The 288,358-nt window shown below is 39.7% G+C and overlaps 1 protein-coding gene and 1 long non-coding RNA gene across 9 annotated transcripts; one reads left to right on the top strand and one right to left on the bottom strand.

Moving 5' to 3' along the window:
- The first annotated feature begins 7,750 nt into the window (after positions 1-7,750).
- CDK8 (cyclin dependent kinase 8) lies at positions 7,751-158,996 on the top strand. Of its 8 annotated transcripts, none has more exons than XM_016925090.2 (14): positions 7,969-8,624; positions 78,601-78,653; positions 91,375-91,450; positions 102,863-102,973; positions 107,533-107,673; positions 136,613-136,670; positions 139,018-139,149; positions 147,152-147,295; positions 150,038-150,107; positions 150,907-150,979; positions 154,208-154,305; positions 155,024-155,102; positions 155,221-155,379; positions 157,713-158,996. In XM_016925090.2, exons 3-14 carry the CDS (start codon positions 91,427-91,429, stop codon positions 157,836-157,838), a joined length of 1,215 nt encoding a protein of 404 aa, XP_016780579.1. In that variant the 5' UTR covers positions 7,969-8,624; positions 78,601-78,653; positions 91,375-91,426; the 3' UTR covers positions 157,839-158,996. The 8 variants fall into 8 exon arrangements, with proteins under 8 accessions (XP_009425035.1, XP_063648073.1, XP_509595.2 ...); XM_063791999.1 differs by having other exon boundaries at positions 7,984-8,624; positions 155,224-155,379; XM_009426760.4 differs by lacking the exon at positions 78,601-78,653 and having other exon boundaries at positions 7,751-8,624; positions 155,224-155,379.
- LOC107967860 (uncharacterized) lies at positions 131,698-211,872 on the bottom strand. The gene is made up of 5 exons (XR_001708608.3): positions 211,790-211,872; positions 199,650-199,895; positions 163,391-163,563; positions 144,156-144,231; positions 131,698-132,156 (listed from the first exon to the last, which is right to left on the bottom strand). It is a non-coding gene; the product is annotated as an uncharacterized LOC107967860 (long non-coding RNA).
- Positions 211,873-288,358: the final 76,486 nt, after the last annotated feature.

Genomic DNA, 288,358 nt, shown 5'->3' on the forward strand with positions numbered 1-288,358 from the left:
CTTAAAGTATTTTCATAAGCCAGGCTAAAGTAAATACGGGACCTGAAATATTAGATGAAGGAGTTTAAATTAAGCTGTAGGCAATGGAAAATCACGTAGGGTCTTTAAAGATTTTTAAGCAGAGGAATGATGTAAATAGAACATTAAGAAATTTAAACAGGATGTAGGCTTTCAGGGCAGGAAGGATGATATCTGATGGAACCTGACCTTGGGTGGTGGAGGCGGGGCAGGGAAAAGGCTGCTAAGGGAGAAAGAGTCCCGGAGGTTCTGGGCATGGGGTTGCGTGGAAACAAATAGCCCTGGGTATCAAATATCAGGTGGTTGCAGAGGTGACCTAGCCATGTTTATGTGTGATAGAAAAAGCTATGTGGCTCACAGGAGAGATACATGTTTGTGCCGGAACCAGCCAGAAAAGACTTGGCTTTCCTGGCAATTGGGCCTGAGTAACACTGTCCAGCTAAATGGAGGGTGAAACATACTGAAACAAGAAGTCAGAGTAATATATTAAGCCTTGAAAAACTGAACACAAAACTAAACTGTGTTCCTATAGATTAGTTGCTACACTCTTGTGTAGCAAAATATTATTTTGAACTGAAAAATATAAAGTGATATGCTTATTTCTAAAAAGGTGTCCACTAGTGAAAAAAATGACAAAATTACAGTACTAAATATCATTTTAAAGAGGTAACTTCTCCTTAATACTTACAGAACGTGAGGATGGAATTCACCAACAACAAATTTGAGAGATTTCAGTCAGGGATGCCCTTAACAGTCAAAGTAATAGGAATCTACTAGTCAAGAAAAGGAGAAATCATTTTAAACCTATCACTCACACTATTACTTCAGCTGTCTTAGTATGTATTTGATGAAAGTGTATTGCTACCAATCTTAAGGAAGCAAGGAATGAGGTTATGTTTTTTTTTAAATTATCTTGCAAAACGGTAAAAATTTTCAAGCTAGTATTACAAGGTAAAATGGGAAATCCTGTCCCCATTTCATTCCCTACTCAACTTCAATGTCATGGTGGTCTGTCATTTTAACTACTCTCCTGCCAGTGATCCTAACCTCCCTCGCCTGATTTTCTTTTCATCATATCCAGCTGGCAAGGTCCCAACCCTGGATGAATCCAACATCTGTCTTTGCCCAGCCTCCACCTGAGCTGTTGAGTACTAGTGATGAAAATCACACAACAAGGCAAATGGATATTGATACAAATGCATGGCTGCACCTGCAAATGGGCCCCATACATTGGCTAGAAGTCCTCTGATGATATCCTGCCAGCTATCTCTCCCATTCTGCTCAAGCACTATTTAAAACCTGCGGTCTTTTCAGATATGCAATCACTGCTTTCTCTCTTTCCACTCCTTCCCCTGCTTCACAGCAGATGAGTTTTTCTTCTACTTTACAGGGAAAAGCAAAGCCATTTGAAAAGCAACTGCTTCAACATTTACCAGATCTACAGATTTATATGCATCCATGCTTGGGAGAGAGAGAAAAACATGGCCACAATATTTTGCACTTCTTACTATCAAGAAGTGGAGTCTATTTGCCCATTCCTTGAATCTGGGCTGGTCTTGTGACTTGCTTTAACCAAGATGTGGTGGAAGTGATATGTGAGTTCCAGAGCACAGAACTCAAGAGACCTTATGGCTTTTATCTTTACCATTTTAAAGCATGTCAGTACCAGATAAGAAAGTTTGAGCTTGACTACTGAATGAGGAAAAACCACGTGCAGAGAGAGGCCCAGCTGAGAGCCAGAACCAAGGCCACAGACGTGCATATGAGGTCATCTTAGACCCTCCAGCCCCAGTCTAGCAACTGCTTACAGCCATGTGAGTAACGTCAGATGAGACCAGCAGAAACACTTGGCTGAGTCCAGCCAACCTACTGAATCATGAGAAATAATAAATTGTTGTTGTTTTATGTCACTGTCTTTGGGAGTTGTTTGTAGGGCAGAAATAGATATGTGATAAGGATTGCTATCCTTTTCTTCTTCCTGCTTGTTAACCGTGGAAGAGATGTGTCTCTTCCTGATGAAGAGCAATGCTTTCACCTATGCCCTGGGACCATTCCCTCTCCCTATTTTAGAGATACAGAACTATTGTTTTCAGTATCTTCTTGCAAGTGGTTCCATTTAATCAGCAGTGAAATACCTCCAGTCTCTCTTGACTAATGTTTCCTTCTACTTCATGTTCACCTCCTGTGACAATCTCCTTTTTGATAAGGAACTATATACAGCAAGTCCTATCTTTCATCTCCATTGTACAGCTAATATCGTCATTCCGAAGAATAACTGCTAACTTAGAACATATACCATGTATTAATACCAGGCACAATTCTAAATACTTTACATACATTGCTATTAACTCTCTTAACCCTTCCAACAACCTTATGAGGTAGTTACTATTATTCCACTTTTACAGATGAGGAAGGAAACTGAGACACAAATAAAGCAGCTTGCCTTGTTAGTTAGGGGCAGGTTTGAGTGCAGAGGCCAGATTGCTGAGGCAGTTCTTGCAACCATTCTGCTATAAATGACCTACATGTCTGGTTCCATTTCGTTACTTCAAACTCACTCTTCAATCCAATGCAGATTGGCTTCGACCCCTGCTTCACTGCCGCAACTACTGTTGTTAGTGTCCAAAATCATTTATGTATCAATGAATCATGCATTCTCAGTGGGACAATATCGCTTACTAAGGGGCAAAATCTGATTCTGAAGGGCTCAAAAAAAAAAAGATACTAAAATGGTGTGTGGTCCTCCAATGTGCTACAGTACACAAACAGATACACTATATCCATAAAATTAACATTTCATGGGGGTAGACAGAAAAAAAAATCTAAACATGATCCTTAGCGGGGAAACCATTTTAAAACAGGTTGAGAAACTATGATACGTTTAACACTATGATCTTTATCTTGCTTGACTTCTTGGCAGCATTCAGTGCTATTGCCCATCCCTCCTTTTCAAAACATGTTCTTCCCTTGGCTTTTGTGATTTCATATTTCCTGATTTTCAAATAACCCTCTGGCCTCCTCTCCTATACTCAACCTTTGAATGTTGGAGGTCTTCAGGGACTTGTTCTTTCTCACTGTAACATATTTACTTTGTAGGCAATCTAACCAACTGTTATGGTTGGTGATTTCCAAATTCTTATCTCCAGCCCTGCTCTTTGCTTTGAGCTTCAGACTCCCACATCCACCTGCCCACCAGATACGTTCACTTAGATTTCTGAGGCATCGCATGTTCGACATGTCCAAAATGGAACTTACTTTTTTCACCTAAACTTGTTACTCTCAGTCTTCCCCATCTCAGTAAGTGGCAACATCCTCAGGAGTCATCTTAATTACTTCTTTTTCTTTACTTCCCATCCAACTGATCAGCAAGTTCCATAAATCTCTGTCTCCATATCTATCTATCTATTATCTATATATCTATCATCTATCTATCTGTCTCCCTCCCTCCCTATCCATTCATCCATCCATCCATTTACCCATCTATCATTCATCCATCCATCCACACATCTATCCATCCATCCATTCATCCATCTATCATCTATTTACCCATCTATATATCCGTTATCCATCTGTTCATTCATCTATTCACCCATCTATCTATCCATTCATTCATCTAACTATTCATCTATCTATCTATCTATCTATCTATCTATCTATCTATCTATCTATCTGTCTAATCTGTCTACCTATCTATCTGTCCATCCATCCATCCATTCCTCTATCTTCTATCCATCAATTCACTCATCTATCTATCCATTCATTTATCTATCTATCTATCTATCTCACCATCCATCCATCCATCCATCTTGCCTCCTACAATTAATTCTTCACATAGCACCAGGATATTCTTTTTAAAGCATAAATCACATCTGGTCACTCCCCTCCTTATAACCTTCTGAAAGGTTGCCTGAAAATAAAACCCAAACGCCTTACTATGGTCAAAAAGGCCACATATAATCTGGTCCCTGTCTACCTCTCTGTCTTCACCTCACACAATTTCCCCTCTTACTCATTATATTCTTGTCATCTTTCTGTTCCTTCATTCCCAGCTTTGCCTTTTGCACTTGCTGTCTGTTTAGTCTGCCTGGACTACTCTGCTCCCTCATCCACAGCAGATTTTGTTTCTCAACATTCAGGTCTCTGCTTAAGCGTTGTCTCCTTAGAGAAACCTTGACCATCTACCAATCTAAAGGAATTTCCTCCTGGTCTCACTTTCTATCACATTGTCCTGTTTTATTTCCTTTATAATACTTAGGGCATTCTTCCTCCTGTGAGCTCCCTAACCCCATCTCCCTCATGCCCCCTAATAAAGGAGCTCTCATATTCTCACATGGTCCTGTCCCTGTGGCTACACTTAGTTGGCCTAGGACGGGCCTGACTCAGCCATACCAGAGCCCTTCTTGGGATTTTTAGAACCAGAATTGAGAAACAGTCAATTCTTCGCTAATGAAAGCCATTGTCTGACGTAAAATTCAGCAACTATTGGTGGTCATGTTTCCCGTTGTGTGGAGGAAATGAGTCCACAAAGGCAAATGACACCCACATGGTGAAGGGGAGAAGAGTAAGATATTTTTGAAAGTATTTTTTATATTCTTGTTATTTCTAAGGTCTAAATTATATTCTGGATGCTTGCAGAGTTAGTAAGGAAACTTTCTGCATCTATAGTTTCTTTGAAATTTTTTTAAAAATCAGGCCAGAAAGACAGAGTGAAAAAAATGAAATATTAAAAAAAGGCTCTTGGATTGATTAATCTAACTTGTTCTTCCTTGTGTCGAACACTGTGCTCGCATGTAGATGGTTAATATGTGCGGGATGAACGTGCCACCTGTAGAATGAGAGGTTACATGCTTTCCACTGAAAGCATGCCTTAATACTGAGTGAGAAAGTGGAAGTCAAAGTTGTAGAGACTGCAGTGATTAACTATGAGAAGAGCTACTTGGGCTTTTACATTAATATATCATGAAGCACTCAGTCCTTTTGCAACTATAAAAAGCCCTTTTTAGAGGCAAGACTGAGGCAAGATACTAAATGTTTTACAATGACTGTCCTCCACCTTTACTATTATTAATGTCCATTTCAACATTTATTGAAATCAATCCAATGAAACACATTCTAATGAAATATAATTACGCAAACAATATGTGCTTGGAACTGTAGGGGATATAGAGATGATTAAGGCAGGAACTCAGTCACTAAATTTATTAAGGGGCAGATTTTTTTAATCGCATAAAATAAATGATTAAAATACAAGGTAGCTATAATGAGTTACAAATAAAGTGCAGTGGTGCCAGGGCTGGGGTAGAGGTTCATGATAAAGAAAGGTCATATCTAGTTGCAAGAACTGGGAAAGACTTCATGACCAAATTAAGCACTTGGGGGATGGGTAGGACTGTAAAGGTCAGAGATGGTATGAGGAAGCATCTTAGCCCTTAAGAACCTTAAGAACACACAAAAGGAGACACTTAAAACTAAATATTAGATGCTGCTGTTCCTAGCATTAGCCATGCTCTCCTATAAGGGGCCCTTAGTGGCTATCTCTTTCTCAGCTCCCCATCCTGATACCATTTTACAGGGTCAGCTTACCTCCTACCACCATATTCCTCCAACCTAGCGTCTAGGCCTCTAACTCTCACCCTGGCTTCAAAGAGAAAAGCAGATCTTGCTCTTCCCTAGTCCAAGGTTAGCTTCTTTTCCTGCCCCAGGAAAAGACTGACAGTCAGGACTGACATTCAGGATACTCAGTTGACAGTGAGGACACTCAATTCCTTCAGGGAGAGTTCACCTTCACCCAGAGTGAAGCCAGCCAAAACAGTGTATAAAAGTACATTTTTAAAAGTCTGAGGCCAGGTATGTGGCTCATGCCTGTAATCCCAGCACTTTGGGAGGTTGAGACAGGAGGATCACTTGAACCCAGGAGTTAAAGACCAGCCTGGGCAACAGAGCGAGACTCCATCTCTCAAAAAAAAAAAAAAAAAAAAAAAAACTTAGCTGGGTGTAGTGGCACACGCTTGTAGTCCCAGCTACTCAGGAGGCTGGGGAGGAGAATTGTTTGAGCCCAGGAGTTCAAGGTTGTAGTAAGCCGTGATCGCATCACTGCACTCCAGCCTGGGTGACATAGCCAGACCCTGTCTCAAAATAAAAACACAAAAAGACAAACAAAAAAGGTCTGAGACCTTCAGCGTTCCAGAATAGCGTGTATAATTGGTACAGGAGGTGGGGAAGGGGGACCCGATACAGTGTAGGGGCAAGCTGAGTCCCATGCCTCTTCACAACTTTTCCTCCAGTGTGGTAGTTTGATTTCTCAAGATCCATGAGTAAATACGTGCACAAAAGACACATCCCTCAAAAAATACAAAATACATTGTCTAAGGAAGAATCTTTTAAATCCATATTCAGAAAATGATGTAATTCTTTAAGGATGCAAATGAGCAGTTCTGCTAGAGAGTTACCCAATTTTCATCACTGAATGGAAACAAATAATATGCCATTAATGAAAGCTTACATTTGTTTTGTGCTTTGCACTTTGCAAAGAAAAAATTCTAGGCTCCAAGAACACATTAGTAAATGACAATGCAGGATTCAAACCCAGTATACTAAAATACTCAATACTTATATAGTATGCTAGGTAAAAACAATTTAATTTTACACAGTGGTGAAGTCACTAATTTTCTCCAAGGAAAACTATATAAGAGAAAGCCCTTTGGAGGCTTTTTCACAAGATGATATCATCATCATCATCATTGGTATATGGATCTTTTTGAGATAAACATGTTTATTCATTCATTAATTTAACAAGTGTTTACTGTGCATCATTATCAAGGCATGACACTAGGTTTTACAGAAGATGCAAATATGACTTCCTATAACAACTTAGGATCTAGCAAGGTAGAGGAAATAAAAGATGAAAGGAATTTGATAAATACCACAGGAAAGGTGGAAAAAAAAAGTGTTAAAAAGTTCACATTAAAACTGCAAAGTTTATATTCCCTTTGGGAAGTGGGGAGCTTTAGTGGAAATGGTAACAATTGGAAAACCAAAAATTAAAAATAGACAAGGGGGGTAAGATAAAATGATAGATTAGTATCAAGATACCAGGACTCCTGAAGCAGGACATATTGCTACCTTAAAATTATTAACAAACTAGTTCCCATGGATTTAGATCCTTTCTGTAATCATAGCTAGAAACTGGTGTTCTTATAGGTAGTATCGCAGAAGGCTGTACTGTACTCAATACTTCCTGTATATGGATAGGAAAGGTTTGGATGGTCATCTGTCACAAGAGTAACAATGTTTAGGAGTAGCTTGGACACTGGTCATTGATTCACTTTTATTGGTGCTTGTAATGTCAGTATGTTGACATCATTGTGCAGCCCTTATCAGATTGTGAACACCAAGAGTACCCCAACTGCTGGCCCGCGAGCTGTTTACAAATATCATACCGGCTTTTATCGATGATAGTGGCCTTTACAATCTGGAGTTCAGAGTGGCACAAAATGTGTTTCTAATGCAAACGACTCTCCTTCCCACGTGCACCTCTTTGATCAAGTTTGTGGCTGAAATCAGACTCTAGTTAGATCGCTGTAAAAATAAAAATAAATTTTCCCCAAGTGATTGAAACGAATTTCACCCTAGACTACGAGTCCCATCATGCAACGCTCCCATATTCCCACCGTGTGGGGCGGAGTCGTAGAAGGGGCGGCAGCGGCGGCGGCCTGTGCATTCTGGGTATTGTAGTCTGGGGCCCGGCCACCGCTGGGGCTGGTTCCACGTGGTGCATTTGGCGGCAGCTTTGGGCAGTGGCTCCCCTGCTCCCTCCACACGGTCCTCAGGGTGCCAGCGCCAGCAGGGGCGGCCAGCCACCGCGGGAGCGGGCTAGAGTGTGGCCCGGAGGCAGCCCGAGGCTTCGCGACGTTTTTGCGACAGCCGCGGCCGTGTTCCGCGAGTGCCCTCCCTCCTCCTCTCTTTGAGGAGGTACCGGCTGTTGTGCGGCTCTGCCTTTCTGTTTGAGTGTATGGGAGAGTGAGTGAGTGAGTGAGTGTGAGCGTGTGTGTGAGAGCGTGAGACGTGAGTGCGCGTGTGAGAGGACGAGAGCCCGCCTGGCCGCCCCGCAGCTCCCGCCGCAGCAGGAGCAGAACGCGCGGCCGGAGAGCGCAGCGGAGCCGGCGCCCAGGGAGCCCGCGGGGACAAGGGCAGAGACACCGCTCCCCACCCCCAGCCCTCGTCCCTCGGCTCTCCTTCGCCGGGGGATCCTCCCCGTTCCTCCACCCCCGGCCGGCCTCTGCCCCGCCGTCCCCCTGGATGTCCCTGGCGCTTTCGCGGGGCCTCCTCCTGCTCTTGCCGCATCAGTCGGGCTGGTGCTGCGGCCGGCGGGCGTAGAGCGGGCGGGTTCCCGGGGGCTGCGGCTGCCCGTGCTTCCCCGGTCCCCACCCCTGCCCCCCGGCCCCCCGACCCAGCTCTCCGGCCTCAGAGGCTGTGACAATGGACTATGACTTTAAAGTGAAGCTGAGCAGCGAGCGGGAGCGGGTCGAGGACCTGTTTGAATACGAGGGCTGCAAAGTTGGCCGAGGCACTTATGGTCACGTCTACAAAGCCAAGAGGAAAGATGGGTGAGTGTGTGTGTCTGGGCCGGTGTCCGCGCTGGGCGGCGCTCCCGCAGGCCGAGGCAGGTAGCCCGGAGGGAGAGCGGGCCGCCGGGGTGCCGGGCTCTGACTTCCTCGACGCCGGCCTCTGGCTCCGCCAGCCAGGTTTGGGGAGGAAGTGGTGTACGAGGGATCCAAACCCACGAGAAATCCTGCGTGCCGCGTCTGTGTTCTGCTCTGGTGGTAAGAGGCAAGATGAGCCTCTGCACCGTGGGCTGTATACTTTTCAAGGATTTCAAAGCTGATTCATGAAAAAATTCGTTCTAAAACGCCGGGTTAAATGTTTTTTGTTTTTTTTTTTCCTTGGTCGATTTATTATGGTAACCTTCTGGGGATTTCCTAACCCGCCTCTGGAGTGTCATCCATCGGTCTAGAAGGAAGGCTGTGATCCTTTCCCCCACCAGTTTGTGATCGATTTTTTATCAAATTTGTATTTTATTTGAGGAAAGGAAGGCAGCGAGTGAATGTGGTTCTGGAGAGAGTTCCCCATAGTGATCATCTGCAACATAAATGTTGCAATTGCTATTTAGATATTATTAGCTGTGAATTTTTACATAGAACAATGGGGGTTTGGTGCAGGGTGGGTGGTGGGGAACAAGGCAAGTGACATAGGGACTATCTCGTTCAGGCGGTTTCCCCCAAATTTAGCGGCTGGCAGTGAACTTTAAATAATCCCTTTGCTTTAAATATTCTTCCCTAGTAACAACTTAATTAAACCTATGACTGGTAATGCTTCCAATTTAGTTTCTTAACAGGCAAGTGAATTGTTCATTTTTTCTCTTTGTCAGTAGATGAATGTCTTGTAATATTGACAAAAGAGAAGGCAATTCTTAGTTGGGGGGAAAATATATTTTATTAACTCCATGTTTTCTTGTAAAATGGATGTTGTCTCTGTTGCCTTTGACAGAATAGAAAATTATTGAAAAGTCAAAGCTTATTATATAATCCTTGGATTTTATTAGAAACGAAGTAGCTTTACTTGAGCATCCCAGTTTAGTCACCTGCTCTATGATGTTTAATCACTTAAAATTTCCAATTAGGTAGGAGAGTATGTTCAGACTACATTAGCACGAAAAAAAAATTCATAAAGCTGAAGTTCCCTACTGTGGGGGAGGGGGGCGCATATTTACAAATACTTTAGTATTCTGGATGTTGGAAAGGAAAGTGTATATTTATTGGACATTTTTCTTAGATTTACTGAAGTGTCTTTCTAAAAGTATTTACAATGGACTCTACGAGGAAGATAGGAGTTCTAATTAATTTGGAATGTGTATTTTAGTGCTTTTATGCAACAGTAAAGTGGAACAGATCGGCAGAAGGTAGGGATTTGGATTTGAAAACTTGATATTCTGGGCGCCGCACGTATTTAAAAGTACTTTTTAGCGGAATAGATAGTCTGGTGACACTGGAGAAATCAGCGTCTGGAGATATTGCTGACTCTGTTGTTGTCTAATTAGACTTATTGTTGAAGTTTTACTCTGTAATGACGTATATTTTTAAAATTATGTTTGTTAACTTACCATACAATATTTCTCAAAAGCTTTAAACCATCTCCCCTTCCCCCAGTATTATGTAATTTTGGGCATATTCATAAAATCCCCAATCCCATGAGATTAGACATTACAGTACATTTGACCAAACTGACATGTTATATAAAATTCTAGCGCCTTTGCATTATTTTTAATCTGTGTGAGAGAACCCGGTTCTGTTTTCATAAATTACCAATTTAAGCTAATAAAATATGCATATTTGTTTTAACGTTGTACATTTTATTAGAAAACTAATACTGTGTATTGGCAGGAGGTACTTAAGCACATTTTATATCTCTATGGTCAGGTTTTAATTTAGGCCGTTAAGAATAATTTGAAAGAATAATTTCAATATCTTTGAATTTAAAGATAGTTGAAGGTATAATGTATGGACATTCTTAGTCATCTGTGACAGCTGAAAAGTAACATTGCATTTTGGAAAAAAGAACTTATTATTTGTAATCCTTGGAGTTTGTTTTCCATCAGTCTTTAATGATTCTCTTTATGTGATGAACTTCTATTTTTAGTGGATCAAATGTCAAGAGAGTTTTAAAATTACTATCTTTTAGAGATAGTTTTAGAGAGTTTTAAAATTACAGGGATTTTTTTCGGTTTGACTTCTCTTTTGTAACCTCACTCTGGTAAAATATCGCATAGTATTTATGAGGTTCTTTTGATCTTATGTCAGTGAAATGTAATTTAATGCATTTTAGTCCTGGTAAAATAAAATTTGTGGCTGTTTAATCTTTCATAATAAGATGATGATCAAATAATTTGTTTCTAGTATTGATTTACTTTCAAATTACATTACATATTCTGCAGCTGAGATTTGTTCTCTAGGCACTCAGACGGTAACACCTTTAAGGAGAACCTGAGATTTTCTATAAAAGGAAGTAACGCAAATAAGCTTGGTTTAGACATATTTGACTATTGAAATGAATGTATGTAAACGTTGTATCCTTTCAGTTGCCCAGTGAGCATAGAACATGAATAATTGGTAAAATAATTTAGACCAGAGAAGTTAGCTGCTTAAATTATTAAGTTTTAGGAAATAAAATAGCTTCAAAGATTCATTTCTTTGACTTACTTGAGGCATGATTGCATAGTAGGGAAAAGGGACCTTTTATAACTTTGTTAATTTCACATTATAATAGAGTTTAAAGAAATGCACAATAAATCTTGGGATTAATTTGTTCTCACTCGTGTCGCCATAAATGAGATAGTGTCCTTTGTGTCTGAACACTTAAATGGTACTCAGTGGGAAGCAGGGGGGTTCATTTTCTTTCTGAGTTGATTGTATCTCCTCTTTGCAGAGTTTAGGCAACCAAACTAATTTTGTTTTAAAGAGTAAGAAAGCGTTAGAAGACAGAAAACAATTTGTGTTTTTAAATTCTAGACTTCAATATTTGCACTGAATGTTTGGATAATTTAAAATATCAATTTGGGATAAGAGGTTTTTCTTCAAAAAAGAAAAACAAAAGGCATTTTCTTAGTAGGGTTTTTAATCTGTTATAATCTATGTTCCAAAGAATAGATAATTATGAGTGAGGAATGAGTGTGTGTTTGTGTGTGTGTGTGTGTGAGAGAGAGAGAGAGAGAGACAGATACTGCCAACTTTCTTTGGGGCACATTTGTTGAGAGCCCAGAGATTAGTAAGTAGGCAGTGATAATGGCAATAATAGCTAAATTACTGAGTAATTAAGTTTCAGGTCCTGGGCAAAGCACTTTACATTCATCATCTAGTTAGTCCTCACAAGAAGTATATCAAGTCAATTCTGTTATTTTTCAGTTTTCCAGTTGAGGAAACTGAGGCTTAGAAAGGTTAAGCAAATTTACCCATGAGTACACAGCTAATTAAATGTCAGCTAAGATTAGAGGATTAGGTGCAGGTTTTTCACTCCAGAGCCCATGCTCTTAACCATTATGCTTCCTATAATTAATATATTGAATAAGTAAAAAAATAGTTGTGGAGTTTGATTTCTAGTGGGTTATTCAAAAACATAAATACCTTGTAGAACTATTAATATTTGCTTCAATAAACTGGTGTACTTTCTGGGTATATTGCTGAAGCACCCTTTTTTTCAAGTGCTATAAAACTGTTTATGTAGATATATGGGTGTGTCTGTACGTATATACACAAACATACTTGTGTATCTAGAGGGGTGTGTGTGTGTGTGTGTGTGTGTAGGACTAAACTCTAATGAAAGCCACGTGGAAGCACTTCATCTAGTGGAAAGAACTCTAGATGAGCGATCCTGGAAACCTGAATTTGAATTCAGACTGTGCTTCTGATAGCAGTATGACCTTGGGCAAGTCATTTGCCCTTATAGCTCTTAGTAGGGGGGTTTCAGCATATAATTTGTAGGGTCTTTTCTAGTATTATGATTTGAGGAAGTAAAAATTATGAACATAAAATGTAATATTTTTTGCAAGATTAGGCAAACAACCACTAAAAAATTTTACTTTAGATGATGGTGCATTTCCATATTTTTTAGTCTCATGCTTTAACATTGATTCTCATCAACTGCCAAAAAGCTTGGTAACTCCCAAAGACCTATCAGTTACTTAACCCAACATGTCTTACGCTACCTTGCCATTCCTCTGTATTTATCTCTTAAGATATTGAGGATTTATGGACTAGTGCCTGTTCCCACTCCCTTGAACCATTCAGTTGGTGGGCAGCACAAAGGAACTCTTCTGATTCAACCTGCATTGAAGCATCCCATTACCTTTTTCCCCTTCTGAATATGGCGGAATGCTGTATCTAAGTTCATTTTGATTTAAATATTTCTTTAGATGTCAGAAATGCCAAATACAATATGTAATTTCTATCACTGGAATAGTGATGTATACAATAAAGAGTATTCCTTATAACCTTCTAAAAATGTGACAGAAGGGGACAGTTAGTCCGCTGTGTCTGCAGGTCCTGCATCTGTAGATTCAAGCAACTGTGGTTCAAAAATTTTCGAGGGGGTAGGGGGGAAGGATAGTTGCATCTCTACTGAGCATGTACAGATTTTTTTTCTTGTCATTATTTCCTTAAAAAATAGAGTATAACAACTGTTTACAAAGCATTTACATTTTATTAGGTATTATAAGTAATCTAGAGATGATTTAAAGTGTGTGGGAGGATATGCGTAGGTTATATGCAAATAGGACACCATTTTATATTAGAAACTTGAGCATCTGTGGATTTTGGGGGACGGTCCTGGAACGCACCCCTTGTGGATACTGAGGGATGACTGTATTTGCTGTGTACTTCTTATTTCCATGTGGTTGAAGTTACCTACCTTAGATATCAGTGCATTCAGATCCGCTATTTAGGCCACGTTGAGATTTCATGCTTAAATTTCATTTTTTTAGTAGCAATACTGGAAAATCAATTCATTTGGGATTTGTTCATGTGAGTTATTACTTTTACTGTGTCTTTGAACATTTGAAGAAGTCAATTACTCATTCATTCAACAAGTATTTATTGGACCCTTCTATGTGCCAAGCACTGTCCAAGGTATTGGGAATGCAAAGACGAATGAAGTATTCCATTATTTGGGGAGATAACTACTGGGGAAACAAACATGTAAATGTTGCAATTCAATAAGCACTATAATAATTAATGCAAGGTATATGGCAACACAGAGAAGGAAGTCCCCAACTGGTTAAGGTTTTTAGGAAAAGCTTCAAAGTTTACAGTATTTGATTTGGATCAGAGAAGACAGGGAAGGTCTCATCAGAAAAGACATTCCAACAGGAATAGGACAAAGGGATTTTTTTTTAAATTGTATTTTCTGCAGACCCCAGCAAATTTTGTGGGTTTTAATTTTTCCTTGCCATGCCTTTCTTTTCCCCTTGTTTTCCCTGGCCAGCATTTTCTGAGTTCTTGCTGTACGTGTAGTAGTATATATATGCACTACAAATGTTCCATTGTACCCGTTGGACATGGTGAGGTACTCATTATTTAACAGTGGAGATAAATTTATCAGCGTTTGCACCGAACACCATAATTGTGTGTGTGTCAGTTTTCAATCATGAGAACATTGGCCATTCAAGAAAAGCAGCCTCTGAAATCCAGGGGTCTGATTTAAGACTCTCTCATGTGTAAAACTGCCATGGCAGAACTCTGTTTTGCCTGGGGCTCTGGTTGGCAAATGATTCTGCTTTGGCCTCACCTCCATGAGGAGTAAGGAGTCAGAATTTCGTATGCTGCTGAGGTGATGGATGGTAACAAATTGGAAGGGGAAAGAAGTTCTTTTGCTACTTAGAGTTTAGGAAGTAATGGAATTTCTCTTGTTGGGGCTCTGATGTGTGGAAAGATGAAAGGTAGGGACAGGGCTTCTGGCATGCTGAATTTCAGCTAGGAAAACAGAAATAATGAAAAATTATAATTATTATAGGCCATTTGCAAACGTAACTACCTTGACAATTAATTCTCTGGGCAAATGTGTTCTAATTCTGATTTATAAACATTTGAAATGTGATTCATTTGTTAGATGGGAACTATGTATGGCAAATCAGTGTTGATAAATAAATTTGATTCCCTGTGACTGGTGTTAATCTTTCTTGTAGTGCCTTTCACTATTGAATCCAATCCTCATTGTCTCTTGACTCTTTTTCTGTTCTTAGCTGCTGCTAGAAAATAAAACTCTTACTATCCTTTCCTCCTTCAGAACACTTTGTGAATTTTTTCCTTCACACCAGATTACGTAGCCTTGGTCATGTTACTTAGAAATTATCTTTTCTCTTTAGCAATCTTTTATCACCTCAAGGCAGCTCTTGATGTCACTAAAAGGTGGCTTTTACCTGTTGTTTTGACCTTAGTACTTAAAGACTGTTGGTATCATGATTCTGAATGAATATTCTTTAATATAGTTATTGTCAAAGTCCCAAAACCAGTCCTTGCTGTAGTAAGCTGCCTTTACTGATGGAGTTACGTTATGTTCTTCAGATGTATTGTAGCAGAAAAAATGCTGAGAGCTCCTTTTTAAAAATTGAGATATAAGTCACATACCATAAAATTCACCCTTTTAAAAGTATGTGATCAGTATAGTGGTTTTTAGTAGATCGACGAGGCTGTGCAACCACCATCACTGTCTAATCCTAGGACATTTTCATGACCCCAAAAAGAAACCCATTAAGCAGTCAGTCCCATTCCCCTCTCTCCCCAGCCGTTGACAAGCACTAATCTACTTTCTGTCTCAGTGGATTTGCCTGTTCTGGACATTTCATATAAATGGACTAATTCAACATGTGGCCTTTTGTGTTTGTGTTTCTTTATTTAATGTAATGTTTTCAAGGTTCATCCATGTAGTACATGTATCAGTAAGTACTTCATACCTTTCTATGGCTGGATCATATTGCATTGTATAGATATACCACATTTTGTTTATATATTCATCAATTGGGCATTTGGGTTGTTTCCACTTTTTGGCTAAAATGAATAATGCTTCGATAAGCTATTATGTGTGACTTGTTAGGTGGACGTATGTTTTCAGTATATACCTGGGAGTGGAATTTCTGGATCATATCCAAAGCAGCTGAGAACCAATTTTGAGTGACTTTACATTGACTTTGGTTTAGGACCAAGTTCTTTGTTCTTTGTGTACAAGACCTGACTAGTCTATTTTATTCCAGGACAGTGCTCACACCATAATCTATTGCAGTAATTCTGAAACAGAGATTCATACAGCTGCTCTCCTCCATCAACTTAGACCACTCTGACCTTTTCCTCAGGCAGCACCTTGTGCTGGAATTTTTTTTTTCTCAGGCAGCACCTTGTGCTGGAAATGTTTTTTTCTCAGTTGAAATGTACTGACAGCCTCAGAAAAAAATCCTAACTACGTATCTTAACATACAACTCCAATGAGTCCCACTTTACCCGTCACCCTGCAAAACATAGTCATTCACTGATATATTATGTAACTACTTCAGTGTATATGTGGTTAATGCTTATGTGTCCTTTGGGTCTTTCAGGTGAATGTTTATGGGTTAAAATTATAGATTTCCTTTAGGGCAATGATTGTGTTCTCCCCAGCTCTTGGCATATTGCCAAATTTTGACAGGTATTTTGTACTTTTGTGTATGTGTGTGTGTATATCTGAAATTCATGTTTGAAAATCTTTTTTCTAAACTTGCTAACATTAAAAGCTTGAGGCATATTACGGGAAGAGTAGAAAAGTAATACCTGTGAAAATACCAGGAGAAGCAAAATTTGATGGGTTTCCTATGTTTTTACCCAGAATGGCACTGAACAATACCAAAATCAATCCAAAGGCAAGAGCAAGCTTGGTAGTTGGCTGAATCGAAATGGAAGGCCAAGGTATTTGAAAATTGAGCCACTAGAAATAATATTTTTTTCAAATATACTTTGAAAATGAACCCTTTAAAATGTGGATCAAATCTGTATTTCTAAAATTAAGGAGAACGTAATTAGTTTCTGAATCACAGTTGGCATTTAATTTTGCCTAAAATCACTGGTCTGTATAGCATGATCATTTTATTTGAAATTTACCTTTTGTTACATGAGTAAAAAATTATTTAGACTAACTTCTATTCAAGGTAACTCAGTTACTCATCTCACTAGACAAGTTCTTTAAAGTCTATAACTTTATTGTAATCCATGAATTCTAACAAATAATCATCCTACAGAGAGGAATTTTTACATCATGATGAAGGGCCTACTCTGGGTGTTTCTAGACATTTGAATCTATAGGTTGTTTAGAGGACTAAAGGGATTGAATAAAAAGAAAACTTGTCAAGTCGTGCTAATGTAGTTTATATTAAACAAGTCATATTTTTGAGGAAAGAAGGAGTAGGTTTTTTTTGTTTTTTGGTTTTTTTTTTTTGAGACGGAGTCTCGCTCTGTTGCCCAGGCTGGAGTGCAATGGCGCGATCTCCACTCACTGCTAGCTCCGCTTCCCGGGTTCACGCCATTCTCCTGCCTCAGCCTCCCGAGTAGCTGGGACTACAGGCGCCCACCACCACACCCGGCTAATTGTATTTTTAGTAGAGACAGGGTTTCACCGTGTTAGCCAAGATGGTCTCGATCTCCTGACCTCATGATCCTCCTGCCTCAGCCTCCCAAGTGCTGGGATTACAGGCGTGAGCCACCGCGCCCGGCCGGGAGTAGGTATTACCTTTTTTTTTGAGCCAGAGTTTTGCTCTTGTTGCCCACGCTAGGGTGCGATGGCACGATCTTGGCTCACTGTAACCTCCGCCTCCTTGGTTCAAGAGATTCTCCTGCCTCAGCCTGCCGAGTAGCTGAGATTACAGGCATGTGCCACCAGCCCGCCAGATTTTGTATTTTTAGTAGAGACGGGGTTTCACCATGTTGGTCAGGCTGGCCACAAACTTCTGACCTTAGGGATCCGCCTGCCTCGGCCTCCCAAATTGCTGGGATTACAGGCGTGAGCCACCGCACCCGGCTAAAAGACTCCCTTTTTTTTTTTTTCGAGACGGAGTCTCGCTATGTCACCCAGCCTGGAGTGCAGTGGCACGATCTCGGCTCACTGCTAGCTCCGTCTCCTGGGTTCACGCCATTCTCCTGCCTCAGCCTCCCGAGTAGCTGGGACTACCGGCGCCCGCCACTACGCCCGGCTAATTTTTTTGTACTTTTAGTAGAGACGGAGTTTCATCGTGTTAGCCAGGATGGTCTTGATCTCCTGACCTCGTGATCCGCCCACCTGGGCCTCCCAAAGTGCTGGGATTACTGGCGTGAGCCACTGCTCCCAGCCAAGACTCCCTGTAAGTAAATGAGTCTCCTAATGTTTTATTATGTGACTTTCTTTGCAAAAATTAAGTTTATACCTAATTTCCAAGAAAATGTCAGACAGAAAGCAAGACATACTTGTAATTTATTTTTTAATGCTGACTTAATGTTGATTTTTTAAAGTGTAAAATTAAATTATTTACATATTTGGCATCTCATTATGGTTTGCCTTTAGCTACCCTTCTTTTTTTTCTTAAAATTAATTAATTAATTAATTTTATTGAGACAGGGTCTCACTCTGTTCCCTGGGCTGGAGTGCTGTGGTGCAATCATGGCTCACTTCAGCCTTGAATTCCTGGGCTCAACTGATCCTCCCACCTTAGCCTCCCAAGTGGGTGGGACTAGCACATCACCCCTCCCAGTAGCTGCAGTTCTTTTTGTAAATTTGTGTGCTTATAATTTATTTGGTAACTATTTACTGAATGTCTCTTATATGATTGGTTCTTGTACAAATTTATGGGGCACACGAGAAGTTTTCTTAGATGTATATATGCATAGTGGTGAAGTCAGGGTACTTAGGAAGTTCATCACCAGACTGCAGTGCATTTTTGTTTAGTACTCCTACTCTACTATCAAACATTGAATTTATTTCTATTACGTTAATCTATATCTGCACCCTTTAACTCACTTCTCCTCCTCTCCTCTCTCCCCACTCACCCTTCCTAGTCCCCTTTATCTATTTTTCACTGTCTACATCCTTGTGTTCATTTTTTTGTAGCTCCCATGTATGAATGAGAACATATGATATTTGTCTTTTTGTGCCTGGCTTATTTCACTTAACATAAGGATCTCAAGTTCCATTCACGTTGCTGCAAATGATATGATTTCCTTCTTTTTTGTGGCTGAATAGTATTCCATTGTGAATATATGCCACATTTTCTTTATCCATTAATCTGCTGATGGACACTTAGATTGATGCCATACCTTTGCTGTTGTAAATAGTGTTGCCATAAACATGCGAGTGTAGGTATCCCCTTGATATACTGATTTCTTTTCCTTGGGGTAGAGATACGCAGTATCTCTTTGATTGCTGGATTGAATGGTAATTCTATTTTTAGTTTTTTGAGAAATCTTCGTACTGTTTTTTATAGTGGCTGTACTAGTTTACATTCCCACCAACTATGCTAGGTTCTGTGCCAGATGTAGGTGATTCAGCAGTGAACAGCCCATGGTCTAATAACTCTTTAGGGAACTTACAGACTTTTGAGGGGCATAGGCAGGTAAACAATTGTAATATAGTAGGATAAGGGCTGCAGTAGGGAAAATTGTAGGTTGCCATGGAAGTACCTAATCTGCCCTTGGGGAGCTCAAGTATATTTCACTTGTGACTTGAAAGATAATTAGAAATTGTGAATGGGCAATAAATAAGAGTTAGTGGGGGCTTGAGGAGTTATAGTGCAGATGAGAGAGGTAATATCACTCGTGGCTCCAGAATTACTTTATAAGGAAGACGGTGCTGTCTAGATGAAGAGGCAGTGCAGTAATGTGTAGTAAGCAAGTTGCAACTGAAATTGTTTATTTGAGGTAATTTTGGGAGCTTGTGTATTATGGGGGGAAGCTATCCTTTGCAGCTGCCACTGAGTAGCATGCACAAAGACATGAAGGAAAGATGGTATGTACGGTGAGACAATTGAAAGAATTTCCGTGCCAGATCTTGGAGGGGTGGAGGGAGAGGTATAAATAATCAAATTGGGGAAGTAAGCAGATTGTTGTAAATCAAGTCATGGACTTTGTACTTTCTTCCGAAGTCAGTGGGAACCATGCTTAGGGTTTTAAGCAGATAGTAATAAGTTCCGATTTCTCATTTAAAAAGATTGCTTGGTAACACGATCAGAATGGCCATAGGAAGCTGTGGTTAGGAGAATGTAATAGTAATCCAGGTGAGAGATGCTAGTGACTCGAATTAGGGAAGTGAGAGAGGGGATGAGGAGGGAGAATTGATAGGACTTGTTGATTTATTGGATATGATAGATGAACAAGTGAGAACCAAGGATGATGCCCAGGTTTCTGGCTTGGGCAGCTGGATATTGCCATTCACATAGCCAAAACAGAAAGAGGAGCAAGCTTGAGGTGGAAGATGATGATTGAGCTTTGATATGTTGACTTTCAGGTACCTGTTAAACATCTGAGAAGAAATGTGCATTAGGCAGATATGTAAATGTAATGTTCAAGAGAGGAGTCTGGCTAGAGTTAGACTATGTACTTAAAGTACTTAAAGTGGTAGCTTTGAGTGGTGATGAAATTGCCTAGGGAGAGTGTATAGAGCAAGACAAGGGCCTTGTATAAAGTGCGAAGAAAGAGATGTCTACCTAGGAGGCCAAAAATTGAGTCCAGAAAGGAGAAAACCCAAGGTTGCCATATTGTATAACAGGAATCGTGGAGTGTACAGCTTATTGGCTGTACAGGGCAGCTTGGAGAAATACTAGGACCTTGTAGGTAGAATAACAGCCAGGAAGACTCTTTCCAGGAGTCAGAGATAGGAAGTGTCACATGTGGCTCAGAGGGCAAGGGAGATAAAGAAGTGTCTGGGTTAAATAAAATAAACGAAATAAAACTTCAGCTAAAGATTTTTGGATACCAAAGCTTAAGTCATAACACACTTTGTAGGTTTTATTCAGCGTTTTTGGTACTTTGATGGTTAGCCTTATTCAGAGCAAAGCAATGAAAAGCATCACTGCCATTCCTGGTTCTCTGCTGGCTGTGTTACTGAAGTGAAACCTGTAGATGCCATTTATTTATTTTTTACTCCATGCTATTCAGGATATTTCTCATTTTTTAATAAAAAGAAAATGGCTTTTTCTTTTTCTGATTATAAAAATAATGACTCTTCATTGTGATGAATTCAAATAGTCCAGAAATGTATTCTTAAAACCCTAACTCTACAATTAGGAGACAATTAATATTTTCCTTGTCTTTCCAGATGACTTTGAATATATGTATACATTAATAACATCTATGATCTTACATTTTTTCATTCAAAAATATTATGCATCTTTCCATGTTGGTAAACGTAGCTCTAAATCAGCATTTTTAATTATTGCTGAGTATCAGATGATACGTATGCATATATTAATAAATATGTAGTCAACCAGTTTTTTAGGGATAGATGTTGAAGTAATCTCCAAATTACAGCCATTGCAGTTAGCAAGGGATGTCAGTAAATATGCGTGCAGTTCTCCAGTGTCATATGAAGTCCTTGAAGTAGAATTTCAGGTCAAAGGTCATATACTTTCAACAACTATATTTCATTATGAAATAAGATGGGACTATGAAATTAATATAGTCTCATGATAAAACATTTAAATTGTACATAAGAGTACCCAGGAAAATCTAAGTCCCCCTTTTACCTCAGATTGAGCTTCCACTTTTTAGGGATAATTATTACCAGTGGCTCCTTGTGTATCTGCGTATAGAAGCAAATATATGTATGGGTAGACTTCAAAATTTACTTTAGTACTTTATTCTTTTTGAGCAGATAATGCATGACCGTGGAAAAAAATTTAAATATGTGTTATTCTGTGCTTTGCTTTTTTCAGTTCATATGTTTTGGAGATCTATATCAGCACCTGTAACTCAATTCATTTTATCAGTTCATCGTTTTGTTTTATGTGTATAATATACTGGTCCAGTGCAAGGACATTTAGGTTGTTTTCATTGAAACAGAACTGCAATAAATGTCCTTTGCATCTGTCTTTGTATACAACATGCTGTCAGATGGAGGTAGAACTTCCCAGGCTCCCAAAGTTCTCCATGGAGACATTTGCCGTGGATGATACACTGGCAGAAAGTGAGGTTTCCATCAAGCAAGAGAAGCTTCCTTTGCTAAATCCACAGGGAGTTTTATCCCTCCTGGCTTCCTTCAATGGTTCTAGAAACTCTGATCACCATGCTCAAGTACAAGTAACTGGTAACAACCCTAGCACATCACTGCAAGCAGGTCAGTTTCCTAGGAATATCTCTTCCCAGGCCTGGGCCAGACTCTTTTGAGGTCTAATCTTTGTCCTCTAAAAATGTTGCACCAATTACACTCACATCAAAACTCCAAAAACAAAACTTTTTGGAAAGAAGAAATGGGAGTAAATATAGTAATGACATGTTTGAATCATGGGGTTAAATACATTGTAAAGTCAGAATTGTTGAGATTATTTTTTTGAAAGTTTTGCTCCCCCCTCCCCCAACACACACACACACACACACACACACACACACACACACACACACACACACAGTCCTGTGTATGTTATTTTATTTTGAGACAAGGTCTTGTTCTGTCACCCAGGCTGGAGTGCAGTAGTGCAGTCATGGCTCACTGCAGCCTTGAACTCTTGGGCTTAACCCATTCTCCCACCTCAGCCTCCTGAATGGCTGGGATTACAGGCATGTGTCACCACATCTGGCTAATTATTGTATTTTTTGTAGAGATGTAGTTTCACCATGTTGCCCAGGCTGGTCTAGAACTCCTGAGCTCAAGTGTTCCTCCTGCCTCAGCCTCCTGAGTAGCTAGGACTACAGGCACAGGCTATAGGACTATGCCACCATACTTAGCTAATCCTGTGTATTTTAGGTTACTGGTGGGGATTAAAAAAAACTCGAGAGCCATATAGGTATTTAAAATTACAGTTATTTCATTATTTTTACATCTTATTTTATGTTTACGTTCATCAGATTTCTCTATTCCAACTTGATAATGTTGCTACAATTTGTGACAAATGATTGATGCTCTTGGTATTCTACCTCCATGCAGTTTATTTAGCACTGACCTGTAGTTCTCTTACTCTTGCTTAGATCATCTTTCTTTCCATTTCTTGTTGGTTGGCCTTGGTCATCCTCTCATTTCCTACCCAGCACTGACATTCCTACTCCTGATTTTTTTCCTTTCTCCTCACTTTTTGGCTTGCTTTTTCTGTTTCATACTGATGTTGGCTTTGACATTGTTTATTGTTGCCTTTCTCAGTTGCGTTCACTTATGGACTTGCCTCCATAGAATGAGAGGCTGGAGCCCTTTCTGTTGCCAGTAGAATTGCTTAACTTCATGTTTAACAGAAGTACTCATTCATGTTAGGTAAGCAGCCAGGTGATTGTAAGACAGCTCTGATGTATTTTGTTAATTCTGAAGAAACTTTTAAGTACTGCTAAACATAATTCTTGATAGTGTGGATACAATGACTGCTTAATAGACTTTGGAAAGTACTCCTTATAGATAGGAAGCTGAAATACACATATATTTTTATCTTTTTATCTAAAAACCTATTTTAGTACAAATGAGTCCAGCTGTGCTTGAGAATTTAAACCAGATATCCTGGAGCTGAAAGTCGATATTGTCAGTGTTTTAGCCAAGACTAGCTGACCTCTGCAGATCCCCTTTAAGTTTGTGGCATAAGCTAAATTCGGAAGTAAGTAAAAAACTTAAGGAAATCGATCAAAGTAGCACATACCTCTCTTACTTGATCTATTTCTCTTTAGATTGTTTTTTTTTTTTTATGGGATCATTCTATTCTAAAAGGTGATTCAGTCTGATGTTCCTAAGTACATGAAAATTTCAATGCAAGCAAAAAATACTGAGTACATGTCACTTTAAAACAATCTTGCTTTGACTTTGATCATGTAGTGTCTTTTCTGTATTTCTATTGCACTTTGAGTAACTGGACTCACTGAATTTAAAATGTGCTTGGTGGTTTTCAAATGAGAATGTAGTGCAATTAGGTTTTTTTCTTAGTAAAATTCTGTACTATATTCTTGAAAAGTTTTGGAATAGAAGATAGCATTTGCTACTAGTTACTTATTATTTATTTATTTTTTAGAGCAGGAGAACTTGATAGTTAAGTGTTTAAGAAGTAATTTTGATTTAGTTGCAGTGTACAAAGTAGGGATATTAAATCCCAATTGTCTTCATGGAAAAATATTAGTAATACCTTCCAAAAAGTTATATACATTTGTGGTTCATAAAGTTTTTTTTAATATGGCTTTATTGAGATATAATTCATATACCATACAGTTCACCTATTTAAAATATACAGTTTAGCTAGGTGTGGTGGCTCACTCTTGTAATCCCAGCACTTTGGGAGGCCGAGGCAGGTAGATCACCTGAGGTCAGGAGTTTGAGACCAGCCTAATCAACATGTGAAACCCTATCTCTACTAAAAATACGAAAATTAGCTGGGTGTGGTGGTGGTTGCCTGTAATCCTAGCTACTCAAGAGGCTGAGGCAGGAGAATCATTTGAACCCAGGAGGTGGAGGTTGCAGTGAGCCAAGATCACGCCATTGCACTCCAGCCTGGGCAACAAGAGCGAAACTCTGTCTCAAAAAAAAAAAAAAAAAATACACACACACACACATACACAGTTTAGTGCTTTTTGATATATTCACAGGGTTGTGCAGCTATTACCGCAATCTGATTTTAGAATATTTTTGGTCCCTCTAAAAGAAACCCCGTACCCATTAGCAATCGCTCCTTGTTTCCTCTAATCCTCAGTCCTAGACATCCAGGAATCTCCTTTCTGTCCCTGCATTTGCCTGTTTTGGACATTTCATATAAATGACAAAATCATACAATATGTGCTCTTTTGTGACTGACTTCCTTCACTTAATGAAACGTTTTCAAGGCTCATCCATGTTGTAGCATGTATCACATTTTGTTCATTCATGGGCTGGTGAATATTTGGGTTCTTTCTACTTTTTGGTTGTTATGAATAATGCTGCTATGAACATGGGTATACAACTATCTGAGTCTCTGCTTTCAATTCCTAGGTATTCGTTATAACCAAGAGTGGAATTACCGGCTCATGTTTAACTTTTTGAGTAGCCTCCAAACTGTTTTCCACAGCTGCTACACCATTTTGCGTTCCCACCAGCAGTGCACCAGGGTTGCAATTTCTCCATGTTCTTGCCAACACTTGTTTTCTGCCTTTTTGATAATAGGCATCCTTAAGGGTATTAAATGGTATCTTATCGTGGTTTTGATTTGTATTTCCCTAATAACTAATGATGTTGAGTATCTTTTTATGTGCTTATTGACCATTTATGTATCTTTGTGGGAAAATATATTCAAATGCTTTGCTTTTTAAAATTAGGTTGTCTTTTTAGTAGTGAGTTGTAGGAGTTCTTTGTATATTCTGGATACTGAACCCTTATCAGATATGTGATTTGCAAATACAGTTGTGTGTTGCTTAATGACAGGGATAATTTCTGAGAAATGCAGCATTAGGCAAGTTTATGATTGTGTGAACATCATAGAGCATACTCAGACACCTAGATGGTATAGCCTACAACACACCTAGGCTATATGGTGTAGCCTGTTGCTTAGTCTACAAGCCTGTACAGTATGTTATTGTATTGACTATTATAGGCACTTGTAACACAGTGGTTAGTATTTGTGTATCTAAACACATTTTAATATAGAAAAGGTATAGTAAAAATATGGCATAAAAGGTAAAAAATGAGCTGGGTACAGTGACTCATGGTTGCAATTCCAGCATTTTGGGAGTCTGAGGTGGGAGGACTGCTTGAGGACATAGGAGTTTGAGACCAGCCTGGGCAGTATAGTTGATACCCCATCTTTACAAAAAAGTTAAAAAATTAACTGGGCTTGGTGGTATTTGCCTGTAGTCCCAGCTACTCAGGAGACCGAGGCGGTAGGATTGCTTGAGTCCAGGAGCTTGAGGCGGTGGTGAGCTGTAATTGTGCCACTGTAGAGGGCCTGGGGGACAGAGTGAGACCCTGTCTTTTTTTTTTTTTTTTTTTTTTTTTTAAGAGAGAGGCATAAAAAATGGTATACCTGTGTAGGGTACTTACCATGAATGGAACTTACAGGTCTAGAAGTTGCTCTGGGTGAGTCAGTGGTAAGTGCATGTGAAGGCCTAGGACATTGCTTTACACCACTGTAGACTTTATAAACACTGTACACTTAGGCTACCCTAAATTTATTTAAATTTTTTTCTTCAATAATAAATTAACCTTAGCCTCCTGTAATTGAGTACTTTAAACTTTTCAGTTTTTTAAAACTTTCTGATTTTTGTATAATAACTTAGATTAAAACACAAACATCGTATAGGTGTATAAAAACATTTTCTTTATATCCTTATTCTGTAAGCTTTTTTCTATTTTTAAAAGTTTTTGGCTGGGCGTAGTGGGTCACACCTGTAATCCCAACACTTCGGGAGGCTTGAGATGGGAGGATTGCTTGAGGCAGGAGTTCAAGACCAAACTCTTTTTTTTTTTTTTTTTAAAGAAAAAAAAAAAAAAGTTTTTATTTTTTGCTTTTTAAACGTGTTTGTTATGTTAGCCTAGGCCTACACAGGGTCAGGATCATCAGTATCACTGTCTTCCACTTCCACATCTTGTCCCACTGGAAGGTCTGCGGGGTAGTGCAGACATGGAGCTGTCATCTCCTATGATGATAATGCCTTGATGTGGAATACCTCCTGAAGGACCTGCCTGAGGCTGTTTTACAGTTAATTTTAAAAAGAATAAGTCAAACTGGAGTACACTCTTTACTTTTTATTGACCTCTTGGGGATGAAGAAAGAAGTACACTCTTAATGATAAAAACCATAGTATAGCATATACATACACCAGTAACATGGTCATTTATTATCAAGTATTATGTAGTGTACATAACGGTATGTGCTATACATGACGGGCAGTGCAGTAGGTTTCTTCACACCAGCATCACCACAAACGTGCCTGTAATGCTTTGCACTATGAAGTTACAATGGCTACAGTGTCACTAGGTGAGAAGAATTTTTCAGCTCTATTTTAATCTTATGGGACAACCTCCCTATGTGCTGTTGTCTTCAAGTGAAACATCATTACATGGTGCATGACTGTATTTGGCTTGTCTTTTTACTTTCTTGTTGGTATTGTTTGTAGCACAAAAGTTTTTAATTTTGGTGTAGTCCAGTGTATCTATTTTTGCTTTTGTGGCTGTGTTTTTGATATTATATGTTAAAGAAACATTGCTTAACCCAAGGCCACAAAAACTTCCATGTTTTTTCCTAAGAGTTTTATAGTTGTAACTCCTAGATTTAGGTCTCTAAGGGGTTGAACTTCTTTCTTTTGGTGATGGATATACAGTTGTCCCAGCCTCTGAATTGTTTGGGCATACTTTGTTAAAAATCAGTTGGCCATTAATATAGGATATTTTTCTGGTCTCTCAATATGTATGTCCTTAAGCTGGTACTACACTGTCTTCATTGCTGTAGCTTTGTAGTTAGTTTTGAAACTTGGAAGTATACTTTCTTTTTTGCCAAGATTGTTTTGACTTTTTTGTAGTTCATGAAGTTTAAACACTACATCTGGTATTATTTTTCACTTTTCTAATAGATTATAATGTTGGATATGTTAGAAATGTATGTCTAGTTCCAGGTAATTAAAGTTTTCTGGGTAGCTGATTCACTTTTTATTCACTAAATCTTTATTTTAATCACTGTGGATGAAAGTCATTTATTTGGTATTATATAATAAAAATTATACATACACATATATGATATACTTGGAACACAGTTTAACTTTTTCTATGCAGTTCAGACTAACTATTGTAAAACATTAGCCATCATATGTTATTTCCAGGTGCTTTAAAAAAAAATATGTATATAGTGCTATTGGCTTTTGTACTAAATAGCTAGGTCTTCGGAGTTCATCTACCTATGGTGTTTTCCTTTATTCTTCTCCTTATTGTCAGCTGTTACTTAAAAAAAAAGTTTTATACTTTTAAATTACAGAATAACTATCAATTGTAGAAAATACAAGTAAAGTCTAAGAAGAAAATAAAATTTACCCTAATTTGGCCACACAGACTTTTTTAAGGCATGTTTTAAAATTAGATTATATTGTGCACATTGTTTTGAAACCTGCATAGACTGTGTATATTCCATGTCACTAATCATCTTTCTAAATCTTTCTGTTGTTTTAATGTCTGTATTTGTTGTATTATATGATTGTACTTTAAAAAACATTTAGCATAGTTTCACTTTTTCATTACATTTAAAATTTTGTTGCTGCATCTTTGTAGACACTCATGATTTTATCCTTAGGAAAGATTTTTAGAAGTGGGTTTGCTGGATCCATTTTTAAGGTTTTTGATATATGAAGCTAGATTTTCTCCTAGAAGGTTTGAACTAATTTGTAATGTCTTTCATAATGAACAAAAGTAATGTTTGCCTCCTCCTTGATCAATAGTTTTATTATTGTTTTCTTTGATCTTTGCAAATTTGATAGGCAACCTATGGAATTTTGGTTTTATTTACATTTGTTTAACATTTAAATTTTTAATTTCATATTTATTCATCATTTAATTTCTTTTGGGAATTACCCAATCATATTTTGCGTGTTTTCTGTTATGTTTTCTTTCTTTCTTTTTTTTTTTTGAGATGGAGTCTTGCTCTGTCGCCCAGGCTGGAGTGCAGTGGCACGACCTCCACTCACTGCAAGCTCTGCCTCTTGGGTTCACGCCATTCTCCTGCCTCAGCCTCCCGAGTAGCTGGGACTACAGGCGCCCGCCACCACGCCTGGCTAATTTTTTGTATTTTTAGTAGAGATGGGGTTTCACGATGTTAGCCAGGATGGTCTCATTCTCCTGACCTCGTGATCCGCCCGGCTCATCCTCCCAAAATGCTGGGATTACAAGTGTGAGCCACCGCGTCTGGCCTACATTTTCTTAAAAATTTCTTTTTGTTAAGTGCTTTGTTTATTGGGATATTCATTTTTTTATTCATGTTGTAAGAATTTCCAATTCTTTGTTTTTATATTTATGACTTCTTAAATGTGTAATCAAATGTATCAGTCTTTTATTGCTTCTGAGTTTTCTCCATTATATGCCTTTTACTTACATTTTCACCTAATGTTTTTATAGGTTTCAAAATTACAGTTAAAATTTTATTTAATCTTAAAATGATTTGTTAAAACTTGTTAGGTAGGGTTCTAACTTTAATTTTTCTACTCCTTTTAATGCTGTTGAATAATTCTTTCTCAATTGATTCGAAATGCTACTTTTATCATTACCCTACATTCCCAACTTGGAATTTATTTCTGGACTTTCTGTGTTAGTCCATTGATCTGTCTATTCCTGTGTTACTCCCCTTGTTGTTTTACATCTTTTATAATAAAGATCTACAATATCTGGGGTAAGACTGGAACCTTGATGTTAGTCTTTGAAAAATAAATTACAGTTTTTCTTATCCATTTATTCCAGGTAAGCTCTAAAATCAACAACTCAAGGTCTAAGAAGTATTTTGAGATTTGGGTTGAATTGTATTAAACGTATAGATAGATGAATTACTCTCCATACTCAGCAATATGGTTATGTTTTTTATTCAGATTTTATCTTAAGAACCTTAATAAAGCCTTGTAGTGTTTTTCATATGGGTCCTACATATTGCCTACTACAAGGTATTTTATTTAAGTAGTGTTGTGCACAAGTTTGTGCACCTGTACATCTCATGTAATATTTGTGACATATGAAAATTTTTTTCATGTTTATCTGAAATGCAGATTTATCTGGACATCTTGTATTTCATTTGCTAAATCTGGTAACCTTGTGCATATTTTTTAACTATTACAGAATTTTAAAAATGTACTCCAAAGTAGAGATGGTTCAATAAATCCTCATTAACCCACCATGTATCTCAAATAGTCATAAACTTTCTGCATTTCTTATAAAGGTGTAGTTTAAATTTTTTATTGCTGATTTTTTAGCTTGCTGTCTTAGATATTCATGTTATATATATTAAGAGTTTTATTCTTTTCTAGTACTTCCACTTGAGGAAACTTTGGTGTTATTGCATTGGCTCTAACTTTTTTTTTTTTGAGACAGTCTCACTCTGTCGCCAGGCTGGAGTGCCGTGGCACAATCTTGGCTCACTGCAACCTCTGCCTCCCAGGTTCAAGCAATTCTTCTGCCTCAGCCTCCCGAGTAGCTGGGACTACAGGTGCGTGCCACTACGGCCAGCTAATTTTTGTATTTTTAGTATAGATGGGGTTTCACCATGTTGGCTAGGATGGTCTCGATCTCTTGACCTCGTGATCTGCCTGCCTCGGCCTCCCAAAGTGCTGGGATTACAGGCATGAGTAACCGGCTGTAACTTTTAAATAACTTTTTAATAACTTTACATTCTTACTGGCAGTGTTGGAAATATTTTTGTCTTTTGATTTTTAAATGGAAATACTTCTAGTGTTTCTGTGTTAGGTAAGTAAGAGTTCTTACTAAATTTTGTTTTCCTAATATTATTAGATTTGGGATTGACATACATGATTTACAAGCTCTGTTTCTGTTTTCCTAATATTATTAGATTTGGGATTGACATCTTATATGTGACTTATGAGCTCTTGAGCTTGAGCAGTTCATTCAGTCTCTCTGAGCACTTCTGATTTTTCATCTGTCAAATGAATTCATCCCACAGAGATCTTTTTGTAACATAAGGCAATGGATGCAAAACAAGTTTTCAAGCTATCATAAGGGCATATAAGTTACATGTACTTTAATATATTTATTTAATTAATCTCTCTTGTTCAGTCATTTATGATTACCTATTTCTCCAGTGCCCAATTATCCTGATTTATATTTTTTAAGAAGAATTTAAGATGCTTAGTGGTAGACGATTATCCTAAATATGTCTGTTTACAGATAGCAACCTATGGTTGTTTCTGCTGTAATATCATGTTTGTTTTTCTGCCAAATCTCTTATTATGAAAAATCTCTTATGAAAACAGAAGTTTCATTGGAGAAAGAGGACTGGAGAGTTTCTGTAGGACTGACATAAGTATTTATGTAGCTTTACTCTAAAAATAATAAATATGCTGACTAAATTCAATAAAAACAACCAAATTTTTCCTCCTTCATCCTTGGGTCCATCCACATTCTCAGAAGGTTCTTAGCTTCTCCTATCACATTTGTCCTTGACCATGCAGTTTTACTTGCAGAACTGTTCACAACTGCCAGTGGTAAACAAAAGAATAAAAGAATGCTTGAGTAAACAAAACAATTCTATTTCAGAAGAACACACAAACAATGCAGCTCTGTGTGCCTATTCTTTGATGCAACTATTATTTTTCCTATTTACGTTGTGCTAATTCCAGTTGGTGTTGTAGTAATAATGCTTTAGTGTACTGAGTTTTCCCCCAATTGATGATGTTATATCTACATTATGTTATAAAAGCTCATGCTGTAAGAGACTTGCCTATATTTGCTAGTACAGGGTAAATAGTAAGTATTGTATTAATAAATACTTGTTGATTGCAAATGGCCAGATGACTTATTTCAAATATTGAGGCTCATTGAGGTTCACTGTTATTGCCCTGGCTAGGTATTCAAGCCTGGCTCAGTAAACTGTACTTATTGGATACTGGTTCAAAACAAAGTAAAAAATGTAATCCTACTATTGTGCAAAGTCATAGTACCTTTTTACTTTTGGCAAGTGTTGTTACATTATAGGAAGATAAGAACTAGAGCAGGTTTGGAGAAAGGCACACAAAGTGACAAGGAGAAAGGTACCATAGTATATAAACTAAAAGGGTTTGGGTGTTTCAACTTGGAAGTTAAAGGGATGAATTTGAAGTATAGAAGACTGTGACCATATAGGTAAGTTGAACTTGTTTTTAAATCTCAGCCTGATGAACTGTTGTTTATTTTTACCCCCAGTGTTGAAATAAGACAGTTGGATAGAAGCACTTTATTTTGAAACTGAAAATGTAATTAATTCTCTAAAAGTTTTGGTATATTTATGAATGATAGATTCGTAGTTAGTTACTAAATGGAATTAAGCTATTTTAAGCCTTCTGAGGTATAAATCAAGGGGGCAGCATAAGCATATTCTCCCATATGGGTACTAGTTCAAATATTTGCTTTACTGTTACGTAGAATAGGGACACAACTGTTTTGTGAACCCCAAGTGTAGAATTGTGACCAATGACTTTGGCACTAAACATAGGGAGGAACTTTGTAACAAAGTAGTCCAGATTATGGAATGGAAAAAGGGGAATTTGTTCTTTCTACAAATGGTTTCAGCATGTCCTAAATGACAATTTGGTGGAGTTGTTGTGGAAGAAATTCAAGTAGTGGATTGATGTTTGAATTGGGTGACTTGTATGGTCCTGCCAGTTCTGAGATTTTATGATAAAGTGTCAGGAATCACTATTTCTTAGAGAACATCAGCCTGAATGGGCAATAAATCCAGAAAAAGTACAAGAAATTTTGCTAAAATGTGGAGATGGCTGTTTTGCCTTTAAAAGTTGATGAACCATAGCCTCATTTTACATTTTTAAAATAATGCTCTTTAAAAATGAAATGGTCCTGAAAGAAATATAGACAGTGTAGAAGGGCATGAGCTAGAAAGTAATAGTGCTCTAATCCTCCGACCACTGTTTCCCTTTCCATCTAGTAGTGAGGGAAAGGGCGGTGTTGAGAATTAGTCTTTGTTTTTTGGCTTGAATAATTGACTCCACAGTGGCAGTGCCATTAACTGAGAGATGGGATAAAACTTGCAAGAACAGGAAGCTATGCAGAGCAAGCTTCCTGAACTGTCTTACATTGTTTGTCTGATTGAATTATTTAGGCCTTGAATTCTGTTTGTGCTCTAGTGACATTTTGTCTTCAAAGATGTTAAATTATTCCAAAAGTAATAGACACTGACTTGGAGAGGTTTTTATTGGCCAGATTTGGGATAATTTGAACATTAGACAGAATATACAGTTGACCCTGTGTATCTGTGGGTTCCATATATGCAGGTTAAGCCAACCACAGATTGAAAGTGTTCTGTAGTTGTGTCCGTACTGAACAGTTACAGACTTTTTTCCTTTCATTTTCCCCTAAACAACATAACAATTATTTACATAGTATTTACATTGTATTAGGTATCATAAGTAATCAAAAGACGATTTAAAGTATATGAGATGGTGTGTATAGGTTTCATGCAGATACCACGTCATTTTATGTAAGGGACTTGAGCATCTGTGCATTTTGGTATCTGCTGGGAGGTCCTGGAGCCAGTGTGTCCCATAGATATTGAAGAGGGCTGTGTATTATAATTTGTCCTATAAAGAACCCGTGAATCCATCTCGATAGTAAAAAAGGTAGGGTGGGGGTGGTTCTTTACAGAAGGATGCCAGTTGATAAAATGTAGAAGGAATGATGGAATCAGAAAAACCATTTTGTAACTCTCAGTGTAAAAATTGATTCAGGCAAAAATCATTGATGGTGAAAATTTGTTGGGAAATTAAATATTCATTGGTTTAAAAGTATCACCTCACAAATTATTTACTAATTGCAAAAGAGAAAATGTACCTTTGTAATTGAGAGTCTGGCAATCATCAGCTTAACAAAATGATCAATCTTAGCATCATGAACGGTGGGACAGCCCATTATTTTTGCCTTTCATGGGGTGCAGTAAGAAAAAAAAAAATCACCGGTAGAGTTGTCCCACCAAAAATATTTAATTTAAACCTAATCATGATGGAATAATCAGACAGATCTAGAATTTGTGCTGTTTTAAATGACCACTGGCCTAGTCTCTTCAAGAAAGTATCATGAAAAGCTTTGTGGTAGTGGCGTAGGGATTCAATGAAAAAAAGACTAAGGAGACTTACCAACCAAATTCAGTGGATTAATAAAAATTAAGTTCAGTAAATTTGGATTTAATAAAAACTCATACAAAAGACATTTTTGGAACAATTTGTAACATTTGAGTATGAATTATAAAACAGATGAGTTTATGAAAATGTTATTTTGGGCGTGTTATATACACGATATTTTGATTATATAGGAAAATGTCCTTATTCTCAGAAGAAGTATTTCAGAATGAAGTGGCATGATGTCTAGAAATTACTTTTGTTTTCTTCTGACATCACCACATTGATCGTGTGCTAAAAATTACTTTCAAGTGGTTCAGAAGAAAATTGTGTGTGTGTGTGTAAAGATATGGTAAAATGTTAACAATATAGATGAAGGATATATAGATGTTTATTATACATCCTTCAATTTCTTATTAGGTTTAAACATTTTAAAATATTACATTTTTCAAAACATGATTTTTAATGACTACATTGTAATTCCACATGGCTGTGTATGACAATTTGTTAAATAATTACGTGTAAAATTTTCAGCGAGAATACTTAGGGGCTATTTTATAAATGGTGGCTAAGAAACTTAAATAAACTTTCAAATATTCATTTAAACCTCTGTAACTGAAATAGCACGAAAAGTAACCTTGCGTGACTTTATAACCTTATTAAACATTTTACCCATTTGCCTCTGGAGTCAAGATCTTAATCTCATTCAGAAGACCGAGTGGATAAGGATTTGGTATGCATAGATGGAGGCACTGGCAACCGGAGAGGTCCCAGGGCTGCATAACACTAAGTAGCTCATAGTGACTCAACATTGGAACTTGGTATAACTTGTCTGTGATTAAAGCCATTCCAGTGATACCACAGTGATATAGTGGTACCACAAAGTAGTTTTAGTTTTGTTTCACTGAAAAATAATGAATGTCAGCATCTTTTCATATGATTAATGAACACTGAGTATCTTCTTTTGTGAAATACCTGTTCAAGTGTTTTGCCTGTTTTTCTACTGTGTTGTCTACCTTTTCCTTATTGATATGTGAGATTTCCTGTCTTGTTGAATATAAAATGTATACACAGCTTTCTTCCTCCTTCTCTGTCCACGTAGTCATGCCTGATTCCTCTTTGCCTTCTGGCATGATTGTTCAAGATGGTGGATAGGAGACAGGGCTGACCTGCAGCTCTTAACTCGGATGGACAGAACAGCATGTGGAGACTCACACCGTGGACTTCTTGCTCCAGGAACCACCACAGGAGTGTACTAGAAAAACTGAAAGAATTCACAGATGCTTTGAAAGAAGCAGCAGGCTGCTGCAAATTCTGTGAGACTGGCAGAAATCTCTGGTGCTCTCTCAAAACTGCCACCTTCTGGCTGGAGGCCAACCACAATATTACAGCAACTCATGACAGAATAGCCCTGCTTCAAGGTAGGAGAAAACAATAGCTAATTCCACTGCCTGCAACATCCTGGGCAACCAGTGGTCCTGAGTCTCTCCATGTGACAACACTGCTAGCATAACCAGCATCTGAGAAAGCCAGCACACTAAACATATCTACATCCAAGGACTCTCACAGAGTCTACTTCACTCCCTTACCATCTCCACCAGAACAGGTGCTGGTATCCACAGCTGGGAGACCTGAAGACAGATTGTATCACAGGACTCTATGCAGACATCTGTAAGTACCAGCTCAGAGTCTGGTAGCCCCACTGGGTGGTTAGGCCCAGTAGAGCAATAACAATCACTGCAGTGTGGCTTGCTGGAAGCCCCATCCCTAACGGGGAGTGCATCACATCAAGGGACCACCAACGTGGTACAAAAGAATCTGAACAACAGCCCTTGAGTTCCAGATTTTTCCACTGAAATAGTCTACCCAAATGAGAAGGAATCAGAAAAGTAATTCTGGTAATATGACAAGGTAATAAAACAAGGTTCTGTAACATCCCCAAAAGACCACACTAGCTCCCCAGCAATGGGTCCAAATCAAGAAGAAGTCTCTGAATTGCGAAATAAATAACTCAGAAGGTTGATTATTAAGCTACTCAGGGAGATACCAGGGAAAGGTGAAAACCAACTTAAATTAAAAAAAAATACAAGATATGGATGAAAAATGCTCCAGAAGATATTTACTCCAGAGAAGTAAATATCGTAGAGATAATTTTTATTCTAGAGAATAAATAAATATTGTATTCCAGAGAAATAAATATCATAAAGAAAAAAAGAATCACAACTTCTGGAAATGAAAAACACACTTAGAGAAATGCAGAATGCCCTGGAATTCCCACAGTAGACTAGAACAAATAGAAGAAAGAACTTCAGAGCTCAAAGATAAGGCTTACAAATTAACCCAATCAGACAAAGACAGAGCAAAAAGAATAAAAAAAATGAACAAAGCCTCCACAAAGTTTGGGATTATGTTAAATGGCCAAACCTAACTATAATTGGTGGTCCTGAGGAAGATGAGAAATATAAAAGTTTGGAAAACATATTTCAGGGAATAATTGAGGAAAACTTCCCCGGCTTCACAAGAGATCTAGGTATCCAAATACAAGAAGCTAAAGGAACACCTGGGAAATTCATCACAAAAAGATCATCACCCACACACATAGTTATCAGGTTATCTAAAGGCAAAACAAAGGAAAGAATCTTAAGAGCTATCAGGCAAAAGCATCAGGTAACCTATAAAGGAAAACCTATCAGATTAACAGCAGATTTCTCAGCAGAACCCCTACAAGCCAGAAGGGATTTGGATCCTATCTTTAGCCTCTACAAACAAAATAATTGTCAGCCAAGAATTTTATATTGAGCAAAACGAACCTTCATAAATGGAAAGATAAAGTCTTTCTCAGACAAACAAATGCTGAGAGGATTCACCATCACCACACCAGCACTACAAGAAATGCTAAAAGGAGTTCTAAATGTTGAAGCAAAACCTTGAAATACACCAAAATAGAACCTTCTCAAAGCGTAAATCTGATGACCTACACAACAGTAACACAATGGAAGCAAAAAGGTATTCAGGCAACAAATAGCACGATGAATAAAACAGTACCTCACATCTCAATACCAACATTGAATGTAAATGGCCTAAATGCTCCTCTTAAAATACATATAATGGCAGAATGGATACAAGTCCACCAACTAAGTATCTGCTGTCTTCAAGAGACTCACCTAACACATAAGGACTCACATAAACAGAGACTCACCTAACACATAAGGACTCACATAAACTTAAGGTAAAAGGGTGGAAAAAGATATTTCATGCAAATGGAAGCCAAAAACAAGCAGGAATAGCTATTCTTATATCAGACAAACTTTAAAGCAACAACAGTTAAAAAAGACAAAGAAGGACATTATATAATAATAAAAGAGTCCAGCAGGAAAATATCACAGTCCTAAATATATATGGACCTAACATTGGAGTTCCAAATTTATAAAACAATTACTACTAGACTTAAGAAATGAGATAGATGGCAACACAATAATAGTGGGGGATTCTAATACTCCATTGACAGCACAGGTCATCAAGACAGAAAGTCAACAAAGAATGGACTTAAACTATACCATAGAACAAATGGACTTAACAGATATTTACAGAATATTCTACCCAACAACTGCAGAATATACATTCTTGTCAGCACATGGAACATTCTCTAAGATAGACCATATGATAGGTCATGAAACAGGTCTCAATAAATGCAACAAAATTGGCTGGGCACGGTGGCTCATGCCTGTAATTCCACCACTTTGGGAGGCCGAGGCGGGCGGATCACAAGGTTAGGAGATCGAGACCTTCCTGGCTAACACGTTGAAACTCCGTCTCTACTAAAAATAAAAAAATTAGCTGGGCGTGGTGGCACATGCCTGTAGTCCCAGCTACTCTGGAGACTGAGGGAGGAGAATTGCTTGAACCTGGGAGGCAGGGGTTGCAGTGAGCCAAGATCGTGCCACTGCACCCCAGCCTGGGCAACAGAATGAGACTCCGTCTCAAAAAAAGTAGACTGGGCACAGTGGCTCATGCCTATAATCCCAGCACTTTGGGAGGCTGAGGCGGGCGGATCACAAGGTCAGGAGTTTGAGACCAGCCTGGCCAATTTGGTGAAACCCCTTCTCTACTAAAATACAAAAAATTAGCCAGCCGTGGTGGCGTGCGCCTATAGTCCCAGCTACTCGGGAGGCTGAGGCAGGGGAATCACTTGAACCCTGGAGGTGGAGGTTGCAGTGAGCCGAGATCATGCCACTGCACTGCAGCCTGGCGACAGAGCAAGACTCCATCTCAAAAAAAAAAAAAAAAAAAGTAACAAAATCAAAATTATATCAGGTACCTTCTCAGACCACAGTGGAATAAAATTGGAAATCAACTCCAAAAGGAACCATCAAAACTGTACAAATACATGGAAATTAAATAATCTGCTTCTGAATGATCTTTGGTTTAACAATGAAATCAAGGTGGAAATTAAAAAATTCTTGCAACTGAACAGTAATAGTGACACAACTTACCAAAACTTCTGGAATATAGCAAATGTGGTGCTGAGAAGAAAGGTCATAGCATTAAATGCCTGCATCAAAAAGTCTGAAAGAGCACAAAATCTAAGGTTACACCTCAAGGAACTAAAGAAACGAAGAACAAACCAAACCCAAACCCAGCAGAAGAAAATAAATAACAAAGATTAGAGCAGAACTAAACAAAATTGAAACAGATAAACAAAAACAAAAGATAAATGCAAGAAAAAGCTGTTTATTTGAAAAGATAAACAACATTGAAAGACCATTAGTAAGATTAACCAAGAGGAGAGATGTAAATAAGCTCAATTAGAAATGAAATGGGAAATACTACAACTGATACCACAGAAATATAAAAGATTATTCAAGTTTACTATGAGCACAAACTAGAAAATCTAGAGATGGATAAATTCCTGGAAATATACTACCCTACTAGATTAAATTGGAAGAAATAGAAACTCTGAACAGACCAGTAACAAGTAGCAAGATTCAAACAGTAATGAAAAAACTGCCAACAAAAAAAATTCCAGGACTGGATGGATTCACAGCTGGATTCTATCAGGCATTCAGAGAAGAATTGGTATCAGTCTTACTAAAACTATTCCACAAGATAGAGAAGGAGGGTACCCTCCCCAAATAAGTCTTTGAAGCCAGTATCACCCTAATACCCAAATCAGGAAAGGTTATAATAACAACAACAAAAACAAAAAGAAGGAAAGAAGGAAGGAGGCAGCAAGTGGGGGAGGGAGATTGGGGAGGGAGGAAGGAAAAGAAAACCACATACCAATATCCCTGATGAACATAAATGCAAAAATCCTCAAAAAAAAAAAAAAAAGTCTGGGTACAGTGGCTCATGCCTGTAATCCCAGCAATTTGAAAGGCTGATGTGGGTGGATCACCTGAGATCAGGAGTTTGAGACCAACCTGGCCAACATGTTGAAACCCTGTCTCTACTAAAAATACAAAAGTTAGCCGGGCGTGGTGGCACACGCCTGTAATTCCAGCTACTCAGGAGGCTGAGGCAGGAGAATCGCTTGAACCCGAGAGGTCGAGTGAGCTGAGATCATGCCACTGCACCCCAGTCTGGGCAACAAGAGCGAAACTCCGTCTCAAAAAAACAAAACAAAACAAAAACTAGCTAACCAAATTCAATAGCTTATCAAAAAGATAATACACCATAATCAAGTGGGTTTCATAAAAGGGATGTAGTGATGAATTAACACATGCAAGTCAATAAATGTGATCCATCACATAAACAGAATTAAAAACAAAAATCATATGATCGTATCAATAGTTGCAGAAAAAGCATTTAACAATATGATTAAAACCCTTAGCAAAATCAGTATAGAAGGGAGATACCTTGAAGTAATAAAAGCCGTCTGTGACAAACCCACAGCCAACATTATACTGAATGAGGAAAAGTTGAAAACATTTCCCCTGAGAACTGGAACAAGACAAGGATGCTCACTTTCACCACTTCCATTCGACATTGTACTAGAAGTCCCAGCCAGAGCAGTCAGACAAGAGAAGGAAATAAAGCGGATCCACATTGGTAAAGACAAAGTCAAACTGTCACTGTTCACCAATGATATGATCATATACCTAGAAAACCCTAAAGACCCAGAAAGCTCCTTGATCTCATGAATGAATTTAGTAAAGTTTCAGGATACAAAATCAGCGTACACAAATCAGAAGCATTGCTAAACACCAACAATAACAAAGCCGAGAATCAAATCAAGGACTAAAACCCCTTTACAACAGCTGCAATAAATAAACAAACAAACAAATAAATAAAATACTTAGGAATATACCTAATCAAGGAGGTGAAACATCTCTGCAAGGAAAACTGCAAAACATTGCTGAAAGAAATCATAGATGACTCAAACAAATGGAAACACATGCCAAGCTCTTGGATGGGTAGAATCAGTATTGTGAAAATGACCATACTGCCAAAAGCAATCTACAGATTCAATGCAATTCCCATCAAAATACCATCGTCATTCCTCACAGAACTAGAGAAAACAATCCTGAAGTTCATATGGAACCAAGAAAGAGCCCACATAGCCAAAGCAAGACTAAGCAAAAAGAACAAATCTGGAGGCATCACATTATCTGACTTCAAGCTATATACTACAAGGCTATAGTTACCAAAACAGTATGGTACTGGTATAAAAATAGGCATGTAGACCAATGGAACAGATGAGAGAACCCAGAAATAAAGCCAAATACTTACAGCCAACTGATCTTTGACAAAGCAAACAAAAACATTAAGTGGGGAAAGGACATCCCATTCAATAAATGGTGCTGGGATAATTGGCAAGCCACATGTAGAAGAATGAAACTGGATCCTCATCTCTCACCTTATACAAAAATCAACTCAAGATGGAGTAAAGACTTAAATCTAAGATCTGAAATTATAAAAATTCTAGAAGATAACATCGGAAAAACCCTTCTGGGCATTGGCTCAGGTAAGGACTTCATGACCAAGAATCCAAAAACAAATGCAGCAAAAACGAAGATAAGTAGATTATTAAACAAAAAAGCTTCTGCACAGTAAAAGAAATAATCAGCAGAGTAAACAGACAACCCACAGAGTGGGAAAAACAATATTCTCAACGGTGCATCTGACAAAGGACTAATACCCAGAATCTACAAGGAACTCAAATCAGCAAGATAAAAAACAATCCCATCAAAAAGTGGGCAAGGGACATGAATAGACAGTTCTCAAAAGAAAATATACAAATGGCCAACAGACATATGAAAAAATGCTCAATACCACTAATTATCAGGGAAATGCAAATCAAAACCATAAGGAGATACCACCTTACTCCTGGAAGAATGGCCATAATTTAAAAAATCAAGAAACAACAGATGTTGGTGTAGATGTGGTAAAAAGGGAACACTTTTACACTGCTGGTGGGAAAGTAAACCACTATAGAAAACAGTATGGAGATTCCTTAAAGAACTAAAATAGAACTGCCATTTGATCCAGCAATCCCAGTACTGGGTATCTACTCCGAGGAAAAGAAGTCATTATTTGAAAAAGACACTTGCACACACATTTATAGCAGCACACTTCACAGTTGCAAAAAAATGGAGCCCACTTAAATGCCCATCAACAAACAAGTGGATAAAGAAAATGTAGTGTCTATGTGTATATATACAGCTCTGTCGCCCAGGCTGGAGTGCAGTGGTGCGATCTCGGCTCACTGCAACCTCCAACACACATACACACCATGGAATACTGTTCAACCATAAAAAGGAATGAAATAATGGCATTCGCAGCAACCTGGATGGAGTTGGAGACCATTTTTCTAAGTTCAGTAACTCAGGAATGGAAAACCAAACATCATATGTTTTCACTTATAAGCAGGAGCTAAGCTATGAGGATGCAAAGGCATAAGAGTGATATAATGGATTTTTGGGGACTTGGAGGAGAAAGGTGGGGAGGGGCGAGGGATAAAAGACTACATATTGGGTACAGTGTACACTGCTCAGGTGATGGGTGCATCAAAATCTCAGAAATCGCCATTAAAGAACTTTTCCATGCAACCACACACCGCCTGTTCCCTCAAAGCTATTGAAGTAAAAATATAAATAAATAGATCAAATAATTCTAAAAAAAAGTAAATGATTGAAAGCAGTCAAAAGTAATAATACCATATGACATGTAAAATAATAGGAAATCCCAATTTTAAGACTATAAAGTGCTATATTCTGGAAAAAATCTACACACATGTTTGTATCAGATATTTTCTACTATCCTGTGACTTGTGTTTTTACCCCTGTAATGTTGTCTTTTAATGAGCAGAAGTTCTTAATTTTAGTGCAACTTATTTTATTTTATTTTTTTAGACGGAGTCTCACTCTATCGCCCAGGCTGGAGTGCAGGGGTGCGATCTCGGCTCACTGCAACCTCTCCCTCTCCGGCTCAAGCAGTTCTCCTGCCTCAGCCTCCCGAGTAGCTGGGACTATAGGCACGTGCCACCATGCCCGGCTAATTTTTTGTATTTTTAGTAGAGACAGGGTTTCACCATGCTGGCCAGGCTGATCTTGAATTCCTGACCTCGTGATCCGCCTGCCTCGACCTCCTAAAGTGCTGGGATTACAGGCGTGAGCCACTGCGCCTGGCCTAGTGCAACTTAATTTATCACTTTATGAGCAGTGAGCTTTTTGTACTATTTAGGAAATTGTTACCTACTGTAAGGTTACAGTTTTTTACATTTAGAGTTTTTTACATTTAGAGTTACTGTACATTTGGTATTGATTTTTGCATGTTGGTTTTAGGGGTCAAGATTTATTTTACATTTTGTCTTAATTACTATAGCCTTGTAATAATTCTAATTCATAATAAATATAATAGGTAATATAAATCTTCCAATTTGTTATTTAAAATCACCCTAGTCATTTATTTCTTATTTACTTTTTTTAGAATTTGCTTATAAATTTCTACCCCACCCCACCCCCCACAAACACACATAAACACACTACTAGGATTTTGCTTGGGGTTGCTTTGAATCTATTGATAATTTGGGGAGAATTAACATCTTTCCAATACTGAAACCTACCAACCCATGAACATGGTGTAACCCCCATTTATTTAGGACTTTCATTTCTCCAAGCTTCTGTAAGTTTTTTTGGTTGATTTTAGACAGAATCTCACTCTGTCACCCAGGCTGGAGTGCAGTGGCGTGATCTCGGCTCACTGCAACCTCTGCCTCCTGGGTTCATCTGATTCTCCTGCCTCAGCCTCCTGGGACTACAGGCACATGCCACTGCACCTGGCTAATTTTGTACTTAAGGTAGAGATGGGGTTTCACTATGGTCTCGAATTCCTGACCTCAGATGATCCTCCCACCTCAGCTTCCCAAAGTGCAGGGTTTACAGGCGTGAGCTGCTACATCCAGACTAAGCTTCTGTAGTTTTTTGTTTTTTTTTTTTTTGAGACAGTCTTGCTCTGTGGCCAGGCCAGAATGCAGGGGTGTGATCTCGGCTTACTGCAACCTCTGCCTCCCGGGTTCAAGCAGTTCTTCTGCCTCAGCCTTCCAAGTAGCTGGGACTACAGGCGCATGCCACCATGCCCAGCTAATTTTTGTATTTTTAGTAGAGACGGAGTTTCACCATGTTGGCCAGGATGGTCTCAATCTCCTGACCTCGTGAACCGCCTGCCTTGGCCTCCCAAAGTGCTGGGATTACAGGCATGAGCCACTGCGCCCGGCCAGCTTCAGTAGTTTTTAAGTGTAGAGTTCTTACACATCTTTTATTACATTTATACGTAGGTATTTGATGTTTGTTTTGATATCCTATTGTAAATTTATATTGTTTGTTACTTTAATTTTCTACGTGTTTGTTGCTAGTATTTGAAGGATACAGTTGGTTTTTGTACATAGACCTTATATCTAGCCATCTTGAAATTTGCTTGTTTGTTTGTTTTTTGAGACTGAGTCTCGCTCTGTGGCCCAGGCTGCAGTGCAGTGGCGGGATCTCGGCTCACTGCAAGCTCTGCCTCCCGGGTTCATGCCATTCTCCTGCCTCAGCCTCCCGAGTAGCTGGGACTAAAGGCACCTGCCACCATGCACAGCTAATTTTTTGTATTTTTAGTAGAGATGGGGTTTCACTGTGTTAGCCAGGATAGTCTCAATCTCCTGAGCTCATGATCTGCCCACCTCAGCCTCCCAAAGTGCTGGGATTACAGGCGTGAGCCACGGTGCCCGGCCGAAATTTGCTTCTTAATTATTTTTTAAGGATTCATCTAATTCTTCTTGGTTTTATTTCTGACCTAAGATCTTTCTACTGTGATTCAATGCACCAAACATTTTTTGTAAAACTGATTAGATTTTCTTGAGTACTCTTTTGCATTTAGATCAGAAGTCACAAATATTTGATGTAAAAATAACATTATAAATTTTGACTTTATCATGTATGGGTAGTAGTCCAAATGTTGTATTAAATGTGATTTCTTACAGCAAAATTAAACTAGATCCAGGAAGTTGCTAATTCTTAGCATGAGCATTCTTCTAGAAATAACTATAGAGTATATTTATTTCTAGAAGAAATATAGAGTATAACTGTATTAAAAAGTGTTGAAGTTGTTTTAAAAGCTATAATTCTGATTTGCGAAAATCATGCTAATTCACTTTTCAGAAATACACAATTTTCTTTCATTTATTATTAATTTATCAAGCATTTATAAAGTGCCTGTCATGCCAGGAATTTAAGTACTCAAAGGTTTTAGTTTTCAACAAGTGAAAGAGTGGGGATTGGAAAACAGATATGTAGTTGTAATAGAGTGAAACTCACCTGATTATAGTATGCTTTGTATGCTATAGGAGCTAAGAAAAGGGTCATCACACCCAGACTGGAGGAAGACCTTATGATATATATTAAAAGAGCAATTGGAGTGTGGTTGCTGAATACTTCACACACACACCCCTGCCAAACCCCACACCCCTTTTCTCCTAGGTTCCTATGAATAGATTTCTTGAAGGTTACTTTAAATCTCTTTTTGCTTTCTTTTCACTGATTAGTTGACGTTGAAGTGAGTTGAGATACTTCATCATTATATTGGTATTTGGGTTTCTAAAGAAAAAACATTTTTTAAAGAAGACATTTATTTAGTGTCATGATCAGGCAATCAAAATTTAGCAATCAAAAGCATGGGTGTGCAAAAAACAAACAAACAAACAAAAAACAAATTCTGGGCCAGGCGCGGTGGCTCACATCTGTAATCTCAGCACTTTGGGAGGCCGAGGCAGGTGGATCACGAGGTCAAGAGTTTGAGACCAGCCTGGCCAACATGGTGAAACCCTGTCTGTACTAAAAAAATATATAAAAATTAGCTGGGCATGGTGGCGCCTGCTTGTAGTCCCAGCTATTCGGGTGGTTGAGGCAGGAGGATTGCTTGAACCCAGGAGGCAGAGGTTGCAGTGAGCCAGGACTGTGCCACTGCACTCCAGCCTGGGTGACAGAGTGAGCCTCCGTCTCAAAAAAAAAAAAAAAAAATTCTGCATGTTTAGGTACACAAATACTGTGTTACAGTTGTGTATAGTGTTCAGTAACGTGGTATACAGGTTTGTAGCCTAGGAACAATGAGCTATATCATATAGCCTAGGTGTACAGTAGGCTATACCATCTAGATTTGTGTAAGTACACTCTGTGATGTTTGCACAACAGTGAAATTGTCTAATGATACATTTCTCAGAACATATCCCCATTGCTAAGCAATGCATGACTATACATAGATGTATGTATATACATATAGAAAGAGTTGTTAACGCTGGTCTTTTGGTAGAATTCTGAAATTGGGAGCCATATGAATGAGAATTTGAATAGGAACAATAAAATGCCAACTGTTCAGAATTTTTAAAAATCAAAATAATATATGTTCAGATTTTTAAAAGTAGAATTGCACTGTAAAGTTTACAACAAAAAACAGCAACTCTGGGCCCAATTCTCCCTACCTCATGATTTTTGATTACAAGAAGCAAGGACTTTCAGATCTTGGATATTTTTTTCTCTCTAATTTCAGCGTAATGGTATTATTTCTCCTATTTTTAAATTTAGAGTAATCTGTTGCAATTTGCTATCATGGAATATGAATGATTTGGTTCTGTTACATAGTTTTCCCCATCCTCACATATATGCAAACTTTCTTTCCCCATCTTCATAGGAACTCTTAGAACTTCCATATACGTATCTTCATCCTGGATATTCCCATTACCTCTCTCTTGTGTTGGAGTTTGATTCCTAGGTCTCCATCATCTTTCTGGGTTTACTCCCTTATTTTGCTGGCATACTTCCCTGAGTAGCTTTTTGAAAGGGAGTGAATGGAAGGCACATTTTTCGAGTCTTTGCATGTTTAAAAAAATGTCTATTCAATTTTATATTAATTCTTAATTTTATATTTCACACATCAGATTCATACATTATGTTCATAGAATGTATATAAACAAAGCAAAGAAAATTGGGGTATTTCAAAAGTTTTAGGGAAAGACAGTTATTTCATGTATTTAAATTTAAAAAGTCAACTTGGGAAATAAAGTGTGTGTATGTGTATATCAGTGGCTTAAACAATGAAGACATTTTTTCCAGTCATCCAGGGGTGCAGGTGCCTTTTACCTTATTCTTACACCGTTTTCTACTCTCAGGCCTCACTACTCAGAGTGCGACTCCCAGAAAGAGCAGCAGCGTCACTTGGGAGCTTATTAGAAATGCAGAATCTCAGGACCAGCCCAGACCTACTGGATCCAAGTGATTGATTTGTTTGTTAAGAACTGCCTTAGGGTTTATCTTTATTTTTGTGCTGTAAGATGGCTGACCATCACCCAGTATTCTTATTCCAACTAATAAGAAGGGAGAGAGAGTGGAGGGTCTGCAGATTTGTTTTAAGGGCATGAACTAAAATCTGCTCACATCACTTTTTCTCATATCTGATTGGTCAAGTTTGCCATATAGCTAAGCCCATTAAAAGTCACACAGGAAGCAGGAAATTGTGATATTTAGTTAGGTTGTTATGTGCTCAGCTCTAGCTAGGAGGGATTTGTTACTAAAAGGAGGAAGAGAAGAATGGATATTGGGGCAAACTAGCAGTGATACTTTGGCTGGATATGGAATTCTAGGTTGGAAATCCTTTTTAAAATCCCAGAATTTTGAATATATTGTTATATTCTCTTATAACTTCAGTGTTGCTGAAAACTCCAGTGTGATTCAGATTTCTGATCCCTGTGTATAACTTGTTTGTCTTCTAGAAAGCTTAAGAACTCTTATGTTTCTTCACTTTAAATTTCCATTTTTCTGAACTTTTATGATTATGTGCATTTGTGGATTTTATTTTATTTATTATTCTCAGTCCTGAGATGTAGGACTGGGTGCTTTCAGTTAGAAAGTATTTGTCCTGTGTGGTTCCATGGTGTAATGGCAAGCACTCTGGACCCTGAATCAAGAAAGTACTTGTCCTTCAATTTTGGGAAATGCTATTATTTGATAATTTCTCTTTTTGTATTTTCTTTGTTTCTCTAGATTCTTAGTTTTCAATTTTGTCTTTCAACCCTTGTATTTAATTTTTATTTCTGCTTTCATATGTATATATAATTTGTCATCTGAATGTTCTTTTTCATAACCTTACTTATATTTCATGGATGCAATAGCTTACCTCTTTGTGATAATAGTTTTAATTGACAAATAAAAATTGTGTATATTGGCTGGGCATGGTGGCTCACGCCTGTAATCCGAGCACTTTGGGAGGCCAAGGCGGGTGGATTGCCTGAGCTCAGGAGTTCATGACCAGCCTGGGCAACACAGTGAAACCCCATCTCTACTAAAATACAAAAAAAAATTAGCTGGCCATGGCGGTGTGCACCTGTAGTCTCAGCTACTCGGGAGGCTGAGGCAGGAGAATTGCTTGAACCTGGGAGGCAGAGGTTGCAGTGAGCCGAGATTGCATCACTGGCTCCAGCCTGGGTGACAGAGTGAGACTCTGTCTCAAAAAAAAAAAAAAAATTTGTATATATTTATGGTGTCAACATGGTTTTGAAATATGTGGAACAAATTTTTGTGATATACAGTTTTAATTGATAAATATTGTATATATTTATGGTATCAACATGTTTTGAAATATGTATACATTATGGACTAGCTAAGTTGAGCTAATTAACCATAAGCATTAACTCACACATATCTACTCTGCAATTTTCAAGTATATGTTTACTGTAGTCCATTTGTTCTATAATAGATATTTTGACCTTATTTTTCCTGCTTAATTGAAATTTGGTATACTTTTGCAAACCTCTCCCCAATCACTCCCCTCCTCCAGCCCCTGGTAACCACCATTCTACTCTCTACTTTTTTATAAGTTCCACATTTTTAAATTCTACATATAAGTGAGATCATGTGGTATTTATCTTTCTGGCTTATTTCACATAACAACATAATGTCCTCTGGTTTCATCCATGTTGTTGCAAATGACCAGATTTCCTTCTTTTTAAAGGCTAAATAATATTCTGCACCTTTTTTTTTTTTTCTTCAGAGGTGGGATCTTGCTTGGTTGCCCAGGCTGGAATACAGTGGCAGGATCATAGCTCACTGCAGCCTCAGACTCCTGCGCTCAAGCAGTCTCCCACCTCAGCCTCCTCAGTTGTTGGGATTATAGGCATGAGCCACCATGCCCTGCTCTACACACTATATTTTCTTTATCTGTTCATCTGTCGATGATTCTTATGTGATTCTGTATCTTGGCTATTGTGAATAATGCTGCAGTGAACATGGGAGTGCAGGTATCTCTTCAACATACTGAATTCATATCCTATATAGCCAGTAGTAGGATGGTTGGATCATATGGTAGTTCTGTTTTCAATTTTTTGAGAAACCTCCATACTGTTTTTTAAATGGCTGTGCTAATTTCTATTCTCAGCAGTGTGCAAGGATTCCCTTTGCTCCACATCCTCACGAACACTTGTCTTTTTGGTATTAGCCATTCTAACAGATAGGAAGTGATATTTCATTGTGGCATTAATTTGCATTTCCCTGATGATTAGTGATGCTCAGCATTTTTTCGTATGTCTGTTGGCTATTTGAAAGTCTTTCAGAAAATGTATATTGAGGTTCTTTGTTCATGATAGTTTCTTTTTTGTTTTGTTTTGTTTTTTGAGAGGAGTCTTGCTCCGTTGCCAGGCTGGAGTGCTGTGGTATGATCTTGGCTCCCTGCAACCTCCACCTCCCGGGTTCAAGCGATTACCCCGCCTCAGCCTCCTTAGTAGCTGGGACTACATGTGTGCACCACCATGCCCAGCTAATTTTTGTATTTTCAGTAGAGATGGGGTTTCACCATGTTGGCCAGGATGATCTCGATCCCTTGACCTCGTGATCTGCCCCTCGGCCTCCCAAAGTGCTGGGATTACAGATGTGAACTACTGCACCCAGCCCATGATAGTGTTTTAATGTTCTTCTTTGTGCATTGTCTCTGTTTCTTCCAAGCTATTTTGGTCTTTTCTTATTAAAGGTTTTTCTTAAATATGGTGACTCTAGGAAATGTATTAATACTTAAGAGTAAAGTACCAAAACATTGACTGTATGATCTGTCTGTATTGGCAGATCTTTGCTTATAGGGAGATCAGGTAGGGAACAGGCTCTTTTTTTGGGATCCTTTAGACTTTGGTATGTGTAGATTTTTTCTCTTGGGCTTCCCTGTTGACCAAAATACCTTATTAATAAAGGAAAGCCTGGTTTATTTCCTATTATAATAAGGGAGTCTCCTGCCTTTACAGAATCTTAGTAGTGTCTCAGAGAGGAAGGCAAAAGAGTGATATTTATGAGGCTTTTGGGTTTGGTTTAATGCAGATCTTTTCACTGCAAAGGCCTGATTGGAATACGGCTGGGTAATGACAATCAGCAAGGGTTTTAAATGAGTCTTGCAGAGTAAAGAGTCTTTGAAGAACTTTGTTGAATGAGTTATTGTCCTGGGCAAGGGTAATGAGTAGTCTGTTTTTCAGATAAATATATTTGGGAGACGTTCCTGAATCCAACTAGACTATTTAAAACTTCATCTTTCTGGGCAGGAGTTCCTGGAATAGTAAAGTCATTTTAAGTCGAAGAGTAAAACCATGTAAATATAGATAGTATGTGATTGTTAATGTTTGGTTCTCAGCCTCCTTTCCCCAAGCATTAACATCTGAGAATGTGATCAATCCAGTTATTTATGACTGTATGAGGTCTCAATGGTCAGGTAACAGGCTGAGGGTGGGGAGAAGATGGAGATGATCATTTCAATCTTCGTAAGCATTAGAGATTCTTCTCCTTTTGTATCATGGTCGTTTGTTGGATCATTTGACTGGACAGTGGCTGTACAGCAGCATTCAATACTCTGGCTACACCCCTGAGCACTGCACCACAGACGGATACTAAAAAAAGGATTATGATTAGAGTCTGCACTCTACTTTTTAGCCAGGAGCCAAGAATGCCAAAATTAAGCCATGAAAATTGATTCTATCCCATCCGAAGAGCTGACAAAAACAAATGTAGCGTTATTGTCAACATCACCTAATTTTATGATTATTTTGCTTGCTTCTGTAATCTTTTTAGTAATGGTAAGGATATCAGAGAGGATCGAAAGGTTATAAGCACATCTTCCCCTAAGACAGACAAATGTTGTATTTAAAGTGACTCTTCTGAACTACCACCTGTCTGGTTTCACAAACCTTTTGGACAAAGGGCTCTTTGGTTATCTTTGGGTTACCTAATTTACTTGCTATTCTCTAAGCTTTAGCATGTAGAAATCTTCCTCCTTTCTAGACCTTTTGTAGAGCTGGAAGTAAAGAAGGTTGATGTGAAAAGGAAGCAATTCAGAATCCTCTTAAGTGGTTGGGGAATCAGATTCTCAGATTGTTTCCAAGAGCAGGAACTGATGGGCCAAAATGGGCTCTGGGTGGTATCAGGTACTGTCCTGAAGGGAGGCATCAGTTTACTAAGATAACGAATCCCTGATTAGTTTGCAAGTAGTAGCTAGTAGACTTCTGTGTCATGAAGTTAACATTAATCTATTGAGGTAAAATACCCCTATTGGTGTTGTCAAAGAGTATTTATAACTTATCAAGGATGATCCAGTGCCAGGTAATCAAATTTGTAGCGCCAGTATCATTAGGTAGCTCTAAAGCACAAGAGCATGGGGTTTAATTTGTCTGTCTTTACTGTTAGGTCTATGAAAGTGAGACCGCCTCCAAATACACACCTTTTATTAATAAAAGGACCTCTTATTACTAAAAGGACCCAACATTAAGTCCTCTTCTAAGGACTGGAAGACTAGAGGTCCTTGTAGTAATAAAGGACTAACCTGTAGTATTAAAGGACTAACCAAGGACTAGGACCTCTAGTCCTCTTCTAAGATCCGTTAGTAATGTTTCATTGGACATAAGAACCTCCTTTCCTCTGAATGACACAATAGGTGGCCTATCATTAGGGTTGCCATTTAAAAAGTTACTAAACAGTTAAGTCATTTACCCAGGAAACAAATTGATTAGTTACAAGGAACAATTACCAAGGAAAGCAGGGTGGCTCCCAAAGGAAAATGTTTATAAACCCAACAGTCACTCTGATTGTATGCTTTGGTCAAATCATGAATAAATTTTAATCAGGCATTGGGCTCATACAAATGGAATGGAAAAGCCAATATTAAGAATAGGGGCCTTTAAAGTAATATAACTAAAAAGGTAACCTTAATACCAAAAGAGGAAAGAAGATAGCTAGGAAAATAAAGAACAGAATAATACAGATTAAAGCATGACAGTCACTAACCTTGTTCTATGGATCTTGGTCGAGATCTTTGATTGAAGCTCCCTCCTTCCAAAGACCTTCTACTTCTAGAAGGTTGCTGAGAATCGTCAACTTCAGATTTCTAAATGGGATAGTCTTCCAGTGATTCAAGGCTGACTTAGGCTTTTTTAAATTGAGAGACGTGAGTATAAGGAGTCTTACTGCCATACTGGTTATTAACAGTACCTGATAAGTTCCTTTCTCTCAAGTTCAAGGACTGTCTTTCTCTATGTTTTCCAAAAGGCCATGTCTCCAGGTTTCAGATCATACAGGGGTCATTTAGGAGGATGTTAAGGAAACGCTACTTATACCTGTTGGTAGTAATACTGGATATATTGCATGTGTCTTACTTAGTTTGGGCTGCTAAAACAAAATATCATAGAGTGGCTTATAAACAACACAAATTATTTCTCACACTTTTGAAAGCTGAAAGAGATCAGGGTGCCAGCATGATTGGGTTCTGGTGAGATTCTCCCTCACGGTTATAGGGTGCTGTCCTCTCGCTATATCCTCACTTGGTGGAAAGAGGCGGGAGAGCTCTCTGGAGTCTCTTTTTTTGGGGGCAATATCCCATTGCCCCTATTAAAGCCTCCTCCACCCTCATGACTAATTATTAAAACTGCGATTTTATATTGGTACCAACCTAATACTTCCCCGAAGCCCCATCTCCTCCTTGTGCCATCACATTGGAGTTTAGGATTTCAGCACATTAATTTTGCAGGGATACAAATATTTGGTCCGTAACATTATGAGTTCTTGGCAAGCAGTGCATATATGGCTATGTCTGCCTACAGTAGTGTGGAGTCTATAATCAGAGGTAATATTTTTAGGTATGTGGGCAAGCCTGTACTAATTATTGGGGAATGGTTGAGCCCCAGAAAAAATTGATCTCATTGTTATTAAAGCCAGTGGCAATATCTTAGGCCACAGAAGTTCAAGAGACTCTACCTTTGCTCATATTAGTCTCAGAATTCCCTTTGTTCTTTCTACCTTTCTTGAGGTGAGGTGGACAGTGAAACTTCCGAGTAAGTGGAAAGACTTTGCAAAGCTCTTTAATAACAGCTCTAGCAAAGTGGATGCCCCTCAAAGAAAGGTTGAAATTCCTCAGGTTGAACACACAAAATTCAGTTTTTTCCTAGTGTTTGAGCTGTAGATTTCCAACAAGGAAAGGCTTAAGTCTAATGCAAGAACAAGCAAATGATGACCAGGACATAGTCAAAACCCACAGCAGGGGATTAGTTGTGCGAAAACCATTTGTGGCACTCAGAGAGACCTTGAGGTCTCTACTCCTGTCTGTGTTCCACCTTTACTGTCAAAAATTATGCTGGTGAGAAAGGAGACATAGACCACGGCACCCTTGGCAATTTTAGTGACGCTTTTCCGGTAGTGTTAATAGACTTGACTGACCAATTTGTCCTTACCAGGGTATACAGTTTTATGCAAAAAATTTCCGAGGTTCCATTCAGGATCTCTGATGCCACCAAGAAACCCTGTCCTAAGAGCACCAGTGGTTAACTGGTAATTTGCCCCTGGATTTCATCCAATATGCTTTTCTAATGCTAGAGCCAGTTGTTGGCATTCTCTTTGAGCCTCTTAAAAGATTTGGCCTTTTGAACTACCATAAAGGCTAAGATCTTAGTAAAGGGTGCTTCTTGTCTGACATAATGATCAGTCAGGGCGTATTCTTAATTGTTCATGTTATTTCTCTTTTTTTGTGGGCATGTCTTTAGAATTGTTACCTCCTTAGGAAGGATTAATGCTAAAGTCAGGAACCATCGTTATTTTCAAAGCATCCCCAAATCATGACTACTCTTAAAACTGATCCATTCTCAGTTTTATATATACAGTTACTTGTGAGTTAACCATGGAGATATAGCCTGAGAAATGCATTGTTAGGTGATTTTGTCATTGTGCAAACATTATAGAGTAGTGTACTTAAATAAACCTAGATGGGATAGCCTACTGCACACCTAGGCTATATTGTATAGCCTAGTGCTCCTAGGCTACGAACCTGTACTGTGTACATGGTGCTGTCCTGAATCTTGTAGGCAGTTGTGATGCCACTTTCGTATATGTGGTTCTTTGTGACAGAAACATCAATATGCAGTATGTGACTGTATTATCCTTTCATCACTAGCTACACAGTTCACTGGCAAGCTCTGCTGAATGCAGTGATTTCAGTCATCTTGGCATATCTTGCCTCTAGCATGGGGTTTCATTCCGGGTGTGAGTTGAGATCTGTTCCATCAAAGTCGGCCTCATATTTTCTTGTTTCATCTGAAGACATGACCCATCAACAACCAAGATTGAATCTGAATTTTCTAGAGGAGTTTCTGGTAAGTCTATTTAGGACATAGTTTACTGACAGTAGTTTCCTGCTTTTTAAAGAATAGAGGAGTAGTAAGGGTCAACAAACCCTTTTCTGTAAAGGGCCAGATAGTAAATGTTTTAGGCTTGCTGGGCCATGTATAGTCTCTGTTACTAATTTTTTAAAACAATTCTTTAAAAATATAAAAACTATTCTTAGCTCATGGTCAGTGCAAAAATGAGCCATGGGCTGAACTTGGTTAAATTCTTTAATAATTATATAATTACAGAAAAATGGGGACCTACTACCTTCAGTAGTCAATGAGATAAAGGAATCTTCATGATTTTCTTTGTTGCATACCTCAGAAAGGTTTGAACGGTGTGTAATCTGCCCAGAGTAAGAGGCATACCTCCTTAGGATAAATCATGCACTAGGTAACGCGGTAGTCCCTCTCTGTCCCCAGGAGAGATACCTTTCAAGACCCCCAGTGGATGCCTGAAACCATGAACTTCATATAAACTATTAATATATTTTTTTAATCTGATAACCAAGACAGCTACTAAGTGACTAATGGGTGAGTAGAGTACGCAGCGTGGGTGGGCGGGACGAAGGGATGAGTCACATTCTGGTGAGGGATGGAGGTGGGGGGCATGAGATTTTATGCTAACTCAGAATGGCACACCATTTAAAACTTATGAATTGTTTATTTCTGGAAGTTTCCATTTAATATTTTCAGACTGAGGTTGACCATAGGTAACTGATACTGCGGAAAGCCAACCATGGATTGGGCGGGGGATTACTGTATACTTGAATAAGACTATAATTTCTCTTTGCCTATGTCCTGTCTGAGTTAAAGTAGAAAAATGTAATCAGTCTTGGAACTTACTTATTTTTCAGACCAACAAAAGGTCGTCCAGATATTAGATTAGAGTAGAAACAGGGAAATTTAAGATCCTTGAGGTACTAGTTGAGGACTTGTTGAAAAATTGGAGAGTGTCTCAGTAAACTCTAGGGCATAACTGTCCAGATATATTATTGATTTTTCCAAAGCAAACAGGTATTGATTATCCCGCTCTAAAAAGACATTAAATTAAGACATAGGTTTATAAGTGTGAAATATGTAGCTTCAAGAAATGGTAAAGATAAAATAATATTTGAGTTTGGTACTGTAGGAAAGTGGGGGTGGGGAGAGAGATGAATAGTCTATTTATAGCCCTGGGATCCTGAACAAAGCTGTATCCTTTCCATTGTGGTGATTTTGTTTTTTGTTTTTGATCAGGAAGACAGGAGTATTGCAAAGATAAATATGAGGTAATGAGTCCTTTCTGTATTAGGTCTTCAACTGTTGGTTTTAGTCCTTTTCACTTCTGCAGCTAGAGAGTATTGTTCAAATTTGGGTAGATGTTTGCTTCGGGTTAGTCAATCTGAGCCTTGAATGGGGTTCAGCTTCAATAAATCTGCCATTATCAGTAGACTTTTTTTTTTTTTTTTTTTTTTTTGCCTACAGAAAGTCAAACTTCCTAGAGATGTTCAATGTGGGCTTGATGTAAATTAAGAAACACCAGTAATCAATGTCCAAATTAGCTATGGCCTCATTGTTGAATAGGGGAGAACTTGGGGATTTCAAGGAAAGGGCCATTAGGCAAAATTTAATGTGGTAATTAATTTCTTTTGTACAATAATTAATTCCTCCCTGTTAAATTACCTGGTATGGTATCACAGAGGAAGAAAGAATGTTCCTCTGTTAGAGGCCTAAGGGTGAGACTTAAGAGTGGTATGTGGGGGATGTCTGAGCATTATGAGAGATGCCATCATCTGAGTAGTTTGTTGGCTCCATTGGAGAGGTTCTGTAACATTGGTAGAGTTTAAAGTTGACGTTAGAGCATTAGTATCAATGTAGATTCTGCAAGGTTGTCCTTTAATATTTAAAGAAATTTCTCCCTGTGAGTTTAAGGATAGGATGGGACATTCCCCATAATGTCACCTTTGATTACCTTCTTATCTAACAGTAGAACTAATTTTATTCCAATTCCCTTCCTTGATGATGGTATTTAAGAGTGTCTTCATCAAGAGACTCCTTGCTCTGGTAATTAATGGCTGGAACGTGGGCACCTAGTTTTAAAAATGTGTAACGCCATCATTGTATTCTGAGTCTTATCCTGCTTTTGTTCAGTGAGAAGTTGGTAGTCAGTCTGTGGGGCTATTTCCCACTCTGGTTTTTGCTTGCATATTACATTCTCTATTTCTGACTTAAAATGGTTCACAGAAAGTGAGGCGAGAGTGCGGACCCATCTGTGTCAGAATCTCCTGAATGCTGTCTGCAGGTGTTAATGAGCCTGGCCAACACAGCAAGCAAGATCCTGGCTCTAAAAAAAACAAAACAATAAACCTGATAAACTTCTGGATTAATCAAGGACTATGCTATTTAAAGTACCCATAAAACACCCCAATAGAATTCTGCAATGGATGCCTTCTTTATTTGCTTATGAACTGAATTAAAGACTTCAGTCGATTTCCAAAAGAGAAATTGTGAATTCTTCCAAAACTTATAACATCTATAGTATTTCTAAAACTCGTTGGTTTCTTATACAATTCAAGGTTTCACCCAAAGGGTCTTCCCAATTTTTTTGCATTTCAGTTTCCTATATATGAACCAATTGATATGGATCTGGGAGCCTGGGATTATATGTTTCTAAAAGTGTTCACAATTCGTTTGGAAGGGTCTTTTCATGGGACAGATAGGGCAGCTAAGGAAATTGGGACCCAGAGGACTAAGTTTCTGTTCTTGGTATTTTACAGTCACTCTAACCCTTTCCTGTAGCTGCTTTTTTGCAGCTTTGTCTTTCATCATGTGTGATTGTCTTATCTTTGTCTTTTAGAAAGGTCCCTCTGGCTTGAATGGAGAGTAGATTAGATGGACAAGTCTGGAGACAAGAAATAAGATAGATCATTGTTATAGTTTAGGGGAGAGATATTGATGGGGGAGAGTATCCCCAAGAGACATCCCTAATCCAGGTTACAAGTTTGAAGTCCATCTGCACATATTGTAACTGTTAACTTAAAATTCTATTGGGGTGTTTTATGGGTACTTTAAATTGCATAGTCCTTGATTAATCCAGAAGTTTATCAGATTTATAGTTTTGTTTTGTTTAGAGCTGGGATCTTGCTTACTATGTTGCCCAGGCTGGCTTTGAACTCCTGGGCTGAAGCGATCCTCTTGAGTAGCTAGAATTACTGGCATGAGCCACTGTGCCTGGCTTGTTTGTTGGATTTTTAATGAGTCAGTGTTTGGAATTGTTGGTCCTTTTTATTTTATATTTCTTTTCTATTTTATGTATGCAGGCATATTGTGTTTCCTTTCTGTTTTATGTATGCATGTATATCTTTGGCTGTTATATTTTTTTCTTTTTTATCTCCTTTTAGTTTAATTTTTTTCTCTTTACTAACTATAGCTTTAGTTGCTTTCCATACATTTTTATTTGCAGTAATTTCATTATCATTTTTTCCACATTTTTTTCTAATTTCCATTCTGATATCTTTTATTATTGGTGCTTGGATTATCTATAAATATATTTCTTTTTTTTTTTTGAGACAGGTCTTGCTCTGTCACCCAGGCTGGAGTGCAGTGGCACGATCTCGGTTTGTTGCAACCTCCGCCTCCTGGGTTCCAGCAGTTCTTCTGCCTCAGTCTCCCAAGTAGCTGGGATTATAGGTGCCTGCCAGTACGCCTGGCTAATTTTTGTATTTTTTGGTAAAGACGGGGTTTTACCATGTTGGGCAGGCTGGTCATGAACTCCTGACCTCAGGTGGTGTGAGCCACCACGCCTGGCCTAGAAATACATTTCTTAATTTCCCTTCTTAATTACTGATTTTTAACTTTATTTCACTTTCGCCAGCCAGAGAACATACATGAACATTTATGATCTTACATAGAAAACATTTATGATTTCAGTTCCATGAAATTTGTTAAAACTTCCTTTTATGATCCAGGATATGGCCAATTTTTATAAATGTTTTGTGTGTTTAAAAATAATGTGTACTCTGCAGTTATTGAGTAATTTTTTATAGGTATCAGGGCAAATTTAGTTAAAATGTTATCATCATAAACTTCACAATTCAGTAATGCCTTTTGCCTTAAATATTACTTTGTCTGTTATTAACCCAGCTACACTCGATTTCTGTTGGTTTGATGTTTGCCATGGTGTACCATTTCCCCTCCTTTTACTTTAACTCTTTTGAAATCCTTTTATTGGCCAGGCTCGGTGGCTCACACTTGGAATCCCAGCACTTCAGGGAGGCCGAGGCGGGTGGATCATGAGTTTCGGAGTTCAAGACCAGCCTGGCCACGATGGTGAAACCCCATCTCTACTAAAAATACAAAAAATTAGCCAGGTGTGGTGGTAGGCGCCTGTAATTCCAGCTACTCGGGAGGCTGAGGCAGTGAATTGCTTGAACCCAGGAGGCAGAGGTTGCAGTGAGCTGAGATTGTGCCGCTACACTCCAGCCTGAGCAACAGAGCGAGACTCTGTCTCAAAAAAAAAAGAAAAAAAAGAAATCCTTTTATTTTCATCTCTTTTATGCAATATGTAAGTTAAATTTTAAAAATCAAGCCTAACAAACATTATATTTATTTTACCTAGTATTTCATTTAAATCTTTCATGCTTTCTATTTATCTCTCCAGCTTTATGTTTTGTCTTCTACTTTTTATATTATTGTGTATTATTCTATCTTCCTCCTCCTATTAACTTGGATGCTTTATATTCTTGCTACTCCTTTAGTGGTTTTTCTAGAGATTAAAACATGCATTTTTTTTAAACTTACCTGTGACTAATGTTAATTGGTGCATATACCCTTTTTCCAAACTTCAACTCCATTTACTCCCCCAGCCCTGACTTGATATGACAATTATGTTTTATTTTATTTTATTATTATTTTTAGTGACAGTGTTTCCCTCTTTTGCCCAGGCTGGAATGCAGTGGTGTGATCAGAGTTCACTGTAAACTCGAAATCCTGGGCTCAAGGGGTTCTCCTGCCTCAGCCTCCCAAGTAGCTGGGACTACAGGTGCACACTACCATACCCAGCTAATTTAAAATTTTTTTTAATTTTAAAATTTTAAATTATTATTTTATAGAGATGAGGGTCTCACTATGTAGCCCAGGCCAATCTTGAACTTCTGGCCTCAATGATCCCCCTGCCTCAGCCTCCCAGACTGCTAGGATTACAGGTGTGAGCCACTGTGCTTGGCCTGACGATTATATTTTAATTCTGTATGCCTGTAGCTTACAAGATATTATCATTGTTGTATACAGTCAGTTTTCATTTAGAATTACTTTCACTTTTACAGTTTATTTCTTCCTGCATTATCATGCTTCCTTTTTGGAATTATTTTTTCTGACTGAAGAACACCCTTTAGTGTTTTGTTTAGTGTGGTACTGTCAACAAATTCTATTTTAGTTTGTCTGAAAATGTCTTTATTTCACCTTTAATCTTGAGGGATATTTCTCTTGGTATAGAATTCTAGGTTGGCAATTGTTTTCTTTCAGAATTTTAAAGATATTCTTATCCTTCTGATTTCTGTTGTTTTTATTAATAAATCAACTGTCTATCAGTTGAAACTGTTTCTTTTCAGGTGATGTACTTTTTCTCCGGGCTGCTTTTAACATTTTCTCTTTGTTTTTTAAAATAATTTTTCTAAGAAGTACTTAAGTGTGGTTTTCTTATGCTGCTGTCATTCATAATGCTTCTGAATCTATAATTCGACGTCATTAGTTTTAGAAAATTCTTAGTCACTGTCTCTTTAAATATTGCTTATACCCCCTTTCTCTTTCTTGTCCCTCTCTCTTTTTGGGATTCAAAATGTATATTAGCCCTTCTTATTTGTATTGTTTATTGTTTCTTATCCTCTGCTTCATGGTTTTCATCATTTTGTCATTCCAATATTTTTAATATTTTCCTCTAGTATCTCTTCCAGTTGATTAATCATTTCTTCTGCTGTACAGCATTTGCTTTTAAACCTGTCAGTTGTGTTATTAAATACAGTTGCTATATTTTACAGTTTAAAAATTTTTTTTCTCCTCAAAAATCTGTGTTCTATCTTGAGGTACTCTGTTAGAATTCTCAGTCTTTATCACATTGAATATTGTGCAATAAATATATAATGTGCAATAAAGACTGCTCCTCTATTTGGAGCCCTTACGAGTCTCTTTATTGCTTGTGGGTTTTGCTAGTTGTCTTCTCTCTTCATGTGCCTGGTTATTTTTTTTAATACTGTATTTGGAATTTTTCTTGAAAAATTACTTGATACTTAGGAGATAGTATCTTCTAGCAATGAGCACTTTTATTTGGTGCCTGAAAGAGTTAGCAGTCTAGGACTACATTAGTCTATTTTCAGTCTTTGATATTTGAAGCTGAACTGCAGTCCCTACCAGAGTCAGTATACTTCTTGTTCATATTACTGTTAGAGGACTGCTCTTCAGGGTCTCAACCAAAAGTCCATGGGCATTTCCTTGCATCCTTTCCTGTATCTTCCCTGGCATTAGTGGTTTTTGGACTGTAAATTTTTATCTCCTGAGCCCTACAAGGCTATCAGAAGCATCATTCAGCTTCTTAATAGTCTCTTTTGTGGGAATGAACATATTTCTTTGACTATCATTAAATTTTGAGTTAGCTTGTTATTTACTTCTTGTAGCATATAGATTAATTTTATTTAATTATAGTTTTGCTTATAGTCTAATGCTAGTGATATTCTACTTTTTCATTTATTTAAAATAATATGAATCCTTTTTCTTTCTTTTTAAAAGAAATGTTTTGTAAAAGGCAATGAAAAGAGAATCTGTTCAGATTGAAGCAAGACCAAGGCCTTGATTCTTCCCTACTTCCCTCCCTTTGCCCCTTATTGCTCTTTTTTTTTTTTTTTTTTCCCTTGAGATGGAGTCTCATTCTGTCGCCCAGGCTGGAGTGCAGTGGCATTATCTCAGCTTACTGTAGCCTCCGCCTCCTGGGTTCAAGCGATTCTCCTGCCTCAGCTTCCCGAGTAGCTGGGACTACAGGCACCCACCACCACACCTGGCTAATTTTTGTATTTTTAGTAGAGACAGGGTTTCACCATGTTGGCCAGGCTGGTCTTGAACTTCTGACCTCAAGTGATCTGCCTGCCTCGGCCTCCCAAAGTGCTGGGATTACAGGCTGAGCCACAATGCCCAGCCTCACTTATTATTCTTGAGTGATCTTGCTGAAATTTTAGGACTCTATGAAAGTTTTGAAAAGTTGTCTTAGGAGAGAAACTCATATTAAAAGCTTTTAAACATTTGGGGCATATACAAAGACATACTAAGAACATAATGAGCACCTTTATCCTCTACTTGAAGAATAAAACATTAGAAAAGTTATAGCTCCTTAAATACATTTCTGTGGTACAGGAGATAAGACACCCCACCACCCCCAACCATGTTCTAATCCCTGAAGTTTTTGAATGTGGCAAGGGGATATTAAAGTTCCAGATGGAATTATGGTTTCTAATCAGCTGGTTTCAGAAGAGGAAGATTATTCTGGATTATGTAGATTGGCTCTACATAATCACCAGGGTGCCTAAAAGTAGAAGAGGGAGATAGAAAAGTCAGAGAAGGAGGTATGACAACAGAAGCAAGGTCAGTGTGATATTATGTGAGAACTTGACCCACTGTTTCTTGCTTTGAAGATGGAGGAAGAGGTTCATGAGCAAAAGAAGTGTGGTGGCCACCCTTAAAGTTGGAAAAGGCAGGACAATTGATTATCCCCTAGGGACTCCAGAGAAGAATGCAGTCCTGCTGGTACCATGATTTTAGCTCAGTGAGACCTATGCTGCACTTCCTACCCATAAATCTGTAAGAATATAAATCTGTGTTTCTTTAAGACAAGTTTGTGGTCATTTGTTATAGCAGCAGTAGAAAACTAATACACCTTCCCTGATCAGTGTAGATCTCTCACCCTAGAAATAACCAACATGCTTGTGTTATATTTTGTATGAATGCCTTTATACTTCTATACCATGTATAGATGTATGTATCCCTAAAAGACATGCATTGCTGTGCATGTTTAAACTTCATAAGAATGGTACCTAATAATGCTTATTCTGCAACTTAAAAAAAAGTGTTAGCACTTGCTAACTAACAGCATTGTTTTTTGTTAAATACATGTTGATACATGTAGCTGTACCTTACTCATTTTATTGCTATCAATTCCATTGTAACTTGTAAGCTTATTTTCCTTTTGATGGATGTTTGGATTGTTTGATAAGCAGATACACAGTTGTTGTTGTTTTTAAAGAAACCAGTATTTTAAAATTAGATTTCCCATTAAAATCTTTATTTCTGGCTTATCCTTAAACAGTTGGTACATTCGTAAACAATTTTCTAGAATTGTGCTGTGCAGTGCAATAGCCACTAACTACATGTGTCTGTTTAAATAAAATGAAATAAGATGTAAAGTTCAGTCCCTCAGTCACACAAGCCTTATATCCGGTGCTTCATACTGCCATGAGGCTGGTGACTACTGTATTGGACAGAGCAGGCATAGGACATTTCCATCTCTCAGAATGCTGTGTTGGACAGTACCAACCATAGTTGGAGGTATAGGTAGACACCAAAGTCCTCTTACCACATGTGCATCTTTGACCCTTTCTCTAATAGAGGGAACTCGGGACAGGTTTAAATCCCAGCTAGCTCTGTGACCTTGGCCAAATACCAGACCCCTCTTTACATCAGTTTTCTCATCTGCAAAGTGGGCCACTTGGCTGTTACCAGCATTACATATGTTAATAGATAAGATATGCCTTCAAAAGTAACTGGCATATTATAAATGTACATAAGTTTTGGTCCCTGTTAGTATTACATAAATTACCTTCCTGATCTTGGTAGATATTTGAGTTTGCTATTCTACCTCTAGTAACAAGTTTAACAACTGAAGTTTTTCTGGGCACTGAATCTTCTTCAAGTCACCACGCTTTCACCTTTTCTTACAGGCGTATCTTTTAGAAGAGTTGTTTGTTCATACTGCTTCTAGTTCCTCACTTTCCATTTCCTCTTCAGCCCACTCCAATTTGGCTTCTGCCTCCCTTATTCCACTTAACTGTACTTGCTAATGTCACCTTAAACCCATTGAACACTTACAGAGACAGTATCACATAATGGCTACAAATTCAGGTTCTGGAAGCTGCCTGGTTTGCTAGCTGTGTGACTTTGAACAAGTTACTTACCTTCTCTAGACCTTAACTTGTTCAACTATAAAGTGGGGACAAATAAAGAAGCTTTCTTATAGGATTGTTATGAGAAATAAATGAATCAGCATTTTCCTGTACTTACGACAGTGCTAGGAACATAGTATTTAGTAAACACCTCCTGTCATTATCATCATCATTATATCTATATATGTATGTATATAGTTTTTTTTTTTTTTTTTTGAGACGGAGTCTTGCTCTTTCACCCAGGCTGGAGTGCAGTGGTGTGATCTCAGCTCACTGCAAGCTCCGCCTCCCAGGTTCACGCCATTCTCCTGCCTCAGCCTCCCGAGTAGCTGGGACTATAGGCGCCTGCCACCATGCCCAGCTAATTTTTTATGTTTTTAGTAGAGACGGGGTTTCACCGTGTTAGCTAGGATGGTCTCGATCTCCTGACCTTGTGATCCACCTGCCTTGGCCTCCCAAAGTGCTGGGATTACAGGCATGAGCCATCACACCTGGCCATCATTTTATATTTTACCAATTTTCTCCTGAAATATTTTCTTCTTTTAGCTTTTGAATTATTATACTTTAGTGATTTTCATTTCATATGTATGGCTTTTTCTTCTCATTCTTCTATGAGAATTCCTTCTTCTACCACAAAGTTCCTCATAGCTGGATCACAATATGCCTGGATTCCAGACCCTCTTTTTCTCTCCCTACATTCTCTCCCTAGGTGTTTTCCTCCAATTCTAGGCTCGAGATACCCTTAATGTGCTGAGTACTGTCACATTTACATCCCAGCCCACATATCTGTTCTGTGTTCAAGACCATAATGTAAAATTTACCATCTTACCATCTTTTTATTTTTTATTTTATTTATTGATTTTTGAGACAGAGTCTCGCTCTGTCGCCCAGGCTGGAGTGCAGTGGTGTGATCTTGGCTCACTGTACCCTCAGCCTCCCAGGTAACTGGGATTACAGGCACACGCCACCATGTCTGGCTAATTTTTTGTATTTTTAGTAGAGATGGGGTTTCACCATGTTGGCCAGGCTGGTCTCGAACTTCTGACCTCAGGTGATCCACCTGCCTCGGCCTCCGAAAGTGCTAGAATTACAGGCATGAGCCACTGTGCCCAGCCTTACCATCTTTTTTAATATATAGCTTAGAGGTATTAAGTACATTCACATCATTGTGCAGCTATCACCACCATCTATCTCCAGCTTTCTTCATCCTGCAAAACTGAAACTATCTACCCAGTAACTACTAACTCACCTTTCTCTTCTCTCCTTGGCCTCTGGCCACCACCATCTGCTCTCTGTGTGTGCATTTGACTACTCTAAGTACCTCATGTGAATGAAATTGTACAGTGTTGGTGAGCCGTTAAGTTTTTAACTTGTTCCCTCTATGTCTGTGGTCCCCAACCATTTTGGCACCAGGGACTGGTTTTGTGGAAAACAATTTTTCCATGGACCGATGGGGGCGAGGGGTGGTTTTGGATGATTCTAGTGCATTACATTTATTGTGGACTTAGCCCTGAGCTTGTTTTCCTGCAACTAGATGGTTCCATCTGGGAGTGATGGGGGACGGTGACAGATCATTAGGCATTAGAGTTTCATAAGGAGTGTGCAACCTAGATCCCTCGCATACAGTTCACAATAGGGTCCGTTCTCCTATGAGAATCTAATGTCGCTGCTGATATGACAGGAGGCAGAGCTTAGGTGGTAACATGAGCTATAGGGAGTGGCTATAAATACAGATGAAGCCTCTCTTGCCTGCTGCTCACCTCATGCTGTGCAGCCCAGTTCCTAACAGGCCATGGACCCTTATTGGTCTGAGGCCCTGGGGGTTGTGGACCTCTGCTCTACATTGTATTTCCCTCAGTTTCAATTTTTTCTTCACATAGCAGCTGGTTGTGGTCTTCTCAAAGTTACTTTGTTCAAATCTCTCCATTGGCTTTGCATTGCATTTTATGATTACTCAAAAATCTTTGACATGCCCGTAAATCCTGGGTGACTTGTGCTTTGCCCTCCTCCCTACCCACCCACAGCATCACTTCTCATCATTTTTTCCTGTTCACTATGCTTCAGCTTGATTTTCAGTTCCACTTAAGCAAGCACCAATCTCTTTTTTTTTTTTTTTGCCTTAGGAAGCTGGTGTCTTATAGACTGCGGATATTTAACGTCTATAACAAAATCTTGAAAATGGTAGCTGTGCATTAAACATGTTTGAATAAATGGACTCACTGTATATTTTACTGAAAAAAAAAAAATGGGGCCACCTAGCAGTGATTTTTCTCATCCTGCTTTCTTTCACCTTAATTCTTTGTAACATACCTTGTAAAAGATCTCACATTTTCTTTCCTTTACCGTATATTTTTGTTCTTCTCCACTTACTCTTCCCCTACTTCTTTCTCTTTTTTTTCTTCCTTCTCTTCCCCAAATAAATAAAAAATATTTATTAAGTTCTTGTTTGTCTGTTAGAATGCATTTGGCTGCAAATAATAGGAAATTCTGACTCAGAGTGATTTAAACCGTAAGGAGATTCTATATCTCACAAAACCATTAAGTCATGATTTCAGGCAACTTCTAGTTACATTACTCTAGCCACAGTACCTCATTGATGTCACTAGTATTCCAGATTATTTTCCTCTCCGTATTTGTTATCCTTAGCATGAACTTAATCCAGAGAACAAGTCTTTCTCATGGATACAAAATAGTTACCACAGGCAGCAGGGCCATGTGATTCCTGAGGAAGTAAGCCTCCCGCTTCATCTCCCTCTCTTCCTCACCCTCCTGCTCTCCCTCTCATTCTCTTTTATGGTAATAAAAGCTTCCCCAGTAGTCTTTATCTCATTATCATTGGCCAGAATTGGTTCATAGCCTATTTCTGAACCAATCACAGGCAAAAGAAGTAAGATTATCTTTGGATCAGTCTGACCCATTGTCTTTTGTCGCACATAGTTACATTAGGTAAAAGTAGATAAACCTGGACAAAATCAGCATTCTATAAAGAATCAGGAAGAATAGACATTGGGTGGTAAACCAGTAGCATCTGATGCTAAGCTCTGTAACAGCAAATACTTGTCACTGCCTTGTGAAGGTGAGAGGTGAAGCCAGCTGGACTTCCTGGGTCGAGTGGGGACTTGGAGAACTTTTCTGTCTAGCTAAAGGATTGTAAATGCACCAATCAGCACTCTTGTGTCTAGCTACGGGATTGTAAATGCACCAATCAGCACTCTGTGAAAACGCACCAATCAGCGCTCCGTGTCTAGCTAAAGGATTGTAAACGCACCAATCAGCACCCTGTAAAATGGACCAATCAGCAGGATGTGGGTGGGGACAAATAAGTTAATAAAAGCTGGCCACTTCAGCCAGCAGTGGCAACCCACTTGAGTCCCCTTCCACACTGTGGAAGCTTTGTTCTTTTGTTCTTCACGATAAATCTTGCTGCTGCTCACTCTTTGGGTCTGTACTACCTTTATGAGCTGTAACACTCACTATGAGGGTCTGCGGCTTCATTCCTGAAGTCAGCGAGACCATGAACCCACCAGGAGGAACAAACAACTCCGGATGCACCACCTTTAAGAGCTGTAACACTCACTGCGAAGGTCTGCGGCTTCACTCCTGAAGTCAGCAAGACCACGAACCCTCGGGAAGGAAGAAACTCCAGACACATCTGAACATCTGAAGGAACAAACTCCAGACACACCATCTTTAAGAACTGTAACACTCACCTCTAGGGTCCGCGGCTTCATTCTTGAAGTCAGCGAGACCAAGAACCCACCAGAAGGAACCAATTCCGGGCACAGAGGGATGTCTCCTTTCTAAGGTCTGCTCCTCCTTGTGTGCCCTCTTGCTTCTGTGCCCATCTCGTTTTGATTCTTTGTGTTTCCGGAATGTGAGCATAGTACTGTATTGATACTCAGCACTGTGTACATTTAATAAATTTCCTTAGAAATTTCCCTTGTTTAATAGCTTCAGATGTCACTCATGTACAGTGGATTCCTGTGTCTGCAATTTGCATCTTGGTCTCTAGTCTTCATTTCTCTACTTCTTCACTGGATATTTCTATGTAAATGCTGTTATATCAAGCTCATTTTCTCCTGAAGTCAATTACTTGGCTGTTTTTGACACATTATTTTCACCTTCCATCCAGTTAACTCCCAGGTCAGATTGGTTATTGTTTCACCTGGAACATGTTTGTACCTTCTATTATTTTTATTTCATTCTCTTCACTTAGATTGTGACTGCCTTAAAGGCAAGGGCTTGGTAGAGTTTTTTCTTCATATCTCCATCACTAGTCATAGTACTTAGCACATTATAGATGTGTATATGTACTTAGTACTATGTGCTAAGTACTAAGAATGAAAAAGAGGCCTACTACACGTGATAATCTCAAGAAGGGTGGCAAAAACGAGATGGAAAAGAGATGAAGAATTGATAATTTTTTGACTCAGACCAATTCTTAAGAAATGGATAAAAAGTTTCTTAACTTTCATGTCGAGTTGAATGTGAAATAGGGGCTATCATTAACATAAATAGAGAAGTAGGGAAGACGTGTTTGGGTTTTAGACATAAGTTTGAGGTGCAGGTGGGACAGTAAATAGTGTCTAGTAGTTTAATTGGGATACGGGACTAAAATCCATTCTCCTTTACACATTTCAGGGAATTTGGTATGTAGCCAGCTATGCTTGGGAGATTTACATGTGTTACCATATTTAATCTCCAAAGTGTATGTGAATAGTATCACTTTTCAGATGAGTAAATGAACTTCAGAGAGATTGAGTGATGTCATGAAGCTGTTGATTTGAGGCGAGTGACTTGATGTAATTGTTGTGAGTGAATTGAAGTAAGGTGGAATTGGGGATAAGGAGGCCTGTTAAATATCTACTCCTTTAACTCAGAAAGGAGGTGGTGTGGACAAGAGGTGACAACAGGTCGGAGAACAGGGATTTGATAGAACTGAATAGATAGATGGAATAAAGGAGAAAAAGAAAATGATGTCCAGGTTGGGTAAATGGTGAACCACAGAGTTTGGCAAGTTTTGAGGGTCTAACAACCAGGTGACTGGATTGAGGGGATAGGAGAAAGGTTTAGAATTTCTAAGCATGGAAGCAGATCCCTCTGGACTCTTCTGTTACTTTCACTCCAACCGCTTTGCTAATCCAGAGTTTTAAGACTGAGGAAAAGATCTCTGAGAGCTGTTGCAGGTGTTAATTTTCTATCATGCCGTGGATGGCCATCATTTTAACCTCTTATTCACAAGATATTTTTGACTTTATTTAATTTTTTTTCTTTTCCCAGATTTTATTTTGGTGATAAGTCTGACGAAATAATTTTGTCTAAATTGTCCTACATATAACTTTCAGAATAGGTCTCTTCTGAGAAATAACAGTTACTAAGAACATTTCTAAGTTTCTGTTAACATCATCAATCTAAATTCTTTGCTTTTAGCTCAATTTAAAGAAAGAAATCAAACATTAAAATACAAGTTAACTGTAGCTATGGCTAATACATTTTGGAAAATTAGGTTACTGGGATGAAATAGTTTTGATGTTTGTAGTTCTTTATAGGTCTGTTTCATATCTAAATCACTTAAATTCAAACAGATATGTAATTGCAGAGTTGACATTCATGCAGGTGTTTTCATTCTTAGAATTAGGTGTATATGTATGTTTTCATCTTGAGATTGTAATAACAGGAATGAAGACAAAAGTTATCCATGGAGTCACCATGCTAGACTTGCAAGTCCAGAGGCGTGTAATATGGGAAAATTTGGCATTGTAGTAGTCCATGCTTTACCTGCTTTGTAGTCTTAAAAATATACTCATTTTATTCGGATAACTGTCTTCTGGCAATTGATCTTTTCTCCAGATGTTTATACAGGACAAATTTTATAGGTGCTTAATTACAAATATTGTATTAGTAATATATGATACAGATTATTTCTGTATGGTCTTTTATACAATATTTGTCATTTAGAAGTATTTAGTTCTTTAAAGGTATAAAAAATCAATTTAATATTGCTAGCAAAGCTCATCAAACATGTAGGAGATATTAATGTCTTTTTTTTCAGTAGAGAATCTAAATTGATTTATCCTTGTTTTTATGAGCTAGTTGGAAATTAATTTTTCCCACTACCTTTACATTCTGGGATTAGTCTAATTCTGATAATCACTGATATTTCTCTGCTTTTCTATAGTCTGTTGTGCTTTTTCTTTTGGCTTGAAAGCACTCAAAGTGTATAATTTGTTAAATCATAGTTTCTATACACAATTCAAATTTTTCACCTCTAATTTTTTAGTTTTATATAAAGATCATAGATATGTGACTGATACAAATAAAACTTGAAACTTTAGGTAGTCTTTTGTAAGGTCTGTCATCCTTTGTGTTGTTCATAGAATATATAACAACAGCTTTAAGTGAAAGGCTTCTGACAGCTTATGTCTCTGTTCATTGCCAGATCAGTTAGATGAGCACTGACAAGAGCAGGGAGGAGGATCAATCAGTGTGTGTGTGAGTGTGTTGTGTATGTGTGTATACACATGTATTAATGATAAGCAAAAATAGTCTATTAGCTCATGTAGCTAGGGGAGGGGATGTTCCTTCATTACTTTATCCATTTATGGCTATAATGAAGCTACCTAAGACAATTGTAAATGATAGCAATTTGTAAAAGAGTTGATAGTCACATTTCTTTCCTCTCTGTGGAACCAATTTAGCATTGTGGTTGAGGATGTTTTCTGGAATCTGACTGCCTGGGTTTGAAGTTGAGGCTTGCTTTCTAGCCATGTTACTTTGAATTCTTCAAGTCTCTGTTTTCTCATATAAGATGGGAGTAATAATACATTGTTGTGAGGTCATTATTACTAAAAAATTGCCATTTAAAGGACAATCAGGATTCTGGGAAGATGGCAGAGTAGGAAGCACCAGGAACTTGTCTCTTTCTATGAAACCAGTTGCACTGGCGGAATCTGTCCTGTGTAACATATATTTTGGAACCCTGGAGTCTGTTGAAGGCTTGTAAGTTCCAGGGGAAGATTTGGAAGTAAGTTGCAGTTAGTTTCAGTCAATTTCACTCTTAGCACATTAGTTCCTCCAGATATTGGGAATCTGTGCTCTGATCACTGATTGTTACTTCTGATCAAAGAGGTATAGGCAGCCAGGCATGTTGGATCATGCCTGCAATCCCAGCACTTTGGGAGGCCAGGGCTAGAGAGTCAGTTGAGTCCAGGAGTTCTAGACCAGCCTGGGCAACATGGCAAAAGCCTGTCTCTACAGAAAATGTAGAAACTTAGCTGGGCATGGTTGCACATACCTGTAGTCCCAGCTACTTGGGAGACTGAGGTGGGAGGATCACCTGAGCCCAGGAGGTCAAGGCTGCAGTGAGCCATGATTGCACCACTGCACTCCAGTCTGAGTGACAGAGTGAGACCCTGTCGCAACAACAACAACAGTAAAAAGAGAGATATAGGCAAGGAGATGGGTAGTTATCATTTTTCCTCCTCCCATTGTTGCAAACCACTTTCCCTCCATCTAGAGTCACTTCTGGCAGATTTTAAAAGCTGCCACCTCTATCCCTTTTTAGAAAAGGGCATTCAAGTCTAGGATATTCAAAAACAGCTGCATATATGGGAAGTATTAGAAAGTGACTGCTCATGCCCAGGGAAAGGTAAAGGCTCAGAAAAAACCTGAGAAGACTAAGTTTACACCTCAGGCTCATCCTTGGTACAAAGACAGTCTCTAGCAAAAACCTACACACAGACACGCAATAACAAAAAGTAGCAAACACCAGGGAAGAAGAAGAATCTGATTTCTAGAGTTACTACATTATTAGATCCAAATGTCCAGTTTTCAACAAAAATCACAAGACATACAAAGAAACAGGAAAATGTGGCCCATTCAAAAAATAAATAAATTAACACATATTCCTTGAAAAAGACCTGATGGCAGGTCAACTAGATAAAGACTTTTAAACAACAGCTATCTTAAACATGCTTAAAAAATTAAAGGAAGATGTGGAGAAAGTAAAAACAAACCAAAAACAACAAAAAAGATCTAGAAACAAAATGGAAATGTCAATTAAGAGATAGAAAACCTAAAAACCTAAAGGACAATGGAAATGGTATCAAGTATGAGGAACAGAAAGAGAAAGGGTTGAAGAAAAGTGAACAAGGTTTAAGCGACCTGTGTGACTCCATCAAGAGGACCAACATACGCATTGTGGGAGTTCCAGAGAAGAAGCGGAGAGAGAGCATATTTGAAGAACTGATGCCTGAAATCTTCCCAAATTAAATCAAGAGACAAAGAAGGAGATTATATATTAGTACAGAATTCACAACAGCAAGAAGATAAAACAATGATAAGCATTTATGTACCTAATGACAGACCATCAAAATGCATGAAAGGAAAAAACTGATAGGGAGAGATAGACAGTTCTGTGATAATGAAGTTGGAGACTTATACCGCCTCTCAATGATGGATAGAAGATAAGTAAGGAAACAGAGGACTTAATAAACTAACTAGATCTAACAGATATATTTAAGAATATTCTACCCAACAAAAGTGTACACATTCTTCTCAAGTACACATGGGACATTTTCCAGGATAGGCAATATGTTAGACCACAGATTGAGTCTCAATAGTTTTTTAAAGATAGATATCATACAAAGTGTATTCTCCAGCCACAATGGGCTAAAGTTAGAAATGAGAGACAGAAGTAAAACTGGACAATTCACAAAATTGTGGAAATTAAACAACACACTCTTTAAACTTCTGTTGGTTCAAAGAAGAAATTACAAAATAAATTAGAAAATACCTAGAGACAAATGAAAATGAAAACATAACATACCAAAACTTATGGGACACAGCAAAAGCAGTAGTAAGGGGGAAGTTTATAGCTATAAACGCCTACCTTAAAAAACAAGAAAGATCTTAAACCAGCAACCTAAGGAGCTAGAAAAAGAAGAACAAACTAAACCCAAAGCTGGCAAAAGGAAGGAAATAAAAGAGTAGGGGGCAGAGATACACAAAATAGAGAAGAAAATATATAGCGAAAATAATAAACCCAAGAGTTTGGTTCTTTGAAAAGATCAACAAAGTTGGCAAACCTTTAGCTAGGTGGACTAAGAAAAAAAAAAAGAGCAGACTTAAGTTGATAAAATTAGAAAAGAAAGTAGGGATATTACTACCGATTCTACAGAAACAAAAAGTAGTACTTTTATTTATAAGAGTACTATGAACATAGTTGTATGCCAATAAATCAGATAACCTAGATGAACTGGACCAATTCCTACAAACAAAACCTACAAAGATTAAATCATGAAGAAATAGAAAATCTGACTAGACATACAACTAAGGAGAGTGAATCAGTAATCAAAAAGCTCTTGATTTAAAAAAAAAAGACCAGGACCTGATGGCTTTGCTGGTTAATTCTACCAAACAATTTAAGAACTGATACCACTCCCTCTAAAACTTTTCAAAAAAATTGAAGTGGAGGAAACACTTCCTAACTCATTCTGTATGAGGCCAGCATTACCCCGGTACCAAAGCCAGACAAACACTATAAGAAAAACTACAGACCAATATCTCTTGTGATCATTGTGCAAAAATTATCCAGAAAATACTAGCACCCCAAATTCAACAGCGTGTTAATGGGATTATATTCTATGACCAAGTTATTTTATTTATTTACCATGTTTATTATTACCTTTTATTCCTGAAATGCAAGCGTGGTTCAACATGTGAAAATAAATTGTTGTAATATACCACATTAACAGAATGAAGAGAAAAATACATGTTCATCTCAATTGACGCAGAAAAAATCCTGACAAAATTGATCACCCTTTCATCATAAAAACAAAAATGGAAACAAATTATAAATGAAAGGAAACTACCTCAATATGATATGAACTATACCTGAAAAACTCACAGTGAACATTATACTCAATGGTGAAAGACTGAGCACTTTTCCTCTAGTACCAGGAACAAGGCAAGGATGCCAGCTTTTACCACTTCTGTGCATTATAGTACTGGAAGGTCTAGTCGGAGCAATTAAGCAAGTAAAATATTTAAAAGGCAGATTATATAATCTTATATATAGAAAACCTTAAAGATTACACACACACAAACAAGTAATAAATGAATTGAGCAAAGTAGCAGGATAAAAGTGAGTATACAAAAATCAGTTGCATTTCCGTACACTAATAGAAAACAGTGTGAAAAGATTATGAAGAAATTCTATTTATAATAGCATCAAAAAGAATAAAACAGGCTGGGTGTGGTGGCTTATGCCTGTAATCCCAGCACTTTGGAAGGCCGAGGTGGGTGGATCACCTGAGATCTGGAATTCGAGACCAGCCTGGCCAACATAGTGAAACCCTGTCTCTACTAAAAATACAAAAAATCAGCTGGGCGTGGTGGCGGGTGCCTGTAATTCCAGCTACTCAGGAGGCTGAGGCAGGAGAATTGCTTGAACTCGGGAGGCAGAGGTTGCAGTGAGCCAAGATCATGCCATTGCACTCCACCCTGGGCAACAAAAGTGAAACTCCACTTAACCAAGAGGTAAAAGTCTTGTTCAGTGAAAGCTGTAACACATTGCTGAAAGAAACTGAAGACATAAATCGATGGAAACATATCCTGTGTTCATGAATTGGAAGATTTAATTTGGTTAAAATGTCAACAGGACCCAAATTGATTACAGATTTAGTGCAACAACTATCAAAATCCAAATGGCTTTTTTTTTTTTTGCATAAAAAGAAAAAACCCATCCTGAAATTAATATAGAATGTCTGGGGACTCCACATATTCACAACAGTCTTGAAAAAGGAGAACAAAACTGTAGGACTCACACTTCCCAATTTCAAAATTTATTACAAAGCTACAGTAATCAAAATAATACGGTACTGGCATAAAGTCAGAAATGTGGACCAATGGAGTAGAATAGAGAGCCTAGAAATGAACTCTTGCATATATGGTCAAATGATTTTTTTATAAGGATGCTAAGGCCATTTAATGGGGAAAGGACAGCCCTTTCAACAAACGGTACTGATAAAACTGTATATCGACATTCAAAAGAATGAAGTTGGACCCTGCCTAACACCATATACAAAAATTACCTTAAAATGGATTAAAGATGTAGATGTGAAACCTAAGACAATAAAACTCTAGCCAGATATAGTGGCTCATGCTTGTAATCCCAGCACTTTGGGAGGCTGAGGAGGGAAGATCGCTTGAGCCCAGGTGTTTGAGACCAGCCTGGGCAAAATGGCGAGACCTTGTCTCTACAAAAAAATTTAAAAAAGGAAAAAAAAAGGCTGTGTGTGGTAGTACACACCTGTAGTTCCAGCTACTCAGGAGGCTGGGTCGGGAGGATTGCTTGAGCACAGGAATTCAGTGCAGCAGTGAGCTATGATTGTGCCATTGCCTTCTAGCCTGGGCAACAAAGCAAGACCCCATCTCTTAAAAATTAAAAAAAAAGAAACAAAAAAACAATGAAACTCTTAGAAGATAACATAGGGCAAAAGTTTTGATTTCTTGGATATGGCACAGGCAATAAAAGAAAAACATAGACAAATTGAATTTCATGAAAATTTTAAGTTTTCTTGGATCAAAAGACACTATCAACACAGTAAAAAGGCAACTAACAGAATGGGAGAAAATATTTCCAAATTACATATCTGATAAGGGATTAATAACCAGAATAAATAGAGAGCTCCTGGAACTCAACAACTAAAAAACAACTTGATTCAAAAATTGGCAAAGGACTTGAATAAACATTCCTCCAAAGAAGATATACAAATGGCTAAGAAGTACATACAAAGGTACTCAACACCACTATTAGGAAAATACAAATCGAAACTGCAGTGAGGTACACCTCACACTCATTAGAATGGCTACTATAAAAAACAAAAACAAAATGACAGTTGTTGGCAAGAATGTGGAGAAATTGGAACTCTTGTGCACTGTTGGTGGCGATGTTAAATAATATAGCCACTGTGGAAAACAGCATAGCAGTGTCTTAAAAATACAATTACTGTATTATTCAGCAATTCCACTTCTGGGTATATACCCAAAAGAATTCAAAGGAGGCCTTCAAAGAGGAATATAAATCCCTGTTTGCATATATCATGCAAATATATAAATACTGCATGATAATAGTAGTATTATTCACAATAGCTAAAACAGGGAAGCATCTTAAGTGCCCACTGAAGGATGAATAGATGAGCAAATGTGTAAGGAACATTAGTAAGCCTTAAAAAGGCAGGAAATTCTGACATAAGATACAACCTGGATGAATCAGGACATTTTGCTTAAGTGAAATAAGCCAGTCACAAAAAGAAAAATACTGTATATTTCCACTTACATGAAGTACTTAGAGTAATTAAGATCATAGAGACAGAAAGTGGAATGATAGTTGCTAGGAGCTAGGGGCATGGGGAAGGGGGAGTTAGTGTGTAGTGGTTATGGTTTCTTTACACAAGGTGAAAAGTGTTCTGGAGATGGATGGTGGTGATGGTTGTACACATTATAAAGGTATTTAATACCTTTGAACTGTACACTTAAAAATGGTTAAGAAGGTGAATTTTATGTTAATCATATTTTACAATTAAAAAATGGAAAAAAAGTGACAATGTGTGTAATAAGCTATGTAAACTATATAACTATGATATTTTTTCTTTATGGAACTCCTGTAAAATTGTTCTAATGGCCTTATAAGTTAAAAACAGTACTGTGGGCAGTCACTGAGCTAAGTATAAGAAGAAATTATCTCATCTTCCTCTTTTCTCTTTCTCTTCTATATATACATGTATATCTTTATGTAGCTTTATATCTGTCTATATGCAGATATGTAAATGTATATATTATATATGTTCATATTTATGCTATTTATTTTTATATATTTACATGTGCATACATATATGTATAGAAAGACCATATATGAATACCCTATTATACATACTTAGAGACATGTAAAATAGATATTTTATATAAATAATTGCAGAGCGCATGTGGTGCTGACTTCAACATGTATCTTAAATGCCTAGTATCTTGACATACAGAAAATTTGGGATAAATGTTATCATCATCATATAGAAATCCTATTCCTGGTCTTCCTGCCAGGAAGTCCCACTGATTGAATATTTGCTTGCAGAGAAATGGGCCTTTTGGTGTTCTGGAAAGTTAGTGGCAATGATGTTTTTCCAACTATTGGGAAATGACATGGTTTCGTCCCCTCAAATAACACTGAATTTGGTTCAAGAATTAGGAGAACTTAGGGCTTATAAATTTATTAGAGTAATTTTTTTAAAGAATGGTATGAAATTCTCAAATAGAAAAGGTTAATATTAACATTGCTACAAGACTTAAGTTTGATGACCCTAAATGACCCTGCCTTGTGAGATTCGCTGGCTGCTGATGCTCCCATTCATTCACCCCCATCCACTGTGACATATACTGATCTTTTCTCACTCTGTGTGGTTATTTCACTTTTGGTAGGGTGTTACATATTTACCTAATTACAGTGAGACCTTAATCCACTTCTATCTTATGTGTAATTGGGGGTGGGGTGGTGAGTGGGAGGAGACAGGGAAAAAGGGGCAGGTTTCTTCTTGCCAGTTTTTAATTCATGAGAAACACTCTACCTGTATCTGGGACTACTATTAGGCAGCCAAGGTGAGTTTATCACTTCCTGTTTACACTCGTGCTAAATTGTATATTGAAAATAGCAAAATTTATAGTTTTGGTACTTATCTGACTCGAGTTATTGACAGTCACTTCTTTAGTAGTCTTCTTCCCTCCAATCTTGATCCCTTCCAATGTGTACTGCTTGTTGCATGATTTTTCTGAAAGTCTGATCAGGTCTTTTTAATTTTATTGTGTTTAACACTGTCAAATATCTATGTAATTCAACTGAAATTTTGTCGATTTTATATATCTTTGGCATTTGCCAAATTTGGCTCTCCTCTCACGATAATTTTTTTTCTACAGAATTTTAGAAATCCCTAATTTTGTATTTAGATAGCGGTAGTTCCATTTAACTGGATGGTTGATTCTTGTTTGTTTTTTGGGCAATAGGTACATAGAATTGAGTTGAAAATACTGCTCAATGCATGGCATATTGTCATTGTCAGTCTGTACAACGTCCTACTTTGTTCTTCATTTTTCATTCCTTCATCTCTGTCTTAGTCTGTTTGGGCTACATCCACATAGAGTGGGTGGCTTAAACAGCACACATTTAACTTCTCCCAGTTCTGGAAGTTGTAAAATCCAAGATCAAGATTCCTGGTGAGGGCTGTCTTCCTGGCTTCCTTTTTTCCTGGCTGTCTTCTCACTGTGTCCTCACATGTTGGAGAGAGAGAGAGAGAGAGAGAGAGAGAGAGAGAGAGAGAGGGAGAACAAGCAAGCTCTCTGGTTTCTCTTCTTATAATGGCACTAATCTCATCTTGAAGACCCCACCTTCATGAACTCATCGAAACCTAATTACCTCCCCAAGGCCCATATCCAAATACCATCACATTGTGGGTTAGTGCTTCATCATATGAAATTTGGGGGGAGACAGTTCAGTCCAGAGCACTGTCCTCTTTTCCCATTATATTAGGCCCTCATTCTCATTTGTTCAGTGTATGTTCTTCCAGCCCACTTTCCAACCCAGATATCTTTATTTCCATGCTTGTGTCCATGAAAATATAGTTTTGAGTGTGGTTTTATGTTTTTATATAAGGAATTCTGTAGTGTAAATCTCATTCCTTTAAATAAAATTTTTCTACTCACGTATATGCACGTTCAGTTTGTGACTTTTGACCATGTATTCTCTTTAAATGTGTCTTTAAGTGCATATACCACAGGTTATCTATTTCCAGTGTTTGCCTCTGCAAAGATGGTACTTTTTGCAGCTATATGAAACCTTTCCTGTGGTGTATAATCAGCAGAGGCATTGGCTGTCATAGGAAATACACATGCTGTACTTAATCACTATGCCAGACTGGTCCCTAACATGTTTGTACCAGTTTGTACTCTTAGTAGCAAGGCCTGTGGAATAGTAACCATTCCTCCATATCCTTACCAATTTAAATGAGAACCATTAAGTAATGTTAAATATTAGTGTTAAAGGATCCTAGAAATAATTGATACAGAGTGCAAGAGTGAGAAGGTATATTAATTTCTTTAAATAGAAAAGTTTGTGGTCAGATATTTTTGTTTATAAACTCAGGCATTTGTTTATAACCTCAAACATTGTGTTGCTAATGGTGCAATAAAGACTCTCCATGTGAGAGGCAGAGTTGTAATGATTTTAGATCTCATCTTATTTTTTCAACAACTAGCATTCATAAAATATTTACAGTTAGTATTGTTGACGGGGTAGAAAGTAACTTTGATTTGGTGGCTATATTACTAAAAAGATAGAAATGTTAGAAAGTTGATTAAGGAGACAAAGACATTTTTAGGATGTCTTATTAGCACATCACTCTTGAGTACTTATTTATAGTAACACTTGGAGTATAACATGAACACTTCAGAAATGTTCAGGTGCATTCACATGCCTGAGTGTAATAGTACTTTTAAGAAAAATATGTTTCAGGCCAAGTAGAAATAAATTAGGCAGATCTATGAAATAGCAGGAAATACTAACCATTTGAGTGCAAAAGTATTCATGTACGTTAATTTCTGTTTTTAGGGTTGCCCATATCTTCTAGCATGAGTGTTAAGGAGAAAAGAATGATTATAAATGATCAATGTCAAAATATGATTCTTGAAGATCCAATAAGTTTAATTTTTTTTTTCTTAATAGAGTTGTTGTTAAGGCAAATGACTTTGGGAAGATAATTTAAGAAAGACTGATTGGTAAGTAATTTAATGGAAAACCTCCACATTCTAGTTCTGATAATGTACTGTAATTTTATAACTGAAACAGACAGGAAAAGACCAAATGTTTCTTTCAGCCTCCAAGACAAATATTTTTTTAAGCTCTGCTGTTTCTCCAAACAAGGTAAAGATGAATTTGAAGTATAAACCTGGCTTGAATTTCATGAGATAATGCAGAGGAGAGGTATTCATTGCTAGGTTTACAAGAAGGCTTGCAACTTCTTGGAGCTTGGCATCTGGAGCTGCCAGGAAACTTGAAAGTAATTCCTGTTGAATCTGTCTTGTTCAGTGCCATATCTCAGAGATTATAACAGTGCCAAGCACAGGAACTTCCCCCAAATTGCTAGGAAATTCCCACGAATCTAGAATTAATAGTTCTAATAATCTTTTGAATAAACTTATATCATTAACTAAAAAGTTACCTAGTATATTTCATTTGTCAGAATGATCAAAAAAGCAGTATGTGTTAATATGGCAAGGGACCTTAAACAAAATGTAGCATAACTAGCTAGAAAGTGCTCTTTCAGGTTTTACCTCATTTAAAAGAAAGTGTTGTTTAATTTGCTCTGATGCATTGTAATCTTGTGTAAGATTATTGGGCATGATAAATGATAAATGCCACCAGGAGTGCACCTGTAGCCAAAACTTATTAGCCTGCTCTAGCAAGCGAGAGCTCACGCCAGATGAAGTATGAGGTATCTCGGTAAGAAAAGAGCAAGTTCTTTATAGGGATTTGGCTTGGGCTGAATGATTCTAAGGAAAGACTAGGGGAAGCAGAACAGATCTGGATTGGATATTGTCATGAAGGGAGGTCAGTTTGGGAATTAGGTGCTTCAGTATTCCATTTGGGAGAAGTGAAGCAGGGCTGGGTTCTCTTGGTACTGGCCGTGCTACCGATCTGTTAGGGAAATAATAATATGATTATCAGTGGGGTTCATTTCACTTTCTCATTCCCTCCTTTTGGCCAGATTCAGGGTATTCAGATCATTGTTCAATGAAATACAGATCTTTACCATTGTTAGGAGATAGGAGATTATTAAGACAACCTCATCTGTTGTTGGACTGAAGTCAGTTATTCATGTATACCTTTTGTTATTGTTTTAAGGTTAGCTGTTGAGTCATCTGAACGAAAAATGGCTGTACACATTTAAGGTTCTGGAGGTCACATTTGAGTAATTTAACACTGATAAATGCTGAGAGATTATTAACAGAGTTTGTATTCTACTTCTAAGCCAAGAGCCATGGTCCCTAAGTGTGGTTTTGGTGTTGACAAAAACTTTCCTAAGTATGGCATCATAGGGGTATCTGTCCTGTTTACTATTTTTAGTTTACTATTTAAAGAGTTGCTTAGTAGTTAAATGTAATTGCCCAGGAACTAGAGTAAGCTGAGTTGCACCCAAAAGAAAGTGCCTACAATCTCAACCATTTGTTTGATTGCATATTTTAGTTAAATCACGAGCAAATTGTACCCTGACAGTAGACTCATACAGACAGTGACTAGGGATGCACAAAGCAATATTATGGGTAAGGTCTTATAGGTATCGTTGTTGGAGTTAACGAGTGCCTGTTAACAATTCAGAAATTTAAACCAAAGGAAAGACAATAGCTTGGACACAAAATAAGAGCATACAAATTAAAGCATGATAATTTATGGTTCTGGCCATCTAGATCTTTGTTCCATGGGTCCTGAGTAGAAGCTGTCTCTTTCGTTCCTTTTGATCCAGAAGTCTTGGATAGAAGCTATATCTGTCTCTAAGATCATCTTCTTCTGGAAGATTCTTAAGAATCTTTAGTTTGAGGTCTCTGGCTGGGACAGACCTTTAGTAATTTGAGGATCTGTTGCGATGCTATAATTCAGAGCCAAGGTGTTTTACTGCTGCATTAGTTGTTAACAGAATCTGGCAAAGTCATTGGAGTGTGTTCAAGTGCAGTCTCTGTCTAATGATGCTTCAAAAATAGCCAGACACCTAATCTACAGCCATATACAGCTGATAGTTGTTTCCATCAATGATAAGATTCAGCAGCCCTGGAAAGTTATTATCTTAACTAGAATTAATAGAATGGAAAAGAATGGATCATCTAGTGGCATACAATACACAGATTCAGTCAGTAATTATGCAGGGGATTAGACATATTATGAATAGTGAGGAATTTGACAAATCTACGTGGCCCTTTAGTTTCTATCATCAAGTGTACCTTGATTGTCCATGATTAATAAGGATACTGAAATCTAGAAACAAAAATCAATTTGAAGTAGTTATTGTACCAGTTTTTGTATATGAGCATGAGTTTGCCTTTTTTCAACTTAAAGTACATAACCATTGAGGATATATTCATTAATATTTTATTTGCTTATAATTGATTTATACAGCCCAAATTTCTCTTGTGATTTACCAAATAAATTAATTTAGCAATAAGAATTTTTATAATTTTGAATTAAATAACATTGTAGGAATGTTGACCAAATCTAATTATTTCTAGTATCCTTCCTTTTTTAAGGTAAAGGAATAAATCTTTATGTTACCTCCTGGCCATTCCAGAAAATTTAAGGATGTTTTAGGCGTAAAATACGTTTTATTAGCTTTGTTATTCTGAATTTGGGACCTAAGTCTAGAAGGGTTTTAAATGATACAATTGTTAACCTGAGTCATGATACCCAAGGTAAGAAATAGTTCTAGGCAGTTTTTGAAAATAAAGCAAGAACAACCAGGTGCGGTGGCTCATGCCTGTAATCCCGGAACTTTGGGAGGCTGAGGCAGGTGGATCACCTGAGGTCAGGAGTTCGAGACCAGCCTGGAGAACATGGTTAAACCCCGTCTCTACTACAGATACAAAAATTAGCTGGGTGTGGTGGTGGGTGCTTGTAATCCCAGCTACTCAGGAGGCAGAGGCAGGAGAATCGCTTGAATCCGGGAGGTGGAGGTTACAGTGAGCCGAGATTGCGCCACTGCACTCCAGCCTGGGTGACAGAGCCAGACTTTGTCTCAAACAAAAATAAAAAGAAAGAAAATAATGCAAGAACAATAATTGTTAGGACCTTTAATTGTTTTAAATAATGAAATTTTATTAAAAATGATTTAAAATATGGCTAAGGCCCAAGAACATATATTTAAGAGCCGTCTTTTTTTTTTTTTTAACTTTTGCTTTCTTTCACTAGTTGGAAATACTGTGGTCACTAAAAATACCAAAGATACCACACCAAAGCAACTTAGGCTGTTCATTTAACATCTCTAAAGCATTCAGACCAAACTGGTTTATTATCTTGCATAGCCACTAAGATTTTATGTCATAGTCCAGCATTCTCACTGACCTTTCCCCCTTAATAATCATCATACCTCAGCATGCAATGGCAGTTGTTTATGATCTTACACATTATCACATATTTAAGATAATTAAATCTTAGACCTACACATTAGCCTTTAGGTAATTCACAGTTCTTACTATATAACTAAACACAGTGATTATGATTATTTCAGCTGTTTTGTTTTCCTTAAAGCATGTCTTTTTCCATGAAATAAGTAGTGTACTGCTTTACAATCTGGTGCAAGCTCCTTGATCTGGTTGACTATTCCAGAATATTTTCCTATCTTTGCAACTGAAAATTTAATTCTCCAGAACAGGCTCCTAAACCCTAAACCACAGAGCTTAAACCCTAAACCACATCTGTTGACAATGTAATCAGTATATAACAATTTTATACAATGCAGAGCTAGTCTAGAACTTCTAGCTTGCAAAACTCATTTTGAGAGGACCAAAGGTCTCCTGATTACTGATCCCTTTCTAAGTGATTTGTTACCCATCCCCACTGGAAGCTTGTAAAATGTAAAATATACTGTTTGTCTCCACTTTTCTGAAATATGTAGATATTGTATCTTGGGATAGGCCTATTTTCATTTATTTGGGATGGGAATTTGGTAGACCCTTCCAGTTTTGGAAATTATGTCTTTCAATTTGGAAGTTTTCTTGAATTGCTTGAATTGCTCCTCCAATTTTCCTATTTTTCTTTTGCCCCTCTCTCACTTTGTCTCCTGCTATTCTGTTCTAGGATATCTCCTCCACTTTGTCTTCCATTCAGCCATTTCTACTTCTAGCAGTATCTTATAGTCTCAATTCTCTGCCATTGCATGATTTTGCTGTGTAACTCTAATTGGTTCTTGGCTTTCTTCACTGTCAACTTCTGATTTTGTTTTCTTGGATCCTCTTAATCAGCTATTTTTTGTCCATTTGCTTTCTAGTTTCCACATTTTTATGCTATCTTCAGTCTCAGTATTTATACTTATCGTCCTTATGTCTTTTAAAAATTCCCTTTACCATAGTTTAAATAGAGTTTTAGGAAGCAGTGTAGTTTGATTTGTGTGCTGCATACTCTCTTTTACCAAAACACTGCTCAGTTTTTTAACCAATCCTTTGCGGCCATTTTATATTTTCATCTTACTCCTCCCATCTCTTAAAGGTGAATTTTCATCATGGTCCCATCCTCTTATTTTTGGTTTTCTTACACAACACATTTTCCCTCAGCTTAATTTTTTTAATATAATATTTTCTTCTTAACTTATTTTGGACACTCTACATACCTCTTTTGAGACAGGTGCCATAAAATATCCCCCATTTACCTTGCCTATTTCTGTTTTTTTGTTTGTTTGTTTTGTTTTGTTTTTGTTTTTGAGACAGAATTTTGCACTTGTTGCCCAGGCTGGAGTGCAGTGGCAGGATCTTGGCTCACTGCAACCTCCGCCTCCCGGGTTCAAGTGATTCTCCTGCCTCAGCCTCCCAAGTAGCTGGGATTACAGGCGCCCACCACCATGCCTGGCTAAATTTTTGTATTTTTTGTACAGACGGGGTTTTGCCACGTTGGGCAGGCTGGTCTCAAACTCCTGACCTCAGGTGATCCGCCCGCCTCGGCCTCCCAAAGTGCTGGGATTACAAGCCTGAGCCACTGCACCCGGCCGCCTATTTCTAAAATCTCATCTGTCCTCAGGGCTGTCACCGGTAGCCATTTATTTTGTGGTATGTTTAGTGATATTAAACTACTTGCTGCTAGTCTTTACTATTCTCTGAGCATGGCAGACCCTTTCCATGCTTCTGTAGTTTTGTATATACTGTTTCCACTTCCTGGGGTGTCTCATGTAACTACTGATTTATTTCCCCAGGGCCTCCCTCTCTTGTTGACAAACTTCTTAAGTCTTTTTGTGTGTGTGCGTGCCCAAATTTATGAGTTACATGAGAACATTTGTTACATGTATATAATACATAGTGATCAAATCAGGGAATTCTGGATGTCTATCATCTGACTACAGTACTTTTTTGTTAACTGTAGTCATCCCACTCTGCTGTCAAATGTTGAATTTATTTCATTTATTTTTTCTTTATGAGACAGAGTCTCTGTCGCCTAGGCTGGAGTGCAGTGGCACAATCTCAGCTTACTGCAACCTCCGTCTCCTGGGTTCAAGTGATCCTCCTGCTTCGGCCTCCCTAGTAGCTGAGACTACAGCTGTGCACCACCATGCCTGACTAATTTTGTGTTTTTAGTGGAGGCAGGGTTTCACCATGTTGGCCAGGCTGGCCTCAAACTCCTGACCTCAAGTGATCTGCCCGCCTTTCCCTCCCCAAGTGCTGGGATTACAGGCGTGAGCTACCACGCCCGGCTGAATTTATTCCTTTTATCTTACTGTATGTTTATACCCTTTAACCACTTTTCATTCACCCTTTTGCCTCCCACTTAACCTTCCCAGTCTCTCTGTTATCTGTTTTTCCACTCTTCCTTCACGTGTTCAAATTTTTTTTTTTAGCTCCCGCAGGTTAAGTGAGAACGTGCAATATTTGTCTTTTCGCGTCTGGCTTATTTTGCTTAAGCTATTTCCACCATGTTGATCTCCAGTTTCGTCCATGTTGCTGCAAATGACATGATTTCCTTCTTTGTGTGTGTGTGGTTGAATAGTATTCTATAGTGTATATATACCACATTTTCTTTATCCATTCATCTGTTGATGGACACTTAGGTTTATGTCTGTCTTTGGTATTGTGAATAGTGCTGCCATAAGCATGTGAGTGCAGGTATCATTTTGATACATTTGTTTCTTTTTGTTTTAGTGGATACCCAGTGGTGGGATTGCTGGATTGAATGGTATTTCGATTTTTAGCTTTTTGAGAAATTGCCATGCCATTTTCTATGGTGGCTGTACTTGTTTACATTCCCAGCCACCATGTGTAAGAGGAGTTCCCTTTTCTCTGTGTCCGCACCAACATCCGTTATCTTTTGTCTTTTTGATGAATGCCATCCTCACCGGGGTAAGATGGTATCTCATTGTGGTTTTTATTTGCATTTCTCTGATGATCAGTGATATTGAGCATTTTTTTCATATACCTGTTGGATCTTCGTATGTCTTCTTTTGAAATGTATCCATTCATGTCCTTTGCCCACTTTTTAATGGGATTATTTGGTTTTCTCCTGTTGGGCTGTTTGAGTTCCTTTTATATTCTGGATATTAGTCCCCTCAGATGAATAGTTTGCAAATATTTTCTTCCATTCAACAGGCTGTCTCTTCACTATGTTATTTCTTTTGCTGTGCAGAAGCTTTTTTGTGTAATAAAGTCTCATTGTCTGTTTTTGGTTTTGTTGCCTGTGCTTTTGAGGTCTTAGTTATAAATTCTTTGCCTAGATCTTCTGCATGTGGCTATCTAGTTTTCCCAGCATCATTTATTAAAGAGGGTGTCCTTTTCCCTGATACAAGTTTTTGTCAGCTTTGTCAAAGATAAATTGGCTGTAAATATGTAGCTTTATTGCTGAGTTCTTCATTCTGCTCCATTGGGTTACTTATCTGTTTTTCTACCAATACCATGCTGTTTTGGTTATAGCCTTGTAATGTGTTTTGAAGTCAGGTAATGTGATGCCTCCAGCTATGTTCTTTTTGTTCAGGATTGCTTTTGACTATTGGGGCTCTTTTTTGGTTCCATACAAATTTTAGGATTATTTTTTCTGACTCCGTGAAGAATGGCATTGGTATTTTGACTGGGATTGTATTGAATCTGTAGATTGCTTTGGGCAGTATGGTCCTTTTAACAATATTGATTCTTCTGATCCATGGGCCTGGGATGTTTTTCCTTTTGTTTATGTCATCTTTAATTTCTTTTAACAGTGTTTTGTAGTCCTTCTCGTAGAGATTTCCATCTCCCTAGTTCGATTTACTCCTGGGTATTTTAATTTTGTTCTAGCTTTTTAAGTGAGATTGACTTCTTGATTTCTTTCTTGGTTGGATCATTTTTGATATATAGAAACAATACTTTTATACATTGATTTTGTAACCTGCAACTTTACTGAATTTATTTGCCAAATCTAAGAGTTGTTTTTGGTGGAGTCTTTAGGTTTTTTTTAATACAAGATCATTTGGGAGGCTGAGGTGGGTGGATCACTTGAGGTCAGGAGTTTGAGACCAGCCTGACCAACAAGTGAAACCCTATCTCTACTAAAAATACAAAAATTAGCCAGGCATGGTGGTGCGTGCCTGTAATCACAGCTACTCGGGAGGCTGAGGCAGGACAATCACTTGAACCCAGGAGGCGGAGGCTGCAGTGAGCTGAGATCATGCCACTGCACTCCAGCCTGGGCAACAGAGCAAGACTCCATATAATACATATATATATATAAAATCATATCATCAGCAAAGAGAGACAGTTTGACTAAATCCTTTTGAATTTTGAGGACTTTTATTTCTTTCTCCTGTCTGATCGCTCTACCTAGGACTTCCAGTGCTATGTTGAATAAGAGTGGTGAAAGTGAGCATCCTTGTCTTCTTCCAGTTCTTGAAGGAAAGATTTTCAGCTTTTCCTCATTCGTATGATGTTAGCTTTCGGTTTGTTATATATGACCTGTATTACTTTGAGCTATATTCCTTCTATGCCTAGTTTGTTAAGTATTTTTATCAAATTTCTTAAGTCTTCAGATTCTAATTTAAATAGACTTTCTGAAGCCTTGTCTTATCCAGCTTCATACCTTGAACATACATTGCGTTGTCTCCTCTTTCTCTAGTGCTTAGAACACTATTTGAGCACCTCTCATCCAAAAGTCAGAAATCCAAAATGCTACACAATCTGAAACTTTTTGAGCACTGGCCTGATGCCACAAGTGGAAAATTCCACATCTGATTTCATGTGACAGGCCGTAGTCAAATGCAGGTGCATAACACACCGTTGATTCTGCATCCTCAAGGGAGAAAAGGTATTCTGGTGATGCTACTGTGCTGCTTAGGACTACACTGAACACATTTTTTCACAATATTAATTATATGCCTTCTTTTTTTTTTTTGAGACTCAGTCTCGCTCTCATCCCCCAGGCTGGAGTGCAATGGCGCAATCCTGGCTCACTGCAACCTCTACCTCCTGGGTTCAAGCAATTCTTCTACCTCAGCTTCCTGAGTAGCTGGGATTGCAGGTGTCCACTACCACGCCCGGCTAAGTTTCGTATTTTTAGTACAGATGGGGTTTCACTATGCTGTCTAGGCTGGTCTTTAACTCTGGACCTCAGGTGATCTGCCTGCCTTGGCCTCCCAAAGTGCTGGGATTACAGGTGTGAGCCACCACACCCGGCTGATATGCCGTATTTTTTTTACTATTAAGTACTTAAGTGTAAGAAAATAATTAGTTATTAGTAGCATATAAATTCAGAGTCATGAATGATGGTGATGCCAAACAACCACAGGTGGTTCACAGGAGTGGCAGAGATAGTGACACTTTTGCTTTCTGATGGTTCATTGTACACAAACTTTGTTTTATGCACATAATTATTTAAATATTATATAAAATTACCTTCAGGCAATGTGTATATGGTGTATATGAAACATAAAATGAATCCTGTGTTTAAATTGGATCTCATCCCCAAGATATCTCATTATATATGGGCAAATATTCCACAGTATCCTGAAAAATCAGAATTTCAAAACACCTCTCATCCCATGCATTTCAGATAAGGGATACTCAGTCTGTATTGTAACCATTCATTTAATCTGACTACTTCCCTTGGATCATTACTGACACTAGTGAACAAATCTTTTTCATCTCCTTTGTATCTTTTACTAAAAAAAGTGTGGATGGAGAGATAAATTTGCCATGTAAACCACATAGCACTATTATATTATGTTGTAATTATATTAGGTGATTTTCAAGAGGAGGTTGCCTTTTGTATAATCAGATGTCATTTATAATTTATTTGGTATTATTTTTCTCCGTTGCACATTTCTTTCTAATAATCTACTTTTATAAAGTAAAAAACATACAATTACTTGGAGTAGGGGAGAAGACTGATTGAATATTAGAATTTTTTTAGTTCACAGAGAAGAAATTGTCATATACCACCTTGGGCATTTTTAAATAAGAGAAAGTGGTGGATATTAAGGAGATGAATGGGTAAATCTTCAGTTTAAATTATTTTCTTTCCCACCACTCTCTTTCTTAGTAGGGGGTTCAATTCTAGGATGTAATTCTTAAACAGTAGATATAATAGAATGTGTTATACCCTTGGATTGACCATCTGGTTAAATCAATAACCCTGCCCATGAAAGTGTCTAATAGACTATTCTGATTCCAATTTTGTTTTATTTTTATGTCCTTAACTTCATCTTTCTTTCAGAAACCATTCAGACAGTGAATATTAAGTACAGATCCTCTTAATGTCTTTTTCATATAATGAGTACTCATGGTGCTTTACTAGATATATGCTGTAAAACTGATTGTTACAAAACAAATTTTTTTCCAGAAAAATAATGTTGTAATTGTGATTTCTTTTCCCAAGTAAGGATTTGGCATAAAATATGTTGTAAAAACAAAGATAAAGCAATGTTACGTTTTAGTAATAATTTAAAATAATAAAGTATTAAATTGACTTAAATTAATTGATTTTATAAAGGCTTATTAATTTGTTCACTTAAACTGTCTTGCTACCGAAGTCTCCAGTGCTATCACCTCTGCCCTTCCTTTTAGTATATGACCTCATTGCCACTTTCGGAAAAAAAATGAACATATCAAAATCGGAACTCCCCCAGCTTTTTGCCTCTGAACCAACTTCTTTCCATCTGTATTCGTTCCTTTATCTGTCCTTTCTTCCTATTACGATGGAATAGATGTTTCTCCTTCAAGCCAGAGAGCAAAGACCCTGAAAGCTTGTTCTCTGGATTTTTTTCTCCTCTCCTATATTGTTAGCTCTTTTTCTCTGGGTCCTTTCTGTCAGTGCTTATCATAATCAAGTCTCTTCCATCTTAAGAAATAATAACTCTAACCTTGTGTATTACTCCAGCACCTGCCTTATTTTTCGCCTTCAAAGAATTGCTTACATATGTTGTCTTAGTTTACGTATGTCTCATTCACCCCTCAGCCTTCTGCAATATAGACCCTGCCACCACATCGCTGCAACTATTTTTGCCTACTCCACTATCCATTGTTGACTTAATCATTGCTAAATTCAGTAGATACTTTACAATTCTTACCTCACTAGACCTCTCTGCAGATTTTTGTACTATTTGCTATTCTGCCCTTTTTGAAAATCTTTTTCTTGACAGTCCTTCTCTTTGCTCTCATTGAACCTACATCTTGTGGCTTCGATCACTGTGTCATGCTGATTCCGGTAAATCTGTGTCTTCAGCTTGCTCTTGAGCTTTAGTGTTTATTCTGCTTGCCAGCAGCTATGCCCACTTAGATGTCTCACTGGTCCCCAAAACTCAGCCTACACAGAATGGAGCTATCACCTACCTGTTCCCTCAAAACTTTTCCTCCTACCTGGTTTTTAATTTCAGTGAATAATGCTGTCATTACTTTGTAGCCTGTGGCAGAAATCATTGTCTTTAACTTCTTCTTCCTTACCCACAGTAGTCAATCATGAAGGACCCTACTTCTTATCTGTCTGTTCTCTATAGTAACCACCATTCTGCAATAGCCATCATCATCTCTCACTGAATAATTTTAATACTAATTACTTGTAACTGTTCTGTCTGCCTCCTTTCCTTATTTACTCCCACTAAGCATTCACAAGGCAGCCAAAGATATATTTTCCAGATAAAATATAATTGATATTCTCTTGCTTAACAACAACAACAACAACAACAAACCTTTACAGGTGCCCTTCTTGTTGTTCTTGGCATGAAAAGACTTGTGTTGTGGTTCTTGATTTTATCCCCAGCCTCATCTCTAGTTGTATACAGTATCCAGTCTCCCTCAAATGCTTTTTCTCTTTCCTCATGTGACTGCACCTCTCTTAACTAATACACAAACATACACACACACACACATACACACACACACACACAATCAAGTGATCAGAGTGTGATCCTGGAACCCCCTGGGTGTCTACAAGATCCTTTCAGAGGGTCTGTAAGGTCAACACTATTTTTGTAATAAACTATGATGTTGTTTGCTTTTTCATTCTCATTCTAATGAGTGCCTAGTGGATTTCTTTCAGAGATGATCCAACATGTGATGATGCTATTCCGTTGCTCTGGTGGCTAGTGGATATAAACTTCTGTAGTTTTAAAAGTTCGCATTTTAAAATTTGTATAGGGTATAATATTGATAGATATAATAAACCAAAGTTTGTCAGGGTCCATAGTAATTTTCAAGAGAATAAAGGGGTTCTGGGACCAAAAGGTTTGAGAACAGCCATTTAGGCCTCAGATGGCATTTTCTCTGAGGAGTCTTTTTTTTTTTTTTTTTTTTTTTTTTTTTGAGACGGAGTCTTGCTCTGTCGCCCAGGCTGGAGTGCAGTGGCGTGATCTCGGCTCACTGCAAGCTCCACCTCCTGGGTTCACGCCATTCTCCTGCCTCAGCCTCCCGAGTAGCTGGGACTACAGGCACCCGCCACCACACCTGGCTAATTGTTTTGTATTTTTAGTAGAGACAGGGTTTCGCCATGTTAGCCAGGATGGTCTCGATCTCCTGACCTCGTGATCTGCCTGCCTCGGCCTCCCAAAGTGCTGGGATTACAGGCGTGAGCCACCGCGCCCGGCCTCTGAGGAGTCTTTGCTTGGGTCCTCCACCAAGTCTCCTTTGAGTAACCTTTTCTGTTGCACTTGCCATATTATAGCACTTATCATATTGTATTATGGTGTGTTACTTATCTTTTTAAGCCAGTAGACACAGAAAACTCTCTAAAAGAAGGAACTTGTTGTATCCTCAGTACCTAGCACAGTTCTGGGTACATAGTAAGTGTTCAGTAAACACATGTTGTGTGAGTGTCTTTGAAAGTCTTTGGAGATGACCTAAATTATTTATTATCAAATTATGATTACTATAACATGTTTTAAATTATAACCATTTTGTGTCTTAGGGACACATTCATTTCTTAACTTTTCTGACCCACTAATATCTGAATAGGTTTTAGAAAGCAGGTTTTATTTTATATGGTGTGTTATGTTCATATATTAGAGCAGAAGGAATCTATTACTGGAAGTCAGAAGCTCTGTGTCGCAATCTGTGTCTTCCACAAGTAACTGTGGAACCTTGGAAAAGTCTTTTTATTCCTTTGAAGCTAACTTCCCTCATCAAATAATGGGACTGGACTAGGTTGTCTGAAAAGTTTTTCCTTGTACGACATTGTATGATTATATTGAATAATGTCAAATGTGTATTAAACGTGATTTATATTTATTTATATTTTACTTTATAAAAATGCACATAAATATAGATTTATCTATATATTAAAATAACTTTGTTTTTACAGGAAGGATGATAAAGACTATGCTTTAAAACAAATAGAAGGAACTGGGATCTCTATGTCGGCATGTAGAGAAATAGCAGTAAGTGAAGTTCTTTTTATCATCGTTATTATCAACTGACTTATGAGTACCAACTATATAAGGCTCTGTATTGTATTTGTCATATTAATTGAAAGTTAGTGAATATTTTTATATCAACTATATGTAGAAAAATATTATTTATTAAGGAGAAGTAAAGGGGTCATGTAGTTCTGTCTATATAAACTCTTTATTTGGGGTAAAGTAAATTTCAGTTGTTTATATAAATACATGTTTTCCCAATACCTGTCACTAATAGTAGAGGATCCAGTTATTTCATTGAGAGCAGTAAAAGTGGCATGTTAGTCCATAGAAAATTAATATTTTTATTTTAATAGAATGAGACTAATGTCATTAGTTACATCAAATTAAAATGAGGTTGTATTATTTGATTTTCATTGCTTGTATCTGTTCATTTGAGTATGTAAACATTTATGCCCTTTTATTTTGGAAGCATAGTTTTCCATATTGTGATTAGAATCTCATTTTGATTCCAAAGGGAAGTAGTCTTTGGGTTAATGCATTAATAGTTATCCATACATTTAAACTGAGCGTTACTTTTTGAGATTTTTCTTCAGTTTTTACTGTTATAAAACTGTGGGTCCAAATGTGTCTTTTCTGGCTTTACACAGAATATTCTAGGATATATATTATAATCTTTGCTTTTGTTGCTCTCAGCCCTTCTATTATATTTACCCATAATAGTCTATTATTACCTGGAAATGTTAAACAATTTTGCAAGTTTACTAAGATTCTGTACCAATGAGTCTTCAACTCAAGTAGATAAAAATAATTTACACTATGTTGAGGAAAAAGACTCATAAATCTAAGAGTAGCATGTCAAGCACTGTGATAGAAGTATATGGGAATGGAGAAGGGTGTACATCTAAACTAAAGTAGAAAATCAAGGAAAGTTCCAGGTTTGGGAACGAATGTAAGAATTACCTTCATGAGGGAAGAATAGGGATGAGATGGAGGATATTGTTAACCAAAGGTAGACCATGCTGAAAGATGTAGTTCATTTAATTGATACTTTTTTAATACTTTTCAATCTTGAGACCAGGTGTCTGTATGTTAACTGTCAGTTATTCAACATCTATTCTGTATATACTCGTCAGTTTTAAAGAGTTAAAAGCCATTAAACTATGGTCAGTGGTGTTAGAAGTCAGGATGTTGATTACCCTTGGAGGGAATACAGAGCTTCAGGGTGCTAGTAATGTTCTCTGATCTTGCACTGGGTCTAGTTACACGGGTTATATATGTGAAAATTCATTGAGCTGTGTGCTTATTGTTCACATGCTTTTCTCTTGTTTATTAGTCTTTAACAAACTGTTTTTTATTAGAAAAAAAAACTCAGTTCAGAAACAGCTATTATCTTTGCATATATCGTGATAACTATAAATGCACTTAAATACAGAAAGAAGTATGAAAGCCTACTTTTAATGTACTTGATCATGGCTCTTCAATCTAAGATGAACAGAAATGTTTAATTTTTATGAAGTCTTACTAATTTTTCCTCTTATGGCTATTTTCTGTATGTGGCTGAAGAAATCTGTACCCACTGATTGTGAAAATATTTCCCAATATTTTCTTCTAAATGCTTTATAATTTTTTTATTTCTAGTCTATGATATACTCAATTAATTTTTGTTTGTGGTATGATACAGAGTTTGAATTCCCCCTCCCATGTGAATGTACAGTTGTAGCATCATTTTTGGAAAACATCCTTTGCCATAGAATTCCTTTGGCACCTTTGCAAAAAAAGAAAGTATACATTTGGACTGTATTTCATTCCATTGTTCTCTCTGTCTAGCCTTATACCAATAGATTACTCTACCTTTCTAGCAAGACTTGAAGCCAGGTGGTGTAAGGCCACCAGCTTTATTCTTTGTCAGAATTGTTTGGGGTATTTTAGGTTCTTTAGCATTATCATACAAATTTTTACATCAGCTAATTAGTTTTTTTTTTTTTAAAAAAGCTTGTTGAGATTATAATTTGGATCAATTCAAAGAATAATAGTATTGAGACTTTCAAGCCAGCGGAAAGATATACTTTCCATTTTATTTATTTATTTATTTATTTATTTATTTATTTTATTTATTTATATAATTACTTAAAAAATATATATATATATAGTGTAGTATATATCCTGAGACATTTCTGAACTCACTGGTAGGTTTTTGGTGATTGCTTGGGATTTTTTCTACATAATTATGTCATTTATGAATAGGGATACTTTTACTTTTTTCCATATTTCTGCTTTTGTTTCTTTTTTTTCTTTACCGAGCTGGTTAGGCCATCTCACACAATGTTGAATAGTGGTGAGAGCAGTTATCTTTGATTTATTCCCAACTGTGAGGAAAATATTTCCACTTTCACTGTTCAGTATAATGATAGCTGCGTGTTTTTCATAGGTGCTATTAATCAAGTTTAGGAAGTTATATTCCTAGATTCTAAGAATTTTTTTCATAAATGATATTGAATTTTATCAAATGCTTTTTTCTGCATAGATAAAAGCAACCATATAATTTTTTTCTTATTCTGTTAATTTAGTACAAAATATTTTCAGTTTTCTTTGTGAAATTTTTCCTTTTATCTATGAGTTATTTCGAATTATATTGCTTAATTTTTAAACGTGAGGTATTTCTAGATAACTTACTGTTACTGATTACTAATTTATTTTCATTGTGGGTCAGAGAAAAGAGACCTTGTATTTTAGAGATACATACTGAAATATTTATAGGTGAAATGATACAATAACTGGAATTTACTTCAGCATAATCCAGGGTTGGCTGGGAGGAGTGGATATTAGTATAAATAAATCAAGTTTGGCTGTGAGTGGCTAGTGGTACGTAGGGGTTTGTTTTAATATTCTTTTTTATTTAGTTTGGAAATTTGTATAACAAAAAGTTAAGAATGAAATAATTCCCATGTTTTCTGGCAAGTTTTTATCAGGCCTTCCTCCTTTACATTTCTTAATTCTTCCTCGAAGAAGTTGTGTGTCCCCAGCATTCACCTCCATTAACTCTCTATGATTACACCCAGTTTGTTTCTTTAATATAACACTCATTACAAATGTAATTACGAGGGGGTTCTTTTTATCTGTGTGCCTGGTTACTTACTTTGTTATCTGTTCCCCAACCCTCTAGACTGTAATGCGTTTCTTCCCCAGTTTGTGCTAGGTGTGGTGTATAGTCCTTGCTCTGTAAGTAAGTGTAGAAGGGAGGGAGGGAGGAACTCTGAGAATTTCTTCTAAAAGCAAAGAGCATTGCATATCTTCATCTTCATTTTTTTGTTAAGTGATTTGTCTTATACATTGTCAAAATTTCCTGTGAGCTGTAATTCCTAGTGTAGACATTTTTCAAACTGCACATGGGTGAATCATCAGTATTCCACAAGGCTGCCTTATAGTTGTGATGGGGGAGCAGAGGTAAAGCTCTGGACTTGACTTTTCTAGTCACCTCTACTTTAACCTAAGCATACCTCAGTTTTTTTCTTTTTTGTGACAGAGTCTTGCTCTGTTGCCCAGGCTGGAGTGCAATGGCACGATCTCGGCTCACTGCAATCTCCGCCTCCCGGGTTCAAGTGATTCTCCTGCCTCAGCCTCCTGAGTAGTTAGGATTACAGGTGCGCGCCACCACACCCAGCTAATATTTACATTTTTAGTAGAGACGGGGTTTCACCATGTTGGTCAGGCTGGTCTCAAACTCCTAACCTTGTGATCCACCCACTTTGGCCTCCCAAAGTTCTGGGATTACAGGCATGAGCCATCGTGCCCGGCCAAGCATACCTCAGTTTTTATCAATTTGCAAGAATTTGGTTGAAAAAGGTTTCACAGGTTTAAATATATTGAAATAATTTTGAAATTGTTTTCCTTATTTTTTTACAGTGATTTCAAGTCAACTGTCACCATACTCATGTTATAAATTAAGAATTTATTTTTTATCTTTGCTATATTATGAAGTTTTAATGTTAGAATGCAATATAGTTTTGTGAATATTAGGCTTTTTAAGCCCATTTTCTCACCATTATGATATTTATTGAGAAGACACAGTTTGAAGTATTAATTTATTTTTTATATATTTGTACTATAGAAGTTCAAATTAAATGTGATATTGTATGTAACAGCTGGAATAAATTAAATTTACAGTAAATTACATAGTCAAAACAGTAATCTTAGAACTCAGAAAATAAGATTTTTTTTTCTTTTAGCAGAATTGGGAAAACATAGGTGGTTTCTGTGATGGAAACTATTATATGAGTATCTTTAAACCTTCTGTTTTCAATTTTTTTTTTTTTTTTTGAGACGAAGTCTCACTCTTTCCCCAGGCTGGAGTACAGTGGCGCAATCTCGGCTCACTGCAACCTCCGCCTCCCGTGTTCAAGCGATTCTTCTGCCTCACCCTCCCAAGTAGCTGGGACTACAGGCACACGCCACCATACCCAGCTAATTTTTGTATTTTTAGTAGAGATGGAGTTTCACCATGTTGGCCAGGATGGTCTCTTGACCTCGTGATCCGCCCACCTCAGCCTCCCAAAGTGCTGGGATTACAGGCGGCAGCCACCGCACCCAGCTGTTTTCAAAATAGTTTAACACAAAGTCTTCGAAAAGGCAAAAAGTAACTTCTACAGTATTAAAAACTAGGATCTACATGCTCTGGCCTCCGAATAGTGTCATGTAGTGCTGAAGTTCTTTTCGTCACCAAGGAAAGCCTGCATACTCTCTCAGCATCACAGCGTCAAACACACAGGAATGCATGAGGGGTAACAACCTTGCCAGACTCCTTGGGCTCTTACCCTGGCTCTGCCACTTTACTAGCTTGTAGGACCCAAAACAAGTTATTTGATTTCTTTGTGTTTCAGTTTTCCCATTTGTAAAATGGGACAGTGCCTAGCGTGTAGTAGGCATTTAGTAAATGTTAGCCCTGCTAAGTGCAGCACAGCTCCCAGGTCTTTTGGAGTTTCTTCAATGTAAATATTTACTTCAAGGTAATTGTCCACTGAGACAGTTCCATCACCAATCCTCAGTGGCCATTCTCTTTTAATCCCAAAGTGACCTGTCTGTCTCCTAATATGTCTCCCTAAAAACAACAACAACAAAACACCACCACCAACAAAGGTGTTTTACTTATTCAGTAGTAATAGTTACTTACTGTACTGGTTTGCTTTAGTTGCCCTAACAAAATACTACAGGCTGGGTGGCTTAAACAGCAGAAGTTTGTTTTCTTATAGTTGTGGAGGCTAGAAGCCTTATAGCAAGATGTTGTCAGGGTTAGTTTCCTCTGAGGCCTCTTTCTTTGGCTTGCAGATAGCCTCCTTCTTCCTGTCTCATCAGATGGTCATTTCAGAGACACTCCTGGTGTCTCTCTGTATGTCCTCATCATCTCTTCTTGGGAGGACGCCAGTCAGATTAGATTAGGGCCCACTCTAAAGACCTCATTTTAACCTAATTACTTCTTAAAAGGCCTTATCTCCAAATACAGTCATGCATCACTTAATTAGCGGGATATGCTCTGAAAAAATGCATTATTAGGCGATCTCATTGTTCTGCCATCGCAGAGTGTACTTACACTAACCCAGATGGTAGAACCTAAACACACTAGGCTGTTTGTAGCCTATTCCTTCTAGGCTACAAACTTATACAGCATGTTGCTATACCGAATACTATAGGCAACTGTAACACAATGCTAAATATTTGTATATCTGAGCATATTAAATAGAAAAGGTATGGTAAATATGTGGAATAAACATAGAAAAGGTACAGTAAAAATACGGAATAAATGATTAAAAAAATGGCTGTTCTGCCTATGGAGTAGCCATTCTTTATTCCTTTACTCTCTTAATAAACTTGCTTTCCCTTTTGTCTATGGATTCGTCCCAAATTCTTTCTTGTTCAAGGTCCCCCCAAAACAAAGATAAAAAATGGTACACCTGTATGTATAGGGCTGTTAGCATGAATGGGGCTTGCAGGTCTGAACGTTGCTCAGGGTGTCAGTGAGTAGTGAATGAATGTGAAGGCCTAGGACATTAATGTACACTACTGTAGACTATAAGCACTGTACACTTAGGCCACATTCAGGCTACATTCAGTTTATAAAACATATTTTACTTTCTTCAATTAACCTTAGTTTACTGTAACTTTTTTACATTATAAACTTTTTTTCACTATTGTAATAACACTTAAAATACACATTGTACACCTGTACAAAAAATTTGTATTCTTATTCTATAAGTTTTTTTCTATTAAAAAATTTTTTTTTTTACTTTTTCAACTTTTAGGTTCGGGGGCACATGTGTAGGTTTGTTACATGGGTAAATTGCATGTCACCGAGGTTTGGTGTGGGAATGATCTCATCACCCAGATACGGAGCATAGTTACCAACAGTTTTTCACCCCTTCCCCCAACCTCACCCTCCCTCCTCTGGTAGTTCCCAGTATCTATTGTTGCTATCTTTATGTCCATGTTTATCCAATGTTTAGCCCCTACTTTTAAGTGAGAACATGTGGTATTTGGTTTTCTGTTCCTGTGTTATTTTATTTAGGGTAATGGCCTCCAGCTGCATCTATGTTGTGCAAAAAACATGATTTTATTCTTTTTTATGGCTGTATATCATTCCATGGTGTATATGTACCACATTTTCTTTGTCCAGTCCACTGTTGCTGGGCATCTAGGTTGATTCCATGCTACTGTGAATAGTGCTGCAATGAACATACAAATGCATGTTTCTTTTTGTAAACTAAGGTACATATACATTAGCCTAGGCCTACACAGGGTCAGGATCATGAATATCATTGTCTTCCACCTCCACATTTTATCCCACTAGAAAGTCTTCAGGGAGGCCAGGCATGGTGGCTTAGGCCTGTAATCACAACAGTTTTGGGAGGCCGAGGTGGACACATAGATCACTGGAGGCCAGGAGTTCGAGACCAGCCTGGCCAACATGGCGAAACCTTGTCTCTACCAAAAAAATACAAAAATTAGCTGGGTGTGGTGGTGCATGCCTGTGGAGGCTAAGACATGAGAATTGCTTGAATCTGGGAGATGGAGGTTGCAGTGAGCCAAGATCATGCCACCGCACTTCAGCCTGGGCAATATGAGACTGTCTCAAAAAAAAAAAAATTCTTTGGGGCAATAACTCACATAGAGCTGCCTCTCCTAGGATAACAGTACCTTTCAGACTACCTCCTGAAGGACCTGCCTGAGGATATTTTACAGTTAACTTAAAAAAAAAAATAAGTCGAAGGGGTACACTCTACAATAGTGATAAAAAGTGTAATGTAATGAAAACATAGCCAGTATTAGAGGCATTTATTATCATCAAATATTGTGTGCTGTATATAATGATATTTGCTAGACTTGTATGAGACTGGCAGCGTGATACATGTATGTATATACCAGCATCACCACACACACGAGTAATGCACGTTGTTCTACAATATTATGAAGGTTGTGTGTCACTAGGTGATAGGAGTTTTTCAACTCCATTATAATCTTATATATGCTGTCTATTATTGACTGTGACATCATCATGCAGCATGTGACTGTACGGTCACATTCCAAGGTACTGGGGGTTAGGGCTTCAGCATAGGAATTTTAGGGGAACACAGTTCAGTCCATAACACTATTACTCACTACTCCGGCAGTAGTTACTTACCCAGAATGAAGTCTTTACTCTCAGAGATTTGTTGTCTGGTTAATCAGATAGATGAATTTTTTTTAATTGATATTTAATGAAGTAGATTGGTTTTTGTTTTTTTGTATTGAGATGGAGCCTCACTCTGTCACCCAGGCTAGAGTGCCTTGGTGTGATCTCAGCTCACTGCAACCTCCACCTCCTAGGCTCAAGCGATTCTCCTGCCTCACCCTCCCAAGTAGCTGGGATTACAGGTGTGCGCCACCACGCCCAACAAATTTTTTGTATTTTTAGTAGAGATGGGGTTTCACCATGTTGGCCAGGCTGGTCTTGAATTCCTGAACCTCAATGATCCGCCTGCCTCGGCCTCCCAAAGTGTTGGGATTACAGGCGTGAGCCACTGTGCCTGGCCGCTAATTTTTATATTTTTAGTAAATTTTAGTAAAACACAGTAGATTGGTTTTATAAAGAAAGCAGTGATCTTAGTTCATAGATCAGAAGCCAGAGTAGGTTGTGTGTCCTTCTTTAGTTTAGTTGTGCATTTTGTTAATTTACACAATCATTTATTCGTGTGTTTACCAAATAGTTAATAAAGGCCTCTGCAGTACCAGGCATTATGCTAGGAGCTGGCCATGCAGCCATGAGAATGAATACGTAGTGCCTGCCGTTGTCAAGTTTGCCACCTGGTATATATTTAAGACATTTATGTCTCTGGATTGTAAAGACACATAATCCAGACATAATCCATTCCTCTAGGATGTTAGCTCTTGGGGGGTATTGGTATTAGACCATAGTAGTTACAAGTACTGGCTTTGTGTTTTAAAAGTTAATTTATTAATTGCTGGTTCTACCACTTCCTAGGAATGTAACCTTGAGCAAATTATTTAACCCCCTTAAACCCCTGTTTTCTCATTTGTAAAATAGGGGTTATATAAATATTTCATGGGGCTAATTCATGATTAAATGAGATAATACATGTCACATGCCTAGTACCATACTTGGCATCTGGGAGAAGAGCTTAATCAAATTGTTGCTGCAGTTTTTTTGAATACAGGAGTGAAGTGAAACCTTTCATTGGAAGTAAAATTCAGGAGACACTAAGAATAACTTTAAATGTAGGTTTCTAATAATTGTGGAGCTCTTTTGCCAATGCTTTGGAATTTGTTGTTTTTTTATAATTTACACCCTACCAATTACTAGAAAGAATTTGAAATAGCTGTCTAGCTTAGGAGTGTGTTCCAATTTTGAGATAATAGAAAAACACTGAACTAGAATTAAGACTACCTTAGCATGAGCTTTGGCTCTTTGAGCCAGCTGGGAGATCCAGGATTACCACAAAGTCTAGACTTTCCCTGTCAGGTTATTTGTGTTGTTTATTAATTAGGGAATGGTCAATTTTAGATATTAGCGTTTAGGTTTCTGAGGATTGGTATATAATTGCCAAAGTCTTATAAGTTTGAAAATTATATTCTAAAAGCAGAAATAATATAACCTGAACTTAATCTTGCTTCTGAATAAAATAATTATCACACCAGAGAATAATCTTTAATATGTGACTGAATATTTAATTGATTTATAGTCTTTGCTGAAGTTTATTTCAAAGCCCCCAATATAGTGTTAACTTTACATTGATTCTTATTTTTGTGGCAGTGTTCTTACAAAAAGCACTGAAGTTACAAGTTTTAAGATCTTGGTTTTCTCACCTGGCTGTCCAGTATTTGAAGCACATTTGGAAGGCACTGTTGAAACCTGTTTTAACTGATAAAGACATAGTATCGGGCTTCATGAGAGGCTTTTTCTTGTTGTTGCAGTTGTTTTTGTTTTTGCTTGGCAGGGTTAGGGGTGCTTTTTTACTGGATGGATTGTTAGGCCACTTTGGTTATCATAAGATAAGGAGACAAAATATTTTAAATAAAATAACATCCTTTTATGAGATGAGAAAGCACAAACCCATGAAAATATGCTCTCCTGGATGCTTCTAAGTTCTTTGTTATTTTATGAAAAGTTACAAAATTTTAATCAACTTTACTATGTAATTTAAATGCCTGAAATTAGGTGCTGTATCTCACAGGGTTGCAGAACTTAATTTTCATATGATAATTGATGTTAATGAATGTTGCATCTTCTAATGTTGCAAATATTCTTTGATATTTTCTAAAAACGATTACAAACTACAGATTTGTTTCAAGTTCAATTGTTATGTGATGTCAAAGCCTAGACAACTTGCAGAATGGGAGAAAGTTTTATAAATCATATATTTGATAAGGGATTAGTATCTAGACTATGTAAAGAACTCCTGCAACTCAGCAGCAACAACAAAACAACCTGATTCAAAAATGGGCAAAAGACATACTAAATAGACATTTCTCCAAAGACGATCTACAAATGGTCAGTAAGCACATGAAAAGATGTTCGACACCATTATTGACTAGGCAAATGCAAACCAAAACCACAGTGAGATACTACTTCATACTCATTAGGATATATGTTAATTTTTAAGGGAAAAAAGGGAGAAATAACCAGTGTTGGTGAGGATATGAAGAAATTGGAACCTTCATACATTGCAGATGGGAATGTAAAATGGTACAGCTGCAAGTTTGGTGGTTTCTCAGAAAGTTAAACACAGAGCAATCATTTGATCCAGGATTTCCACTTTTAGGTTTATGCTCAAAGCATCGAAAGCAGGGACTTTCATCAGATAGTGTATACCACTGTTCATAGCAGCATTAATCACAATAACCAGAGGTGAAAACAATCCATGAACATCAACAGATGAATGGATAAACAAAATGTGATATCTATATATATATCTTAGATATGCATAGAGTGGAGTATATTTATCCATAAAGAATGAAATAGGCTAAGTGAAATAAGCCTGGCATGAAAGGATACATATTGTATGGTTCCACTTACATGAAATATCTAGATTAGGAAGATTCTTAGGGACAGATAGTAGAGTAGAGGTTACCAGAGCCTTGGGGAAAAAGGCGGTGGGATTATTGTGTAACGCAGGGGTCCCTGCGTCAGCACCGGTACGTTAGGAATTGGGCCGTACAGCAGGAGGTGAGCCACAGGCAAGCGAGCATTGCCACCTGAGCTCTGCCTCCTGTCAGATTAGCAGTGGCATTAGATTCTCATAGGAGCTTGAACACTGTTGTGAACTGCGCATGTGAAGGATCTAGGTTGCATGCTCCTTATGAGAATCTGATGCCTAATGAATGATCTGAGGTGAAACGGTTTCATCTTGAAACCATCCACCATCTGCCCCTCCCCCCAGCCCCCGCCCTGCACCTCCACCCCATTATCCGTGGAAAATTTGTCTTCCTCAAAACTGGTTTCTGATGCCAAAAAGGTTGGGAACTGCTGGTTTAATGGATTCAGAGTTTCTGTTTGGGATGACAAAAAAAATTCTAAAATGGATAGTGGTGGTGATCGCAGAACATTGTGAATATACTTATAGGATGCCACTGAATTGTACACTTAAAAATGATTAAAATGGTCATTTTTATGTTAGATATATTTTACCACAATCAAAAAATTAAAATAACCAACCAAACAACAACAAAATAGATTTACTCAGATAATACCTGTTCAGTGTCTTTTCCTCACAGATATCTTCTCATTTGTTACTGAAGTATCCGTCTCAAAATTGTGTGGGTGCTTATTAGATGTTTAAGATTGTTTACCTGTGGGTTTGTATTGCCTTTGAATTACAAATGGTGTGGGGTTTTTTACATTATTTTTGTGACAGAAATTGTTAATGCATCTCCTTTGTTTTGCAGTTACTTCGAGAGCTTAAGCATCCAAACGTCATTTCTCTTCAAAAGGTGTTTCTGTCTCATGCTGATAGGAAGGTGTGGCTTCTGTTTGACTATGCTGAACATGACCTCTGGGTAAGGTGAATTGCTGGCAGACATGAGCAAACAGTCAGGGATTGTTAAGAGTAACTAAAAACAGTTAGGTGTTCCGCTTATTATGAGACTTACGTTTTTAAAATAAAAGTAACCTCATAGAGTGTGGTTGGTGGCATGACGAAGGCTAGAGTATTTGACTTTGTATTATTACTTTTCAATATTGTCACTTTGATCTTTTAACAGATACTAAAGAAAACAATAGAATCTAAAGAGTGTTCAACAACTATTCAATATTGCTTCATATAGTTTTTTGATAAAATAAAAAGCAACTGTAATATATATAAAATTTTGCTCTAAAATAGAAAAGTAGCATATTTCCTTTTATTTCGTTGTATAAAGGGAACATAAAATGAGAAGGTGGTATCCTCATGTAGGAGGACAAATATGCTATCTTTGGAGAGATCTAATAGTTCTACCATTATTTGTCGTATAGCATTAAGCAAGTCTTTTAATGGCTTTGAAGCTGTAGTTTACCCCATCTGTAAAATGTAATACTTTCTTGCCTTTTTAAACAACGTTTTTCTGAGGAACAATCTTGTATTTGAAAAGTTTTATAAATATACAAATGTAGGAAACTATTATTAATTATTAACTATTCACAATTGAATTTAATATCCTAATTCTTATTTTCAATGGCAGTAGTTAAATACAGTATAGTCATGCGCCATATAATGTTATTGTCAACTAGGGACTGCATATATGATAGTGGTCTCCTAAGATTATAGTACCATATTGTTACTGTACCTTTTCTATGTTTACATATGTTTAGATAACACACTTATTTACTATTGTGTCACAATTGCCTTCCTTATTCAGTACAGTAACATGTACAGGTTTGTAGCCTAGGAGCAGGAGGCTATAACATATAGCCTAGGTTTGTAGTAGAGTCTATCATCTAGGTTTGTGTAAGTACAGTCTGTGATGTTTACACAACTGCAAAATTGCCTAACGACACATTTTTCAGAATGTATCTCTTCATTAAGTGATGCATGACTGTATTGTACTTACTTGAATTGGCCATAATCTTGCATTGGAGGAATTTTTTGTGGATGAGAGCTCTATTACAAAATAAGATTGGTGTGAAAATAAATTTTAATATCTCTTGGGACTTTTAGTTCTTTGTTTTCTGACCTATGATAAGAATAGTTTTAGGCCAAGTGTAGTGGGTCACACCTGTAGTCCCAACACTTTGGGGGGCCAAGGCAGGAAGATCACTTGAGCCAAAGTGTTTGAGACAAGCCTGGGTCACATGGCAAGACCCTGTCTCTGCAAAAAATAAAAAAAATTAGCTGGTCTCAGTGGCACATGCTGTGGTCCCAGCTGTTCATGGGGCTGAAGCCCAGGAAGTCGAGGCTGCAGTGGGTCCTGTTCGCACTGTTGCACTCCAGCCCGGCTAATTTTTGTATTTTTAGTAGAGACAGGGTTTCACCATGTTGGCCAGGCTGGTCTCTTAACTCCTGATGTCAGGTGATCTGCCCACCTCGGCCTCCCAAAGTGCTGAGATTACAGGCCTGAGCCACTGAGCCCAGCCAGTTTATTAGTTTATCTAATGCATTGCAGAAAATGATGCTATATTGAAAAAAATTACTGTAAAATAAGAACTTAATTTTATCTTGTCTGAGTAGCTGAAATACAAACACCAGCCTCAGTATTTTGCAGTTTACTAAGCAGATTATTTTTTAAATTGGTATTTGAGGAACTCTAAGGTAACTATAAAATTTGCTCTTTTATAAAATATAACATTTATATATTTTTAAAAAATCTGAAACGTTACCTTGCAGATAAAACTTTGAGATATATATATATATATATAGAAAATCTATAATAGGATAGCCAAAGTAATTTTGAAACATAGTAACAAAATTGACATTCTTATCAATCTGTATAGAGAACATCTGTTAATACAGATTATAGTTTAAGAAACAAGTAAACCAAACGTCTAACATTACCTTGTGTTAATTTATTAAGAATTACTATACTCCTGTGAACTGCTTTTTAAATGATATTTAATAATGTCTTTAAACAGTGTATTGATTTGCATACTAATCTATATTTACTAAATTAGCATGGCTATGCTTTTTATTATGTATACATGAAATTTTCTCTCTTTTATGAAACTCTTTCCAAAGTTCATGCTGGTTATTAATTTCTTCTTCTTCTTCTTTTTTTTTTTAATCTTTGGTTCTTCTATTTTAAAAGAAATCTAATCAGATCAACCCTGTTAAATCAGCGTGGCCAGTATTAAATTGAACACTCACTATGCTGAGCCTCATAAGAAATAAAGTCATATAATTTAAACTTAAGGCATTTTCCAGGCTGGTTTATAAACAAGATTTGTGATAAACCACAGTAGAGCATAGAAGATAGTATAATATTTCACTCAATGTGATTTCTAGCTGCTAGTTTGTAATATTTAATTTTACATGTAGGTACAATGATTATACTTTAGCAAATTTTATTGTGGGTAATATTGTACAGTGTATATAACTAGTTCATTAGCTTTATCATCATCTTAATAATATTTAAGCCAAATAAGTATTTTTAATGTTCATTTTCATAAAAAACAAATGATAATTTAGCCTACTAAAACCCACTCCTTTATCTATTTTAATTGGAATGTTGAAGTGAATTGGTAGGGGTTAGGCAGCAGAGGGTAACAAGGCAGTCGCAATAAAAATAGTTATTTTTAAAAATCACTTAGGCATTGGTGAGATTTCATGGTATGTATATTTTGCATTTGTTATGTAGCCCTGGAATATAAAGAAAATGACAGAAGGATTTGTCATTTTAAAACATTGGTAAAAAAAGTCACTTGTAATACTCTAATGAAAGTGTACATGAAGAAATATATATGAAATTGATTAATTACCTTACCTCTCCTACATATTTGTTCCTTTGATTCTTACTGCAGCAGTTTTAATTTTTTTTTCAAAAAATTAACCTATTTTATTTTTATTTATATTTATTTTACCTGTTTTTATTAAGCTTGGAGAGAGCCAAAGAATCTTCTTCTTGTTTTTTTTGTTTGTTTGTTTTTGAGATGGAGTCTCGCTCTGTCGCCCAGGCTGGAGAGCGGTGGCAGGATCTCCACTCACTGCAAGCTCCGCCTTCCAGGTTCACGCCATTCTCCTGCCTCAGCCTCCCGAGTAGCTGGGACTACAGGCGCCTGCCACCACTCCCGGCTAATTTTTTGTATTTTTTAGTAGAGACGGGGTTTCACCGTGTTAGCCAGGATGGTCTTGATCTCCTGACCTCGTGATCCACCCGCCTCAGCCTCCCAAAGTTCTGGGATTACAGGCGTGAGCCACCATGCCCGGCCCAAGAATCTTCTTCTTAAGGAGAACAGACTTGATTGTCACATCATATTTTAGGACAGGTGACAAAACAGTCTAGATTATTAAATTGTTGTAGCTCTGTTTTGTTTGCCTGCTATTAAATACTTTGAAAAAAAGACTGAGAAGAAAATTAAAGTAGATTAATGCTGCTAATTTAGATTAGTCATACTACATATGTGCAAACTGCTACACTTTACCTTCTCGTAGATATTTGCTATATATTTTTACCTTGGAGAGTAAAGCTCCTTTATTCATTAATCATTAGTTATTCCTTACTTGTGTCATATTCTGTATATCATAAGAAAATAGCAAGTGAAAATGTTAACTTATAATGTTAAATATTATTTTTATTATGTCTACTAATTTCAAGAACATGCTTAATATTTACTTACATGTATTGGCCAAGGGTCTGCTCTGTGCAATATTAGGTTCAGGGATATGTACAGTGGTGTGCAAGGCATAGTTTACTGCAGCTGAGTTATAGATTTTCCTGCAATTTAAGAGTGATTTAATTAAGAAAATGAGTCCTATCAAGAGCATTTGAAACTTTTCAAGAAAAAACTTGTAAGGCACATTTATTCATAAAGTAATTTTTCTATGTATAAAGTTGTGCTTTGTTTTACTGGATGTCTAACAACATTATACATAGAAAGCTTTGATGGATGGTACAAGGCAGTTTTTATTTTCCTCAGAATCTTTCCCATTTTTACATTTTTCCATTGTGAACTGGTATATCATTTCTTTGTGCTTGTGTGTATTTTATTGAAGCATCTCCCCACTTGCTTTCTTTATAACCTGTGTCATAAATAGGTTCTAATTCTATGCTATGTCAACCAGCCAGAAGTATCTCTTGAATTTTGTTCTTTTTTTTTTGCATTTTATCTACCAGATAAACAGGAATCAAGTATACTCTGAAAGTAATTGATTTTTAATTATGCTTTAAAAATAAAAGCACAATATTTCCTGATTCCCTATTGTGATAATTTATCTCCTGAAATGCTGTCATATGCGTAGGAAACGGAATTTTAGCCCCAGTTATTAGGGAATTTTAAAGTTGTTTATGTTATTCAGCAGAGTATGAAATTATATTTTCAATATCTATGGGAATCCCTGAGTGTTTCTTTTTCTGTTAGGAAAATATTATACATCAAATTATCTTTTCCTTTTTTTAAGCTTCTGTTGATATTTTTTTCTTTCTTTCAGCATATAATCAAGTTTCACAGAGCTTCTAAAGCAAACAAGAAGCCAGTTCAGTTACCTCGGGGAATGGTGAAGTCACTATTATATCAGATCCTAGATGGTATTCACTACCTGCATGCTAACTGGGTGTTGCACAGAGATTTGGTAAGTTGACCTGTAATTGGTTTAAACTAGAAAGATGCATTACAGTTGGATACTTTTCTAGTTGTCTGTAGATACCAGTGCTATATGTAGGCCTGCAAACCTTAAAGAGGTAGTGAGAATGCTACCTTCTCAAAACATGGCCTAGTAGTGTTTTTATATAATGCATCCTGCTTCTCTGACATACACTAGGTGGTATTTATTTCGAAGTGAAAGAAGACACATTTGTGTTCCTAAGCTTCTGTTTCCTTTTAAGTTCATAAATAAAGCATTGGCTTGCTTTAATTGATTATTAGATACAAGGCCAACTGTAGAAATTTATATATTTATAATAACTTGAAAATAAAATTTTGGGAGCCTACTGCATACTAATTTACATATTAGAAAAGGAAAATGTTAATTCAATATGCTTATATTTTAAGCCCCTCTATATTAGCGGTCTGTTGGCCAATCACCTTTATTAATCGTAACTGAAGTATATTATTAGAAGCCTTGCTGTGTTCAGGTGCATTGAACTTTTGAGAATTTAAAAACTTAAGAAACTGACTTTTTAATTTTACATTGCAAAGTCATTTATGCCTTTTTTCACCCATCTTGCACAGGGGTCCCCAACCCCCAGGCCACAGACCAGTCCATGGCCCATTAGGGACCAGGCCACACAGCAGGAGGTGAGCGGTGGGTGAGCATTACCACCTGAGCTCCGCCTCCTGTCAGATCAGTGGCAGCATCAGATTCTCATAGGAGCCAGAACCCTATTGTGAACTGCACATGCCGGGGATCTAGATTGCACGCTCCTTATGAGAATCTAGCTAATGCCTTATGATCTGAGGTGGTACAGTTTCATACTGAAACCATCCCCTCCCACCCTGCTCCGTGGAAAAACTGTCTTCCAAGAAACTGGTCCCTGATGCCAAAAAGGTTGGGGACTGCTGGTCTAGCATATTATTATTCATTAAATTTTCATGGATTTAAATTACCTAAACTTCAAATTGCCCTTTCTTACTACATAATTACATTGCTTTTATAGTTCTTTTCTTTGTAAAGATAGTAACTATATAATAAGGTTTATAAAGGCACCTTCATTTCAAAAAAATATAAACACAATGCTAAAAGTGATTATTTTGTCTCTAATCACCTGTATACAAAGGAAATATCCTGTAGGCTATGAGGCGGAGCCCATCTGGTCTCTCACAAAGATGTTCTTCACAAATTTAGTGGATTTAGTCTCTGGCCTTCAATGTGCTGTTCCAGTGGCACAGTTTATACTTCTTTCTTCTAGCTTTAGGGAATTGCCTTGTAGTACATTTGATGTTAGTTACTTTATCTCCAGTTCTCATACCTACAAAGCATTTAGACTAGGACCAGTAACAGCAGAAATTTGGTTGAACTTGTTTCTTTATGCAAACTTTTATTTTTAATACAGTTAGAATATTTCACTTATAAAAATAGATTTACAGGCCAGGCACAGTGGCTCATGCCTATAATCCCAGCACTTTGGGAGGCCAAGGCGGGTGGATCACGAGGTCAGGAGTTCAAGATCAGGCTGGCCAAGATGGTGAAACCCCGTCTCTACTAAAAATACAAAAAATTAGCTGGGTGTGGTGGCGGGCACCTGTAATCCCAGCTACTCAGGAGGCTGAGGCAGAGAATTACTTGAACGCAGGAAGCCGAGGTTGCAGTGAGCCAAGATCACGCCACTTCACTCCAGCCTGGGCGACAGAGCGAAACTCCATCTCTAAAAAATAAAAGAAAACAAAAAATAGATTTACATAACAGAAATAAGACAAATCCTTTGGCATTTTGTGAAGCTCAAAATAAATTTTGGCCATTGGGGTGGAGTCAAGTTAGGGAAAAACATTTCTACTTTTGAGCTACCCGTCCTTTTTATGATCTCTAAAAGAAAAAACTGTGGCTTAAGGACATTTTTTTCCCCATAGAGTCAGTTATGCTAAGATAGCTCTACATTTTCTTTTTCTTGTAAATGTTTTTTTCACTTGAAATACATATGTATATTAGGTAAATACAGACTGGTTTTTAAAACCAATATTTAAATTTCATGTAATAATATAAATATACTTAAGCCACTTAGATTAGTATTAAGTATGGTAGTGAAAATTATGATACCGAGTTTCTTTTATCTCTTATGGTAAAGCTCTTCCTGCTAATGCACCTTAAGTAGATTCTCTTTGACATAGGGGTAGTATAGAACAGATCATTTCAGAAGGCTCTGTCTGTTAGTGGTGTACTAAGTGGTGGAGAGTGGAAGGATTGGTGCCCCCTAATATAGGCAACAAGGGATGCATTGTCTGTAGATGATTTAAAAATAATAATAAAGCATATTAAAAGTTAGTTGCTTTTTATTGTCACTATATGCTGGCAATTCTGAACAATTTCAGTAATAAAATATTTCTCTACAGTGAGGCAAATCACTCTTACTCCTCCATCCCTCTTGCCATTATTTAAAGTTTATTAATCCAAAAAGTTCTGCAGTGTCTGCTGCTATCTTCTTTGATTTCCATATTTGAGTGAGATTTCCTGTATTTTCTGTGCATGACTTAGTGTTCTTTATAAACGTTTGACCCTTCTGTGTGTCTCACGCACGCAGAAGTTCACTGAACCATTGTTTCATGAAAATGATAGCCTTTGCCTCTAATCTAGATCCTACTGGTTCAGATGCCCACCTTTCAAATTCTTCAATTTCTGAAGAAAAATCTCATTTACCATATATGTACATTTTAAAATGTGAACACCTTCCTGCCAACTTTAAAAGTTTTAAAGTTTTAATGTTTATAGTGTTTGAACAATAGCTACATATGATTCTAATGTATGTAGTAATATGATATTAACTCTCAAGAACATTGTTCGGAAGCTGTATCACATAACTTTTTTAACATTTTTTTCTCAAATATTTGTTGTTACTTGCATATGAAATATTTACCCTATCAAAACAAAAATTAATAGTTCATTATATTCTTTACCCCTGTTTAGTCAGATTTAGATCAAATGTGATAATGCTGACCTTAACTCTCTTCCTAGATTTCTAATGCTATGAATTGGACCAGTTGGCTGACATGCCACAAGAAACTTCATATTAAGGTGGATAATTGGCACAGACACCCTAAAAACACCATTTTAATAATACTCTGGAATGTTATTGATGTCTTTCTTTAATAAAATTGGCTTTATTAATTAATAGAAATACTGGTTTGAGATGGTAGAGTTATGAATTTCTTTGATATGTATAGTTGAGCTTTTAAAATTAACAGTCCTATTTAATAAATAATGATTTATTTGGTTGCTATTAATTATCACATAGAAGCAGATCAGTAGCTGAAATCTGGCATCCTTGGTGGGAAAATAGAGATTTATTAATTCTGGAAATCTTTTTGAGCTGAGAGTCGTAATCAGTGTAAATGTATGGGTATTTTAAGAAATATGGACCAGAAAAGAAACATAAGCAGTATTTATTTTGTGAAGTAATTCATTGATCCAAACCAAACTTTTTAGTTTTAGAACATTAAAATATGTATATGTAAGTTGTTGCTTATAAACTTGTCTGTGTCCACTAGAGGTAAATAAGAACAGAGTTATGTCTGTTAAGTTAGCTTTGCTCCTTCCCTTGATGACTCTCTTCCCTTTTCTTTGTTTATTCTCCTTCTCTCCTTGGGAAGGGAAAATAGTTTGACTACCAGTCTACTATAGTCCTGGTTCTGGTATTACCATCTATACTGCTTAGGGTTCTCCAGAGATGCAGAACCAACAAGGTGTTTATACATAGATGGAGAGTGATTTATTTAAGGAATTGGCACATGCAGTTGTGGAGGCTTGGTAAATCCAAAATCTGCAGAGCAGGCTGCAGGCTGGAGACCCAGGAAAAAGTTTTAGCTCTAGTCCAATGACAGTCTGCTGGCAGAATTCCTTCTTGCTCAGGGGAGGTCAGTCTTGTTCTATGAAGGCATTCAACTGATTCGATGAGGCATATCCATGTTAAGAAGGATAGTCCTTATGTGTTTTACTCAAAGTCCACTGATTTAAATGTTAATCTCATCCAACAAAACATTCACGGAAACATTCAGAATAATCTTTGACCAAACATCTGGGCACTATGGTCCAGCCAAATTTACACATCACATTATTCATCCTTGGCTGGGCATGGTGGCTCACGCCTGTAATCCCAGCACTTTGGGAGGTGGGCAGATCACGAGGTCAGGAGATTGAGACCATCCTGGCTAACATGGTGAAACCCTATCTCTACTAAAAAAAATACAAAAAAATTAGCTGGGCATGGTGGCGGGCGCCTGTAGTCCCAGCTACTTGGGAGGTTGAGGCAGGAGAATGGTGTGAACCCAGGAGGCAGAGCTTGCAGTGAGCTGGGATCGCGCCACTGCACTCCAGCCTGGGCGACAGAGCAAGACTCCGTCTCAAAAAAAAATAAAAAATAAAAAAGTCATCCTATACAAGTGAATAAACAAGAAGCACAAGTTAAAATAATGTGAGGTAAGTTATTTGCCCTGTCTCTTCCCCCTCTCTCCCTGCTGTTACTAAAATAGGAGTATTGAGTTAAGGCATTCTAAGAATTTTTGCCTCGTATTATAAAGAGGGGGCTAAGTGGGAAATACTGTGAAAACAAGTAAAGATACATTTAACTTTTTAACACCGTTGTCAGGAATGTAAAATAATGCTGCTGTGGAAAACACTGTGGCAGTTTTTAAAAAAATTAAAAAAAAGATTACCATATGATCCAGCAGTTCCACTTCTTGGTATATACCCAAAATAATTCAAAGCAGGGTCTCAAAGAGGTATTTGTATATGCATGTTCATAGCAGCATTATTCACAGTAGCTTGCCAAAAGGTAGAAGCAACCCAAGTGTCCATCAGTGGATAAATGGGTAAACAAAATGGGGTATGTACATACAATAGAATATTATTCAATCTTAAAAAGGAAGGAACTTCTCAGCCTGGGCAACATAGTGAAACCTCATATCCACAAAAGCAAAAATTAGCTGGGTGTGGTAGCATGCACCTGTGGTCCCAGCTACTTGGGAGGCTGAGGTGGGAGGGTCACTTGAGTCCAGAAGTTTGAGGCTGCAGTGAGCTTTGATTGTGCCACTGCACTTCAGCCTGGGCAACAGAGTAAGACTCTGTCTGTAAAATAAAAATTACAAAATTTCTTTTGGGTAAGAAAATCGACATATGTACAAGGATGAACCTTGAGGACATTATACTAAGTGAAATAAGCTAGTCACAAAAGGATAAGTACCATATGATTCCACTTTCATGAGGTACCTGAGTAGTCAGATTCGTAGAGACAAAGTAGAATGGTGGTTGCCAGGGCTGAGGGGAGGGGCAGTTACGGGACGTTACTGTTGAATGGATGCAGAGTTTCAGTTTTACAGAATGAAAAGAGTTTGGAGATGTATGGTGGTTGCACAGCATTATGAATGTGCATTTAATGCTGAACTGTACACTTAAAATGGTTGATAAATTTTATGTTACGTGTATTTTACCACAATAAAAGACATCGGGAGAAAATATGTTTAAGTGATTCATAATAAGGAAAAGTTTGAAGTCTGCTAGCCTGATTGGATTCAGTTTGGTAATTTTTCTTAGCACAGTCAAATAACAGGACATGATGCATCAAAGTTGTATTGATACTGTTTGTGTAGAAGCCCAGTTTTGATTTGGCAATGGTATCTGAACTGTTTCTGAAAAAGTGGTCCTCCTTTCTAGATAGAGTTAAAACACATGGGCAAGGGCATGAGCGGTTTTTCACTACTGAAGCCTGTGTTGTGACCATTTTGAGAGCATCTAGACAACTTCACTAACTGCAGCTATGTGGCCTCATTTTTTTCTTCTTTTCTTTTTTTTGAGATGGAGTCTTCACTCTGTTGCCCAGGCTTGAGTGCAATGGCATGATCACAGCTCACTTGAACCTCTGCCTCCCAGGTTCAAGTGATTCTCCTGCCTTAGCCTCCCAAGTAGCTGGGATTACAGGCGTGTACCACCACATCCGGCCAATTTTTGTATTTTTAGTAGAGACAGAGTTTTGCCGTGTTGGCCAGGCTGGTCTCGAACTCCTGACCTCAAGAGATCTGCCCACCTCGACCTCCCAAAGTGCTGGGATTACAGACATAAGCCATTGCGCCTGGCCTGGCCTCTTTCAGTAGAACTGATTTCAGTAGAACTTCAAACTATTTTTTATAAAACTTAAAAAAGGAATGCTTTTCTCATTCAGTTTGTGAAATAAATTTCAAAGTCAGTTAATATTTCTTTTACTGGGAAGAATTCTGTGATAAATTAAAAATTTGAGGCAAAGCATAATGGCTTATGCCTGTAATCCCAGCACTTTAGGAGGCCAAAGTAGGAGGATTGTTTGAGGCCAGAAGTTAGAGACCAGCCTGGGCAATATAGTGAGACCCTGTCTCTACAAAAAGAAAATTGAAACACATTGTCAAATATGCTGGTATTTGTGAATCTAAGTGAAGACTGATATGTAGTCCAGCTCCAATCTTCTTTTCTTTCCCTATCTTACTCCTTAAGCTAATTTTCCAGCCAACTCAGAGGTTGCCCTGCCTGCTTGAATCCCCTCATCCCTTCATCTTCATAGCTCGAAATTAAACTCTCTCTAGTCACCCTAGCTGAAAATGAGAATGTTTACATCTAAAATCCTATTACAGCTACTTTGAACCACCCATGGGCCACTTACTAGTTTTGGTAATATGGTAATCTATTTGATTATAAACTCCTGAGGGCAAAGACTGTGTCTTACTCTGTGTTTGTCTGCCTCCCACTGCCTACCAAAATACACAATTTGTGTATACAATATTGCATGTTTGTTGAATGAATGAACTAGCTTACTTGTAACAGAAACAAAGTGGCTTCCAAGGTTATTTCTGATTTTACCTAATGCTTATGCATATCTACAGACACATGCATATCCTTTTGCATTTCTTTTTACTACCCTTTTATCTCTACTATGATTTACTGCAGTGAAGTGGTGCACAAAAGCTTCCCCCCATCCGTCTGCATTTTAAATCCTTTCAGCTGCTTCCCTCTTACTACTCAGAATAACTCAGCTCTTACTAGTCAGTTTAAAGACCATTCAACTAATGATATTGACCTATTGATCTCTTTTATTGCTCTCTTCTTATACGCAATATTTTTGTTTCACTCAGTGAAACCTATTTGCTGACCCTTTTCCTATGTGTTCTGATGTTCTCTTTATGTCACTTATTTTTCTCAAATTTTTTCTTTAATCTTAAGGTTGGAACATTACTATCATAGTTAATATACATCCCTCACTTTATTCAAAAACATCTTAAGGTTCCTTCTGAGTAAATTCTTTAATTGCAAATAAGATGACAATGCCTACCTTCTTCTAAACATACCAACTGTTCTGAACTTGGAACTCTTCTATTTCACTTTTACATTGCATTTAACTGACCAGTCTATTACTTGTCATAATATATTTATGGATGCTCCTTGACTTACAATGGGGTTATATCTTGATAAACCCCTCATAAGTTGAAAATATTGTAAGTCTAAAATGCATTTAATACACCTAAACTACCAAACATCAGAGATGAGTTCAGTGTGTTTTAAACATGCTCAGAACACTTCAGTCAACCTACAATTGGGCAAAATCATCTAACACAAAGCCTATTTTATAATAAATTTGTTGAGCATCTCATGATTTATTGAATACTACACTCAAAATGAAAAACAATGGTTGTATGGGTACTGGAAGTACAGTTTTTACTGAATGCATATTACTCTCACATCATCTTAAAAGCCAAAAAATTATAAGTCACACCATTGTAAGTTGGAGATCATCTCTAATTTCTAGCTTATAGTTGCTCATTTTGGGACTGCTTTCATTTTTTAAGTAATTTTCTTTCTGTCTTTCTTTTCTTTTCCTTTTTTTTTTTGAGACAGGGTGTCAGTGTGTTGCCCAGGCTAGTCTTGAACTCCTGGGCTCAAGAGATCGTCCTGCCTCAGCCTTCCAAAGTGCCGGGATTACAGACCTGAGCCACCACACACAGCCATTTTGTAAATTAATTTTCTAATGCACTTATTATTGGCTGTGTTTTATGCTTTTTGTTGAAAGTATTCATAAAGCTGTATCAGACCATAGGAATGATTTATACTAAATCAACATCTAAGTATTAAAGACTTGGTTTTGATGTATTTTCTAAGAAAATTAATTGAAAGTAGAGTAGTAGTTATATGACTGGCCTAGTAGCCATTAATTTTTGTAAAGTACATGTATTAGAGTTCTCCAGAGAAACAGAGTCAATAGGACAGATAGGTAGATGTATGTGTGGATGATAGATGATAGATGGATGGATGGATGGATAGATAGATGGATGACAGAGCATTTGCTAGAGGAATCGGCTTATGCAATTATGGAGGCTGAGAAGTCCCATGATATGCCACCTGCCAGCTGAAGAAACAGGGAAGCTGGTTGCATGGTTCAGTCTAAATCCAGATGGCCTGAGAATGAGGGAGCTGATGGCATAACTCTCAGTCAGAGGCCAAAGGTTTGAGAAGCTGGGGAGCTGCTGTACAAGTCCCAGAGTCCAAAGGCCAGAGAATGGAGAGTTCTGATTTCCAAGAGCAGGAGAAGAAAGGTATCCCAGCTCCAGAGGAAAGAGAAGTTGCCTTTCCTCTGCCTTTTTGTTCCATCTGGGCCCTCACCTAATAAGATGGTGTCCATCTATGTAAGTTACTTGGAGGTGGATCTTTCCACTTTAGTCTACTGTTTCAAATGCCAGTCTCTTCTGGAAACACCTTCACCGAAATACCCAGAAATAATGCTTTACCAGCTATCTGGGTATTCTTTAGTCAAGCTGACACCTTAAATCAACCGTCACAGTCTATATCAAATTTTCATATGGTCATTAATGTTTTCCTTGTTTTAAAATATGTGATATCCAAAATTTCATTTTAATAGTTACCTTAATGATTTTATCATAGTAGTAGCTAACTTGGAACTAGCAGGCACACAGTGTGTATTGTAGTCCTGTTTTACTAAATGGCATATAATGTTGAGTGAGATATACTATAACTTTTCATTGTAGTTTTTTTTAATTTTCAAGTTCAATTACAAGATTGTATAGAAATTTGGAGTATTTCTCACGCCTGTAATCCCAGCACTTTGGGAGGCCGAGGTGAGTGGATCACGAGGTCAGGAGATCGAGACCATCCTGGCTAACACGGTGAAACCCCATCTCTGCTAAAAAAAAAAAAAAAAAAAAAAAAATGCAAAAAATTAGCCAGGTGCGGTGACAGGAGCCTGTAGTCCCAGCTACTCGGGAGGCTGAGGCAGGAGAATGGCGTGAACATGGGAGGCGGAGCTAGCAGTGAGCCGAGATCGCACCACTGCACTCCAGCCTGGGTGACAGAGCAAGACTCCATCTCAAAAAAAAAAAAAGGAAATTTGGAGTATTTCAACTATTGCAACCATCTGTCGGTTGGCCACTCCTGCTCTTAACTAATTCAAAATAGTGATTTTTAATGTCATAGTAAAACTTCCTAGAAAATCTCTAGATTTGGGGAGTGTTTCAGTAGAGGTATGCTACTCACTTCAAAGCTTATTTTGAAAAAAATAAGCTTTTTTTTGTTTGTTTGTTTTTGGTAGAGATGAGGTCTTGCTGTGTTGCCCAGGCTGGTCTCAAACTCTTGGGCTCTTGGGCTCAAGCAGTTCTTCTGCCTTGGCCTCCCAAAGTGCTGGGATTACAGGCACAAACAACCTTGCCCAGCCTGATTTATTATTACTTTTAAAATCTGATAGTGTTGCTGTCCTGCAGTTTATTTTAATTATACTGGGTAATTTGGAATCACTAAGTGGGACTTCATGTGTCCTTGGTGAAGGATATGTTGGTTTCCTAGCAACTGTTAAATAAGATTAAAATCTTGGAGGGAGCCATTGACTCAAACTCAGTTTCATAGGGCACACTTTATCAAGGCATCTTATTGTGTATTGATAGCATGATGAATTATTAAGGCATTTTGGGTCTGATTCTTTTTATTTGAGTGACAAAGTGAAAAAACACCTAATGTATTTTACTTACCAATACTAATGTTTGCTCATGGTTATATGACATTTTTGTTTTTGTTTGAGGTGTATTTTCTTATTGTCTGCTCAACTCTACTACTAGTAAGTGGAAAAATTGAGAAGCAAAGAGGCTAAATGACTTCATTATGGTTATTCAGAGAACTGTAGCAAAGCTGGACTACCGAATTTAGGATTTTTCCTCTAGTTCAGTGATTTTTAAATTGCAGATTATAAGCCATAAACGAATCAGGAAATCACACGACACAATCAGTTTTTTTGTTGTTGTTTTTAATGAATTAGAATAAATATGAGAGTGCATCATATATGTTAAGGGTAATTACTGTTTCATGAAACTTTTGATTCAGTTATGTATATTTGTCATTATTGTCATGTAATATTAAATGTGTCACGTAATATTAAATTTTACTGTGGGTTGTGTTGAAAAAGTTGTGGAAGCCCTTGCACTAGAAAATGCTTAGGCCCAAATTATAGAACCTTAATGTTTTATGCAAGCTTTTTGACATTGGTAATAAAATCATTTTGAATAGCGGTTAGGAGGGATTATATAATCAGTAGAATTTAAGGAAAGTTTCAGTTTCTTCCTTCTATACCTTTCAAATTGTTGGAATAGTTTGTAGTTAACATACCTTATTGTTACAATCAGAGGGAAAAAAGTGTTTTAATCTGGATCATAAAACTGAAGAAAATGTTTATTTAATGTGTTATTAAAGCTCACATGTAATGTTCATTGTGGTTTACTATATCTTATGTTGGTAAAGGGCGATTGTTATTTTTAAAATAGCCATATATACACTTTCTTTCTTTCTAAAAAGAGGCATTAGTAAATTCTTCAGAAAAGAAAAAGCAAGCGGAAAGGACCCTGAAATTACCCATAGACTAAAAGAGGGGCAGAGCAGTAGTCATGGAACAGTGGGAAAGAGAGGAGTCTGCACTCTAGACCTCTGTTGCCACTATTTTTCCTTATCTGTGCTGTAGTAGCTTCCTTGAAATGAGAGTTGGGAACCTGTTAAGCGTGTTTAAAACAGAGCTTTTTGAAGGAAAAATGCTTTTAGTTGTCAGGTTTAATTATTACTCCTGACTTGAGATTTGCTTCGTTTGTTGGGAACTCCAAGGATTTACTCTAATTGTAACTTACTTGTTTAATTGGGTAGCTAATAAAACACATAAGATTGCAACCATAAAATTTAGGCTTGCAGATAAAACATGGGTTTGGTAACAATTGATTAAGGCAAATTTAAATGAGATTTGCATTAATTTCAGTTAACATTGTGACTATTGTGCTTATTCTAAAGTATTCTTACTTAAGTGACCAGCTGGGCAGTTTTCCTTCTGTAAACTGATTATAAACAACCCATTTGGCTTTTGGGTACATGCCACATTTGCTTAATTTTTATACTGAGCATGCACAATGTACTGTTTTATTATTTATAAATAAAAAAGTGGCCCACTTCATTTTATTAAATGTCACAATTGCAAATAGCATATATGTTTATATGGGTAGGTTACAAGTTGATAAAAATATTATGTCGTTTGGTTTGCATATTACTTAGTCAGACATCTCACCAATCAAGAATGGTTATTCTAAATGATCTCATCAAGATTTTGTTTTAAATGGAGTTTCTTTAAGATGTTTTTATGTGACCATGGAAGTTGACTTGAAGTAGAGGGTTATCTGAGTTTTTCTCCATTCATAACGTAATTGATGTAATACATCATTATGTATTTTACATAACTCCTCCCATTTTTATAAACAAAATATGCTATCATCCACAGCAGTGTGTTTCCAAAAACCGGGACAGATAGGGAGACAAGAATTTTTCATATCTCTGCCTGCGTCTTATATAAGCTATTACTTGATTTAATACGATATTAATGGTGACCCCTCAGTTTTTCTCTTTTGACCTTTGGACTTTCACATTAGCAAAACAAATATACTCATATCACAATACCAAGAAACTCTCTTTTTCCAAAGAGAGTTTCAGAATACTCTGAATTATACTGTGAAAAAAAACCATAAAAATTAATATCTCAGTCTAACTTTCTAGTAATAGAGTCAGGTTTTAGAGTTATTTTCCAGACTTCTGAAGATTTGCAAAAGTACCTGAATCTTTAAAGATGGAATATATTAGATAAGATTTTCTTTTATCTCAGCTAAAGCTGTTATCTAAACCTATTTTAAGTTATTGGTGCCATTGGCCACATAAAGCTTTCATTAAATCTTTTTCAGTTTGACGACCATATCTCTTTACTGGATACAAGCAAATGATAAAGGGTCAAATAACAGAACAAAAGTAAGTCTTCCTACAGAAACAAGCACAAGCAGCAAGCCATATTTCAAAATCAGTTCAACCCAGAAGTTCAAGATCTTGTGTACATTTTTATAAATGTTGTTTGAATCAACATACAAGATTTTTTTTAAGATTTAATACAATGAGAAGTTTGCTCAATATAATTAGATGTAAAATCAGTAACTGTTACTGAATTAACTATTGAAAGAAATGTTCGTTTATTAAAGTCTCCTACTCCCCCAATACAACTGGATTTTACCTTCCCTTTTAATAGTGATCACTTTGTTATATGACCTATATCTATTTTTTATTATTTAATTTTTATAACTTGCCTCTAGATTTTTATCTTACTAAAAGTATAATACTCTAAGTAGGTATGTGTTCTGAAGATTCCTCTCTGTTCCCAAATAGATGTGTGAATTTCTAAAATCAATTTCTATTCTAATTTCCAGTCTTTTCAAATCACAGACAGGCTTGTAATTCAGGTCAGTGTAGTTTAAGATGCCTATTTAATAAAAACATAGAAGGTGGGAAGATAGATTGCTAATTTTTAAAAATTCATTTAACATCTGTTTATGTAAACATCTTGAACCATTTGAAATAAGATCATTTTTTGTTTTCCCTAATTTCACAGACTAATAGGCCTTAAAGTTGGAAGGCATCTTAGCAGCAACAGACTATTCCAGTCTCTTAGCTGCCATAGTAATTCTTGGTAATATGTGGGGCAGACAACCCTGCTGACACTGGTCGAACATTTCCATCATGGCTAACTTTCTGTCTTATTAGAGTAAACTTGTTGTTACACAGCTATAATCCTTGAAGGTAGAGTCAGAAATTTGGAATTCCTAATACTCATCCTTTGGGCCCTGTCTTCCTTGATTGGTCTTCTCTTTTTTTCCCCCTTCTGGTTAACACTAGATGGTAAAATCAAATGTCTGAAAAACAAACAAACAAAAAACAAAAACAAATGTCTGAACCTTGATGCTGAAGAGGGGCTAAGGGAGATCCAAAAATAAAAGGCAGAGCAAAATAAAGAACAACAAAAGGAGAAATTAAGAAGAAAAATAAGAAAGGGTTGCACATGGTAGGAAGCGATAGAAAATCTTGGGTTATCTATCCTTGAATAATTTTTTTTTTTTTTTAATCAGCATGGGCCAAAGAGGAAAAATTAAGCCCCTGTTATAGTGGACCTGAGATTTGTTTGAATCTTTGTTCTACCACTTAATTGTGTTACCATGGGAAGCATTAACCTGTCTGTCACTTTTCTCAGCTATAAAATGGGGCCAGACCTATTTGTTTTTTCCTTTGGGTAGAGATTGATATGAAGACTGGCACATAATAAATGTTCATTAAGTACATTTCACTTTTCAAGTTGCCCTGTGAATATTAAGTACATGAGGATTAAGAGCTTTAACATTTTGTTTACTGCTATATCATCACTATCCAGAATGTTACACGGTGCATATTGGATGCCTATAAATAACTTACTGAATGAATAAGTAGATTTTTTTGTTAGCTCTTCCTTCAAAACATCTCAGATCCAGCTATAGTGAGACCTTATTGGAACTCAAATTTGAATAAAACACAATTGGCAATTGGTCCTTATCATCTGCCTGGTATCTTTTTCTCAAAGAAGAGTCAACTGTAGTGCTTATTTTCAAGGAGAGGAATCCATGAAAGGGAGGGCAGATTTGGCAGGGATTCTGGACTTATTAGCCCAGTGTCCCTGGATCAATCCAGTAAATCATTTGCCATCTTACAAGGAGATTTCAGAATTTTCTGCTGCTGGGAAATGGATTTGGATTGCCCAGATGGTCATTGGGATTGCTAGTTGTAGAGGTTCACCTTGTCCATTTCATTAATATCTATTTACCCTACCCCTGGCTAGACCCCACATTTTACACAGTCGAATTTCTCGGACTCCAATAATTGCCTCATGGTCTTGCTGCTCACTGTTTCTGTCACCACTACTCTAATTCAGGCCACTTGGATTACTGCAGAAACTCCCCAGTGATCTTCCTCTCTTGTTGTCTTGTGTTTGTTTGATCTAATAACTACAAACAAAATGATCTCTCTAAAAACCAAATCACATCGTGTCATTCCCCTATTTAAAATTCCTCAATATCTTCCCACCTGGGAGACTGATATATTCAAAATCTTTCCTAAACACATTGTACAGTATGTCTTTTTACCGCGGTGAAAGCTGCACCATTATTTTTTGTACCACTAAGAAAGAAAACATGCCGCCAATTTACTGTCACACCACGGAGGTTGAGACATATCTTGCTTTCAGAAATTCTAAGATTTAAAAAGAAAAGTAAAAATTGGAATCCATGAAATGCATTTTCTTCTTGTCATATAGTAATGGTTAGGACTTATTCACTAATACAGTGGCAAATATAATAGAAGTGACTTATTTCTGTCTTTAAGGAGAATTCTTAAGTTTCACTATTAGATATGATATTTGCTTTGGGGTTTTAGTTAAAGGTAAAAGATGTTCCCTTCTATGCCTGGTTAAGTTGTTTGTTTCTAAATCAATAATAATGCTTTTTCTGCGTCTTCTGGGATGATCATATGGTTATTTCCTTTAATCCATTAATGTGGTAAATTACATTTATATTGTTTTCTTTTGTTTTTAATGTTGAACCCTCCTTGCAGTGGAACCAACACACTGTCATGATGTTTTTTTTCCATTCACTAGTAGATTCCGCTTGCTAATACTTTGTTTTGTCTATTTTCACAAGTAAGTTTGGTCAGTAATCTTCTGTTCGTATATTACCTTTATCCTGTTTTGTTATCATAATTTTATTAGCCTCAGAAGACGCTTTTAGTCTCTGGAATAGTTTGTATAATATAGGAATTATTTGTTCCTTGAAAGTTAGTAAAAGTCAGCCAGGGGCGGCAGCTCATGGCTGTAATCCCAGCACTTTGGGAGGCTGAGGTGGGAGGTTTGCTTGGGAGGATTGCTTGAGCCCAGGAGTTCAAGACCAGCCTGGACAGCATGGTGAAATGCCATCTCTACAAAAAAAAATGCAGAAATTCGCCAGGTGTGGTGATGCATGCCTGTGGTCTCAGCTACTGAGGAGGCTGAAGTGGGAGGATCGTTGATCCCAGGAGGCTGAAGTTGTGGTGAGCCAAGATCGCACCACTGCACTCCAGCCGGGGTGACAGAGTGAGACCCTGTCTCAAAAAAAAAAAAAAAAAAGTTAGTAAAAGTCCATCTGTAAAACTCTTATTGTGGTGCACTGAACTGAGGTTGGACGATTTTTTTTTTTTGAGACAGTCTCGCTCTGTCACCCAGGCTGGAGTGCAGTAGCATGATCTCCGCTCACTGCAAGCTCCGCTTCCTGGGTTCATGCCATTCTTCTACTTCAGCCTCCCGAGTAGCTGGGACTACAGGTGCCTGCCACCATGCCCGGCTAATTTTTCTTTCTTTCTTTTTTTTTTGTATTTTTAGTAGATAGGGTGTTTCACCATGTTAGCCAGGATGGTCTCGATCTCCTGACCTCCTGATCCACCCAGCTCGGCCTCCCAAAGTGCTGGGATTACAGGCATGAGCCACCATGCTCGGCCGGTTGAACGATTTTTGACTATCATTTCAATTTCTTTAGTAATTGTTATGCTATTTAGATGTTCTATAGAACACTGAATTAAGTGAACATTTTAAAATAAAGTACAAATTACCACAACTGGCCCTAGAAAAGGTCAATAAGTAGATCAATAACTATGGAAGAAAGACATTTGTCACAGGACTACCCCTAAGAAATGTACAAAATGCAGATCGTTTCACTGTTGCTTCAAACCTTCAAACAAATAATCCTACATTATATAAATTGTTCTAGAGTTGTGTAAAAGAAAGAACATTTCCTTAATAACTTTATAGGAAGAAAGCATAACACTGACATAGAACCTGATAAAGATAATGCCTACAACCCTAAACCATTATCACCTGTAAATACTTAAGCATATGTCTTAAATAAAATATTAGCAAATAAGATCCGAGTGAACTTAAGGTCTAAGTCAGTGAAGTGCATTTTAAGAATGTGCAGATGATTCCATATTTGGAAACCTCTTAACAAAATTCATCTTATTAATAGTGCAGAGTGGATAACCCTATGATTATCTTAGTAGTCATAAATATAACACAAAATTCAATATCTGGTGAAACAGTGTTCATTTCTGGTTGGAATTCTTAATAAAATAAGAAAAGGAAACTTCCAAGCATCAAAAGTATGTATCCCCTGTTTCATCGTATATCCCAAATCAGCAGCTTTTATATACTTCCAGTATTCTAGCACCACTGTTACTTAACAGTGTTCTGAAAGAGTTCTGGCTCAGAAATAAACAGTCACGATACAGGATTGATTAAAACAGGACAAATGCAGTAGTGCTATCCAACTGCTAAACCAGTTTCTATATGTATACAGAGAGAGAGGCCAAGAGATTTATTCACTGTTGAGTAACCAGAAACAGGAATCAAAAGAGCCTTGATAAGATATTTATATTACATGTAAAAAATACAGATTTAGAGAAATCTGGAACTGTGTCCAACAAAATATTTATAATGATCTAACTTCGTGAGGTAGGATTTCAGGTAAATTTCACTTTCTGTATGCTTTCTGTGTTTTGATTTTCTATAAGAAATGTTTATTTTTGTTTGATTTTTTTTAAATGTTGCTAATAGTTTTTTAGGCATAGACTAGAAGCTAGAAAGTGATCATAGGCAATTAGGGGCATCTCATGGGTGGTATAGAAAGTTCCGCAAGATGAACTTCTTGCGGGCCTTATCCAATCATGCATGAGTCCCATCCCCTGAACCCCCAGCCCCAGAAGTTTTTACTTAAGAGTCACTGTGGTAATGAATCATTGTTAACAGATTATAGTGTGAGCTGCCATCTTAATTATCATTATAATGTATTTAGGACTTTTATATATCAAGGATCTTGCTAAAGCCTTTCATATAAGTCACATTTAGTCTGACAACATTTTATAGATGAAGAAATGGAAGCTAAGTTTACATAACTAATAGCTAATGGCATTCCTGATTTTTTCAGCTTTATTCTTAATCACCTAACTGTATTTCCTCATCTTCTGAAGAAGTCCATCATATTCCTCAATATTTAGGGGGAGAAGAAAGTTGGAGAACTATCAGTCTGAAGTCTCCTGTGTCTCTTGGAATATGGAAGTTATCGTCATAGTATCAGCTATAGTTTATTTCAAAAAACTGAAACATATTGTAGCAGAAGGATTAAAGTAGTGAAAATACAGCAGAAAACTAATGGTCTGTTCAGTTTGCCAATTGTACAAAAAGAAATAGAAACACGTGTACCTTGACTTTTTTTTTTTTTTTTTTTTTTTTGGAGACGGAGTCTCCCCCGTCGCCCATGCTGGAGTGCAATGGCGCGATCTTGGCTCACTGCAACCTCCGCCTCCCGGGTTCAAGTGATTCTCCTGCCTCAGCCTCTTGAGCAGCTGGGATTACAGGCGTGCACCACCATGCCCAGCTAATTTTTTTGTATTTTTAGTAGAGATGGGGTTTCACCATGTTGGTCAGGCTGGTCTCGAAATCCTGACCTCAAGTTATCCGCCTGCCTCAGCCTCCCAAAGTGCTGAGATTACAAGCATGAGCTACCGTGCCTGGCCATACCTTGACATTTTCTATCAGATTATGACAAAATTTTAAAAATAAAGAATGAGCAAAAATTATAGATTACAGCAATGTAATTTAATAGGTTACGTGGCATTTAGGGATATATAAGAGAGTATACTTTTCAAATAAATAACCACTCAAAAATGTGTGTGTCTAGGAAAGTTCAGTGTGTACTAGAAATAAAGATATGCATGGTAAGTATTGACAAAGACACAAGTCTGCATTAATCTCTCAGAACACAGTAATAGAAAACTAAAAATAAAATTTTATTTTCCTGTTAGCATAAGTTGCAAACTGTGCTATTTAATACAGTTTGAAAGTAGAGACTCTTGAGTGAAATATATACATTCATTGCAAATTGAAACACCTCAATATTAAAATAATGGGGAATTGTACAAATAGGCAGAAACATATTGCTTTAAACCAGTTGTTTGAAAGGCACATTAAAACAGAAAAACTTTTTGAACGTATTAGAAAAAGAAATAATAATATATCATAAAAGCCATTTGGAAAAACACCAAGACTAACCAAAAGTCAGACCACAAATGATGTAGTTAATTTAATATACATGTACATAGTTTGTGTGTATAAACATGTATTTTTTAAAAGTTCAATTTTATTAGTAAAGTTGTACATTGAAATGTAGGAGATGCCATTTCTCCTATTAAATGGTAGTGCTCAGTTGTTGACAGTGCACTGACAGTATAATGCAGTAGTTAAGAGGGTGGATTCTGGACCCATACTCCCTGTATTTGAACCCCAGCTCTGCTACTGATGAGCCAATATGAACTGCTAATATAAAGTCTCAGTTCAGCTGAGGCCTTTCTGGCCTTAGTCATCTCATCTGTAAAATTAACCTGTGTAGAGGACTTGGCACATAAATAGCATTCATGTTGCTGTTGTCAAACCATCACTCTCTTCTTTAAAACTCTTCAGTGAAATTTCCTTTTAAAGATAAAAGGAGCATTTTTTTCTGCAACTAGACCCTGCAGTGTCTGGCCCCCACTTGTCTTTGCAACCACATTTCCTGCCAGTGTACCCCTGTGAATTATGCCATACCCACAAATGCCTTCTTGAGTAAACCCAGGTATTTACCACTTCAGAGCCTTCTTGTTTTAACTTCTGTTTGAAAAGTTCTTCTGTCCACACCTGCTTAGGTACCACATACGTAAGTAACCCTTTCCTCTGGCTAGTTCCTTCTCATCCTTCAATCCTTAAACGTCACCTCAGAGAGACCTTCCCTCACCATCCTGTACATACTAGTGCCCCCATTATTCTAATTCTCTTTTTCTTTCATTGTACTAATCATAATTGGTAGTTTTTTTTACATATATTTGTTTGCATTTTCTAATGTCTGTCTTCCTTATGTGATAGATACAGTGTCTGTTTTGTTACCCACTATGACATGCCAAGAATGGTACCTGATAGATAATTGGCCTTTGCTGTGTTGTATGAATGAAGGAACACTAACTGCTGGACATAATTACAGCCTTTCTAGAAAGCAAGAATTATCAAGAATAAAAAAAAATTCATTCCTTTTGATATAACAATCTTTTAACAAATTTTCTTAAAGATATTATAAAGAATGGTGCAAGGGCCATCACAGAATTGATGGTACTAATTACAAATTATAAAATATTTACATGTCTAACAACTAGAGAATAGTTTCATTGAATTATGACACATAGAAAAGGTGAACTGTTATGTAGTCATTAAAAATTTTTTTTTGGTAAGTTTAAATAATGTTTCAGTGTTACAGACAAAAGCAGACTATAAAATAGTGGAAATAAAATACAGTGTAAATATATCAACAAAAAAATTTATCAAAAACAGTAGTTAAATTTGAGTAGCTAATTGTATTTTCTTAATTGTATTTGAAAATTAACTTTCCTACAAAAGCATATGTTATGTTCTAGAGGGGAAAAGAGATAGCATGTGTTTTTTTAAGTATCAGAAGTGTTAAAAAATTTCATGAATGGAACAGGCGCAGTGGCTCACGCCTGTAATCCCAGCACTTTGGGAGGCCGAGGTGAGCGGATCATGAGGTCAGGAGATCGAGACCATCCTGGCTAACATGGTGAAACCCCTTCTCTACTAAAAAAAAAAAAAAAAAAAAAATACAAAAAATTAGCTGGGCGTGGTGGTGGGTGCCTGTAGTCCCAGCTGCTCGAGAGGCTGAGGTGGGAGAATGGCGTGAACCCGGGAGGCGGAGCTTGCAGTGATCGGAGATCACGCCACTGCATTCCAGCCTGGACAACAGAGCGAGACTCCATCTCAAAAAAAAATTCATGAATAGATTCATGCTATTATGAGAACTTATAAGAATCCAGAAGCTATTTCACAATAAAGAAGGGCCTTGCTCATTATCGTCAGTAAGTAGGGAGAAGAATTTTCTTGCTTTAATTAAATTTTTGTTATTATTACTTGTATATTAAACTATTGTCTAGCCCATGTGGATCACAGTATATTAAATGTATATAAGAAAATTAGCATATTTAGTCCAGCTACAGCAGGTGGTAAATTCCTATTTAAGAACTGACAAATATCACTAAAGATATGATAAATAGGCTGAATATAAAAGCTCTATAAAAACACTCATAGTATATGAAATGTAAATACAAGATTTAATAGCAAGAGAAAAGCAATATATTAGGAAAATGGCAAAAATAATTTAATATACCTTTACTATCTAGAATATAGAGAATCAACATGAATATGTTAGCTTAATAAAAGTCTTGTCAATAAAACAAAACTACAGAGTAAGTCATAACATATGATTACCAATGAAACGTATGCAAATTAAAATATGTTACATTATATATCAAGCTAATAAAATTATATGATGTAGATATGAGATATACATTGCTTTTGGTTTTACAGATTGATTTTATTATACTCGATGGTGTTATTTCTAGAAATGATAATGTTGAATTCACAAAATCTGTTAATACATATCAAAAAACCTTAAAAATGTTTATATTCTTTACCCAGCAATTTTAGGAATTTTTGATAGATGCATGCAGAAATGTTTTCAAGGCATTTTTTTTTAATTTAAGGACCTAAGAACAACCTCAATGTTTAATAGGAAATGAGCTATATAAATTATGGTAAATTCATATCAGAAAAGTAATTTTGTAAAGATTCTATCAGAAGAGTAATTTCCAGATTAAAAATTTTAATGATATAATACTAAATGAGAAGGATGCAAACAATATATTTAGTTTGATGCCTTTTAAATTTTATAAGGAGAAAAAAAAACAAAAAGATTACTCCAGAACATTTAAAGTGATCATTGTTAGTTCAGAGATCATAGATGATTTTGTTTTCATTGTGCTTTTCTTCATTTTATGAATTTTATCCATTGAGCGTGTATTACCTTTGAGGCTTAGAAAACAAAACACGAAAATCTCTTGAAAACCCAAGGTGTACTGTGTTTTGGAGTTGATGAAGAGGAGGATGTTGCCCAGCTTCACTGCCTGCTCACTGTCCAGGCTTGCCAAAAGATAGCCTATCACTCTTAAGATACATCAGACACCCTTTTATATTGCAAATGGAAATGCAAAATGATTCAACACCTGGAGAAGTAAATTTGATGATACATAACAAATCTACCTATGCATATATCTTTCCACACAGTAAATTCTGCTTTTAGCAGTTTGTCCTAAAAATATACCACAACAGTGTAAACATATATGCACAAAGTTCATTGCAGCATTGTTTCTTAATTACGAGATATTGGAAACCACTTAAGCATGCAAGCATATGACACTGAGTAAACTATGACATAAAATATGCACACAATGGAGCATCTATGGCTGTAGAACAGAATGAAGATGTCTGTAAACTGATAAAATATGATTTATAGGAGATACTATTACATTTAAAAAGTTTTTAAAAGTCCAGTTTTAGAACAATAAATCTGTTAGCATGATTTGATCTGATAATTCTACTTTTGAGATTTTATCCCAAGGAAATTATATGGTGCATGTATCAGGGCTTTGGGGGATGGGCGAAGAGCATAATTTTACACTGGCAATGGGAACATCGTTAGGGTTACTGCCAAAAAAGTAGGGGGTGGGAGTGGCATAACCAAGTGTCTGTTAATAGAAGAATACAGTATAGTTAGTAAAAGTAATACACAAACATCTAGATTTGTCCAGGAAGTAATACTTGGGAAGATAGTAGACAAAGCAAAGTTAGTTTTGTTATACCACCAAATCTATAAATTAACATCGTTTAGAATAATAATTGGAATTAGAGTGATTTTCAGATTTCAATGTAAGCTAGGTTCGCTTTTTTAATAAATCAAGTTAAATTAATAATAATGAAAGAAAGGAACTATTTTGAAAGCTAAAAGTTTTCGATACTGTCTCTGTGCCTTGATGCTTCTCCTTTAAGATGCATTTGGTCTCCTTGATGTTATTCAGCCTTCTAGTCTTCAGCTTAGTTATCTCTTCTTTCTTACTTGACTCATTAGAATTTGTTTAAACTGTTATAAAATTTTACAGCTTTTCAAAAATGCAATTAATCAGATTTGAAAAAAATCCATTTCCATCTATTAAAAAATATATACACATATATTAATATGTGTACACATTCTTTATTAGAAGTAAGTTGTATCTGTGCCCAGCAATTGAAAAGTGTGTTTTCTCTTGCCATGCAGTTTTTGTACTGTACATCCATGTTACATTTTTAAGGAAGTAATATTGCCTGTGCTAGGCTCTGCTACAGGAAGTAAATGATCTTTGTGTCAGTGAAAATAGAAGGTTCTATCCCATATTGATCTCTTAGCACTTAAACTAGTGTGCTATGCCTCAGTTGCCTAAAATAGGCAGCTTAAGGATTTTGTAATTTAAAAACTCAAAGCCCCATAGTATCTGCAGAAAAAAAAGAAAAAACCCTTGGGTTTTAAGGATACTAATTTAAAGCTAATCTGAACAATGTTTGTTATTTTAAATATGTTTGATGATAGGCCATTGACGAAAGACCATTGTAGTTTAACTTGGTATTAATAGGAATAGACAAAAGCAAAAGGTAGGGTTAGTAGAATGGATTAGAGAAAAATAAGAGGGAATTATAAAAAGAAAATGTCATCTTTTATTAGCACTATTACTCATGTGAAGTTAGTCCTTGTTTTATAAAATATTTTGATTTGCATTGAAGATGACAGCAAATAACTTTCATTCCCCCTGAAAGGGGACTTCTTAGGTAAGTCAGAAACTAGTTAATATCCCTATGATTTTTGAGTACTGCCAGTGTGTGGCACATTCTGAGTGCTCCCTTTATCCCCCAACAGAGGGTGCAGCCCCAGCTCTGTGGCTTTTGCATGCAGGATCTCAGTGAGTCCTGAAGACACTCTGTTCCTCAGATGCCAGGCAGCCACATCTGTGAAGCTCTCCCATTCCTGAATTTATCTCACCCATTTAGCCTAGACTATGACCTCTTAGAGGGCAGGAACTGTTTGTTTGTGTCTCTGTTGATCCTCAGTGCCTCTTAATTCAGTGAACATAAGAATGAATGTATAGTACTTGAACTGTTTACTATAGAGAATGAAGTTAGGTGTTTATAAGTAACATACATGTTGTTTTTATCAGGAAACAGAATTGGTTAAGAATTCTATGCTTTTTTTCAAATTTAAACAGAGGAAGTCAAGAAACAGCTTTACTAGAAGTGGGTAATTTCTCCTTGAGCTTAAAGGTGTTCAGCAGTACTAGTGGAGTAAACTTTAGTATTAGAGATAAAAAATTCATACCCCTGAAAAAAAGAGGAAAAACTGTATTATAAAGATTTCATCACTGGATTTCCAGGTTTATCTCTATCACTTAACTCTTTAGAAGATTACAGTAAAACAGTTTGTAAAACTTACTGAGTATGTGTCTATTTAAGACTTTGCTGCCTGCTTTTGAATCTCATAGGACTTTTGAAATGGGAGATATGTGTCAGTCAGTCCCTTCAGTGTGTATTATACAAAATAATCATAGAGTAACTAGAAAGTTTACCACCAGGCTGTGTTATTTACACATTTGTGGAAGTTTAATTCTGGACAAATGACAGAGAAAAGCACTGACAATATAGTTTCTTATGGATCATTGTCTTCTTTTAATAGAGAGATCCATCAAGAATCAACTTTTCCTGTTGACTCAAAATCTCCAATTTGCCTTGATACATTAGTAAATATCTGAAGACTTCGTTTCACCCCTGGAATAAAGTTATTGCCGTTAACTTGGCAGATGTACCACCATTCTCCACTTCCTATGTCAGATAGCTCTGATAAATGCTGCATTTTCTTCATCAACCCAGTTCTTGTCTTTTTCAAGATAGAGCTTTTTGAATTCTTTATTTTTCCATCAGAGTAGGCTCCTAAAACGAAACCAATTTGCTATCCTTGGTGTATGCCAAAATCATTGGTGCACTCTCCTCCAGCATGACAGATGCTGGAGAACAGAAAGCTTCTGCCAGAATGGTTGTCCCTGCAATACAAACATCTGCTTTAGGAAATATCAATGAGTTTTTTGGGAGTGCAGCAGCAAAAAGAAGAAGAAAAGCCTGGGAGAAATAAAACAACAATTAGATAAGGGAACCCATTGCTTCAAACAGTAGTATCTCATAGATTTATATCATTTTTCAGCTGGCAATCAAGGATGATCTATCATTATTTCTGTGCATGGCTTTGCTATACTTGAAGATGTTGCCATGATATTATAATTTAAGTCATGTAGGATTTCTGATCTCCATGGCAACAAATACAGTTTAATGGAGTATATGCCTCATCAGAATGTCACCAGCAAAGTTCTATATGTTCTTTTAAGGTGATTATGTTTGATAGCATATAAAAGATCAGAGATTATTTACCAAAGTTACCTCTAATCACTTCATGTAAAGTTTTGGTGCTAGAGCTTAAAAACTGCTACCAAATTCTGCTACTGATAGACGAGGAAGAAAAAGAAAGAAGTATATATCAAGAAATTAGTTTTTTGGGCGAGTAGAATATTGTTTCAACATTGCATTAAGTACTAAAACAAAAATTATTCATCAAGTCTTTTGAAGTCTTCCTTAATACTGATTAAACAACAAAACAGAACCCATGACAAGAGTAGTCATCATTAGGGCCTTTCCTGTGTTTTTCTCTTAAGATTCCCATTAGATTACATTCAGAAAAGAAGAAATTTAGAGTTTGATTTGTCTACTAAATCATACTGTCTTTCCCTGGGGCATATGTAGTGTTAATGGAAAGTAACATGAGGAGGGACCCATCATTTCTAAATAGTGCTATTACAACAGCACTTAAGACCATTGTCTTTTGTTTCTGGCTGTAGCATGCCCAAAGGGAATCTGAATTCACTAAAGAGAGAGTGTTGGGATAAAAGTGAGATGCTGGTAAGGTGGAATCTGCTTCAGATGGTGCAGTAGGCAGTGAGTTACCTAGCAAAGAAATTTTTAAATTAGTAACTGGAGCTTGGACCCCAAACTCTAATACTAGGTTGGACCTTGACAAAGATACTATTTATCCCGCCACCAGTGGTCAAACTTAGATTTAGAACTCGACCAGTTCAGTAAGTCTAGAATAAAAGAAACCTGAAATGAAAAGCAAGAGAGGGATTTTCCCCTTCGTCAAGTGCCAAGCCAATACCATCCATCCCAGGGCTTTTCAGATCTGTGTCCCAGCTGCTGAATGAGTAAGAAAATGTGTTTAAAAAGAGGGAAGGAGAAAAAAAGATGGTGTGAGAGTGAGATCTTTTCCACTCCATCTCAGATAGACAGAGGAGAGACATGTGCATGTATTCCTTGTGCTTTTGCCAGATATGGAGAGAATCTTTTAGGATTGAACACTCCGGTGTTAGAAAAATCAGTCACAGCAATCTAACTAATCAACTTGTACCTCTGGAGAAGGTAGTGGGATTTGGGGTAGGGTAAAGGAGGGATGGGTGGTAAAAGGGACTTTTAACTGTGTGCAGCGTTATAGTTTGAATTGTTTAATTGAGAAAATGTTTGTGTATTACTTCTGTCATTAAGGGAGAGGGGGAAAATCCAATTTTAGAGCAGAAGAAAGGTCAGGGACAGAAAATGGCATAGCGATGACATAGTTGTGAAAGGTTGCAGTCTATTCCAAGAATGGCAAAAACATGAAAACATGCATGCAGCAGGAGCAGTGGGAAGCAGGGGAAGGCAGGGCTGCGGGTGATGGGAAGCAGCCTGCCAGGCGCCTTGCATCCCATCACAAGGACTGGACCTTATGTAGGAGTAGGGGAGGACCAATCAAAGTTAAAGTAGAAGTAGGTGTTCTTTTTTTATAGACTGAGTCTCACTCTGTCACACAGGCTGGAGTGCAATGTCCTGATTTCAGGTCACTGCAACCTCCGCCTCCCAGGTTCAAGTGATTCTCCTGCCTCAGCCTCCTGAGTAGCTGGGATTACAGGCACGCACCACCACGCCCAGCTAATTTTTGTATTTTTTAGTAGAGATAGGGTTTCATCATGTTGTCCAGGCTGGTCTCGAACCCCTGACCTCAGGCGACCCGCCCACCTTGGCTTCTTGAAGTGCTGGGATTACAGGTATGAGCCCCCGTGCCCGGCCTTTTTTTGTTTTTGTTTTTTTGAGATAGGGTCTCACTCTGTTGCCCAGGCTGGAGTGCAGTGGCATGATCACGGCTCACTGCAGTCTCCACCTCCCAGGCTCAAGCAATCCTCTCACCTTAGCAGGAACTACAGGCATGTGTCACCACGCCTGGCTAATTTAAAAAAAAAAAAAAATTTTATTGAGGTGGGGTTCTACTGTGTTGCCCAGGCTGGCCTTGAGCTCCTCATCCTCCCAAAGTGCTGGCATTACAGGCGTGAGCTACTGCACCCAACCAAAATAACATTTTGATAATAGTCATAAAACATAGCGAAAGCAAAGACCCTTTTGAAAAGGTTCATTCATACCTCTATCGCTCTACAGTTTTATTCTTCTAGTCCTTATTCACAGGAACTTTTTTTTAACCTAGTTCTAATCACAATCTATATATCATTTTGTGTTCTGCTGTTTTTACCTAGTCTTCTTGGAATAATTTTCCATGTGGAAGGTTCTAAGCAAGAGAGTAACATAATCAGATTTGTCTTTTATGAAAATGACCCTGGCAGCAGAACTGAAGATGAATTTGATGGGAAGAGATTCAAAATGGGGTTAAAGAATAGGGAGTGTATTCAACAGGTGTTTAGGGAGTCCTGCTCTGAAGAACCATGAGAGGAGAGTTCTAGCATAAACATGGAAGTTTCTTCCTGAGCCCACATTGTGAATTGGGAGCAATCCTTTAGCAAATAGAAATGCTGCCTAATTCCATTTGGAAAGCCTTTCTCTGCCTTCAGCATTTTGCGCTATCTCAGAAATCTGGCTTCTCTCTGAAGTAGGCCGGGCCCTAAGAGACCACAGAGACTAACCAGTCTTGATTGATTACCGTGATGCATGAAAACAATTTTATTTGTCCTGGGTAGCACCTGTGTGTAGCTCCCAGGGAATACTGTTAGTGTTGTGGTTAGAAGTGTGTGTGTGTGTGTGTGTGTGTGGTGTGTGTGTGTGTGTGTGTGTGGGGTAGTGATAGAGGTTCTGAGATTTTTTTGTGAATAAAACATCAGTATTATTATTATTATTATTACAGCAGTACATATTAATTCCAAAAACTGCTGCATAAAATTACTTTCAGGATGATAAATTAGGAAGGGAGCCCCAGACTATTCAAAGACAGGGTAGACTCTGCTGCTACCCAGTCTTGCTGATTATATTTAGGGCAAGTCATTTAACCTCTCTGGTGCCTAGTGGACTCAACTTTAAAAATTGTAGGAGTTTTTAACCTCTGAGATGTTAGTGCTGCCATTTCAGCAATACCTTTTTTTTTTTTTTTTTGGCTGGGAATAACTATCTTTGGTAGGTGATAGGCTAGATACTACACATTAAACGTTGGCAGTATTAGCTTAGGGGCCATCACTACATATGGTTAGAGAAGCCTGTGAAATGGTTACCACTATAAACAGACTTCATTACAATCTTTGATTTTGAAGTGATTTATGTCAATATCCGAAGAGGTGTTCAATCTAGTTTCACTTTTATTTAGCAGACTGGTAGAATTCAAGTCAAATCAAGTAGATAGCAGTATAGTACAGTGAGTAAGGAGTAAACCAGTTGCGTTTTTCTTCCCCTCTCTGCTTTCTCTCCCCTCATCCCCTCCTTACTCCTTCCGCTCTTCCTTCCCTTTCCTAAAGAAAGGGCAGCCATTATTCATTAGTGTAGTAGATACCACCATAAAAGACTGTAGGTGACAATCAGTATATATTTTAAAGATTTAAAAACTGAAAGCTTTGTAAACTCTTACTTTAAATTTTAGCTTACTTTTTCACTTAAAAATGAAAATCTTAAAACTGTTCCTGTCATGAAAAATTCCTATTACTTGACTAACTTGTTTCTAAAGTACTTTATTAAATTTCTCAATAATTCGTTTATTTAAATGTAGGTGCATACTTTGTCATTTCCAAAAAAGGATTTCTGGTGATTCCTTGCCTATAATTAATTTGCTACTTGGTATTAAATCATCTTTCTCGATTCATTTTTCCTTTAAAGTCAGAGCAAGACATTTTATGTACTTGAAAGAGTGAGAAGGAACCACAACATGACTTTGTGAGATGCTTGCCAGTAGTGAAAACAGACTGATAAGAGGGCCAAGAAAAGCCTCAGCCTTCTGTGGAGAAAAGCACTGCCATATCTGGGCCTTCATGAAATTTGCATACCGCTTTGCATATATACATGCACAGTTTCTTTGGTGACTTCCTGTATTTGGTTTTAATTTTTGAATAAATGAGATTTTTTAAAAGGTGGATTTGTGTTATATTGGCATATTGTCTATTTAAAAGAAACCACTACTGTCTACTGAAAAAAAACACTATTTTGTTTCCACAGAAACCTGCTAATATTTTAGTTATGGGTGAAGGTCCTGAGCGAGGAAGAGTAAAAATTGGTATGTTATATCTTTGCTAAGTCACAGTGTAGCACTTTTTAAAAACTTTTGCAGGCAGCTATATCACTTCTAATTTTTGCTATAATATGCATATATTCATGTAGTTCCATATGATCGAAGCCATTTCTAAAGAGTATGCATAAAAGTGAAAAATGTTTCACACTCTTGAAAGGTGTCAGACACTCCTAAAGACTGAAGCATTCTAATTATGAAACCGTGCAAGTTTCCCAGAAACCTCTGCTTTCATTAAAAATAGCCTATAGAGGTGAGGGGCTTCTATCTCTGTTAGAGGCCAGCCTCACCTTTAGTCACAAGGGCATACATACAGCATGCTAATAATTCTACTATCAGTTGTGTTCGCTTGAGTCAGATTAGATGAGCACATATGCCTCTGTTGACCTCGTCTAGATTAGGAGTTGTTAATACAAACTCTAGGGAAAACCATGAGGCTGGATAGGTACAGAACCTTAAGTTCTAACAAGACTGTCTCGTAGTAGGCCTTTGCCTGATGGGAAAAAATAATGGGCATTCTGTACATATTTTCTGATAGCTCTATTTTCTTACACATCAAAGCAAAATTTTACCCACTTCTGGTCTGATAATCTGTAAGGATAAAACTAAGTTTATTTAATCTGATTTTTTTTCATTGTCATTTCCAAGTTGTGTTTGTCACATATATTTAATTTGTTTTGTGTATTTGTAGAAGAAATGTTTAAATTGTATTAATTTAAAGACATCAGGATTGTAACAAAGTTAATAGCAACTTCTGATCACAAGATTTAATATAAATTGGAAGTAACAGCTGATTTGTATCACTTCACCAACAAAGAAACACGTGTGTTCTTAATCCTTCTAATATTCTTCCTTATAAATCCCCCCAGATCTCACTTTCCACTTCTAATTAGACTCTTAAAATACTGTTTTTGATAAAACTTTGCAAATGTTTAGTTATGAGAAAATTTGATGTGCCTTAACGTACTCCAAGTTTGGCTTTCCTTGAGAAGCAGACCCTTGTCAGCACTCACCCTAGTGCCTTCCAAAATGCCTGTTAAGTCTTTACATGTGCTTTTAAAGGAGTCTCTCCAGTCCATTTTTGCGGCATCAAATTCAAATGTAAGTTCAAAGCATGCAAAATAGAAAAGAGCCAGCCAAACAGTAATTACAAAAGTGTTCTTTACTGTATAATTTAGGGAAAATTTATGTAATACACTAAAACAATCTAGTTTGGAATTATAGTTCTATGTAATATATGTGATGTTGGCAGGTGTGGGGAACACTACGTCTTAAAGCATTCACATTTAAGAAGAAATACTAGTTCTTCTGTAAATCAGTATTTAGTAATCTTATTCATAGTTTTAATTATTTGCCAACTTTTGGGTTTTTTTTTTTTTACCTTTGTAATTAAGGTGATTATAGTAAGGCCTACTTCATTAAAAAATGTGTATTAGGAAAATATAACTAAACTTATCAAGTGGTGGGTGAATTTTGACATTTTTGAATAGGTGGTATGAATAGTGATCATTCAACATGTATTAGGCAAAAGCTATGTGTAATGACAACTGTACATGATACTATTAGGGATAGATATGAAAGAGACACAATTTTTGCCTTTAAAAGATGATGGTATAGCAGAATAAACAGCCGTGCCCGAATAACTACACTACATGTTAAACTGTGTTAAATGCCATGACGAACTGTATCTAATCTCAGTTCTAGCTCTGAGGTATGAGTATGTACCTTTGTCAAATCACCTAACTTCTTGAACCATATTCATCTGGAGAAGGAGGTGATTTAATTAGATGACTTTTAAAGTCTTACCTAGCTTTTAAAAAAAATACTGTGATTCCTTAAAATTAAGTTAGTGAAATTCAACCCAAGTAATAGGGGAAATAATGGTGTTAAAATATTGCATAGTCAGCTTCTGATTAATTACACCAGTGAACAGGCTTGTTGATGGAAATAATGGAAAGCCTTACTCTAACTGATCCCATTTCCTGGTGCTTGTGACCAGTACTAAGAATGGAAATGCAGCTCAACAACCCTGTCCCTAACGGTGGGGTGACACATGGAAAGAAAAATCTGCCCAGAGAAGCAAGGTCACCCCTGACCTCAGGCAGCAGAGCTTGACTATAACCCCATTGAAGAACTGGGTAACAGTAATTTGAAGAGAATGGAGCTTTCAAACTTGCTTTATGTAAGACTTCTAAAATGGATGTTTTGTGGGTTTCTTCCCCTAGAATTGAGCACATTTTTCATCTTACTGAATAAGATGGTAAATTAGACTAATTGGTTAGATTTGTAAAAACCATTTACTTAGCATGATTTTTTTTTATTTTTTATTTTACAGCTGACATGGGCTTTGCCCGATTATTTAATTCACCTTTGAAGCCTTTAGCAGATTTGGATCCAGTGGTTGTTACATTCTGGTACCGAGCCCCTGAACTACTTCTTGGAGCAAGGCATTATACCAAAGCTATTGGTGAGTAGAACTAATTAAAATTCCATGAATTTTTAAAAGTTTCTTTAAAAGACACACATTCCTATATATTTTTAAATTAAGTAGTATAGCAAATTATAAAAGTAAGAGCAGACTGAGTGTGATGGCTCATGCCTGTAATCCAAGCACTTTGGGATGCTGAGGCAGGTGGATCACTTGAGTCCAGTAGTTTTGAGACCAGCCTGGGTAAAATAGTGAGACGTTGTCTCTACAAAAATTTTTAAAAATTAGCCGGGCATGGTGGTGTGCACCTGTAGTCCCAGCTACTCGGGAGGCTGAGCTGGGAGGATCACTTGAGCCTGGTAGGCAAAGGTTACAATGAGTCATGATCGCACCACTCTACTCCAGCCTAGGCGACGGGGAGACACTGTCTCAAAAAATATAAATAAATAAAAAATAAAAGTAAGAGCAAAGCCTAACCCAACATTCTACTACCTAGAAATACTATCAGTAGCAATAGGGGTATATCATTCCACATACTTCTCTCTGCATAGAAAAATATCAAAAATCTTTGTAATTAAATGGGATCATATTATGCATTCTATTTTAAATTTTATATTTAATTTATAAAACTACAATTTTGAAGTCCTTTAACTTAAGACAAATGTTTCTTTTACCAAAAGAAATACTAACTTCTAAAAGAGCCCCCTAAAATTAAAGGAAAGACATTATGAAAAATAATTTAGTACTTTAGGACATTTTAATCCACTTTTCTGTTTTTGATAATATCAGTTACCTCCCTATTATAAAGAATGAGGAAATTAGTGCTCTTACACTTCTTCCCCTACCAACCTCTCAGTCTATAAGCAGCATTAGTAATATCTTCATCACTTTGTCAATGTTTACATTTTTTTGTTTGCTAACCATAGTTCCCACAGTTGTTTATACTTCAGTTGTGCATTTAATGCTCAGCTGCTAGGCCTTTCACCATCGCTTGTCCATTACTCAAACCTGATTCTGCTTCATTCTCTTTGGTTGCATTATCATCAAGTAGTTTTTTTGTGTGTGCTTTACCTTTCTTCTTTTCTTTATTTTGTGTCTTTATGGTTTCCTTAACTTGTTCTGTATCCTCCAGGATGGTATTAAACCCACTTTTCCTTTACTGGGTAACTGCATCCTGAGGTTTTCTATTTTGGATTGGTTGGTCTCCAGGCATATTCTACCACTTCATCCTGCCTTTTCCCTTTTTTATTCCTCTGGGTTAGATCTATTGCTTTCTGGATTTCATGATTTCATTTCTTATTTTGCTACAGTATGTTCTCATGTAAATTCCTTTGGAACTGTATCTTAGAGGTAAATTTTCTAGTTCTTGTATTTCTGAAAAATGCTGGTCTGTATCATACTTGCTAGCTTGCCAGGGTTTACAATTCTAGGTACAAAAGAATTTTTCTCTCAGAACTTGGATGACACCCCTCCATTGCCTTCTAGTGTCAATATTGCTAATGAAGTCTCCTGCCTGTCTTGTTCCCAGTCATTGGTAGATCACCTGGGTTTTTTCTTTCTAGAAACAAAAAGGATTTCTCATCCTTGTATTTCACAGTGATATGCTGACCACTTGGTGGGCACACTCAATCTGAAGTTCATATCTTGTATCTGTGGGAAATTCTCTTATGTAGTCCTTTGATTTCCTCCTCAATGTTTTCTGTTTCTCTCTTTCCTCAACTCAGTGTCGTCAGATGTTAAATTTCTTGGATTAATCCTTTATACTACTTTTTTTCTCATGTTTTTCTGCCTTTGTCATATCCATTTCTAAAAACCTCTTCTTGTTCTGATTACTTTTTCATAGTATCTTGTATTTTTTAATAGAAAGAAAAGCCTACTATCTGTGAAGACAATGATAACATTGCTGATTTGTTTGTATTTTGCAGTATTCCCAGAATAATTATCTGTGTTTTCTTTATAGTCACTCTTTTCATTGTATGTTTTGATCTCTCCCTTCCATGTAGCAAGCATTCTTCAACTGTTTGGTGACCCTTGAATGTCTCTTTGTATTTAAAAAATCAGGTTACTAAAACTGCTTGAGAACTTTGTATAAATCATGGGGCTTATAGAGTGAGAACTTTAGGGTGATACAGCAGAGAGCCACCGTTGCCTGGGGTAACCTCTAAATGCCAGAAGGTGCAGGTCTTTCCTCCGAAGCCAAAGTCTTCAGGGAAGAGTCCTCCAATTTTTGGCCCATGCTGTATGTACCTGGCAGCCCCAGGGTGATGATAGAGAGTAGGGAGGAGGATCAGCTCCTCCTGTTCAAATACAGACTTTGTAGCTGGTATTCCCAAGAACAAAATCTTCGCAGCATTGTAGGGGAAAAGTCTGCTTCCCACTCAACAACAGCACTGTGTCCTGAGACCTTCTCTGAACTGTCTTGTCTGCCTTCCATCTTCTAGGTCTCCACATGGCCAGTTTCTTCTTTTCATTCAGACCTTAGTGAAAATAGTACCTTTTCAGAGAGAACTTCCCGGATTACATAGTCTAAAATAGCACCCTACCTCCGCCTTCACACTTTCTTTTACCTTATTGTCTTCATTGACTCAAAGGGTATCTAAACTCCACTAAAACAGGTGTACCTCACCTCACTGTTCACCATTGTAAACCAGTGCCTACATAGTATGTAGTGAGAACTCAGTTTTCTTTGTTGGATACTTGAATGAATCTTGTCTCTGACAGTCTCCTCCTGTTCTTGTTACTGTGCATTTACACTTGTATGACTTTGCTGTCAATTAAATGTAGATTCAAGAAGGGAAAAGGAGCAATGTTTGTGATCTTCCCCCATATTAATCTTCAATATATCATTTCCAAAAATCTTTATGTTCTAATCTTCACACATGCTTTAAGATCACATTTTATTTTACAGAAAAATAAGTCAGTTAGATATGGGAATTCTCTATACTATCTTTGTAACTTTTCTATAAATATAAAATTATTAATACAATATTTAGTTAAGTCAGTTAAAAGGAAAAATAAGGATTATTTATTCTAGTCCTATTTTGGAATACATGTTATTACCTAAATACATATCTGGGTATCTTCTTTGCAAGTGTACTCTAAAGGCATTTAAGGACATATATAAACTAATGTGATACACAGAGATTTTTTTCCACTCAGAAAATGAATGTTTAAAAGCAGTGTTACTTTTGGTAAAGCATATTAACAAACTATACAAATAAGAAAGTGATTGCCTAATCTTATTTCCTATTCACTGGACACCTGAGACTTGAATTTATTTAAATTGAGTAAAAAATATACTATCACAGAAACTTGTGACTCTGGCTCACTGTTTATTATCTTGTTATTTTTCCTGAGAAGCTTATGTCTTATTGGAAACATTTAAGATTTATATAACCTTTTACTCACTAGGATATTCTACAGTCTAGCAGTTCTAATGCAGGGAGTGTGCCACAAATCTAAACTACCAGCACTTAGGAAGCTAGATTCTCTTGTCCCAATGGCTGTATGATTTGGGAGAGAGGCCTTTCTTCATATTTTCCTCCCTCCTCCTCCTCACCAACATAAGCATTTATTGGGTAACTACTATGTTAGGAGGACCAAATATGAATTCAAATGATGGACCTTACCCTGAAGAGATTTACAGTCCAGTTGAGAAGACAGTATGAATATATGCATACAATAATTTAGTCATCTTTGAACAATGGAAGTAACAAAGACTACCAGCCGAAGTTGTAGTCTTACTTCTATCACTCGGGTGTGTTTACGCATTTAGTGCTTTAGCCTCAGTTTCTGAAAATGAGAATTTAGCCTGAGTCGTCTCTTTGATCTCCCTAAATTCAAAAGTTCTGTGCTTTTATTTATTTATTTAGAGACAGAGTCTCGCTCTGTCACCCAGGCTGGAGTGCAGTGGTGTGATCTTGGCTCACTGCAACCTCCGCTTCCCAGGTTCAGGCAATTCTGCTTCAGCCTCCCGAGTAGCTGGGGTTACAGGCTTGTGCCACCACACCCAGCTAATTTTTTTATTTTTAGTAGAGACAGGGTTTTGCCATGTTGCCCAGGCTGGTCTCGAACTCCTGACCTCAAGTGATCCGCCTGCCTCGGCCTCCCAAAGTGCTGGGATTACAGGTGTGAGCCACGACACCCAGCCAAAAAGTTTTAAGCTTTTAAATAAAAACAGCTGCCTTCTGAGGCCGGGAAGTTACAGAGGGAACTGACTTGGGTGCAAAGGATTGAAACCAAGGTAAGTGCCATTTTCTCAGCAGTGGTGATTCCAACCCACACCGTCGTCTGGTGTACACCTGCTTGCCCAAGATCAGTCTTGGGGAACACTTTCTTCTATTGAAACATTGATTCAAAATTTGTAATATACACAAACCACTTTCAATTTAAGTTTCTAAAAATCAGGTCAGGCACGGTGGCTCACACCTGTAATCCCAGCACTTTGGGAGGCCAAGGTGGGCAGATCACTTGAGGTCAGGGGTTCGAGACCACCCTCACCAACATGGTGAAACTCCATCTGTACTAAAAATACAAAAATTAGCCAGGCATGGTGGCGGGCACCTGTAATCCCAGCTGCTCAGGAAGCTGAGGCAGGAGAATTGCTTGAACCTGAGAGGCGGAGGTTGCAGTGAGCAGAGATCATGCTACTGCACTTCAGCCTGGGTGGCAGAGCTAGGCTCTGACTCATAAAAAGTAAAAATAAAATAAAAATAAGAATAAGGAATTACAAAATGGAACCTTTTCTTTAATACCAGCCTCTACCACACAATCCCATTCCTCCTGTCTCCTGCAGAGGTAGCCTAAAGATTAAAATACTCAACAAATTTCTCACACCACCATTAAAGCTGCTTACCAAGAACTTCCCCAGCATTTTGACTTCCTTGTTTGATAGCTGAGTTGTGAGCAGGTGATAGAAGAGCCTTTCTAGTTGAACATACAAATAATTTGCTGACATTTAATGAAGGGGTTACATCTGTTATGAAGCTACTAAGAAGGAGCAAAAGCATAGGGAAAAAAATCTGATCAGAACGCATCAAACTCACATGTGCCCCCTCTACTACAAACAGATTGTAGTGCTGTGGTGGTTTATTCCGTTGTGCAGAACTGCAAGCTGAGTCACTAAACCAAAGAGAGGAAATAATAGGTTAGTAAACATTGTAATCCCAGGAACAAAGTTTAATTCACTTTTGAGTGTTTTGTTTTTTATTTTTGTTTGTCTGATTTACTTTGGGGAAAAGGCTAAAAAAAGGGATATCAATCTCTAATTCAGTGCCACTAAAGTAGTCCTAAAAGTCTTACTAAAGTATGGACTTTTAAGCTCAGGTGTTTGTCCTTAAATAGCTGAATGGCCACTAAATGTGAGGCATTCTGCTAAGTGGGAAATACACATTAAAATAGAGAAAATGAGAATTTCTTCCCTTTTATCAAAACAAGAAGCTTGCTATTACTACACTTGTTGATTCAAATATTATTGAGCAAATTCTTTTCTCCTCCCAAATTTGGTCTGTATAGCATGCCAATTCCTACTATTTCCTTTGCCTGGTTAGCTCAGTAGCTACCTATAAGCATCACACATTTTGAGAAGTAGATGAAACTTATATGTTTTTAATTTGGAAAGCCATTTTATAAGGAGTTTGGCAGGCAGGTGAACACTAAAGAGACTTTCCATGAATTGGGCACAATCTAAAAAAAAAAAAAAAAACAAGGTAGGAAAAAGAAACTTATTTACAATAATTAGAAATTTATCTGAAATAATAGCCTGATGAGCTGACTCAGAGTTAATGATTAATGTATGGGTCAGGATTTTGAAGAAAGGAAGAATGGTAAAATTGACAAAGGTGAGAGAGAATAGCAGTTGTAAAGACAGAAGAGTTACTAGATGGGAGGGAGTTAAACAAGGTTCAATAAGTTATTTTTCCTGTTGACTGGACTTTTTCTTTAAAAAGCAGTGTAGCTTTGCATACATTTTTTATGTGAAATAGGGTCTTGCTATGTTGTCAAGGCTGGATTCAAACTCCTGGGCTCAAGCGATCCTCCCGCCTCAGCCTCCTGAGTAGCTGGGACTACAGGCATATGCCAATATGCTCAGCTAAGAGCAGTATAGCTTTAATTATAGCTAAACTACTTACCTTTCATCTTCCTTTACATATTTTATTTTCTTCTTTGGAATTTTTAATAACTAACCAGATGAATTGTTACAGTGTTTATTGGGTGTGCTGTAAGTAGAATTTTAAACATGCAGAGCCATCCATCATCCCTTTTTGTGATCCTACTTAGCTGCCTATGTGGCCATTGATTATCAAAGGTTAGATTTATAGGGTATACCCATATAAAAAGAATAATCACAAAATAATTAATTTTCCCATATACCTTTCGATGACAAAAACAAAATAGGTTGGCCTATGTTTCTTGATGAGACTTTTCCGTATGATGGTATTGGCTAGGCTTGGTTCTCTGATATGTAAATACGATGTCATTTTTTAAAATCACTTGCAGTCAGTGTGAATCTTTAAGTAAATAGATGATTAACTTGTTACTTTGAAATGTAAATGTGTGAAATTTTAGATTAAATTAAATATCTCTATTCCAGTTTTGGAATTTAGGAATTCTCATTTTAGGTTTTTTTCTTATTTCCTGTTTAAGTGACAGTTATTAACATATCTGAACAATCAGCTTTGATAAAATAGTAATTTTGATTTGTTCCCTTTGGTTATTTATATTTGTCACAGGTATTGGTTAGGTCAGTCAGAAACCATGTGTTGAGTGTCTGCTATATGCACACCATTGTACTTTAGGATTTGTTAAGAGTAGAAATGAAATATTTTCAGCTTTAAATTCTAAATTGGCAAATAGATCTTACCTCTACTAATAGTTCTTTTGAGTACAAATTTAATATGAATGAAAGTAAATCTGTATCTTGCGAATGAAAGGAATTTACTTTGTTGTGTACAGACAAACCCATTTGCCTGGCTTTTGTCAATAATTCATTTGAATTTATAACCCTTTTTTTTTTTTTTTGAGACGGAGTCTTGCTCTGTCGCCCAGGCAAGAGTGCAGTGGCGCGATCTCGGCTCACTGCAGCCTCTGCCTCCCGGGTTCAAGCAATTCTCCTGCCTCAGCCTCCTGAGTAGCTGGGACTATAGCCGCGTGCTGCCATGCCCAGCTAATTTTTGTATTTTTAGTAGAGACAGGATTTAACTATGTTGGCCAGGCTTGTCTTGATTTCCTGACCTCGTGATCCGTCCTCCTCAGCCTCCCAACATGCTGGGATTATAGGCATGAGTCACCACACCCGGCCGAATTATAATCCATGTTAACAGTAATATTTTGCTTTTGCTTCCTGTCCTTTGTATTAAATACTTAAATTTGCAAAATCTGATACTGCTTATGGCATCAAGAACCACTTTGGAAAAAAAACTTTGTTAAAGTAGAAATGCTGTTAATTCTTAGGCGTTTTGAGGTCGGGCATTGTCTCTTGGTGGAATACCACTTACTGATTAGTGCTAACATGAGAGGGTAATTATTAGACCTTGCAAATTAGCAAGTAAATAAAATAAAAAATATTTTATCACAAAAATTTACACTGATTATGTTAGGCGAGTGCCCAATTTCAAATACTGTTTGGGTTTTCCGTTTGTTTTTGTTTAGTTTTCTTTGGTTGTAGTTCCCATGCTCCATATGCAGCTTTACTGTAGTTCACAGAAAAAGTATCACCTGGACATTGAAAACTCACCAAAATCCAGCCAGTACATTTAATTGGGCTTAGAGTGAAACCATTTGGGTGGTATGGAGGTATACCGAATGAAAAATCGGGGTGGAGGGCATGGGAATATATACTTATAATAATGTTTCATGGTATTTAGTAATTATAATTGCTTAGGAATTAATATGAGTTATTAGGGAAAGAAAGAAAAAAACACTCCCCAAGAAAATAAAATTGCATTTTCTTTTGGAAAGACCCACTTTATTTTGCACCTTTCTTTTTCTTTTTTCCTTGCCTATTTTTCTTTCTTTTTTTTTTTTTCTTTTTGTTTTAAAGATATTTGGGCTATAGGGTGTATATTTGCAGAACTACTAACGTCAGAACCAATATTTCACTGTCGACAAGAGGACATCAAAACTAGTAATCCTTATCACCATGACCAGCTGGACAGAATATTCAATGTAATGGGATTTCCTGCAGGTACACATTATTCGTTTTTGTTTTTGTTTTTAAATCACTGTTGTTTGAACTTAGATGTCTTCGTTGGAGAGGTATATATTTTTAGCTGATGGAAGCTACTTTTACTTGAGTCTTTGTTTTTTGACTTGCATTTATCAAAGATCCGTAGAAACAGCAAAATTTGTAGAGTTTACATATTGGCATGAAAATATTTATGGGTTTCCTGAATTTCAGGACTGTATTTTTGTTTCATCTTGTTTTACTTTTTTGTTTTGTTATTTGGTATTTGAAGTGATAAAATATTTTCAATATCTGTATTAAAAAGGTACCTTTAGCTCTTACCAGTAGAAACTATAAATGAATTCAGTAGTAGAAATTTTTTTCTGGCAGCACATATAATACTGCCACTATTTGGCATTCAAATATAAATTTTGAACCTTATTTCTATTTAGGGCACTATACAGAATCACATTATATTGAATAATAGCATTTAAGTCTTCTCTTAGAACAGTCACAATGTGGGTGAGAGTCATAGTACCCTATGGTGAGTTAGCCTGCTGTTTTGCAACAGAGAGATGGTTTACATGTATCCTATCCCTGGTATTAGATCTCTCCAACTGTATCTCAGTCCCTAGTTATATTACAGAACGGTAATCACCAAAAACTGCTCAGAGGTCCAGAATAATGAGAATTTGTTTAAAACACCTAAATTTTGGCTAGTCAAGTACTTAGTAGAAAGTGTTTCTTATTAGGAATATTTCTCAGGTCACTATAAACTCAAGACTAATAGAGATAATACCTGAGACTTTTAAAATTCTACATTCCCTTGTAAGGGTGTTAATTATCAGTAAATGCAGAATAACTACACAGATACTGCCTTTCTCCAAAATTGGTCACCAGTGTGGAGAAGACTTCTGTTGTGATGGGAATTTTATTTATTCAGTAAATATTTATTGAGTACCTGCCATGTGTCAGGCACTGTCTTAAGTAAAAAGTTATTGATGATGTAACAGACATGATTTTTGCCCTCTTGGAGTTTGCATTGTACTGCTATATGTAGAATGTTTAAAAAGTAGGTATGGTTTTGAGTAGAGACAGAAGAATTCTCTTTTCTTGCTGCTTCTGAATGTGTCCACCATTTCTGAGCCCACGGGAAAGGCATAGCTTCTGTGAGGGAGTAGATGTGGTGAAGATGTCTATCAGTGACTCTTAATATGTGGTTCAGAGGTTAGGGTGGTTTATAAGGAAGCTTGGAAAGCAGGCAGCAGAGGTTAGATTTGATAGCTAAAGAATGAGAATCCATAAGTTCTTGAGTACTAGAGACATGCTTTATGTTGCATTTTAGAAAGATTTAGTAAGATGGTGGTAGGTAAAAATCTGTTAAAAAGAGCTAACTGAAATCAGAAACCAGCTGTAGCAGTGCTGCAGACAGAAAGTAAGAGTGATGATAAGGATGGAGAAAAAAGGGCAGATGGAAATGTTTTATAGGAAGTGTATAAGCAAGGGAAAACTAAAGATTATCTTAAAATTTCTAGCTTGAGGAATTGATAAAACAGAGAAATTGGAGCAAGGAAAATAGTTAAGGAGAAAATTCCATTTAGGAGTGTAGTGTATGTTTAGTTTACAATATGTGATGTCTTTGGAGGATAGTTACCAAATATTTTTACAAGTAAGTTCAAAGAAAAGCAAGCCTCTAAAGGCCATTTAAAAGCTAAAGGTTTTGCGAGGCCACGGTGGGCGGATCACCTGAGGTTGGGAGTTTGAGACCAGCCTGAACAACATGGAGAAACCCCGTCTCTACCAAAAATACAAAATTAGCTGGGCATGGTGGCGCATGCCTGTAATCCCAGCTACTCTGGAGGCTGAGGCAGGGGAATCACTTGAACCTGGGAGGCAGAGGTTGGGGTGAGCCGAGATCGCACCATTGCACTCCGGCCTGGGCTGTTAACAAGAGCAAAACTCCGTCTCAAAAAAAAAAAAAAGAGCTAAAGGTGCTGTTAAGCTGCCTGTGACAGTCCTTTGCACCTAGTAGACTCTCAGGAAAACCCATTGGCAGATATTGGAGAGAACACATTATGTAGCATGTATTGTTTGAGCAACTCGGATGCCAGCAAAAGTAGCTGAAACGTTTTGTACTTAACGTATTTAGGAGCTGGGGTTGTTTTGGGTAATGTTAACCAGACTAGCCAAGGTACCAGCCCACTTATTAATATACTAATTATATCCTACCCTATTGTGCAAATAGTTATTACCCCTTCTTCCATTGATTGCTTATGTAAAGAAATATATTTAACAAGGTGAAAGGAGGGCTGTATCATAAAAAGAAGTATAGTTTAAAGCCACTGAGGGGAAGATCTTAGATTTCTCATTGAAGAAATTGATTGCTGATTTAACCAAGAAATTTGGTAGAAAAGGGGAAATAAGCAGTTTTACTAATAGAAAGAGGACATTTAATAAGATAAATAGAAATATGTATAACTTATTCTTCTCTAGTGACAGAAATTGAGGCAGCTTATAGTAAAACATACAGAAAGTTTGCAGTTTAAAATTTAAAATATAAACAGATATATAAAGTTATATAAGGGATAAGGAATTATGTTTACACTTCAAGATGTTTACTGTTGCTGAACATTTATTTGAAGACAGCTTTTTTGTGTGGAGGTTGAACGGATAGGAAATGTAATGAACGTGGTAATAACCTTTTTAAAAATTCTCAAGAATAGGAACTTAGGCAACATAAAAATTTATCAATGTATTTCACAGATAAAGATTGGGAAGATATAAAAAAGATGCCTGAACATTCAACATTAATGAAAGATTTCAGAAGAAATACGTAAGTTGGAAAAAAAGAGACTCCTTGTTGATTTTTGCTTTACCAGAATACTCAGTGTAAGACTGAATATTCAACATAATAAAATACTCAATATAAGATTACTCTAATAAATAATTTTACTTATTTACTCTAATAAATATTTTTCATGATGACAGTCTTTATTTCTTAAGATGCTTAAATGATTATATACAAAAGTGACTAATATTAGCAGCTGATTTGGATATAAAACAAATTCATGTCTTTCCATATTGACTACTTTTTGGAAGCTAGACATTAGTGAGAAGTATCACAGCTGAATAAGTAAGAATCTAAATAAATAAACTTTGGTAATAGCCACTTGCTCACCAATCTAGGTTACAGTAATTTTAAGCAGGTTTTAACAGAGAAGAATGGATATTTCACCTGTTTACAATGCAAAGCCAGGGATTGGGAAAGTTTAGTTTGTATACCTATGACAAAAGTATTTTACACTTATTGGTAAGGCTGAATTAAGCTTTTGACCCAGATGTTATTTAAAATAATTGTTAAAATATAATTCATGTGAAAGAAAAAAGCTGTTTAGTGTCTGTTATTCATGAAATTGTCTTACATTTAATCATCGGTATCCTTTCAAAAGTGACTATTGTGGATATTGAATGAAATAGAAAACTGATTTAATTCTACTCGTTTTATGCTCATAGTGTTTTCAATATATATTTTATATCAGTTATGATCAAAATAATTCTCATCAGAAGGACTTTAGCCAATGTACAATTAACCTCAAGTCTAATATAGCTATTTCATAGTATTTCTCTTTCAGGTATACCAACTGCAGCCTTATCAAGTATATGGAAAAACATAAAGTTAAACCAGATAGTAAAGCATTCCACTTGGTAAGCATTGGATAACAGTATTAATGAAATGCATTTTTTCCTTAACTGACTAGCCCAACTGAGGCTTTTTTGGATCAATTTATGTGGTTACTTAGCTAGCACTCAGAGTGCTTTTGTGGTAAATGCAGAGATCTTGTTAGTGCATACCAATAAAGACAATAAACTATTTGCTCTTCCAGACTCATATCATGGTTTGACAGACAAATGTTTGGTCACATTAGATTTTCTAAAGATAGTGATGGTAACAAATCTGTCAAAACATTTATAAAATTACATGTATTGTTTTTCGTCTGTTTAAGATTTTAAAAGTTTCAGAGAAGTATCAAGAAGAAAATACTTCTCACCATTGATAAATAGATTGTTTTGTATTTCAGCTCTTTGAAAGACTGTTTACAAAGTTCTTAATTTCCAAAATACCTCTTATAACCTTAAATGTTAACAGTCCTTCAGCGATTATATGTGCTATTTGATTTTTCTGGAAGAATGTGATAGATGCCATATTTATCAGTGTGTAATGGAAAAATGATTTAACCTAGAATCTAATTGAATCCGTGCACTAACAAGGTAATTTGTGATGAAATTATATACAGCCATTACCAACTTTGTTTACAATAAAATTTCCATTGTTACAGCATAATAATTAATAATGTTTTTTGTTTTAGAAAAAGGTTTATAACACATAGAAGGGGAGTTTGGGGAAGCGGGTTCTATTTTGCTTGGCTTGAAATTCTTTTAATCCTTATTCCTAAGTTCTTAAATGAGAATTCTTTCACCTTGAAGAGGTTAACCTTTCCTTTATTGCAACCAGGCCATTTGGCAAACATTTTTTCTGTTCTTCCTTTGTTTCTCCTTTTTCTTCTCTTTCTACTGCTTCTCCTTCTGTATTTTCTACTTACTATTATATCAGTTCACATTTTATATCATGTATTTCATATCTTAACAGCAATTTAAAAAGTCATCCTTAACCTGTCATATTACCACACAATATATTATCCAGATAATGGTTTATTATAATGTACTTACAGTAGGACCCAAATTAGAGGTCTAAGTTAGATCCTTCGAAATTATGGACTTACTGATTCTAATAAAATAATGATAGTGGCAGAAGATTAGAAGTCATGACTTAGGGGAATTATTCTTCTCCTTGATTCCCTGTTACTCATTATAGTCTAGGATGACTCTGCCTAACATCACCACTAAAACTCTAGAGATATACCTTCCTTGTAGCTTATGTGCTTGTTTTTACCAGGGTGACCCATCTTAATTGGAGGTAATCTTGAGTAGTCTCTTAGGAAAGCCCTATTATAATTCCATTAAAACTGTTGGGTATTTTCAATAGCAAATTCAGGCCTTTCCTTTCAACCCTAAAAATAAAATTGTGCTTTCTCTGAAATATCAGATCATTAAAATTAAATTTTAATCTCACCATTCTAGCGTTTTATTTGCATCTTAAAATATGTTGTGTCAGCCTGGCGTGGTAGCTCACGCCTGTAATCCCAGCACTTTGGGAGGCCGAGGTGGGCGGATCACAAGGTCAGGAGATTGAGACCATCCTGGCCAATGTGGTGAAACTCTAAAAATACAAAAAGTAGCTGGGTGTGGTGGTGCATGCCTGTAGTCCCAGCTACTCGGGAGGTTGAGGCAGGAGAATCGCTTGAACCCAGGAGGTGGAGGTTGCAGTGAGCCTAGATCGTGCCACTGCACTCTAGCCTGGCAACAAAGCAAGACTCTATCTCAAAAAAAAAAAAAAAAAATGTCTTTTTATCCTGTAAAATTTGTCATCTTTCTTTAAGTCTTTTTTGTTGGAGACACAGTTTCATTGTGTCACCAGGCTAGAGTGCAGTGGTGTGATCTTGGCTCACTGCAACCTCTGCCTCCCAGGTTCAAGCCATTCTCATGCCTCAGCCTCCCGAGTACCTGGGATTACAGGTGCCTGCCACCACACCCAGCTAATTTTTGTATTATTAGTAGAGATGGGGTTTCACCATGTTGACCAGGCTGGTCTCGAACTCCTGACCTCAGGTGATCCACCCACCTTGGCCTCCCAAAGTGCTGGGATTACAGGTGTGAGCCACCACACCTGGCCTCTCTTTTAGGTCTTAATGTGTCTGTTAGTTCATTGGTTTTCAAAGTGCAGTCTCAGTCCAGCAGCATGGTATCATGTAGGGCCATGTTGGAAATGCAGGCTTTTGGCTCCTACTCACATCTACCAATCAGAAACTCTGTGAGGAGGGCCCAGCAGTCTGTTTTAAGAAGTTCTCCAGGTGATTCTCATGCATCCTAAAGTCCAAAAGCCACTGCATTAGATCAGAGTATAAACTAAGAGACCACATATTAGAATCCAGTTGAATGAACTATGTTTTAACTAAAAAATACTGAATCTTCACATTAGTGTGGCATTTATAGTAATAATAACAATAAGAGCAAGCACTTACATAGTACTTTCTTTATGCTAGGCACCATTATAATTGCTCTCCATGTATTAACTCATTTAATCCTGAAAACAACCTGTGATAGTAGTCACCATTTTTAATCTCCATTTGACAAATGAGGTAACAAAAATATTAAGGTAACTTATCCAATGTCATGCAGCTAATAAATGTTGAGTCAGGATTTGAATGGAGCAGTCAACTTTCAGAGTCTCTGCTCATCACACAGCTCTGTAATTTATAAGTTGTGTATCACCATTTTTATTTAGACTAGAACAGCACTGCACAGTACCACTTTCTGTGATGATCTGCACAGTGCAGTAGCGTAGCCACTAGCCACATTTGGCTCTTGAAATGTGCCTGGTGTAATGGGGAGATTGACTTTTTTATTTAATTCAGTTTTGATTAACTTGGATCTAAATATGAATCGCTGCATGTGTTAGTGTATTATGTGTGTAACAACAGCTTTTTTATCTTAATAGAAAAAGAATAGAAAATACACGAATTTTGGTCCTGTTCTAAATTGGATAAAGCCATTTAGATAATGGGGGTGGGGATCATTTGTTTAGTCAGAGAACATAAGCAAGAGTAAAACAAGTGAGATTATGAAACTGGAATGACTAAAGTGTGAATTACTACATTAAATTTAACAACTAGGAGTTCTGTTGTTAATTTGGGGGAATAAATATTTTCCAAATTGTGATGTTATTCACCAAAAAATATATATCGTCTTCACATATGTGCTGAAAGATAACTGTGAGAAGCAGTACAGTCATGTTTCTGTGATTTGTGATTTCAGCTTCAGAAGTTGCTCACCATGGACCCCATAAAGCGAATTACCTCAGAACAGGCTATGCAGGATCCCTATTTCTTAGAAGACCCACTTCCTACATCAGAGTAAGTGGCCTAGTTAGTTAACTCCTCAGCATGATGGAATTTTTGGAGTATGCTTTCTTCTGCTTGTCAGCTCTTAAGTTGCTCCTCCTCTTATATGGGAACCCAAGGAAATCCTTTATGACAAGCAAAAATGAGCTTTGCTGATTAAAGTGTCATTTAGGGCCTTTCCAGTTAAGAGGCATTGCTGTTCATCTCTTGCTTTATGAAATGCTGATCACATTAGTTTCAGCAGTGATCCAGCTATTCAGTGACAGGTTGGTTATGCATGCTGTAGCTCCTTACTGTCTGCAGTTACAGTTTCATGTTCCAAAATTGCAAATATTCCCAAATGTGTTCCCTATACCATCTTTTGTTTTGTTAATAAATGTAGTAGGAAGGGTAAAACAAAAATTACCTTTGAATGGTGACACATACTTCAGCTAGAATCTATATTTTGTCTGTATTAATAGAAGAGTAATGCTGGGATAAAAGAAGAAAGCTGAATCGTACTTGATGATTATTGATCATTTGTATACAGCTCAAGCCCTCAAGTAGCCTGCTGTAATATTACTAGTTACAAAGAAAAGATTCATTTTGTCACAGTTACATGAAAGGTGCTTATATTTGCAAATATGGAGACAAAGTTCATCTTAAAAGATTAAAATGAGAATCTCCTAAATGAAGCATTTGGAATATTGATTAGTATACCAGAAATGGTTTTTCTTTTTCTTATGATCAGTGTTTTTGCCGGTTGTCAAATCCCTTACCCAAAACGAGAATTTTTAACGGAAGAAGAACCTGATGACAAAGGAGACAAAGTAAGTATTAAAGTACTGTTAGCAGCTTCTTGTTTCGTGAATGTCTCCATAACATTTTCCATTGTGGGTATATTTTGTTCTCCCTCTGAGCTGAACTTTTTCTGTTTAACCAATTGAGAAGAACCAGCAGCAGCAGCAGGGCAATAACCACACTAATGGAACTGGCCACCCAGGGAATCAAGACAGCAGTCACACACAGGGACCCCCGTTGAAGAAAGTGAGAGTTGTTCCTCCTACCACTACCTCAGGTGGACTTATCATGACCTCAGACTATCAGGTATTCCAAGTTTATTTTGTATTGACTGCATGTCAGTGTTTACATATGGGTTTATGATCGTGGGAAAATGTGATTTAATTGAGAAATACTGACGTCTGTATACCCAGGGAAATACATTAACATGAAATGTTACTGGCATGGAAAAGTACTGACAGTGGTATGGTAGCAAGGGTTTAGACTTTTGAACCAGACTTGGGATGATCAAATACAAATTATGCCATTTATTAACTGTGTGACCTTGGACAAGTAGGATAATATCTCCTGGTGTTTTTTCATCTGTAAAATGAAACTAGTAAAACCTAACTTGCAGCTGTTGTCAGATTAGATATGAAGTGGCTTGACACCTAGCTTATGGTAGGAGCTTGATAGCTATTGTTTTGGAACAATATTTCACAGTGATTAAGAACATAGGCTTTCAGATCCCAGTCTGGCCACTTACTTCTCTGTATCCTTGAGTAAGTGATTCAGATGTTCTCAGTTTCCATCTGTAGACTATGGATAATGATCAATGTGAAGCTGTAGTAAGGATTAAATGAGATAACTCTGGGAGGTTAAGTGTTGCAGCCATTTCAGGAAACTGAGGCTTGTAGAGGTTAAATAACTTTCACATGGATCCCCAGCAAGCTGTAGATGCAGGACTCATATTTGATCTGACCACAAAGGCTGTTAGGTTGCCTGCTTAGGGATCCTATCATGGCATTGTCAGTTACGTTGTGGAAAGACCCTCTTTGAAAATAGTATACCACCTCCTTTTCTCTTCTGCTTATTCTAACCATATTCCCAACTACACAAGGGTTCCGTGTGGGAAGGATACTGAAAATCTGACCAATTAGAATTATTTACACACAAAAAAAAAGAGAGAGAGAAAGAGATGTTATTAAACTGATAAGGTCCCGAGTGCTCGTTACTGTACTTTCAGAATTAGGTATTAACTCTTTCCTTTGGTTTGGGGAGAAGTCCAGCCCATCACACCATGGAAATCACTGTTGTGTGAGTCGTAATTCTCTTCCAGTTAGCTAAACAAGGACACCAAGGGCAGACAGCTGTGGGAGTTGTTGGTTCCAGTATCTTTTTCTTCCTTTTCGGATGGGAAGAGTGCGTCTCTCTTGGCCCACGAATGTGTTTGCACACTAAGGTGATGGCATCCTTAGAAGGAAGCAGAGCAGTGCTCTGACCTTCGCTTCTGGAACCGAGAAAATGATGCCATGCTGCTTTGTTGGTGTGATTGTTGTTGGTTTTTTGTGGATGAATTTTAAAATAGTATTTGTGACTATCATTTCATGTGTCTACTCTTTTTAAAAATGTTACCTTTTCTAGGATTGGCAGAATTTGGAATTATATGTCTTATTAAATATGCTTTGAAAGACAGAAGTAATAAGTTCTGGTTAATCTTTTATAGTGTTTGTCTTGGGAGCAAATAGTATGAGAGAGAGGTGTGAGAATGGGAATAATAATCTAACATATCAAAATTAGAGAACCCCAAACCATCACATTCTTTCTCTTTGTGTCATTTTAGAATTGAGAATACCATCCTTCTTACATGTCTGTGGTTATATTTTTACTTTTGTATATAAACTTGTAGCAGAAAATAAGATTCAGTAGTTTAAAGGGGCCAGGCACTGTGGCTCATGCGTAATCCCAGTGGTTTAGAAGGCTGAGGGAAGGATCACTTGAGGCCTGGAGTTTGAAATCAACCTGGGCAACATAGCAAGACTCTGTTCCTTCAAAAAAAATTTTTAAAAATTAGCTGAGCATGGAGGTGCGTGCCTATAATCCTAGCAATGATTATACCATTACACTCCAGCCTGGATGATAGAGTGACACCCTGTCTCAAAAGAAAAAAAAAATAGTTTAAAGGGCATAAAAATGTATTAATGCCAAAGAAATGGATTCTGTGATACCTTCTCCTGTCATACTCATTTTTATTCTTCAATCGTGTGTGGGGGCGAGTTTTCTACTGAAGAAAGCATGTAAATAAGCTTTGAATTTTTTATGTATACATCATTAAGTTTCTGGGTAAACATCTCAAGCAAATTTACCAAGTAGATACAAAACAGCATAAAAAGGGGTTACTCCTGTAGAAAAAAATGTATTTGCACAGCATAGTAATAAGCCTAGGCTTAATATTATTTACTAGCAATATTTCTGACCTTCCTCAAGAGAAGAGGATGTTAAAATATTTGGGGTTTTTGTCTTTAATTATAAAGTTAGTACATAGCACAAAACCTATACATCCTTTCTTCCTTGAAACATAATGACACTTCAGTCACATATTGGGATTGAGCTTCCCCTAGAAGCACCTGAATCACACTTTTCCCTCATCTCCTTTCCAGCGTTCCAATCCACATGCTGCCTATCCCAACCCTGGACCAAGCACATCACAGCCGCAGAGCAGCATGGGATACTCAGCTACCTCCCAGCAGCCTCCACAGTACTCACATCAGACACATCGGTACTGAGCTGCATCGGAATCTTGTCCATGCACTGTTGCGAATGCTGCAGGGCTGACTGTGCAGCTCTCCGCGGGAACCTGGTATGGGCCATGAGAATGTACTGTACAACCACATCTTCAAAATGTCCAGTAGCCAAGTTCCACCACTTTTCACAGATTGGGGTAGTGGCTTCCAAGTTGTACCTATTTTGGAGTTAGACTTGAAAAGAAAGTGCTAGCACAGTTTGTGTTGTGGATTTGCTACTTCCATAGTTTACTTGACATGGTTCAGACTGACCAATGCATTTTTTTCAGTGACAGTCTGTAGCAGTTGAAGCTGTGAATGTGCTAGGGGCAAGCATTTGTCTTTGTATGTGGTGAATTTTTTCAGTGTAACAACATGATCTGACCAATATGTACACACACAGACACAAAGTTTAACTGGTACTTGAAACATACAGTATATGTTAACGAAATAACCAAGACTCAAAATGAGATTATTTTGGTACACCTTTCTTTTTAGTGTCTTATCAGTGGGCTGATTCATTTTCTACATTAATCAGTGTTTTCTGACCAAGAATATTGCTTGGATTTTTTTGAAAGTACAGAAAGCCACATAGTTTTTCCAGAAAGGTTTCAAAACTCCCAAAGATTAACTTCCAACTTATAAGTTTGTTTTTATTTTCAATCTATGACTTGACTGGTATTAAAGCTGCTATTTGATAGTAATTAAATATGTTGTCATTGATATAAACCTGTTTGGTTCAGCAAACAAACTAAAATGATTGTCATAGACAGTGTTTTATTTTTCCTGTTGGTGTTGCTGATTTGTGAGCATGCTTTAAGATGAAAAAAGCATGAATGATAACTTCCTTAAAAAGGTGCGGCATCCAATTCAAATATTTTTGTCCTGATTTTAAAGCTGGTTGGTGTAGTGCTATTAAAATTTCGTTCAGTTAATTTTCCTTTTGAAAACTTGTTCGCACGTTGTTTAGGGTGCCCTTACTTCAGCAAAGGAGAAGGAGTAGGAGAGCCTTAGAATTTTTGAGGAAAAAAAAACCTATAACATACAATGTACTGTATCAAACTATTTTACATGAATGACACAAGTATTCTGAATAAAAAATAATTGAACATTGTTAAAAACAAGGTGTTATGTAATAAATTTATTTTTCATAAATCAAAACATGGAGTCAGCTGTATTTTTTATATCTACAAAGGGTTTTTGTTTTAATTTTAAAATATGCCTTAACAAGTAGCCTCTGAAGAAATCTCTTCACTTTTCATTAATAATATCTATGTGTCTGTCTCCATAATGGAGTACTGACTTGAGTCTTAGATATGGATCCTTTTTCCTGGTATACTCGGTACCATAATGTAAGATATGAAACACAGACACCTATCTAATTGGAAGATATTGGTGAGCCTTCAATCGCTGGAATAATTCCTAATTTATTCTGTGTTGTACTGAGAAGGATTTGACTGTTGTATCCCTAATAATTCATTTTCCTCCTCCAGAAAATACAGAAGATTAGGGAAAAAAACTAACTTTTTTTCTTAAAAACCCAACTCAATGATATAAAAACATTCTAAAACAAAATCACTGAGGAATCTCTGTCCTTATAGGCCTGACAGTACAGTAATGGTAATTTCTAGGAGCTGAATTCATGTTTCCATTTTAAGTCCTCCTGCCCCAGCGCATTCTCAGGATGTGTGGACCTGGTTATGAGTTCCCCTCCTGAGCCCTCAGGAGCTCCCTGCCTTCCATAGTTTGGTCTGGGTTTTTTTTCTTTCTTTCTTTCTTTCTTTTTTGAGACGGTCTCACTCTGTCACCAGGCTGGAGTGCAGTGGGCACAATATCCACTCACTGCATTCTCAGCCTCCCGGGTTCGAGAGATTCTCCTGCCTCAGCCTCCCAAGTAACTGGGATTACAGGTGCCCGCCAGCACACCCGGCTAATTTTTGTATTTTCAGTAGAGACAGGGTTTCACCATGTTGGCCAGACTGGTCTCGAACGCCTGACCTCAAGTGATCTGCCCACCTTGGCCTCCCAAAGTGCTAGGATTACAGGCATGAGCCACTGCACCGAGCTGATTTCTGTCAATTTTACCTCTTACTGTGCCTTCTTATTTCCCGTCCATTCTCATTGTTTTCTAATATTTCTCCCTACCGTTAAAGCTGAGGCTTTTCAAGCTTAGTGGATATGAGAATCCTCTGGAGTATTTTTCTGCCCTTCAGGGAGGGCTACTCTACTGACATGAGTTTCCTACGTGAATTTCCAAAAGCGAAACCCATTCTAGAGTGGACCGTTCCACTCTAACGGTACAAGAGCCTGAAGGCTCAATTCTCAGGTTTTTGTTTCTCTGTCTGTCCCCATTCCCTGAGTGATCCTGCCCCATCTCCTCTCCTGTCATTAAACATGGAGGTGACCATTGAGTGTACATCCAGCTAGCTTTCTCCCTGAGCGCCAGGTTCCTGCGTTTACTTCCATCTGTGATAAGTACCATCCACATCCACATGCCTGCCAGCATTTTCTGTTCCCTCCCCCGGCTTTATTTTTCTACGTAACACTTAGACCTGACTGATGACATCTGTTTGCCAATTTTCTGTTTCTTCCCAGTAGAATGGAAGCTCCCTGAGAGCATGGGTCCTGTTCCATCTCAGACCTGGCTTCTTGATTTACACTTATGCCCTGGGTGCTGCCATCCAGGCTCGTGACTTCAATAGGCTGATAATTCCCAGACTTCTAGTCCAGACCTCCCTGTCCTGTCTGACTCATTCCTACATATTATCTAGACTGAATCTGTCCATGTCCAGAAAGGTGACTCCAGCCTCCAGCCACCGCCTCCTACAGACTCAACCAGCTAGAGGAGGCGGAAGGAGCGCTTGAGCCCAGGGGGTTGGCACCCTCCCCCCTTCTGGCTGTCCAGGCCAGGCAGCAGCCCTGGCACCATCTCTCACACAGGACATCTGTTCCATATGCAAATCCTGCCAACTGTCCCTTGAAAACATATCCTGAGTCGCTCTGTCCTCACCACCTGCACTGTACCACCCTCTACCAAGGCACAGCCTGCTTTCCAAGACTGTTCCAGTAACCTCCGCCCTTCTCCTAGTCTTCACACAGCATCCTGAGTGAGCCTTGGGCATGGAGGTCACGTCACTCCCCTGCTGTACCCAGAAGTCCCTAGTGTCCTGGCCTCCCTTCCCTAGTTGGTCCCAGCCTCTGTCCCTCTCCTCCCGGTGGCTGCACTCCCACTCCACCACTCTCCTTGCTGACCCTCAAGCATGCCAAGCACATTTGGTCTTAAGGCCTTTATGCTTGCTGCTGTCTGCATCTGCCTCCAGTGCTCTCCCCAGCAAGCTTCTTGGTGACATTTTGGGGTCTGCTCAAGTCTTATCTTCAGAGAGGCTCTCCCTCTCTGCTTTAAAAATCACAGCCTGAGGCCGGGCATGGTGGTTCATGCCTGTAATCCCAGCAATTTGGGAGGCTGAGGCGGGTGGATCACTTGAGGTCAGGAGTTCAAGACCAGCCTGGCTGACATGGTGAAACCCTGTCTCTACTAAAAATATAAAAATTAGCCAGGCATGGTGGCACATGCCTGTAATCCCAGCTACTCGGGAGGCTGAGGCAGAAGAATTGCCTGAACCCAGGAGGTGGAGGTTGCAGTGAGCCAAGATTGTGCCACTGTACTCCAGCCTGGGCGACAGAGGGAGACTTCACCTCGAAAAATAAAAAAATCACAGCCCGCCTGCCTCCCCACCCCAGCATTCTCCCTCTCTTGTACCTGCTTGGTTTTCCAGCACAGCACTGAGCATCAGTGAGGTGTCTGTTTACTGGTTTTTCTCTCCCGCTAGAAAAGAAACTGCAGGATGGAATTATTTATTTGCAATAGTCCCAGCAACTAGAAGAAGAGTGCCTTACAGCAGCGCTCATCAGTATGTGCTGAATGAATGGATGACTTTCTATTGGATGTCAAATAGTATCTCGAACTGAACACATCCAAAAGAGAACTCTTTATTTATTTATTTTTAATGTTGGGTTTTTTGTTGTTGCTGTTTTTTGTTTTTTGTTGAGACAGGGTCTCACTCTGTTTCCCAGACTGGAGTGCAGGGGCACGATCTCGGCTCACTGCAACCTCCACCTCCCAGGCTCAAGCAGTTCTCCTGCCTCAGCCTCCTGAGTAGCTGGTATTACAGGTGCGCACCACCATGCCCTGCTAATTTTTGTATTTTTAGTAGAGACTGGGTTTCACCATTTTGGCCAGGCTGGTATCAAACTCCTGACCTCAAACGATCCACCTGCCTCTGCCTCCCAAAGTGCTGGGATTACAGGCGTAAGCCACCATACCTGGCCTAGAAAGTGTTTTTTCTCCACATCTAAGTTCAAGAACAGGAGCAATCGATGGTAGAATACTTTTTAAATATGGAAATTAGTTATGTTGACATTTTCCAAAATACTTGCAATCTGGTAATAGCCCCTACTTTATACTGACCTCCTCCACATTTATCAGTGCTACTGTTTGTATTTCTGCCTACATATATGTTCTTCTACCTTTTTTTGTCTTTCAGCTTTAAAAAAACTTCCCAATGGCCAGGCACCATGGCTCATGCCTGTAATCCCAGCACCTTGGGAAGCTGAGGTGGGAGGATCACTTGAGCCCAGGAGTTCAAGACCAGCCTGGGCAACAGAGTGAGACCCTGTCTCACACACACACACACACACACACACACACACATCTCCAAGCACAGAGGCCATTTTCAGTGTCCTTCCCTAAAAAGCAAAAAATCTTGAAAATCATGATGCCATCCATAATCCAGATTTATTGCTTAACAAATTCCTGATTCTCATTAGCCTTGGGAAACACAAAAATTACTCTGACTTAAATAATGAGCATTTCAATATTAGTTGGTCTTTGCAGCAGAAAAAGAGATATTTGAGGTCTACTTTGTTTCTCATACCCAGATACATCCCCCTTTTAAAATGACAACACATAGGCCTCCCTCTTTTTTAACTTGCTGTAAAGAACTAAATGCATGCAATGGGTTAGAATATATACTTTTTTTTGAAAGACTATGAATAAGATAATTACAGTTAACATTGTACAAAAATAGGACTCATTGATAAAAATTTAGGGCAATCAAAATACAAGACATGCTTATTATTGGTAGTAGTAGTAGTAGTATTTAGAGACAGGGTCTCACTCTGTCACCCAGGCTGGAGTGCAATGGTGCAATCGTAGTTTACTTTAACCTCGAACTTGTGGGTTCAAGTGATCCTCTTGCCTCAGGTTCCCGAGTAGCTAGGACTACAGGTGCATACCACCACGCCTAGCTGATTTTTTAAAAATTATTTTTTGTAGAGATGGGGGTCTCACTGTGTTGCCCAGGCTGGTCTCGAACTCCTGGCCTCAAGCAGTACACCTGCCACAGCCTTCCAAAGGGCTGGGATTACAAGCATGAGCCACCCCACCCAGCAAGACGTGCTAGTAATACCTTGGCAACGTGAAAGGATGAGTGAAAAACGCAATGGTCAAGCTTATAACCTCTAATTGACGAGAGATTTGTGTAACAAATACCTACTGAGGCTGAACAAAGTGATGGCCACATCATGCATCGAGGCATAATTTCCAAAAGATGTGTCATGCTCTGGCTTGGTCACTTATTGAATTCCATATGTGAATTAATGTATGCCATCATCAGTACAGAGAGGGCCTGTCTAATGGGTAGGCGTGCCATGAGAATCCAAATGGTACCTGGAAATCAAGTGGGGGTGAGAGAGCTCTGTGTATATTATTTGGGTCATTATATTCACCAGAGGTCGACGTTTCAGAGATCAAACACTATCCATGATTGATATAGGAGGTTTTCAGGACACTCTCTAGCCTTAGAAAGGACTGAAGTTATTCATTCTTTCATTCCATTTATTGCATACCTACAATATGCTAAACACTACCCTGGACGCTGTGGCTGCAACAGAGGACAGCGAGGGCTCGTTTCCTGTACGCATGCAGAGTGTACTTTAGTGATAGAAGATAAACAGTTAAGCAGTAGATAAGAATAATAATAATGTCACATTTTGATCAAAATCTTTGTAAAAAAGGAGGTGAGGTGAATGACAACGTCTTTGAGGGCCTGTTTTAAGTAGCATAATCAGAAGTTTCCGAAGAAGTGATATTAAGTTGGTGCAAAAGTAATTGCAGTTTTTGTCATTGAAAGTAATGGCAAAACCGCAATTACTTTTGCACCAACCTCATATTTGCGATGAGAAATATGAACAGAAATAGGAAATATATGAAATACATGAAATTTGCACATAGGAGCTTTGCACACGAGAGCAACCAATGTAAAGACCTGCGGCAGTGACGGGTGTAGGGTATTGGTGGAAACGGGAGCTCTGTGCCAGAAGAGAGTGGCGCCAAAGGTGTGGGTGAGGGAGGAGTTAGATAAATAGGCAGGAGAGTATCCTGCGTTGTGGGTCCATCGGCATGTGGGGGAGGTGGCCACTCACCAGCGGCAGGCACCAGGACCTGTGGACGCTCCAGGTGCTTGACTCCTGCCGTTGAATATGGCATGAAGCTTGAAGCCACAGCCTGCACACCTTCATCAGCTGTGGAACCAAATTCACCAGCTGGCCCAGCCACTTCCAAGCGGGAGAGATTTTCTAATCTCTGCTCCCTGGCCTCCACCCTTCCTCAGTATGATCTAGCTTCCTACCTGGCCTCCCTGCCTCCCTACACATGCCATTCTGTAGTCTGTCTTCCACACAAACTAATGAACCTTTATAAGAATGTTTTCATAAAAAAAAAAAAGCTAGTAAAAAGAAATTTCAGGAGATAAAATTTTTTTAAAAAATAAAAATGTCTTAAGAGACCTCCATCACACTTAGAATAAAGTCGGAATTTCTCAGCACTGCCTAAAACATTCCAGTTTGGCAGCTCTCCCCATTCGCGTTTCCCACCGCTCCCCTGCCCGATGACTGCACTCCAGTTACCGCCACATCCTGGCTCTTCCTCCAAAACATCAGGCGCATGCCTGTCTCCAGGCTTTTGCTTGCTGTGCCTTCTGCCTGGAATTCCCTCACCCCGGATTCTGTCTGGCTTGCTCAGTTCATTTAGCTCTGCTCAAATGGCACCTCCTCAGAGAGCCCTCCCTCCCCACCCTTCCCTTAGCCACAGTGTGTCTGCTTTTCCTACTTCACTTTTCCTCAGAGCAATGCGCGACCTAGCATTTTTATGCCTGTGTATTTTTTTTGTTTGGGTATTTGTTTACTATCTGTCTCTGGGAAGAGAACAGCATGATGGGAAAGTTTTCTTGGGGGAGGTGGGGATTGGTGTGAAGCATCAGAAAGAACACTGGGTTTGGAATCAGAATCCTAGGGCTCGGCCCTGTTACTGTAAGACCTTAGTCAAGTCATTCAACTTTTCCAAGTATCTGTCAGTAATAAGGATCATAATTGACTTTCACACTGAGTCACAGAAATGCTGAAAGGTACTTTGTAAAATAAACTATAAATCAGTATTCAAAGTTTCATAATTAACTTTTTTATCTCAGATAAACCCAAAGTAACTGTGCCAAGCATTTTACATATATTATTATTCACAAAAACTTTTTGAGTCAGTTATTATCTTCCCCATTTTTCAGATGAGGAAAATAAAGTTCAGAGAGGCTTTTCCCTGCTCAAATTCAGCTACTGGTAAATCCAGATTTGAACCCAGGTCCTCAGCTTCCAGGCCCCAGAGAAAGTAATAAGATGTGATGGTCATACTGGGTGAAGTGGCCACAGTTTCCAGATTGCAAAATGTATCCTAGACAGCAACAGTCAAGGATGAAATTAGTAAGCTTGGAGGCTGCCAGAGAGAGCTGTCTTATTTATGACATTTATGACAAGAGCTGTCTTACATATGACAAGTAAGGTGATTTCTTAAATGTGTTTTTCCATTTATACTACAAAGTTTATAAATTTGTGTTTTACTTGTTACTGACTATAGCTGTTAAAAGCACACTTCAACAGTTCTAATGGATTTTAAAATGGATGCTAATTCAGTAGGCCCCAAAATCAGCTTGACGAATACGCAGTAATTATTTTGCCAGTTGAGTTTCTTCATTGGCAGAAAATATGCTAAAATAGACAACTAGCAATTTTCTCTGATTTAGTATTAATCAAAGGTTTTCACTGTGCCAAGTTCTACTGGATTCCTCTCGTGCACCCCTCCAAGTGCCCGTTTTCCTTCAGCTACTGCTACAGTGACTAGTCCTACACAGGCTTCCACCAGGTTTGTGCAGGTGCTTTGCTTTGGGCCCACATCAAGTATGTGTCCCTTCCTGCCATAGAGCTTCTCTGATGATTCAGTGTGGAATGTCCATAGGAATCAACTTTGAACCCAGGAATGCACAATCAGGATATGACAGGGAGCTATAAAGCCCATATGGTTACCCTTGACCAATGGATTAAAGGAGTCAGTGGGCAGATGCTTCCTCCTTTGATTCCCAGAGCAGAACTGTTTAGAGATGCATTTCATAAGGCTTTTCAGAAGGTCCCGGCAGAATGGAGCACCCATTGTTCATTGGGCTGGCCAACTGAATAAAGCATCCTTGTACTGGTTTCCTTTCTTCCTTGTTCTCTTCCTTATCTCATACTACCACTGGCTAAGATCACATTTGCAAGTAAACCACCTGCATACAATCCTTTATTTCATGTTCTGCTTAGAGGGTGGAATCCAGGCTAAGAAAATTTGTATTGAAGTGAGTCCTCAAAAATAGCAATAAAGAACTTGTTGCTGGTGGGAAGTGAGATCACAATTACCAGAGTTTTCCCTGTGTTCATTTGGGATGAGGTACAGGTGGAAGGGGAAAGATGATACAGATGCTGGAAGCTTGAGCAGTATGAAAACAATGATATTTAAAAGACTATGGAGTTGGCTGGCTTTTGTTAACTTCTTCAAACGACTTGAAAAAAAATATGACAAGCCTAGGTAAGCCAATTATCAACCTGAGGCATGCTTGAAAGTCAGAGGGCCAGAATGGATGGTAGACCAATGCTAACAGTGTAAACCGAACCAAGTAATAGCTCCAATTACAGCTGCTGTGCCAGATGTGTTATCTTTACTAAAACAGATCAACACAGCCCCTAGCACTTTGTATGTGGCTTTTGATGTGGCAAATGCATTATTCCCTTCTATAAGGAAAATCAAAAACATGTTTACATAGGAAGGACAATAGTACAGCCTCTCTTTTACCCCAAGGCTATATTAACTCTCCTGCTCTTTGTTATAGTCTGCAGGGTAGTGCTGCCGGAGAGATGGCAGAATTGGAAGCTATCAGGAATCTATCTGTCCACCTGGACAACAATTGTACTGGCAGAAACAGTCTCAAGTAACCATTTTGGAACTCAGTTTATTTGAATACTTGAAACTTCCAGGGACCAGCTTAGCTGGTAAATTTCAGTTGATATCAGCTATCAGTGTGGTGGCAGGCAGCTGGGGAATGGCAGCCCATATCTCTGGCACATCTTGCTGGAGTCATGACAGGCAATAATGACCTTGTCCTTCAAATAGTGGGGTTCCGTGTTCTCACGGGATTGCTGTTTGATCACTGATTAGTGAGTAAAGAGTTTGGATGTCATTGTATGAATTCCTCCCAGCTGAAGCAGCTTCCAGGAGATTTAAAGGAACTATACCTGTTTGTTTGTCTGTCTGTCTGTCTTTGGACATTCAAAAACAAGCATGTATATGGGGAAATTTAGAATGCCACTTTGCATGCCTAGGGAAAGACACAGGCTCAGAAAAGACATGAGAAGACATTAAACTTTCACCTCAAGCTGATCCCTGGCACAAAGACACCATACAACAATCAAAAGACAGCAAACCCTGGGTAAGAGGGAGAATCTGTTTTCCAGAGTTTCCACGTCATAAGATTCGAACATCCAGTTTTCAGAATGAACAAACAAAAAGGCATACAAAGAAATAGAAAACTATGGCCCATTCAAGGGAACAAAATAAGTTGACACAAAATGTACATGAAGGTCAGACATTAGACTTACTAGACAAAGACTTTAAAACAACTGTCTTTTAGCTGGGCGTGGTGGTGCACACCTGTAGTCCCAGCTACTTGGGAGGCTGAGGTAGGAGAATCACTTGAACCCAGGAGACGGAGGTTGCAGTGAGCTGAGATCACGACATTGCACTTCAGCCTGGCACAGAGAGAGATTCTGTCTCAAAAACAAAAACAAAAACAAAACAAAACAAAACAAAATGTCTTAAGGATTCAAAGAACTCAAGGAAGACATAGACAAAGATATGCAGAAATGATATATGAACAAAATAAGAGTATCAATAGGGAGAAATTTTAAAAGAGAACCAAAAAGAAATCTTGAAGCTGAAAAGTATGATAATTGAAATAAAATATGCACTAGAAAGTTTCAAAAACAGATTTGAGCAAGCAGAAGAATCAGTGAACTTAAAAGTTACATTTTTATAAACTTAATTAGATTGTTACAACTCTAAGATGTTAAATGTAATTCCCATGATGACCACAAAGAAAATAGCTATAGAGTATACACAAAAGGAAATTAGAAGGGAATAAAAGTTTCACTGCAAGAAATCATTTTTTTACTAAACACCTAAGAAGGCAGTATTACAGGAAATGAGGTAGCTAAAAGTCATAAGGTATGTAGAAAACAAATAGCAAAATGTCAGAAGGAAGTCCTCCTTATATTACTTTAAACACAAATGGATTAAATTCTCCAATCAAAAAACAAGGATTGGCAGACTGGATTTTTAAAATATAATCCAACTATATGTTGTCTATGACACTAACTTTAGACTCAGTGACACAAATAGGTTAAAAGTAAAAGGATGGAAAAGGACAGTAATGCAAATAGCCATCAAAAGAGAGCTGGAGTAGCTATACTAATATCTGATAAAATAGACTTTACATTTTAAAAAATTATAAGAGAAAAATATATACATTACATATTAATAAACATTGATACCGCAAGATACATCACAGTTATAAACATTTACACATCTAATAACAGACCTTCAAAACATCCTCTGTGCTCCATCGATTCATGCCTCCTTACCCTAAGGGTGGCTCAAAATAAAACTATAAATGTAATACATCAGATTAATATAACAAAAGGGAAAAACCACATGATCAAGTCAATTGATGCAGAAAAGGCATTTGACAAAATCCTATACCCTTCCATAATTAAAAAAAAAACTCGCAGAAAACTAGTATTATAGGGAAAATTCCTCAACATGATAAAATACCTAAACATGATAAAAACACATCCAATATTGTACTCAAGGGTGAAAGACTGAAAGCTTTCCCTTAAAATCAGAACAAGACAAGGGTGCCTGCTTTCACCACTTCTACTCAACATTGTGCTAGAAGTTCTAGTCAGAGTTAATAGATAAGAAAAAGAAATTTTAAAAATTGAAAAGGAAGAGAGGAAACTACCTCTAATCACAAATGACATGATATTGTATATAGAAAATTCTAAAAAATCCGCAAGAAATCTATTAGGGCTAATAAACAAATGCAGCAAAGTCTCGTGCCCTCACAAAGTCAACACACAAAAATCAGTTGTATTTCTGTACACCAGCAGTGAAAAATCCAAAAAAAAGTTAGGAAAGCAAGTTGAATCTCATCAGCATCTAAAAGAATTAAATGGGGCCAGGTGCGGTGGCTCATGCCTATAATCCCAACACTTTGGGAGGCTGAGGCAGGCGGATCACCTGAGGCCAGGAGTTTGAGACTAGCCTGGCCAACATGGTGAAACCCCGTCTCTACTAAAAATACAAAAGTTAGCTGGGTATGGTGGTGCGTGCCTGTAGTCCCAGCTACTTGGGTGGCTGAGGCATAAGAATTGCTTGAACTCAGGAGGTGGGGGTTACAATGCGTAGAGATCATGCCACTGCACTCCAGCCTGGGTGACACAGTGAGATTTTGTCTCAAAAAAAAAAAAAAAAAAAAAAAGAATTAAATACTTAGGAATAAATCTAACCAAGGAATTGAAAGGCTTATACACAGAAAACTACAAAACATTGTTGAAAGAAATTATAAAACATACTGAAAATAAATATTGAAAATAAATACTAAAAATAAATAAACAGAACCCCAGTGAGTTGTGGGATAATATGAAGGGGTCTAAAGGATTAATATTCATTTTTCTTTTGTCCAAAGAACTTCCTTTAACATTTCTCTTTTTTAAGTCTTTTTCAAAATAGGGTCTGACTCCATCACCCAGGCTGGAGCACAGTGGCAGGATCATGGCTCACTGCATCCTCAGTCTCCTGGGCTCAAGCAGTTCTCCCACAACACTCTCCCCAACAGCTGGGACTACAGGTGCTACCACACGTGGCTAACTTTTTTAATTTTATAGAGACATGTTCAGGCTGGTCTTGAACTCCTGGCCTCAAGCAATCCTTCCTCCTTGACCATTATCTTTATTATTATTATTATTATTGTTGTTGTTGTTGTTGTTGTTGTTGTTTTGGAGATGGAGTTTCACTCTTATCACCCACGCTGGAGTGCAGTGGCATGATTTCTTTTTTCTTTTTTTTTTTTTTGAGACGGAGTCTCGCTCTGTCGCCCAGGCCAGGTTCACGCCATTCTCCTGCCTCAGCCTCCCAAGTAGCTGGGACTACAGGTGCCTGCCACCACGCCCAGCTAATTTTTTTGTATTTTTAGTAGAGATGGTGTTTCACCGTGTTAGCCAGGATGGTCTCCATCTCCTGACCTCGTGATCCGCCCGCCTCGGCCTCCCAAAGTGCTGGGATTACAGGTATGAGCCACTGCTCCTGGCCACAATTTCTACTCATTGCAACCTTCGCCTCCTGAGTTCAAGCAATTCTTGTGCCTCAGCCTCCTGAGTAGCTGGGATTACAGGTGTGCGCCACCACGCCTGGCTAATTTTTGTATTTTTAGTAGAGACAGGGTTTCGCCATGTTGGCCAGGCTGGTCTTGAATTCCCGACCTCAGGTGATCCACCCGCCTCAGCCTCCCAAAGTGCTGGGATTACAGGCGTGAGCCACTGCACCTGGCCATTATTTTTTCTAATGTTCTTCTGTCCCCTGCTTCTTGTGGAACTCCACTTGCATGTACCTTAGGCCCCTTGATATTATCCCACAACTCACTGTTCTATTTAATATTTCTTTTCGGTGTGTTTTACTTCGGATAGTTTCTACTGTATGCCATCAAATTCCCTGTGGGTCTCCCTCTCCCTCTTTTTATCTCTCTTGTCTCTGCTCCCCATGCCCGTGCTTACCTCCACCTTCTTGAATGCAGGCACACTTTGCTTTATTGCCCTTTGCTTTATTGCACCTTGCCAGTGTTGCGTTTTTCACACATTGAAGGTTTGTGGCAACCATGTGTGGAGCAAGTCTATCAGTGCCATTTTCCCAACAGCATGTGCTCAGTTTGTGTCACATATTGATAATTCTCATAATACATCACACTCTTCATTATTATTATATCTGTTATGGTTCTTTGTGATCAGTGATCTTTGATGCTACTATTGTAATTGTTTTGGGGCCCAGCCTGGGCGACAGAGCGAGACTCTGTCTCAAAACAAACAAACAAAAAACGAATTTAATCTATAAATGTTGTGTGTGTTCTGACTGCTTCATCAACTGGCCATTTCCTTGTCTCTCTCCCTATCCTCTCTATTCTCCCTGTTCCCTGATATGACAATTTTGAAATTGGGCCAATTAATAACTTTATAATGGCCTCTAAGTGTCTGAGTGAAAGGAAGAGTTGCATGTCTCTTACTTTAAATCAACAGCTAGAAACGATTAAGCTTACTGAGGAAGGCATGTCAAAAGGCATGATAGGCTGACAGCTTGGTCTCTTGCACCAAACAGTTAGCCAAGTTGTGAATGCAAAGGAGAGCTCTTAAAGGAAATTAAAATTGTCACTCCAGTGAACACACAAATGATAAGAAAGTAAAACAGCAGACTTATTGCTGATACGGGGAAAGTTTGAGTGGTCTGGATAGAAGATCAAACCAGCCACAGCATTCCCTAAGCCAAAGTCTAATCCAGAGCAAGACCCTAACTCTTCAATTCTATGAAGGCTGAGAGAGGTGAGGAAGCTACAGAAGAAAAGTTTGAAGCTAGCAGAGGTGGGTTTATGAAATTTAAGGAAAGAAGCCATCCTCAGAACATAACAGTGCAAGCAGCAAGTTCTGATTGAGAAGCTGCAGCAAGTTATCCAGAAGGTCTAGGTAACATCATTGATGGAAAGCTTCAAAGGACGGAAGCTCTGAAAGCTTCAAAGGACAGGCTGACTATCACTGGGAGCTAATGCACTGGTGACTTTAAGTTGACTCCAATGCTCATTGACCATTCCTAAGATCCTATAGTCCTTAAGAATTGTACTGAATCTCCTCTGCCTGTGCTCTAGAAATAGAAAAACAAAGCCTCAATGACAGCACATGTGTTTTCAGCATGGTTCACTGAATATTTTAAGCCTACCATTGAGACCTATTGCTCAGAAAAAAAAGATTTCTTTCAAAATATTACTGCTCATTGACAATGCACCTGGTCACCTAGGAACCCTGAAAGGGGTATACAGGAGACGAATATTGCTACCCTGCCTGCTAACTTAACATTTATTCTGCAGCCCATAGATCAAGGAGTAACTTTGACTTTCAAGTCTTATTATTTAAGAAACATACTTCATAAGGCCGCAGGTGCCATAGGTAGTGATTACTCTGATGGATCTGGAAAAGATAAATTGAAAGCCTTCTGGAAAGGATTTACCATTCAAGATGTCATTAGCATTAGTCATTCATAGGAGAAGGTCAAAATATCAATATTAACAGGAGTTTGGAAGAAGTTGATTCCAACACTCATGAAGGAGTTTGAGGGGTTCAAGACTTCAGTGGAGGAGATCACTGTGGATGTGGTGGAAACGGCAGGAGAACTAGAATTAGAAGTAGAGCCTGAAGATGTGACTGAATTGCTTCAATCTCATGATAAAACTTTAATGGATGAGGAGTTGCTTCTTTTTTTTTTTTTTTTTTTTTTTTTTTGAGACGGAGTCTCGCTCTGTCGCCCAGGCTGGAGTGCAGTGGCGCGATCTCGGCTCACTGCAAGCTCCGCCTCCCGGGTTCACGCCATTCGAGGAGTTGCTTCTTATAAATGAGCAAAGGAAGTGGTTTCTTGACATGGAATGTATTCCTGAAAAAGATGCTGTGAACATTGTTGAAATAACGACAAAGTATTTAGAATATGATATAAACTTCGTTGATAAAGCAGCAGCAGGGTTTGAGAGGATTGTGTCTAATTTTGAAAGAAGTTCTACTATGGGTAAAATATTTTTAATTTTTTTTTTTTTTTTTTGAGATGGAGTCTCGCCTTGTCACCCAGGCCGGAGTGCAGTGGCGTGGTCTCGGCTCACTGCAACCTCCGCCTCCCGGGTTCAAGCGATTCTTCTGCTTCAGCTTCCCAAGTAGCTGGGATTACAGGCACCCACCACCACGCCCAGCTAATTTTTGTATTTTTTAGTAGAGACGGGGTTTCACCATGTTGGCCAGGCTGGTCTCGAACTCCTGACCTCAAGTGATCCACCTGCCTTGGCCTCCCAAAGTGCTGGAATTACAGGTGTGAGCCACCATGCCCAGATATCTTGTTAAAATATTATCAAACAGTATTGAATGCTACAGAGAAATATTTCATGACAGGAAGAGTTGAACTTCATTACTGTCTTATTTTAAGAAATTTCCTCAACTACCCCAGTCTTCAGCAACCACCATCCCAATCAGTCAGCAGCCATTAATATCAAGGCAAGATTCTCCATCAGCAAAAAGATTCTGACTTGCTGAAGACTTAGATGAATGTTAGCATTTTTTAAACAATAAAGTCTTTTTAAATTAAGATAGGTACATTGTTTTTTTAGGCATAATGCTATTAAACACTTAATAGACTACAGTATAGTGTAAGCATAATTTCTTTTTTTTAGAGATGGGGTCTCACTGTGTTGCCTAGGCTGGAGTGCAGTGGTGCGATCATAGCCCACTGCAACCTGGAACTCCTGGGCTCAAGCAGTCCTCTCACCTCAGCCTCCTAAGTAGCTAGGACTACAGGTGTGTGCCACCATGCCCAGGTATTCTTTTTTTCTTAGAGATGGGGTCTCACTATGTTGCCTGGGCTGGTCTAGAACTCCCGGCCTCCAACAATCCTCCTGCCTCGGCCTGTAAGCCTAACTTGTATATGCATTGGGAAACCAAGCAATTCATGTGACTGACTTTATTGTGTTATTTGCTTTATTGCAGTTGTCTGGAACCAAACCCACAATATCTCCAAGGTGTATCTGAATATGGAGCAGTGGCTTTTCAAACATCCTTATCTCCAACTTCTAGTATCTCTGTTATTTTTGGATCCAGGTTTATTGATTGATTTTTCTTCCATTTAGGAGTCATATTTTTCTTCTTCTTTGTATGCCTGGTAATTTTTTATTGGATGCTGAGCATCATTAATTTGCTGCGTTGGTTGCTGTATCTTGTTATGTTTGTTTAGTGCTGGATTTTGTTATGGCACACTGTTAAATCACTTGGAGTCAGCTGTATCCTTTTGATGCTTGCTTTTAAGCCTAATGTGTCAGGTCCAGAATAACTTTTAGTCCAGGGCTAATGAAGCCCCACTGCTACAGAAACATTCTTCTGAGAATTCTGGCAGATGCCCCAGCTACAACTCTTCACTGGTAGAAACACGGACTATTCTCAGCCTTGTTTGAACTCTAGGAATTGTTCTGCCTACTCTTTTTCAGGATTCTTTCTCTGACCTCAGATAGTTTCTTGTCACGTATACACAGATCAGTACTCAAAGGCTGGACAGAACCTCCTGTGTGTTTCCAGAGCCATGTCCACTTCCCCGCCGTAGCTCCCTCTTCCCCAACACACCTTTTCTTAAATTCCAGCCACCTTAGCTTTGATCTGTTCAACACACAAAGACCACTGGGTTTTATCTGGATTTTCCTCTCTGCACTGCAGCCTGCCAACTGCTTTTAAGTGGTAAGCTCAGGCAATAATAAAACACACATTGCTTCTCAGGAATCACAATACTGTGCTGCCTTTTGTTTGGTGTCTGAAAAACGTTTTTAAATATATTTTGTCCAATTTTCTAATTGTTTAAGGGGGTAGGGTAAATCAGGTCCCATTACTCCCTCTTGGCTGGCAGTAGGAGTTACAGCTGGTGACCATTTGTTAAATGGGTGCAAACTTGAAGCTGGCTCACAAATTTCTTAGCATTAAGGTACACCTGAGTTTGATCCTGATAAGACAATCAATGCATTGTCCTGAAATTTATGAACATGATATCCATAATTGCCCAATATTTTGTCCGAATATTTTTGGACACATGCTCAAACCATTAAGCAGTCTGGTATATAATGTGAGCCTTTGCTTTCCCAATGAGGAGATTGATGAAAGAAAGAAGAAAAAAATATATCTCCTTTAAGGGCTGGAGACAGAATGCTTAAATATCTACATTGCAGTGTTCAAGTAAGTTACAAATATATAAAATTACACACTAGATCAACTAATACATTATTTTAAAGGATTGCCTTTTCCCACTCTTGCTGAATCACTGAAATGATTCTATTTAAATTCTCATATGCATTTTTGACTTTAATAATTTATTTTGTCATTGCTATAATCTGAGTTATCTAAAACATCATCTTTGTGCCATCGAAGTTGCTTGAGCTTCAGCACTATCTGACTTTCTATGTATGTTGCTGGACATTTTACCCAGGCGGCAAGTGTGCATTCACGTTTCAGGAAACAGCTAGTTGTGTCATTTTTTTTTTTTTTCCATTTGGCAGTCACCATATGCAAAACATTTACTGTGTGGCTTTGTAAGTAATTTTTTTTTTTTTTTTTTTTTGAGACAGAGTCTTGCTCTGTCACCCAGGCTGGAGTGCAGTGGCGCGATCTTGGCTCACTGCCACCTCTGCCTTCCAGGTTCAAGCAATTCTCTGCCTCGGCCTCCTGAGTAGCTGGGATTACAGGTGCCCGCCACCATGCCTGGCTATTTTTTTTTGTATTTTTAGTAGAGATGGGGTTTCACCATCTTGGCCAGGCTGGTCTTGAACTCCTGACCTCGTGATCCACCCGCCTTGGCCTCCCAAAGTGCTGGGATTACAGGCATGAGCCACCGCGCCCGGCCTTGTAAGTGATTTTAATAAGGTTTGTTTCCAATACAATACATCCAACAAATTGTAATTGAGTGTATTCCACCCCCAAGAATAATTCCTGAATACTAAACCTGTTCAATGTCTTGTTCTCTTTTTGAAACCATCTGTTCCATCAGATGACCACTATATTCATCCAAAACTAGCATTTCAAGGTTAGTTTAGACTAGGGTTGCATGATAATATCCAGGGAGCCTGGTTAAATTTGAATTTTAGATAAACAACAAAAATGTTTTGGTATAATTATGTCCCAAATATTGCACAGAACATACCTATACTACAAAAAAAAGGTAGTTTATCCGAAATTTAAATTTAACTAAGCAACCTGTGTTTTTATTTGCTAAAACTGGTAACCATATTTTTTAAAATCACTGTGTCTTCCTCAACTAACCAATTTGTAACCTATTCATAACCAATCCATTTATAAGATATTGCTTGTCAGTGATTTCCCCAATTTTGAATAATAATGAAAGAAAAAAATTTACTTTTTATTTAGGGATATATAGTAATTTTTACCGTCACTTTCTTGCCAAGGATGTAATGCCATAAGCACTCTTGAATATATTTGGAAGTATTTTTCCTGAGAGGTAGCAATTAATTCAGGGAACGAAATATTAGAAGATTGGTTTTTCCAGTTCTCTGTGCTATGAAAGCACACATTACAAATTAAAACATGGTATTCATTAACACAAGTTTGAACTAGGTAAGTATGTTCATTTCTCTTTCCACATTTTCAGAATTATGCCTCCGATTCTTTTGTCATACCAGCATGTTTCAAAGGCAAATGTCATCTTTATCACGACCACCCTGCCTACACAGATCGTGGGTTTCCTAGGCCACACGTACCAGGAAAGTCTTTTAAATGGCACATTGTAGTATCTAGGAAGAAATGTTCCTTTCCCTTTGGTTGAATTGACTGTTAAGCGGGGGGGAAAAAACCCAGAAATCTCAAGGACTGAATTTCTTCATAAAACTAAACATGTCTCCATTTATTCTTAGGCATGGTGACTCTAATACTTTCATTTTCCCCTTCTGTATTATTTAGAAAGAGTAATTCAATTTCCCCAGTACTTCAGAATCCTGATGGAGTGTCAGATCTTCAATAACTTAACTCGTTCTGTCATTTTATTAAATTAGGGGAAAAAATAACCATTTGCCACTTTTGATTGCATTTTAGGATCTATAAGAAAGTGCTAAGTTTCTCTGTGGCTCCTGCATGCCCTCAGTTAATATCAAATTGTCCCCAGCTTGAATCATTTCCCATGATTCAGAAAATCATTTTTCTTCGGCCCCTAAGGATACAAATTGGAAATAAAGTGATAAAACTTGGAAGAAATGCAATAAAACATCCCTAGGAAGCTTGAGAATCTTAGATGAAGCAGTTGGTGAGTTTAAGATCTTGCCCAGATGTGCTGAAAATATCCTTTCCACACAGTAAAAATATTCACTGCCTTCTTTAATTCAGTGACGTTTTTCTTTTTCTTTCTTTCTTTTTTTTCTTTTTCTTTTCCTTTTTTTTTTTTTTTTTCACAGAAAGGCAGCTGCTGTTCTTGCTGGCAGATGATAGCACTGGTTCCAAGGAAATCAGAATGCTCGCTGCCTTTGAGGCTGATGCAATGGGGAGGTCTAGCAACTTCTTTATACCCTGGCTTAAAAGGACTTTCTCCCAACACATTCCTATCCCTAAAGAACATCCCTGCTTTCCTTTCCAGGGCATTTCTTTCTCTCCAAGCCAGCCAGACGGTTCTCTGCCAGGGCCCATAGCCCTGCACTGACATTAACCAGAGCTGAGTCCGCCCTGCAGTCCTGCTCCTCTCTCACATTCAGTACTCATTTTTACAGGAAAGAAAAGCTCATGTGTGCTAAGTCAAGCATTTTTAAAAAGAAAAAGGAGTTTGAAAGATTCGTTTCACAAATGCTATTTCCTTTGCACTTGTTCACCCCGCCCCCCGCCCACAATTCTTAAGGGCAGGTGCACCAGAAACCATGATGTTTATGGCATTCTCTCTCATCCAGTAACTCCCAAACCAAACTGAAAAGATGCCAGACAGTCTTCCCTGTATACCATGGTTTCTTTCAGGGTTTTTGATACTGAATGAAAAAATGATGATGTGTGGGTTAGAGTCAGACTGAAACTGGGCCATCGGCTCCTTGTCTGAGGAAATGTTGTGTCCTGGCGGAGGGAGCATGGAACCGCTTTCTGGCCTGAGCAGGGCTCTTGGGACAGAGTTGGCAAATGGCTTCACTTCTGTGGGTCTCAGATTTTCCCTCATGAAGTAGGAGGAATGGGGAGCACTAGATGGAAGCAGGCAGATAACTTCTGGAGCTGAGGCTGGCATCCGCCTAGGGCCCCGGGCCCCACCCGCATGGGTAAGCTGAGCCTCTGAGGGGGTCTGCGATGGGACTCACATGAGCCACAACACCCCCGTTCTCCTGCCGATATCCACCCACACTCTGGGAGCTCCTGGGGGCAGGAACAGCCTTATATCTCCCCCCACCCCCAACGGCACCAGGCACATCTCTGTTGTCTATAAGATGTCGATCTAACATATCCACAGCCTAGCCCCTGTTGTAGGAGTAAGGATATCAGGGGTAGGATACCTACCACACTGTGTCCTAGCAGCCTGGTTGCTCATCTGTCTTTCCAATTACTCTCATCTCCAGAAGCTAGCATGGTGCCTAGCTCTGGGTGCCATTCAGTAAGTTCCACAAAGACCAAGAATGAGCTCCTACACTTAGGAAGTTCCTGCTGCATACCAGCCACCATCTCACCATTTCATTTAATACAACAATCCTAGGACATCAACTCTATGATTGTTCCCACTTTCCAGATGAGAAGCCCGGTGCTTAAGAGGTTCACATTGTGCCTAAGATGCACAGCTTTTGAGCAGAGCCAGGATGCAAATCAGGCCCATCAGCCTCTAGAATGTGCATCTTCACCCCCACAGTGAGGGAATGAAGCTGCCTTGTTCCATTAAGGTGATGGAGGGAGGATGGAGGAGCAGAGAGACCGCAAGAAGCCAGGGGCCTGACAGGCACCTATGCCCTGGAAGCCTGATTCACCTCTGGACTTTCAAGTTACACAAGCAGGTAAATGTCTTTATCCTTTAAGCCATTTTTGACTGTTTGCAACAAAAGCACCAGCAAGCTGGATATGAGATTCCTCATCCACCACTACCTCCTCTGCTTACAGATTATTTATAAATGTGCTTCTTTTCTGGAGAAAAATACTCTTTAATGAAATTTTCATTGATATTTATCTTACACTACTCGGAAATCAAACCATATCAGTAGATTACTTTAATCATCAGTAGATGATTAAAAAGGCACTCACATGCCTTTTTGTCTTTGTGATTTTTTTTCATCTTTTAACTTCTGTGTTTATTTCATGCTCCTAAGAGTTTATGAAAGTCTCCCACTCTACATCAAGACAGAGGTAACATTTATTTCTCAGTGGTGCATTCCAAGAATAGTCTGTGTTTGCAAAGCCCTCTTACGCTCATTTGTGAGCTCATTTATTTATTTAAGAGCTGCACAATCCCAGCCTTGTCCTGTAGTGGAAAGAGATTCTACCACGTTCAGATAGCAATGACTGGTTTAGAAATGATTTGTCTTAGTCCAAGCCAAAGTCTCTTCTGCATCCTTGATTATGTCTAAATGATGCTCTTATCCTTAAACAGAACCCACTTTCTTAGTCCACCAGGAAGCACTTGATTTATTCACCAGCTCCAGGGAAGGGAGGAAGCAGCCGTCCAAAGGGTAATCACACAGCCAGGTGAGCTGCCACTGAGCTGTGGCCCGGGAGAAAATGGTTTTAAGTGCTGAACGGGTTTGGTGTCGTGCCAGCCTGCTTGCTAAGGAACTCGCTCAGTCCTGCCTGGGAAATTAGATGGGCAGGCAAGTAAGTATTCAGAACGCTTCCAAAGGGGGACACAGGCAGCTGTCATTGTCCTGGCCACGGGAGACAGTCACAAGGGGACAGTGCCCACAGCACATGTGACCTGGAGAAGAGAGACCCAGGAGAGTGCAGTTGTTCAGAGCAATCCAGCCCTCAAGGGTAGAGAGCCTGAGGCTCCTCCTGGATCCATAAAGAACTGCTTTCCCTAATGAGTGGCTTGGATGATTCATTTAAGGGACAAGTACAGCCAGTGAACAAGATGGAAGCACCAGATGTCTTAAGGAAGACAGATATCTTGATTGAGTCTCCATAGGACAGATGACCACCCTGGCCCATCAGGTCCTGAGATGCCACACCCCAGCTATGTGGATTAAGGGGGCGCTTTCCCTAAGAGTTGGCCAGAGCTCTAAAAAGAATTCCAGGCACAGATGCAAGATTACAATTTAATAGGACAGCTCTTAAAACTTCATTCATTCACTGAGGCCTGCTATGCACCAGACAACATGTTAGGTTCCAGGGATGCAATGAGAGAGAGAGAGTTGGGCAAGTTGGGGAGAGTGTGTGTGTTGCAAGCCTAATGACAATTTAAGTATGCTAACCTAGCTCCTTATTCAAAGGCATGTTATAATTCCTTTCCTAAAATGAAAATGTTCTGATTTAAAGCTATCCCTCTATTTAATACTTAAACACTGGAGGGTTCAAGAAATAGGCTGACCTGAGGGTTTAGGAAGCCTCAGAGTAGCTGGATTCAGCTTTTGAGACTCCCTGAATGGGATTCTACAGATGCAGGACCAGGGCCCACACCATCCCCTGAGTGACAGGGCAGCCACAAGCATCCTCCACTTCCCTAGCTCCAACACCACTTCCCGATTTGTTCCATGTGAATCTCTGCCACTCACTGTGACATGTCCTGCAATGTCCATTTGCGGCCACAGGGTCCACCCACTTCTCTGTGGATGAAAGAGGGTGGGGATTCCTGGAGGAATTAGGGTATCAGGCCTCTCCAGAGCGGCAGCTTGCAAACACGAAACAAAATAGACCAGAGATCAGGTAGCAGAGGGAGTGAAGGAAGTGACATGAATGGCTGGAATCATTCCTAGTCTCCACTCCAAAGATCTGCATTCTCTGGTGGGTCCAAGAGTCTGTATTTTTAACTCCTGGGTGATTCTGATGCAGCAAGTCTTGGGATCCTCAGGCCTGAATGTCCCACAAGCCAGAAAATTAGCCCCTGAATCCCAGTTGCTTTTACATAAAGTAAGAAAGTATGTGGAAGGCTACTAGGACAGAAAGGTAGAAAGAGTTTCTGTGGGGCCCCAGGATCACTGAGTTCCAGTCCTGGCTCTACCCATATTGATGATATCGACCCAGTTGTCAACACCTCTGACTTCAGTTTTCTTACCTTTGAAGTAAGAAAATTGGGTAAAATAATCTCTAATCAAACTGAGAAAAAAGACACTAATTAGTTACACAAAAACCTATGAAAGTGTAAAACTCATGGATAAAATTAAGCACAGAGCATGGTGGCATGTACCTGTAGTCCTACCTATTCAGGAGGCTAAGGATTGCTTCAAGCCAGTGGGTCAAGACCAGACTGGACAATGTAGTGAGACACCATCTCTAAGGAAGAAAGAAAAGAAAAGAAAAGAAAGAGAAAGGAAAGGAAAAGAAAAAGAAAAAGAAGCACACGGTCACATTCAGAATACCTTAGTACTGTAATGGTAGTATATAAATCATTTATATCTTTAGCATCAAGGTTAAAAGACAAAACTATTAAAAATAAAATAGCTGCAATAATTTGTTAAGGGATACACAATATAAAAAGATGTAAATTGTGACATTAAAAACACAAAATGTAAAGGAGTTGGAGTAAAAGTGTAGAATTATTTTATGCAATCAAAGTAAAGTTGTTATCAGCTTAAAATAGCCTGTAATAACTATGAAATGTTTTATGTAAATCTTACGGTAACTACAAAGCAAAAAATCTATAGTAGATACACAAAATATAAAGAGTAAGGTATCAAAGCATACTACTAGAAAAAAAATTCATCTAATCACAAAAGAAGACAGCAAGAGAGGAAGAAAGGAACAAAAGATCTACAAAACAATTAGAAAAAATGGCAAATTATCTGTAGTAAGTCATTACCTATCAATAATTATCTTGAATGTAAATTGATTAAATTCTCTAATAAAAAGATATAGAGTGGCCAAATGGATTTTTAAAAAAGACCCAACTATGTGCTTCCCATAAAAGACTCATTTAACCTTTAAGGACATACATAGATTGAATATTTAAAAATGGAAAAATGTATTCCATCCACATGGAAAACAACAGAGAGCAAGGTAGCTATATTTGTATCAGATAAAATAGACTTGAAGTCAAAAGCTGTAAAACAAGACCAAAAAAGTCATTATATAATGATAAGGGAATCAGTTCAACAAGAAGATATAACAATTATAAATATATATCATCAAATATCAGAGCACCTAAATATATCAAGCAAATGTTAAGAGATCTGAAGAGGGAGACAGCAATATATAGTAGGTGAGTTAATATCCCACTTTCAACAATGGACAGATCATTTGGACAGAAAAACAATAAGGAAACATTGGACTTGAACTACACTTTAGACTAAGTGGACTTAACAGACATATACAGACCATTGTATCCAACAGAAGAAGAATACATATTCCTCTCCAGAGCACATGGAGCATTCTGCAGAATAGATAATATGTTAGGCCACAAAACAAGCCTTAACAAATTTAAGAAGAATAAAATCATATCAAATATTTTGTTTCAGCCACAATAGTATTAACCTAGAAATCAATAATAGGAGGAATTTTAGAAAATTTGCAAATATGTGGAAATTAAACAACATGGTCCTAAACAACCAATGGGTCAAATAAGAAATTAAAATAGAAATTTAAAAGTATCTTGGGACAAACAAAAATGTAAACTCAACATGCCAAAACATATGGGATGCAGCAAAGGTGGTTGTAAAAGGAAAGTTTATGGCAATAAATGCCTATATCAAAAGAGACTAAAAGTCCTAAATAAACAAGCTAATGTTATACCTCAAGGACCAAAAAAAAAAACAAACAAAAAAAAAAAGAAAAGAAAAACTAAGCCTTGAGTTAGTAGAAGGAAGGAAATAAAGATAACAGCAGAAATAAATGAAATAGAGACTAGAAAAACAGTAGAAAAGATCAATGGAAGTAAGAGTTGTTTTTTGACAAGGTAAAAATATTGACAAAACTTTAGCTAGACTAAAAAAGAAAGAGAGTAGTCTCAAAATAAAAATAAAAGAGGAGACATTTTATGTGATACCACAGAAATACAAAGGACCATAAGAGACTATTATGAACAATTACATGCCAACACATTGCATAACCTGGAAGAAATGAATAAATTCCTAGACACATCCAATCTACCAAGACTAAACCATGAAGAAATAGAAAATATGAACAGACCAATAATGAACAAGAAGATTGAATCAAATATAAGCAGTCTCCCAAAAATAAAAGCCCAGAACCTGATGGCTTCACTGCTGAATTCTACCAAACATTTAAAGAGGAACTAATACCAATCTGTTTCAAACTCTTCCAAAGAAATTGAAGAGGAGAGAAAACTGACAAACTTATTTTACAAGGCCAGCATTACCCTGATACCAAAGCCAGACAAGGACACGACAAGAAAAGAAAATTACAGGCCAGTATGCCTGATGAATATAGATGCAAAAATCCTCAACAAAATACTGGTAAACTGAATTCAATAGCACATTAAAAGAATTGTTCACCATTAGTAACATAGTACTGGAAGTCCTAGCCAGAGCAATTAGGCAAGAGAAAGAAACAAAAGGTACCCAAATCAGAAATTAAGATATTAAATAGTCTCTGTTTGTAGGCAACATTGTTTTATATTTAGAAAGCCCTAAATACTCTATCAAAAAACGGTTCAAAGTAATAAACAGACCCCACAGAAATACAAAAAAATCCTCAGGGATTATTATGAATACCTCTATGCACACAAACTAGAAAACCTAGAAGAAATGGATACATTCCTGGAAACAAGCAGTCTCCCAAGATTGAACCAGGAAGAAATTAAAATTCTAAAGAGACCAATAATGAGTTCTGAAATGGAATTCAGCAATAAAAAGCATACCAACCAAAAAAAGCACCGGACCAGATGGATTCACAGCTGAATTCTACCAGATGCACAAAGAAAAGCTAGTACCAATCCTACTGAAATGATTCCAAAAAATCAAGGAGGAGGGAGTCCTCCTCAACTCATTCTGTGAAGCCAACATCATTCTGATACCAAAGCCTGGTAGGGACACAACAGAGAAAGAAAACTTCAGACCAATATCTCTGATGAATATAGATGCAGAAATTCTCAACAAAATACTAGCAAACTGAATCCAGCAGTGAATCAAAAAGTTAATTCACTATGATAAAGTAAGCTTTATTCCTGGGATGCCACTTTGGTTTAACATATGCAAATCAATAAATGTGATTCACCACATACACAAAATTAACCATAAAACCCAAATTATTATCTCAATAGTTGCAGAAAAGGCTTTTGATAAAATTCAACATCCCTTTATGTTAGAAGCCCTCAACAAAGTAGGCATGAAAGGAACATACCTCAAAATAATAACAGCCTCAAAATAATAAGTTGCTTGCTGTGACAAACCCACAGCCAACATCATACTGAATGGGCAAAAGCTGGAAGCATTCATCTTGAGAACTGGAACAAGACACTCCTGTTCACCATAGTACTGGGGCAGATACCCTGGAGCTGTGGCCAATTCTGCTCTTTCTGTGGTGGTATCTGCTTTTCTGTGGCCTTAAAATGATTGTTCTTTTAAGTTTGTATCTTATCTGGTGGAAATAAGAAAAAAATCTAGCTTGCATAAATCTAGTATTGTTTACTTCTAATTCTGTGTGGGGGCCTGGATATATTCATAAGCAAAAATTTGTAGATAATCACCAACTTAGGAGTTGACAAGGCCCCGGGTGCCAGGCCTCTCTGGAGCTGCAGCTCGCAAACACTAAACAAAACAGACCAGAGATCAGGTAGCAGAAGGAATGAGAAAAGATACATGATTGGTTGGAATCATTCCTAGTCTCCCCCTCAAAGATCTAGAGTCTCTGGTGGGCCCAGAAGTCTATATTTTTAACTCCCGGGTGGTTCTGATGCAGCAAGGCTTGGGAGCCTGTGGCCTGAATGGCCCACAAGCCTGCATCCCAGTTGGGTTTACATAAAGTAAGAAAGTCTGTGGATGGCCTCTGGGACAGAAAGGTGGAAAGAACCCCTGTGGGAACCCAAGATCACTATGTTCCACTCCTGGCTCTGCCCATACTGATAATACTGACCCAGTTGTTAACTCCTGTGACCTCAGTTTTCTTACCTTTGAAGTAAGAGAACTGGGCAAAATAATCTCTAATCCTTTCCGTTATGAATTTCTCTGACTTTTGAGAGTTGAATTTCTTATTACAGGGTAAGCATATTTATAAAGGAATTGGGATCAGTCCCCAGAGAGGAGTTGTGATATTTTTAGCATCGCCTCCTGATTCTGTTAAGGAATTGGCATCCAGCTCTCTCATCTTCCTTCCCTCCGTTAGGTCAGTGATCTGTGACCCAGGGGCTGATCTCTCCTTCCCCAATTCTAAGAAATCTCTCTTCTTACTCTCTGCTCTTCCTGCCACTGGAAGCCTCAGAATCACAGTTTTCAAATCTGGCTGTATAATACAGTCTCCAGGGAGCTTTTATACATACTAATACCCCAGACAATTGAATCAAAATCTTGGGGGCAAGCCTTCAGCATCTGCATTTTTAAAGCTTGCTGCTTGCTGGTGATGCCCAAGAAGGTTCAAGCCACTGAGCTAGGATATCCCAGAGCTGGTCTGAATTCAGCAGGAGTGACTGAGTCTCTAGATGCCTTTCCCCAAGTAAAGGCAGTGAGAGTGTAGGGTTAGATTTGCTGCATCACCAGGTCTTCTCTGCTTAGTCCTACATGCCAGCATTTTAGATACACCAGATCAATACTTTCAGGAGCAAGCATCACATATATGTAGAAGTAAAATGAAAAAGCCAGGACAAGTGGCACCACCACATACGCTTTGTTGACCTAGGTCAAGTCTCTTAAGATTCCATTTTCTCATTTGCAACATGAAGCTGGCATTTCCCTTTGACCTTACAGGGTTGTTAGGTGGATCAAATAGGATAATGTTTGTGAATTTGCTCTATAAACTTTAAATACAATGAGCTTAAACACCTTGTATGTAGACGTTCACAAATTCAACAAATATGATGTCTATCATACCCAAACTAATGTATAGGTTCAAGCAAAACTAATACCAATCAAAATCCCAGCAAGCTTTTTTTTTTATAGAAAGTGACAAGTTGATTCTAAAATTTGCATGAAAATGTGAAGACCCTTAAATAGTAAAAACAGTTCTGAAAAAGCTGCGCAAACTTGAAAAACTCACATTACCTGATTATGAAGCAACAGTGCTCAAGATAGTGTAGTATCAGTGTAAATATAGGTATATAGTTCAATGAAATAGAATAGTGAATCCCAAAATAGACTCACGTATATATGACCATTTGATCTTTGACAAGGTTGTCAAGGCAATTTAATCCAGAAAGGACAGTCTTTTCAGAAATGGAACATAAACATAAATGAAAGAACTCCAGTAGTTTTATACATAAACTACTAGAAGAAAACATAGGAGAAAAATCCTAGTGACCTTGGCCTAAGCAATTATTTATTAAATAAGACACAAAAAGCAAGAATTGATAAATTAGAGTTCAACAAAATTTAAAACTTCTGTTCTTCCAAAAACAGTGCTAAAAAAATTAAAAAGCAAGACATAGGCTGGGAGAAATTATTTCCAAAACATGTATCTGACAAAGGACTTGTATCCACAATATATGAAGAATACACACAACTAAATAAAAAGAAGACAAAAGCTCCAACTTAAAAAAATGGGCAAAATATTTAAACATATACTTTACTAACAAAGATATATGTATAGCAAATGAATACATGAAAAGATGCTCGCCATCATTAATGTTAGATACTGCTGCACACCTACTAGAATAGCTAAGATTAAAGATACTGTAGCAAGGATATGAAATGACTGGAACTCCCATGCATTGATGATCAGAATGAAAAGTGTTATGATAACTTGGTAGGGCAGTTTGGCCACTTTCCTAAAGTTCAGCATACACGTACCATATGATCCAGAAATTCCACTCTTACCGTATGTCCACTATGACTCACTTGAAAACTTCCTTATTAGCTCTCTCCATAACAGCCAAAAAGTAGAAATAACTTAAATGTTAATCAACTGGTGAACCTATAAACATAGTATGGTATATCCATACAATGGAATATTCAAAGAAAACTCAAAGAAAAAGTAATGGGCTAGCAATATGTGCATCAGCGTGAATGTACTGCCAAAACAATATACTAAAGGAAAGAAGTCAGACACAAAGACTGCATACTATTTGATTTCATTTATATGAAATTCTGCAAAAGGCAAAACTACACTAACAGAAAGCAGATCAGAAGTTGTCAAGGGCCAGGGGGTGGGAGGAGGGGACTGAATGCAGAGGGAACTGGGGGAAATCTTTGGAGTGATGAATATATTCTGTCATGACTGTAGTGATAGCACAGAACTATATGCATTTGTCAAAACCCACTGAATTGTTTAATCAAGATTGGTGAATTATGTATATAAATTATTAAAATTCAAGAAAAATGACAAAAGTTATTGAAGGTTTTTTTGTGCCAGGCACTGGGCTGGGAATATCAAGAGAAATCGGACATGGCTCCTTCCCATAAGTGCTTGCAAAAACAAAAAAGTGCAATAAAGCATTGCAAGTGTTGTGACAGAGATCTGTATACAGGATAGAGAAGTTGATTCTAACCAGGGGCAGCACAGCAGGCTAGGTGGTATTTGTGCTAAGTCTTAAAAGATAGGTAGCTATTTGCCAATCAACAAAGGAGAGAAAAACGATTCTAGGCAGCAAGAGCAGAACAAAGCCTTGCAAGCTCGAAATAGCTTAATATATTCCAGGAAATGCAAATAGTTGGTTGAAGCATAAGGTTCCAGGAAGAGTGTGTCCAGAGATGAACATGTGGATGGTGGCAGAGTTTGAAGGATTGCATACCATGTACTAAGATGTTAAGGTGTTATCCTATAGATAAACTAAAAAATTAAGTGGTTATATATATTCAATTGGGGGTCTTATGAATATTACTCTGGAAGCAAAAAGGAAGGCAGATTAAAGAGTGGTGCTAGCTAGATTGAAAGCTGAGAGACGAGTTAGAAGACTATTGCAGTCATTCAGATAAGATAAACCATGATTTTGTTATTTGGAGTAGAATGATATAGAGGAGAGATTTTTGAGAGCTGTTAAAACAATAGATCTGGACAGAAGGGCTTGAGGGTGCTGCATGAGAATGATGAAGAGTCTAAGATGAATCCTTGGATTCTGGCATGGGTGACTGGGTGGCTGGAGGTGACATTTGTCAAGATCGAGAATGCAAAGGAAGAGCATATTTGGGAGGGAAACATGAGTTCAGTTGGAGGCATGTTGAGTTTTCTATGGTCCGTTCTAGTGGAATATTTAAAGGGAGATAAAATACCCAATAATAAAATTCAGAAGAGAGATCTAGACTATATGTGTAGTTCAAAGTGATCCATGCATAGATAGCATCAAAGCCAAGGAATGCATGAGATTTCCCAAGGCAATCACACAGAGTAGCAAGGAGGGCATGTATTATGAAAGGGATAAGCAGAGAATGGGAAACCTTAAAAGAAGCTGAGAAATAAGAGGAGTGATGTCAGCAAGAGGACTAGCTAGAGGTTCCTTGGGCTCACCCCTAACAAGAAAGGACAAAGGTAATAACAATTAAGATTCAACTGGAGTGTCAAAGGGAGAGTGGTGGAGTGCTGCAGGGGAGTGGAGAGGTGCCTATGGGCATTTGGAAGCCCCGAAGGGCAGTGTAGAAAAGGGAGTGAGGCACCCTGACTCTACTGCTTCATCTCCTTTGCCTGGATTGGCCCAAAGTAAGGAGGCACTTCCCCTTGCAGGGAAAAGGTAAGCAGAAGAACCCCTCCAGCCTCCACTGTCACCACAAACACCTAAAGTCCTCACTACAGAAGAATCCTATAGCCCTTGTAAGCCCTAAGCCCAGCTTGGGGAATTGCTAGGAATTCACGCAGCTGCACTTCTCTAGATTAGGAGCACAGGGTGTGTACTCCCAACTCTCACCCACCCACTGTGAGCCAAGCTGCTACAGCACAGCACTATCTTGATACCAGAGCTACTTCTGGAGTGTGCCTACTCTAAGGCCAGGAGCTGCTGTACCTCCTGAGCCCTAGAGCTCCTTTTTCATTCCACCAAGCCCACCACATGGCTGACTGCAATGCTTCTACCCAAGCTGCATGAAACATAGGCAAAGGATTATCTGTGACTCTAGTCCTGTACAGCAGGAAAACCAACTCCCATCACTGGCACTACTAATCAGAGGAACAGTCTAGTGGACCTATCCAGGACAGTTCCACCCTTTAGCCAGCCAAACTGCCACATGCCCTCGGCCAAGTAGGAGAGGCCTTCATGCCACTGAGGAGCTGATATGCTCACACGTTGGCTAAGTGGTTGCATGTCTGTGTCCAGAGCCTGAGGAACAGCCTAGTGGGCCCACCCATGGTGGATGTGCCCCTAGCATCTCTGTTCCCATGCCTGGGGCCTGAGAAACCACCTGGTGAACATGTCCCTGGCAGATAGGCTCCAGGCCAACTGAGCAGCCTTGTGCCCTGCCCCTGGTCAGAGAAACAGCCCAGTGATAGCACCCTGGCAGACGTGTCCCTGAGCCTGCTAAGCATCTGCACACTTGTGCACCTAGCCAGAGTAACCTCACCATAGCCCCCAAACCAGCAAGCCAAACCCCAAGTTGTTAACCTACAATGTGCATGCACATAACCACAGCCTAAGAAACAGACCAGTGAGCCCACCCCACTCCTGGTAAAGCTTTGCCACCACTGCCCCCAAACTCTTGTAGTCTAGACCACTGAGATACTCACAAACATCACTAGCATGGATTACAGCTGAAGAAACTACATGGAAATTACACTATTGCATCCACCTAGAACCAAAGTCAATGCACTCTACCCAACCAACACCCTAAGATCCATATATAGGAATAAGTCTTTCCCTATGAAACCTACTCCATAAAATTTGAAGAGTCAACTGTTCCATCAAGTGCATAGAAATCAGCAGAAGAACACATCAAACATGGAAAATAAAGGCAACATGACACTTCCAAAAGAACACAGTGATTCTCCAATAATTGACAACAATCATAAGGAAATAGGCAAAATGTCATAAAACATTTCAAAATAATAATCTTAAGGAAAGTCAGTGAGATACAAGGAAGTACCGATAGGCAATTCAATGAATCAGAGAAACAATTTATAATTTAAATGAGAAATTTAATGAAGAGGTAGATATTAAAAACAAAATAAAATGGAACCCTTAGAGCTAAATACTTTAATGACTAAAATAAAAATACAATTGAGAGCTTCAACAAGAGTAGACCAAACAGAAAAAAAGCATTTCTAAACTTGAAGAGAAGTCTTGTGAAATAACTCAGGGAGAGAAAAAAGGGACAGAGAAAGAAAGGAAAAAAGAATAAAGCCCATGGGATTCATGGGACACCATTAAATGAATAAATATTTGCATTGTGGGAGTTCCAGAAGGAGGAGAGTAGGGAAACAGTGTAGAAAAATCAATGTAATACCATAATAGCTGAACACTTCTAAAATCTTTGAAGAGAGATGGAATATCCTGATTCAGGAAGCTCAAAGATCTCCCAAATATATTCACCCCAAACAGGTCCTCTCCAAGGCACATTATAACCAAATTGTCAAAAGCTGAAGACAAAGAAAGAATTCTAAAAGCAGCAAAAGAAAAACATCAAGTCACATACAAGAGAATCTGCATTAGACTAACAGCAGATTTCTTAACAGAAACCTTCCAGGCCAGGAGAGAGTGGAATGATACATTCAAACTACTGAACAAAAAACCTGCCAACCAAGAATACTATACTCGGCAAAGCTATTTCTTAAATGAAGAAGAAATAAGCTCTATCAGACAAGCAAAAACTGAAGGAATTTATGACCATGAGTTCAGCCTTACAAGAAATTCTTAAGGGAGACCTACATCTGGAAGCAAAAAAGATAATAACTATCATAATGAAAACAGGTGAAATTATAAAACTCATTGGTACACAACAGAATGAAGGACAAAAACCATATGACCATTTCAAAATATGCAGAGAAAGCATTTGATAAAATTCAAAATCTGTCCTGACATCTCTGTCAACATCTATTCATGACAAAAATTCTCAATAAATTAACTATAGAAGAAAAGTACCTCAACACAATAAAGGCCATGTACGCCAAACCCACAGCTAACATCACACTGAATGGGGAAAAGCTGACGGCTTTTCCTCTAAAAACTGGAAGAAGACAAAGATGCTCATTCTCACCACTCTTATTCAGCATAGCACTGAAAGTCCTAGCCAGAGCAATTACGCAAGCAAAAAATAATAATAGCAATAAAGGACATTCAAATTGGAAAGGAGGAAATCAAATTGTCTCTGTGTGCAGAGGATATGATATTATACATAGAAAAACCTAAAGTCTGCACAAAAAAAAACCTCTTAGAACTGATAAAGTTGCAGGATACAAAATCAAGACACAGCAAGTAGCATTTCTATATGCAACAGCAATCAATCTGAAAAGGAAATCAAGAAAGCATTTTCATTTACAATAGTCACCAAAAAAATCAAATACTTAGGAATAAATTTAACCAAGGAGGTGAAAGATCTCTACAAGGAAAACTATAAAATACTGATGAAAGAAATTAAAGAAGTCACACACAAAAAATGGAAAGACATCCCATGTTAATGGACTAGAAAAATTAGTATTTTTTAAATGACCATACTCCTCAAAGTAATCTACAGATACAATGCAATCCTGACCAAAATACCAATGACATTCTTCACAGAAAAAGAAAAAAATATCCTAAAATTTGTATGGAAACGCAAAAGACCCCAAATAGCAAAAGCAATCCTGAGCAAAAAGAACAAAGCTGGAGGCATCACACTACCCAATTTCAAAATATACTACAAAGCTATAGTAACCAAAACAGCATGGTACTAGCATAAAAACAGACACATAGACCAATGGAACCAAATAGAGACCTCAGAAACAAATCCACACTTTTACAGCCAATTGATTTTTGACAAAGGTGCCAAGAACACACACTAGGGAAAGGGTTTCTTCAATAAGTGATGCTGGAAAAACTGGATATCCATATGTAAAAGAATAAAACTAGATCCCCATCTCTCATCCTATAAAAAAATTAACTCAAAATGGATTAAAGACATAAATTTAAGACCCAAAACTATAAAACTACTAGAAGAAAACATAGAGAAAATGCTTCAGGACATTGGTCTGGGAAAAGATTTTATGAACAAAACCTCAAAAGCACAGGCAACAAAAGCAAAAATAAATAAATGGGATTGTATCAAACTAAAAAGCTTCTATGGAGCAAAGGGAACAATAGAGTAAAAAGACAACCTATATAATAGGAGAGAATATTTGGAAACTATTCAATTAACAGGGAATTAACATCCAGAATACACAAAGAATTCAAACATCTCAACAGCAAAAAAAAAAAAAAAAAAAAAAAAAAAAAAATTCAATTTAAAAATGGGCAAATGACATGAACAGACGTTTCCCAGAAGACATACAAATGTCCAATAAATATATGGAAAAAATGCTCAACATCACTAATCATGAGGGAAATGCAAATCTAAACCACAAGGGGATATCATCTCACCCCAGTTAGAATGGCTATCATTGGCCAGGTCAGGTGCGGTGGCTCATGCCTATAATCCCAACACTTTGGGAGGCTGAGGTGGATGGATCACATGAGGCCAGGAGTTTGAGTGGCCAACACTGTGAAACCCTGTCTCTACTAAAGATGCAAAAATTAGCCTGATGTGGTGGCACACGCCTGTAATCCCAGCTACTCAGGAGGCTGAGGCACTAGAATCACTTGAACCTGGGAGGCAGAGGTTGCAGTGAACAAGATCCTGCCACTGCACTCCAGCCTGGGTGACAGAGCAAGACTCTGTAACAGAACAAATGTTGGTAAGGATGCATAGAAAAGGGAATTCTGAGGAACTGTTGGTGAGAATGTAAACTAGTACAGTCATTATGTAGAACAGAATGGAGGCTCCTCCAAAAACTACAAATAGAACTACCATATGATCCAGCAATCCTACTACTTGGCATTTATCCAAAAAAAGGAAGTCAATATGTCAAAGAGATATCTTCACTCCATGTTTATTACAGCACTATTCGCATTAGCCATGTTACAGAATCAACCCAAGTGTTCAACAACTGATGAACAGATAAAGAAAATGCGGCATGTATACACAATGGAATACTATTCAACCATAAAAAAGACTGAAATCTTGTCATTTGCAGTAACATGGATGAGCCTGAAGGACATTATGTTAAGTGAAAGGTCAGGAACAGAAAGTTAAACACTGCATGTTCTTATTCATATGTAGAAGCTAAAAAAGTTGATCTCATGGAAGTAGAGTAAGGCAAAGTATCTAGAGTCTGGGATGGGTTGAGGGAAGAAAGGATGGGAAAGATTTGTTAGAGGATACAAAATTATAGCTAGATAGGAAGAATAAGTTCTAGTGTCTTATAGCACTGTAGGGTGACTATAGTTCACAATAATATAGTATATATTTTCAAATACCTAGAAGAGAGGATGTTGAATGTTCCCAACACAAATACATGATAAATATTTGAGATGATGAATATCCTAATTACCCTGATTGATCACTACACATTGTATGTATTGAAACATCACTATGTACTCCATAAATATGTACAATTATTATGTGTCTATTAAAAATCAGTTTAAAAAATTTTGAGGTGAGAGTACTGGTCAAAGAGGCAGAGATGAACCAGGGAGTGCAGTGTTATCAGAGAAGCCAAAGAAAAAGGGAGCTTTTAGGAAAGGAATGGTCACCACCATCAAATGCCACCTGAAGGTCAAACATGACAAGAAAGAGTCCATTGGAATTGCCCAGTGGAAGATCATTGGTGTTATGTCCCAGAGTGGTTGCTATGAGGTTGCAGCAGCAGTCTGATGACAGAAGGCCAAGGAATGAGTGAGCTGGCGGGGAGTGGAGATAGTGGGCAGGCAGTTTGGCTGTGAAGTGAAAAAGAGAGAAAGGGAGTGAGTGGGTAGGGAGAGATGTAGGATCAAAGTATTTGTTTTTAAAACATTGAAGAGACTTAAATTTTATACGTTGTTGAGGAAAAGCCAGTGGAGTGGAATAAGTTGAAACTATACGAGAGTAGCCTAGGGAATAAGTCTTAGTCATGAAGGAGACAGGAAGGGTAGAAATAGGAAGAGGACTCCTTTTCCTCTGGGAAGGCAGAAGGAAGCAGAGGGCAGGTACAGATATGGGTAATTTTGAAGGTTTGGAGGTAGAAGCTGAGGGAGTTCACAGCTGAAGACTAATTTCTCAATGAGGAAATAAGTGAAAGTTGGCATGACTGTTGCAAGGTATTGGAAAGGAAGCTAATTTGTGAATTGACAAGGGCACTGAAGGTTGGACTCCATATATCTGTCCTCTGTTTAGAAGAGTTTTGTGACTTTTCTGGATCAGGATTGAGCTGCCTATGTGTGGCATCCAGGAAAATAGATCACTGGATTGATCCGATGTTTGGATGAAATAGGAGGATGTGGTACAACAGCAAGGTGATGAGGACACTTGCAGATTTATTAACACAGTGAAGAAAAATGAGGAACTCCAGGAGGAACTGGGCTGGATGAAGAGAAGGTACAACCATGGTGATAGAACTGATGGGAGAGAGACAGAGATCAGAGGCAGAGGGGTCTCTGAGAGCATGATAAGCTGATGTATTGACAGAGCAGGCTGATATAAGGTTATGATCAAGAGTAGGATGCTCAAGTATAAGATTTAAAAGGGAAGAGGTTCTAGGCAATGCCAAGATCTAAACTATGGCCATGGGACTGGGAGAGTGAGGTGAAGGAGAGTGAAAGTCATGGTATCTAGGACAGGATAGTGCATGAGTCTTCCCATAAATGTTAAAGTCCCCAAGATGATGTGGGTAAAGAGGAGTATTGGCCGGGTGTAGTGGCTCATCCCTGTAATCCCAGCACTTTGGGAGGCCAAGGTGGGCGGATCACGAGGTCAAGAGATCGAGATCGTCCTGGCCAACATGATGAAACCCCATCTCTACTAAAAATACAAAAATTAGCTGGGCATGGTGGCACGTACCTGTAGTTCCAGCTACTCGGGAGGCTGAGGCAGGAAAATCGCTTGAACTCGGGAGGCGGAGGTTGCAGTGAGCCGAGATTGCACCACTGGACTCCTGCCTGGTGACAGAGTGAGACTCCGTCAAAAAAAAAAAAAAAAAAAAAAAGAGTATTGTGAGCAAGGTATCAAAGTCCTCAATAAATGGGGAAGGGAAGACAGGAAGGTCACAAGACATCAGCCATATGTATGACGAGTGTGGCCTGGACTTCAAAGGAAAGGCTTGTGCAAAAGAGTAGCAGAGTAATGGTCTGAAAAAAGCAACAGGGAGCAAGTAAGCTGCCAGCAACCGAGGGTTCAAAGATGTTTGAGGCATAAAGGAAAATGAGGTGCTCACTTGTAAAACAGGGTGGGAGATGTTCTTGGGGCTTGGCCAGGTTTCCAGCAGGAGTAGGAGGTGAAAGAGTTTAAAGATGATGGCACAATTGATCTGGATTATAACAAGGTACAGATTGGGAGGGAGGGAGGGTGCTGCTTCTGGGAAACTGGGGAGAAGGAAGCATGGCATGATCTGGGGACATGAGGATACTGTGAGGCCCACATCTTGGCTGGCAACTTAAGATGGCAGGGCTGAGGTACAGGTGGAGTTTGTTGGCGTCAGGCAACTAAATGTGGAGGCCTAGGAGTCTTAGATGCAAATAGAGTGTGATGAGTTTTGCTGATGCCTTGGAGGAGGAAGAACCAGAGACTCTATACACAGATCATGCCTGGAAAAGACTCCTGCCTGGGAGGCTGAAGAGCAATGTCTTAGGACATTTGCCACTTGGTGGAATTAGCAGTTGCTTATGATTAGTTGGAGGACAAAGATTTTGCCTGCGGATTTTCTTTAAAGGGCAAACATTATTCCAATAGGTCTCCGAATAGATATTTATTCAACTGAATTGAGATAAAGAGTTGAGCACATCAGTTACTTGTGGAATAATAGAACTTCAGAGCAAAAGGACCTATGGGAAGGAGTCCGCTCCTCATACGCATTTAGTGATCTCCATGCTCAGGCCCTTGTCTCTTGTCCCAGCTCATCCTGGCTCCCTCCTGCCACTGTCGCAAGGGTTGCCCTTCAGCAATCTCCTGTGAACATACTTCCCTAGAGATGTCTGGCTCTTTTGTACCTTTCTGCACATGCTATCTCTTTTTTTGGAAGGAATCTTCCCCACTTCTGTCTGGCTAACTCCTACTCATTTTTCAAGTGTCAGGCAAAGCCAAATGTTTCTTCCTCCTTAAGCTCTTTTTGGCTCTCCCAGGCCTACTTAGGGACTCCTTCTGCTACATTCCTACTATGCTGTCTCATACTTTCTTTAAAGCAATGATCTTATCCCAGTAGAATTCCTTTCCTGTCTCTTCACTAGACTGTAAACTCTTGAAGTTAAGAACTGAGCCTGTTCGCATTATAGCCTAGCTCCTAGAACAGTGACAAGAACGTTATAGGGTCTCAATTACTAGTTGAACCATGAATGAATGAATGAATGAATGAATATATAAATAAATAAAAAGGAACAAGCAAATGAACAAACAAGGGAATGAGTAGTGGAGAGACTTTGGGGTCAAACAGAGCCTGGGACTCCTATCTTTATTCTGTAATTCATTGTTTTATGACTTAGAGCAAATTATGCAATTTGTTATCTACACAAAGGTCATAATAATACATTCCTTAATTGGAAAAAAAAATCTATAAACTGCCTGCCCCAGAGATGGCACAGGACACATTGTAGCCATTGTGTTAATTCCAAAGTTCCCAGAGTCTGATAATGTGAAAGGAGTGTCTGGAGGGGGAAAATACTAGCTCTTTCTGGAGAGAACCACCTCATTCCTTACCTTTCCTCCCCGGATGCACCATCATCCTTCCAGCTCTGTTCATCTTTTATTCAGACACTTACTGTAAGTTGTCTCTCAGATTCTACCTTTTCCATTATTTCTGTCTTTACTACACTTATTTGGGTTTGGATTGTGTCAAAAAGTCTCCTAATGGCTTGCTTGATTCCGATCTCTCTACTGCGCAGTATATAACAGCCCTCTGCTCAATCACTTGCCATGGGTCCATGTTGCCTTTTTTTTTTTTTTTCTTTTTAGACATGGTCTCGATCTGTCACCCAGGCTGTAGTGCAATGGCACAATCTCAGCTCACTACAGCCTCTGCCTCCTGGGTTCAGGCAATTCTCCTGCCTCAGCCTCCCGAGTAGCTGGGATTACAGGTGTGCACCACACCTGGCTAATTTTTGTATTGTTAGTAGAGAGGGGGTTTCACCGCTGGTCAGGCTGGTCTCAAACTCCTGGCCTTAAGTGATCCATCCACCTCAGCCTCCCAAAATGCTGCGATTACAGGCGTGAGCCACCACGCCCTGCCCCTGTTGCCTTTTGATTAAAATCTAAATTATTTACCTTCATGGTCAAGGCTTTCTATGAATGAGCTCCACAGTAGCTGGTCAGTTTCCCCTTTCACTGCTCACTGTCCTACAACTGGTTATTCTGTTTCTTTCTCCACTTCTGTCATTGCTGATCTCTCTCATTAGAATATTCTTTCCACTCTTCTTAAGCAGTTGACATCTGATCCTTCTAAGCTTAGCTAAAAACTGGTCTTCTCCTTTAAACGTTCTTTGACTGTTCCCACTGTACATCATGGCCTTTCTTTCTTGCACTGATTCCCTTCTACACTTTTGAATTAAGTCTGGACTTAATTTCTACCACCTTATTTGTAGATTGCTACAGAATTTTTCTGGAGCTATTTTATGTCTTCATCTCATATTCAAACTTTCAAATACAAGGGCTGTATCCCTTGTTTCTGTTGTGTAACCCCAAACACCTGGCACACTGCTGGGCTTTGTATAAGTACTTAAGTGGATGCCTATTTCAGATTCTCGACCTTCTTATCCCAGGAGCAGCAGGGCATATATAATGTCCCTGTAGCAGACTGAATGATGGCCCCCAAAGCTATCAGGCCCTAACCCCCAGAGCCTGTAAACGTTACTTTGCATGGAAAAAAAGGTCTTTGCAGATGCAATACAGTTTAGGCTGTTGGGATGAGGAGATTATCCTGAATTATCTGGGTGGTCCCTAAATGCCGTTACTAGTGTCCTTATAAGAGAGAGGTGGAAGGAGCTTAGATACACACACGCAATAAGAGAAGACAATGTTATCACAGAGGCCAAGGTTGGAGTAATGGGGCCACAAGCCAAGGCATACTCTTTCTACTTAAGGCACAACTTTCCTCTAGAATCTTGGAGGGAGCTTGGCCCAGCTGACACATTGATCTCAGCCCAGTGAAACTGAGTTAATACTTCTGGCCTCCGGAACCATCAGTCAGTAAATCTGTGTTGTTTAAAGTCACCAAGTTTGTGGTACTTTGTTATACATGCCACAGGAAACTTAGATAATCATCATATTCATATTTATGGATTACATTGGAGAAATACTTAAATGGGATGATTTACCTGCAAAAGAGAAGTAAAAGATTGTGGAAAAAAATTAGACTCTCTTGAAAGGACTTAGGAAGAGATCCTCCTTCCTTCAGGTCGATCCCGGGTATTTGCAGTAGTGCCCTCACTTCAAATCTCTGGGGACTGCTGGAAGGACCCAGCGTCATAGGAGCAGGCACCCTACATGTGCTGTTTTACTTAATCCTCTTAATAACCTTTGAGTTAGATACTATTAGTTATGCTTACTTTACATACAAGGAAACCAAGGCTCAGAAAAAATAAGGGCTTGTCCCAAGCCGCACAGAACCTCATTTGCTGAAGGGGGCTCCAAACCCTGGTGTGTGAAGGTCTCTTTCTTCTACTGTATGTCTCTGCATCCAGCTCTTTTAAGCCTCAGCCACTTCCACTGTCTCAGTCAGTGATTAAACGAGTATGTTTTGCAGCCAGATAAACCCTCGACTCAAATCCCTGCTCCGCCACTTACTATTGCTAAAGATGCTTAACTTCTTTAAGCCTCAAGTTCCTCATTTATAAAATGGAGATGGGGGTGGTGGTGGTGGTGGTGGTGTAAATAGTGCTGTTCTGAAGTTGAAATGAGATAATGTATACAAAGCTCTTCCCACAGTGCCCAGCACACAGTGAAGTCTCAGTATAGCTTAACAATCACTTTTATTGCTGTGCTGTTTTTTAAATAGGTTCAGAAATTCTCTTATAATCTCAATCTGTTCAAATTCTGGTGATCCGATTCATACCACTTTATAAACCAGAATACCAAATTATTAGTTCACAGTAAGTGTGCCAAGCCAACCAGATACTATGTTACTCTCCGTACGTCTTCCCTTGGGACAGTGCCTCGGACACACTGAGAAATTCTCATTACCTACCTTGCATTATTATAGCTTCTGATGAGATGATTACTTCTCTCTTTCTAATGTCATTTGAGTTTCTTTTCATGGCATATCACATTTCCAAGTTAATTTTCTTTGAGCTATAGCAGTGAAATTCTCCTTAATTGAAACCTTCAATCAGAAAAGGATAACCCTTTTCTGACCTTGAGTCCAAGATCCTGGGCTCTGTCTTGCTTTGGGGACTGTAATCTCTCCCCCTGTTCATTGATGATACTGTTTATCCTTAAAGGAAAGAAAGGCAGGTTTTTATTTTGGGGGAAGATTAGGTATTATATAGAGTTCCAAAGAATTTCCTGCTGGAAATCTCAGCAGCAGAGGGCCAAGTGTGTTAGTCAAAGACCCTATTGATGGAAAGGGAATGGCAGCAAGTGTCCTCAGCTGCCCTTAGATGTCTTTCCTGAGATGTTTATCTGGGAGTAGGTCTTACATTTCTTACATTTACAAAGGAGGCTGAGGGACTGCTGTCTTAAGTATAGGAACCAGCGGGAGCTCCCTCCGAGAGCAGCCCTGAAAAGATGTGAAATTCCTTTGTGTCCAATGGCAAGACCTGAGTGGGTAATCACAGAATGCTCCTAAATCAAACCTGGATCCTGGCCCCAGAGTTAGTCAAACATATTCTCTGCTGTCCTTGTCTCTGTCCATTCCTCTCTTTTCCTTTTTTCTTTTTCTCCTACTCTTCCTTGTATTTTCTTTTCTTGTGTGTGTGTGTACCTCCACAGATACTCTAATTAAAGCAACAATTTGGATAAAGCATTTAATTTGGAATTAAATGAGCTTTTATTGTAACTCCTTTTAAAATTATATAAAAATCCTGAAAGGCTAACATAGGAGTATCAGGAAAGAGCAAATCTCAAATATCTTATTTGATAAAGTAAGCTCTAAATATGGTTTTAGAGTTATAGTCTCCCCAGAATCAAGCTTCAAATCTTAGCCTCCCATTCAGGTGCTTGTGTGTATGTCTAGCCGGACTGTTCATTTTCTCCTACATTAGGAAATAGAGTGTGTTATATTTAGGGGTCTCATTTGCTCACATTCCTAATGTGCCCTCTTGTCCAGTCTTCATTTTGGATGATTGAGCTTTTCTCCTGGGTGATGGACTGGGTGGTTTTAGTAATATCGTGAGTCATCACCCCAAGCCTTGACATTGGCTGTAATGAAATTTCTAAGGCATTAAGCACGACAACCCAAAGAAATATCATACTGTAATGAAGGTTTGGTTTTCTGGCTACACTGAAAATCACTTTTCCTCCTCTTAGAAGAAAACATGGGCAAAAATCTTCTTGTAGACATTGAACTGAACAATGATTTCTTGGATATGATATAAAAAATAAAGGCAACATAAGCCAAAATAGACAACTGGGATGGCTTAAAACTAAAAAGCATCTCCACAACAAAGGAAGCAGTTGACAAGATGAGAGGGCAACCTAGAGAATGGCAGAAAATATTCACAGACCATATAGCTGATAAGGAATTAATATCACAAATATATAAGGAACTCCTAAAACTCAGTAGCAAGAAGAAACCTGATTTTAAAATGGAGAAAAGTCCAAAGATGACATATGAATGGCCAATATGTATATGAAAAGGTGCTTGATATTACTAATCATAAGGGAAATGCAAATTAAAACCACAACAAGGTAACAACCCACAAACATTAGGATGGCTATGATGTAAAAAACAAAGGACAACAAGAGGTAGCGAGGATGTAGAGAAAAGGGAATCCTTGTACACTGTTGGTGCACTGTTGATGGAAATGTAAATTGGTACAGCCACTATAGAAATTAACTTGGAGCTTCTGCAAAAGCTTAAAAATAGAGGACTCTAGATGAAGGCAGACCAAGATGCTGGAATAGAAGCCTAGTGATCATCCCCTCTGCACAGGAACACCAAATTAAACAACCATCCATGCAAAAAAGCACCTTCATGAGAACCAGAAATCAGGTGAGTGATCACAGTACGTGGTTTCAACACTGAAGAGGTCAGGAAAGACAATCTTGAATTGCCTACACCAACCTTCTTCTGTTTCCTGGCAGCCCATGGATGATGCAGAGAGAGAGTTTGTGTTTTTGAGAGAGAGAGACAGAGAGCACAGTGATTACAGGGCTTTGCATTGGAAATCGGTGCTGCCCAGTCACAGTGCAAAGCAACACTGGGCAGAACCCAGCTGATGTCCATGGAGGGAGCATTTAGACCAGTCCTAGCCAGAGGGGAATTGTCCATCCCAGCAGTCAGAAAATGAGTTCAGCAAGCCCCATCACTATGGACTAAAGTGCTCTGGGGTCCTAAATAAACTTGAAAGGCAGAATAGGCCACAAGGACTGCAACTCCTGGACAAGTCCTTGTACTGTGCTGGGCTCAGAGCCAGTGGACTAGAGATGCATATGACCTAGAGAGGCGCCAGCTCTGCTGGCCAAGAGAGTGCTTACATCACCCCTCCCCCAGTTCCAGGCAGTGCAGCTCACAGCTGCAGGAGAGACTCTTTCCCTCTGCTTGAGGAAAGGAGAAGGGCGAGTAAAGGAGGATTTGTCTTGCAACTTGGATGCCAACGTAGCCACAGTAGAATAGGGCACTGGGCAGAGTCCTGAGGCCCCTATTCTAGATCATACCTACAGGACATCTCTAGACTCACCCTGGGTCAGAAGAGAACCTGCTGGCTTGAAGGGAAGGACCCAGTCATGTCAGGATTCATTATCTGCTGACCAAAGGCTCCTTGGGCCCTGAATAATCAGCAGTGGTAACCAAGCAGTATTCACCATGGACCTTGGGTGACATTCAGAGCCATGTTGGCTTCAGGTGTGACCCAGCACGTTCCTAGCTGTGGTGGCTATGGGGAGAGACTCCTTCTGTTTGACGAAAGGAAAGGAAAGCATAAAGGGGACTTTATCTTGCAGCTTGGGTACCAGTTTGGCCACAGTGGGGTACAGCACCAAGCAGGCTACTAGGGTCCCCATTTCTAGGCCTTGGCTCCTGGATGGCCATTCTGGATCTGCCCTAGGCTAGAGGGGAGATCACTTATCTGAAAGGAGAGATCGAGGCATGACAACATTCACCACAAGGTGACTGAAGGACCCTTGGGCCTTGAGTGAACATCGGTGGTAGCCAGGCAGTTCTTGCTGTGGGCCTGGGGCAGTGGTGGCCACAGAGAGAGAATCCTCTGCTTGAGAAAAGGGGAAGAAAGAGTAGGAGGAACTTTATCTTGGAGCTTGGGTGCCAGCTCAGCCACAGTAGAATACAGCAGCAGGTAGATTCCTAAGTTTCCTGACTCCAGGCAGGCCCTGGATCTTGAATATCATCTGTGGACCCATCTGGGGCTGGGAGGAGCTTGCCATCCTGAAGGGAAGGACATAAGCCTGGCTGAGCTTACCACCTACTGACTGTAGAGACCTTTCACCTTGAGTGAGCATAGGTGGTAGCCAGGAAGTGGTCACTGTGGGCCTTGGGCAAGACCCAGTACTGTGCTGGCTTCAGGTCTGACTCAGTGCAGTCCCATTGCTGATGGCCACAGAGATGCTTGTGTCACCCCTTCCCCAGATCCAGGCAGCTCAGTACAAGGACAGAGAACCCATCTGAGAGAAAGTAAGGGAAGAGAACAAGAGTCTCTGCCTGGTAATCTAGACAATTCTCACACATCTCACCAAAGACCACCAACGTGGTGCCTCTGTGAGTCTGCAAGAGCCACAGAATTATTGGGCTTAGGTTTCCCCCTAATGCAGACATAGCTGCATTGACCAAAGACATATCAAAACACCCAAGTCCCTTCAAATACTTGGAAAGTCTTCCCTAGAAAGACAGGTTCAAACAAGCCCAGACTGTAAAGACTACAATAAATACCTAACTCTTCAAAGCCCAGACACTGACAAATATCCACAAGCATCAAGGCCATCCAGGAACACATGATGTCACCAAATGAACTAAATGAGGCACAGTGATCAGTCCCAAAGAGAGTGCAATGTGGGACCTTTCAGACAGAAATTTCAAAATAGCTGTTTTGAGAAGGATCAATAAAATCCAAGATAATATGGAGAAAGAATTCAGAATCCTATCAGATAAAGTTAACAAAGAAATTAAAATAATTTAAAACAAGCAGAAATTCTAGAGCTGATAAATGTAAATGACATATTGAGGAATGCATCAGAGTCTCTTAATAGCAGAACTGATCAAACAGAAGAGCTTGAAGACAGGCTATTTGAAAATACATGGTCAGAGGCAACAAAAGAATAAAGAATAAAAAAGAATGAAGCATGCCTACAAGATCTAGAAAATAGCATCAAAAGGGCAAATTTAAGAGTTATTGGCCTTAAAGACGAGGCAGAGAGAGAAACAGGGATAGCAAATTTATTCAAAGGGATAATAACAGAGAACTTCCCAAACCTAGAGAAAGATATCTATATTCAAATAGAAGAGAGTTACAGAGCACCAAGCAGATTTAACTCAAATAATATTACTTCAAGACATTTCATAATCAAAATCCCAAAGATTAAAGATAAAGAAAGAATCTAAAAGTAGCAAGGGAAAAGAAACAAAAAACATATAAAGGAGCTCCAATGCATCTTGAAGCAGACTTCTCAGTGGAGTGTCTCAGAGTGGCATGACATATTTAAAGTGCTGAAGGAATAAAACTTTTTTTATCCTAGAATAGTATATCCAGCAAAAATATTCTTCAAACATGAAGGAGAAATAAATACTTTTCCAGACAAACTAAAGCTGAGTGATTTCATCAACACCAGGCTTGTCCTACAAGAAATGCTAAATGGAGTTCTTCGATGTGAAAGAAAAGAACATTAATGAGCAATAAGAAATCGTCTGAAGGTTCAAAACTCAATGATAATATTAAATACACAGAAAAAATACAAAATATTATAACACCATAATGGTGGTGTGTAAACTATTCATATACTGAGTAGTCGAAAAGATGAACCTTTCAAAAATAATAACTACAACAACTTTTCAAGACATAAATAGCATAATAAAATATAAATAGAAATAAAAAGTTAAAAAGTAGAGGGGTGAGTTAAAGTGTCGTTTTTATTAGTTCTATCTTTACTTATTTGTTTGTTTATGCAGTCAGCATTAAGTCTTCCTTAACTTAAAGTAACAGGTTATATTATTTGCAATCTTCATGGCAACCTCAAATTTAAAAGCATACAACAGATACACAAAAAATAAAAAGCAAGAAATTAGAACACACTACCAGAGGAAATAACCTTCACTAAAAGGAAGACAAGAAGGAAGGAAAAAAGGAAAAGGAGTCCACAAAACAACCAGAAAACAAATAACGAAATAGCAGGAATAAGTCCTTACTTATCAATAATGACATTGAATGTAAATGGACTAAATTCTGTAAACAAAAGACATAGAGTGAGCAGCTGAATGGATTTTTTCAAAAGACCCATTGATCTATGGACTACAAGAAACACACTTCCCCTATAAAGACACACATAGACTGAAAATAAGGGACAGAAAAAGATATTTCATGCAAATGGAAAACAAAAAAGTAGAAGTAGCTATACTTATACCAGACAAAATCAATTTCAAGACAAAAATAATAAAAAGAGACAAAGAAGGACTTATTCCTGCTATATGATGATAAATAGGTAAATGCAGCAAGAGGATATAACAATTGTAAATATATATGCACCCAACACTGAAGCACTCAGATATATAAAGCAAATAGTTTTAGAGCTAAAGAGAGAGCTAGACCCCAATACAATAATAACTGGAGACTTCAGCACCCTACTTTCAGCATTGGACAAATTATCCAGACAGAAAATCAACAAATCAAAAAAAAAATTTGCTACACCAAATGGACCTAATAGATATTTACAGAACGTTTCATCCAGCAGCTGCAGAATACACATTCTTCTCCTCAGCACATAGATTATTCTCAAGGATAGACCATACAACAATCTTAAAAGCTTGAAATTATATCAAGTATCTTCTCTGAAAACAATGGTAGACCTAGAAATCAATAAGAGGAGGAATTTTGGAAAGTATACAAACACATGGAAATTAAACAATATGCTCCTGAATGACCAGTGGGTCAATGAAGAAATTAAGAAGAAAAGTAAAAAATATGTTGAAGCACCATGGCACACGCGTACCTACATAGCAAACCTGCACGTTCTGCACATGTATCCTGGAACTTAAAGTAAAATAAAGTAAAATAAAAATTTCTTGAAGCAAAGGAAAATGGAAACACAATATACCAAAACCTATGGGATACAGTGAAAGCAGTACAAAGAGAAAAGTTTATAGTAATAAATGCCTACATAAAAAAGTAAAAAAATACTTTAAATTAGCAACCTAATGATACATCTTAAAGGACTAGAAAAGCAAAATTAGTAGAAGAAAAAAAAAACAAAAAGACCAGAGCACAAAGGAAAATAGATCATTGTACTGAAATGACACATGTACTCATATGTTCATCCCTGTGCTATTCACAGTAGCTAAGACATAGAATAAGCCTAGGTGCCCATCACTGGTGGAATGGATAAAGAAAATGTGGTACATATATACCATGGAATACTATGCAGCCATAAAAATGAATTAAATTATATTTTACAGCAACATGAATGGAGCTGGAGGGCATAATCCTAAACAAATTAATGCAGGAGCAGAAAATCAAATACTGCATGTTCTCACTTATAAGTGACAGCAAAACACTGAGTCTCACGAACAAAATGAAAGTTAGTTTTTTAAAAAGATAAACAAAATTGACAAACCTTTAGCCAAACTATGAAGAAAAGGGAGAAGAGACAAATAGTCAGGGATGAAAAAGGAGACTTTACAGCCAATACTGCAGAAATTCAAAGGCTTATTAGAGGCTACTATGAGCAACTATGTCAATGAATTGGAAAACCTAGAAGAAATGGATAAATTTCTAGACATGTACAACCTACCAAGATTGAACAGTGAAGAAATCCAAAACCTAAACAGACCAATAACAAGTAATGAGATTTGAAGCCATTCAAATCTCCCAGTGAAGACAAGCTCAGGACTTCATGGCTTCACTGATGAATTTTTCCAAACATTTAAAGAAGAACTAATACCAATCCTACCCAAACTATTCTGAGAAATAGAGGAGGAGGGAATACTTCCAAACTCATTCTATGAGGCCAGTATTACCCTGATACCAAAACCAGACAAGACATATCAAAAAAACAAAACCACAGGCCATTATTCCTGATGAACAGTTATGCAAAAACCCTCAACAAAATATTAGCAAACCAAATTCAACAACACATTAAAAAGATCATTCATGACCAAATGGGATTTATCCCAGGGATACATAGATGGTTCGACATATGCATATCAATTAATGTGAGACATTATATTAACAGAATGAAGGACAAAAACCATAAGATCATTTCAATTGATACTGAAAAATCATTTGATAAAATTCAACATCCCTTCATGATAAAAAAAAAACTCTTGAAAAACTAAGCATAAAAGGAACATACCTCAACACAATAAAAGTCACATATGAAAGACACATATACACAATGGAATATACACAATGGTATATATAGCTAGCATCAAATTGAATGGGGAAAAACTGAAAGCCTTTCCTCTAAGATCTGTAAAAAGACAAGGATGCCCACTTTTATTCCTGTTATCTAACATAGTACTGGAAGTCCTAGCTAGAACAATCAAACAAGAGAAAGATATAAAGGGCATCCAAACTGAAAAGGAAGAAATCAAATTATCCTTATTTGCAGATTATATGATCTTCTATTTGGGAAAACCTAAAGACTCCACCAAAAAACTACTAGAACTGATAAGCACATTCAGTAAAGTTGCAGGATACAAAATCAGCATACAAAAATCAGTAGCATTTTCACATGTCAACAGTGAATGATCTGAAAAAGAAATCGAGAAAGTAATCCCATTTAAATTGCCACAAATAAAATAAAATACATAAGAATTAACTTAACCAAAGGAGTGAACGGTCTCTACAATGAACACTATAAAACACTGATGCAAGAAATTGAAGAAGACACAAAAGAAGACACAAAAGATATTCCATGTTCATTTCCATGTTCATGGATTGGAAGAAACAATATTGTTTAAATGTCTGTATTACTAGAAGCAATCTACAGATTCAATGCAGTCTCTGTTGAAATACCAATGGCATGATTCACAGAAATGGAAAAAATAATCCTAAAATGTATGTGGAACCACAAGAGACCCAGAATACCCAAGGACATTCTGAAAAAAAAAAGAAGAAAACTGGAGAAATCACATTACTTTACTTCAAATTATACTTCAGAGTGTAACCAAAACAGCATGGTACTGGCATAAAAACAGACACATAGACCAATGGAACAAAATAGAGAACCGAGAAATAAATCCATACATCTACAATGCACTCATTTTTGACAAAGGTGCTAAGAACATGCATTAGAGACGGAATAATCTCTTCAATAAATGGTGCTGTGAGAACTGAATATCCATATGCAGAAGAATGAAACTAGACCCCTGTCTCTCACCATATACAAAAATTAAACCAAAATGGATTAAAGACTTAAATCTAAGATCTCAAACTGTGAAACTACTGCAAGGAAACATTGGAAAAACTTTCCAGGACATTGGACTAGGCAAAGATTTCTTGAATAATACCTTGGAAGCACAGGCAACCAAAGCAAAAATGGACAAATGAGATCACATAAAGTTAAAAAGCTTCTGAACAGCAAAGGAAACAGTCAACATAGTGAAGAGACAACCCACAGAATGGGAGAAAATATTTGCAAACTACGCATCTGACAAGAGATTAATAATCAGAATATATAAGGAATTCAAACAACTCTATAAGAAAAAGTCTAATAATCCAATCAAAAAATGGGTAAAAGATTTGAATAAACATTTCCAAAAGAAGACATACAAATGGCATGAAAAGCTGCTCAACATCATTGATCATGAGAGAAATGCAAATCAAAACTACAATGAGTTACCATCTTACCCCACTTGAAATGGCTTATATCCAAAAGCCAGGCAACAACAAACGCTGGTGAGGATGTGGAGAAAAGAGAACCCTTGTACACTGTAGTGAGAATGTAAATTAGTACAACCACTAGGGAGAACAGTTTGGAGGTTCCTCAAAAATTAAAAATAGAACTACCATATGATCCAACAATCTTGAAGTATATGCTAAGTACATACCCCAAAGAAAGGAAAGAGCATACCCCAAAAAAGGAAATCACTATATCAAAGAGATATCTGTGCTCCCATGTTTATTGCTGCACTATTCACAATAGCCAAGATTTGGAAGCAACTGAAGTGTCTATCAACAGATGAATGGATAAAGAAAATGTGGTATATACACAATGGAATACCATTTAGCCATAAAAAGAATGAGATCTTGTTATTTGTAACAACATGGGTGGACTGGAGGACATGGTATTAAATGAAAGAAGCCAGGCACAGAAAGACAAACTCCACAGGTTCTCATTTATTTGTGGGAGCCGAAAATTAAAACAATCGAGCTCATGGAGATAGAGAGTAGAATGATAGTTACCAGAGGGTGGGAAGGGTAGAGGAGGGAAGGGGTGGGGAGTGAGATGGTTAATAGATACAACATATAGTTTGAATAAAATCTAGTATTTTGATAGCACAATAGCATGACTAGAGTCAACAATAATTTAGTTTACATTTAAAAATAACCAAAAGAGTATAATTGGATTATATGTAACACAAAGAAAGGATAAATGCTTGAGGTGATAGATACTCCAATTACCTTGATGTCATTATTATGCATTGTATGCCTGTATCAAAATATCCCATATACCCCGTAAATATGTACACCTACTATGCATCAACAGAATTAAAAATTTAAAATAGGATTACCATTCGATCTAGCAGTCCCACTTCTTGATCTATATCTAAAGGATATAAAATCAAAATGTTGAAGAGCCATCTGCATTCCCATGTTCATTGCAGCACTATTCACAATAGCCAAGATATGGAATCAATGTAAACGTCCATTGACAGATGAATGGATAAAGAAAATGTGGTGTATGTATATACACAGACACTCACAAACACAATGGAATATTATTCGGCCTTTAAAAAGAAAGGCCTGCCATTCGGGACAACATGGATGAGCCTGGAAGACCTGATGCTAAGTGAAATCAGCCAGATATAGAAAGACAAATACTGCATGATCTCATTTATATGTGGAATCTAAATCGACAAACACATAGGAGCAGAGAGTAGAATGGTGGTTGTCAGGGGCTGGGAGGAGAGAGGAATGGGAGGTGTTGGTCAAAGGATAAAAAGTTTCAGTTATGCAAAATAAATAAGATATGGAGATCTACTTTATGGGGTCTATGATTAGCAATACTGTGTTGTATACTTAACATTTTTTGAAGAGGGTAGATCTCATATTAGGTGCTCTTACCAAAAAAGTTGAAAAAAGAAAAACAAAGAGGATGGGAGGAAACTTTTTTCGTTGAGGGATATGTTTATGGTATCCATAGTGATGAAGGTTTGATGGTTTCATGGTGTATAATTATCTCCAAACACAGCAAGTTGTATACATTGAATATCTACAGCTTTTTGTATGCCAATCATACCTCAATAAAGTGGTTAAAAATTTATTTTTTTTCACGCAAAATTTTCATTAGTTCTGACCTGATTTCTTTCTATTGCTAAGATGTGCAGTTGTTGTTCAATTGAGTCAAGTGGGTTAGGAGGTTTAATAACTCCATCACACGAGTACATGCAATGATGCTTTCCACATCCTACCCTCACAATCACTCGTGCTCCCCAACCTCAGTATCCCCACCTGGCACAGTGACACCTGGGACTTTCTAAACCTTGGAACTGTTTCCCTTCCCCTCTCCCAACCTCATCCACCTTTCAGTCCCTCTCTGTCCATGGTATTCATCCACCCAGCCTAGAAACAGTGGTGTGCTGGTAAGTGTGTAACAACTGGCAGGGCATGGGTTGGGGCGGGGAGGGGGGCGGGTGGCTGCTTTGTAGCATTTGCCAATTTCTGCAGTGTAAACACTCCAATCATGGGACTATTTCAAGCCAGTTTAACAAGTAGCTCACAGAATTCCTGGAAATTTCATAATCAGTTTTCCCAAAGGTAGGAAGCTTCTAGCACATCACTGACTGAAACCTTCTCTTTACTTAGCACTTGCTTGAGTTATCTTTCCCTTCTTTGTTGTGCAACTTCTTTAAGAGCAATCTACAATCATTGCTTATACTTCCTAACCTTGCAATCTCCCCTGAGACATTTACAATCTGGTTTTGACCTCTTTAAGGTCATTAGTAATCTTGTCACTGTTATTATAAAAAGAATCCATGCAAAACCCCAAAGCAAAAACAAATCTTTCATGGACAAAAATGAATAAGAATGTAAGTCTTGAATTGCAGAACTACACCCTTGCTTCTCCTTTTCTCTAACCTGTCTGCACTGTTGGTCCCTAAGCCACCTCTTCCTTCTGCCAGGAGCTCCTCCTTCTTTGGCTTTCACAACACTGTGTTCTCCAGTCTTCCTGGCTCTCTCATTACAGCTTCCTTGTCCCCTCCTCTCCCACTTCCTCCTCCACCCCCATGATGTCCGTGTCCCAGAGCTCTGTCCTCAGCCCTCTCACTTCTCTTCTTCATCTCTCCATTGACCTTGATGACTCACAAGCCTTTCTGCCTGGGATCTCTCCTCTAAGCTCCAGTTAGATTCTCAGTTGCCTGCAGGCAATTTCTTCTCAGAAGTCTGAGTAACCCAGAATAGAATCTGCCAGCATGACCTTCATTATCATCTTTGTCAACTGTATTTTCCCTGTTTCTATCTATGGGGGCCACCATCCTTCCCGTCACTAAGGCTACACGTAGCAAAGAACTCTCTATACTCTCACCCGCACATCCTGCTTGGTGCCTCTCCCAGCTACCTTTTGTTCCATCTTCATCACCATAGTGTATACCATCATTACCTACTGTCCCACTTTCTGGACTCTAGAATTGCTCAGAATTCTTCAATAGACAAGAAACCAGCTATAAGATGTGTATTTATAAAGTATCGCTTGACTGTTCTCATCTTCCTGCTGAAACCACTTTGCTTACACTTGAAGTTCCACCTTAGCCTGGCATGATCTCTCATCACCTCCCAGCATTACCTGTCACTCCACATCTCCTGTTTCTACATATCCAGATTTGCTCATATTCAAAGCCAAGTTCAAGTGCCACCTCTTCTGTGAACTCTTTCCTGAGCCCCCGCCCCCGCTCCGCTGTAAATAATTGCACCTCCATTCTTTAAACTCTCAGAACGCTGATGTGTATTGTGACACATCAGCTTCTTCCTTGCATCACAGTCATCTGTGCAAGAAAGGAGGGGAATGAACATTTATTAGGTCTATTATTGCACTAGGACTTTTTATTAGCAACTTCAGTGTTTACATGACCCAATGAGGTGCATAATATTACCCCTTATAACAGAAGAGGAAATGTTGGCACAGAGTGGCACCATAAAATTGGATTCTGATGGTAGCCTGTCTGACTCCACAGCTGTGCTCTTACCTCTCCAATGTGTGCGTGTGTGTGCGCGCGCGCATGCGCACGCCTTAGCTTCCCTCTGGATGGTAACCTCCTTGAGAGTAAGAATCTTGTTTTTCATCTTCCCACACCTCAAATTCTCAGTGCAGGGCTTGGCACATGGCTGGCACTCAGTGAGCACTGTGGACTGAATGAAGGATGGATTGACGGATGGACCTGCCCCTGATTCCATTTCCCAGGTGCGCTGAGGATTGCAGCTGTGCATTCCAGAGTTACGCTGGCTGTAAATATCTCATTGCCCATTCATATTTTGATGTTTTTTCCTGCTCTCTGTGTCCTACTTCTGTGTTTCTCTTAGATTGGCAAGCTTTGGGGAGGCAGAGATTAAATCTGTGGTATGCTTTTGTCCAGATCCTGAGCCTAACAATCAGCAAATGATTTCTGGTGATGAGAACAAGTTGTTTTTCAGGATGATTTTGTGCTGCTTTTTGGACCAATTCTGCTTGCATTTTCTTCACCTCATTTTAAAAGATAGAAACTTCAAGTAGAGTTGACTTTGGCATTACCCATTATGAAAATTATTTATTGTGGAGACCCATATGCTATTTTGACCAATTCCACACTCCCCTGCCCCCCAGCTAGTTGCCAGTGCCCTTGTTCTGTGTGGGCACAAGGCTTCCCTGCAAGCCACACTCTGGTCTGGACTCCCTCCTCTCAAAGTTGAATTGTCCTCTGCCTCTGCTAGACCTGCTTAACTAATCTTATAAATGAACCGGGACTAGACAACTGTTCATGGAATTCCTTAGTCCTTCCAGTTGATCCATAGCTTTACAGAGTAATTTAATTGAAAAAAAAAAAAAAGTAAGTAGTAGTGGGAACTCAGGCACCATAGTCCCCTGTTGGGGAAGATATTTTAGGGGCAGGGACTTTTCTGAGGATCTTCCTGTTGTACCGTGTGGGTGGCCGAAGGCAGCAACAGGATGGCTGGCTCGGTCCACACCCATCTCCCCACATCCCTGACACTCCCCACTTAATGTGCCATAAGAAGTGCCACACTCTCATTGCTCATCCTGTTAACCATCTGATATGCAATATGACTCACAGGCAGGACTGATAAAACTGGTGACAAATATAAACCTAATTTCCCTGAAGAGAAAGGGTGATATACCCTGTGTGGGGCTAGGCACTGCCCTGGGCTAAGGGAGTGGCTGTCAAAGCCAGCCAAGGAGCCTCAAAGACAAGCTGGGCCAGGGATTCTACTCTTCTGACTCCTCGTCTATTAGTGATGCCTTTGACAGAACGTCATACTGATCCATCCCATGACACACCACACCTTTGGTGGAAGCAGGGAGAGAAGAGAATGTAATCTTGTCTGCTGACAAGGATGCCCCTGGGACCACAGAGCCCTTGGCAGGGTGTTCACTGTCCTGCAGATGGTGGACCGGCAGGACCCTACACGTGTTTTTGCTTTTTCACAAACACCAGAGAGTCTCTGACTCACTTGGTGTGTTCCTTTGATATTAGAAAATCCTTGTTTGGCCTCCAAATTCATGCACAAATCCTCCCAAGGCCCTGGATTTATCATGGATGGATTTCACGGACATCAATGGTTCTAAGCAGCTGCTGTGGTATTTCAGACCTCTGAATGTACATTCATTCCCGCGAAGTGCTCCAGGGACATCTAAGCTCTTGGATGCTTCCTCCTCTGTCTGTCCTCTTTGTGTCCCAACTTGTAGGTTATTGCAGCTATTGCTGCAACTGCTTTGCGCTCGTTCAGTAAAAGGCTGTCCCTTTTAATCCAGCACTAATAAAATGTGTTCTAGTTTATTTGCGTACGTTTATTTGTATCTCATCAGTGTAGCATGAGATGAAATGTAACATTTGAAACTAAAATTGCTCTACTGTGACTATGGCTAATGCTAATTATTATTAGCCACTTTCTGGATGTGGGAAACATTTCCTTTGCCTCAAGATGATATATTGAAAGAGAGAGTGTGCACCCATGATAGAAGGGTTAGGAATTGCCAGATAAATGTCAGGCATTGCAGATAGACAGGTGGGTAGACAGATAATATATGTATACACACACTTACATACATTATATTATATTATATATGTACATAATATATTACATTATATTATGTACATATATATTATATATGTACATAATATATTACATTATATTATGTACATATATAATATATATGTACACATTATAATTTTAAATATGTAAGATATTTACATATTACATCTATAAATATGGAGAGATGCTAATCTCAAGTACTCAATAATGGGAATTCAAAACCTTTTCTGAGAAGAAAACCGAGCCCAAACACTGAGAGAGAGCAGAACAGGCTGAGTTCCCAAAGGAAATTAAGTCTGGTCTCCTGCACAATCACAGTCCTTTAGTCATGTGCTGGCTTCTAGCCTAACACCATGGGTTCACCTCGGACCTCACCAGGTCACAAAGGAAGACAGATGCTCACAGCTGTTCCCAGGCATCTGCAGAGGCAGGCAATGGCCCACGGTGCGTCACAAGGCAAGACCATGCCAGTGCCCCCAGGGAATTCACCCTGAAATGCTCTGGGAACTCAGCTTTAGAAAGAACTGGCTTGTGCATTTGACCTTCCAGCTGGAGCAGGAAGTAGTCCCTAGCAGCAACTGCATCCCAGAATCTGAGGAACAGTGCGATCCTGACTTGGTGTTGAGGAATGAGGAGCTTTGAAACTTAGCCTTTTAAACTCTGTAATATTTTGAACAGTTTCTCGACCCTTAGACTCATCATAATGAAAAGCACAAATGTGATCTTCACAGTGGATCTGAGATGCCAGTCTCAGGACCAACTGCATCCGATAATCTGGTAACCTTGCTAAGCATATAGATTCCTACCCTCCATTCTGAATTCTCACATAAATAGGTGTATTAGTCTGTTTTCATGCTGCTGATAAAGATATATCTGGGACTGGGCAATTTATAAAAGAAAGAGGTTTATCCCAGCACTTTGGGAGGCCGAGGGGGGGGACCACGAGGTCAGGAGATCGAGACCATCCTGGCTAACACAGTGAAACCCCATCTCTACTAAAAATACAAAAAATTATCCGGGAGTGGTGGCGGGCGCCTGTAGTCCCAGCTACTCAGGAGGCTGACGTGGGAGAATGGCGAGAACCCACAGGAGGCAGAGCTTGCAGTAAGCCGAGATCCCACCACTGCACTCCAGCATGGGTGACAGAGTGAGACTCTGTCTCAAAAAAAAAAAAAAAAGAAAAGAAAAGAAAAGAAAGAAAGAGGTTTAATGGACTTACAGTTCCACGTGGTTGGGGAGGCCTCACAATCATAATGGAAGGCAAGGAGGAGCAAGTCATTTCTTACATGGATGGCAGGAGGCAAAGAGAGAGAGCTTGTGCAAGGAAACTCCTGTTTTTAAAACTATTAGATCTCATGAGACTTCTTCACTATCATGAGAACAGCATGGAAAAGACCTGCCCCCATGATTCAATTATCTCCCACCAGGTACCTCCCACAAATTATGAGAGAGTTACAAGATGAGATTAGGGTGCGGACACGGAGCCAAACCATATCAGGAGGTCTGGAGTGGGCCCAGACCAGTGGATGTTAAACAAGCTGATGTAACATCCAGATTTGGGGACACTGTCCTGGTCCAACTCCCTACAAGCATAGAATCCCTTCCACAATATTCCTGAGCCAAGGAGTCTTAACATTAATTGTTTCTCTTACTGCGCTGAAAATTGCCACAAAGCAATGTTTACCCATCTGCCCTGGTTTACCCACTGGCACAATAGATCCAAGCCCTCTGGATTTGAGAGGTTAGGAGGACAGCCCAGGGCAGGGGAATCAGTGTGTTTGTGCATGCATGTGTGTGCATGTACGTTTCATGCATGCTCACATGTGTTGAGGCACTGGCTGGAGCAAGTATGAAGCAGAAGGGAAATGGACATTTAGAGATCAAATGAAAGCTGACATATTTCGTCCAGTAGCCATCAAGAACCAAGGGAAGCAGAGATTGGGGCAGATGGAAAAGGGCAGATGTGCAGAAACAGAGCACTCCTAATGCATGGCCAACTTGTCCAAGGGACTCCATCAGTGTTGTGACTGATGAAGGAGGCACAGAGCCGCATCCTCAGAGATGGGGGACTGGAAGGGAGGGGCAAGAAGCCAGCATCAGGCACCAGTTGATATCAGGGTAATTTTGAAATACCCAAGAGACTTGAGCAAAAGGAAGCCAACCAGTCGTTCTTATAGAAGGAAGAAAGGGAGTTGCTGACCACAGTGCCAGAGTATGGCATGAGACCCTTACCATAGAGCTATGAAAACTTTCTAGATCTAGTTTGTGGGGCAAAGGCTGTCATCAGCACAGGCTCCTCAGTTCTGGGGAGGAGCAAGGGACTGGCAGAGAGACAGATCTCATTTGATGCTTCTCCCGTGCTGCCAGATGGAGCCGGACGGCCCCCGATAGTTGGGGCTTCAATTGCTTCACCATTTTCGTGGTCTCTGGACTTTTTGCCACCCAGGTGGAGTGCTTTCAGTTTGTAAAGACTCCAGAAGTAGTCTAATCAGTGCAGAATAGAGTGGGACTAACACAGGACGAATACCTTCTTTGTTCTGGCCATCACACTATTATAGCAGCCCTAAGATGGCTCCTTCACCTTTTAGCAGTCCTTTCACAAGATTGGGTTATGTTGAACTTGCAGACATCTAAATCCTCTAGAACCCTTTCCAGAACTTCTCCAAAAATCATATCAGAATGTAAGTGATGACTTTACACTTTTCCTTAACAAATGTTATCTTTTAATGTTGACATACCTTTTCCAGGTTTCAGAGTTTTTCCTGCATCCTGATGCATGGCCAATGTATTAGCTATCCTCATAAGTTGACATCACTGGCAAATTTGATCAACATGACTTTGATATCTTCATCTAAGTCTTGAAAAGGGTTTGCACAACATAGAACTGATATAAAACTTCATGGTGAGGGAGTAGAGACTTTCTTCCATCTTGATGTTGAATAATTAATGTTCTTCAACCAGCTACAAAGTCACCTGGTTGTCTCGCCACATAGCACTTTCTAAATGACTCAATTACAGCATTTATCAAAGTGTATCATAACTTTTTTATATAGCTGTCTCACTCACCAGGCTGAGGTTCTCTAAGGCAAGAGCCATGTTTTATTCATATTTGTGATTCCAATGTCTAGCCAAACACAGTCGGCGTGCAGCAAGTTTGTGACGTATGTGATACATTTCCGCAACTTGGCTACAGTGGCAAATATCTAGAAGACTGAAATCTTCTTGCCAAAATTAAGGTACTCTCTTTTATGCTGCATTTTAGTCTATCAAGAAATGTTATGAGGTGTGAGGTCAATTGAATACAAGTTAACTTCCCGGAATCATTCATTCCTTTCCTTATGCATGAACCATCATATTAATATTTGATAATACACCATGGTTTGGTTAAACTAACCTGGACTTTTGTAAGGACTCAAGGTCACTTTCATTGCTCCGTGGTTTTTGGTATCCTCCTTCTTCTCTGCTCCTTCTCCCTTTGAATATCCACAGTACTTTTGCCTCAAACCATTCCCTGGGATTTCTCATGGACCCCCTTGCCATGCCCCTGTGCCTCCAGCAAGCCTCTTGGCTGCACAGGAGGTCCTGCATGGACCCGCCTGTCTGAACTGATGGAGAGCTCCCAGGCTGCTCCCTGTTTCCTGTTTCCTCCTCCTTCTTGAACCACACCTTCCAGTTATCCAGGACTCAAGATCGGCCTCTCTGGCCAGGGCTGGAAGAGGGTGAGAGGTTTGCCTGGGGAGCCCCAGGCTGCCTCATGGCTGGCCTGGGTCAAGACAAGGAGACACTGCAAGTGGCCTGCAGGGCACTGCTATTCACGACCCTCCAGGGACTCTAGAATGATGGCTGTGGGGAAGAGGCCTTTCCCAAATCATGGAGATTGGCTTTCCTGCTAACCCTCAAAGAAAGGGCAAAAGGGGGCTTGATGGGATTGTGAAAAACCGAAGAATGTGGCTTGTTTTCCCCCATGAGCGTGTCAGAACTAATTCATACCATTACTGAGGTCTTGCTCCACTTCCGATTTTAGAGTCATTTTCACTGAGAGAGAAGACAAATGGAGCAGACCAGGACTGGGTGGTTCTGTTTTCACAAAGGTCTCTCCATCATCAGGCCACCTGCCCAACACAGCTTCCCTGCTTCTGCTTCTGGGCTGCATGCTTCCTGAATCTAGCCTGAAAATTTGCATGACTCTGACCGTATGTCCTCAGCTAGATGTCACTGCTTCCATTGTATGCATTCATTCAACACACAGTTATTGAGTACCTGCTGTGTACCGGACACTGGGTTGACTGGGGGTACAGCACTGAACAATATGGAAAACACAAACCCTGGCCCCTGGAGTGGATACCCTACCAGGAAACAGACAGCAAACAAGATAAATAAGTCAAATAACTTCTGCCTTGGAGGGGGAGAACTGCTGTGCAGGGGAACAGAGCGGAGAAGGGGATCAGGTGCTGGAGAGCGAGGGACAGGGGAGTGGAGATGTTAAATTATGTGGTCTGGGAAGGTCCCGCTGAGAGGCATCTGAGTCATCTCAAAGGCCAGGGAAGTGAGGGGCCAGGCCATGGAGGTGCCTGGGAGTTGTGTCCCAGACAGAGGGAACCATCAGCTTGAGGTACAGCCTACCTGCTTGTTTAAAAAAGCCAGAGCAACCACAACAGGGAATTGGAACATGTCCAGTTAAAATCTGGATTCCCCAGAGAACCGGCTAGTTTCTCTTTTTCTGTCTCAGAATAGACAGTTCTGGACACTGCTGCAGCATGGCTTTCAGGAGCCATGGGAATAAGTGGCCAGGGCTCTTTGTCCTACCCTAGGTGGCCCCAGATGGCCACGCTTTCTGAGTACTTGGTATGAGGCCATGAGCTGTCAGTTAGTTCATGTATTATACACATTATTACTGAGCACCCATTATACAGCCATGAACGAAGCATTTACACTCTTGCCTTCTTGGGCTTGGGGATGCCACGAACACAAGCACTTGTTTTGACTGAGGACATGAGCCACCAAGAGGCACACAGAGAGACCCAGGGTGCTTCTAGCGGGAAATGATGCCCAAGCACACCCTGAAGAATGGACAGGGAGCTTTCTAGGCAGCATGCCCAGGGTATCCGAGATCCGCACATATTCGAGACACTCCTGGGATGGTTCTGGATGCCCACAGAGGGGTGAGGGTATGGGGTTGCCAGGAGGGATGCAGGGGAAGGATAGCAGGGAGGTGAGAGGGGTGAGGTCGGCAGGGGCCCGGCATGCCGGGTCGCGTCTGTGAGTCATGCAGGACTACATTCTAAATCGGGTGGAGGTCACTGGGCAGTTTGAGCCAGGAAGTGACGTGGTCCCAAGTGCTTTCCCTGGGGACTTGAAGAGAACACATTGGAGAGAGCACAGCAGGAAGCAGCAGGAGCCACAGGAAAGCAGGGTGGGCGACCACAGCTGCTGTCCATGGGATGGAGACCAGTGGGCCAACTCAAGACGAGGAGCTGGCTGGTGGCCTCTGGGGTGGATGTGCTGTCTAGTGTGAGGAGAGGCCAGATCACTCAGCAGCTGACATGGAAACAGTGGGTGGTGGTGCACTCTGATAATGATGCATGGACATGTCTCCTCCAAGCCCTCTGCTCCAGCTCAGGCTTCCTAGAAGCAGAGCCTGAGATGAGGATTTGGATGCCCATGATTGATTGAGGTCATGTTCTCAGGAGAAAGGCCAAGCAGAGGAAACCTCAGCAAGGGTGCATCTCAGCTGGAGGCGGGCAGCACCTGGAGCTGGGGAGCATGAATTGCATCCAGAGTTGGCTCCCTTTGGAGCCAGGCAGCCGAGCTTTTGTGGCCTGTGTAAGTCAGTCCCTGGCTGCGGGCTTCCCTGGGGTGGGGATGGGGCTGCTTTTATCCTTTGGGCAAATTGGATTTTGTTCTGCCAAGGACAATTCTCCTGAGAAGGGGGCACTTCTGAATGTTTAACAGCCAATATTCCAAGGTGCAAGGGGACAAGGGACAGGTGCACAGGCCCCCATAGAAGGGGGCTGAGAGAGGCATCCATTTTGCTCACAGGATCTTCTTACCTTCTATTGGCCAGGAAAGCAGATGCATTAGTGAGGGTTCTTTGGAGAAATAGAAGAAATAGGAGATACATGTGTGAGAGAGAGATTTATTATGAGAGATTGGCTCATGTGATCACAATCTGCCATCTGCAAGCTGGAGACCCAGGAAAGCTATGGTGTCATCTAGTCTGAGCTAAAGGCCTGAGAACCAGGGGAGCCAATGGTGTGAACCCCAGTTTGAGAACAAAGAAGATGAGATGAGATGTCCCAGCTCGGGCAGTCAGGCAGAAAAGCAGGAGTGATTTCCCCCTTCCTCCACCTTTTCTTTGACTCAGGCGCTCAATGGATTGGGCGACGCCCACTGATATGGTTTGGCTGTGTCCCCACCCAAATCTCACCTTGAATTGTAGCTCCCATAATTCCCACATGGTGTGGGAGGAACCTGGTGGGAGGTGATTGAATCATGGGGGTGGGTTTTTCCTGTGCTGTTCTCATGACAGTGAATAAGTCTCATGAGATCTGATGGTTTTATAAATGGGAGTTCCTCTGCATATGCTATCTTGCCTGCTGCCATGTAAGACGTCCCTTTGCTCTTCCTTTGCCTTCCACCATGATTATGAGGCCTCCTTAACCATGTGGAACTGTGAGTCCATTAAATCTCTTTTCTTCATAAATTACCCCATCTTGGGTATGTCTTTTTTAGCAACATGAGAACAGGCTAACACACCCACCCACATTGGAGAGGACAATCTGCTCTACTGAGTCCACCAAGTCAACTGCCAATCCCATCCAGAAACACACTCTTTCACAGACACACAGAAATAATGTTTCACAAGATATCTGTGCAACCCCTGGCCCAGTCAAGTTGATACGTAAAATTAACTATCACACCAGGTAACCAAACTGACTTGGAGGGTGTACCAGAGAAGAGCAAATTGCTCTGACAGCCTGATTCACTTGTCAGTGAGTAATTTTTTTATTTTAACTTTAAAATGTATTTTATTTTTTCCAGCTCCATTGACATAAAATTGGCAAATAAAAATTGTATGTTTTTAAGGTGTACAATATGATGATTTCATATGTGTCTACAGTGAGAAATAATTACCGACTGGGCATGATGGTTAACGCCTGTAATCCCATCACTTTGGGAGGCCAAGGCACACAAATCACTTGACGTCAGGAGTTTGAGACCAGAATGACCAACACGATGAAACCCTGTCTCCACTAAAAAATACAAAAAATTAGCCAGGCATGGTGGTGGGTCCCTGTATTCCCAGCTACAAGGAAGGCTAAGGCAGGAGAATCACTTGAATCTGGGAGGTGGAGGTTGCTGTAAGCCAAGATCGAGCCACTGTATGCCAGCTTGGGCAGCAGAGTGAGACTCCATCTCAAAAAAATAAATAAATAAATAGACAAATAATTACCACAATCAAATTAATTAACACATTCATCAACTCACAAAGTTACTTCAAAAAAAAAAAAAAAAAGCACACACACACACAGAAAATCTGTCTCTCTGCTTCCCATCTAGCTCTTACTTGTATTCTACATTGTTGAGGTTACTGAAAAAAAGTGAGTTCTGGATACCATGGGGTGTTGTTTGGGCCCCAAATAGATTATTCTAGTTTTCCTGCAGAGAGTGATTGGAGGGAGTCAGGGCCACATCAGTGCAGACTGCAGAAGTGGCCTTCTCATTGCAGCCTATGAAACCACCCTCAGGAGATCAGGGGTATCCCCTGCACAGCCCTGCACAGAGGCCTCGGATGTTCTGAACTCACCACTAAAAAAATGCACACCAATATTGCTCTTGATTACTTCCTGGTGTTCCCATTGTTTCTGGCTGAAGGGCAGTGTGGCTGGCAGGGCAGATGGTGATCACACAGATCCCTGCAGGAGACCCGTGCCTGCTAGGCTTCCTACCCATGGATGTCCACCTTGTGACCATAACCTCACCCCTAGCTGGAATGTGGCTCTCTCACAACATTGCTGGGATGCATCCAGGTTGCTGTGTGAATATTCAGGGGCTGTACTGTCAAAACCAAATCCCTTGGATTGCTGCAAAAATAAACAAGATCTACAGGGACAAGTCCCTGTTTGGATGGCCCCTAAGACAAAGGGACAAAGGGTCTGGAAAAGACGGTGTCCTGTTGTGTGCCTGTTGCCAGGAGAACGTGCCCCTCCCTCATTCAAGGAGGCTCTGCTCACACAGGGAGGTAGGAGAGGGAATGAAGGGTCTTGGGGAAAGAAGGGCTTTGGAATCAGGAAGACGAGATTCAAATCCAGGCTTCTGATCCAGCAATCGCTCTACTGGATGTACAGTAGACCCAAAGCAAAGGAAAGTCAGTTTGTCAAAAAGCTGTCTGCACTTCCATGCTCATTGCAGCGGCATTCACCACAGCCGTGATAGGAAATCAACCTAAGTGTCCATCTGCAGATGCATGGATAAATAAAAGGTCGTGTATAAACACAATGGAATACTATTTAGTTTTTTGTTTTTTGTTTTTTTTAAGACAGAGTTTTGCTGTCTTAAACAAATAATCTATTTGTTGCCCAGGCTGGAGTGCAATGACACAATCCCAGCTCACTGCAGCCTCTGCTTCCTGGGTTCAAGTAATTCTCCTGCCTCAGCCTCCTGAGTAGCTGGGATTACAGGTGTGCACCACCACACCTGGCTAATTTTGCATTTTTAGTAGAGACGGGGTTTCACCATGTTGGTCAGGCTGGTCTCGAACTCCTGACCTCAAGTGATCCACCTGCCTCAGCCTCCCAAAATGCTGGGATTACAGGTGTGAGCCACGATGCTCAGTTATTTAGTCTATAAAAAAAAGGAAATCCTGCCATTTGTGACAACATAGATGAACCCGGAGGACATCATGCTAAGAGAAATAAGCCAGGAACAGAAACAAATACCACATAATCTCACTCATATGTGGAATTTTAAAAAGTGGAATTCATAAAATGAGAGAGTAGAGCAGTGGTTACCAGAGGCAGTGGGTCAAGGGCTTGAGAGATGTTGGTCAAAGGGTACAATGTTTCAGTTCAACTTTGGAGGAATAAGTTCAAGAGACCTATTGTACAGCACGGTGACTAGAGCTAATAGCAATGTATTGAATCACTGAGAGTAGATTTTGTGTTCTCACAATAAAAAATTAAAATGCATGTTCATTAGCTCTCTTTAGTCATTTCATGACGTATACATATTTCAAAACAACATGTTGTACACACTAAATATATACAATTTTTTACTCGTCAATTAAAAAGATTAAAACAGCAACAACAAATAGAGGCTCGGGCACCCACTAGCCAGCCCATGCCACAGGGCACCATTTTCATCTCTCAGGGTTATCACTGGTGTTGGACGAGAGAACACGGTCCAGTGCTGAGCCCCGCAGCTGCCACCTGGCCAGTATCCATGAAATGGTAGCAGCGAATGGCAGAAGGGAAGCCAGCTTTCTGCCAACAGCATTACGCTGTTTGCAAATTTACTGAGTCCTTGCTCACATTTGGTGCCTGGAGCTTGGTAAACACGGGGACTCTACTTCTTTCAAAGGGATTGCTGCTTCCCTGAATGGCTCTTCCCTTGACATTCAGTCCAATTATTGCCTTTTTGGTTTACCTGCAGTGATCCCATGTTACACAAGAGCTCAGCCTGGTAAACACCTTTCTTCTTTGTAACTATGGTTTCTTTTGCGTGCTCTTTTCATAAGCCAATGTGGGAGATATTTTTTTAAAGAAACCAAACTCTAGTAATACATAATCATTGTAGAAAAATTAGGTAATATTGATAGGCAACAAACAGAAATAGAATTAAAATAATTCCCAATCTTTCTACCCAGAGACAATCACTGTAACATAGATTCTAGACTTTTCCCTAGGTAAAAATATGTGTCATCTATCCTTTTTAAACAAATTTAATTCATATATACGAATGGTTCTATTTATTTTATTTTATTTTTATCTCTTTTTTTTGAACTTTTATTTTAGATTCAGGGGGTACATATGCCAGTTTGTCACCTGGGTATATCATGTGAGGCTGAGGTTTGGGATATAAATGTTCCATCACCCAGGTACTCAGCTTAGTACCCAACAGTTAGCTTTTGAACCCTTGCTCCCCTCCTTCCCTCCCCTAAAAGTAGGTATATATCCAAAAGAAAACACATAGTTCTACCAAAAAGACACGTGTATATGCATGTTCATCACAGTACAACAGCAAAGACATGGAATCAACATAGGTGCCCATCAATGGTGGATTGGATAAAGAAAATGTGGTACATATACACCATGGAATACTACCCAGCCATAAAAAAGAAAGAAATCATGTCCTATGCAGCAACATGGAAGCAGTTGGAGGACATTACCCTCAGAGAATTAACCCAGGAACAGAACACCAAATACTGTATGTTTTTACTTTTAAATGGGGGCTAAACACTGGGTACTGCTGGACATAAAGATGGCAACAAATGGCTCTTTAAACTGCTTTTTCAGCTCAAACATGCTAAACATTATTCCAAATAAGTAAAGACAGAATGATCATCCACAGAATCATTTAAAATGGCTGTTTAATATTCTTTTACATAGATATAATACATTTTACCAACTATCTAGGAAGCTAGGATTCTTTTTGCGGCCATAAGCAACATTGCGGTGAATAATCCCACGCATGTATGTTTGTGCGCATGCCCCTTGTTTCCTAGGAGCAAACTGCTAGAAGCGGAATTATATGAAGAGTATGTACCTTTTGAAGGCTCTTGATACATATTACCAAATTGTTCCACAAATGTACTGATCTCGGGTCCCTCTAATCTGAGAATCGGCATCATTTCCTTCACACCGAAGTTGGCACCGGTTACAATTCTTTTTCTTTTGTTTTCCAACCCACTATATGAAAAAAATACATTCTTATTATTTTCTTCCATGTTTGATTACTAATTAGAGTTTTCATTTTTGGCATTTCTTGGCCATCTTTCTTTTCTTTTCTTTTTCTTTTTTCTTTTTCATTTTTTTGAGACAAGGTCTCACTCTGTTGCCCAGGCTGAAACGCAGTGGCACAATCATGGCTTACTGCAGCCTTGACCTCCTGGGATCAAGTGATCCTCCTGCCTCAGCCTCCCAAGTAGCTGGGACTACAGGCATGTGCCATCATGCCTGGCTAATTTTTTACATTTGGAGAGTAAAAAAATTATTTAACTTTTTTTTTTTTACTTTTTGTTGCCCAGCTGGTCTCAAACTCTTGGCTTCAAGTGATCCTCCCACCTTGGCCTCCCAAAGTGCTGGGATTCCAGGCATAAGTCGCTGTGTCCAGCCTGTATTTCTTATTTTATTGAATGCTTCTTTATTACTACACTTAGCCGTTTTCCCATTAGGGTATTTCTCATTCTTCATTGATCTGTATGAGCATTCTATATCGTAAGCTCTGCAAACCTCCATCGAGGGAATAGTCCCTTGCATGTGGGTGAGAAATCACTGTGTGGATGCTCCAGTGGAGGTGCTGCTGAAGTCAGATTAACTCAACGGGGCCTTTAAGGAAGAGAGGTCACTCACCCAGTGGAGGGTGGGGCACAGGAGCTCCTGGTGTTTATTGTCCAAGCTGGTATTAACCAAGAGGCTTGAGCTTCGGGGGACAGAAGACACGATGTTTGGCCTTGGCCTAATGCTGGGTCCCGATGATGTGAGGTGGGAAGTACTGACCTGAGTCGGCTACGCAGTGGCCCTGGGACCAGTAGCATCAGCACCACTCAGAAACCTGTTCAGCAATGCAGATCCTCAGGCCACAGCACAGGAAACTTGTGAGCACACTTTTTTTTATCATCATGGTAAAATATACATAACATGACTAGGCACAGTGGCTCATGCCTGTAATCCCAGCACTTTGGGAGGCCGAGGCGGGCCGATCACCTGAGATCAGGAGTTCAAGATCAGCCTGGCCAACATGGTGAAACCCTGTTTCTACTAAAAATACAAAATTAGCCGGGCATGGTGGCGCATTCCTGTACTCAGCTACTTGGGAACCTGAGGCATGAGAATTGCTTCAACTTAGGAGGTGGAGGTGGCAGTGAGCCGAGATTGCACCAGCCTGGGCAGTAAGAATGAAACTCTGTCTCAAAAAATATATATATATATATACAAGTATATAAATACACATGTATACATGTATATATGCATATATTCATATACACACGTATATATGCATATATTCATATACACACATATATATGCATATATTCATATACACACGTATATATGCATATATTCATATACACACGTATATATGCATATATTCATATACACACGTATATATGCATATATTCATATACACACGTATATATGCATATATTCATATACACACATGTATATATGTATATATTCATATACACACATGTATATATGTATATATTCATATACACACGTATATATGTATATATTCATATACACACGTATATATGTATATATTCATATACACACGTATATATGTATATATTCATATACACACGTATATATGTATATATTCATATACACACGTATATATGTATATATTCATATACACACATGCATATGTATATATTTATATACACACATGCATATGTATATATTTATATACATACATGTATATGTTTATATTTATATACATACATGTATATGTGTATATATACATACATGTATATGTACATATACACATACATGTATATGTACATATACATACACGTGTATATGTACATATTTATATACATACGTGTATATGTACATATTTATATACATACGTGTATATGTATATATTTATATACATACGTGTATATGTATATATTTATATACATACGTGTATATGTATATATTTATATACATACGTGTATATGTATATATTTATATACATACGTGTATATGTATATATTTATATACATACGTGTATATGTATATATTTATATACATACGTGTATATGTATATATTTATATACATACGTGTATATGTATATATTTATATACATACGTGTATATGTATATATTTATATACATACGTGTATATGTATATATTTATATATACGTGTATATATTTATATATATGTATATATTTATATATATACATGTATATATGTATATATTTATATATACGTGTATATATGTATATATTTATATATACGTGTATATATGTATATATTTTATATATACGTGTATATATGTATATAGTTATATATACGTGTATATATGTATACGTATATATTGATATATACATGTATATATGTATACGTATATATTGATATATACATGTATATATGTATACGTATATATTGATATATACATGTATATATGCATACGTATATATTTATATATACATGTATATATGTATACGTATATATTTATATATACATGTATATATGTATACGTACATATTTATATACACGTATATATGTATAATATACATATATACGTATATATGTATAATATACATATATACGTATATATGTATAATATACATATATACGTATATATGTATAATATACATATATACGTATATATGTATAATATACATATATACGTATATATGTATAATATACATATATACGTATTATATACATATATACAGGTGTATATAATACATGTGTACATATATACGTATTATATACATATATAATATACGTATTATATACATATATAATATACGTATTATATACATATATAATATACGTATTATATACATATATAATATACGTATTATATACATATATAATATACGTATTATATACATATATAATATACGTATTATATACATATATAATATACGTATTATATACATATATAATATACGTATTATATACATATATAATATACGTATTATATACATATATAATATACGTATTATATACATATATAATATACGTATTATATACATATATAATATACGTATTATATACATATATAATATACGTATTATATACATATAATATACGTATTATACATATACGTATTATACATATATAATATACGTATTATATACATATAATATACGTCTTATATACATATAATATACGTCTTATATACATATAATATACGTCTTATATACATATAATATACGTCTTATATACATATATAATATACGTCTTATATACATATATAATATACGTCTTATATACATATATAATATACGTATTATATACATATATAATATACGTATTATATACATATATAATATACGTATTATATACATATATAATATACGTATTATATACATATATAATATACGTATTATATACATATATAATATACGTATTATATACATATATAATATACGTATTATATACATATAATATACGTATTATATACATATAATATACGTATTATATACATATAATATACGTATTATATACATATAATATACGTATTATATACATATAATATACGTATTATATACATATAATATACGTATTATATACGTAGTATATACGTATTATATACGTATTATATACATATATTATATACGTATTATATACATATATTATATACGTAGTATATACATATATGTATATATGTAGTATATTCATATATGTATATATGTAGTATATTCATATATGTATATATGTAGTATATTCATATATGCATATATGTAGTATATTCATATATGCATATATGTAGTATATATTCATATATGCATATATGTAGTATATATTCATATATGCATACATGTATACATGTATAAATATATACATGTATACATGTGTACAAATATATACATGTATACATGTGTACAAATATATACATGTATACATGTGTACAAATATATACATGTATACAGGTATATATGTATATACATGTACACATGTGTACACATATATACATGTATATATGTGTATATATACATGTATATATGTATATCTATGTGTATAGATATACATGTTTATATATCTATGTGTATATATATACATGTATATATGTGTATAAATACACACATGTATATATATATGTGTGTGTGTATATATATGTGTGTGTATATATATATATCTTCCTATCTTACCCATTTTTAAGTGTTCATTTCAGTGGCATTAAGTACATTCACACTGTTGTGCAACCATCACCACCATCAATCCACAGAATTCTTTTCATCCTCCAGACTGAAATTCTGAATCCATGAAACAGCAATCCTCCACTCTCCCTAACCCCTCCAGCTCCTGACAACCGTCATTCTACTTTCTGTTGCTATGGATTTGCCTACTTAATTCCATCATCTTAGCAGAATTGAACAAAAGTTGTCTTTTGCATCTGGTTATTTCACTTAGCACAGTATCTTCAAGGTTAGTGTGTGTCAGAATTTCCTTCCCAGCTACTCAGGAGGCTAAGGTGGAGGATCGCCTGAGCCTTGGAAGTTGAGATTGCAGTGAGCCGTGATCTCACCACTGCCCTCCAGCCTGGGTGACAAAGTAAGGCCCTGTCTCACACACATACACACAAAAAAAGGCAGAAGAAGAAGAAGGAGGAGAAGGAGAAGAAGAAGAAGAAGGAGGAGGAGGAGGAGGAGGGGGAGGAGGAGGAGGAATTATTTCCTATAATATTCCATTGTATGCATCTACCACATTTTGTCTTTTTGTTCATCTGTTCATGGCACACACTACAATTTGGCATGCAATGTGCACAGGATTTGTCAGGAATGTGGTTAAAATGCAAATTTTAATCAATTGTTCTGAGATGGAGTCTGAGACTCTACAGGATACCTCTGGGCCACTTGCCCTGCAAGTCAGGCCAATTCTTCATCATTGCGTCAAATTCCACTCATAAAAATAAGCCACAGTACCAAGGGTTGATTTCAGTAAGCAAGTCCCACAAACTTTCTGGGAAGCTTTAAGAAAATGAAAATGCTCTCTTCTCACCTTTGCAGCTGCTGTACCCTCCTCCTACCTCTGCTGACTGCAGCAGGTCAGAGTGGGTCTGAGGGCCTCTCTGGCATGGCTGGCCTGCCCCACTGGCCCAGTTCCCGACTCTCTGAAGGCTGCTCACCTGCTTCCCCATGCCTCTGGCACTGTTTCTATCTGTCACATATATTCGACTTCTCTTACTCAAAATGAGCACCCTGAGGCTAAAAGCCTGTATTCTGCATTCATTCATTCAACAAATATTTATTGAGTGTGACTGTGTGTGAAGCACTGTTCTTTCTAGGCACAGGGGATACAGCAGAGAACAAAAGAGGCAAAAATCCCTGCTTTTGTGAGCTTTCATGCTGGTGGAGACATCGATCATATGATAAATGAGCAAATATTAGCTAGAGATACATTTAAGCACGAAGAATAAAGCAGGGAGACAGCAATGAATTTGGGTGATGTTGACACTTTACAGTGGTAAGCCAGGGCCGGCTTCACTGAGGAGGTGACGGTAGGGTGAAGACAAGAGGGAAGGGAGGCAGCCAGCTTTGCAGGAATCCAGAGGCTCACTCCAGCTGGAGAGAACGGCACAGGCAGAGGTCCTGAGACAGCGGGCTGCCTGGGCATGCAAGGCACAGCAAGGAGGCAGCGTGTGGCAGATGGAGTGAGAGAGACAGAGAAGGGAAGAGGAAGACAAAAAGGCAGCAGGCTGGGTCAAGAAGGATGCTTAGACCAGCAGTGTCCAGTGGAAAAAGAATGGGAGGTTGGGCGCGGTAGCTCACGCCAGTAATCCCAGCACTTTGGGAGGCTGAGGTGGGCAGACTGCCTGAGCTCAGGAGTTCGAGATCAGCCTGGGCAACATGGTGAAACCCCATTCTTACTAAAACACAAAAAAATTAGCTGGGTGTGGTGGTAGGCGCCTGTAGTCCAAGCTACTCAGGAGGCTGAGGCAGGAGAATGGCTTTAACCCAGGAGGCGAAGGTTGCAGTGAGCCAAAATCGCACCATTGTACTCCAGCCTGGGCAACAGAGCAAGACTCTGTGAAAAAAAAAAAAAAAAAAAAAGAATGGGAGCCACATGAGTCATTTTCAATTTTCTAGTAGCTGTACTAAAAAAAACCCAAACAAGGAAACAATGTGTTTTACTTAACCCAATGTATCTGCAATATTATTATTTCAACATGTAGTTGATAATAAAAACTAATGGATGAGCTTGTTTGCATTCTTCTTTCTTTTGTGTTAAGTCTTCAAAACCCAGTGTGTATTTGACACTCACAGCACATCTCGGTTTTGACCAGCCACATTTCAAATGCTCAATAACCATATGTGACCAGTGGCTCCGGGAGTGGGCAGCAGAGCCTAGACCGCATGAAGACCTTGGCTTTCCCTCTGAGGATGTTTTAGAATGTAGGTTTTATTATTATTCAGATATGGCAAGGCCAACAGATCAGGAGCAGACTGCCATTGAAAAGTGAGCTGGGAGCGCTCCACACCGTAGGGGCCCCCTGGGGAAGCAAGGGGTGGGGGGGGGGGCGGGGGATGGGGGACGGGGGGAGGGAGTGGAGGGAAACATGGGCGGGAGCGTTGATTCTGATTTTCATGGGAAAGAACAGGCAAGGCAGGGTAAGCAGGTTTAGGATTGGCTGGTCTGAGTAATTTCTGCAGGCCCTGGGCATGGGATGGTCCCTACTTGTCTGGTACCTGGCCCTGGGGTGATTAGGGCAAGGGGACAGGGGCCAGGAGCATAGTGGGGTAGCGGGGTGTGAGCTCTGGCTTAATTGCTTTGCATATGAAAGGTGCTTGCACTCAGTCATTTGCTCTCTCTAGGACCTGGCTAAATGGGGAGAGGCAGCCTCTCTAAGGTCAGCAGAGCCTCAAGAGCCTCAAGAGGCCAAAGCATCAGAAACCCATGGTTAATGGAGAGGGTTCAGGAGCTGCAGGGCTGGGCTTAGGAGGGCTGGGCTCAGGAGGGCTGGGCTCAGGAGGGCTGGGCTCAGGAAGGCCGTGATCCCGCTGCTGTGTCTGCCGGGCTCTGGCTTCTCCTGGAAGAGAGGTGGGATGGGGCAAGGGGGCAAGGATGGGAATAAGAAAGGCTGTGGCCACACCCCAGGGAGGGGGCAGGGCTTGGGTGAGGCTGAGGCTCCGGGGGTGGAAGGAGGTGGTCCCTGCTAGACAGACTGGCAGACAAAGCAACCACGGCTGATTCCTCACGTAAGCACCTGGATGCTGAACTGAATGACAGCAGGCGCTGACTTTAGAGGAAGAGTGGGATAGCACATTTGCTGAAATACTTAGGTATCCAATAGAATTCCAGGGGAGTTTAGACAGTGAAGTAATGCTGAGAGAGACAGAGCTATTCTCCATTGGCTGCTCACCACATTGACCGGTCCTTCTGCCAGGCCTGGTTAGGTCACTGTATTTCCTGTGCAGGAGCACTGGGTCACCGCGTCCCTGCTGACCTCGGCAGGGTCAGAAGCGGGGTCCGCAGGGCGGCGGTCAGGGGCGGGGACTGTCCTCAGGGTAGGTTAGAACCTAGGGAGGGCAGCGGGCAGGCTGGGCTGAGCCCTCTTCCGTCACACAGGAAGCTGCAGGGCTTTCCTGCGGCATTCATGCTTTTTTATTCAAAGTCAGAACTAGGGAGCTATTTGTCACTCTGCTTCCGGAGGCAACTTTATTCAGAAATCAACCGCTGCCTGGCTCCAGGGCCAGTGTCAGGAGCCAGCGGGGGTTTGTTCTGGCCAACAGCCCTCTCCTCCATCAGAGTCATCCCCACATCCAGGCGGGAGTTGCTAGAATTATCTGTTCCTGTTTCCTTCAGAGTCTGCACAGAATGCTTTGGATTCCCGAGATCTGGCTTCCTCTGTGTGTTGTCACTGACTCCAGCCCAGCTGCTCGCAGCACGGCCTGGGGAGACAATTCCCCTTTGCATTCAAAGACCAGGTAAAACAAGCCATCCATAGAGCTCACCAAGGCATGAAGTTAAACAGAAGTACGGAGTCAAGTAGAAACCACCACTTTCTGAGAATGCAGGTGGTACGGTATGGGGACACTTCACTGGCTGATCTGTTAGTGCCTGTGCCAGAAATCACAGGCTTCAGGGAGGGGCCCCTCAGAGAAGCCCCTTGGGAAGTTATACTCTCATTCCAAAGCTTTTCTCACACTCACAGCACACTTGGAACTCCCTTCTCTTGGCAAAGGCCTTTAGAGTCCATTTAAGCTACATCGGAAACCCCATGTCATTTTTTAGAAAAAAAAATTTTTTTATATATAATCTACCAGATTTGACCCTGAATTTTTTTTCTATTTTCTAAGCCCATTAAAACACACACACACTCTCTCACACACACACACTCACACACACACTCACACTCACACACACTCACACACACACACACACTCACACACACACACACTCGACCCATGATGGCATGAAAGCAATGACTCCAAGGCCATTCATCCTGAAATGAGGGCATCATTCCCATTGGATATGTAATCTTTTATTGAAAGATTATTCCATACTTATATATAGAAAAGTGCACCAGCCGTAAGTGTACAGGTTGAAGAATATTTAGGAACTGAACACCCTGGTGCACACAGCACCCGGATGGAGACACAGAACAATAGTAATGCCTGGATGCCCTCACGGATTACCCTGGATCACTCACCTTCAAGTATGTGTGAAGTCTTTAGCCCACACCATCCAGAATAATCACCACTCTGACCAAGGTTGGGAAAGGTTGAGGGGCCTGGGGTGCACAGTGTAAGGAGGCCTCCCCTCTCAAGGTCAAGCACGTCTAGCCCCTTATATTTTGTTCTAGGTGCTTCACAGGCCTCACCCATAACTGACTTCTAGCAGCACAAAACAGTTCTGCCTGTTTTTGAGCTCCGTATAAATGGAATCTTCCAACATGCACTCTTTTGGGTCTGACATCTTTTGCTCAACATTATGGCTGAGATTCATGTTTTTGCTTGGAGTTGTAGTTTCTTCAGTCTTGTTGCTATATAGCAGGTTCTCAAACTTCAGCCCGCATCAAAGTCACCTGCAGGGCTGGCTAAAACACAAGATTGCTGGCCCCACCCCCAGAGTTTCTGACCCAGGAGGTCTGAGATAAAATTCCAGAGTATGCTAACAGATTGTCCTGTGATACTGATGCCGCACTTTATTTTTTATTTTTTTATTTATTTATTTTTTTGAGATAGAGTCTCACTCTGTCGCCCAGGCTGGAGTGCAGCGGCACAATCTCAGCTCACCGCACGCTTCGCCTCCTGGGTTCACGCCATTCTCCTGCCCCAGCCTCCCAAGTAGCTGGGACTACAGGCACCCGCCACCACGCCCAGCTAATTTTTTTGTATTTTTAGTAGCGATGGGGTTTCACTATGTTAGCCAGGATGATGGCGTGAACCCGGGAGGCGGAGCTTGCAGTGAGCCGAGATCGCGCCACTGCACTCCAGCCTGGGCGACAGAGCGAGACTCCGTCTCAAAAAAAAAAAAAAAAAAAAAAAAGTTAAATTTTAAAAATCAAAATTTAGTATTCCAAGAAAATAATCATGGATATAAGCAAAGGCTACCAAGTTGTTCATCATAACATTGTCTCCTACAATAGCAATGATAATAATAATAATTAGAAAGGAACCAAATATCCATCTACAGATTAATTAAATTAAGATATATTATTGCAATAAAAGATTAAAAGCCATACAAATGGTACTGTAGAACAATATTTGATGATGCGGAGAGTTGTTTATGACAGATTATTGGTGAGAAAAAGTTAAAACCAACATGTATAAGATGGTCCCATTTTTGTAAATGAACCAAAGCTATTCATCTATATTCACAGAAAGAAAAAAAAATACCCCACTGTGGATGAGAAATAACAAATGTTAACAGGATCAGCTCTGATTGCAAGGGACTCATTCGATTTTATTTTATTTTTCCTGGTCTACATTTTCTACAATATTTGTATATAAGTTTTGCAATAAGAAACAAATGATGGCTCTCAAATTTTTCAAATTAAAATTTTCAACAAATGGAGACATAGTCTTACTAGGGACCCAAAGGGGCACAGACAGGTGAGCAAATGCTCATTTTGAATCAACAATGTGCTACCAGTAAGCTCCATGGTGAGGGCCCGACATTTTCACATGGATGCATAGTTTGGGCTTCATTTGAATTAGACTGCAATTAACCACAAAGAGGCCTCTTCATAAATTAGACACAAGTTTAAGGAATAGATGCTCGATAATGGACTGAATGCTTAACCTCCTTGTCACTGGGAAAACTTGTTCCTGAATGGTGGCTGCATTGGTCCACTAGGGCTGCCATAACACAGTGCCACAGCCTGGGAGGCTTCAGTAACAGACATTGATTGTCTCCCAGTGCTGGAGGCTGGAAGTCCAAGATCAAGGAGTCTGCAGGGTTGGTCTCTTCCGAGGCCTCACTCCTTGGCTCACAGATGGCTGCCTTCTCGCTGTGTCCTCACATGGCTTTTCCCCTGTGCACAGTCCCCTGGGGTCTCCGTGTAATCCCTTTTTTTTTTTTTTTTTTTTTGAGACAGAGTCTCACTCCGTTGCCCAGGCTGGAGTGCAGTGGTGTGATCTTGGCTCACTGCAACCTCTGCCTCCTGGGTTCCAGTGATTCTGCTGCTCAGGCTCCCAAGTAGCTGGGATTACAGGCGCATGCCACCACGCCCAGCTGATTTTTGTATTTTTAGTAGAGTCGGGGTTTCACTGTGTTGGCCAGGCTGGTCTCCAACTCCTCACCTCAAGTGATCCACCCGCCTTGGACTCCCAAAGTGCTGGGATTACAGGTGTGAGCCACCATGCCCGGCCCTAATCTCTTCTTATAAAGACACCAGTCAGGCCGGGTGCAGTGGCTCACGCCTGTAATCCCAGCACTTTGGGAGGCCAAGGCGGGTGGATCACTTGAGGTGAGGAGTTGGAGACCAGCCTGGCCAACACAGTGAAACCCCGACTCTACTAAAAATACAAAAATCAGCTGGGCGTGGTGGCCTGCGCCTGTAGTCCCAGCTACTGCCTCCAGCCTGAGGCAGGAGAATCGCTGGAACCCGGGAAGCGGAGGTTGCAGTGAGCCAAGATCATGCCCCTGCACTCCAGCCTGGGCAACAAAGAGTGGAACTCCATCTCAAAAAAAAAAAAAAAAGAAAGAAAAAAAAGACACCCGTCAGATTGGACCAGGGCCAAACCACCCTCACCACCTCATTTTAATTTAGTGACCACTTCTAAGGCCTTACCTGCAAATACAGTCACATTCTGAGGAACTAGGGGTTAGGGCTTCAACACATGAAGCTTTGGGGGACACAGTCCAGCCCATCAGAGTGGCTTCCTTGTTTTCTGAGTGAGAAGAACCTCAGACAAACAGGAAGGGGAAATGCTGCCTGACTTAGACCATCACATTTACCTGACACTGTTTGCAGTTTCCCCTCTGTCCACCAGGAGGCAAACTTCTAAAGTGCTTATTTGAAAATTCTTGGTCCCTGGGACTGTTTTTATGAGCCTTGATTTTTAACCCTAAAAATTTAGCCTAAGCAGTTTCACTAAATAAACAATTGTTGGAAATAGAGAACACTGTGCTGTTCAGTAACATCACTTATTATCAGCTCAAGTCTCAACAGGTCATTCTTCCCTTTCTTTGAAAGTTCAGGCTCATAGACTAATAGTTTTCCATTACTGGATTTGAATATCTCAACAACTTCAAAGTCAGTTGTATGAAAAAAGCAAGTCTTTGCTCCTATTTTTTTATCATAACTCATACAAGTTTAGTTTCATTACATCTTCTAAGTACCTTATGAGATAGTTAAAGAGGTATCATGCAAGAGTGGAGAGAAAATGAATTTTGAAGTCGGAGGGCTTGTATTTATTTATTCAATCATTCATCCAATCAACAAACATTTGTTGTTGCCAACCAGGGAATGAGCTGGGTGCTGGATTCAAGTCCTCATTCTGCCACTTGGCAGATATTGCTACCATGAGCACGTGAAACTCCCGTATTTCTGCTTCCTTGTTTGTAAAAGGGGAATAAAGCTGAACTTAAAGGACCGTTTTAGGACTTGATGTGGTCAGGTGCTTGGAAAGGTTTGGAAAACTTCAGTGTGCAAAGCCTGTCCATCGTTACATATGTGCCGTGGTTAGCCTCCACTTTGGAGAGCAGTTTAAGTGCCATGTCCAGGGCCTGCCTGCTTCTGAACCTCTGTACTATGTATACGGGTGGGCAGGGTGGGAGCAGGAGGTAACTTATCTCAAATATTCTAATTGATCATCTCTGGGGTAGTGTCCGGGAACACCCACCTGCTAATACGTTCACCAGAGCACCACAGCTTCATCCAGGGCGGCACTCCTCACCGCAGCACTGCTGATATTGGGGCTTGACGGTTCTTGGTTGTAGGGCCACCCTGTGCATTGCAGGGTGCTGACAGGCATCCCTAGCCCCCATCCAGTAGATGCCGGCTGCACACCTCCCCACTTAGTGAGAACAAACATGTCTCCAGACACTGTCAAATATCTCTTGGGGGACAAAATCGCTCCCAGCTTGAGGACTACTGAGCTACATAGATTAGATTGGTCACATTGTTGCCATCAAGCAGACCCACAATTCCAGCCCTGTCCCCTCTCCTGGGTCCAGCACCCTCAGTCCAGCCCTCCTGACTGGTCTACACTGTCTGCACCCTCATTTTTAACCCATTAGAAACCCACTTAGCTTTACTTAGAAAAACTAAAATCAGCAACTTTCTATGTAAACTAAGAAAATATTTTCAAATAGTGCAGAAAACGAAGGCTCTTAAGGCTGAGGTCATTGCAAATAAGATGCCAATACTTTAGAAGGCAGCAGTGAGAGTTCCTGGAGTCTCCTCAGGCTGAGATCACTGTGGTGAAGGGTCCCTAGCAGGCCTCAGCAGGGCTCAGGTCCCTGGCTGTCCACCTCGCCTCAGGCAGCTGGTCTGTGTTCTCTCTGCTCCTTCTGAAGTGCTGGTGAGGTCTGAGGGTCCAGGCCTTCGAAAAGTGCTGCCTTTCCTGAGTCTGGCTCAAGCCTCAGAGCTTGCGAAACCCATACTGGGAGTGAGAGCCTCTCCCCTCCCGTGACACCCTCTGCTCCCTCCCACTGGGGCACAGTATGGATGATCACACGTGGGTTTCTGCACGCTCCTCCTTCATTGGGTGAATACCATGTACCAGTCACGCTTGACATAGATGAGCCCCGTGAACAGGTGTGCGTCCCCTCAGAGGTGGGTGTCATGACGAATTCTGGTTTATGAATGAGGAGCAGGCGTTCAGGCACCTGTGCCCGTGGTCACAGGTGAGTTCCGATCTGCCTCTGGACTCACTGCTTCAGCATCTCTGCACCCACTGGGCAGTTAATGACACCTGCCTGGTCAGCCACCTTGTGTGATCTACCTGATCCAATGACAGGCTCCATAGGGCAGGAGCCATGGTCTAGAAGGCTGCGAGTATCTGCCAAGGCACTGATGATGTATGTAGCCCCATGGATTGACTTAGTGGTTTCTCTCCTCTCTGCTGGGAAGGTATGTACTTTGCCTCTTGAAAAATCATCAGGGGGCCGGGTGCGGTGGCTCACGCCCGTAATCCCAGCACTTTGGGAGGCCAAGGCGGGCAGATCACGAAGTCAGGAGATGGAGACCATCTTGGCTAACATGGTGAAACCCTGTCTCTACTAAAAATACAAAAAATTAGCCAGGCATGGTTGCAGGCACCTGTAGTCCCAGCTACTCCAGAGGCAGAGGCAGGAGAATGGCGTGAACCTGGGAGGTGGAGCTTGCAGTGAGCCGTGATCGCGCCACTGTACTCCAGCCTGGGCAGCAGAGTGAGACTCCGGCTCAAAAAAAAAAAAGAAAAGAAAAAAAGAAAAATCATCAGGGAACTAGGGACTTAGTGTCTTTGTGCCTGCTCATGGAAAGGGCTGTTATTAATGTCACAATCATGCAGTCACATCTATGGAGATGACCCTTCTCCTGGGAAAGCCATGGAAGTCTTTGTTTGTCAGGAACCTGTGTGGCTTTCTTACTGTTTAGTCGACAAAATGGAAGCAGCACTTAAAATCTCATGCTGGGGATTTCATCCCTCTATTGTTTGGGATACAGAGAGTCTGTGTAACACACACATATCAAGAGGGAAGCTGGGCACCAGTCAGAATTGACGATGGGCCAGAAATCAGCAGGCTGAAGAGAAAACAAATATGGCTTCAATGAAAAACAGAAAGAACTGAGAATCAGATGCGAAAGCGCTGAAACCAGCACAGTGTGCGGTACTGTGGCGGCTAAAGGGGGTGGGAAACGGGTCACAGGCCTCAGGGTTTCCCCCTGTACAATGGACACACTGCTATTGCCAACTGAGTGAGCTAGCTTTTGTAAGTAGCTTGAAATATTCATACCTAAACGTTATTTCTGTCCTCTGTCATCTGTCTTTGCGCTGTTACTCTTTTCTGGAGCCCAAAAGGGCCTTTTACCTTGTTTGTGCCCCAAAACGAGGAGTGTGCAGAAACCCACGTGTGATCATCCATCCTGTGCCACAGTGGGAGGGAGCAGGGGATGTCACGGGAGGGGGAGAGGCTCTCACTCCCAGCATGAGTCTCACGCGCTCTGAGGCTTGAGCCAGACTCAGGAAAGGCAGCACTTTTCAAAGGCCAGGGCCCTCAGACCTCACCAGCATTTCAGAAGGAACAGAGAGAACAGGGACTGGCTGCCCGAGGCAAGGTGGACAGTCTGCGACCTGGGCCCTGCCGAGGCCTGCTAGGGACCCTTCACCACAGTGACCTCTGCCTGAGGAGACTCCAGGAACCCCCACTGCTGGCTTCTAAAGTATTGGCATCTTATTTGCAGTGACCTTCCACGTGTGTTGCCTGCCCGGGTTAATAGCCTTAAGAGCCTTCGTTTTCTGCACTGTTTAAAAATATTTTATTAGTTTACATAGAAAGTTGCTTACTTTACTTAGCTTTCTAATTCTTTAAGATCTGAGGCCTCTAGTTTACAACTTGATCCATTTTTAACCACCTTAATTTCCTTCCTGTCGTTGTCTAGAATTTTTCCCTTAACGTTTTGTCTTCTATCTTTAAAATTTTCCTCATTCCTTTTAGTGTGACTTATAAATCATTTTAGTTTCCTGAAGCTGACACCCTTTTATCATCCACATCTTAATTTTTACTTACCTGAATACATTTATTCGTAAAAACAAATTACTACCCTTTAATATCTCCTTCTTACATTTTGTTCGTCTTAATCTCTTTACTTGTTGTTGTTCCTTTTAGTTTCTTAGTTGGGTTAATATCTGCTTTCTTTTTTAGCTCTGGCTTGTAAGAGACAGGCAAGATGTGTGTGTCCCAGACGAGAGGATGGGGAGGGAGTGCAGGCTGGGAGTGCGGGCCAGGGACAGGGATCTCTAGCTGCAGCCAACTGTGCTCTGGCTCTGCTTTACACAGCTTCCATCCTCTTAGCCACAGTCTCAATCTATGAGGACCGAGGTGCTGGTGCTCCTCCCCAGCGTGGTGACTATTAACCGGGGCAGGCGGCACACTTGAATTCATTCATTTAACAGATACCTGGTGCCACTGTGGGAACAAGGTGCCTCCCTCCCTGGCTTGTTCTGGTGGTGGCCACACAAAAGCAAGCTAACAGAGGTGATGGGAACCAGAAAGGACATTTAATAAAATTTAATAAAACATGAGACACAGGCCAAAGAGAGATGAAGTGAGTGGCAGGAGGTTAGTGGACTTAGCAGAGAAGGTGGCAGAGCCCTGGTCCTGATTTCTCTCTGTCTAAAGACAGGCAGAGTCCCTTCTGCATCAGCTGATGATGCCTGGGGACAGAGAGCCAGGGAAGGTCTGAGGCAGGAGGCCTCAAGGACTTTGCAAGGAGCTTTACTCTTTGTGCTTCTATGATGAACACTCATAACCATTTATTTCCCTTTGCTCTTTTGTTGTTTGTCTGTTTGGATCCATGGGACTTCTGGAAATAAAAATTGTTGGAAAATTCCATTTAGAAAGAATTACCAGAATGGTGTTGATGTGCCACTTGTATACTAACCACTTCCCCTTGTCAGGCACGAAAACATGAAAATCACATACAAACAAGCACAAGAAAGGGTCTATGCCACCTGGAGTGATCGGACAGTGGGCAGGCCGTGGACGGCCCCTGCTTCCTCAGGATGAGAGGTGGGCCACGTTCTGCCCTCTCCTCTCATGCGGAGGTCAGTGCAGCGATCCTGCAAGAACAGGAAGGGACACGAGACCACCACGAGGTTGGAGCAGCCATAAAGCAGAAAACCTCTCTCTCTTTGTGAGCACGTGTTGTAGGGTGGTTAGCATAGAGAAGTAAGCCCCAAGAGTGTCATAACTATTCAGCAAGCTTCGTGGACCGGTGAGCATCCTTGGCCATCCCAGGAGTCTCCCTCCACCTGCAGGACCTCTGGCGCCTTAGCTGGGCAGGAATGTGTTTCCGGAAGTCCACCTTCAGATCCTTGGTTGGAGCTACAAAGCCAAGCAAGGGTCTGTCTACACGATGGCCCCAATGGGCAAACAAGGCAAGATGTCCCCCAAGTGGACAAGGCCTGCCACAACCTGGGAAGCCAGCCAGCCGCTGGAATCTAGCTTGATCCCCTTCTTCAGCAAAAAAGTCAGACAAGGCTGGCCAGGCCAGCAGGCGACTCCAGGCGTGGGCTGGGAGGGAACAGGCTTGTCAGAGGGGGAAGGTCAGAAGACAAGCAGGGAGCAGTGATGACAGGCCCCCGTAAATCGCACAGGCAGCCCAGATCCTTCCAGGGCCCAGGACAGAACTGATGAGGGCGACGCTCCACCCGGACCTCCATGCAGTGCCTCTGGTTTGACTTTAGGAAGAGAACGAGGGCTAAGTCTTCTGTGAGGTCTCCAGGGAAGGAGGCCATATAGAGGATGCAGAGGCAGGGCCCTGAGACCTTTTCTGAAGGGACCCTGCCTCCTCTCCCTCCTTGCAAGGCCACTAGAGGGTTCTCATGGGGTAGGGTCTTCTGCAGAGGATGGGGGAGAAGTCAGGTGGGACTCTCCCTCTTGCTTCAGCATTCACACAAATACTGGACCCCGTGGCTGGTCCCTCTGGAATGCTCAGCGCCTTGGAGAAAGGGGCGCCTGCGGCATCTTCCCGTCCTGAGTCTCACCTCCTCTGGCAAGGGTGTCACACTTCCAGTGGCCTCCCAATTGCCTTTTCTCAATTGGTCCCATTACATCCACATTTAGCTTAAGCGAATTCAACTGTAGGTGCTCAAAGAAAACTTTAAACGAAAAACAATGTAAATAAAGTGTGTGGTTCTGCCAGCCCTTCCCCGCAATAAGCATATGCCCCAGAGAGCGGATCTGCCAACGTTTGCATCCAATTCTGAGCCTCTCCGAGGTGCGAGCATCTCGCACACCAGTGTTTAGAGTGACAATACATCTTTTTCATACAACATGACCTCGAAATGCAAGCCAAGCCGATTGCTTCCTCTGGTGCTCAGCCACAGAGACGGCCATCTGTCCCAATGCTGCAGGAAAACTGGCTGCGTTGTGTTTACGAGAGGCTATATTTCAGACACCAGCCTCTGATCTCTCTGGAGAATTCTTTTTTCCCAAGGTAATTTTGGTTAGACTTGATTTTCTCCTTAATGTTGACTTGAGAATCTACCTAACTGCTGTCTGAAATGCAACTCCACTCTGGCTCTTTTCCTACTAAGCTGCGAGCTCCTTGAAAGGTGGGCCATGTCTGCTTCATGTTTCCAATCCCAGCACATGCCTGGCACACAGTAGACATGGCGCCATGGAGGAATGAAGAGGCCAGAGCCTCCCTGAGGATAGGTTCCTGGCCATTCTCACTCATTTCCCTAAGGGTGGGCAGATTGAGATCTCCGAGGATGATTTGATTCCATTTCAGATCGGGATGAAGATGATGCAGCTCCTATCTATCTCTGCTGTTTTCGCCCACGATACCTTCTCATCTTTCTTTGGAAGGTCCCTGACAATTTTCTTCTGGTGGCCACTGCTGAGCAGCTGACACACACAGGGACTGCTCCATGCTGTCAACTCTTGCTTTTCGTAAGAACTTCCCCCGGCACATAATAGGTAAGTGCTCAATAAACACACATCGAATGTTGAGTGAACAAATGAATAGAGGAATACCTAGTCTACCAGGTAACTACTCCTTAAGCTCTCTCCCTTTGATTTTCAGGCTCTTGCTAATATACAGCCCACTCTTCCCAGGAACAGCCTTTAGTAGAGTTTCCTAAGCACAGTGTGTGAATGTTACTTCTGAATTTATTCCTTCATCTCCTGATTTGGGTTCCTCCCAGCAGGGCGAATGGTAACCCTTAGATGGCTACAATGATGATGACACTGTGTTTGCCTCTATTCTATACATCCCATGATGGAAATAATTGTCTCTGTAAATCTGAACACCATGGACCACGATGGCCTCTCCTCCAATTGATCTGGACCGGAGGGCTTTTTGTCCAAAGCTCTGTCTCCTGGAGATTGTTATGTTAATTTCAATAGAAACCGCTTCATCGGCATCAGGTTCAATTTCATGTGACTCAGCTGGCCACCCTTTAGTTCCCTAAACTTGGATGCCATTGGAATCACATGGGGAGATTTTATAAAATACTAATTCCTGAGACCTAACCTAAGAGATCCTGCTTCGATTGGTCTGTGGTAGGGCCCAGGCTTTGGTGTATTGTAAGAGCGCCCCAGGAAATTCTAACAGGTGTCCAGGTTCAAAGAACCATTTCACCTAATCACTTCTCTCTGCCACTCTCTGGAAGATTGGATCACACCTTTCTTCCCTCCCTTCCCTTTCCAAATGCTAACTCCCCAACAGAGCATTGCCCCATCCTCCCAGCACCACGTGGACACACCAGCACTTGTACCCAAGCGCTCTGTCCTGGATCCCACCTCAATGCCAGCTTAAGCCTAAGTGGGGCTTCTCTCCCACTCTTGATCACTGTCTCTTGCCTGCACCATTCATTTCTCCTTCTGTACTGAATCCCTCTCCAACAGTGCAATAGGACCTCCTGTTTAAAATACTACGTCCTGCTGAGCGCAGTGGCTCACACCTGTAATCCCAGCAGTTTGGAGGCCGAGGCAAGTGGATCACTTGAGGTTAGGAATTTGAGACCAGCCTGGCCAACATGGCGAAACCCTGTCTGTACTAAAAATACAAAAATTAGCTAGCTGGGTGTGGTGGCTCATGCCTGTAGTCCCAGCTACTCAGGAGGCTGAAGCAGAAGAATCCCTTGAACCCAGGAGGTGGAGGTTGGAGCGAGCCAAGATCGCGCCATTGCACTCCAGCCTGGGTGACAGAACGAGACTCTGTCTCAAACAAAAACAAAAAAACCCCACTATGTCCTAGTCACCACCTCCCTCCAGCCATGCCCCCACTCTCTGCTCCCTTCCATGCCAGTCTCCTCTCTTCTAGGCAGCTGGCTGCACTCTCACTGTCCACATCCTTGTCTGCCCTTCTGTTTGTCAGCTTTTCATCTCAGTATTGCTCTTGTCAAGGTCACCAGCCCTGACCTCTATCTAGCCACATCCAACGGTCACTTCTCACCTGCATCTCATAGACCACTGGTGCGGTTTATTCTCTTGGCTTTCAGGTTCCACACTCTCATCTCTCATTTGCCTCATTGGATACTGGTCTTAGGCTCTTTTGCTGGATCCTCCTTCTCTTCTTAACCTCTAAACATTTGAAAGCCCTAGGCTCAGTCTTGGCTCTGTTCCCTGCTCTCCTCTACCTGCACATGCGTTAGAAGTGCTCCTGCCCAGCCCCAGAGGTTCAACACCGTCTATTTCTGAGCTATCCAGTATGGCAGCTGCCAGCCACACATGGCTACTGAGCACTTGAAATGAGGCTGGTCCAGCTGAGATGTGCTGTCACTGTGAAAACACACCCAATGGTGACAACTTAATATGGGAAAATAATGTAAAATAGTAATGTTTTTGTATTAATTACATGCTGAAGTGATAACATTTTAGGCTAAGTAGAATATGTTAAAATTGATGTCTTTTGGTTCTTTCTACTTTTTTTAAACAGGGCTGCTGGAAATTTTTAAATTATCTCTAGTCTATACGGTGATGACGCCTACATTTTCTAACTCTAGCCTCTGGTCTCTGGGTTTTAGAATGTTGTACTAATCAGGGTTCTCCAGAGAAACAGAACTAATAGTGTGTGTGCATGCACGTGTGTGTGCATCCGTGTGTGTGTGTGTGTGTGTGTGTGTGTGTAGAGGTTTATTCTAAGTAATTGGTTCATGTGATTATAGGGGTTGGCACATCTGAAATTTGAAGGGCAGGTGCAGACTCAGGAAAGAGGTGATGTTGCTGGAGTCTGGAGGGAGACTGCTGACAGAATTCCTTCTTCCATGGGAGACCTCGGTCATTTTCTCTTAAGGCCTTCAACTAATCTGATTGGATAAGGCCCATTCGTTTTACAGAGGATCATCTAATTTACTCAAAATCTATTGACTTAAATGTTTATCTCATCTTTAAACAATTACCTTCACAGCCACATCCAGATTGGTGTTTGACCAAATATCTGGGCACCGTAACCCAGCCAGGTTGACATGTAAAATTCACACAGGTTCACTTGAGTGTCTAATGGCCACTGCAAGCTTCACATGTTCCAAACAGAACTCTCTTGCTGTTGCCCCCACAATGGCTCCTCCCCACCTTGGTGCATAATACCCTCATTCACCAAGTTGCTCAGTCCAAGCCCTGGGATCCCCCTGACCACTTTCTTCCTTCATCTCTCATATCCTGTCTGTTTCTTCCTTCATCTCTCATATCCTGTCTGTATTAGGGTTCTCTAGAGGGACAGGACTAATAGGATGGATGTATATATGAAGGAGGGGTTATTAAGGAGTGTTGACTCACATGATCACAAGGTGAGGTCCCACAATAGGCCATCTGCAAGCTGAGGAGCAAGGAAGCCAGTCTGAGTCCCAAAACCTCAAAAGTAAAGAAGCTGACAGTGCAGCCTTCAGTCTGTGGCCGAAGGCCTGAGAGTCCCTGACAAACCACTGGTGTAAGTCCAAGAGTCCAAAAACCGAAGAACCTGGAGTCCGATGTTCGAGGGCAGGAAGCATCCAGCACAGGAGAAAGATGAAGTCAGGAAGACTCAGCCAGTCTACTCCTTCCACACTTTTCTGCCTGCTTTCATTCTAGCTGCACTGGCAGCTGATTAGGTAGTGCCGATGCAGATTGAGGGTGGGTCTGCTTCTCCCAGTCCACTGACTCAAATGTTAATCTCCTTTGGCAACACCTCACAGACACACCCAGGAACAATACTTTGCATCCTTCAATCCAATCAAGTTGACCCTCAATACTAACCATTACACCATCCATCAGCAGGTTCTGCCTGCGCTACTCTCAGCTTAGATTCTGACTCGGACAATGGCACATGGTCCAAGCTGCCATCCTCTCTCACCTATCTGTAATAGTGCTTCCAACTGCCTCCCCGCTTTCCCCTCCATTTGCAGACACATCTCCACACAGCAGCTGGAATCACCTTTTTAAAACACCAACCTTACCATGTAACTCTTTATCTCAAAATCTTAACGGCTTGCTATCACACTCAGAATAAAATCAGAAATCTTGACCAAGGCCCACAGCATGCAAAGACCAGCCCTTGCCTTGCCAGTTTCTCTGATCTCATGGCCTAACTCACTCACTCAGATCCAGCCACGCCAGCCTTCTTGAAGTTCCTTGGATGTGTCATTCCCATCTCCAGGCCTTTGTGCCTGTGGCTTACTTACTTGGAGCACTCTTTTTAAAAAATTTTTAATTATTATGGGTACATAATAGGGGTATACACTGATGGGGTCCATGCAATGTTCTGATACAGGCATGTGATGCGTAATAACCACAACAGGGCATTTGGGGTGTCCATCACCTCATGCATTTATCATTTCATTGTGTAAGGACAATCCAATTCCACTCTTTCTGTTATTTTTATTGGGTTTTTTTGTTTTGTTTTGTTTTTGAGATGAGATCTCACTCTGTCACCTAGGCTGGAGTGCAGTGGTACAATCTCAAGTCACTGCAACCTCTGCCTCCAGAGCTCAAACGATCCTCGTACGTTAGCCTCCTGAGTAGCTGGAACCACATACATGTGCCACCATGCCTGGCTAATTTTTGCATTTTTATGGTGATGGGGTTTCATCATGTTGCCCAGACTGGTCTCAAACTCCTGGACTTAAGCAATCTGCACGCCTCGGCCTCCCAAAATGTTTGTATTATAGGCGTGAGCCACTGTGCTGGGCCTTTTAGTTATTTTTAGATATGTAATAAATTATTGTTAACTATAGACATGCTGTTGTGATATAAAATATAGATCTTATTCATTCTAACTGTATTTTTGCACCCATTAACCATCACTCATATGTGGGAACTAAACATGGCAACAATTGAACTCATGGAGATGGAGAGTAGACTCATGGTCACCAGAGGTGAGGAAGGGCAATAGGGAGGTGGGAGCACCCTCTCCCCACCATCTTACGTTCATTCCCTCCCTTCCTGTCCTGCTGTACCTGGCTTGGCATCTTGGCGCCTTCCATCAGGGACCACCTCCCTTGAGCCTACACATTGCTTCTTGCAGGTCAGCAGGGTGCTGATTTGACTGTGGAAGCCCTTCTCCAGGCCATGCTCTGTCTCTCCAAGGAGAAAATGCAGAGGTGAGTTTGCTCATCACATACTGCTGGGACCGCTGAGCTCCATCCAGGCCACACTCAAACTCTCTCATCAGTAAAGTGACAGTAACAAGAGCTTCCATCTCATAGGTTTGTTTGAGGATTGCATGATAATCTTTGCAAAGTGCTGGTATGTAGTAAATATTCAACAAATGCCAGCTAAGATATTGCTGACCTTATTAGTCACACAGTTAAGGAACTAAGCACCATGTAACGAGAGAGTGGCTGCCTATAATCCAGGTTTGTGATTGTACCAACTTGCCACTGAATAAGAGGCTAAGGGATAGAGTTATTTATATTTGCAGGAAGGGTGTGTGATCCAGGTTTTAAGAGAGAATCAAGTCTCACACTGGATACAGAGTTAGCAACGGCTACCAAGAGAGGGTTTGATATTTTTTCCCTTTACTCTGTGTTGGCTTTATTGGGTCTTCCTTTTTTCCAACTCAGCATGTTTGGCCCTCTGGTCCCAGCAAGTGGCATACTGATTTTAAGGTGAAATTTGTTATCCTGGCAAATTAAGAGTACATTGGGAGAATGAGCTTCTCACTGAAACTGGCAGATAAAATGAGAACTGCAGCCCCAAATCAATGAAAAGATAGAAGGAAGCAACACGCTGCTTTAAATGAGTTTTGGTCTCTAGACGTAGAGGGACTGTAATCGCAGACTGCTAAAGGGATTTGCAAATGTCGTCTCAGAACCACTATCTGCAATCTTCAAGAAACGTGACATGGGAGGAGTGCCAAAGGACTGGAGATGGATAATATGAGAGGAATTTTCCAAATGTGGAAGCAATAAGAATATATTGAACACTAGATTGAATTTCACTCAATCTTTCTCTGATGATTCAGAGAACAATTAGAATTATGCATTGCTTCAAGGTCATTGCACCAAATGAAGCTTATTGCATACTGTAAATGGGCAGATGTTCACATTAATGCACAAACTGTTAACAGTTAACAGCTTTCTGGGCAACAGGGCTTGATTTGTTAATAATCTCTGCCAGTTACTGGGCACCCCATGTGCCAGGAGCAATAAGTGTTTTCCTTACGTTTGCTTCTTTCATCCTTTCTGCCACCCTGGGAGGTTGCATTTTGAGGGCATTGAAACTTAGAGAGAAGGATCGCCTCCTTCTCCACAGCTATACAGGTGACATGATAAGAGGCAAGACAGCAGCACAAATGTTAACTTAATTTAAAGGCAATTGATCTTAACCTCTACTCTGTGCTGCCTAGAAACATCCAGACTGCATTCCATGAGCGAGAGGCCAAAGAGAAGCCAGGAAAGGAGACAGAAAATAAGCAATCATGAGAACAGGCTCCTGAGAACAGCAATCATGAGGCTCCTGAGACATTCCTCACACATTGCACCTCTAGGGCACATTTCCCATGTTTTTTCCTGCAGGATAAACACAGTTTTACATGAAAATGGCATGAGCTACTTTAAGTCAAGGTTCAAAATCACGTCATGTGAAGCAGATTTGATCTGATGAATGGGAATCTAGGCACGTTCCCTGTTGATGTAGTTACGGTTTCCCGTCCTTACGGCCAATACACATCCTCTGAGACCAGTCTATTATTTATGTTTTGTTCATTTAAACAACCCTCCAACTTTCCTGTGTTCTGCACTAAATTACTTATTTTTTAGTAGCCATGGGCCCTGGTAGGAAGCTAACAAAACCCTCAAGTCAGATAATTGAGGGAAGCTTAATGAAGGGGCTATGCACGAAGATCCAGGCAGGGTTGAGGAAAACCAACAGGGTGAGGATGAAGATGCCACAGCTCCGCAGCTCACCCGCCCTAGAAGGACCAGGACCAGGAGCAGAATCCAGAGCTTGGAGAGGACAGCTGGAGGCAAGGCTGTCTGCCCTGAGCCAGGACCTGAGCCTCCCCAGCAGGGAGTGGGCTGGGGAATCTGTATTCCAGCCTCACTTCCTTCCCACCTGCAGATGCTGGCAGGGCCTCCCAACATAAGTCACAGAGCAAGAGAGCCTGATCGTTCCCAGGACACAGAGCAAAGTGGAGGAAGCTGCAAGATGGATCTGGGAGAGTGAAGAGAAGATACCCTAGCATAATCCCCTACTCCTCCCCCAAAATGAAATTAAAACAACGAAAACAAAAGCAAATGGAAAAAGCAAAGCAATAAAATAAATGAAATTATATATGTGTGTGTATATATAAAATACATGTTTTTTAAAAAATCAAAACAAAAAACACCCATCAAGAGGTCACAAACTGGAGGCCGGGCACGGTGGCTCACGCCTGTAATCCCAGCACTTTGGGGGCTGAGATGGGCAGATCACCTGAGGTCAGGAGTTCGAGACCAGCCTGACCGACATGGTAAAACCCCATCTGTACTAAAAATACAGATATTAGCTAGGTGTGGTGGCAGGTGTCTGTAGTTCCAGCTACTTGAGAGGCTGAGGCACGAGAATCACTTGAACCTGGGAGGCAGCGGTTGCAGTGAGCCAAGATCATGCCAGCCCGGGTGACAGAGTGACTCTGTCTCAAAAAAAAAAAAAAAAAAAAAAAAAAAGAGAGAGAAAAGAAAAAAGAAAAGAAAAGAAAAAAAAAAAGAGGTCACAAACTGGCCCTCGAGCAGAAAATAGCCCCAAGACAATTTGATTTGGCCTGGTACTTGTCTTACAGATATTTGAACATTTGAATTTATTGCCAATATATAAACTTGGGAGGTTTTACATAGAAATCTGGATTTCCTGTGTTTCTTGAACAATCCAAAGATTCAATGGCCCCATAGTGGGAGCTGAGGGCCTGCTGCCCTCTGGAGGGAAGACAGAGAGGTGCAGCCTCCAGGCACTGTGGCGCCCGCCCCCGCCCTCCCACCCCTACTTGACTGATGTCTGCAAACTGCTGGGCCTGGGTAGGCAACTTAGACTTACACCGATCCAGAGAGGCCCATGCAACTGAGTAGAAACAGTAATTCTAAGCTCTCTGGTCACCAAAGCAAAGAGGGAAAAGGATAGGGTTCTTTATATTATAAAAGTAAGAATACCAATTCATCAGAAGAGGAAAGTTTTAATAGTTTCAGTTCTGAAAAATACCCATAGCAGAAAGGCACATCAGCTCTTTTTCTCCTACAACTTTTGATGCTCACGAGAAGCTCAGCCCAAGGCGGAGAGGAAATGGCTGTAGCAATGAAGACTGCAGAGTTCCTGCTATCAGCTGCTGCTCAAAACCCCTCAGTGGCTCCCCATTGCCCTGGAGCAATGATTCTCAACAGGGGGCAACTTCATCACCCAGGGGACACTGGGCAATGACTGGAGACGTTTTTGATTGTCATGACTGGGAGGCACCACTGGTATGTTGTAAGCCCAGCCAGCAATGCTGCAGAACATCGCACAATGTACAGGACAGCCTCCTGCCCTGCCTCACAACAAACAATTATCCAGCCCCAGATATAAGTAGTGCCAAAGCCAAGAAACCCTGCTCTAGAATCAAGTCCAGAATCTTATCCAACTTCCAAGATCTCCATTGCCTGGCTCCTGCTCCTATCAACCATCTCCTCCTTCAACCAACCCTGCTCCCCGACTCACACTTGGTCATTGATTGCCCACTCCTTTTGTGCCATGTCCTATGTTTGGCCTTTTGAGTATGCTGTTTCTTCCATCTGAGACACAAACTCGTTCACCTTCATCACCTAGGGGCAGTCTATGTCCCTCAGGGATCATCATCTATATCCCTTAGACATCACTCCACTTCCTTAAGGCAGCCTGTCTCCGAAACCCCCAGGACACCCTGCAGGATGGTAATGACCAGACTTTAGTGTCATCTCTGGACTAAGTCTGCGAGGGCAGGGAGCGGGGCTGTCTTGTCTACTGAATCCCCAGTACCTGCATAGAACATGCACCCGATCTGGCCACACACCCTCTAATCTCGGTCCTCTAATAGTCTTAAATAAATAAAATCCGACTTCTACCGGAAGCTTTAGTTTTGTCTCCAAGATAACCAGCATGAATCAAGAGGCTCTGGGGAGAAAGCGGATGAGTTTGAGAGCTGCACTAGCTCACTTCCCAGCAAGCGCTGGCTCTGGCAAGCCCTTGCAATTCTACCTCCCACGAGAAAACATTTGGTTTACAGGTTGGTCTGACTTGGCTTTGGAATACCAAGAACACAATCAGTATAAGTACCATCCAGTGTTAGTCAGCACGGATTCACAGAAGTTCTCACTCTACATATTTATTAAGAAATCCATCGACCCACACTTTTCTAGACAGAGCAATTTCAGACACTTCCTGTCTCCAAGAAGTCATTGCTAATATTGAATTCCAATAGTATGCGAAACTGTGGCTGGCAGCCAATAAGAGATGCTTTAAACCCCAACTCTCCCTTGATAGCCCGGCAATTTGTGAGTAACTTAACAGGCAGCAGAATTCATGGAGCTCTGAAGGCTGGGCCTTTCCCCTCTGGTGGCAAGAACTGGGTGAAAATTGATAGCCCCAGTGGAGCCACTTTTGGAATCAAAGTTGCATCCATTCACTTGCCCTGAGTCCACAACAGAATATAATTTTTCCAGAAGACTTGTCCATATACCCCGAAGTGACATGGGGCAATGCGGGGACACATTTGCTTTCTCCAACTGGAAGGCAGGTGCCATTTCTAGACCTGACTAGTGCAAGGCAGGGTTGGAGGGGGTGCCAGTGCCAGCTAGCTCAGGCCCCTACCTGCTGCTGGACCTCAGGTCCTCGGGAGATAAGAAAGCTCATCTGCCCGCCCAGCATGGCCCCACTGTAATGAGTGCAGCAGGCGCCTTGTATTTCCTCTCTGCTGGGAACTTGTAATGTCTGTTGAATGCAACCAGAATCTCGAAAGTGAGGAGCCTTAGGGAGAGAGGGCCTCCAGCTGTAAATATTAACAGCAGCCGCATGAAACGCAGTGTTTTCTGTTGACAGGTGTTCCCTGGGGGAGGGCCCCCGCAAAGAGTGACTACATCACCAGAGTCTTTCAGCACCCCTGACAGTAGACACGACAGTCCACAAAGAGGTGTAGAAATGACAGCTCTGTTAATATAATGACATTAAATGTGACTCACTGTCAGGAGCAGGAAGCAGCAGCCATGATGTTTTTCTTTCTTTCCGTAGTAATGGTCTGAGCTGCTGGGCTGTGCACATTCTCTAGGAGTCAGTCTGCTGTGCAGTTAGCAATTGGTTTCACAGACTCGCAGGCTGTTACAGCTAGAAAAGAACTTTGAGGCCAATGCTCTATGAAGTGTTTCACAGACAGTGCAATTCAAACCCAGAGGGCCTGAGTGATTTTCCCAAAGAAAAACTGGGAGCTGGCAGGTTAAAAGCAGAGAGGAACTAAATTTTCTAGTCTAACCTGTTACCCTCGGTTCCCTGCTAACCTGTTACCCTCGGTTCCCTGCCACCTCCCAACACTGCTGGAAGGACACAGCCTGCCCTCTCCGGGGTGATGCCTGGGCAGCAAGCCTGGGGCCTGAGTGTCAAAAGGTCTTTGGACACTTTGGGTTGGAATCCTGGCTCACTTAATCACCAACTATGTGACACTGGCCAATTATCTCATCTTCCCTTGTCCTCATCTTTAAGCAGGAACAATAATATGCCCCTCCCTGGGCCTTTGTGAGGACTAAATGAGATGTCCATGCACAAACATGCGTGGCCCACAGTAAGCACTCCAGATGTGTTGGTGAGACCTGAGAGAATGTGTTTTGCACACATGCGTGTCTAGTGCATTTAGTGCCTAGTTTACATACAAGAAGAGAAATACAATAACACATTCAGCAGTTCTCAACCTGTCCTAATCTGATTTGCACCTTTATTTTATGTTAAGAAGATGCAGCAGGCGGAGCGTGGTGGCTCCCAGCACTTTGGGAGGCTGAAGCAGGTGGATCATGAGGTCAGGAGTTCAAGACCAGCCTGGCCAACATAGTGAAACTCCGTCTCTACTAAAAATACAAAAATTAGCCAGGCATGGTGGTGCATGCCTGTAGTCCCAGCTACTCAGGAGGCTGAGGCAGAAGAATCGCTTGAACCTAGGAGGTGGAGGTTGCGGTGAGCCAAGATCGCACCACTGCACTCCAGCCTGGGCAACAGAGTGAGACCCTATCTCAATAAAAAGGTGGGGGGGGGGGAAGATGCAGCAAAGATAATCCCAGGACTTTGGGAGGCTGAGGCAGGTGGAACATTTGCAGCCAAGAGTTCGAGACCAGCCTGGCCAACATGATAAAACCCCATCTCTACTAAAAACATAAAAATTGCCGGGTGGTAGTGACATGCGTCTGCAATCCCAGCTACTCGGGAGGCTGAGGCAGAAGAATCACTTGAACCTGGGAGGTGGAGGTTGTGGTGGGCCGAGATGGCACCACTGCACTTCAGTCTGGGTGAGAGAGTGAGACCCTGTCTCAAAAAAATAAATAAATAAAATTTTAAAAAGTTTTAAAAAACAGGGTTTCCTGCTGCAAATGATGTAGAGTGTCCTTTCAGGACACATACTATCCCATGAAGGGAGTGAAGTGGCCGTTTGGCTAAGGAAGTTTGCCAGCCTGCCCCATAGTCTCCATTCTACTTTCCTGTGTCAGGCCTTGCCAGGGAAGGAGGGAGAACTGCCTGGCACTTCAGCAGAGGTGAGGTTCACAGCCCCTGGCAGTCACAGCTGATGCCTGGACCCCATAGAAGTGGCTGCAGGCAGGTAGGATGGCAGGCAAGATATGAAGGCCGTTCTGGGGGCTCCCTCCTTATATGTCTGGCGTGCAGGTCGGGGCTCAGCCCAGCCTCACGGGATCCCTTAGTCATTCCGGCCAACCAGATGCCCATTCCCCTTCTAGAAGATACCCAAACAGACGCCTTGGGTGTGAGCTGGTTTCCAGTGTGGCAGCCTGGGGTGGCTGACTCTCCTGGAGAGGAGCAGGCCCCTTGGCCTGGAGAGAAGGAGCCAGCACTGGGCGAGGTCAGAACCTGGATAGCGGCTGGGTGGGGTCCTGGTCTCAGCATCCTTCCACTTAGCACTGGATCCGTGGTAATGCCCTTGTCAGGAGGATGCAAAGGAGGAGCAAGAAGTACCCGGGCTGCAGTGCACACAACTGCCCGGCATGGGAGAATTCAGCCTTCTATCCTGTGGCTCTGCCTCGTGCCAGCTTCCTGCCTGCCGTTCTTTGCTCCTCAGTCAAGAGACAGGAAATGCAAAGGGCAAGACGGTTTGCAGGATAGCAGACAGCACTGCCAATGGTCTGTACATCCCGAGGCACTCAGGTTTTCTAGTGCCTGCAGGCTGCCCACATGCAGCCCGTCCTGCCAGCCTCTTTCAGAGCTTTCTGAGCACAGGGTGACTGACCTGTGTGACTGGGAAGCCCAGCCATTTCCTCCCATCAAAACAGATGCCTGCGAAGGGACCAGTGTCAAGGGGCCCAAGAGGTTTGTGGGGAGGGTGGCACCACATGCTCCCAGATGAAAGGCCTGACTGGGAGGGAGAAGGGAGCTGGTGGGTTCCCATTCTTAGATGAACAAACCATGCCTGAGATCATTCTCTAACCTTGATCTTGGCACATTTATTTCCATAGCCATTCAGTGAAGGAATTCCCAAGTCATTATAAACCGTTCCTGATATTGAAATTGGGAGCAATGAGCATTTCCAGGCAGCCCAGCTTTCCCACTCAATGCATGTGGGGTGAGGGCTAATGAGCTTCCTGCCTCTTGACCTCCTGAACGAGCTGGGAGAACCGTGTGGGTGAGGGAAAGGGCACTCCCGGGCCTTTCATGCCTCTGCAGGCAAAACACCAGTGTCCGCAACAATCCTGTCCTTCATCGATTATGCTGACAGTCATTTAAATGGGCTTTCTATAATAAAGCGGGGGAGGGTTAAGTAGGGAGCTGGGCCCATAGGATCTATCAATTCTATTTCCTCTGCAACTTGACATGAAATATAGATCATAGATCTCAGAGTGTACGACGGAAAAGGGCACTTTAATTCCCTCGCTCCATTCACTAGGGAGGCAGGCATGGGAGACAGCAACCTACTCAAACAAGCAGCCACGGAGCTTGGCTTTCACATTTGTTTAATGCTGACTGATCGTTAGCTTTTCTAAGAATGTTTGCTATTTAAAAACACTTTTAAATAGTAAAAATTATTTCAGGGCTTGCTTGGAAGTGGGTAACTTGATTTTCTCAGCAAACAGCTAAGTCTGTTGGTCTCTAGTAAAAAAGTATATCTCTTCCTTACTCCAGGGTAAGTAATTCTGCCTCTGGGAATTTACCAAAGTAAATCAACCTCAATTCTGAAAAATCTACATTCATGACTATGTCTATTATAGCATTACTCATTAACATAAAAGCAGTGAACACTTTCAATATTCAACAATAGGATTATGGTTAAGTACACTGTAAGGAATATTATTCAGCCATTACAAATGATGAGAAGGCCAGGATTGGTGGTTCATGCCTGAAATCCCAGCTGGCGAGTTCGAGACCAGCCTGGCCAACATGGTGAAACCCCATCTCCACTAAAAATGCAAAAAACTTAGCCGGGCATGATGGCGGGTGCCTGTACTCCCAGCTACTCAGGAGGCTTAGACATGAGAATTGCTTGAACCCAGAAGGCGGAGGTTGCAGTGAGCTGAGATCATGCCACTGCACTCCAGCCTGGGTGACAGTGAGATTCTGTCTCAAAAATAAAATAAAAAACAAATGATGAGAAAATACCAAAATCACTGAAAAAAAATCAGGATATAAAGTCAAAAGTTATTAGTGCAACTCTACAGACATGAAAAAAACCTGTTATAAAATTTGCTAAAACATTAACAGTGATTATATAGGCTAGCAGGGTCACGGATAATTTTTGTCTTTATTTTCAAAATTTTCAGTTACATAATTCTATTTTTATAACGGAAAAATATGAATATAACTTTCCAAATAAAAAAATGTTCTACTGACTCACTAAGATGCTTAGTTCTTCTGGACCTGGCAGGCAGCTCTCCGACATGAAAGAAGCCCACGTGCAGAGGATCTGGTAGTTGAGTTGACTCAGGGCAAGTCACTGATGAGGAGCTCACTGTGAATCGTGTGAAGCGGTTGCTATAACAGCTACTGCCTGCTAGGGGGTATGAATAAAAGCACGGTTTCTAGAACGCCTGCTGTTTCCTGCACTGGCTGGGTAGCGTGCTGACTTTCCCATGCAGAACTACCCGTTAAGACAGCCAGGAAGTAGATAAGGATGAGACGTCAGGGGTAGCGAGGACTCTGAGAATCACATCACACGGACTGGTTGAAGGAGACGGCACAAGTAGACTGGAAAAAGAAGATGTAGCAATGGCATGCCGGTTGTCCTCAAATATTAGGGAAACTGCAACCTTGTGTTGGCATTAACATCTGATCCCTCCTCACCAAGAAGTCAATATCTTTATCCAGGAGTGACTACAAGAAAGGTCTTTGCCTGGTCATCTTCTCTATTTGTTGCCCTGGTTCTGCTTCCAATCCTGTGCCAGTTGGCAATGGAGTGCTACCTCCTTTATATCAGGGTTGATTTGCCAATTGTAGACAGAATTCTTCCTTTGTGATTGCTTAAATTGAGATATCAACTGTTAATTTCTCCTCAGTATTTCTATAAATATAGCTATGCTCTTTCTATGCTGCTGCTGCACAGATCCATGCTATGCTAGAATTTTTCACTCATTCGTGCCACAAATATTTGAATGAGCACTTACCACATGCCAGCCCCAATCTAGGCACTGAGATACTACAGTACACAGAGTAGACCAAATCTTTGCCTTCAGGAAGCTTCCGTTCCAGCGAGACAGGCCCAATAAATGTTTTTTGGGTGTCTGCAGGGATTTGACTAATTTAATACTCATCCCAACCCACTGGGTAAGTACTGTCATTATCTGCATTTTACAATGAGGAAATGGAGGAACAAAGATGCTGAGCATCTTGTCCCAAGAGACCGACAGAAGGTCCTCCCTCTGCCCCACTAGGCTAGATTTGCCTCACTGGAGTGGGAGCTTCTGGAGGCCTACACGGCACAGACACAGCCTATGCTGTTCTGCTGCAACTGTCTGCTGTCTGGAAATTACTCCTCTCACTCTGCTGCAGTGAGGTGGGAGGTGTTAGAAGGATTGGGGTGTGAAAAGAATGACTTCAAAGTTCAGTACTACTTGAAAAATTGATTACTTCTGAATGACTTTCTGTGTTTCCTTATCCTACAGACGTTCTCAATGTAACATCCTCAGGCTTCCTTGGGCCAACTCACGACAATGCCGGGTACATTTCTTAGAGTAGAGATAACATATTTCTTTTAAAGTAATATATTTTCTTACATGTACCACACTTTGGGAATGTCCTAACCAACTGAGGTAACTGCTACATACATTTACCAAAGTGTGTGCCGTGGTCCCAGGGTTTATAGCAGGAGGCACACTGACACTGCTGGAACACAAGGGACAGCTGTCTCCAAAGGCTGGAGCAGATTCTAATATGTGGATTCAGATGCTGAGTGTTCACGGGTAGTGTAATGTTCATGGCAACTGTTACACTTATTAAATTACTGACTTCTTAAGGGCATGAATCTAATAGGAAACGTTAGATGCCCTGTTAATATTATGTTGCCTGCAAGCATTTGTATTGTTTTCTGATATTTGTTGTTTTCTAAGATTTTGAAAAAAATACTTAATTAGGAAGATCATTTTTTTTTTCCTGGCTCTAGTGTTAAATTAAGTGGGAAGGTATTCTATTTAGGATCCTCCCACAGAGCTATTTTTCTCTTAAGGGTTACATGCATTCTGTTGTTTTTAAAATTCACTTTAATATTAACGTATTAACTCAGTACTTATTGAGTGCCTGCCATGTGTCAGGTGTTTTTCTGGGCACTAGGAATCAGATAAATAAGGCAGACAAAGCCCCTCATGAAGCTTATACTTGCTGAGAGGGAGATAGCCAATAAAAAGAACACAGTAATTGTATGATACAGTGTCAGTTGCTAATAACACTAGGGAGGAAAATAAGCCAGGCTAAGGAGAGAGAAAAGGAAAGGAGAAGGTGGTTTTACATGGGTCAAGAGGCAAAGCATCTCTGAGGAAGTGACCAGGTGCCATGATTTGAGTAATAGCAAGGGAACAAAGGCCACCTCCCCACCCACGTGCTGTGTGACTTGGGCAACTCCCATAATGCTTCTATATTCTCATCACTGAAATGGAGATAATCATAGTACTTATATCATAGGGTTTTTTTTAATTAATTATAGAGTTTTAAAATATTTTTTGAATTATCTTCCTTTCCTTGTCTGCCTACTTTTCTTAAAAACCTATGGTGAGACTGGGCATAGTGGCTCATGCCTAGCACTTTGGGAGGCCAAGGCGGGTGGATCACCTGAGGTCAGGAGTTTGAGACCAGCCTGGCCAACCTGGTGAAATCCCGTCTCTACTAAAAATACAAAAATTAGCCGAGCTTGGTGGCAGGTGCCTGTAATCCCAGCTACTCGGAAATCTGAGGCAGGAGAAATCTCTTGAACCCAGGAGGTTACTGGGAGCTCAGGGGTATATGGAAACTTTCTGTTAAATTTTGCTGTGAACCTAAAACTGCTCTAAGAAATAGTCTATTAATTTTAAAATATTAATTAACTCCCAAGATAAGGAGGGAAATGTTAATTTATTTTTATTTTTATTTTTATTTTTTGTGGTGGAGTCTCTCTCTGTTGCCCAGGCTGGAGTGCAGGGGCGTGATCTTGGCTCACTGAAGCCTCCACCTCCTTGGTTTGAGTGATTCTCATGCCCCAGCCTCCTGAGTAGCTGGGATTACAGGTGTGCACCACCACACCCGGCTAATTTTTGTATTTTTAGTAGAGACGAGGTTTCACCATGTTGGCCAGCCTTGTCTCAAACTCCTGACCTCAAGTGATCCACCAGCCTTGGCCTCCCAAAGTGGTGGGATTACAGGTGTGAGCCGCTATGACCAGCCTCAAACAATATCTTGAAGGCTCAAAGTAGACAGAGGATTGGCAAGTAAGGGATAAGGGAAATTGGCGATATAGGAAATCGCACCTAACTGTAGGGGGAAGGGATGCTGACAGAAGCCTGTCTGCTTCCCTCCCGTGCAAGGGGAATGGTGATAGCACCCACTCTCCCTTCGGTTGTAAGGGGTCTGTCTGCGTGGAGCATTTGGAACAGCGCCTGGCACAGAGGCAGCTCCCATGCATGCTATAGCTGTTTTACCGAGCTGGAACTTTCTGTTCCTCTCCTGAGGCCGTTTCTCAGTCTCTCCTGCTGTCTCTCCTGGCGAAGAAGTCCCTGATACACCCTGGGGGCTGGGCCCAGGTAGGGCCGGAGAGGCATAAGCCTGGATTTCCAGAGCCCTGATGGCTGGGCCAGCGGTGGAGGCTAGGGATGGGTTCTCATCATTTCATCAGCTGACACTCACTTCTAACATCACTTCACCCCACCCCCAGTGGCACCTGGTGTCCCTGAGATCCCGTGTCCATCTCAGGCTCTCCAGAAGGTGAGGGAAAAGGAAGCTAGAATGTAACTCTGATTGTCTGACCTTTCCACAAACCGCCTGCTCTTGGCCCCAACCCTAACCCCCTTCGCCTTTCCAGGGACCTGAAGAGGCCCCCCAATCCTGGCCTTCTCTGCACTCTGGGTTGCATAGCAAGAATCATCTTGCTTCTTCAGCTGCCCCTCCCCCTTGAAACTCTTCATTTTGCGAATAAACAATCACCTATGTATATGAAAAACCCACACACACTAAGAAGGTGCCTCTTTGGAGATGCCTTGGCCTTGCTGCCACCCCAGACCCTCATCTCCTTGTCCTCTGCACGGAACTATTTTGGTCGGATTTTGCTTCTTCTTGGCCTGTCCTATTCCCTCACCCGCCTTCAGAGGGACTGAGGTTTTAGATTTTCCCGCTCTGCTACATTTGTGTCTACTCATTTCATCTTCCAAATCTTGGGTGAAGTATTTTGTCTTCTCCTTCTGCCATGTTTCCTTCTTCTGAATTTGCGCTTAAAAAATCTTTTTTACTGTCGTTTAGTAAAGTTTTGCAAAGGAATGGAGAAAAATGTGTTGCCAAACCAAACGTGAGTCTGCTCACCCAGTGATCAGAAAAAGCCAAACGCAAGCACTAGGATTTGCAGCAAGAGAAAGTGAGGAACTTCCTTAGTGCATGTTTGATTTCAGTCTCTCTGAGGTCTGTGAGACTGTGGTCAGCATTTTCCATTGGGCGAGGGTCCTGGTTTCTGAAAAACAACTCCAGGACATATGTCAAGAGTTATCTTTAGTTTCTATAGGGAACCAATCATCTTGTGACTCTGACTTATGTGGGTGGTTATTGTTGAAGTTATGATTATCTTCTTATTTAGCAGGTTATTAATTTCCTTCCTCTGGTTGCAGGGTGTGCCTGGAATTTCCATTAGAGATTCAAAATCTTTTCTTTATTTCCATGCTGGGGTGGAGGGGAGCCCAGCAGGGCCCTACAAGGGGATCCCTATTCTATGTCAAAATTTCCGGGAGATGGCCAGGCATGGTGGCTCATGCCTGTAATCCCAGCACTTTGGGAGGCCGAGGCGGGCAGATCACTTGAGGTAGGGAGTTCAAGAACAGCCTGACCGACATGGAGAAACCCTGTCTCTACTAAAAATACAAAATTAGCCAGGCGTAGTGGTGCATGCCTGTAATCCCAGCTACTTGGGAAGCTGAGGCAGGAAAATCACTTGAACCTGGGAGGCAGAGGTTACAGTGAGCCGAGATCGTGCCATTGCACTCCAGCCTGGTTAACAAGAGCAAAACTCCATCTCAAAAAAAAAAAAAAAAAATTCCAGGAGATTTCATTCTTGCTCTTTCATTCTCTCTTGAATACCTTATAAACTGTAAAATATAACTCGCTGAAAAATACACAAAGTTTGTGTGCATAGTTCACACCTAAAGCCCAAACACCCAAGAACCATCATCCAAGGTCCAGATGCAGAACATGATTGGTCTTCCGGGGTCCCCACTTGTCCCTGGCCAATCACAGCCACCTCCCGCTGAGGGCACATGTGGAAGGAAGCTGCTGATGGGCACATAGGACTCTGAGCTACTCTTTTTTTTGTCTTTTCTTTTTTTTTTTTTGAGACGGAGTCTCGCTATGTTGCCTGGGCTGGAGTGCAGTTGCGCGATCTTGGCTCACTGCAACCTCCGCCTCCTGGGTTCAAGCAATCCTCCTGCCTCAGCTTCCCTAATAGCTGGGATTACAGGCATGCGCCACCACACCTGGCTCATTTTTGTGTTTTTAGTAGAGACATAATTTCACCACGTTCACCAGGCTAGTCTCGAACTCCTGACCTCAAGTGATCCGCCTGTCTCGGTCTCTCAAAGTGCTGGGATTACAGGCATGAGCCACTGCACCCGGCCAACTCTGAGCTACTCTTATAATTTCATGTATGTTTATAATTATTTCCAAATAAAAAGTTTAAAATATATGTATGTAATATGTGACATGTGCATCAAAATGTGATTTGACTTTTATACCCTTTGTGAGAGTTAACACACAGCAGTCCCTCTTTTACTGGGTTTGGGGGATACTTCAAGGCTCCCATTGGATGCCTGAAACCATGTATGGTACTGAACCCCATGTGTCCTCTGCATGAATTTCTTTTTCCTTCTTCACAATTTCACAGATAGATCTGTTCTTATCATAGATCTTAGCAACCTCAGCATAGGATTTTTTTCTTTCCTTATTAGGTTGAGAATGTTTACCTTTTCACTTAAAGGGAGTACCTTATGGCTTCTCTTTGGCATGTCCAATTTGCCAGCACATCATTACTCTTGTGCTTTGGGGCCATTATTAAGTAAAATAAGGGTTCCTTGACATGAGCAACATGATATTGCAACAGTTGATCCTAAATGACTCACAGGCAGGGCGTGTAGCCAGCGTGGATCTGCCAGACAAAGGGAGCCATGTCCTGTGAGGGATGGAGTGAGATTTCATCATGCTATTCAGAATGGTGTGCAATTGAAAACTTGTTTATTTCTGGGATTTTCCATTTAATATTTTCAGACTGAGGTGGACCACAAGTAACTGAAACCATGGAAAGTGAAACTGAGGATAAAGGAGGCTCCCATAAATTCACAAGCCAGAAGAGTCATTTGGAAAGGCAAGTGTGTCCTTTGTGCTTCTTCTTTGGAAAATATGATCACCACAGGGTTTTTTTGTTTGTTTGTTTTGTTTTTGTCTTTGTTTTAGATGGAATCTCGCTCTGTTGCCCAGGCTGGAGTGCAGTGGCACGATCTCCACTCACTGCAACCTCAATTAAAACTAAAAAAAATCAAAGTCAAAAATAACATTTCAGTTTCTAATGCCCCTAAAAACTGTGTAGTAAATTGTAAAAAAAAGAAACTCAGAGACCGGTGCCCATGCAGGTCCTCTGTATACTAAACGCCAGTCTCCTGGGCCCACTGTTCTTTCTCTATACTTTGCCTCTGTGTCTTATTTCTTTTCTCAGTCTCTTGTCCCACCAGACGAAAATACCCACAGGTGTGGAGGGACAGGCCACCCCTTCATCTGCCGCCCAACGTGGGTGCCTTTCTCTAAGGTGAAGGTACGCTAAGAAGGTGAGCATGGAAGACAAGTCAACGAAAGAGTCCCAAGTACGTCCATGGTCAGCCTTGCGGTAAGCTTGTGTGCTCGGAGGAACCCTGGGTAACAATGGGAGAAAATGAAAGTAAATAGGCCTCTTATCTCAGCTTCATTAAAATTATTTTAAGAAGAGAGGGAGTTGGAGCCTCTACAGAAAATCTAATTACGCTATTTCAAACAGGAGAAGATAGCGTTTCAGTTTCTGATGCCCCTGATAACTGTGTAATAGATTGTGAAGAAAAGGCAGGGACAGAATCTGGGAAAGGAACAGAAAGTTCACATTGTAAATATGTAGCAGAGTCTGTAATGGCTTGGTCAACACAAAATGTTGACTACAATCAATTATAGGAGGTAATATATCCTGAATGTCAGACAGTTGGATTCATAATGAATGATTTTTAAATATTTTTAATTACCTTACTGTCATCTGAGTGGGGTTGGGGAAGAAGAAGGGATTAAAACTAGATGGTGCTTAATGCGCCACATTCAAGTAGAAGGTAAATGAATCCTATTTTTTTTTTACTAAAATTTTTCTCTTAACATTGAATATGGATTCTCTAGGAAGAGAAAGCAACCCTCTGTAGGTTGAGTTCAAACCCTGTGAGCAAGGGTTAGATGTGGACGGACCCAGGGCCTCCTGGAGCTTTCGGTCTGGGGTGCTTTAGCAGTGCTTCCAGAAATGCTTAGGGTCCAGGCCGGGCATGGTGGCTCACTCCTGTAATCCCAGCACTTTGGGAGGCTGAGGCAGGTGGATCACCTGAGGTCAGGAGCTCAAGACCAGCCTGGCCAACATGGTGAAACCCTGTCTCTACTGAAAAAAAAAAATACAAAAATTAGCTGGGCATGGTGGTGCACACTTGCAATCCCAGCCACTTGGAAAGCTGAGGCAAGAGAATCACTTGAACCCCAGAGGTCAAGGTTGCAGTGAGCTGAGATTGTGCCACTGCACTCCAGCCTGGGTAACAGAGGGAGACTCTGTCTCAAAAAAAAAAAAAAGAAAAAAAAGAAAAAAAAAAAAGAAATGCTCAGGGTCCACCTTTGGGGCAGCCACGACTTCCCAGGGTGCCAGCTTGCAGTGTCATGCTCCCCACCTACAGGCTCACAAAAATCCTGTGATGGGCTGGACTGTGTTCCCAAAGTCCTAACCCCTGTTTCTCAGAGTGTGGTCTTGTTTGGAGATACGGTCTTTACAGAGGTAATCAAGTTGCAATGAGGTAATTAGGGTAGACCCTAATCCTACACGACATGCATCCTTATGAAAGGGGAATATGTGGACACAAGCACAGAGGGAAGACAGAGTGAAAACACAGGGAGAGGCTGGGTGTGGTGGCTCACGCCAGTAATCCCAGCACTTTGGGAGGCCAAGGCAGGAGGATCTCTTGAAGCCAGGAGTTTGAGACCAGCCTGGGCTACACAGGGGGACCTTGACTCTATAACAAATTTAAAAATTAGCCAGGCATGGTGGTGCATGCCTTTAGTTCCAACTACTTGGGAGGCTGAGGCAGGGGGATCACTTGAACCTGGGGGATCGAGGCTGCAGTGAGTCGTGTTTGTGCCAATGCACTCCATCCTGGGTGACAGAGTGAGACCTTGTCTCAAACACACACACGCACGGACACACACATACACACACGGAGAATGCCAGAAGACACCTGAGGCTCCCAGAAACTAGCAGAGATACATGAAGGGATCCTCCCCTGGGGGTTTTAGAGGAAGCAAGGCCCTGCAGACACCTTAATTTTGGACTTCTAGCCTCCAGACTAGAAAATAAATTGACCTAAGTCACCCAGCTGTAGTACTTTGCTATTGCAGCCCCTAGACTAATAGAAACCTCCACTGCTGCAAATTTTACATGATGAATTTCCTAAAATAAGGCTTGTTGGTTCCCAGTTTGAAGACCAGATTGAAGAGTTTTGTTTTGTTTTAATAGCATTGGCTTTTAAAATATAAACATGAACTAGACCCTCCTGTCTGGAGAATTCCCTATCATTTTGACTAAAGCAAGGGTTTTTTGGTTCTTTTTTTTTCACGCTTTTGGATAAAAGGGGAAGAAATGACAGGTATTTAAATATCAAGGTCTCTTTCCTCCTGGGCTTTGAAGAGGAAAAAAAGCAGCTTAATTGGCTCTGGACCGTCTGGGGGTGGTGGGTGGGTGATTTGATATTCTTTTTAAAAAGATGGATGAAACAAGGAAATTTTTCTCATCTTGAAATGCAACTCCCTGGGTCTCTAGTTTTAAAGGAGCCTTCCCAGGTATCTCTCATGCTTCCTGAGAGCTCCACAAGGCTTTCTCATCTGCCTTCTGTGGCCAGCTCTCAGGACTCATGTGATCTTCTTTAGCCGAGAGCAGGGACTCAAGGAGGACAGCTCTCTCTTGCTTCCCTGAGCTCACTCTCTGCAGTTCCATCTCCTCCACCTTTTTAGGATTTTCACCTTTCAAGAGATATCAGAATCTCAAGGAAGTTTGGAAGAAAAATGTGCATTCCTTTGTGCTTGCCACAGCATCTCTAACCCTCGAGGGGGTTAGTCTCTGTCCATCCTTGACTCAGGCAGGCTGTGTGACCTCTCTCTAGCCTCAGCCTTCATGCGGAATCATGTGTGAAGTGTCATTAGCTCTTGATGGCCTGGCTCCTCAATTCAGTCGTCTATGCCAAGTCATCTATGGCAGTTGTAGCAGAGCCTAACCCTGGAATTTAAAAGAGATGGAAACATTTTGAAACCTCTTTAACTGTTGGTGTCTTTTCCATTAGAAACTCTAGGCCATAAAATTTGCTTCATTTGGGGTTATTTTTATTTTTATTTTTTTGACACAGATTCTCAGCCTGTCACCCAGGCTGGAGTGCATTGGTGTGATCTCTGCTCACTGCAACCTCTGCCTCCTGGGTTCAAGTGATTCTCCTGCCTCAGCCTTCTGAGTAGCTAGGATTCCAGGCGTGCACCACTACACCCGGCTAATTTTTGTATTTTTAGTAGAGATGGGGTTTCACTATGTTGGCCAGGCTGGTCTTGAACTCCTGACCTGAAGTGATTGTCAGGCCTCTGAGCCCAGGCCTGCACGTATACATCCAGACAGCCTGAAGCAAGTGAAGAATCACAAAAGAAGTGAAAATGGCCGGTTCCTGCCTTAACTGATGACATTACCTTGTGAAATTTCTTTTCCTGGCTCAGAAGCTCCCCCACTGAGCACCTTGTGACCCCCGCCCCTGCCGGCCAGAGAACAACCCCCTTTGACTGTAATTTTCCACTACCTACCCAAATCCTATAAAACGGCCCCACCCCTGTCTCCCCTGGCTGACTCACTTTTTGGTCTCAGCCCGCCTGCACCCAGGTGAAATAAACAGCCTTGTTGCTCACAGACGCGCGTGACAGCGATCCTGCCCCCTTGGCCTCCCAAAGTGCTGGGATTACAGGCATGAGCCACAGCGCCCAGCCTGTTTGGGTATTTTTTAAATGCCAAGTTATTTTGTGCCCTGACACATTTCAGGCCACCTCTCTGCCCGCATAATTTTATGATTATATGACTGCATTTACTGATAGCAAACGACCACCAAAAATATCTCCTTTTCACCTTGGCTTAATTTAAGACTGTCACTGAAGCATTTGATGATAATGTCTTAGGCATCTAAAATGGCAAAATTGCAGGCCTGTGGACAAATTAACAATTCTTCTTCGGTTCTTGCATTGGAGGTTCTGATACTTCAAAACATAGACTTCTTTATGATTTGTATTAAAGGGAGAGCACTATAGGAGGAAAGAATCAGAGTAACAATGCTGTTATCGAAAATCACAAACCTTTTTGGAATTGCATTTGATGCAAAATTATAGACTGTCTTCAACTTCCTTTTTGCAGCTGTGAGTTGTTTAGTATTTAACCATGCAACCTTAAATTACAGAGAAGATGGGGAAAAAAAATCCCTGTTCAGGGCGTTGTCTTCACTCATCTTTGTAGATATCTTGGTGTGAACATAGCGTAATATTCCCATTAATTGTTATATAGACTAATTCTAACACTGACTTCTAGGTTCTTTGTGTAGTTTTGACAGTGGTATATTCATAAAATGGAAAATCTGGAAATTTTTCAAAGCTGAAATAAAACGGCAAGGATTTGGAACTAAAATCAAGGGTTTAACCTTTAAAAGAAACCAACTTAATTGTAAATTTCACTTCAAACATTTCCCGGGATCTGGAGAAGGCAAATTGCAGAAAGGTCAGCCAGATTGCAGTTGGGCAGAAAATCTCATTTAAACTGTATTATCACAACCAAAAAACCCTATTTGGAAATCAGACGTAAATAATGCCAAGCAATCAGGGAGGTAGGAAGGACGGGTAGATCTCAGTGCCTGCCCCAGCCCCTGACTGCCTCTGACGAGAGGTGGACATCTGTTCTGCTCCGGGGCAGAGGCAGGAGTATGGAGCTGTACTGCTGCTTTCATCACCCAATAGCCGGTGGCCTTGGAAAAAAGCAAATTAATTTTGGAGGCTTCAGTTCCCTCATCTGTAAAAAGAATGGGTGAAAAGAGATGATCTTTAAGGTTCCTTCCAGTTCAAAAAAGTTCTGATTCCAGGTCATTTTCTGATTCGCTGACATTGGTTCCTTATAGGAAGCCATCAAGGAAGAAATGAAATGTGAGCAGTGGCATGAACATTTGGTTCGAGAGTTTCTGGGATATTCTTGGCTGAAAACTGGTGTAACTGATGACTTACAGATAAGTGAGAAGAAAGCACCGTTAAAAGGGTGGATTAGGCCAGGGGTGGTGGTTCACGCCTGTAATCCCAGCACTTTGCGAGGCTGAGGCGGACAGATCACATGAGGTCAGGAGTTCAAGACCGGCCTGGCCAACATGTTGAAACCCAGCCTCTACTAAAAATTTTAAAAAATTAGCAAGGCATGGTGGCACATGCCTGTATTACCAGCTACTCAGGAGGCTGAGGGAGGAGAATTGCTTGAACCCGGGAGGCAAGGGTGCAGTGAGCTGAGATTGTGCCACTGCACTCCAGCCTGGGCAACAGAGCAAGACTTTGTCTCAAAAAAAAAGTGGGGGAGGGTGGATTAAAATTCTGCTCTGCCATTTCCTTCTTTGTGCTGATACTTACAAATAAAGTAAAACACCTAGCATCAGATCAGGTACCTTGGAGGTAAACCCCACATAGAAGCTATGGATGACGTTGAAATTTGGCCACCCATTGAAGCAGGATGAGTGCATGTACAGAAGAACACCCGAGAGGCAGAACTGCTGAAATAGCCTAAAACCTTTAGGCTACTGTGAGAGGCCACTGTGAACTATCGAGGCAGCTATAAAGAGAAACAGCCTAGGTGGTTGCTTTAGAAGGACGATTCCTTCTACCAGGTGGAACAGTAGTGGGACAGGTCACCAAGCTGGGGACACTCAGCCTGCAGTGGTCTATCCTTAAACCATGTGGCCCTGAGAATTAGTTCTGGAAATTCCCTTCAAGTCAATGGTGGTGAGAATCACACAAATAACTATACCAAGAAAGCCAAGGTCAACACAAAGTAGAAAAGTCCTAGGAATGGAGCCTCAGGTGTCAGTCTTGGAAAGAGACAGGGCAGGGTCCGAGGAAGAGCTGCAGAGGAAACATAAATCAATGAAGTGGCCTCAGACAGGCCAGGATGGCTCCTGGCTTGTATTGGACTCTTAATACATATTTATTCATTGACGGGCTCAATGGATGGATGGATGTTGTGCCTGAAGTTAAAGATAAAGAGGCACGAGGGACAAAGGAGTGTGAAAAATGGCAGAATCCATGTCTGAAAAAGCTCTGTTTTCTTCTGCCCTGGTTATTTTTTGGTTCCTCACCTCCTTTCCTGTCTGAGGACTGTCTCAGGCATTCCCAAACCCGAGCAAACCCCAGAGATTTCCTGAGTAGGACCTTGCAGCCTTTGACAGTAACGCACGGTAGCAGTTGTCATTGTGTCTTACTCAATCTCTCTGTTTCTTTTTGTTCTCATTGCTCTTTCCTTAGTCCAGCTCTCTGACTACTCTGACATTCTGGCCCAATGGCCTCTTCATGGTCCACTCCAGCATAAGCCATTTGATCATTTAGCATTCCAAAGGCTTTCCAAAATACTTTCCAGGCCTCTGCACTGTGCCTCAGTTAAAACCCCAGTTGCTTTGTTTGACATGCCATCATTTGTCCTGGTATGACATTCCAAGCATGCTTTCTACTTTCCTCCAAGAACCTTCTGGGGCAGCCCAAACTTTTTGCCCTCAGCCTCCACTTTCATCCCCACCCCACTCACTGGTGCGTATGAGCTCATGCATTTCCTTTGTCCGCAATGACCTTGGCTCGTCCATCCATCTATCCAGCCGCTCACCCATCATGAGCTTCCTACCAGCCATCAAGTGCTGGTCAGTACGTGCTCATATCCCTGCACATCCCTGTCCATACCCCCATCTCACTTCTTTCTGGGCTCTTTTCATGTACTAATTCTTGTTCGGTGATTGTACCAGCAATCCCAACCAGATAGCAAGCACCTCGGGGGAAGGATGATGTCCTGTGTTCCCTTCCTGGCACTATCTGATGAACAGAAACATTAAGGAGACCTCTGGGGGACTTGTGGATTGACAAAGTCATTTTCAATAAGTTTTATTAGTTAAAGTAAAGGCAAGCTAACTTTCTGAAGGCTATCTAAAAATAGAATTTTAAAACCAGCATTCCCATCTGAGTAATAAATTCAATTAGATTTTTGGATTTTAAAAAAAATGTGATATTGGTTTTTCATTTCTTCTGCTAGTTGTTTCCAGGCAACCTTGAACTTGTCAAATAAAAAAGTATAAACAGAAGACTATGAGTTTTATGACCTTACTTTGAAAATCCTGCCCTCGGCAGGCTAAACACACTCTCAGCATTATGACTAGACATTTCTTAAAGGCCAGCCCCTAGGTTTTTCTTGGGGGATTTTAGGATGAAAACATAGGATGTGGAGTTATATACTCCAAATAATTTGAATCCTGACTTTATCGTTGTGAGATTGGAATAAATCATTTAAACTTTCTGACCTTTGGTTTCTTAAATTCTGAAATAGGCATCATCCCCCAACCTGCCTACCTTACAGTGAGGTGACTGAATAGTTGACAGAAAAAACAAAGATGACCTTTGTCATCGTCTTTGTCCATCATCACCATCATCCATATCATCTCTAGAATTAATATAAAAAAGGCAGAGAAGGAGAGGCAGATCCCTGGACTTCATGCCTGGCTGGGAATGTAGGAGCAAGCCCCCAGCTCCTGCCAGGGTCAGCACACGAGCAGCCATGGCCAGTTCCTGAGGCACAGCCACCCCCTGCAAAGGTCTGCATCCCAGAGGCACCTCTACGCAGCCAGAATCAATTTGCCTGTACTTTCTTGCCTTCCAGCTCCTTAATCCTTAGCCGAGGATGGCTCACTTCAACCCATCACCTGCTTTGGCTCTGGGCCCCAAGCTTCCTGAAGGGCCCAGTCTTTTCCAGCTGCTGGGACCAGTTTGGGGTAACCCTTACAGCAATGGGAATGGCAGTTCCAGCTCCAGGCTAGGGTAAATCAAGGAAGCCTTTGCTGTTTGTTCTGAGCTTGGTTTTCAGCTCCCAAGAGCTGCATGTGATAGCTCCCCTCTCCCTGTTAACACAGTGGAGGAACAATTATCTTCCTGGTGAAAATTGTTGGGACTGTCTTCCCTTCTCTGTTTGCAGGCAGCACCAAGTTGGGACGAGTGAAATAAGAACGTGAGGGAGAACACCCGGGGCTGTTCGCTTTCACAAACCCCTCGGGTCTTCAGCCTAATTCTGAAGATCACCAGGAGACAATTTCTAAATGAAGAAAGGGAACACTGGGCTTATTAAAAAGGCTCCTCCTTCTTGCAGAGTAGAAGGATCCTTCTATCTCACCAGAAAATATGCCATTTCAGAAGAAAGCTAAATTGTTTTTTCTATGATGACAAAATGAAATGTTCCTTTGTCAAGAATGAGCAAGCCTCAGAAAAGACAGCCCCTCCCTGCCCAGCCATGAGGAGCGATTTTGCTACAATTTCTGTCCATTTTAAGATCAATGCAAATTACTCACGTGATTTGAGAGCAGTGGTGGAGGGCAATTCTTTTGGGAAAGATTTTCAAATTGTGTTTTAAGTCCTCGAGGCCGGTTCCCAAGACAGAACTGGACCTTCTCAATGACCGGGACCTTGTTATTCTGGAATAACATGTTATAACATGTTATTATGGGACATCATTATGCTTCATCCTGACCCCATGAAGTTTATGAGACAGGCCCAATTATTGAGCCATATGGCAAAGAGAAATTTGGGTAAACAAATTTGTATTTCAATAAAATTTAGAGTCCCATAAAATATAATAATTAAGATGTAAATGACAGCAGGTGCGCTTGCTTAAAGCTGCCTTCGCAGCTCACCAGATGGTGTGCCCTGGGTGATTCATGTTCCAGGAGCAGAGAATTTTCAGGCAGGTAATCTTTGCAATATTCTCTTTTGTCCATTTTTCTTTTGGGCAGTATTTCTGATTCATTGTATCACCCCTTCCAATCAGCTTTGTTTTAGAGAATTTCTTAGGGCATGCCTCTAGTAACACAGTGTATTGAAGTGTTTTTTCCTTGATTTTGTTTTTTATTTCCTTCTTAACTCACATGAATTCTCTTCTCCAGGATTGGAAGGGAAAAAGCAAAAAGAATGCTTTCCCCACATAATGCCTCCCATCTCTGCTTTGAATGGCAAATACTAAGAGCAGCTTTGCTGTGTAAAATGTTTTCCCACCTTTGCCGGGGAAGTTAGAGTTAAATAAAAAGAACAGTAGCTATTTTTCCCACTACAAGGCAGAATGGGGGAGGGGAGCACCAATTAGCTTTTTCTTCTTTACATTCACCCTATCCTCAATCTACCTTTTCTTCTTCACTTCTTGGCCTCTCCTTTCTCCCCAGGAGCAGCAGCCCAAAGCTACTGGAGGAGAGAAGAAGGGAGGAGGAGGTGTCTGGGCATGAGAGCAGCAGGAGTTGAGGTTACAGAGCTGTCGAAATCTCTCCTGCCTGGACCAAAGGTGCTTAAACACTTGGAACACTTGAAAGTAAAAGAAATCCCAACTCTAAGCCTCTTTGCATCACGTGAATGTCATTTTTTTCACTTTCCTTCAAACACACACACACGGTAGCCTGCAGCCTTGCTTTGAGCAGCCTTTTTCTTAAGGTAGCACTAACCAGCAGGGAGATGTTAGGAGATTGAGATTCCAATTAAGGCTGCCTCTGATTGCTCTAGACAAGTCTCTGCTACTTAGAAAACAAGGCTGAAAAATCCCAGATTAAGGTTGTAGAGGATAGCATGGATCAGAACCAAGGAGCTCACAAAAGCCCACTTACCATGAAAATTATATGAAATGGGAGCCATTAAAAATAAAAATATTCAACAGGAACACTGCTGGCTAAATCACAAATTAAGATGTAGCACAGGTCAAATGGTGGTTCCCAAACTTTACAGCTATGCCTGGTTAAAAAGATGTAGAACCATCACGGGCCATGAGGATGAGGGTGGGGGTTAAGGGTACGTAGAATATTCCCTTAAACCAGCAGTGTTTGGCCAGGCACGCTTACTAGGTGGCTCACACCTGTAATCCCAGCACTTTGGGAGGTGGAAGCGGGTGGATCACTAGAGGTCAGGAGTTCGAGACCAGCCTTGCCAACATGGCAAAACCCTATCTCTACTAAAAATTCAAAAATAAGCCGGGCATAGTGATGCATGCCTGTAATCCTAGCTACTTGGCAGGCTGAGGCAGGAGAATCACTTGAACCCAGAAGGCAGAGGTTGCAGTGAGCCGAGATTGCACCACGGCATTCCAGCCTGGGTGAAAGAGTGAGACTCTGTCTCAAAAAAACAAAACCCTAGTAGTGTTCAGTGGCTCTACCAGACAAAATGAAGCCAGTGTTCTTCCATCTGAAGAGCAAGAGATGGTGTTTGCTTTTCCATTTGTGGGGACAGGCAGAGTCTGACGTCCATCTGGAATACTCTTCTTCCTTCCTCCCAGTGGCTGCTCTGCAGGCCAAACCTGGGGTTCAGGCTTTGGCCATGAAACTTAGCAACCTGAATATGCATTTAATGTCTGACATTATTCTAGTTAGTACGAGAGAGACAAGCCAGACAGATGATTAGAGAAGTAATCCAATCAGTGTTGGGTGAAATTAAATGAGTACAGGAATGAATGAATACTTAAATGAATGACTGCCACTTTACCAGTGGTCTGGTTCCTGCCGTGTTGGGGCTTCACATCTAACTGGGAAGCCAAGATAAACATGCATGACACCCAAAGCTCACCTGAGCACTGTTTCCTAACCTGAGTTCATAACGGTTGGTGTCAGCTTGTCCATTGGGTGCTCGAGAGGGTGCCGGGAAACATGGTGGCTTCCTTTCTATCAGCAGAAACCCAGTAGCTCAGAAAGATTGAATGGCTTTTCTGGGCCACTATCATCCATAGGTAAACACTAGGTGAAGATAACTATTTAGTTACAAGGATAAATTTGTATATATTAGGATTTAACTTTTAATAACTTTTAATTTGGAAATGTGTAATTTCAAACCTACAGAACATTGTAAGGATAAGTATAGTACATCAAACCCCCACATCTCCCAGTTTCACCTATTGTTAATATTTTGCACCATTTGCTTTATTTGTGCACTCACTATGAATGATATTATATATCACATATGATTACACATTATATTAGAGAGAGACTATCTTTTAAGTATTTGAGAGTCAGAGTCAGTTGCATATATTTTGCCCCTTAAACTATAAATACTTCACTGTGTACTTCCTATGAATGTGACAAGGATTCTTTTTTTTTTTGTTGGTTTTCTCAGAATTTATTTTTAAGTAGAAAAGTTGCTTCAGGTGCCCGAGTGACAATAAACACTAAAGAGTATTGCCAGCTTGAGGCATGGGCCTTATTTCACTCAGTTCTGCTTAGGCTCTGGCACCTTTGAAGTGGGCAAACTGAGGGTTTTTGTTTCTCTTCAGTGAATAAAATGTTTCCAAGAACACTGCTTTGGGCACTCACCTCTGAGCTCTATGTCTCCCCGAAGACACCTATGGTGGCTATCCAGAGTTGCATAACAACTCACCCCAAGCCACAGCAGCTTACTAGGAATGCTTCTGTTTGCTCGTGATTCTGTGGGCTCATGTAGTCGTGGGTCAACTGCATCGTGGGCACAGCCATGTGGACAAGGCCTGCTGGGGGCTGGGCAGAGTTGGAAGGCCACAAGGGCTTCCCACAGCTCTGGCAACTCAGCGATCCTCCATGCAGCCTCTTTCTCCATGTGGCTAACTTGGGCTTCCTCATAGCATGGCAGTCTCACAGAAGTTAAACTGCTTTCAAGACTTTAAGAGGGTGCACGCCAAGTTGAAAAAGCAGAAGGTGTAAATCTCTTGAGAGCTGCCTCAGCTGTCACACAGCTTCACTGACACTCACTCTGTTGGTTCAGACAAGTCACAAGACCCAGTCAGATTCAAGGACAGGAGAACTCCACTCTACCTCCCCAAGCAAAGAATTGTTGGCCATTGTGAATCCACCACAACACTCACCATTTTCAATCTGGTGGTGCAGGTATGTATGTACAATTCTCATGTCCCCCACTAAATTCTAAACAGCAAGCTCTTTGGAGGCAAGGTCACAGTCTGACTCATCTTAGAAACCCCACTCATAGTACTTAGCTCAGTGCATGATATATAGTAGGTGTTTAACTTCTATGAAATAAATATGGGCTGGGTGCAGTGGCTCATGCCTGTAATCCCAGCACTTTGGGAGGCCGAGGCAGGTGGATCACTTGAGGTCAGGAGGTCGAGACCAGCCCAATGAACATGGTGAAACCCCGTCTCCACTAAAAATACAACAATTAGCCAGGCATGGTGGTGGGTGCCTGTAATCCCAGCTACTCGGGAGGCTGAGGCAGGAGCATCACTTGAACCCAGGAGGCGGAGTTTGCAGTGAGCCAAGATCATGCCACTGCACTCCAGCCTGAGTGACAAAGCTAGACTCTGTCTCAAAAAAAAAAAAAAAAAAGAAAAGAAAAAGAAAATATGGATGAAAACCAGAAGCTTATAAAAGCTTAGAGATTGTCTCAAGATGGCCAAGTCTCCTGCCATTAATCCCAGTGACAGTCCTATGGGTCAGTGTTTCATCAGGGGAGGGGAGGCTGGTGTCTCAGTAGAGCTGCCAGCGTCTGTGACAAAGAGGGATGAGAGGGGTTATTGACCTTCTCTTGTGAACACTGGAAGCCAATCCTTCAGGTGGATCCTGAGTGAGTAACTGGGCCTGTATTCAAAATGGACCCAAGAGCCCATTTGCTGACTAGAGGTTACACAGGTTCCTGGAAACTGCATTCCTGGAAAAAAACACACCATCAAGTAACTTTAGGAGTTTCATAGTTGTTTGTTCCTGTTTATGCCACCTGAATCGATGGTTGCTGGAAGGCCCCATTTTGTCACGTGGAGCTAACCAATAGACCGTGACCAGCATGACCAATCAGAACTAAACAAGCTTGCATCCCTCATTTGTGGAGTGGGCCTGAGAGAGAACATGGGTGGGAGGTTTCTCTATAAAGGCTAATCCTTCTCTTTGTTCTCATGGATAGCACCTTTGTTCTGTACTGAAGGCTCCCTACCCCTGGTTTGCAAACTGCTCACTGGAATCGTCTCGTTCTTTCTTTTTTAAAAAATTCCTTTTCGGTGGATTTGTTAACATTTTGTTGTTGGTTTCTGGGTCTTTGAGTAAAAAAACTGCCTCAAATGGTTAATTGGCTTATCTAGGCCATAATGTGTCCATAAAATATCTTTTCTCTAAACGTATCTTTTCTTCATGTCTGCTGACAGAGTAAGGTACATGTCAGAATCAAAGTACCACAAGAAAGCCATGGAGGATAGAAGGGTTTGTGGTTCTGGAAGTAGCAGTGGGGACTGCTGAAAGTGTGGCCTGTCTACTTTATCCTTCCTTGGTCCACAGAGACTGCTGCTTAGGAGTCCGTAAAACGAGCTTGATCAGTGCGCAGGCCTGAGGTAACGAGTACACAGGGCCTGAATGCAGCTCTGCTCAGGGTTGAGCAGGAGGTTAATCACTTGATTTAAATTAAAGCATGGGGGATTAAGCATCTTCCCCTTAGGTGCCGGCATGCCCCCCACCCCTGGGAGCCAGAGCCCAATCAGAACCAGTGCCAGAGGCGACTGTCTCCTGGACCAATTTGCTCAACTTCAATTTTGGTCCTTGAGATTTCGTTTTGACATTGAAAAAATTGCCTCACCATTCTATGGGTTCTGATTTGTGTGATGGTTCTGAATGAATTCTAACAAATTAGCATATCTTTCTGGATCTTTATAGAGATGTAGGAAGATGAATTGCATCTGTCTTCCAGGAGAGTTACAAATGCAGCAGAATGTCAGGCTGGGAGGCAGAAAGCGAGCGTACCTGACAGTGGCTCCACGGAATAGCCGGCACATGCTGAACCACAGCCTCTCTGCGGAGGCAGATGGAGCACAGGTGAGAAATATAAATGAATCCACAATCTGGACTCCTGGGAAACTGTTTCACACCTATGGAGGACTCCATCATTTGGGCCAAAAAAAAATCTCGCTTATCTGAAAATCATTTAGATGGCAATCTCAAAATCTAGAAAGGCAGTTAAAATGTTCTCTGAGGAGTTAAAAAAATGTCACCAAATCTGTGCACAGAAATCCATGTACATTGCTCTTCAGGGCCTATTTACTCTACCTTTACACAGAATTCCATTAAATTTGGTTACCCAGGCTGTGAGTGGTGGCTCCCGCCCGCAATCCCAGCACTTTGGGAGGCCGAGGCAGGAGGATCACATGAGGTCAGGGGTTTGAGACGAGCCTAGTCAATGTGGTGAAACCCCATCTCTACTAAAAACACAAAAATTAGCCAGGCGTGGTGGCAGGCACCTGTAATCCCAGCTACTCAGGAGTCTGAGGAAGTAGAAAAAATTGAACTTGAACTCGGGAGGCAGAGGTTGTAGTGAGTGGAGATTGCACCACTGCACTCCAGCCTGGGCGACAGAGCAAGACTCCATCTCAAAAAAAAAAAAAAATTGGTTATCTGGTATCCAACTCACAGGGAGTTAAAAGCCACATTAGGAAGAAGGCAGGAGGCTTCTAGAGGCAGGCACATAAAAAGCAGAAGGAAATGGCAGCCTGACAGAGTGGGAAGAGCCTAAGACAAAACCAAAATAAACCCTGAAGACCAACAAAAGTCCTCAACAAGCACAGCATCCAGGGACTGCTCAGGGAGAGGCAGGAAAATGTTCTGAGTCCACTGACGGCATGGCAGGCAGCCTGATATAAAATACCCAAGTGGGCCGGGCGCAGTGGCTCACGCCTGTAATCCCAGCACTTTGGGAGGCGGAGGTGGGTGGATCACGAGGTCAGGAGATCGAGACCATCCTGGTTAACACGGTGAAACCCCGTCTCTACTAAATATACAAAAAATTAGCCAGGCGTGGTGGTGGGCGCCTGTAGTCCCAGCTACTCGGGAGGCTGAGGCAGGAGAATGGCGCGAACCTGGGAGGCGGAGCTTGCAGTGAGCCGAGATCGCGCCACTGCACTCCAACCTGGGCGACAGAGCCAGACTCCATCTCAAAAAAAAAAAAAAAAAAAAAAAATGCCCAAGGGATTACAGGTGCGATGGCTCATGCCTGTAACCCCAGCACCTTCGGAGGGAAAGGCAGGAGGATCACTTGAGCCCAGGAGTGTGACACCAGCCTGGACAACACGTGAGACCCCATCTCTACAAAAAATGTTAAAACTTAGCCAGGCGTCATGGTGTGTGACTGTGGTCCCAGCTAATTGGGCAGCTGAAATGTGGGGATCACTTGGGCCCAAGAGCTGGAGGCTACAGTGAGGGGTGATGGCACCACTGCACTCCAGCCTAGGCGACAGAGCAAGAGCCTTTCTCTAATAAATAAACAAACACATACAGGCCAAGACAGAGCTGACACTATCAACAAGGAGTTCAAGCATGCTCATTAAACAGTCGGCCCTTGGTATCCACTGGTTCCCTATTTCAGAATTAAACCAACTACAGATCGAAAATCTTCAGAAAAAAAAACATTGTGTCTGTACTGAACATGTAGACTTTTTGTCATTATTCTATAAATAATATAGTATAACAACTATTAGCATATCATTTACATTGTATTAGGGATTATAAGTAGTCTAGCGATGATTTATTTATTTGTTTTTTAAGTCGGAGTCTCGCACTGTCACCCAGGCTGGAGTGCAGTAGCACAATCTTGGCTCACTGCAACCTCCACCTCCCAGGTTCAAGCAATTCTCGTGCCTCAGCCTCCCAAGTAGCTGAGACTATAGGTGTGAGCCACCACGCCCGGCTAATTATTATTATTATTATTTTGTATTTTTAGTAGAGACGGGGTTTTACCATGTTGGGCAGGCTGATTGTGAACTCCTGACTTCATGTAATCCATCCGCCTTGTCTTCCCAAAGTGCTGGAATTATAGGTGCGAGCCACCACCTGGCCTAGAGATGATTTAAAGTCTAAAGAAGAATAGAAATTATGTCATTTCCTGTAAGGAATTTAAGCATCCACAGATTTCAGTGTCCCCAAGGGTCCTGGAACCAATCCCCTGCGGATGCTGAGGGGAGACTGTGTTGCCATTTATAGATACAGCTTAGAAATGCGCCTTTACAAAATAAGTAAACATTTTCAAAGTTGTTACACTTAAATGAATAGATTTCAGTTATCTGGAAAATCTGTTTATTGATTGTATTAGTCTGTTTGGACTGCCATGACAAAGTACTACAGCCTGGGTGGCTCAAATGACAGACACTGATTTTTTCTGGTTTTGGAGGCTGAAAGTCTAAGATGGTGTCTGCAGGGTTGGTTTCTCCTGAGGCCTCTGTCTTTGGCTTGTAGATGGCTGCATTCTCTCCATGTCCTCACATGGCCTCTCCTCTGTAAGCCACATCCCTGGTGTCTCTTTATGTGTCCAAATTTCCTTTTCTGATAGGGACACCTGTCATATTGGAGTAGGGCCCACCCTGACAAACTCACTTTAATTACCTCTTTAAAGGCCCTATCTCCAAAGACAGTCATATTTTAAGATAGGGGTTTAGGACTTCAGCATATACATTTTGGGGAAACAAAATTCAGCCCATTACACTAACAGTGCTTACTCTTTTGATCGTGCTATGTTGTGCATCAATGCGGCTAATTCTGACTCAGACAATTAGCAGAGCTATCAGGGCATCTTCTTGTTCTAGTTATTCAGAACCTACTGACAAGAAGGTTGAGAAAAACATTATTTTGTCTTACTCCTCCCCTTTCTCACCCCCTCTTACACACACACACACACACACACACACACACACACCACACACACACACACCCCCTAGGAGATAGAGTCTGGCCTATTCTCTTCCTAAACATCTTTGAAAGCTTTCCTGTCACTGTCTTCATTCAGACCCCCCATCCTTTCTTTTCTGCACAGTAGTAGCTTCCCCACTGCTGTCCCTGTGAGGAGGGGACTTCCCTGAAACACAGGTCCCATCACGTTTCTCACTAACAAAAAGCCCTTCAGCGGTTTCCCCCACTTGCTTCCAGGAGCAAGTTCAAACGTCTCTCATTGGAGGTCTTTCCTGACCCCACTCAGCCCCAAGTTGTTAAATACCCCTTGTGGGGGTTGCTGAATTATGTTCCCTCCAACACTCATATGCTGAAGCCCCAAACCCCAGTACCTCAGAATGTGACTGTATTTGGAGATAGGGACTTTCAAGAGATGACTACATTAAAATGAGGCTGTTAGGGTGGGCCCTAATCCAAACTGAATGGTGTCCTCATAAGAAGAAATTTGGTCACACAAAGGGACACCTGTCCCACAAAGGGACACTCACAGAGGGGTGTGCGCTCAGCGAGGAAAGGCCATCTACAAGCTGAGGAGAGGCCTCAGGAGAAACCAACCCTGCAGACACCTTCATCTTAGCCTCCAGAACTGTGTAAAAAAAAAAAAATCAATGTTTGTCATTTAAGCCACCCAGGCTGTGGGACTTTGTTGTGGCAGCCTGAACCAATTAACACACTTCTCTTCTGCGCTCTGGTAGCACCTTGAGCATATGTCTAGCAGTGTGTAGCCCAGAGTTTGAGAATCACTGGTGTTCATATTTCTCCTCCCACTGGATCACTGGGTAGTGTGATTTCATCAGCTTTAACTTCCTATCACCCAGTGCAGTGCTTGACATCAATATTCATAGAATGAGTGAATAGGCAGAAAAATCCTTATCTCATTTAGAATCCAGAAAAACTGTAGCTGCTGGTGCCATTACAGGCTCAGATGAGAGAAATAAATTTTATGAAAAATATATTTAGGAATGCAGTTTTGTTCCATAAAATGTGTACAATATAGATAATACAGTGCCCCTGGGGGGAAATTACGGCTTCCCCTTTGCTATGGGGTTGGCTTCTATCCATGCTCTAAATTTAACTGCTATCACTCTTCACCTTTATCTTTATGCTGTAACAAAGATCAACAATTTGCTGCTTCCTCAACCTGCCTCTCTCCCCAGCCATCCCCGACCCCCTGCACACCATGCTGGTCCAGACCTCCTTGCTGGTGTCCACGCTGTCTCTTGGCCTGGAATCCCTCTCCCCACTTCATCCGGGCAAGCCCATTCATCTCATAAGACTGCCCGGATGTCATCTCCTCTAGGAACTCTTCTATGACTGATTTAGATGAGGTCAAATGCTTTTTCACTGTGCTGACTTTACACCCTGTGAGTACAACCATCATATTTGCCACATTACATCAAAATTACCTGTTTCCAAGGTTGCATTCCCAATATACCATAAATTCCTTGCAGGCAAAGACCTTGTCTCTTCCATTAAAAAATCTTCATTCCTGGTATATGGCAAAATGCCTAGTAATAAGACACTGAGCATATGGTAGCTATTATTAATCACTTTAGTAAAATAGTAATAAATCATGGGGAGAAAAAGTAGGTGTCTTATAAGTTACTGTGAATTATTTACAAAGAAAATATTTTTTCGTTTCAGTTTTACTTCTTTCTCTTCTGTTAATTTCTTAACATACTTTGTTTTCAAACTGCTGATCTCTAAGACCGGGGAGAAAAAGTAGGAGCAAGTGAAGAGGGTGAAAGTTGAAGAGAATGGAGGAGGACATACTTAAAGGCTCTTACAAAAATTGAAGATAATAATTTTACACATTTAATACCCAAGTTTCATCACTGCTTCACTTAGCACCCTGAGGTAAAGTGCACATAATCCTGAGTCTCCGAAAATAGGGAGACAGAACTCACCTCTTTCAACAGGGGGCTGAATATATTAATTAATGCTCTTAAAGTTCCAGGATGAAGATTTGCACACAAATCCTTATTAGTGCTGGATGTGCTGTGCATCATAAGCCTTAGATGCCGCATTTATGCAATAAATTGAGTAGCATAGCTCCAAAGCAGAACAGCACATATAGTGTACATGTTCAGCATCTGCATTAATCATATTATCAAGACTCCCAAACACTCATTCCAGATTGAACTATCAACCTAAATTTTAAAACTCCTTTGTGTGCATTGTAATGTGATTACTGGCATGGTGTAGAGCTTTGTAACATATATTTTAATGCACCTCTAGAAGATTTTTCTTTTTTGTGTTAGATATGTTTTAAAAAGACCCCATTCTGATGGTTTTTTTTTCCCAGTGAAGGAAAAAGTAGACAGCCCTAAGAAAATTCCTATATTGCATTTTATGAGGTTTGAAATGCTGGGTTTTGCCATTATGCATCCATTGTAGAGGTAACAACCAGGCTATTATCATGATAATGATTTCCTATGTCACTTTTCTTCAATTTGGATAAGAGCCCTTAAGCTCTTTATAAGAAAGTGGTACTTTTCACTTCTGTGAAGCAGGAATGTCTTTATAGGTGATACAACCCTACTTTATGGTAATTGCTTATTTAATGCCTGCCTTATTTTTCAGATGAAAGCTTCAAGAAGCCAGAAATGATGTTTGCCTTCTCACATGGTATTTGGCACACAGCAGGTGCTCAGTAAACATCCCACACAAAGAGGAAGGCATAGGTGGGAAAAAGGGGAAAATGGATATTAGTGATACTAATACTATCTGTGAGAGAGAGAGAGAGAGAGAGAAATATAGAGGACAGACTGAGAGCTCATAGTCTAGAAGGCAATAGAACAAGGTTCTGAGATTCAGCAGAAGGGTCAAGTTTGCCAGGGTTGCCAAATCCTAGTTCAAAAAACCCAATTATGTAAATATGGTTTTCCAATACTTAAACCATATGATCTGAGAATAAAAGAGGATAGCATGGTTAGCTTTGAAACTCCTTGCCCTAAACGGAAGTATATGGCTTGTAATCAGTCAGGTAGCACTCTGAGCATGCTGGAATTCACAATCTCATTAATTTGGGGGTGCCAAGAGCACAGTGGATAACATTTCCACTTAGTTATTTCTCAGTACACTTGTGTGGGTTGAGTGTTGATCTCATTGGCTGTCATTTCTAGAGCCCTTACCCTTTGTCAAGTTGTGCTAGGCATTTTACCTGCTTTATCTCTGATCCTCACAACTATGTATAGAAGACATCCTTACACCATTTTACAGAATGAGGAAAACTAAAACTCAAATTTCACGCAGCTGTTAAGCAGTAGAATGAATTTAAACCCACTTGCTGTAAGTGATCATTTCCGTACATTGTCCTATGTCACAGGAGAGACTATTTTTAGGATTTAAGCGTGTGACTTTTGTATGTATATAACTTTTATGAGCATCAGTTTTCTCATCTGTAAAGTGGAGGCATGAAATAGTTAATACTTCAGGTCTATTTTTTTCTACAATTCTACAAGTGGAAGAACAGGCAGGAGATGCTCCCTGCTGTGGTAGAGCTGTCCACGGTCCTGAAAAGCCTGGCCCCAATAAAGCAATAATCAGCTTATCAAAGGAAGAAGCACAAGAGGCCAGAAACGCCTCCATTAATAGAGATCTAGCTGCTATTCTCTGCTCTCTTAAGTAATTAAGCACGCTATCTCTTACTGCCGAGTATATGCGTTATGCCATGAACCAAGCCACTGCAAATTAAAGATGTAGGTAGACTTGCACAACCCTCTCCTTTCCCCCTCACACCTGAAAGAGCCCACGTGTTCCAGCTAAATGAACTGTAGTAATATGTAGTCTCCATTTTTTATTCTTTTGCCTTGAGTTACAGATTCTTCCATGCAACAGATGTTCTGAGCCTGATTTTCTAAGCTTAGCCACTCCGATAACCAAGTAAGATTAATTTAATGAGTTCTCTTAAAAATTGTTTCTTTGTTTTAGCATATTTCCATTGCCTCTTCCATTTATTCATAGGGATCTGTTATCTCACATATGCTTGTGTCAAAGGACAAAAAATTACTGTGTAAGTAGCAATATAAGGAGAAGTTTCCTTTCCAGAAAACATGTGGTGGACACAGGGCATGTGAAAACATACAAGATAAGCATTCTTTCATACTTTTTTCTGTCAGTCATGGCTACTTATTGAAACTTGTACATCCTTTTTTATTTCCAACTCCTAATGTATAATTTAGCTTGTAAAATAACTTTAATAATAAATCTGTGGTATTTTGAAATCTTTGTTACTCTGTGATGACCTTGGCAAGTTTTTAAAATAGCAATGTTTAAAGGTATAAGGAGATTTTTAAAAACAGTGAAATAGTGTGCCCACTGAGAATTAATTATAAGCTAGAACTTATGTTACTAAGGATGTATTGGACCACAGTAAAATAAAAATGATAAAAGTAGCAAGTGGTAGATTTATGAACTTGGCACTGCTCTTAGTGATTGTTTGAGTCCCTCTTTAAGTGTGCTCATTTGACAGGTATATATGCATATGCCCACATATTGTAGGGGCTAAGGGAAAACTTCCCCTTTGCCCTCTGAAGATTGACTGAAAAAATCAACTCACAAAAGGCAGAATAATAGGAGAAATGGCATACACATTTCTTAGTGTGCATGGAGGAGAATCACAGAATAATTGCCTAATATCCTAATGGGGTACAGATGCTTACATATCCTACTTCTTAGGGGAAAGGGAGATGGGAAAGTGTGGATGCCTTTAGGAAGACATTAGATGATTTTTAGGAGAATTCAACGCATTTGAAGAATATACAATGGCCTGAAACAAAGTCTTTTGGAACCACAGAGCAGACAATGGTTTGTGACAAAAGTCCACCTGGGTATGTTGACAGACTCCAGTCTTTATTACTGCAATATGAATTCAGCTCACGAAAACTGAAGAAAGAGACCAGAGGTCGTTGTTTTCTTCTTTGGTAGGTACAGACCTTAGGCAGATACAGGAACTTCAGAGAATAACTTCATCCTGCTGTGCTTTGGGAGACACAGAGGATCAAGATATGGGGTGTGAGGGCAAGAAGGTCAGAGAGACCTTGAGGCTTTTTCTTCATGTCAAAGCACCATATTTTAGGGTATCAATTTCTGAGCCCCAATGATATAAATATGATTTTACACTTTCTTTCTTTTTTTTTTTTTTTTTGACGGAGTCTCGCTCTGTCACCCAGGCTGGAGTGCAGTGGCGCGATCTTGGCTCACTGCAAACTCCGCCTCCCAGGTTCAAGCCATTCTCCTGCCTCAGCCTCCCAAGTAGCTAGGACTACAGGCGCCCACCACTACGCCCAGATAATTTTTTTGTATTTTTACTAGAGATGGGGTTTCACCGTGTTAGCCAGGATGGTCTCGATCTCCTGACCTCGTGATCCACCCGCCTCGGCCTCCCAAAATGCTGGGATTACAGGCGTGAGCTACCGCACCTGGCTGATTTTACAGTTTCAAATATACATGTATGTGACTCTGTATATGCATGTATAAGTAAATATGTAAATGGCTGAATCTAAACTATTTGCATATGAGACCAGAGATGATACTGTTTTCCTCCCTTCAAATTATATGCCTGAGTGATTTGCAAGGGGAAGGGAGTCTTGAAGGAGGATATTTTGAAGGGTCTTTGTAACAAACAATAAAAGAGGTGAATTTATATGTCAAAGCAAGGAAAAGAAGCTTGATCTGGCGCTCATCCCAGCTCCAAAGACTAAGATAAACTTTAGGGAGAGAGGGACATTTTCCCCAAATAATGTGAAAAAGACAGCCTAGAAAGCTGTGAGTCTGGAAGGGAACAGAGGGCCATTGGGCTTCTAATGAGTTTGCAGCTTTGGGAATGTTGGATGCAGTCCAGGGGTACTCAGCATCACCTCAGGAGGCTGTGGCAGAAAGAATGAGCAGGAAATGGACGGTGCCCAGCACTTAGGGTACATGTCTGTAGGCCTGGCCAAGCAGCAGCAGCAACCAGCTTGTGAAGACAGTATATATTCCACAGAAGGCAATGAGGACCTGGAGATACACAAATTCAGCAGTGTTTGGGGGAAGCAATATCAATCTCTTGATGGTTAATTTTATGTGTCAACTTGACTGGGCCACAGGGTGACCAGGTATTTGGTTCCATGTTATTCTGGGGATGTCTGTAATGGTGTTTCTTAATAAGATCAGCATTTTGACTTGGTAGACAGAGTAAAGCAAGTTGCCTTCCCAATGTGGGTGGGCATCTTCCAATATGCTGAAGGCATGAATACATTAAAAAGTCTGAGTAAGGGAGAACTGGCTCTTTTTCTGCTGCTGTCTTTGAGTGGGGACATCAGTTTTCTATTATCTTCAGAACTGGACTTAGACTGGAACTTATACCACCAGCTTTTTGGATTTCTAGCTTGCCAACTGCAGATCTTAGGATTTCCCCAGCCTCCCTTATCATATGAATCAATTCCTTACAGTAAATCTCTCTCCTCCACCCCGACTCTCTCTCTCTCCATATATACAGTCATGTGCTGCCTGATGATGTTTTGATCAATGACAGACCACATATAACATGGTGGTGCCATAAAATCATAATACCATGTTTTTACTGTACCTTTTCTATGTGTAAATGTATTTAGATACACAAACACTATTGTGTTACAGTTGTCTACACTATTCAGTACAGTAACATGCTGTACAGGTTTGTAGCCTAGGAGAAATAGGTTTGTAGTAGGCTATCCCATGTAGGTTTGCATAAGTACACTCTATGATGTTCACACAGTGACAAAACTGCCTAACCATGTATTTCTCAGAACATATCCCCATTGTTAACTAATGCATGAGTGTATATATGTATATATATATATCCTGCTGATTCTGTTTCTCTGAAGAACCTTGACAAATACAACCTCCAAATCAGTTACAATATATTTTATCACATTATTCTCTATACTTCTTTAAAATTTAATTTTTAATTACATTACTAATACATGAACATACGCTTGCTTAAAAGGATCCAACAAATAGAGAAAGACTAAAATCCCACTTGCCATCACCCTCAAACCTGGTTCTTTCCCTTTCTCCAGCAATAACCAAAATTTATTCCTGCCACATTAAGAAACACTTTTCCAGAAAAAAAATATTGACTGTAAGTCTGTGAGAACGCAGGTTTCAAAGTTGCCTTAAAAAAAAAAAAAAAAAAGAACAACTTGAAAGATCAAGAATTTTGTGATACAAAACAGGGTAAAAAAAAATAGAAAAGAACTTCAGATGAAATGTTGAAATATTGACCTCCGTAAGCCCAGATTAATAAATACAGTATTTCTTAATAGAAGGAAAATGGAATGAAAGGTGTGGGTCTAAATGACTACCTGATGCACTATTCTAAAGTGTCTCCCAAAAGAAAGAAAGAGCAAGAGGGAGGGAGAGAGGGAGGTCACATCCCTAAGGTTATATCCACGTGAGACAAGCCCTTGCTGATGATGGCTAATCACTTTTTGGGAAAATTGTAACAAACAATTGTAACAAACAAACATTGTAACAAACAATGAAAGAGGTGAATTTATAAGTCAAAGCAAGGAAAAGAGCTTGATCTGGTGCTCATCCCAGCTCCAAAGACTAAGGTAAACTTTAGGGAGAGAGGGACATTTTCCCCAAATCATCTGCAAAAAGACAGCCTAGAAAGCTGAGAGGCTGGAAGGGAACAGTTTTAGCCTTCCGTATTGATGATGTAAGGTATTTAAGCACTAAAAAGATGGGCAGCCTATCACAGGTCGCCTATTAACAGTTTGCCAAGAGATGGATATTTGGAAAATCTTATAAAATATTATAAAAATTCCTTGTTTGAAAAGTTTCCCAAAGCGAGAGTGATTCCTAGGAGACAGAATAAATACTCAAGGCCTCCGTGTGCTAGTTAATTCCTTCTCGTATGCTCTAGTGTAGCCGTGTGATTATCACTACTTAATTTAATGAGTCAGGTGCTTTGATTGTTCTGAAACAGCAATTTGGTAAGGGGCATTTTCATGGCATAAAACAGCAAATGGAGCTTCCGAAAGAGCTAGGTGTAGACTCGCTGGTCTACTCTCCAGGGCAGGTTCCTTGGCACCAGGGCCTTTTGTTCTTGTAACCAGGTTGATAAGGCGTATGGCAGGATGGATGACTTGGCAGTTCTCTGAAGTGTCCAGCAGAGTAGACAGAAATGTCTTCACGTATATGGGAGAGGACTCCCCTGCTTTCACAACCAGCACCTGAAGAGCAACTCGAGGTCACACTTGCATAATCTCCTGCAAGAGAAGACCCTGTGGGCTCTAGAGAAGGGACCATCTTTGCTTTCTCTCAGTCGCCCATGCTCAGGCAAACTTGGCTTATGACAAATTTGAGCAGATCATTTCTTAGAAGTTAATTGGAGCTCGGCCCGCTCGGCATGGTAGCATGCACCTGTAGTCCCCGCCACTCTAGAGGCTGAGGTGAGAGGATTGCTTAAGCCCAGGAGTTGGAGGCTTCAGTGAACTATGATAACGCCACTGCACTCCAGCCTGGGAAACAGAATGAGACCTCATCTGTAAAAAAACAAAGTTACTTGGAAGCCAGTTTATTTTTG

Source organism: Pan troglodytes, chromosome 14 (genome assembly GCF_028858775.2).
Source record: "Pan troglodytes isolate AG18354 chromosome 14, NHGRI_mPanTro3-v2.0_pri, whole genome shotgun sequence".
NCBI lineage: Eukaryota > Metazoa > Chordata > Mammalia > Primates > Hominidae > Pan > Pan troglodytes.

Bases quoted from the DNA above. Each gene is read 5' to 3' on its own strand.
- CDK8 (XM_509595.8), top strand. From the start codon at position 8,497: ATGGACTATGACTTTAAAGTGAAGCTGAGCAGCGAGCGGGAGCGGGTC. The intron at 150,108-150,906 runs GTAAGTTGGAAA...TTTCTCTTTCAG, and splicing joins AAAGATTTCAGAAGAAATAC to GTATACCAACTGCAGCCTTA. The intron at 154,306-155,023 runs GTAAGTGGCCTA...TCTTATGATCAG, and splicing joins GACCCACTTCCTACATCAGA to TGTTTTTGCCGGTTGTCAAA.